Source organism: Notolabrus celidotus, chromosome 3 (genome assembly GCF_009762535.1).
Source record: "Notolabrus celidotus isolate fNotCel1 chromosome 3, fNotCel1.pri, whole genome shotgun sequence".
Taxonomy (NCBI): Eukaryota; Metazoa; Chordata; class Actinopteri; order Labriformes; family Labridae; genus Notolabrus; species Notolabrus celidotus.
Window position 1 is genome coordinate 12767252 of NC_048274.1, and position 219048 is coordinate 12986299.

At 39.7% G+C, this 219048-nt stretch overlaps 1 protein-coding gene across 3 annotated transcripts; it reads right to left on the reverse strand.

Annotated features, from left to right (window-relative positions):
* Positions 1–218: 218 nt before the first annotated feature.
* Positions 219–197362, reverse strand: galnt18b (UDP-N-acetyl-alpha-D-galactosamine:polypeptide N-acetylgalactosaminyltransferase 18b). Of its 3 annotated transcripts, none has more exons than XM_034680878.1 (11): positions 197040–197362; positions 62430–62625; positions 58083–58249; positions 49327–49510; positions 47450–47647; positions 47088–47202; positions 18773–18958; positions 13530–13667; positions 9129–9224; positions 5702–5866; positions 219–921 (listed from the first exon to the last, which is right to left on the reverse strand). In XM_034680878.1, exons 1-11 carry the CDS (start codon positions 197053–197055, stop codon positions 775–777), a joined length of 1608 nt encoding a protein of 535 aa, XP_034536769.1. In that variant the 5' UTR covers positions 197056–197362; the 3' UTR covers positions 219–774. The 3 variants fall into 3 exon arrangements, with proteins under 3 accessions (XP_034536769.1, XP_034536770.1, XP_034536767.1); XM_034680879.1 differs by lacking the exon at positions 197040–197362 and adding an exon at positions 131927–132079; XM_034680876.1 differs by lacking the exon at positions 197040–197362 and adding an exon at positions 112736–113679.
* Between the last annotated feature and the right edge of the window lie 21686 nt (positions 197363–219048).

A 219048-nucleotide genomic window follows, 5' to 3' on the forward strand; every position in this document is an offset into this window, starting at 1 on the left:
TGTTTTTCTGACTTAGTAATGCTTTTTTTTTTTGCTGCTTTTGTGTTCTAAAGTTGGTGAAGAGATTTTCTACATTTGCTTATGTTTGTGCATTTAACTGCCAAGTTCATGGTTTGATATGAATTGCTGATCTCAGTGCTTTAAATTTCAATAATTTCTCTTTTAGTTTGAATCACAGTTTGAAACTTAGAAGTAAAAAAAGACTCTTGCACTCAGTATTTACAATAGTCATTTTACTGTACTTAATACAAATATTTGAAATATTTACACTTATAAAATAATCCTTCTTTGAATTATTCCAACATTTTCCCACATCTGTACAGCAGAACCCCATAATAAACCTACAAACCTGAGACACTAAAATAAATCATTACAGCAGAGACAGATTCAGAAAGCTTGCTACACAGTAGCAAATATGATCAGTACAAAAACATGTTGGACCCTTACATCTTTTAAGTCAACCAAATCTGGACTGTACTGGATTTACCACAAAATATACTTAATATACTACTTTGTCAAATCTGCAAATATTTGCCAACTATGGCTGATCCTGTAGGGCAAAGTAAATGTTTAACATTTATGAAGTGATGTCATCTGCTCATCAGAGGACATGTGGAGATGCAAAAGATGTTAAACCGCGCTGACTCGTCTGCGGACTCCTGCTTCTTATCCTTTCACACAAACACACAGACACACACGCATACACATGTGCACACAAAAGGACTCCATCCATCCTGTGTGCTTTTCACTGCTGCGTTTCCTTTCAGCAGTCGATCATAAAGAGCTGCTAAACAGGACGTTTGTGATGAACCATTTCTGCCCAGTGCATTTCTGCAGAGCCAGTTGGTAGCCAAACTCATTGTCAGTGCTCGCTACGAGCTCCAGGCATCTCTTTGATTTCCTGTTCTGAATGGATCCTCCCTGAAAGATAAAAGCAGGAGGTTAAAATTGCGCTGTGCGGCAGGAGAACAATTTGTGTATTCAATATAACTTTAAACCCACACTGCTGTGAACACATGCTGATGTGAGCTGCTGAAATGCTTGGAGCATTTTTGGCTGGGTTTTTATACGACCAGTAGAATGAATCAACCATGGTTGTAAAAAAAACAACAACACACTTGCCAGTGAAGTCATAGTGATCTTCCTAGCAGGCAAGGTTTTCTGATAGCATATACAGGTGAGAAAAAAACCCCCAAACACAATAGATAAAAGAGATAAAAAAGGAACCTGCTTTAAAGGGGGAAGGGAGACTAAAACAAAAGGCATTAGGGACCCAAAGCTGGATCATTAGTTCACAGCTACATACCTTTTAAAATAAATTATTAAATGTTAAGATGAGAAATATGCCCTGAAGGAAAGAGCAAACCTTAGTGCATAAAGAAAGTGAAGTCGGCAGCTGTCTCAGTCTGAACAGAGAGAGCACATCAGCTCAGTGAAAATATTCCAGCCTGTCCCAATGAAACGAGGCAGGATTTTCTCATTACAGCTTCATGGCTGACCAAGGGCAAATGGACTGAAGAGGAGGCCTTCAACAGTCAATACAGCATGCAGACAGCTGTGAGGGGGGGAGCTCTTTTCAGCGCTATGAAAGAAGGCGGCCTGGATGGGGAGAAAGAGACCAAAGGATTGTACTGGTGGTACAGACGGAGAAATGAATTATTCTCTGTGTATTTACAACAGAGTTTGGTCCATCTGTGAGGTCAAGGAGACACTTTTATTGATAACAGATTGGTAATAGCTGCTGAAAGTGGGCATTTATAGACCACCGTGTACTGAGGTCTTGTGACAGCCCATTACAACAGTGAATAGAGCAAAGTGAAGAGTATTTTAAACTGAAGAGCAGCAGACACTTCCTGTAGATTTCTAATAGATTTGAAAAAGTGGCCAGAGTAGATATGATTATTTTATTCATAGATGTGATGAATGGTGGAGAAGTATTTAGTAAACATGGTTTTGAAGCAGACACAAGAGCCTGTACCTGAGAAGATGTACAAAGAAATCATGTTAAAGCCACCTTTTTCTAAACTGGCCTCATATTGTTTATAACAAACTCTACTTGGTGCTAAGTCATATGACCCCAATACACCCTCTGACCTCTCCCACCATTACTTGATTTTCAGTTCTAGGCAGAGGCCTGAATCAAAATATATAAGGTGTAACCAATCAATTGACCCCAGTGACATGTATTGTGTGCCTAAAGAACAAAAAACAGTCTACAACATTCAAATACGAATAACTCCTGTCTGTTGAACGCAGACTTACAGAGGCTGTCTGTACGTGTTGAGCACAGGTTTTCAACTGTGAGGTTCTCCTCCCAAAGGAGGATGGGGGAGGAGCAAGCCAGGCAAGGTTTAAAGGAAGGTTCAGAGAACGAGATGTGATGCAACGCTGGAAACTGTGGTAGTCATAACTGAATCACACGAACCTCATACACCTACTATGTTTAGATTCAGTCAGAATTAGATTTTCAGAGAATCACATCAGCAGTTAAAGAAAGAGATGCTCTTATGACTCCATGACTTGCCTGAAAACATCATGTTGTACAAGATTTCTTCAGAATCAAAGTAAGTGATGTCTGTACATCCATAGGTACAATGTCAGACATTGATTGTGTATAGAATGGACAATGTTCTTTCTTTTCCACCTATGTGAGCTCTCAGCAGAACAGATTCTTAAGTTAATTTCATTCAGACACTTAAGTTCATTGACTCTTGTGTTAGTATTTGTTACGTTTTCCCTCACTGTTCCTCCCCTACTCTTCTAATTCATTACAGAAAGCTGCAGGAGCCCTGATTTGACATCAGAGCTGTCAATCAATCCCCTTTTTAAAATCAGATAACTAATTAAAAGTAAACTTTTCAGGAAAATTATCCCTTGGACATAAATCAGTACTATAAGAACTAACTATGATGACAGAAATTATGATTGAGAACAATGATTTCACATGTATTTTATTGTATACATTGACCTCTGTTACATTTGTTAACATAAGAAGGCATGGTTTATGAACTATACTGCAGCCAGCCAGCAGGAGGAGCTCTAAATCTTTTGGCTTCACGGTCAGTGAACACTTTTTGAGACTGTTTGAATATAAAGTCTTTGATTTTAACAGTGGTGGTTAACAACTGCTGTTCAATAGAGGACATTACACTACGCTGCTCCACCACTCTCTGTACTCTGTATGGAGAATGACAGACCCTCAGGGAATCAGGTAATTACAAATTTGAAACATATACATTTTTAGATTTTCAAAAGAGCAAGGTAAACACTGTAGAGTTAGCAAGTAAGGTACAGTTGTGCTCATAAGTTTACATACCCTGGCAGAATTGATGATTTCTTGGGTAGTTTCTGTTGTCTTCTGATATAAAAAGAGTAAACACAGTTGTTCGACACTAAATGGCTTCACCCAACCACAAACCACGAGTGAAAAAAAGTTTTTCTCTTATCATTCAATTCTCTGAAAAATGGCCAAAACAAATCACGAATTCTGCCAGGGTATGTAACTTATGAACACAACTGTACATATTCAGCCATAAAATGTAGATATGCTACGTGTCTAAAGTTGTTTATTGGTTTTCATTGTGTTTCCATTCAACTCTCATTATACACTGCCAAAACTCAAATCTCAGAACTCAGATGTAACACGTGACAAGAAAATTTGCTAATGCTTTGGCAGCCATTTTTACTCATTATAATCAATTACATCCTTACTTTGGGCTTGTAATATCTTGAAATTAAACTTATTTCCAGACTTGAGAGGTCAGTGTGGCCTATATCAAGTGTGATGAGATGTTCTGACTAGAAATTTAACATACAAAGTTGATGAGAATTTCCTTTTTTTTTGCAGCGTAGAAAGCTGATAGGAGCTCCTTGGGGTGCAAGAATACTGTGTTCTAAAAGCATCTAACACAACCAACAGTTCATGTTAATATTAGACATAGGGAGGGGAGCATGCAGTGCGGGGTCTATCCCGGTCCATCCATGAGCAATGCACTGGATTGAGTCGTCGAAATGTTCAATTTAATTACGTAAGCTTCTGTTTTACCTGTATTACATTTATATTTATTTATGATGTTTATTTTGAGATTCTTTTTATTATTCTCTTCTGGAGAAAAATGTATCAGCCACCATCTATTGTTAACTGTCACAGCTGCTAATGAGGTCTGCCGTTGATGATGCCAACAAATACAAAGAAACAGAACATTTGTTCTGGACTGTTTTGTCCTGTTGCCAAGTTCAAGGTCACACTTGCTAACATCAGCTATCAATTGTTAACAGTTGTTATTTCTGAAAGTTAACCTGACAGTAGCCTGTAAAGCTGTATCTAAGTCCACGTGAGAGGCTTTTGTTCTGCCTCTTCTGGCACGGAGAGATGTCATCCGTATTTTCAATCCTGCCTACAGAGTTCTGGTTTGGCCAGTTGTTTCTCAACCCAGAGGAAACAGTGGGCCATTAGTGAAAAATCGAACATGTGGGTGTCGATTCAGAGGCCTGGAACAAGGTCAAAGTTAAAACCCAACACACCTGAACTCAAAAGGAGTTATACTGGTGCTGCTCATTAAAAAAGCCTCCAGGACTCGGCTGATGAATGTATATGTGAACTTGTAGCGTGGTATGCTATGGTTTATATATAATTCACAATGCTATATACAGCACAAAAGGTGTTTGTTGCAGGAAAAATAAAAAGGCATCACCCACACATGCCCACAAAAAAAGCATCAAGCAAAACAAAGTCATACGGTCCTACCCACTTGCTGTTTTCTAATCAGAAAAATAAGCACCTGCCAACACATGACTCATCTTTACATACAAGCTCATATTTCAGATCTTTTATACATGAAGGATTTTTCTTTGTGGATGATTTGAAGTTGTCACAGTTGATGGATACACATTGTACCAGGAGGAGCATTAGCAAGCTTTGTGCAACATTTGAATCAAGAAACAGAAACGCACGCTCCCTCTGATCCATCCAGATGTCTGCCCCCTTGCTGCTCCTGATGGTTTCATCATGGCTTGGCACCTGGCACACATTCAGTCAAACTGCGTCAATAATTGATGCCATGTGTCAGAGGTGTGATGCGCTCTAGCCCGTCTGATGCGTCCCCATCCTACTAACTAAATGATAAAAGTTGACTAAAATGACCACTTAAAGTTGGATGGGATGATAGGTGGTGTAGAGACACTTGTAGCTGCCATCCACAAGTGACGGTCAGAGCAGCTATGTAGTTTGCATTCAGAGCACATTTTGGATTTATGCACATTTGGCTCAAAGAGGAACAGAGTTTTTAATTACTGCTGCACTGACAGCAGAGCAGACAACAATATGAGGCCTTTTGAGCCCAAATCAAAGTATGCGGCTAATCCAATTCACCCACCGTCAAGGGCCATTTTTAAGGTGGCTGCCTGCTCTGTTTAAAGAGTCTGTGCAAGCACGTAGCCACTAATGAAAAAAGACAATCATTAAGTTTCAATGAGTGTTCGTTACTAAATGAGCTGCAGGATTGAGGGGAGCTCCGGTCAAACAGTAAATTAAACCACTTGCATGATTAAAAAGCTACCACCACAGTTGTTATTTCCCCCTCGCTCAGTCAACAAATGTCTCGAGCTAAATGAGAAAAAAAAAGTGTGTTTTTAACCTTGTGTTTTCTGACCGTGTGTGTGTGTGTGTGTGTGTGTGTGTGGAGTGTGACACGGGTGTTACCTGAGAGAAAAGCCAGTGGAGCTTCATGCGTTTGGCTGTGGCGTAGCTGCACTCGATGAGGCGTGGTCTGCTGTTCACGTCCACCAGGCACTTGTTGTCGTCGTCGTCGACGGTGGGACTGAGTAGCCCGATGTGGAGCTGCTGAGTACTGGTGTAGTACACATTCTGCAATAAAAAAACCCATCCTGCTTTAAACAAAGTGTGTGGTGCCTCACTGTGCATTTAGACATGCTGGAGGTGACATTTAGAAAGCAGCCCTTGTACATGAACATACAAGTCGTGAACTGTGCAGCAAATGAGGCTTGCTCCTATACATTTTTTCTTATGATAAAATCCCTATGAAGTTAATTTATATGCACTGAACGTGTATTTATACAGCTATTCTGTTGAAAGGAGGACAAGAAAAGACGAAGCATTGCACTCAAAAGACGCTCATAATTAATTCAGGAATGAGGAGAAAACAAGAATAATTATGTCCTCTCTGGCGAAATCCCTCATAAATTGCTTTTTCAGGCAGTTGTTTTCATTTAAACCTGACAAAAGCCAAAATCTTTTGCAGGAATAAAACAGAAAGGCATGTTTTGCTTTTAAAAATGAAGAGGCTTAATGTTATAAACATGACGGAGTGTGAAGAGAGAGAGGATTGTCTACAATAGACTGACACAGAGGTAATCAAAATCTACTGCTGTTAATTTTTCTTTGGTGAACACACAAAATGAATACAGATGTGTTTTTGATTATGTCAGAATTTATTTGTGTATCTTACTGAGGTGCTAGTTTACTGCAGAGCCGCCCTTTAGTGCAATTTTAATGTAGGTGTGCTCGACCAAAGCAAACCTGCACCCCACAACATTAAAAAATTATCAGGTGTTTCAACCTACTACATTTTCAGCAGCTGCAGTAATGACTGACATATTGATCATTATTTAATGTTAAACAGCACATTTTTAACTGTGACTTGAGGCTACTATGAAAAATAGAGTCCTGTTTAGTCCTTTCACATGGTTTTATTAAATTTATATTTTAAGCCCAAAGAGGTACAATTATTTAATATTTCATGAAATATCCCTTTACAGATTTGCTTGAGAGAGAGAGACCTAAACCAGTGAAAAACAAATTTTTCATCCTCTTACTTTTTTACCCCATTAAATACCCACATTTAGCCCCATTTCTAGCTTGGATGAACTCAGGAATAAGAATCGGAGTTATTGCAAAGCAGCTTCAAACATACACACACTTTTACCCTGGAGTTTTAAAATAGATTAAATAAACATGGCAAAAGAATGAAAAAGAGAATTAAACAACAAGAAGCACTGTAACTGTGAAAAAAATACAATAGAAAAAAAACAACAACAACAATATGAAAAAATACCACATTAAAAATGTATATTATATGGATTATTAAAATGTAATAAAAGCTGCACAGTAGGAAAAAATTGCCCATTTCAATATCCCAACTAATGTGTAAGAAAAGTTACAGTTAGCTAAATAGAAAATGCCACTTATTGATGATGCCTCCACAATTGTCACATCCTCACATCACTAATCTGGTTCCTCTAAAGAATCTTTGAATTTCCCACAACTAGCAACTTAAACAAGTGCCTCAAACAAAATGAAAAGGAGGATGAATAAATGTTTTATTTGCAGAATCCAAAGGATTAAGACGCACATGTGGTTGTAGCATGCAAATACAGGATTTAGATTCCTATCAGAATAAATTTGTTTTTAAAGTAGACTAAATAACAAGGACTCCAACTCCATCTGGGGCAAAGATTTGTCTCTCATTCAGCACCTGTATTAGCTTCCAAAGCAGCCCCAAGTCCTTTCTTTTAATCAAAATTAAATATCTTATCCTTGATTCCTCATTCTGAAGTTGGTTACCCTCACTGTTTAATCAAACCTACTTAAAAGAATAAAAAAAAGACTCCTGCCTCCTTCACAACCGATGTTAAACAGTGACTAGTGTTATTTATCACTGCTGCTCACTTTTGGAGCTGCATGCTGCCAGCCCGTATGTGGCTCTGGTTTTCTATTGTTCCTGAGCTGAAGTCGGTACGTGTTATCGTTTTTTGTGCTGCAGTGCTGTACTGTAGGGTTCCTGACAACCTGCTCTTATAAAGTCTGTCACGTGATGGATTGTAGGCTTTGTATTTCTGTTCCTTTCATGCGTGCCTGTGCTCTGAAGTACTGCATTTACCACAACACCTGCAATACAGAGTCTCACTCTGCCAAAACAAATCGGTGTAAAGTACAGCTGGCACTCGCAGAGACACGTTCTGACAGAAAACAGCAAACAATCACACCCGTCTATTTACATGCATTATTATCAAGGCAATCCAGGGAATGATTCCTCTGCATGATGTAATACAGAGACACAGAAATAGAGCAGACTGGATTTGTCTTGCAAAGGAGATCCCTAATCTCATTAGAAATTCTGGAGCTAGTCCAATCCATTGTTTGATATGCTTGGATTAAGAGAGATTAATAGCATAAATAAGATTTATAATTAGTATGTTTTAGCATATTTAGGTCTTAGAAAGGGCTCTGGAAGTTGACTTATGGGTTTTTGAAGAAAAAGAAGCACTACACGATTAGACAGCTTTCGCCTCAACCAGTTGTAATTTGTGCCCTGGTGTAAATATCAATAGAGGCGTAATGAGTGTGAAATGTCCGATAGATTCATTTAAATCAAGAGGGATAATGTGGGATCAAGTCTCACTCCATAAGACAAGTTTTCAGCTGCCATAGCAAGGTTAAACAATCTCTGAAAGCAATCTGCTCAGACATAATGGGATGGAAGGATCGATAGAAGCTGGAAGAGCCGGCAGAAAGTAAATGATAATCAAGCTGTGCTAACATTTGAAGACACTTGAAGTACCTAGTATTTGGGCTGAAACATATCCAGGACAAAGAGTCCAAGGATACACTTTGTGCGACAGTGACTGATGACATAAATACAACAAACAAGGAGTGGATGACGATAAATCTGAATCTTCAACTGTTTTCTCTTTAATCTTATTAATAATAGATATAAAGCACATATTTAATATATAACCTAGAGACAAATGCTCTGCTAAAATCTAACTTAGTGTTTTTCATTATTGTGACATTTTACCTAATGCCTAAGGGAACCATATGAAAAGCTGGAGACGAGTTTCATGTGTGTTTAACAACATTGAAGAGAGTTTCTTTAAAGGGCAGAAAAAGAAAACTCATCCTGTTTTATGAGGTAAAGCTCCTGAGTTTGATCCAATCTGAAGGCAGAGGGAGGTGAGTTATTTTCTTGGAGATGGAACAGATTTTATTGAGTAAGAAAAACCCAAGATGGAAATAAAATACAGAGGTGATATATTACATCTGGCTTTACACTACATGCTGCATGAAACAGTGTTGCTAAAAGAGAGAAAGAGAGAGATGGAGCTCTCACCTGAGGGGTCATCCCGTGACAGAGGTACAGGATGGGCACATTGTCATTGTCGGGCCCCTGGTCCAGACACAGATCAATCTTCAGGGAGTTTTTCAGCTGACAGAGACGCACAAAGATAAAAAAAACACACAAAGAGACAGCAGACACAAATTGTCAGTGGGTAAAAAAGGGGGTTGTGCACATGAAAACCCAGCAGGTGTGTGTGCTATAAAGGGGGAATTTAAAATGACGTACATCAGAATAAACCGCCATAATTGATCAATTAATGGACTGACGAAGCAAAAGAGGGCTACAATGAAGGACACCTTGACTTGCAGTAAAACGCATTGAATTTCTGACCTTAAATTTGAGGCACATTTTAATTGAGTGACCTTTTTCATTCATGCACTAAACGGCACTAAAACCTCTATTGAGTCTGCAAAATGCCCCAAAGTGTGTCCATGTAACCGTTTATATAGTTATATAACGGTCTACCAACATGCAAAGCCAAACTACACACTTTTCAGGATTCTGCTGCCAGGGTTCTAAATTCACATTAGAGTCTTTCACACAACCACACTTATTCAAGGTATGTTGAAAAATTCATTCTGAAGTCTTTCCATTAGTTGCCTTTTATTTAACAGACTCACAATTATTTCATGAACCTCCCTAAACTCTAAAATCCTCAACCGCTTATCTAGCTCCTTCAACCTTTGGGGATGCAGATTTAATAAGAGATGCCTCTAAAATGGAACACTCTACCTTTAAATATTAGATTTACAATATACTTTTTTCATGGGATTCTTCTTGGTGTTATACCCTCATTTAAAATAGTGACAGACAGGAGAGGCCAAAGAAGGTGAGAGGAGGGAGTGAGGTTTACATGCAGAATGGTGCCGGGGTCAGATTCAAACACGGGTCAGTGTGGTAAGGACTCAGCCTTAGTATGGTAGGAGTTTCACTAAATGAGCTACTGGTGCAACATCAAAAATGTATCATCTTTACAGCTAAAAGGAGCATCTTTCCGTACTGCCTCATTAACATTAACACACATTTTCCCCCTTCATACTTGGCAATGGTTTGAAACATATCTTATTCATGTGTTTTTGCATTTACTGTTTAATATATATTCACTTAATACCCGTCTTTCTCCGGCTGTGTTAGATGCTTGATCTGATTAGAAAACTGCATAACAACTGTGGTTCATTCTGAATAGCAAGAGTGATGCCAGGGACAGTCAGATCACACCTGTCATCTCAAATAAATAAAGGTACGGGAGCTCTGGAACATTTTGCTTCTGCTGTGGGCACTGAGAGAAAAACATTTATGGAGCTATTATTGTTGCAAAACTATTTGTAACTGTGTATAATGTTCCACAAATTCATACAATGATTCACAACTGTGGACATACATCCACAAATATGTGTGCATTGATCAACAAATGCATTCACATATACAGAAATACGTTATGAAACATTAGCTTCTTTTTCTTTAGGGTATTTTAGAACTGGATCCTGTCCTGCAACTCAGGCAACTTCAGGTGAATTAGACTCCCTTCAGGCTGAGATAAGACCCCTCTTCTGTACGTTGGGGTCATACTAACCTTATCAGTATTCTAACTGGCATATCTCCCTGTTCACTATACCTTAATCCCTTACTTACAGCTGCTTCCTGTGAGTGAAAGGTGCTACATTTTCATGTGTTAAAAGCCTGGAAACCTAAGTCTACTGTTTCCTCAAAAGTGGGCTTCTGTGTGAACTCGTAATTTTGAACCATTATTATCATTATTCAAATCTAAAATAGTTTTGCATGATAAAATAGCATATTTGTGTTATTATATACATATCTCTCAAGTTTTGATTTGGTGGGGCTCAGTTAAGAAAAGTGATGTCACACATGTCCAAGGACCAGTTTATAATGGAATGACTGATGCAATGAATTGTCAGTAAAAAGATTAAAAACAAACCTGCATAGTCATCACAGTACGGTGTTAATAACTCTATGCAAAAATACGATTGGTTATTGCATCCGGCTCAACTTTACAGGTACTCTCCGCCTGCACCATCTTTGAACCAGTGGCATCGCTCTCATTCTTCCCTCCCACAAGGCACCTATCTTGACTGAGGCTTAGCATTGAGTTGAGTGGTTTCTGCAGGTTATCAAATGGGCACCCCCCATTTGATAACCTTAAAAATGTAATTGCTGCTCATAAATATGTAAATATATCAGATTAAAATATCTCAAAGGCTCAAGACAGATATTTGGGCACTGAGTTTTAAAAATTCTTGAGGTTGAATTAAAAACAGATTTTGATGCTCTGTGATGAAAAATGTACATTCAACTGTTTTCCCATTTACAGGCAAAGATGAAAGATTACATAAAGAGTTAAAGGTTGTTGTTGTAATGTCCTGTGTGTGTTGTATTTGGAGTCCTTTCTATAAGTGCTCTTCATCAGTGCTTCTCCATTCCAGGGATTAATGGACTGTTTTATAAGTTTATGTTAAATGAGGAAACAGAAATCAACCGTAGGAGCCCCCCTGATGGGGGTAGCTGAAACTGTGATGCAAGGTGAATAAAACTTACTGTACTGGAAAGGTCCTGCTAAGTTTTAATAAATGTAGAGGAACATTATTTCTCCCTCAGGGGAAAGAAACTATTATCCAAACATTAAGTACTGCTTGCTGCAGTGTTCCCTGTTAATATAAAAATGCATCCACAAGTTCGTGTGACTGAACAGGCAATATGGAGAAAGGAAAAGTAGCCTTCTTATGCCATCATTAGATCCACATTTCCTCTGTTATTCTCACAAACAGACTGAGTGTTAAAAATATTCACAGAAAATACAAAAAGAGCGGAGTGGTGTACGCGGATAGAAACATCCAAAAATGTGAATCTCATACTCTAAATCCTCCTGAGTTCATTTATCTCTATAAAAGTGTAAATCTCGAGCATTAGGCTTGATGAACATTACTCAGACTGTGAAGCAGTGCCAGAGGGTTATTCATGTGCATCATGACAAAGGTCTGCCTGATTGCAAGACACAAATCTGTACTGCAGAGAGCCCCGGGGATGGTGGTTTGTGTGTGGAGAGAATTAGGTAACGATGTGAGATCAGAGGAACACAGTTAGAGATGATTCAGCTCCCCATTGGCTCAGGAGACGTCTACTTATATCTGATAATCAGGAAATCCACAGGCAGAACATGGCCCTTTGCGCAAGCTCAGGACTGAGGTTTCTATTATAAATTGAACTATAGTAAATATGCTTCAAAGACACCTTCAGGGGAGACATTAGCTTAAGTTTCGTGACATATATATCATCGTAAATGTGATGTAGTTCTAAATGAAACTAGTGACAAGAGGATTAAAACTAAATCAGTCAGATGTGATTGTACTGCTCTTTTGGGGCTTGACAAAGGGAATCTAAATGGAGATCTATACAAATCTGTGGTGGAATACAGAGATGCAGAGGACACTTGGTCTTCACCCGAGCCTCCCTCATCCTCACTGTGGGAGGAAGAATTAGAAAAGGAAAGAAACAAACAAGACCTAAAACACATTCTTTGGCAATGTAAGGCAAGTTTTCATCCGTTTTAGTCGCATCTAATGACTCCTCGAAGCACCTCGACTGACTCGCCCATCAAATGCATGTCGCAGATATACAATAATGAGGTCAACAAACTCGGAGAGAATGAATGTAATGAGGCCGGCCTATTTCTTTGCTACATCCTCGCACTGTTTGTCAGATGGTACAAGAAGAAAAAAAACACATACCATTACACTGTGGTCTGTGTGTCGGTGTGTGTTAGGGTGCAGCGCAGTGATGTGAGGTGGGAGGACCATGGAAATTAAGCTGTTTGAGAACAACAAGGAACAGACGAGCAGAAACACTGCCAACATGTGCAGCTTTCTGACTTCTCTGGCAGTAAAAAAGCTTCTGCAAAACTCTCCAGTGGGGTAAACTGTGTTCATTAAGCCCATGTTTAAAGTCAGTAAATACATAATGCAACCGTCGCTCTTATTTAAGTTCAGCAAAGCAATCAAATGAGTGTCACCCTGGTGTTACTTCTACATGTGGGTTGATTTCTAGTTTTTTTTTTTCAAGATAATTTGTTCATACTTTTTGGCATTTTTGCGGTGACACAGCTAACTGAATGAAGGCTTTTTACCTTTCCTTCAGGAGTGCCGTGTTGCTCTTCTCCCTTTTAAAAGATAAGTATTTTTGGCAACCTCTCAAGAAGAGGAAGCAAAGAGCTAGAGTCACTGCAGCAAACCTCCTTTTTGTAAACTGTTCTCCTGACAGCAGCCATTGGCATCCCAACAAAGAGGATTAAAGTGATTCTCTCTGCCTCGTTTTTTGACTTATTTTGTGTCTTTCAAACGCTGACTCAAACCAGGGATGAAGATGGAGGCGGTGGCTTACCACTCCGTACGCTATGGTTTCGCTGTACATCCTCATCTCGGGGTAGATGTTGACCAGGTACCATCGGAAAGTTTTACACTGCAGCCTCTTCCTCAGAGCTTTCCTCTCACTGATGTCACCAATATCAATCCCGGAATCCTGAGTCCAAGCCAACACACAAACATACAGGCACAGAGGAACACAATGATGAACACAAAGCATCAGATTGATTAAGCGTGGCCTGTGGAGAGGCCGATCAGATAACAGGCCATTGAGGAGCATTGTGCAGTCATTTGTTCTGTATTTGAAAAGCTTTCACAGGGTCTGATTTTAGTCCATTTTGGCCTTGAAAATCACAGTACTGTTCCAGCTGCAGCTTCACAGACACACTCAGGGTCAGTGCAGCCTGAAGACCAATGCTAAGAAACCTTGTAATGGCATTAACTGGTTTGTATTTTTAGGTTTCTGTACAAGAATTCTAGGTTTTAGAAATATACTTCACGACATTTCAGAAGCACATGTTGAACTATAGAAGAACAATATATTGTCTAGATGAAACCAGTGGCAACATATCTAACTGATATAATAGCCCTCAAAGACCGAGACAGCCACCAGTGGCTAGTTGTTCTTAAATGTTTGATAACTTTTGAACTGCTAATCCTATCAACAAGCTTTGCAAACTCAGTTACAGCGGACATTCTCAGCTTTCCATTGATACCACATTTTTCTCATTCAGAATATTCAAAATAAATACAGAATAGTCAGACACCCCCCCCAAAATGGTCTAGGTCTTTAAGGGTTAAAATGTCTGTTTTTAGCAATGTTTCTTTGTTCCATCAAAGATATTTCCGAGTTGTTAGCTGTTGTTAGCCATATTTACGAGTTGTTAGCCACCAAAAAGACATGCCTCCTTTTAAGATCGCAAGCACATTAAACTAAAAGGAACCCAAAATAGATATACAATGCAGATCTAGGAATAATAGAGTCATTAAATTGTTAAAAAGTGACCAAAAAATACAATTAAAGCATCAAATCAGGCAAGTTTTTGGAGAACACTTAGAAAAACATATTGAAAATAACTACATTTTATGATTCTTGGAGCACGACGACAACTGTGTGCTGTTTAGTGCATTGTGAGGTTTCTTTAAGAGTTGCTCTATGTATATTTTTATCCTGTAATGATAGGACAGCTGAAAAGAGACAGGACACACTGTATGGGGAATAGAGAATGGGGGAAGACGTGCAGCAAACGGTCTTAGCCATGAGTCGAACTAGCAAACTTGGCTGGGCAAGGGCCTTTCTGTATAAAGTTTGCATCTTCTCCCTGTGCATGCTCAGGTTCATTTCAGGTACCCTGGTTTCCTCTCTCAGTCCAAAAACATGCTTGTCAGGTTGATTGTTGACCTCAAATTGCCTTCAGGTGTGAGTGTGTGTGTGAATGGTTGTTTGTCTCTACATGTTAGCTCTGTGATGGACTGGCGACCTGTCCAGGGTGTACTCAGCCTCTCGCCCAACGACAGCTGGGACAGGCTCCGTCCACCCTGTGACCTCAAATGGGATAAGTGGTAAAAGTTAATGGATGGATGGATATTACTGTATGTTGTGATGTGTGTGGACGTGCAGAAAATAGGTACCAGAATAGTCATTCAGAAAGGTAAAATAACCCAAAATGTCTCAGAAAAACAAAGATGAGTAAAGTTTACAGATTGTTGTGCTAAACTTTCTGTTCATTTTGAGCTTGTTTTGAAGTCCTGCAGTATTTCTACATTGTGTTATTGGTACTTCTCTCACTGCATGTCACCATCAGCCCCATGGTGTCCTCTGTATCTCATCAAACAACACCAGTGCCTCTCTTTGATAGCTCAAAAGCGGTGGTGGGTCAACATTTTGCTGACTGGATGCTGTGGTGTTTAAAGCCATCAAAAAGGTGAACTCAGACGGGTGCATGCTTAAACAGAAGCCTGTGTTCACCACGTGGAGTTTTGCACCCTCAGAGCTAAATGAACACATACAATTTTGCTGTGTGGTTAATACAGGGGGGAATGAAGCTGTGGCTAAATTTCATGCTCCTTGAGTACAGACTGTTGAACGCCTCATTATTGACTGAATGAATTGCCTGCAGATGTTCATCTATTCATAACATAGATTTACATATTCAAACTGATTATACGGGAGGAGAAAAAGCAGCAGTGAACAAACATTTGACTTCGCCTTTGAGGGGTGCTACATTTAACATGAGATGACACAGTGCAATTATTTGCTTTAATTTACTGAATCTGGATCAAGATCAAACAAGAAGTCTCATCTAAAATGAAAACATCTACATAAAACACTGGTTCAGCTATAAAAATACAAGACAGCATGAAGCACATACAGTTTGCATCATGTCCCTGTGATTCTGCAAAGAGAGATATCTTATGCTTGATGAGTTGTTGAAACTGTATGTATTAACTCAGTGTCTCAATGGTACAATAAAACCTCAGTTCAAAAGATTCAAAAGACTTAATAGTTTGTGAATGCATAATTACACAAATTGAATTATGTACATTCTTTTTTTTCTCTGTAGTTTCTCTATTAGTCATAATTTCTTTCCCATGTCTCAGCTGTAATCCTGATAGCGTCTTTATCTTCTCATTCTATTTCCCCCTCATCTTTTCATTCAATCCCTCCTCTTCAAATTGAGTTTTCAAACTACTCGCTTGCCATTTTCGACTATTTTGTTGATTCATATGAAATATCTATTTATTCCGGGGCACGTATTTAATTCAGCCCGTTCTGTAAGTGATGATAAATAATTTCATGTGAGCCTCCTGGAGGTGTCAGCGGTGGATTCAACCAAACATCTGCGATGGGAGGAGCACAGCAGATAACAGATGACACTCAGCGCTGTAACATTTAGATTAGCTGGACGCACAATGGAGCTGCCTGTTGGTCCTGTATATTTATGATGATGTCCTCTTTGTTTACATGTATGTGCTCACGCATCATTTTTCACATCTAACTGGAGATGTCAGTATGAATGTTTTCTGTGGATTATAACAGAAAGGCTGCGACAACAAATCCTTCATACAGGGCACATACAAACGCCTTGTGTTGATGTGTTGTTCTGTAAAGGATTGGACAAATAATCAATATTTTAATATTCTGTGATGTGACTATTATTGATAACGCCTACACTGTAGTATGTTGACTTGTGATACTAAAGCGGAGGTGTTTCTTCCCCTCTCATATATGATGTCTCAACACTTCTGCCATCTGTCAGTGCAGGCTGCAATCACCTAACAGCTAATGTGTGTGACATTTGAAAAACGAGACACATCAAACATGCATGTACTGAGGATTGATTTTAAGTGTTCACAGTTTCATATTAGTCATCGGGGAAAGTATGAAACTGAGAGAATGCATACAGAAGACATGAGCTTATGACCCATCTCTGCCTTAAGAGAAACGGAGTTGTAATTTCAGGTACCATATGTTTATTTTATCCTTCTTCAGTTAAACAGGTGCAGCTTTAAATTTTGATGGAAAACATGAGATTAAACTGGTTTATATTTAAAGCTGTTGAGTAGAAGGCCAAACGGATAAGTCTTGTTTTTTTTAATCAAAATGTAGTGAAGCCAGGAGCCATCAATGATCTTTGAAGTAGTAAAATAAGAGTTGACCAAATGAAGAGTTATTCCAAAATGTGTAGGGCAGACACGCACAGACACTGTAGCCCACAGTCACTCAAACTGGACAATTTTCAATGTCACTTTATCATCATCAGCACATCTTGATTGCATTTTAATACTTATTTATAATTGCTTACTTATCTATTCTAAGAACATCTCAAAGGAACGCCCTTCTTCACCTTTTTGCCCTACTTATTCCATTTCTACCTCCCTTACTCTGTTTCATCTACTTATTAAAGTAATGTGCAATATTCAGTGCAATGTACATCTATTAGTGTATCCAAACACGTAAACAACATCTATGTCTCATAAATATTCAAATCTTTGAACCATAGCTGCATGCTCCGCACCTTGCAGTCATGTTTATGTCATTTTGTTTGCCTGTTGTTTATTTGTACTACTCGTCCTTGCACTATTTAGCACCTGATCTGTGAGACACGCCATTTCATTCAGCTGTATGTGAGATATTTAGATGAATGACACTAAGGTTGAGTTCTTCCAGAATGCATCCTTGAAATACACCACTAAAGTTAGATGATTCTGATAGATACACAGAAAAATACTTTGTTTAGCGGATGATTTGCCTTTGCTGACAATACTGTGAAATACACCAATATTAAATCACATTAAGAACTATCCTACAAGCTGAAATTCACCCTCTCAACACATTTACAAAATCACACATGGCATGGCTCCCCCACCACTTAGCGATTTTGTTAGCATCCAAACTAATCCGTATCACACTACGAGAGGAGTCACGAGAGGGGACTGCGTTATTCCACTTAGAAAAAGTGCTTTTAGTCAATCAGCCTTCTCCATCAGAGCCTCACGAGAATAGAACAACATACTCAACAAATACCGGTCATTTAGTTTACATTTGAAGCAGCGGCTCATAAGCAACCAAATCTGTCAGCACTCAATACATCTCCCCTGCTGCTGCCACCTTGTGTCGGCCCCCTGTGAATTTGTCCTGTGTTTTTTGACTTACTGTTGCTTACTTGTGTTGTATATTCGTTGTGTGCATCTGTTGCTCAGTCTATACGTTGCCTCATTTGAATTGCATGCAGCTAGTTTAATGATTGATAGTCACTGCCTGATGCAAATATGTACAGCACTGTTAAATGTTGTCCTGTTGTGTCTGCATGTGTCTTCTTTAACATTTCCTCATTGCTGCTTCCTGATTATCTTGCTCCCTGTATTTTATGTCCATGGACACTTTCTCAAAGACAGTCACATCATCTCCTTATGTAGCTTTTAGTCATTTTAATCGTGTGGTGCTATTTGTACTTTTCTTTTCTTCTCTTTTTGTTTGTTTGTTTGTGTTTTGGTTTCTCTTCTACCTTCTTATTCTGATCTTATTTTGCCCTATTTTATCTTTGTTTAATCTTGATCTTTTTAGGGAGCCTTTTTAACATCTGGCAAGGGACTATGGATGTAAACTAGCCTTCTGGCTACCTCTGGCATACTTACAGAAGTGTTAATTAATATGCATGGTCCTTTTAAATAATAAATAAATAAATAAATAAATAAATGTAAAATATGATAACTTTCCCTGGCTTATTAGAGAAACAACATGATGACATGATCTCTTACCTCCATGGGAATATTCCAGGCCATGTACACGTGGCTTTTAAACTCATCCATCCACACTTCCGCCACTCTGAGGGCATTCCTCCTCACGTGAGACGTCAGGTCCTCGGTGTAGGGTTTGTGAGCGCGCTCTATGTGGGCAATCCGGGCACAAGGCAGGACCTCAACACTGCCGCCACACTGCCACACCTGGATTGCAAACACCAAGAAAAGAGAGACATTTATCTATCATGGTAATTGCAGAGTCAAGTTTAAGAGTAAAGCTGATTTTGTTCTGGTGTGGTCAAAGTACAGCTGTACCAATGCCTGCAAAGATGTTGTATTGAGTCACTGCAGGTCTAGAGAATAAGCACCTGAAGTGTCTGAAGTGGAAAGCAAAAAGTATCAGAAAGCACAAGCTTGGCCTCCTCTGCTGTCAAGGGACTCAAACTCAATGAAAACATGATTTCTATTCACTTCCAAACTTAATAAATAATGTTATTTTTTTATCAGGGTACAGTTATGAGCCCTTGTCCTTTTTAACTGTTTATTTTCTCACTGTGTATTTGTTTGATTTATTCTCTCAGTCTTTTTTCATTTCTTCTTTAGTGCTGGTATCCAAACTGATTATTCTGTTTCTCAGGTTGGGGAACAGTTCAGGGGATCTTCTCACAGCCAGTGCAGCAGGCTGTATATGACTGTATCACTTCCAGGCTGCTTAAAGCACTTTTGGAGCTCCAGGCAGAGGTCCTTCATCACCTCTGCAGCCAACTGTATCCTCAACTGTGAGCAGTAGTAGGTCCCTGTGGTTACAAATATTAATGTCCCAGTGCCCAGGAGGAGAAGCCTGAGTCCTTGATAAGTAAAAGCCAGCGGCACTAACTCCTCTCTGACATAATGAAGACCTAAGGGAGGCTCCAGACCCTGGTGCAGGAATCTGTGCAAGCTTTTCACACCTGTGGGACCTGAAAGGGTGACAGGTGTTGATAAAGTTTCATGCATAAAAACTGACCTGTAAGTTTTCAAATGTATACATAGTCTAATCTTTGAGCACACTTTGTGAAGCAAAGAACAAAGACACAGACCCAGTTTAACTCATAGTGCGTGATTTGACTCTCCCTGCTTACATGCTTAATTACATAATTAGCTTAATGTATACATCCCTCTATACATTTATAATCAAGATGCAGTCAAGCATTGTAATTGTGGTTTATGCTAATTTATGCTGATCGGTCTGATGTATATTTGTGTTTGTATTGCTTCCAGAATAATTTAACAGTCCTAATTGCCCATATCAGTCAATGAGTAAATTTATTTAAATTATTTCTTACTGAGATCATTAAACATCAAAAGACACATTTGTTTTTTAATAATTGAAAATAAAGAACAAGATACGATTTAAACCTTTGGATAAATTAATGATTAAATAAATTAGATTTGAAAATTCTGCAGTGTTAAATAGTGTGAGCGGTATCCAAGCAGTTGAAAAATGGAACCAATGCAAAGTACAAAAAACTGAGTTCCTGGAGTCCAAGGAAGCCATGTTAGAGCCAATATTAGAGGGAGAGTTCTTTTTTTTTTTTTGTGTAATTGTTTAAGTTACCTGTCAACAGTAAGAGTATTAGTCACAGAGGACCCTGGTCAGCTCGCCCCCTTTGTTGAAAAAGTAGCCAGAGAAATGGAACAGGTGCTGCAGAAAGGGTCAGCTCTATTGCGCAATTAAGCTCAATTTAACAAACTCCACCAAAAAGGATTATTCTCAGTGTAAGTGTTCGCTCTATTTGCAAATTTTACTTTCATTTTTTTAAGAAAGTTACTGAACTTGATAACAACAAAGTATTTCTGTTACCAAATCCCATCCATGGACACATATTAAGGCTTAGGGTTAGGCATAAACCCCAAGTGGTTAGGGTTAGGGCAAGTGACAGCACTTGGTTTCTAGATTTGCAGGCATAGGCTTGCAGTTTACAGATCTGTACCACCAGATAACTTAGGATTTCTCCTGCTCTCAAGTTAGTGCAGAAGTTTCTCCCCTCTCTGAGTCTTGTTCTTCTTCTGTAAAATCTGGTTCATAAAGGTGTCTGCTTGACCCCTGTAAACCGTGTGTCATGATGGCTGTCAGATTCAGTCTTTTTGCTTGTAGTTTGTTTGCATTTTTTGGTTGTAAGATGGCCGACCAAAACAGCTGATCAGTGCGCTGCAGGTAGAAGACCAAGTATGCACCGCATCAAAAAATGTCAAGAAAATAAACCAGCTTTACATTAACAAAGTAAGGCACTGACAAATTTCTAAATAGAGCGTACATTTACACAGAGAATAGTGTTTTGGTTTGAGTTTGTTAAAATGATCTAAAACTCTGTCTGAAGCGGTTGATAGCCTAAGCCGAAGCTGCCACTTTCTCAACAAAGGGGTCAAGCTGACCAGAGTCCTCTGTGGCTAATACATTAACAATTATAAGTACCTTATACAACCCCACTTAAAAAACTGAACTATCCCTTTAAAATGCACATTCTACTGCAGCATGAACACATTTCCAGCCTGGTACACATAAGTGTTTAGGTTTCAAGAGCTCCTTTCTTTATTTATACAAGCTGTACCTATAACAAAAGGCAGCTTAAGGACACCTCAGCTCTTCCTCTTTGCCAATTTCTAGAGTAGTTGGACTGATCGTTTTCAAACCACTTTGATTGTGCTTTATTACATCTCGTCAAACCAGTAGGTAACGTCCCTGAGCCTATAACCATGTTTCATACAGTCTACAATAGTATATCTCAAAGAAGTGTAATGGTCTGAAAAAGAGATGAAGATGTTTGTATGGGGCCATCACAGGACAGGAGCATTTGAGGATGCTCAGACTGCACTTCACATTCATTCAGTGGTGCGTTTTGGTATGAAAGAAAGCTGGACTCATCCAACAGTACTGTGTATGACGACCAAATGGCATCAACCAACAACTGCACAACAAAATCCTGCAGTGACATAAAGTGTGGAGAGGACTGGGAAAAAAATAATGGGACACTTTCTCACGTTGAGCCGGCTGTCAGGCAGAGGTGATAACGACCTGTTAGTGCCGTGTCTCTGATGAGTGTTTTATTTCTATCAAGATCCAATTTAAAGGCATGAAAAGTTGTTTTCACTTTCTTTCGCAGCAGCTGAGCAAACACTTGAACCTGTCTAATGTCTTACACTGCAAATTTACAGCTTATAATTAGCTGAACATTTTATACATGATGATAATACCAGGGTTCCCACTCTTTTCCAGAGATCATTTTCCAGGACATTTCCAGGACATTTTCATTGATGATCAAGCTGGTATGACCGTCTAAATTTAGTTCCTAATTTAGTTCCTAAATAGTCTAATATGTTCCTCTCAGTGGAAGTCTACATTGAAAGACATGTAGTCTATGGCTATCAATGAAATAATCTCTTACATACTTAAAAATGATGGCAAATTGATAATAGAATAATGCAACCACAGATGTACAGCACTTCACTTTATTAGTGCAACCAAGTTACAATGATGGGCAACATCTCAGCTTTCTCTTTTCTCAAAAAATATAAAATCAGAAGAGCCGGCTTGCATCCAGAGAGAGCCGGCTCCCAGTTTTTTCCTTTCGCTGCTTAGCTCTCACAGTGCTCAGCCCCAGCTCTGCTCACAGCAGAACTTTGTTTTGATTGGTCAGCATGGCGGCCATGCGGCCAATCACATGTGAGGATATAGGATTCAGGTGATGGAGGGGAGGCTGTGTATCGTGGCTACATCTGTTCCTTCAGAGAGTCTTCTTGAAGAGCGGGCAAATACTCACTGAGAGGAGAAATCAGATCAGCCCATCAGAGCTGAGGCATCAGATTTTTCTCAATGCCAACCTGAGGACATTAATAATGTTTGCTTGAGTTTGGTTCTGGTTTTGGTTCACTTTGCTTGAGTTCGGTTCTGGTTCGGTTCTGGTATGGTTCTGGTATGGTTCTGGTTCGGTTCTGTTCTGGTTCGATTCTGGTTCGGTTCTGGTTCGGTTCTGGTTCGGTTCTGGAACGGTTCTGGTTCGGTTCTGGTTCGGTTCTGGTTCGTTTTTAGTATGGTTCGGTTCTGGTTCGGTTCTGGTATAGTTCTAGTTCGGTTAAGTTCTGGTTCGGTTCTGGTTCGGTTCTGGCTCGGTTCTGGTTAGTTTCTGGTATGGTTCTGGTTTGGTTCGGTTCTTGTTCGGTTCTGGTTCGGTTCTGATACAGTTCTGGTACGGTTCTGGTTCGGTTCGGTTCTGGTTAGGTTCCGGTTCTGGTTCAGTTCTGGTTCGGTTCTGGTTCGGTTCTGGTTCAGTTCTGGTTCACTTCTGGTTCGGTCCGGCTCTGATTCGGTTCTGGTTCGGTTTTGGTTCAGTTGAGGTAGGGCTCTCATTCGTTTCTGGTTCGGTTCTGGTTGAGTTTGATTCTGGTTCAATTTGCCTAAGTTTGGTTCTGGTTCTGTATGCTTCAGTTTAGTTCTGGTTCTAAACCTAACCCTAATCCTAACCCTAACCCTAACCCTAACCCTAACACTAACCCTAACCCTAACCCTAACCCTAATCCTAACCCTAACCCTAACCCTAACCCTAATCCTAACCCTAACCCTAACCCTAACCCTAATCCTAACCCTAATCCTAACCCTAACCCTAACCCTAATCCTAACCCTAACCCCAATCCTAACCCTAACCCTAATCCTAACCCTAATCATAACCCTATCCCTAGGATCAGGGTGAGAATGATTTTGTAACAGAATAAATGCACACAATTGGGCAATCATAAGGCTTCGCATAAAAACACTGTACGTAAAAGGGTTTTCAACACAAACCATTAGTTTTTGCAAAGTTAAGGTAAAACATACGGCTACAAAATATCCTAAATTAAGAGCCGTTCGGGAGTCGAAAGAGCCGGCTCTCTGAAAAGAGCCCAACTTCCCATCACTAAAGCACATGCTTACTACCATTTGCACTCTTAGTTGCCCTTGGAAATATTTGTATTGTAAAACGTATCAATGTAAATACTTCAGCCCTGTACCATGGTGATAAACAGATAACACTTCAATTTGAATCAAGTAAATACCACTTGTATACTTTAAAACAGAGGGTCATTTCATTCCTTGTCTACTCAACATGACAACATTTATACTTTTCTAGTAATTGATTTTAAACGCTTTCAGAAAATTAACAGCAGCAAGACTCACATATCCCTTCAAGCCACCAAATGGTATCATAACAATGGTGTATATGCTGTTTTTAATGACACAGCACAATTTTATAATTTACTAGAAATGTATTCAAATTATTTCACGGACCCCCAGGGGTTCCAGGACCCCACTTTGAGAACAACTGAGCTAGAGTACGGTAATTGAGCCAAATGTACCATAAAACATAAACAATACACCCCCGCTTTCTGTGAATGCATGATTATGAAGTGAAGGAGAAAAGATGTGAAAAAAGTTGTGCAGTGTCGCTGTCTTTTCCAGCACAGTGTGCACTCAACTTTCAATGAATGGGGATGTGTTTTGTTAATCGGGTCAGGTCGAACGCAGCCATGTTGGAATAATTTTCCAGGACTATATGTGATTTTCCAGGACATTTTACTTTTTCTCCCATTTTCCAGGTGTTTTCAAGTACTGGAAAACTGGTCAACTGTTTTCCAGGTTTTCCAGGTTTTCCAGGACGCGTGGGAACCCTGAATACACTTTATGCTTGCACACACTAAGGTCTCTGATGTTAACAGACATCAGGACAAGGAAGTGTTTCTGCAGTGGGATTTCTCTAGCAGGCAATTGATCAAAATATCAATATAACGGTGCAGACTTTAAAGTTCTCTGAGGAACATCTTGTATCATTTTCCCCAACCTTAGGGATGAGTGTAGAATTGAGCTTGTTACGTGAGTCTGAGAGGATCCTCTGTGAGTAATATTGAATGAAAGGCTCATTTGATACTTCAATTAATAACTGAAGATGAACTGGTTAGCTGCGGAGGCAGTGGAATTCTAGAAACACTCAACCTTCAATTATCTCCTTAATTATTTGCATTTTGACATTGATAAATATGCTACAGCTATTACAATAATGTCCAGTAGACAATCCATTCATTGGACCAAAGAGTCCTGCTGCCAGTTCATGCAGCGGCTACATCTTTCTGTCAGTTTCAAACTGATATTGTCCTCGAGGTTCTGTTCATATTCCTGATGTTTCGTTGTTTTTGGTAGGTATGTGTCGTCTTTATGAAGCTGATGAAGCTGAGTGAGGTATCACTTGTCTGTCTGTGGCATCCACAGCTGCTTCCCTGGGGATTCCCTGCAAGCTCCACCACTCAGCTTTCCCAATCCTGCCTCTTCCCCTTCCTGAACTGTCATCCACCATCCGTATTCCCTCCAACTCATCTTCAAAAGACCCACTCAGATCCTCCGTGGAGAGACAGCGATTGTATATCGTGCCGCTAGTTTGTTAACTTGGTAGATTATTTAATCATTTTGCGCCCCCTACAGCCCTTCCCTCCGTGCTTTCTGCTTCTGCTGTCTCTTCTTTGTGTTCATAACCTAATAGACCTACACCGACAAGTTTCTGTTACTTTTGATTTATGGGCTTTAAACAATAACCAGCTTACTGCCTGAGAACACTGGCGTTTTTGTTGCTTCCCTTATCCCTGGACACAAACCAGGTTGTAACACAAACCAAACATCCATGGTTCAAGCTACAGAAAAAATATCAACCTCTTGTTATATAGTTCTATAAATTCAATATCTTTCACTTTTTGACAGTTGGTTCACCAAAACAGAAAACAAACAATGATTATAATAGTGATAAAAATATACCATGAATTTACCGCCCGGGTCCTTAGAGGCTTCACCTCAAATGTGTTTATTTTAGCTAATTGTTAAAGTATGGATGCTAGCAATGACAAAGCTAACATGCTAAGTTTAAAGGATAATATTCACCACGTTAAGCATCTGAGGGAATAGTGTACTAATATTCACCAAGGGCAGTTAGTTGTGCAGAAATTAATTAATTCAATTTTGACCTGATGAGTGTGTCATGAGAAAATTGATCACCGAAGTTAATCAGTTTCATCCTTGAATTGGTGGAAAGCTGCAAGGCATCTCTATTTTCCATTTTTCTATCAGTTTCTTCTTTTTTGTAGACAGTTATTTTGCCTGTTTGTACTCTGCTTGTGTATTGTTCTGTTCAGACTGGTGCTCAGGTGGGACAGCTCAGGGGATGTCCTCACAGTCAGTGCAGTGGGCTGTTACGCTGACCAAATCGAGTTTGAGTCTTAAGGCGCCATTGTTCAAGTCAGAGTTGAGACCGAGCCACCAGAGAAGACTAAGTTCACACTGAATCGAGTCTCCATTAACAGAGTCAGCGTCATATCCCCAGTACTTGAGGATTTATAAGGAGGACCGCTATCTCACGGCAAACTATTTATTGTATAAACCTTTGAATTATCTGTGATGTTATTACTCTGCAACGTACATAAATGCACACTGCGTTGCCCTTATTGCACAGATGTACACATTGTTTCTTTTGTGGCAGGATCACTGCAGGTGTGTAATACACTCAAAAATAACTGCACCCACCATATTAATCAAAACTTTAATTCACCAAACTTTTTGGGCTGTCACCATTAGCAAGAAGCTTGTTAACCACAACAGTCCAAGTGATTTTAGCATCTTACCTACTGCTCTAATTGAATCCTGGACAGATGTCTGTTAAGAGTTTGAGTGTGTCTTCGTCCTCTTCTTGATGGTTTTTCTACATATTGAACATGTTGCTTTGCTTTTGCTTGCATGTCATGTAAAATCTTTGAAAGTAAAACTCACAGGCAGGAACTGTTGTGGAACATTATGGCATTTTAGAGTTTGCAGGTGAACACACGTGCCTGCCCTTGCTCAAAAATGTATAAATTACAAGGGGGATATAAAAATAAATACTTCATCAGTAAATTAGTCCTCCTATCTATTTTCTAAGTCTGAATGCAGTGGATGCAAGAGATCGAGCCCAAGTCTGGACCATTAGTGCTCAAATCCAATTTTGGTCAAGAATCCTGAATATCAGTATTTGGATTGAAGTCAAATGTAAGTCCTAGACTTGAGCCAGAGAGTCCTCGGATGGAGTACTACAAGACTGGAACAAGCCACAGCATAAGCTTTGCATCAAATTCATACTCATAAAACCTTGTAGTGGCCTTGTGCACTCCAGTTGAAATGAACTGATGATTTGTCTTACAAGAGATAACACTCCAATCAGGATGGAGATGTCATGAGATGACAAATGTGACACCCAAAACAACTTTTAATTCATTTGTAGCTTTTCCTGTATTTGACCCTTCCCTCAGACCGTGCTGGGAGTTTTTGAGCACAACATAACAGGCCAGTGGTGGTCATGCATTCCATGATGCTGCAAGCTCTGATAAAAATAAATGGGTTTACTGACAACATAAATATCCAGTTGCGGTTATTTACTTCAAACGCATGACTTAAGAGGTTTGTTCATGCTGAAACAAGCAGTTTAACATCGAGAGAATAGTTACAAGGCTTTCTTTAACAGAATTAATTACAGCTTGAAGTCTCCCTCGCATTCTTCAGTGTCAGCTCTCCTTTAAGATAATGAAACAAACGCCTCTGAATTCTGCCTGTGTGACGCCCCCTGCAGTTAAACACTTATTATCTGCTGCTTTTTGCCAGATTAATCACAAGAAATGGGTCATTACTGTCAAGACAGAGGTCTGAGTCCTCCATTACTGTGGAGGCCTGAATTGTTTTTCTATTCAAACGACAACAATGTAATACAGTTGGATATTTCTGATAGACCACTCTTCCTTGAATGATCAAACCCACCATGTAATTTGCATGGTGACTCATTCAATCTACACTGCGGAATCGGAGGACATGGCTCAACACCACTGGTGCATCATCTTTGTCTCCACCCGCACACATTTAGAAAGTTGTTAAATAGCAATTAGGTTTGAAGAATTTCCGTCGCTTGGTCCCTGTTATTAAAAGGTTTTATACTTTGCCCCTACTGCCACACAAATAAATCAAATCCTCTCCACCACTTTTAGTCGATTCCTGAGTCAACTCTTTATTAAAAGTCAGGACCTCACTCCACTCAGCGAGGGAACAATCTCAGTCAGGATGACACTACCACTCCCTTTTAAACTTAAAACTCATCTCCTGAAAGATATCGAACATCCCCTGCTCCCACTTGTGTCTCGCCCCTCTCTGCCACATCCTCCTGCAAATATGCTGCTGTCTAAGTCTGAGCCTCCCTGCTATCCCACTTTTCGTCCTATAATTCCTCTTTGTAGAACTTTTCTGGCAGAGAAGTGGTCTCATATTACTGAAGTGTTTGCTCAGATCTATTATCAGGGCACCATCAGCCTGAGCCTAAGCTAATCTTACTGCTGCCCTCATCATAATTTGCTTTGGATAAGTGCAAGAGCTAAATACCTTAATGCAAATGTAATGTGAGAGGAAGTGCTTTATTCATTTTTCTTTGTACACTGGTGCCAGTTACATCTAGTGGTTTAAAGTGGATTTTAATGTGAGTACTAACAAGGTTATTTCACCGAGGCTTTGAGGATTTCAAGCATTAAATGATGCAGCATTCTGGTGCAGCAACTTGTCAATCAAATGACAGAAAATACATCTTTAAGCTTTATGATTGGATTGCAAGTCCATGTAATAATCCTATGAACTTTTCGCAACCTCCAGTTTGTGTATGGCATGTTGCCCTTAAAGTGCACTACCAAAATCTATTTTTAGCTTGTCAAGCAGTCACACCCTGCAGGCTTGAAACAGCGTCAGTAACATGTTTGTGCTTTTCTTCTTCACCCTGAACAGCAGCAGAATCAAGTTGTGATATTTACAAGAGATTCGAAGACATGGATCAAGAGATATATAAAATGTCTGCAACACCTTCATTTCTCTGATGCTTTTTTTTATTGGCCCAGTGAAGTTCTCGTGACAGTATACAGAATTTTACTGATATGCTTTTACTAAATTGGTTATTTCTTACTAAAGAAGGAAGTTTACATACATATATAACCCAATAATACAATGGTTGGTTGCAACCAAGCGACAACCTTCAGTCTTAAAATATGAAGCCCATGTGGAAGTGCTAAAGACTGCAGTTCATCGAGCATCCCCTTGAGGCTGGCTGCGGATACACCGGAAACCACTTACACACCCATTCAAACAGGACAATCTTTGCAACAATAATGAACATGTTTACATCCTGGTTCAAAAGACAGTTTGGGTCTGAATAGATAATTTCTCAATAATTGTACCCATATAAGGGCAGGGCTGATTTGTGTGACAGGTGGGCATCCTGTAGCTGTTAGCGAGAAGGCTAAAGGCCCACCTCTTTAACTCACACTAGCTTGGACGATGTTACAGTAGGTTGTGTTCAGTATTACCAATATTGCACCCTCCGACAAATGGCTTCAGAAACAGATGGGTGACATCATGGATACTACGTTAATCTATTATACAGTTTAAGGTTGCAGCAGGGAGCCTCAGTGTTTCTTATTTCCATTAATATTTATTTTGCTGGGAGTGATGCATCATTAAGATCAAGGTTAAATGGAAGATGAGAGCGAGCCAAGAATAGCTTTTATAAATACACCGATCAGACATATCATTATGACCACCTGTCTAATATTGTGTAAGCCCCTGTCTTTATGAGACATGGACTCTGTTAGCCTCTTAAGGTGTGCTGTGACATCTGTAAGCAGCAGATGCTTAGAGTCCTGGAAGTTGTGAGGTGGGGCCTCCATGAATCGAACTTGGTTGTCAACATCCCACTGATGCTGGATTGGATTGTGATCTGGGGAATTTGGAGGCCAAGTCACATCTTGAAATTGTTGTCATGACCCTCCAGGCCCCCTCTTTACATTTCTCTGTGGTCCAGTTCTGATGCTCTGATACTGTTTTAGGTGTCAGCATTGGCATCAGTGGCTGTTCTGCTGTATCGGACCACTGCAGCCCTCAAGAGCTGTACATTTGAAAAAGCTCTTTCGCAGTAGTCTAGACATCACAGTACGGCTCTTATCAACATGGCTCACATCCTCACACTGGCCCATCTTTCCTCTTCCAACACGTCAACATTGAGGACAGAAAGCTCACTTCCTGTCTAACACACCTCACCCTCTGACAGGTGCCACTGTGAAGAGATAATCAATGCGATTCACTTCTCCTGTCAGTGGCTGTAATGTTATGGCTGACTGGTGTGATATATAACCATTGTTAATTCATTATTTCACCACAATGCAGACCATCAAGTGCAAGCTTAGAGAGGCTTAAAACTTAAATTATCAAAGCTTCTTTGTGGACAGAATGCAGCACTGTGTAGGCCAATCAAAACTTAAATTATCAAAGCTTCTTTGTGGACAGAATGCAGCACTGTGTAGGCCAATCAATCAGACACACAAAGACACAAAGGTGGTAACAACAAGTAGCTTTTCTGCCTCAAAGAAATCCAAGACTTGTCTGTAAAATAAAATGAAAACAATTTCAGAGTTTTGGCCTGCTGCTAACCTGCAAGCTTGGCAACACTGAGGAGGTGAAATCAAGTCTGAAAAGTTTTTCTTTTTTTCAACTAGCAGCCTGAATGATGGCTTGTCGTTTGCTCATGGTGGATTAAGATGAGATCAGAGTCCTGTCTGTAAGATGGGACTGGATCTTATCGTGTCTTAATGTTGGGCCTTTGTTAATTGTATATCATAGAGTACGGTCTAGCGATGTTTGTAAATCGTCTTGAGATAACATTTGTTGTGATTTGGCGCTATTTAAATAAAGATCGATTGATTGATATAAACATTGTGTTGGATTACTGAGGCAGCTGCATTTGGAATCACTTGCAGTGTATGTCTACTGTATATAAGAGGGTAGGCTGATGTCCTGTGTTATTTTGAACAACTAACTGACAACCTGTGGAATAAGCTGTGGAATGACCTGCTGGAGGAGATCCGGGAAGCTAACACACTGTTGTCTTTTAAGTCACTTTTAAAAACTCACTATTTTAGACTTGCTTTTTATTGATATTATGGTTCATTGCTTTGATGCTTGTTTTAATACCTCTGTCGGGTAATAATATTGTCTTAATTGCTGCCTACTACCTTTTTAATTGTTTCTATAGTGCTTTGTAATTTGCTTTGAAAAGCACCATATAAATAAAGCTATTATTATTGTTATTAATCTGATATCACAATAAAAAAGCTGCTCATTAATTTCATTTTCTCCTACACAGATCATCAGTTGGTATCAATATTCAGCATAAGCTTTAGTCTCATAACGATGTCAGTGAATAAAACAAAGTTCATTTTATCTGGACCTTTAAAATGACGTCCCTAATAAAATTAGGAGACAGAGCTTTAAACCAGTTAAATTTATGAGCTAAGTGGCTTCAGCTGATAAAATATGAAGGACAAAGTAAGTTACATTAAAAAACTTTTGATCTCTTCTGCATTATTTCAAAACATATCTATAAATTCTAAATGATGGCTCTACCCCTGACTGATAGTTATCTCCATGCTGCATAATAGTATAGATTCCATGACTTAGAGGGGCGGAGCTTATCAAACAGTGAATTGATATAGCCCCACCCCATCTCCATGTCAATAAATAGATACCCCATTTTTTACAGTGGAATATTTCACCCTATTATTTCATCACAATACAAAAATCTTTACACGAACTTGGTGTCTCCCTCACAGTTTATACTGTTATGGTATATTATATGATTACATTATCCCATTATTAACTTCTCAGTAAGCGAGTAATTGATACGATAATATATAATTGTAAGCATTTTCTCATTAAGTGATACAAATGCAATACAAATGCATTCTGCAAAGTATCTTATAGACCCTACTTATAATGATTTTGAGAGACGTATACAAGAGAGAGCAAGAAAGAGAGAGGGGGGAGGGGGGTGACATGTTCCAGTTTGAAGCAGAGCAGACTGAGATCTGAGGAGGGACCGTGAGTTCATGCATCAGTCATGCCATGAGTCATCACAGCAGGCTGGAGGTAGGTATATGATGGGGCTGAATGTATTTTCATGATAAACATCATGAATCTTAATTCCGGCTGACAGACATTTGAATACCACTAGATGTGAGGATATGATAAAAAGCACAGGGCCTGTGTTTTTTATTTATTTTGCAGGATACCACTTGGAGAGAGCCGGGGTTTAAAGAAATGAGCTTCTCTAAACAGTCAGCGCTCATGTAGGTCAGCACTTTTTGGACAATGTAATATTTCTAATACACGATGTGAGGTCTAATGTTACACTTCAGGTGAGCTCAGACAACAGAAACCTAATAAAAATGTTTTGCAAACTGGAGAACTGCATACCACAAAAAATATCCTTTGCTCTCTATATTTAGAGTAAGTAATGTTGCAAACATCCTGACAGTGTGTGATGAGATTTGCAGTGACACCTTTTCAATGAAAGCTGTCAAACTTAAAAGAAATGCATCAAGCAAAGGAAGCACACATCTTTCATAACCTCCTGTCAAAAGGAGCAGCACCTCAGGAACTTTCTGACCGTATATTCCTGTGATTCACTATGCTGCTTTTAGAATTTCCTGTTTTTCATTTTATACTCAGTGTCTGAGTATCTGAAGCTATCTTCTTTCATCTCTCTGCAGCACCTCACCTCTCCTGCCCCCCCTGGAAACCATAACAGGCTTTAAAAAACACCCTAATATTTCCCCACTGTATTCATTTCACATTTCCGCACTGTTTTGCGATAATAAAACCCTTCACTTCAAAGCTCAGGCTGTCTTTTAAGGTGGATCGGAGCTTCTTCTTTCACTGCCCAGAGCACAGAGTCAAAGCAGGGCAGACAATTGGCGTAGAGTTTCTACTGTATGTGAATATACTCCCACTGTCTGCAGTGTGAAAGGAGAGAACCAGCTACAGAATATCTTAAACAAACACAAAACAACTACACTAATTATTTTTCCTATCTGGACTTTCACAGCTTTTTATTATAAGACTTAACATGTAACAGCCATATATCCTTTTTTATTACAGGCAGTAAATAGACACCAGGATCATATCTTTTTCTACTACATGAAGAAGATGATAAAAACATGGATACTGGGAGCACAGGCCCAGTAAGACTAGGAGCAGGGATAGAAGGGATGAGCCTCCCTCACTTTCACTGCAGTCATTAATTATTCCACGAAGCTAAACAGTCATTCAACTGCAAAATAAGTTTTTAAAATTCAATCACTCACTCATTATTTTAACAACCTCCGCCTGTTCCCCCTCGGTGCCACTACTCCCTACATCGCACCAGGTGCCAAACACAGTGACCCTATCAGCACAGCCCTGTCATGGTTAAATAGATTTTATCGAGCAGCTATGCACCAGAGACCTTTGTTCAAAAGCCTGAAAGCCAACACTTTACACTGCAGACCTGAAAGTAAATATATTTTCCTACACTTTGGATCTTGTGTTGTGACAATTTTCAAGCAAAAATAGCCAAAAAATTAATGGTTCAAGCTTCACAAATTAAAGGATTTTCAATTTTCTTCTGTAAAATTAGTTTTGTATGACAGTAAACATGCATTTTTTTTAACTACTGGTAAGATAAACAAGAAAGGAAAACAAAGATTTTGCCATCTCAAGATAGACCTTGTATTTCCCACATTTTCAGGGATTTAATGGGCAACACACAAAACTTTATTCCAGCAGAAAAACATCCTGAAAATCAGCGCGCTCTCAGATTTGGTGCAGATAATCATGCTCCCTTTGTTCTTCTCTGTTGTATTTTGGTGGAAGCACAAGTCTGAGTCAGATATGTGTTTTTAACTGTTGGTAAGAAGAAGAAGAAGAAGAAGAAAAGAAAGAGTTACTTTTGTCTTTGGTTTAAAATAGACACTACTTTTGATTCCCTCATTCTAACAGACTTAATAGGCCAAACACAAGATTTTACAGCCCAGCAGAACACAGATCCTGAAGTACAAACCAAGCCTGCCAAAACACAGAAGAGTGTTGTAGTTGCTTCTAAAATGCTGCTGTGAGTGTTGGAGACTAGTTCTACCTCCCAGTTGAATATAGATGCTAAAAATCATTGTGCCTTGATATTTGATGAAGATAATCATGCTCCCTTCATTATTTTTTGGGGGTCTCGTATCTGAGTAAGAAGCAGAAGTCTGTGAGTCAGATAACTCAAGAAAGACCAATTAAAGCAAAGCTATTCACATGTCTGGATAACTCTGGAATAACTCTGACAATACGTTGCTTTGGTTACACTGAGACTGGAATTTACACCCCACTGCCAGCATGTAGCATTAATGTTCTACATGCATACATCTTCCATCCTTTTTTTTTCTTCCCATGACCGTCACTTGGCTCTAAACGTTGCCCTTGAACATAATGGCTAATGAAGAATAAATGCATATAAATGCAATTCTTAGGAGACTTTGGTGCAGTAATCCATGCAGACAGCCATATGAAGAGTTGCATCCTTGCATTATTAATGTTCCTCTTTATCGCCACATACTGTCTAATAAAAAAACAAGGAGGTTTTTTTTCTATAAGGCGTGAGATGCAGAGGAGTTATCACCCGGGGACTGGTCATGTTTAACCAGCCTTATTCTGTTGTCGTCGTCGTTTCATTATTTATTTTACATTTTGTCTGTAGAAATCAGGCTCTTTCTGCCAAACTTTTATCGGCAACAGCAGATGTGTTCAACTTAAAGGCTTTGCACTTGTAGCCAGAATTGATGCAATTTGAAAAGAGTTTCAACAAATTCTGTGAGGTGTTCACCATCGCTTCTAGTGCAGGCACCAATATAGAAAGGGTAAAGGTTTATAAATATCTCGGTATCTGGATTGAAGAGAAAGTTACTTTTAAAGGTCATATTTGAAATTTGTCCAGTAAACTTGAACAAAAGATTGCCTTTTTTTACATGAACAAATCCTGTTTTCCTCTCCACTGTAGGAAAACCCTGATAGAGGCAACTTTTTTATCAGTGCTTGATTATAGTGACATTTTGTACAGGCATGCTTCAGCCTCCACCTTAAAACCACTTGATGCTGTTTTTCACTCTGCACCGAGATTTATTACTGGTCATAATTAGAATACTCATCATTGCATCCTTTACAATAAGGTGGGATGATCTTCTCTGACTGAAAGGCGTGATTAGTATTCATAACTCTTTATTTATAAAGCGCTTATTGGGATGCTACCCTCATATTTATCTTTGATGCTAGTTTGGTCCTCTGGAGCACAACACACAAGGTCAACTAAATGGATCACTCTCCAGGAACCCAGAGTTCATTCAGAGCTGGAAAGATCTGCTTTTGGCTTTTTTGCACCATATGCATGGAACTCACTTCAAAGCACTTTAAAAATGAATGCACTGGTTTCTTTTAGTCATTTTAAATCATTAGTTTTAAAAATTGTAACCTCTGATTGTACCTGTTTTAACTGACTTTGTGTTAACCTTACTTTTCTATGGTTTTAAAATTACTTTTTAATTGTTGTCTGTTTTTAATTGATCATCATTATTTTAAGGTTTAATCTTTTATTTGCTCGTCATGCCTTTTCATGTTTCTTTTATATGCTTGATGTCATTGTAAATGCGGGCTTTGCTCTCAATGATTTACAAGTTTAAATAAAGATAATTATATAAATTATCATTATATACACTATTCACAAAAAGTTTGGGATATTCGACTTTAGGGTGAAATTTATGGAAAATGTGAAAAGTTCATGCCACAGTGATATTATATCATGAAAGTAGGGCATTTAAGTAGAAGCATGCAATGGTTATTTCTTCATCTCGAAAAATTCATTAAAACAAAAGCTAACAACAGTGGTGGGTAAACCACAACAACAAATGTCAGTGTCTCAATAACTTGTCATGTTTCCTTGAGAATAAATTACAGTTTGACATCGACGTCTCATGCTGTTTACAAGTTGACTTATTGTCTGCTGAGGCGTTCCTTTCTCCTTGAAGAGCTGCCCTCAGGTCATTCAGGTTCTGGAGTGTGGGGTTAAGACCCTCTACACGATGACTCAGTACTGTTGCTGATCGATTGTTAGGTGTAGTTTTGGTCTCATGTTGTCAAAATGTGAACAGCATGAGGAAGAGGACTGTTTAAAATACAAATTGTCATTGAACCAGAACATTTAGTGGTGGATTTATGGATCAGATTCTTGTTGTCATTTTTTGCAGTTTATCACCTTGTTAGAGAACAGCATGTTATGCAATACATACTGAAACATTGAACAGTTGGACATGTGCATTCAAAAGCTTAGAGAAGGTCAAATTAAGTTCACCTGTAAAGGCTAAAGTGTCTTGAGTTGCATTCTGAAATTTCATCAGAAAGCTGAATATCCCTAACTTTTAGTGAGCAGTGTATGTTACATTTACATCGAGTCCAAACTAAGCCTGCTAAAAACACCAAACAGTGTTGTAGTCTCTTCTAAAATGCCGCTGTGATTGTTGAAGTCTAGGTCCACCACCTCCACCTCCAGAAACAAAACTAAGAAGAATTTAATATCCCAGCTGTAATCACAAATATCGCCTGACACATCTGTGCTGACAAAAGTCTGACTGGTTGCAAATGCTCTGCAACACTTATCACAAAATAAAAACCACAGTCTCAAAACTGACGCACACATATTTGTTGTGTCGACTTGAAATTGAAAACACTGAGACCAAAGATACTCTCTCTACTTGGGACTTGATTTGATTTTTCGTCTTAACATTTTCTTTCCTCACCACAGTTGTTTTCATCAGCAGAAAAAAAACTATCAATTCAAGACAAACCTGTCGGCGAATTATACACAGTCACAGTCATTACACCTTCTCAGGTGAAACATTTCACAAAACCATCAAGCATCCAGTTCTGTGTCGACACGATCACCTTCACAAACTTTGAATGCGTACAAACAGGAGATATTTGTGAAACACAAATGTTCACAAAGCTTCAAATTATTCATCTTTGTTTGTGATAACAAGTGATGCAACTTGAGTTTAATTTCCATACTTGAACTTAATTATTCCAGTTACCTCCGGAGCTGTGTGAGTTTTGGTAATATATTCAAGTGATTGCATATGTAAGTCAATGCTTCCACTTTATGTCACAGCCAAAGTACACTTGATTTAACATGACTGCATGAATAATAGCCCAGGACAGAGTGTTATATCATATAGTGATGTGCATCTTCTAACACATCTGTCAGATCTGATCCATCCTCTTAATGTTGAAGCTTATGCATTCATCCCATTCTCCTGGATCTCCAATCCAGAGGGTATCTTAAAAAAAACTCTGCAACCACAACTCATCCACCCTGCTTGCTGCAGCCTCCTGAAGTCCTCCTACTGTTTATTACTCCCCCCGGCTCAAGGCAACAGAACTGTAAAGAAACCAAGTCTTCCTCTCCTGGATGAGGTTTGTCATTTCTTCAGACACTCAAGATTTCTCCACAATTTATGACCCCATGCAGGTTAAAACAACCGAGGCTGCTTCTGTTTGTCTGATAAATCGGCCACCTTAAAGGCTGATTTATACTTCTGCGTCGCCCTACGCAGCAGGGGCTGACGCGGACATGAGCCCCTCATACTTGTGCGTCAGTGTGTCTGTGTCGCGCAGCAATTCTCCGCCGAAACGCCTGAGGGCAGTGCGGTCTCTCTGATAGCCGGTCGCCTGCTTCCGGTCCCGCTACGATCTCTGTTTACTTTTCCACATTGATTCAGAGCGTGTTATGTTAATCTACAGCTGATACATGTTGCTGTTTATCATACAGACATGATTACATGAAGAATAGAGAGGAGGAGATCAAATACACGGCCGATGTGTGGCCGATGTCCGGGACCCCGGAAGTGCTGTGAATGCGGGAAAGACAGAGCTGTCGAGTGGACCAATCACAGAGCTTGCGGTCCGCGTCGGCTCTACGCGTAGTTACATTTTGGAGGAGGTGCACGTCAGCTACGTGCGTAGGCCTCTGCGTAGGTACGGGAGCTACGCGGACCTACGGCGTAGGTTACGCCGTCGATTCGACGCAGAAGTATAAATCAGCCTTAAGAGCTGTGTTGTGACAATGGGGGTGCATTTCACTTGTTAAAAATTAGGAGAAGGGTCAGAGTGTATATGATAACATTTATTGCGTCTCATACTGTATCAGTGGATTTGTTTGTAATAACAAGAGAAAGTGATACTATGGGGTATTCATGATATCTTTATTGTTAGAAGTGATAGGTACTTTTAATACTGGTTTATACTTCTGCGTTGAATCGGCTTGGCCTACATGTGCAGGTCTGCATGGCCCCCATACCTACGCAGAGGCCTACGCATGTAGCTGACGCGCACCTCCTCTAAACTGTAACTACGGCGGCAGTGTATTTCCTGCACTTCCAGGATCACCGCACATCGGCCGTACCTCGGCCGTACCTCGGCCGTACCACGGCCGTACCTCGGCCGTGTATTCCTCTCTATTCCTCTCCTCCAATGCATCCTCTCTACCCTTCCCTATGTATCAGCTGAAATTAACATAATACGTTCGGAATCGCTGTGAAAAAGGAAACAGAAAATGTAGCTGGGCCAGAAAAAGGTGACCCGACTATCAGAGAGACCACACAGAGTATTGCTGCACGACACATCAATGCACACGTATGCAGTGCTCATGTCTGCGCCGACCACTGCTGTTTAGGGTGGATGCAGAAGTATAAACTAGCCTGAAGCCTTCTCTTCTTCTCCTTTCTTTTCTGTTTACTTGAACGGTTCTTATTGGGAAATAAGGAATGAGTTCTTCTGAGTCTTTTTTAAATGATGTCGCAAGACTGATGTGATGGGCTGCAGCTGTGATTGGATAAGGATGGCGACCTGGATAACTACGATGAGACTCAACGACCGATTGATACCCATGAACTTTGGAGAACCAGTCCTTATGTCATGAGTTGATCTTTAGTTTTGTTTTTGTGTTGTGTTTCATGCCTTGTTTCCTCTCGTCTGTTTTTTCTATTAGTTATCCTTTGTCTTCCTTGTGTTTAGTGATCCATGTCTCGTGTTTTAGTCTGGTCTATTGTGTTTCCTGTTTTATTTTGTAGTTCTTGATCCCTGTTTCCAGTGCAGTTTTACTTCCTGCCCTTGTGTGATTCCCTCCTTTTTGATTAACCTGATTTGTTTCACCTGTGTCCACACCTGTGTTAATTACTCTCTGCATTTAGTTTCTATGTTCTCCTGTCCTTGGTTTGATCATTGCATGTCTTCCTTGTGTTTTCTTTTCGATTTAGTTTCTTAGACATTTTACTAGTTTAGTTTCTACCTTTTGTTCTTTTATTATTTAAATCTTTGTTTTTCTGCACATGGGTCCTCCTTCATTTTTCCAATCAGGACACCTTATCTATTAAACCTAACCCAACCAAATTAAAAAAGAAACTTGAACTCATAGGCGCAGCTTGGGCTCGCCACTCACCGCCACACCGTCAAGAGCAAACCAGCAGACCGGCACGCAGGTGAGCTGACCCAGTCTCCTATTTCCATTGACAACCAGTCCATTGTCTCTAATCTCTGTCCCCTTTATATGTGGCTCACTCTTGGTAAATGGTAAATGGACTTGTACTTTTTAGCGCTTTTCTAGTCGTTCTGACTACTCAAAGCGCTTTTACACTACTCATCACATTCAACCATTCATACTCATTCACTCACTGATGGTAGAGGCTGCTACAGTAAGGGACCATCAGTGTTAGCTAATCTCATTCGTACACATTCACACACCTCTGAACAACAGAGGGAGCAATTCGGGGTTCAATGTCTTGCTCAAGGACACTTCGGCATGTGACTGCCAGAACTGGGATCGAACCACCAACCATCCAATTGATAGACGACCGACTCTACCCACAGGGCTGGCATTAAACTTTAATTCATACCTCTACTAGGAGTACCATAACAATATGTTCATACCTCATAAGGTATCTTTGACAGAGTGATACCTGTCTGTAATATAATAGATAAAAAGGGCTGCAAACTAATAAAAGGTTGGCTCGATTAAGTTCACATGAAAGGTAGTAAGGATTTAGAGATTAGGGATGGTAAGCAAGGTTAAGGTAAGCAGCTCTGCCAGGTAATGCCTTGTGGTAAAATTAAAATTACTTCAACAAATTCTATTACAGAGAAGAAGACAGGCTAATGAAGCTCATCAGAGTTCTGAGATAAGACTTGTGTTACCTCAGCTCTCTCTGCTCAGACCGACTCACAGTTTATGGCTATCATTAAAATCCTGTTTCTGTTCAGAACTCTAAAAGAAATCTTGTAACAATACTACAAGTGAGTGTTTGGTTTCATTTGTACATTTTAATTGAGATTCAAGTTGCATCGTTAAACTTACTTTATCTTCTGTGAGGCTGTGCTACATTTGTTGGTGTTCACATCATCTCCATCAGACAAGTCTCTCTCTCTGACTGTCCTGTTAGTTTGAGATTACACAGTGGGATCTAACACATTTCCAGCAACACGGGGGTCATTAAACTCAATCAGTGCTCTTCTTCAAGTGCAGACGGAGTCATCGGGGCATAAGTTATGGTCTACATTCTGTATAATTACACAGAACCTTGTGCATTTTTTAAGTGATAGAGAAAGACTGAACAGCAATAAGAAGAACTTACACATTTAGTACTACTGTGTTTGTCCTGTGATTGTCCTGAGATGGATAAGAGACAGATGAGGTTTTAAAGCTGAATTTGTATTTGGGAATTTGGACTAATTGCAAAAGTTAAAACAAGAAGCAGAAATGAAGACTAAAGGCTTAAGTGAACATTTTAAAAGCTAATACTGTTAAATGTTGCATATGTAGCAAATGGCAACCCCTGAGGCTAACAAGTAAAAACCAAACAAACAAACACACCACAGCTCCTGGTGGGAAACTTGAGGCATGCTGCATAAGCAAGTCAATTCCCGCCAAGCCTCGGACAGACAAATACACAGGCAGAAAAACCCTGCAAGCCTCCAAGCCTCGATTTAAAGAGCCCAATTTTAAAGCCGAATTGTGCCAACAGCCTGGTTCAAACACAGTTTAGGTCTTCATTACAACCACACACGGGGTTATAATGTTATTCAGATATTCAATATTTTTGATATTTAAATGCTTAAAATATTGTTGCACTACTGGCACACTAGTGCGAGTCAAGGAATAGGTTTAAAAGCCTTTAATTGTTTAGGGAATAACATTTTAAGAATAGGGAAAAGGAAAAAGATGTTGTGATGCTTGGACCCTAATGGAGTCTTGTGAGGGTAAACTTATTTGTGTTTCTTTTTCCTGTTTTTACTTATTTAAAATGTTATGCCCCAAACAATTAAAGGCTTTTTAAAACTATTCCTTAACTCTAGCTTGCGGCCTGAAAACAGTCCCTGTGGCTTCACCCCTTTTCAACTAGTTTCACTTCTTTCTTCACTAATTTTCTTTATTTTCCCTTCAATGTTGTACTACTGTTGTGATGATTGAAAGTGATAATCAGAGGTTGTGTCTATGTTTTATGTATGATTTATTTCTTATTCATCACACTTGAACTTGATTCTGATTGGCCAAAACCCTGTAAGAACTGTTTGCTGTTGCTTTACCAGGGTCAAGCTGATCCCACTCGACATATCCAGTCAATCCCCTGAAAGTATAACTGCCTATTTAACCTCTGCCTTTTAACACTGTGGCAAAAACATGAGTTCCTGTTCATATTCTCACTCAGTAAACAACACTGAGGAGATTTTTAATATTATGCTTAATTTGTTTGGAGGGCAACTTCAGATTTGTTCTTAAGACGTCAAACAACTTGACAAACCAGAACTGGTTGAGTGGAAAGAAAATCTCAAAAGACTTTAAAAGTTAGACTTTATGCATCCTTTCAAAATGCCATAAAGAAAACGTTAAAGCTTTGACTTTGCTGTGAGTTCAATTTAAGTTTAATGCGATTTGTAAATGAAAAGGTTTTTAATGTTTAGACTTAAATACAAAAAAATATGATTAGTACATTAATCCATCCATCCTGCAAGTGGGCTGAAAAAGTATGCAGCTGCTTCATGTCATGTTCCTACTCATCCTGTTAAGATAACAATCTTCTGTAACTAGCCACTCACTAATCTCACTATACATCCTTTTATAACACTGACTAAATACAGTTTCTCCTTGTGTGTTGTGTTTCACGTGTTGTCTATACTCTCGTTCTTGCTGTTTAAAATGGAAACAGATATTATTGCACATTGTTATCTGAATATAAATCACCTACTGATTTTTTGGCTAAAATCTGGAGTGTAAATCGTTAATGTGACAGTAATTGTGTTTTATTGACACTTCCATAAATTCTGTGCACAAAGCCAGTCTCATAATTGTTTTTCATCAATGATCCTCATTTCTCAACACAACCTTCCTGGCACTGCTAAAGAGCGATGATTTCTGCTTTAGTCTCTCTGTGATGCATTACTGCAGGCCGGCTTCACTGGCACAACACCCAGTATTCACAGGTGTTTTGGAAAATCATTTGTATTATTATTTGGTTTCAGAGACCCATCCAACTTGGTGTGTTTTATCGCCAAGCCTGACTTAAAGGATTGCATTCCAAAAAACTATATCTGGGGTCTGCTGCACATTTATAAATCTACCTAAAATACAAATCAACAAATTTTAACTTTAAGCTTGAACACTCAGACAACTTTGTGAGGCAGGTGTGAAAGGCCAACGTTCAGTGGCTTTAACTCTGCCTCGTTTTTCATCCTGGACAAGGACTCATGCTTTCAAGGTTTATCTTTCCATAATTTATTGCAAGACATCACAGAAAGTAACATCATAACTCACGTTGGTTTAAAAGTACAGGACTAAAAACTGAAGAGTGAAGCAAGCAGGAATTCAACACAACTAGTTTGTAAAATAAGGACTAAATCCAGCGACAAACACCCGCCTCTAAAGACAAATCAACCAGCTGGTTTATGTGCTGAGGCTGCCAGCGTTACTGCAGTGGCAGATGCAAACACGGTGCATTAACCGACAATGAAGGCCTGGATATTTGGGTTCATCATACTTTCCAGAAGATGTAAATGCAAAAGATTTCGAGTCTCAAATCACTAGTTTGAGCTCCGTTATGGCTGATATGGGAGACCTAACTGTTTTGATTGACCTTTCCTGGCTGTAAGTTCTGTGGTGTTCAAACCCTGCCAGCATTTGCTGTTTATTTTCAACTGTGTGCAATGACTAGCGCACAGTGTCGAGGCTCAGAGTTGCAGGAACTGTCTCTGGGAAAGAGTATAAATTCTGCACTCATACATACTTACTTACTTTTTTACTTTTAGCTGTTGGCTTTATTCATTGCTCTGGTTCCCATCCACATTTGAGGTGCCAGTGCAATAACTCTATTGCTTACTGACACGTCCTTTCTTATTCATGTTGGCCATGACTTCCTTTCATGCATGTTAAACTGCATGACATTTCGTTTAAAAAAAGTGCTATACAAACAACCTTAAAAATAGTTAACATTTCAGTGTCTTGGCCTTCAAAATAAAAGCCCCTGCTCAATCACAAATGATTTCACAGGATTTGAAAGGCCATGTGTGTTCATAATTCAGCAAAACAACAACATACAAATCCCTGCAGCTGCAGACACATAAAATAAATATTTCATTTATGTCATTATGCTGAATTAGAATGATAATCCTTGTACATCACCATACAAATATTCAGCTTCCTCTCGGTGACAGTCTGTGAATTTGAATGCAGTGTTTCATTTCCCCCTCATGCTGCACAGGACATCCCTTTCAAGCCTCAGCCAAAGCCTGGAGCTGCTGGCCTGGTTTGAGTGTGTCTCTGAGGATGCGTCAGCTGCCTGTCTGTGTGCTGGCAGGTGGTCCAGAGGCATGACCAATATGCTGCGGCCAGGCAGACGGACAGACAGATAGACAGACAGAAAAATCCTGCAGGGGCTCTATGGGACTGCTAATCTGGGGCCAAGCCAAGGTCCTGTGGTCATGTAGCTCTGGGCTCACTGTGTCACCCTCTTTTTGAAAAGCATTACTAAACTTGAGACTACATTAACCTCCAGGCAAGGGCGAGCACATTCAGACTTACACAAGCAAGTAAACAACATGGAGTGTAACTGTGGAGTCAAAGCTGAGACACACAGACATGTGCCACAGAGATTCATCAGACAGCTTATTCACAGGGATACGACCCAAGTTTGAGATATCTGTGATAAATCATCAATGTGTCCGGCTGTAAAGCAATCAGCACGGCTATTATCAGACCCAGGGTTTCTAAAAGCATGTCATTTCTGAAGAAAAATGACTTGCAGGACTGATCTCCTGTCTTTCTGATGATTGTATCGCTGTCATTAGTGAGGATAGATATTTCCATATTCAATGTCCTGTTGTAAGCCCTTCTGCTTTCTCCTCACAGAGGAATCTTGTAAGACTGAAAGAGGTGGAGTTGTCCGTCTTTTCTTCTTGTTATTGAACAGGCCGATAGCTGCATTAGTGACTTTGTACTGTAAATGTGTGCTATCATTAGCTTTCCCCTATGGAGGCTTTGTTCTTTCACACGCCCATCTGTTTGTAGTGCTGCTGAACTGAACACACAGCAACCCATTTTCAGTGAAGTGAGAACTGGAGATGGTTTACAAATTACTTTAAGTACAGCCCTGTGAGAAGAAAAACACACAACCACAACACAGTCAACAATCTCTTCACACACCCCTGCCAGCAGTAACAGTGACTTTGAGAGCTGCAACTCCCACATGTGCTTCAGTAGCATCACAAAGAGTCTGAGGTGATCATTCAGACCAGAGAATGAACCAGTGATTATTTATTCTACACAAGAGCATGTCACAGTATGTGTTCTGTGTATATAATATTGTGTAACTCCTCCATTGTGTTCACCTGCTCCTGTCAAAATGTTCAAGTATTATCCTTTAATTAAGAATAATACTTTGAAAGCATTACAGGGATCAGGTTGATTATACTTGAATTTCTTCTCACAGTCATAAAATCCCAATTAGACACAAAAAACCTTGAATTTAAAATGCTTCATGTCTGATGCAGCCCATTTCTTCATGCTGTAGACTTATAAAACATCTGCTCTAATAACTTAGGAACTGCTGCCACAAGAGCCTGAGGTCCTTGAGAAACTGAGGGTCTTCTCTTAAATGCAGCTCAAAGAAGTGGACAGAAAACAGCACATAAGACCAGTGCCACTGCTACATCTGAACCACCCACTTTGTGTAAGAAGCAAATGACCTTTCGCCTATGAGTTTGCCAATGGGTGTTTTGGTGTTGAAATGAGGTGTGGTCAAGCATAATGGAAGGAGCTTTCTTCAGGCAGTAGAAAGTGATTGTGCCATTTGTCAAACCTGGTCTAAAGTCTTAAGTGCAGTGTTGTTGGGCCATTTGAAAGATACATTGTGCACATAGAAATTAGTACCTTCATGTGGTGGGGTCAGGGCATTTCTACCATGCGTAATCACTGTTGTGAGTAATACCTAACTAGGGGTGGGAATTGATAAGATTTTATCAATGTCAGTATTTTTTTGAGGGGAAAAAAAAAGTAGTTTTACACTGTCTTCTGCACCAAAAGGAACCATTTTATTTTTTCCAAAATTATGTCTGCACAAGATTGAATATGAACATATTCAAATTGAACATACTGAACAATAGGTTGACCTCATTCTCGGCTGCATGGATCCGGACGTGGAACCTTGAGCCTGGAGGAAATTACTTTGAATTTGGAGAGGAAAAACATTTTTCCTCTCCATGTCTCCTCGTGGTTGAAGGAGTTCTGCATCGCAGAGTGTGTGATGTAACTGTAACTAGGACTGGGCAATAAAACATTAATGATAATTTTTGTGCCATAATTTTTCTCAATATAAATAAAACAAATAATAAAAATGTGATATATTTAAACCTGTATTTACATCTCTCCTCAAGGTAGAGGACAAAAATACAGTGGTGAGGTGTAGTCTGTGTACAGGAGAGAAACTTTGTCCACCACCAAGACGAGTTATTCTAATCTCACAAAGTACCCAACCAAACAACAGACTTCTACTAAGCTAGTTACGAGAGAGCCCAGTCCTGCTAACATCGGTGACCCAGGTGTAGCTAGCATTAGCTTCAGCAGACCAAGAAGAAGCCGCTCTGTCAGCTCCACAATCTGTAAGCCAGGAAGGACTAAACTGACTGATTGCAAGGTTTGGCAGGTTAAACATGTCAAATGGAGTTGTTGATGGGATGGGGGACTGGAAGACCCATCCCAATCACTACTTCCCCATCACCTGCTACGCCCAAGAGAGATTCCTGCACAAGCCTTGCTCTAGTCAAAACTCCATCCTGAGACCAACACAAAACTCTCCCTCATACGCACTCCTATGCAAAAACACACTCACACATGCAGAAACACACTCACGCATGCAGAAACACACTCACGCATGCAGAAGCATTACTGTAATATTCCTTAAACCTGACGGGATACAAATGCTACTACAGATTGTCCGTTACTGATGAAGTAGGGAATAAAGTGATGTGATCCAACAGCAGGAATAAATCAATAAAGATAGAGAGCTCGCCCATTTTCAAAGTTAAGCAACGTGATAAATAACCATAGATCTGTGCTTCATACTGGGGCTGTTTAGTATTCTGTGTGATCAGAAGCAAGATGGACATTAGTCTGTCATTTCAGGAAAAACAAAGGCTCAGAACCACCATATACGTAAACAGCTATGTGCTAGGTTTGGAAGTGTCTGACTTTCAAAGGAAATAGGAGATGATTGGTTTGATGGACATTATCAAAGCCACTTCAGAATAATCAAAGGACCCAATACAACCTTTCTGCAATGCATACCTTTACACCCAAACTGTGTGTTGCAAAAGGGTGTTGCACACTCCTTAAATCTACTTCTGCTCCGCACTTTTGACCATCTGAAACTGTTAAGTGGGGCCCATAAAATAACATCTGTACATTATAGTGTCATAATTTAGCTCTGACGATAAATGACATAACCTAAATCACTGATCATTGAAGGACCATTTCAACATACAGCAGAACACTGACCGATCATAACAATAAAAAAAAACACATACTAGTTTTGTATTCGTCTTTCACGAACCTCTTTCATCTCCGAACTAACTGCCTCTTTACTTCCTGATATTTTTTATCATTTCAGCCTTGCAACACTTTTTCAATGAGTTTAGTATTTTGTAGAAAACTAGACAATGAGGCCCTCTGTGACCTTGTTCTCAACAGTGATTAAGTGTCATTATCACAGTTAATTTTCCACACATTACCTGCATGAACAATGGTCCATGTCCAGAGGGTGGGAGACGGGGGACGTTATTACTCACCCTGATGCCCAGCTCCACATTTTCACCCCCGTACACCTCCATCCCCTCGTCCAGCAGGCCAATCTCCTCGAAGTACAGCCTATCAACCACGAAGCAGCCAATCAGGGCCGGGCTCCTAGGGGATTAAATATGATGAAGATCAGTCGTGTTCTTCTGCACAGGTTATATGTTAGCATGGCACAGTTGCTATAGTAACAGCAGAGAAAGGAAAAGAGACCTTGAGAAAGTATAATTTGTCCAAGAATGCTGCATGAATTACCCTATTAGCAGGGCTGACATTTGTTTTGCTTGATATCTCATTTAATTTACATATAATCATATTACATTATTTAATTTAGGTCTTCATTGTGGTGCTCACTTACTGGATGGGTGCACTCTTGTTACTCTTGTGCCACCAGATTTTGGGTGGGTTGAGATAGCGACACCACAGCTCCCAGTCGAAGCCGTGAGCTGACAGCGGATACTCCTCAATCTCAAATGTGTCGTACTTGATGTTGTCAAATGATGGGGAGATTATTCGGGTTCTGTCCTCTTTAATTCTCTCCAGGATCGGCTCGGCCCTTTAAAAGTGGAAAGAGAAATTAATCTCACAGTGAGAGTTTGTTTTGACAGGCTCTTTTCATTAGCTTTGTGATCATGAAAGTCCCGTCAGGGGCACTCTTAAAAAAAAAAAAAGTCAAAGTGAGTTCTCTCTAATTTATTATTCTGACAAGCTCTCTCTCTCTCTTACGATGATGTCTTTTTTCATTAAAATATGAAGAGACATAATCATTTCTATATTTCCCTAACACTCTGTAAATGATTCAAAATCCACAATTTACTTTTAACAAGGACATTTAATGCATTTGCACACCTTACCTCCGTGATTCCTCCTACACACACATGTAACACAAAAAGACTTGTATAAAAACACTCTGCAAGAGAGTGTGATTTTTTCTGCTATAAGGGAATTAATTTCAGATTCATGTAAGATTTAAAGTGACACTTCTACATTCTCAAACATGTGAAGATTCTATTTCTTGTCGAGATCAAGATCAAAAGATTGATAGCAGTCTCAGGTTTGTGCTATACACATCCCAGTGAGCTCCAGCCGGGATTTGAGTGTTGAAATGTGATTGAAACAGTGTGAAATCAGGATAGAAGTCCAAGACCTTATTATTTTTGCTGCTTATCCCACTCACGGGGGGGGGCAGGAGCCTAACCTAGCCTATCACAGAGCTAACATGTTGACAGAGACAATCTTTCATGCACACACTCACACCTACGGGCAACTTAAGAGTGACCAATCAACCTGGTAGGCATGTTTTTAGACTCTGTGAGGAAGCTGGAGTACTCGGAGAGAACCAAAGCATGCATGCAAGTGGGGAACATGGAACCTGCAAAAAAAGCAGCAACAGCCCTAACCACTGCAGCACTGGGCAGCAACAACCAGCTTTTAACCACTTAAAATACAGTGAAGACACCAACAAAACACTACTTTGTGGCTGTTTTATCAACGTCTTCAAATAGATGGTGACAAAAACAGTCACTTTGAACCAGTTTGATCTTCTCTTCAATAATAGCCATAGTTGTAACAGAAAAAAAAGCTCACTGAGATGAAGCTGCTGACGTTAAAGATAATAGTTTTTTAACTAAGCATAATGACTGGATACAAAAGATAACAGCTAGCTTTGCTATACTGAAACAAAATTTAAAAAAAGCCTACTGGATTGTGTTATGTTTTCATGCTAAGATAAGCTAACTGGCTGCTGGCAGTAGCTTTATATTAATAGATGTAGAAGAGATTTTAATCCTGTCATTTAACTTTTGAAGGAGGACAAAGCAGATTCCCAAGGTGCATAAATACTTTATAATTACCACATGACTGTAACAAAAAAAGCAGATAGAGTTAACACATTCATTTTTCAACATTCATACAATGAAGATTTAAAACCACATCCGCTCAGTGGTGGTGTAAGTTTGGATGTTTTTTCAGATTCTCATGACAGATTTAGGACAGAGTGCAGAGTTTCCAGGGGGGAGTGTGAGGAACCTGACGGTGACAGTTATGATCGTGCGCAGTGTTCTCTGTGAGTAGATCTTAAAAATGGTTCAGGGAAAGATACAATCCCTGGAAAAAGAGTACAATTAAAAATGTAATTTATTTCTGTAAACCCACACGCAATAATGTGACAGAAGAATCAGCATCTTTGTGTTCAGCTGGTCTGACCTCAAGCTGCACCTGCTTTAAGTGACTCACCAGCCAACATTGAACTCGACGTGGGCATCAAACAGGGCAACAACTGGGGCAGTGGCAGCCCTCCACCCGCTCACTCTGGACCGGATCAGCCCTTCCTGCTTGGTATGTCGAACCATCTTAATAAATCCTGGACGTTGGCTGTTGGTCTCCGACACGAAATCCTGCAGCTTTTCCTTCAGGTCGTCTACAAAACACACAACCACAAATGAAGTTTTCACACATTTCTAAAGATTTTTTTGAGACCTGACAGAGCAAGGTGAGAAAACTGGTACTTGTGAGCAAACTTCCACCCACAACACACAGTCATGTTCTTCTACAGTGGGCAGAATTTCAATAGTAGGAGGCCAGACGCACTCATGCTTCAGTGCTTTGATCAGTGGACCAAAGACACAGCAGCTTGAGCCGGCACAGCAGACCTCCATGGAGCTTACCGGTCGTAACGGGATACTGCAATATCGAGGACTCAGCCAGCAATGCTTCCAAAACACAGAGGGAGGAGATGGAGGAAGTCCATCTATTTTATTGTTTGGCTTCAAAGTTTGTCTCCATTATTACCTGAGCTATATTTTCTATGATGAGTCACAAGCCTGCAGGACAAATGAGTCAGAGGTACTTACAAGAAAAAAAAAGACAAATTATCAGTAAGAAAAATATTGAATGCTTATTTTCTCACAAAGAATACATTTCAGAGAGTAATTTAACAGATATATTTGAAGCAAAGTGAAAAAACCTTGGGCTAATTATTGTTTTTTAAAGAAAGGGGTGTTTGAGTCTTCTGATAAATGTCACCAAAATCCAGTGAGTGTGCATTGCCGCAGTAATATCACAACTCTATACACTGCAATTGGGTGGATAAAGCTGAAAAAAAAAAGATAACTTTCTTCAGCACTTGTAAAAAAAAATAACCTTCGGCTATGTTTGAACAATTTCACTTTCAGCAGTCCTGACCTTTTGACTTTAACGGGAATGGAGAGCAGATTCAAGCAGACAGTAGCTGCTGTGACGTCATGCTGTGTCTCATGTTGCTTCAGACGCAGAGCGAGCTCTTCATAAAAGGCAAAAGAAATATATTTTCTGAATCCAACACAAGTAAAAATATCTATCTGCAAAAAGTTGTTTCACAAGATGGTGAAGTTTATAAAGAATCTGAAACAACATGAGGCTCACCTTTGATCATAGATTCAAAATATGATTAAAGCAGCAAGTTTCTTCAAAGACAACCTGCTTCAGTGATGATTTATCTGAATATGAACTGTTTTTTATATCTATACATTATATGTGCCTTATTTTCTTCTAGTTCACGTCTTCTGGTGGTCAGCATATTGAAAACGCTGACTCCTAATAACTTCTGGCTAACATAGAATTCAAAAGAGGAGTTGAGGCCATAGCTTAACTTCCAGGCCAATAGCTGCAGCATGCATCAAAGTGATGAGTCATAAGTAATCAACGCATCAATAGTTGTCAAAATTTAAAAAAAAAACAGAGCTACAGACACGTCCAACATTTTGGAACCAGGCTGTAAACATCTTTGTTTCTGATGTAAAAACTGGCTCTAATGGGGCATCCCTGGCTTTTGGAGCCAGCTTCAAGTGGACACTCAAGACTTTAGGCTGGGTTTGGACAAGGATAAAAAATATCTGGAATTGTGTATCTTGGGTTTTTATGTTGTTTGTGTTCATTATGTTGTGTGGGATCTAAAGCTTTGTTCTAACTTTTGATTCTATGATGAAGTCCTTCATAAACCTTTGTTCAACCAGGAACACTTTTGTCATAGATATAACCATTTATTGCCAAATGGAAATACAGTTATGCTTGGTGCTATAGGCTCTGCTTTAGCGCTCCCCGGGTTAGCCAAGCAGCCTGTTTGGCTTTACAGTAAAACAAACATTTAGACTAAACAGGAGGATGCTCGAGTGGAGGAGGCAAAGATCAACAAACAGCAGCAGAATGTGGGCAGCAAAGGTGTTGCTGTTATTTGCAAGAGGGAAGAAGTGTTTAAATAGACCACCTTATTGTTAGAATGACCTGTGATTGATTGCGTGGATCGGAAACAATGATTTAAACTGCAGCCTGACAGCTGACAGCAGCTGAGGCGTATGACTTCCGTGTCCTGCACAAAGTCTAAAGGTGCAATATATATGTAAATAGACTTATAATTTTGGAGGGAACTAGTCTTGGTGGAATATTTTCATGTGGGGTAGAAGCCCTGATCACAATAGCTAAACCCTTCAAAAATTAAATGCCTCATATACAATTTAAATATGTACGAAATGATGACTGTGTGATACATATTTTACTTATTAAGACAAAAACATAATTTGGTCACCTGTGCATCAGTACAGGAACAAGGTCATTGAGGTAATTGCGCTTTCATGTAGTCACAGGGATAAACAATCAAGGAACAATTACAGAAGGGGGAGTTGAGTTCTGCCTGAAAACTCTTATACACACAGTAGGACTAAGAATATGTCTATGTTGCAATAAGTATGATAGTGTCCCATTAAGATGAGCCAGCAGTGGTTGGTTCTCTATCCTTTCCTGATAATTGCAATCAGCAGACATCCCAGGTATAAATCTGCCCATGATTAGATATCCAGATCTAAAGCAAAGGCCACGAAACACTCACTTTTACTAATTGAACTGTTAGCATGTGTGTTGATAAATGTCTTCAATATGGAGTCTTAATTCTGGCTAAAGGAACGCTGCTGCAGTTACTCATGCGAGCAGCTGCTAGTGACAGTCCAGCAGATTATAGTATAATTTTTAATCCATCAATAATTAAGACAGTGAGATGTGTTTGCGAATTGGAAACAAGAATGATGATAGGTAATGTCTCCTAACAAATCAGTATAAAGCTCAGTTCATTACACCAGGAATGGCGGACGGCCAGAAGTCATCTGTCTTTCAGGAATGATGTCCTGCTTGAAGCTCTGCTGGAAAGCAATGGGCTCTGGGACGGAGTTGGACCGAAACAACATGCAAACAGGTTTCTGACATCACTGTGCAGCCAAGAAGTAAATCCTGTAAAGCATTCAGAATGTAACATGAAACAGGTTTTTCTCAGAGGATGAAAAGCTAATGGAGAGCTGCATGATGGTGAATACGCTTTAAAGTTCTCCTATAATCCTTCCTGCAGCGTAAAAAATGACCACAGCATTATACAGACTATATATACCTTATTATGAATACTGTTTATATTAATCCACAACAAGATGTTATTAAAGCTTTCTATCCTTAAGTATCTTTTATATTCTGATATGGCTTCAAAATAGTTTCGTTCTGCCTAGTTTATAGTGTGAAAAATGTATGTGTGATATTGTTGCATGTAAAAATATGAGCATAACTCTGCAATGGATTTTCGATGTTTGGATTGGACTGTTATTTCCATTAATATATGGATATAATGTTGCAGCTATATACTTGTACTGTAATGTAAGCCTGAACTAAGCTTTCCAGAGTAATTGTTATTCATCCACTGCTTGTACTTTCTTATCACCTTACATTTGCACTAAATCCATGAGCTCATCATCCTGACTCTTTGCATGACATCTGGTGGCTCTTGCATGTCATTGGTGTGTTTATACTGTATATCTTAATCTTAAATGATCTCCTGCCTGAGCGCATCTGTGTTTTGAATGTATTGAATAAATTACTTGACACCCACACTTCACTTTGAATAATTATCTATTCATCAATCCATCAACTTGTCTAAGCTGTGAATACTTTTTGTTCCTCTCATACATGTTCAAGCTAATCACCATTTATCACCACACATGCTTTGCTGCTTGCTCAGCAGATGGCAAATCAACATGAAATCTGGTCTCACTTTTTCTGTGTAGTTTGCACGGCACCACTTGGCAACTTCTCACTACACAACTCTGCAGGTGTGAAAACTTCTGTTTAAAATTACCCACTGTTGCTCGCTCATCCTCCTTAGTTTCACCAATATTCTTTCCAGGGCCCAGAGTTTGGATGCAAGAATTGCAGTTTGCAAAAGAAAAGTTCAGAAACATGTTGCTGAAGTTCCAGCACAAATATACTCTGCTTGTGCTTTTAGTTGACAGTACAAACTGTTGGTTTTAAGCTTGTACCATCCCAACTTTTGTGTACCCTCAAGCTTACATTGGCAAGACCTGCTGTCACTGCTTGCTGAATGTCTACCTGCTTTCAAACAGTTGCTGAAACTTCTCTGGACCCCTGAGCTGTTGATTGGATCCACAAAAATGTAATAAAACTCACAATGATGTACAGAAGTTTAGAGAGAGTGAAATCAAGCCAAAGGGTCGAGTCTGAAACACAATATTACTGTCTTCAGTCTCAATTCTCTCTTTACACTACATAACTAATCTATGGGAGAAGAATCAAAACTTAAGTATTGGTCCATATCAGCTATCTCTGCAATACCAGCATGTTTGAAATAATCTGAATTAGTCCAAATATACAAGACAAGCCATACAACCCTCCAAAACGAAGCACCTGTGGTACCTGTAGATTATCAGTTGTTAGGCCATCTGTCTAAATCAAAAAAACATAAATGGTGATCTCCAAGGCCTTCAGTGGGATGATGGTTTTGGTAATGGTTATAACTTTGATCTGCTTTCAGTAACACACTCACACACTCTCCTGTCAGTCCTGGGAAGCAGCAGCTTTGAGGACCACAGTGAGTGTTTTTTGACTGTTAGCATTTTCAAGACTGTCTTTTTGAGTCTGCTATCTTCCGACATTAAACTCTGTGTCACCATATTGCTTAGCTGCTTGACAGTTGTTTAAAGTCTCTGCTGCATTGATTAGCAATATCATAAAATCAGCATTATAACTGCCCCTTAGTTGATGGTTCCCTTGGCCTACTTTTGAGCCACTTTGTTTGAGACTATTATCAGCCATTTACCTAATTCATCTCATTTCTCAACATATGAGATACAGCTTTTCCCACCTTTCCCATTAGTTCTGTACATATGTTTTTACCTGTGTTACTAGTCTGTGCATGTTTGTTACTTGAATTATTGATTCTGTAAATACACTGTTAATTCAGTTTTACACAAATGTACAATTAGTTCTGTACATATTTTTCTTAGGATACACTTTTTTACTTTTGATTAGAAATAATGTAATATTCACTATTTTTATGTGCTCTTTTTCTGTATTTTTTTGCACTATCTACTTTGTTGCTGTAACACTAAATTACCTGTAATGGGACAAACAAAGGATTATCTTATCTTATCTTGTCCTAGCTTCTCCATTTTTCATTGCCCTGACTCCATAGTTGTGGCGGCTGCTTGCCTCAGTCAGCACTCGATATAGAGATCAGTTGTGCCATCCAATGTTGAGATCAATTATTGGTGACTATATAAAGTCTTAACCCTGAATGTAAGATGATCCTACATTTCACATTTTACTAGCTTTGACTCAGTTGGCATTAGTCCCAGAAAGCAAATACTGCTTTGTAGTCAGTATCCGAAGCGACAACTATCAACTCTACTCCTTAGAAAGAGGAAAAAAAAAAACACCTGATGAAATATTGGTTTGTATTTACGGACAATATTCATGGGCCACACAAATTATCAATCAAAAATTAAGATTTCTGTATAAGCTGCAGCCCTAAATACTAAGGAGAAACTTTTTTAAATGAGTAATTAACAAACTAGTTCTTTAAATCTCTTTGATGCACTTCTAAAGGACTCACTTAATTTCACAGATGAGATGAATCAGAGTCAGAAAGCCCCTGACAGCTAGTGATCTGGCAAGGGCACCATGGGAGACAGCTAGAGGTTGGCATACTAGCATTCATTTCTTTCTGCTGACTATATTAAGATTAAAATTTGCTGTCAATCAAAAAATTCCCCCAGCCACACTTACATATAACACTCCTTGGTATCACTTCAGGTAAAGTATGGAATCATATGTTCTGTCCAATAAGTGAGCCCCTCACAAAATCCTGTTTTTACACAGACAAACCTTTTCTCGGGCCACAGCTTGGGACATTATCCAATTAAGGAGGAATCAGCTAGGTCAATTTGCCCTTCTCTCCCTTGATAGCGACACATACTGCTGCATGCTAATGCCTCTCGGAGGGGAGCTGTGACAGTGCTGGATGACTAATGTCAAGCTGTGGGTGCCTGGGAGGTCTGCTGCGGACAATGACCCCTCCAACAATCTCAGCAGCATCACGGGTCAACAGGCTAACAACATTTAGCACAGATAAGATTCACAGTCATGGTGATAATGATAACACCAGGCCTATCAGACGCAGTGTGACAGAGTGCTCAGGCAAAACAGGGTGAAATGCCATCAGCAAAATGTCAACGCGTGACTTGGGTCCCTGACGGAGCCAAAGGCGACTGCTCCCTAGCTCTCAATTACGTGGTGAAATATGAATGTTTAAAGGGCCTGACGTGATAATCTCATAATGGCCTTCTAGGAGTTGGAGGAAGTTTTGGATTTATCTAGGCACTTCTTAATGGAAAACATGGGCTATATTTTCAACTCTCTGGTAAATAAGAGCCCAAAGGAGTGTTTCTTTCCACAGTGTGTTTAATGACAAAGACAGTGATCTATATTCTTTTCCAGCAGGCTACAGGCCATGCTACATGTTTTGCATTATCGACTTTGGTACACACATCCTCTCCAATGCCAGTATTTCCCGTGCTGATTGCCCCTAATGGCTGTCTCTGTCCTTGTTACAAGCAGCACAGCCTATTTAAGTATATATTGCCCATAAATGACCTTGGCACAGTGTTGTTGCCTTTTAATAGCCTGCTTCCCGCCTCTGTAATGTAGTTAAGTCTTGCACAGAAAATTATAGGTCCACTCTTCACAGGTGACTTGAAGTCTATTTCTTGTGCTTTGCATGGCAGATTAAAGTCACCTCACAGGGGCTGCACACATCAGTCATCTCAGTAATAACAAGGGAACAGAGCTCAGCAGCTACACATTGTCAGCATAAACTGGATATCTTTTCAACCTGATTCTGTTTACACAACATGGAATGCATGCAGATGTAAGAATTAGGCTTGCAAATGCAGACAAGATTTGTACAAACACTTCATCACCTTGCTGGGTTGTTATCTGCCCCTGGGCAAATTTCCTGGCGCTGCAGCTAATTAGTGTTATTCATCTATGGGTTAAATCCAGTGAACACAGCCCCTAATTAAAAAACGTTAAAGCAGTCTGGAGGCTATCAGAGGAGCAGTAAATATTCAAGCTTCTAGAGCTGCTAAAAATTACTTTATAGAATGATTTTAGCATGTTGGTTGAAATACGTTTCCATGGCTATTGTTGTGATACCTTGCAAGCTACATTCACAGGGCGACTTAAAAAAAACTTAATCTGAAAAAAATACGATAATGAGAGAATGCCATATGAACATCCACTTGATATTGCATTCACATTCCAGGAACGTTTGTTGAGGATCTAAGAATGTTTTTATCCCTGGTACGTACATGATGCTATTAGACGCTTAAGGTAACAGGTTAGCATCATAGACTGTATATGTAATGGACAGCGTCGCTCTGCCTTTTCCCATTGAACGGTTTTGAAGCCAAAATATCCCGTTCCAGAACGCAGACATCTTGTAAATTTTTCTGCAGCCAGTCTGTGCAGTAGAGAATTTCTGTGTTGCCACAGTAATTTATGTGTTGCCACGGTAACGAGCTCCGCCCTACAGCATACCGTCCCGAGGTCCTATGGAGTTTCTCTCTACGGCAGCTGTCAATCAAAGTGAATACGGAAGTAAAACCCCGTTTTTTAACCTCTGATAACTAACGGAAAAGAAACTTTTCAGAAAAAAGAGGCCCTAAACACAAAACAGTCAAATAATAACTACATATCACCGCAACACGCGGATGTGAGAAACATTCTTACGACGTGTATTTAATTTTTAAAGTTTGACCACAGCCCCATTCAAATGAATGGGGGAGACAGAGTTTTTGACCTATACTACAGCCAGCCACCAGGGGGAAGAGTTTTTGTGGAAGCTTCACTTCCAGCCGTGCGAGCTGCACCCCTGGTTAGCATCCTTCTTATAGATGATCATTCTTATAGGAAACATCAAAACTTAAGTATAATTTAAGGAAATGGATAGTTATTTTGGTCCAACATCACTTTGTCTGGCTGCTTATTTCACACTTCTGTTTACTTTAAATCAGTATTTATAAAATTTAAACAAAAAAATGCTATTTAAGACAAGGGTATTCCAAAGTCCTGACAAACTGCTAACATTAGCTAGCACCCTGTTATCACTCAGGACTGACTTCCAACAAGCAGGAGTACGACTGGATAACATAGAGAGACCGATTAATCAGTTGGCTGATCAATCAAATTGAGATCCATGGAAAAGAATACTATTTAAGATGGCAGACTCCATTTTTATACTAGTTATTTCTGCACAGCCAAAGACTTATGATATAAAAAGTGATCTGCCAACGCAGTCTTTAGAAAAAGTCTGAAAGGGAAATGAGAGTACTTTTCAAAAAGTTACAGACATACATTTTCACTCAGATTCTTGACTTAAAAATTTGAGAGAAAAAATAACTAATCTTTTCCTCTGAACCCTTGGTATGCTTCATGTGTAGCTTTTTTTTTATCAATAATGAAACCCTCAACTCTGAATTTATTTTTACTTTGTCAAGCTGATTTTTTCCAGAGGCTTTATGTGCCAAGCTTCTCTCTGTTGCCTCAAAATGTAAAGCTGATCAGGCCTACGCTGCCTGAGTTTGCAACAATAAATGTTTTCTGTATCATAAGACGGTGCTGCTTACTGTTATTGCTGTTGTCGTCCACCAGAATTATCTCTTTGAGAAGGTTGGAGGGTGTTCTCTTGATGGCAGAGTGGATGGACCGCAGGATGACGGACAAGGCTTCATTCACAAAGATGAACACAATGCTAACTTGAGGGAGGTTTAAAGGATAACTGGCATTTCTGCACCTGTGGAGGATAAACACATGAAAACATAAACAGGTATATTTGGCATAGATTCCTGAAGAGAAGAATTATGACAGGTTTCATGCCAATGCTTTTTGGCACACTATATCTGGACCCTTTTTCCGTGAAAGGAAGTATTCGTAAATAGGAACCAGCACCAGAAACAGCAGTATAAATGCACAAGCCTTAAACCTGCAATGCAGGGATCAATTTATGAGGGATAAACCCACGGTTGTGTACTAACATCTCCCATCAGCCAGGCTCCTCTTTCTACCTACAAGAATATTGTTTTTTGGCAGCACATTTTGACATTATTATTGTGAAAGGAGTCCAGCCTCTTCCCCTGAGAGGAAACGGATGCCAGTTTTTAGGAAATGCGAAGAGTACAAATATGACTACAGTAAAAAATTTAATATAAGCTGCAGGTGATATTCCATTTAATTTGAATGAAGGTTATTGAGATGAAAAAGACAGTTATCCCTTCAATGAAATAATGTGGATTGTGGAAAATTCCTCATAATTAACCTTTTGACACAGCCATAAAATTCAATTGTGCAGAGTGATGCATGATGATTGTATTTAACCCGTGTCCTGCTGTTCATCAGGAATGAAAACCTCATGTGTCTTCAGAATGTTGTGGCTCAGGTATTGCTTTTGGGAAATGTGTGCAAAACATGTGTGATGGATGTATTCCCTGGGGCACTTCTAGAAGAGTGTAACGGGTCAGTATTAGTGGGAATAGGTGGTCTGATGGGAGTTTAGTATTACTTAGAAAACACCCTGAGGATCTTTGAGCTGTGTCAACTATCACACCAGGATGCCACCTTGTGTTCTCCGGTAACCTTGGTGATGTGAACATGAAAGTGATGTGGAAAAAAACAAATCCCTGCGAAACAGTGTTAAAGCTGACGTGAGGTACTTTTAAGTAAATTAATGTTCCCTACATGAAAGCCCCTGCCAAACGAGTTCAAGCTGTTTAAGCTTATCAATGACATGCAAATGTCTCTATGTTTTACAATACTCTGAGGACGCTAAACCTTGTGTGTGGAAGCATAACCTTACTTGAGACTCTATGGTGATACATATAACGTCAATGATTAATTTGCCTATGATGAAGGGGATCAGCTGTAATGATGTAGTTGGCCAATAGGGCTGGACATTTTAGGGAGAAACTTTAGAATTGCAAACAAAAAGTGGCACTGTTCATTAAAAGGAAGTATTTTAGGGGCGCCATTAGCTTAGCGGTGTAACCGCAGGCCCCATATACAGAGGATAGAGTCCTTGTCGCCGGGGTTGCAGGTTCAAGTCCCGGCCACTCCCATTTTCAGCATGTATTACCCCACTCTCTACTCAATAGGGATGGGCAATGATTTTCAAATATTCCGATATTCGTTCACTTTGTAAAAATTGAAGAGTTGCTTCAAATATATTCTCATTTTAAAAAGATTAAAGGGTTCATTTCGGGTAAGACAAGATCAGTAGTGATTCTGTCCGGCGGGACAGTAAGACTGCAAGTTACGGACTTCAGAGCAGCGAAGGGGGCTGATATTTATAATAATCCCTCCTAATTTAAATAAATAAGACCCAACACTATTTACTATGTACGTTAAGTTACATAAGTACAGAGAGAGAGAGAGAGAGAGAGAGAGAGAGAGACTTTAAATCTTTATATTTTAATTTAACATTTCTGTAAATTATCTATAGTCATCTGTAAAAGATAAATGAAAATATTATTATTAATATTGTTGTTGTTATTAGTATTACTGTTGTAATTATTATTTTTGTTGTTGTTAGTATTATTATTGTTATTTTTATTATCATTTTTTTTTTATTATTCATATATTTTCTTTCTTCTATACAGCTCTGTTAGTTTAACATTGAATCTTATTATTCTGTAATTGTTTGTAATTTTGTGTTTTATTTCTTTTTAAGCTTTAGCAATGATTACGTATGTTTTCCATGCTAATAAAGCCCTTTGAATTGAATTGAATTGAATTGAGAGAGAGAGAGAGGATCAGACATAACTGGCCACATATAAATGTTTTAAGTGTTTGCTGTTTGTATGTTTTTGTTGATTGTTACTGTTCTGGTTTTTGTTTTGTTTTTTAACTCTGTAAAGCACTTTGAATTGCTCTTTGTATGAATGGTGCTTTATAAATAAACTTGCCTTGCCTTGCCTTAAAAGTAATTTTTTTCATTATTTTCACCGGTGCCTGGTTGTAATATGGTATTCCCACCAGATGGTGGCTATAGAGTGTATTAAAGCTGTTTGCTAACCGCAGTGATTTTCCCCGTTTCTGAATCTCACACTACTATACACGTGTTTCCAGATACTGAGCATAGCTGTAAAATGTAAACACACGCGCCAAGCCGCGTCACAGAAAGACCGACATAAAGATCGAGACTGACGCTGACAGTGCCCGCCAAGAGCAGCACCTCGTCCTGCTGCTGGTTAACGTGCCACACAAACGGGCTGTTAATGGGACAGGTGTGTGTGTGTGTGTGAGAGGGGGGTAGATTATTCGAATAATTATCAAATAGATCCAATGATTATCAAATAGTATTTTGGCTTGAAATGCCCATCCCTACTACTCACCACATGTCCTGTCTCTCTCCAGCTTTCCTATCCAATAAAGACAAAAATGCCCAAAAACATAACTTCCCTAAAAAGTATTTTAGGAAAAAAAGCTGTTTTTTGACACAGTGGATGAACGCAGGTAAACGTAACCTCAGCTTTTTGCAATATGAGCAACTTAAATGCCTTAAGTAGGTTTTTAAAATATCCATGGAGTTCCTTTTGCTTCCAGAAGGGGGAGACAGAAGCTCCACACTGCAGGTTAAAAATATTACAATATGGTCTTTGGAGAGTTGAGATGGTTTTTTGTTTTGGGCTTCATCAAAATGCAAAGAGTATGAAAACAAGGCTTTTTACTGAGGTTAATTTTTTGGAGTCTTTGTTTGATAGTGATAGCAGAGAGAGGCAGAACATGTGTTGAAGAAGAAGAACAAAGTATTAAGCAACATTAAAAAATCCCTTGGTGTGTTAGAGCCTTCGTGTACATTTGGTAAGAGTTATAACCACTCAAAAGGCTTTTTAACAGCATTTGTTTATTCAGTTTTAGGATACCGGTGTATAGCATGCATATTTGGGGGGTAGTGACGAGTATTGCAAAATTAGGAATTACTCCTTTATCAAACCTACAAACAAGAGCTTTCCTCTACCTACATAATTTGATTAACTCAGGAGCCAGTAATTGCCCCTGAATGCTGTGGGCAGAAATAAACTCCTTCATGATTTTGAGTTCAAGGTACTCAGAGCTTGATTGGGAACAACAATGTGTTTCTCCTGCATGGCAAGTTTTTCATAAGTGTTTATTACTGAAATGAGATAAGTCTTCAAAGCTAAGAGAACAACAACGGATCAGAAAGAGCAGACGTTTGGCCGGTTCATCATTGTTGTCTGAACTGAAATATTTTAGCAGCTATATGATGATGATGATGATGCCATGAAACAATACACAGAAATTCATTGTCCCCAGACCAGCTCTACCTTCCATTTAGTGCTGATAGAGACAAGCTAAAAAGCTTAAATTGGAGAGTGACCATGTCGAAATAGACGCCTTCAAACTTAATTTAATTGCTCATCATCAACAAGATATCACTGCCATTGGCAATTAGCTAAAAGCTTAGCCTCCAGCATGCAACGAGATTGGATTAATGTGATCCAGTACCTTCTTGTTCAGGTTTTCATCTGCTGAAAACCAAACATTAATGCATTAATATCACGCTGTAAATGATGTATGCTGTGAAAGAATAAACCACATCGCCCACTTCTATGTGACCAAGAAGCAATTTGTTGATACGCCAATTACACCACACCACCTGCTGTTTTTGACATTGTTACAAAGCACTCCTCCCATTTCGTGGCAGGTGTATATCCAAAAGGTGGAAGAGAGAGGAGAAAAACTTGTGTGCAGACAGTGAAACTGCCACTTTTGTAGCAAAACATTGAGTCAAATAACACATTCTCAATCTATAATTTGTGTGTGTCAGAAGACAACAAAGACTAAAATAATGAACTCCAGCACAGGTTCTTTATAGAGCCGTATCAGCAGCTTCCACCTGATGCTGGCTGACAGATAAAAAGGACTCGGTTTGAGCACCGTTCTACCTGAAGTCTTACCCATCAGGCCTGAGGTCTGGTATCGGCCTGTCCAGAGGGAGACGATCGCTGAGGTAGCCGTTGTATCCATAGTACTGGAACATCTTCAGTGCCACTCGCCGGTTTTCCGGCCCAAGCTCCTGACCCCAGTGAGCGAACAGAGACGAGTCTGAGAATGATGTGTCTGCCTGACCGTCCTCTCCCCTCCCTGGAGTCTCTAGGAGGCACAGGAAGACAAATAGCATGAATATTGTCTCAGCGGTGACATTGTGCATAAGGTGACATTTCAGGAATGTGGAAAATTGTATCAATAATATAATCAATGTGATAAATGCTTCTCTTTTTAACCACTGTAATGTATGATAGCAGGTGAAGGGTGGCTGGTTATTTGAAGAGACTGATTGGCTGTCCTTCAACAGAAACTGTGTGAGGTCACACACATAGAGGGGAGCTCTGGTGTCCTTCAACAAAAGATTGAATCCCTGATGCTGGTGTACCAATCTGTACTTGACATTGCTCTCTGACCTAAGTAGAGGAGAAAATGAAACTAAATTCCCTAAAGTAATACCAGAATAACACACACAACCTTACATTAATGCTTGATGAAGTGGTCATATTGGAATATTTTTTAGTAGAAGTTCCCTTTTCTTTTTAAGTATTCATGTAGTAAAGAGCATTGTAAAAGGTATCTTTAAATTATCACTTGAGAGCAATACATGCTTCTAGGAGGAATGGGCAACATTTTGGGTGTTCCACTGTAACAATGAACGACTTCAAGCTAAGACTCTCTTTTAAGTACACAGCACTATTTACTGCCAAATTAGGAACTTGAGAAGCATCCATGTGTTCAGATGAAAATCACAGTGAAATTTCTCCTTAAAAATATGTTCACAAAATAAACATGGTCACTTCTTTGCGGAGCCCCTGAAGACCCAAAAATATATATATCTTTTATCTTGTGTGCACGAGATTATTATAACCTCTCCTAGTTCAGACAATCAGATGTGTATTGTCTATGTGTATTATAAAGCCAAATGGAGGACACTAATTTAATCAAGTTTTACTTTATATTATAGCTGCTCTTGTACACGTTACTTTTATCAGCAGAAATGATCAGGTTGCTTACTGAAAGACAACAGGCTCAGCCGGAGTCTTTTTGCTGACAGACACGCCCCCTTATTGAACATCACTCACTGATTGGACGCTGCAGTGCGGCTCGGACTCCACTGAAACTTCACATCCCCTGAGTGTAATAACGGTGAAAAGCCCGACCTTAAAACAGTACAACTCCTCCATTTGGCTTTATGTTGACAATAAACATCTGAACTAGTCGGAGAGGTTATCATTATATTGTGCACAGAAGATAAAAAATATTTCTTTTTGGGACTTCAGGGGCTCCGTACTTCTTGGTTCATTGCATTGCCCTGGAATAATGAAAATGAATCTGTGTTTGGGGAGTCTCAGCTTCATAGTAAGCTACACAAAGGCCTCACTCTGGCTTACTTCATCAGTTTGAACTAGAAAAGAAAACACATTTTCTTGTGATTTACTTGCAATGGTCCCAAATTTGTAGATATAACATCATGATGCAGATTTGTAAAAAGTTCAAATGCTAGATTTCCCATGTCTGTCCTCCAGGAGAAGGAAACAACTTTTAAACTTCTTGTTTGCTGATTGGAGTTTGGGTCGATCATTTGTGGTGCATTCTCAGGGGTCAAGATATCTAAACGCTGATTGGCTTTTATGACAAACTGTCAAGCAGATTTGCCACTTGAGTTGAAATTTTCGATCCAGAGTGGATTGTTAGATGCTTTTTTCATGCAGCTATTTGTCTGCGGAGATAAATAAATCGTTGTCTAATTACTGACAATGGGAGACAGGGGCTGGGAGGTGGGAGCTCTTTGAAGACTGTTTTTTTCCTGCATACATCAAAGTCTGCTGATGACTGGTCATTTCTATTTTGACCACACATGTACAACAAAGAGAAGCCACAACACTTTCCATACTCAATCCAGACCTCATAGATTCTGCATTGTATTTAGAACAAGTACATAGAAATGATAGTAAAAAGGTAAGAGAATGGACACTGAAGGGCTCAAAATCATTGTAGTCCTGACTCAATTCATACAGCACTGAGATCTCACACACGAACACTCACACACACGAACACTCTGTTTATTGCTGCTTGTGGTCCTTGTTGATTGACTCAGCTCATGTCCAGACTCCATAAAACACCAGAGGCATCTGCTAAATATTCTGTCCTGCTTCCAAGAGATTTTAATGTACTCTAGAAGCAAACTTCTGAGTGTACTTAGGAGTCAGGAGGCTTTACTCACAGGCAGTTGGTTTAAATGCCAAACACCAACGCATATAGGGGAGATAGGAAATGAAGTGATATCATCTTGGAGAAAATGTAATAAGTTCCTTCCCTGCACCTGCATGACTTAAGTCTGCAGCTCTGAAATCTCAATAATGTGGTCTTTTTTTTATGTATTTCTGTTGCACCACACAACTTTAACCTGTTAAAGGTGCAAAGTTTGTTTCATTAATAAGAAGTATTACATTAATCCTGTTGCAACATTTTGCAAGGATTTAATAGTGTGCAAAGTCTGCACTGAATGTTGCAGAGCTTTAGCGTTATTGAACAGCAAGGAGATATTTATGAACTGTGAAATCATGGGTGTGAGAGTGAGAGGGGGTTGAGGGTGGTGGTGGTGTTAATCCGTGAAGATGAGAAAAACTCTTATGTGATCAGAAATTAGATACAAACACTGAGAAGTAAAAAGATTTGCAGCAGAATAACATTGCAGAGCGAGCTCAAATGTGGTCTGGAAAAAAAGAGTGAAAATAAAGTATTCATGATAATTTACCTAACTGGAAAGGACTGAGTAAATTAACTTCATGTCAGGGATAATGATAGCATATTGTAAATTAAAATGTCCTAATCAACAGGAAATGAAGTTTAATGAAAGTGGGTGCTGGTATCATCTGTTATAGAAATTATTTCATTAAAAGAGAAGCATCAATCCCCGCAGCACATTGAGGTTAGACAGCAATAACAATGAGTACAATTTCATTATAGAGCTTCCCTATTTCAGGTTACTGCTGACAGACTGAGGTTATCTGGTAAAATTCACATCCTACCACACATGAAAAACTGTTTATTTATATTTCAGGGTAAAACAAGCTAGAGAGAAAAGTGGGGGTTCTTCTTTATATTAAAGTATTTTATCATTGCAATGTTTGCTGCTGCTTTTATGGATAATGTTTCAAGTTGAAATGTTTTGATACGATGAAGACAAACAAAAACTTGGGGTTAATAAATGAAGGCTGAAGCCCTTTTCAAGATTCTTAGGCATTCAATTACAAAAGAAAAAACAAAAAAAATGAATACTTGGTTTTAGGTCTGGATGCCTCAAAGACCCAAAAAAAGAGAAAATAGGCTGAGTCCTCAGTGACACCAAAGCAAAAGACAAGCAAGGTTAAGAGTGTGTGTGCGTGTGCGCAATATGCATGTGTTTAAAGCAGATTGGGGAAGGTTAATATTCATGAGCAGATTGTTTTTATGTACAAGTGACAAACAGCCAGCCAACTACGAACTAGGACAACAATGTGAGAGGAGGTGTGAAGGGATTACATTATGAAGCCAAAGAGAAGAAATGCTCCTGAAAAAGGAAGGAGCTTACATCCTTTTGGAAGGAGAAGAAAACCAATCCACCAGTATTTATAGAGTTTACATTTTTGTTTAACTTATACTTATTACGAGGAGTTGCTTATATATATATCCAAACACTGCCTCTTATACCAAAAGAGGCTTCAATAGCATCGAGACGTGGTGAAATCACGTCCACTGAAAATCTACTGCTGCTAAACATTCCAGAAAAGCTAAATCTTTAACTGTGTAATTCTTTTTTAACACCAGGCAGCAGACAAAGTCAGGGACTAGCTGGTCAATATATAATACACAATTTATTTCCTAATTTATTATTCAATTTATTAATTTATTAAGGAGCCAAAAATGTCTCTCTGAGGATGGAAGAGACCCAGAACAGATAAGAGTGAACACTGACTTTCCTTTACGTCAGCCAGGAGACCAGAAACATGGTACCAAAGCAATTACTTAAGATATTGATATACGCACCCTGAAAATGTCTAGAAGCCTTGTGTTTGACATTTCAGCCATCGCCGCCAATTTTGTAGGACCCAAAAGTAAAATGGAGAAGGTGAATACAAATTGCTATTCTCTATTAAAACAGAACAAGTCTTAAAGACACGCCCTTACAGAGGGAAACAGCACTGCAACAACAAACGAGGGGTAAACATTTTAACAAAACACAACAAAATATAAAAAAAGCTCTTAGAGAAATAATCCAACTGAGATGACAAAAGTTAAACACTCGTCACTGTAAATGATTAAGAGAGATGTAAAATTACAAGCTTGTTTTAACCAAACCAGTTTTACTCTATTTGTGCTGATGCCTAACATCTTATTGCCCATATCCATTTCCATCTTCATTTTGGGTTCCTTCCTTTTGTCACAGTAAAGAGTTATCAATCACAAAGTAGCCTTAACTCAAATCATACCATTATATACTGTATTGTGTATTTTACTTCAAATTATAAAAAAGTATGTCTTGATGAATTGACTGATACTTGAAACTAGCTACTGACAAAACAATCAAGCAGTCAACGATGGTTATTTCCAATAGGCCTTCTTTTTGCAAGCAGTAGAGAGGCCCCCTGTAGTAGAGAGGCCCCCTGTTGGCAATTATGAAGAATGCAGTAATACAGCACTTCCCCATTGGCTTAACTTTTCAGATCCAGAGCCCACGCCCCCTTCCTCAGCAAGATCTATGCCTGAAATTAATAGTCTAGTTGTCCTATAGCTGCCACAGCTTGATAAAAAATATTCTCGTCTGCTCAAAAAATGATGCGTAAATTATGTGATGAAATTTTGTCCATGCTAATTCAGGTTTAATATCTTATTCTGGCTTAACTAAGGCAGTTGAGAGGTAAGCTGTGCGAGGAAGGCATTTAGGAGAGGTCGCAAGTTTAAAAGTTCAAGAGTTGGATGAAGCAAACTTCATTTCCTTTCATAATGTGAAGAAAGTAAAAGCTGCAGCTGAATTATGTGACTGAATAAAACATCTTAAGGCTGATTTATACTTCTGCGTCTCCCCTACGCAGCAGGGGCTGACGCGGACATGAGCCCCACATACTTGTGCGTCGGTGTGTCCGTGTCACGCAGCAATTCTCCGCCGAAACGCTTGAGGGCAGTGCGGTCTCTCTGATAGCTGGCCGCCTGCTTCCGGTCCTGCTACGATCTCTGTTTACTTTTCCACAGAGTTTCAGAGCGTGTTCTGTTAATCTGCAGCTGATACATGTTGCTGTTTATCATACAGACATGATTACATGAAGAATAGAGAGAAGGAGATGAAATACACGGCCGATGTGCGGTCGATGTCCGGGATCCCGGAAGTGTTGTAAATGCGGGAAAGACAAAGCCGCCGAGCGGACCAATCACAGAGCTTGCGGTCCGCGTCGGCTCTACGGGGAGTTACATTTTGGAGGAGGTGCACGTCAGCTACGTGCGTAGGCCACGGCGTAGGTACGGGAGCTACGCGGACCTACGGCGTAGGCTACGCCGTTGATTCAACGCAGAAGTATAAATCAGCCTTTAGTAGTGAAACCCTCTTCCATTTAGTCATTCATGTGGTAGACTCTAGTATTTCCCACACACAGTTACCCGCCTTTTAAACTAAAATACGGATGAGTTATTAGTTAAATTTCTCAGTGAAACATTAACAAATGTAAAAATTGGACTAACACAGATTTGAAGAGAGCAGTTCAGAGTGATTGGGATGAGCCTGAGGCAGAAAAAGTTCAAATCCTAAAACTCCACGCTCAGTTGTTGAAGTTTCATTGGCTGGAGTCTAAGGTGGGAGAAGTGTCTCAGCTCCTGTAAAGGGAACATTGTAATAAGACAGAGAGGAGTATAACAATTCTTAAGGTCTTCCATCCTGGCAGGTATGCCTGAAGGTCTGTTCATTTGTCTGCTTGTGGTGGTGGTTAATTAACCCTACAGAGACTGTTTCCTTGGCGGTGGATCCGTTCAGCAGTGGTTGAGACAGGTTGGTGTTGTTTGGACAGGCTAACCTTGGCAACATTGCCAGTTTAGTGTGTTGTTTACGTGGTGCACACACACTAGATGACTGACAAACATGGCACTACAAATAAATCACATGACTTTTTTTTCACCAGGCAGGTCATGTGACCAACTGCAACCTTGCTTTTGGAGAGTGAATTCTTCTTGAGCACACACTCAGTCAACTAACCTTGGTGCTAACTCAAGTAAAGCGGAGCCAAATACCTGAGGCAAAAAACTAGAGCTTATGTGTGAGTATGTGTGTGTTAGTGAGTGTGTAGACAGGTGAAGTATTCCCAAAGCTTCCCAGCAGCACTCCAGGCGTGTGTGGAGTGCAGCACCAAGCGTGAGTGAGCCTCCATTGCGTGCACAGTAAAGCAACTGAGTTACAGCTGTCTTCCTCCACAGTCACAGAAGGAAGGAAGGAAAAAAAAGTCCTCATACAACATGCACAAAAAAACAAAATCATTAGCGATCCAACTTAGCCACTTAACAAAGAAGTCGCTAAAAGAGAACAATAACCCCCAGGTCCTTTACTGACTCACTTTTCAGAGGCACAGCAGCACATGTTGAATTATTTAATGTGATCCCATAAAAGATAGTTCAGAGAGATAAAACTGCCCTAAAAAGATTTTATCAAATTATATTTATTCACAGCCTTCTGCCTGCGCAGATGATAAATGCTTTGAATTTCAAATGCAAATCATTATCACTTTTGACACCTCGGAGATAACTCTCTTCCATGCAGGGCTAACCTGCAGAGTACAGATGTAGACTTTTGATAAAACTGCACCGGGCAGGCAGTTTTTTTTTATCCACCCCTCCATGCTCTATTATACCCTGGGAGGAAAAAGAGAAGCATTTGGCTGTTGTAACAATTTCAGTGGAAATCAATAGCAGTGTAAAATCTCAACTGAAAGATCTTAAGTGCGCGGTTACGGTCAAGTGGACAGCCACAGCCATTTTTCTCAGAGAGGCAAACAACATCCTCACTAACACTTCAGAGCAAACCTCAGGTCTCACTAGAATCAAGTTACATATATTATTATTTATTTCATTCAATATCAAGCCTCAATCTAGGCTTGTACTCAAACTTTAACAAAGTACTGTTTCAGAGTAACAGGATTATTCTTGTTTTGTCTTGTGTATTTGTATTTAACAGGAAATTTGGGACCTGAAATGTGCCAGAGTTTTAGATTTTTAATCCTAATGTAGCTGGTGGTGACAGGTAATGTTTGTCTTTATGTTAGTCTAGAAGTACTTTGATACAATGCTTCAATTAACTATATCACATAAGCAGCTGATTTAAAATGATCATTTGCACATGTTCTGTGTTCCCTACCAGTTATTGATGAGATTCATGTCTGTTTACAAAAAAATTAACCCCCTGATGCTGTTTGCCTGTACCTCCAGTCAAGTGGGTGCTTCAGATTTTTATTTTATGTATCACTCTCACCAATGTTAGAAACGTAAGGCTAATGGACATGGGCCTTGATCTGGACTTAGTTAGCAAACTGCCAATCATTCTTGGTAATGCTAGATAAACCGTGGTCATGATTCCCAGCTCTGACAAGTTAAAGTAAAATTTACTTAACAGCAGTGTGCAGCTCCACATGAGTTCTGTGCAGACCCATCTTACAAGCATTAATTGAACCCTTCAGTCATCACCTGATGATGATTAAGCTCCTGGGAGTGGCTGTGGACTTCTGCATATCCTAATGTGGTTTGCAATTAACAACTTCCAGCCAAGACTTCCTTTCTGTGCACTACATTGTTTACAGCCCAATTAGCAACCAACAAGCTTCTGTGTTCAGTGAACACTCCACCAAAGAAGTCAGTCATTTCTTTGAGCATTACATCCCCTGGGGGACTGCCCATTCTTCTGTTTCTGGTGAGTCTCAGTTTCACTGTAAATGTGACATCACACAGAGGCTTCAGTCTGTCTTACTTCAGCAGTATGAATCAAGTGGCAACCTACGGTCAACTGAGGCCAACAAATCCAAAAAGACCCCATCACTACAGTTTTGCATATTTAAGGGCATATCTGACTTGACTGTCAGACGGGCACCCTGTAGCTGTTAGCCAGGAGGCTAAATGCCCACCTCAACTCCATCTCTTTGCCACATGCAAGGTCTGGTTGGGTAGGTTGAGTCAGCATTTTTAATATAACAACCTCCATCCATAGGCTTCAAAACTCTGCCCCAGGAACCAACGGGTGACATCACTGAGACTACGTCAATGTTTCAATCTGTCTGTGGTATGAACATGAAAAATTAACTTTCTTTTTGGTAGTTTAATTTCAGTTAATGGGTCTTAGGTTTGCAGAAAAGCACAATTATTGATGCCTAATTCTGCCCCTGATAGGTCTTGTGGAATATAAAAACAGCATGGACTCATAACAGTGTTACAAACTTAATTATCGATGGAGTGGGTCATAAAGAGCAACATCTGCCTGAGGTAAACCAATCAAAGTTTAATTTTGTAGACTGCTCCATCAATGTGTGTTGAAGAAGGGCAACACGCTGCAGTGAGTCCTGAAGTTTACCCAATATCTTATTTAAAAGTTTTTCTATGTCTGGGATTTTTTGACAAAAAAAAAAAACATGAATATAAGAGTTAATGTTTATAGTTGCAGTAGGTTCGGAACTGCTATTTTGGGCCTGTGTGTTGCCATACTCTTGCAGAAGCCAAATCCACTTCCCTTCTGCTTTGCTTCAATAATTTAGAGAGCACTTGAATTCTGACAAACTCACACAGAGAAAGGGCAACAAATTCGTCACTATTACATAGAGGGGTAAAGAGACTTGTAGAAATATAGGCTCCTGTATAAGTCTATAACTACAAAGTAAAAATAACAAGAGAATATTGTTTTAGTCAGATTCCTGTTCGACCTTGATACCAGACAGTCATTTTAAAAACAAGTCTTTATCTCTTTGTCTGTTCCACAGATCTCACTGTCTGCAAATACCCTCCAATTATAGCAGGCAGCAATTTAGCCTCAGTCTTTGTGTCATTTTACATCCAAAATAATGAGAGTGGAGCATGAAGCCACAACATCAAACGATGTGGTGCAGTCAAAATATTCATTGTATATTCATCCTGACACCATCTGTGTGGGAGGAGAAGACCTTGACGCAGACTCAAGACTGTTAAAGGAATAAAAAAAACAAAAACAGGCCTCATCAGCCACATAAAACTTTCAGGACACATAGATGTTTCTACAACTTGATATCAAAGCAGCTGTCAGCTAAAAGGGATCAAGTATTTTTAAACTTTTCATGTTCAGCAGTTTTGACAATAGATGAGAAAATCTCCCGCGTGCTGCCACAGTCACATATAGCAGTTTCCAAATGCTTTTCCTTACAGAGCAGCTCAAGATGACATCTTTACAACTTCTTCAGCTGTCGATCCAAGAGCTGATTTTTTATCCTGTCATTTTAGGAAATCTTGTATTCAATCACTTGTAACTCACTTCAAATAAACTGCATTTAAGAGTTGAGCACACAAATAGGGCAGATGTTCATATCTCTCAGACTGAGGCAGCTGTGGCTCAGAGGTAGAGTGTGTTGTCTCTAAACGCAAAGGTTGACAGTTTACTCCCAGCTCCTGCAGTCTCCATGTCTACATGTCAAAGTGTCCTTGTACGAGACACTGTTGCTCCAGAGGGCACAACCATGGCTGTGTGAATGTGTGTGAATGTAGCCATTGGGCACTATCCTTCCTGGATAGTGTCTAAGTTGTCTAAACTGATTTTAAATAGTATTTTCCATCTAAAACCAACAAAACTAACTGATGTCTGTGTAAGATGTAAAGTCTGTCCATCATTGTGTTTGCTTGTCTATATCTGCCGCTCCCTATTTCCTGCTTTTAAGACCCATCCAGCTGTGGCAGTGGCTCTTTACCACAAGTCTATTCTGTTTGAGGTTCCTGCCTCTAAAATAAACTTTTTCCTTCCCAGTGTTGCAAAATGTTGCATGCTCATGGTGGACTTGTGCTGGGTAAGAATGAGCATTTCAATAGACACTTGGAACTATTCAGCAATTATCCCTCTTCTGTTGTATAATGCTGTTAGCAAACAGATTGTAGATGTGCTACAGCCACTGTCTGGTAGAAGTACTTCATAACAATCAGGCAGGGATAAAAACACTAGAAAATGAATTTCTAAGAAGAGAAAATAATATGCATGCTTCTTTTTTTTTTAAGAAATTAATGACTTTATGCAAATTTAGAAATCATCCCTGGTTGGGTCTCTATAAATATATCAAAAGAGTGTACGGTCTTAACCTGCCCCTTTTGTTGAGTGTGCTAATCAAACATTTCTTAATCCTTTAAAAGTTTAAGTTTGATTAAATGTTTGACTAATTTATGACAATGAATTAGTCCATTATATTTTCATCTACTGTATGTTCATAATAAATCACCATTTTCTTTTCCAGGTTGGTACCAACCATAGACTGAATATAAAAATGGACGCCATATGTGTTCACTGACAGTAAAGCTAAAGGACTTAGCGCTCCCCCTTCTGACTGGCTGCAGTATTGGTCATAAACTCCGCCTCTATCATGATAACGAATGGAACATCGGCTGAGCTATAAAATCATAATACACTTCAAATTATTTTTTCACCAACATGGTTTCTGTCTTTACAGTCAGTTCTTATCATATTGATGTATTTACAAGTGCTTTTCAGAGAAAGTCAGTTTTAACCAGTTATTTGATTTTATAAAGATGATTCATTGACAGCTCTGTTGGCAAATGAGGCTCCTGCAGTGTTCTGTCCCATCTTATCACAGCAGAAGACGAACAGCGAGAGAAAACCATAGACTGTAAAAAATATGGACGTAGTATCCGTGATGATATTCACCCCCCTCACAGTGAGAGGACGTCGAGAAATAAGCCATTCAGACTACACTCATCTTTTGTACCAGGCTGTAAACATGTTTATTAATGCTGCAAAGATCGTCTTTTCCCCATTCATGTGTATGTGACTTCCGGTACTTCCGGAGCCAGCCTCAAGCGGATCCTCGATGAACTGCATCTTTTAACACTTCCGCATTGACTCATATTTTTAGACCGGAGGTTGCCGCTTGGAGAAAACCTAACAAGCACTAACACGAGAGCCACTGAACTTTCCATAGCAGTTCGTGTCCGTCTCAAACCAACACAAGAATCTGTTCTGCTGTGGACTGTACCAAAAGCAAGGGTTTTCAATGAATTATCAGTAAGTGTAATGCGTGTGACATCAATCCTGCAGCTTTACCAGACTGGTCGCTTCTGTATATGCCTTGGCTCAGCGCCCATGGAGGCGTTTTTTGGCTTCAAAGATCTTAATGGGCAAAAATGAAGGCACATCGTCCACTCAATATTTAATCTACCACAACACCCAAACCACCTGATGTTGCATCAACACACCCAAGTAGTCACACTGCATGACTTTGCAGTGATTTGGTGGATGGTGGACACAACCTTCTCTACATATTCTGTTGTGGTGTTACCAAGCGGTAACCTCCGGTCTAAAAATATGAGTCCAATGCGGAAGTGTTAAAAACTGCAGTTCATCGAGAATCTGCTTGAGGCTGGCTCTGGAAGTACCGGAAGTCACATACCCATGAATGGGAAAAAGACGATCTTTACAGCAGAAATAAACATGTTTACAGCCTGGTATAAAAGACGAGTGTAGTCTGGATCGCTCATTTCTTGATCGACACACACTGTACGGTGTGCAAATTTTTTTCTAACATGGCAATTTTGAAGATATTGAGCTTACGAGTATTCCAATGAGAGGCACAGCTGCCTGCAGGAACCCTGTAGCTGTTGGCTAGGAGGCTCAAAGCCCGCCTCTTTACGTCACACTGGCTCCACAGCAGCAATATGGCTGCCGCCGCCGATTGGCCTCAAAACAGCTCTTCAGAAACAGATGGGTGAAGTCACGGATACTACGTCCATATTTTATACAGTCTATGGTTACATCAGGAGAAGCATTGATAGGTCACAGTTATAACTTATATAAATAAATGGTTTATTTTGTCTCTTATCACTCATAACCAGCTCCTTGGAAACGTCAACACAGAGGAAGTGATTTCACTCATCAAACTCTAGAACCTGAAGTGAGTTGACGTTGGAACTGTCGTGAAAGAGGTAGAGAAAATCAAAAATGTTTTCAAATCAAACTCTGAAAAAAAAATCTCATGACAGATTTCATCCGTTTAAAGCAGGGGTGTCCAAACTTTTTTCAAAGAGGGCCATATATGATGTTGTCAGAATACCTCAGGGCCAGTGGCTCCTACTGAGACTTTGGAATCCTAAAAGTTATATATGAAATATTATTTAATAACAATCATTTTGAATTTTTTCTCAATAAATAAGTAACTAGGAAGTCCTCAGTTCTCCACAAGCCATGTAAACATGAGCAAACTTTATCTTCTTCTGGAGGAAAATGTTTTTCATTAGGGTCCGGCAATGTTGGCAAAAAATATTGTATCATTATTTTCCTATGGCAGGATCACGATCTGGATTTCATCACACTTCTTTTTCATGTTGTTTTTAAGACCTTTCTGACCAGCAGGCAACATTTTAAGAACAAAATAATTATTTTCCTGAGTTCTGAACATTTTTTATGCACAAAATTTTGCCTTTTCTCTACAATTTCCTAATTTTTATCTTGTCTTGTGTCCTCTTTTGTGTCTTCTGAACCTTTAGTGTTCATCAAGAACATTTTCACACCATGATTAAACATTAATTTGAAAACCTGTCAGCTTTAAGAGTTCTTGTGTTTCTTCTTTATTGCAGTCTTGCAGAATTCCCAGTGCTTTGGCTTTTGACAGGTAGTCCATGTGAAGCTTTTTGAGACATTTCTGGATAGACTTTAGTTTTGTTTGTGTGCTTGAAAGAAACTGTGATTCATTTCTTTGCTATAAATAACACAATTTAAGATGGAAGCTTGGGGCCATAAATAAATGGACCTTGGGCCGCAATTGGCCCCCGGGCCGTACTTTGGACATGCCTGGTTTAAAGCATACTTTAAGTTTGAATTCAAGAAAAAGGTCAAGGATAAGACTTAAGCATTTTAAAATGATTTTACAACTCTGCCAAGTGCCACAACAGTAAATCTTTAATTTTAGTTTATTTACCGTTAATGTGTGCCTGCATGTACATTATAGGTCATCATAGTCCTTTACAGAAGATATTCAATTAGTTTTTCCTGCTGGAGCCCTGTGAGTTGGCAGTGATCCCATTCAAATGAATGAGAGAGCTGCATTGGAAACTGATTCTTTAAATAAATCATATCACCGAGATTACTGTTGGTTTTTATCCAACAGTAACAGCTATTCACAGTTATAGGGCACCTCTTCACCATGTTGGATTCTCTTTGCAGCAGCACATTAGAGAAGATCTCAGAGAAATTAGCTTTTTGTAGCAGCTTGACACAGATGGCTCCATTAAAACACTCTTCTTCATGTGCAGTTTACAGAGTTGAAAGAGGGTCTCTTGATCCTTTTATTCTAACTTGCCATGTTAGCAGGTGAAGAGATCCATTTAACTGTGTTATAGTGTTGAAATGCTGCTCTTCTCCTTCAGGACCATGAGGTCAGCCATGCCATCATCTCTTTATGAGTGACATCCATCTGTTCCTGGCTTTTCCATATTAGTGGCAGGTTGTAGGAAATATTGTTGGTATGCTCATAAAAGCAGCTAAGAGACAAAATCATATTACGTTATTTTGTCATACCAGCACTAGTGGTCTCTCAGGTTCAAATCAATTTAGAGATTGTAAATGATTTCTGCCTGGTTCCAAATCAAATCTCAGGTCCCCCAGGAGCCAGGCTGTGAGGGTTGCAGATCTCCAGGAAACACTAGAATAAAGACTTATGAGTACTGGTCCTTCTTTTGTAAACACACTTTTATGACATTGCTTGTTAACTGTCTAGACTGCAGCTATCCATCCATCCATTTTCTTCTGTTTATCTGGGGTCGGGTAGCAGGAGCGAGCAGGCTAAGCATGTCAACCCAGACATCTGTATCCCAAGCAATGTTTTCCAGCTCCACCTGGGGGATTCTGAGGTGTTCCCAGACCAGATGGGATATACAGTCTTCCCAGCAAGCTCTGGCTCCACCCCAGGGTCTCCTCTCAGTTGGACATGCCTGGAAAACCCCTGAAGGGAAGCGTCCACGAGGCATCTCAATCAGATGTCTGAACCACACCAGCTGGCTTCTTTTGATGTGGAGGATAGCGGCTGTACTCCAAGCTCCCAACAGATGTCAGAACTTCTGACCCTATCTCTAGAGCTTCATTCTTCATTCTTTTGGTTACTCATGACCATACGTAAGGGTTGGGATGCACATCAACTGGATTCAAAGCTGTGCCTCCGGGCCCAGCTTCCTCTTCAACATGACAGTCGAGTATATCACCTGCATTACTGCTGACCCAGCACCAACCCACCTGTCAATCTCTCAATCCATTATACCTTTATTCATGAACAAGACCCTGAGATAGTTCAACTCTTTTATTTGAGGCAAAGACTCACTCCATACCCAGAGGTAGCAATCTACTGCTTCAGGTGCTGACCTTCATGCCAGCTGCTTTGCACTCAGCTGCAAATCACTCCAATGTCTGCTTGAGGTTCCCCGCTTGATGAAACAAACAGAACCACATCAAATACAAAACGCAGAGATGAGATGATATTCTTATGAGAAAAAAACAAACATTTTGATTGGCAGTGAGCGCACTGATGCAAATATTCCCAAATCAGATCAAATGAGTGTAAACAAAAAACAACTGATGGAGGCCTCCTGTCAGTCAGACAACCGACATCTCAGATGTAAATCACCTCTGTACATTTGTGTTATTGGAACTAACTACATCCATTTACTTTGGCTTATCCGGGGTCGGGTCGCGGAGGCAACAGTCCAAGCAGATCAACCCAGACATCCCTCTCCCCAGCAACACTTTTCAACTCCTCCTGGGAAATTCCAAAGCGATCTCAGACCAGGTAGGATATATAATCCCTCCAACGAGGTCTGGGTCTACCCCGAGGCCTTCTCCCAGTTAAACATGCCCAGAGCTCCTCTAAAGGGAGGCGTCTGGGAGGCATCCTTATCAAATGCCCGAACCACCTCAGAATTACTTGTGACAAACACCACACCTGGTTTTATGACTCAAATTTTATATGGAGAAGTTTCTATTTGCTTCAGCAGTAATTGTGTAAGGTATTTTAAAGCTACTATCAGTAACTTTTATTATCTATTTGTTTCTTTTTATTGTGAGTCACTTTTATTGTGTTTTTTGTGTGTATATATTTATTTACTTATCCTGTCCAATATATGTTTCTGCAATTTTGTCTGACAAAACATGTCCTCCTGCTGCCATTTAAAGGTCTAACATATCACTCAGTGTGAATATTTAGCCAGTGGCAGCAGTATTAGGCATTAAAAGTATATATTATGTAACTATATATAAATACTTAAACCTCCTCTTGCTGATCTTGTGTGCATTTGTGGGTCACATAAAGAAATTCCGAAAAAATTCAGCCACTTAAAGCTGGGGTTGGTAGTCAGATTTAGATACACTTTTTGTTATACTGGTTAAAATGATCTTTATGTCCCGATGGCAATCAATACATAATGTGTTCTTAAAAAAGAGCGAAAAAAAGCCGCTATCTACAGCCGGAGTAAACCTTAAAAAACACCAACCAATCCCAATCAGGAGCCAAATGATGAAACCAATCAAACCCCGTCCTGCTGTTCTGCCCGCCTCCTGCGCGTACATTTCATGTTTGTTTGTGTTTTTAGCTTTCACTATGATAATGTTTGGGAGTTTTCTTACCACTGAGTGAGACATGAGTTGACGTAGTGTGAAACACAAACGATGTGCTGAGGACCGGTTTTGAATCAGTCACGATCATATGGTCGTGAATCAGCAGCACTCGTGCATTTGAGCGGGGGCGTCGTTTTGGAGGAGCTCCGAGGGGAGGGGTTAGACGGAGTCCTGAGGACATGCTACATTCAAATTCATGCTAGTTTTCCGTGGATACCAACCCTAGCTTTATACAACCAGATATAAAAACTTAGTTCGAATAACAAATAAGGTTTTCTATGAAGATTTGAAACAAGGTTTGTCTAACGGCCACTTTTATGACATCAACATTAAAACGGCACTGACCAGTGTTTAGGTCAAAAGTCGTTACAAAAGAAATGTCCAGTGTGGAAACAATCCACACTGGACAGTACAGTCGCCTCTTGTGCTGTTCCTGTAGGCTCTTCAGAGCATTTAGATTCTTTAGGCACATTTGTTTTGGATACACAGCAAGCAAATTCACAGCCTTGTTTTACTGCTACTTTTCTCATCCACCTTTTATTCATCCAGAGGTAGCAGGTAGATGTTTTCATTATACAACACCCACTTAACATAAGCATTGAAAGTAAGCACCTAGCTGTTAAACAAAGCAAACATCTAGCAGCTAAGAGGTATGTGTATTTTAAAAGGGGTTATATTAGGACAATATTTTAATTTTGGACTTGTGGATCAAATTATAATTGTAAGCATATGCTAATGTTATTTTATTGTCTTCTATGTCTGTAAGTGTTGAGCAACTGTATATTCAAACATGTTTTTTTTATGGTGATAGGATGAGAATATGTCAATGTTGTGTTTAACGATGTGCTGGCTTCATTTAAATAAAGGTTCTTCTTATTTAATAGTTTTAAGGATTAAGGATAAGAACCTGTGATTCCTCTGTATTGTTTGAGACTGTAAAATGACTCAAAACTTGACATCCTAAACCCTACCACACTACCTGCACACTTGAGTAAATGTGTAGTAAAGACAATTCTTACTTTTGCAGAACACAGCTCGTACACTGGCTGTTGCACTAGCCATGCACACTTATACACCACAGTTAGAGTTTAAACTCTGTTAGTCCTCCTGTCTCAGAGGAAGTCCCCTTCTCCCTGACAGTAAATACAGCTAATAACCAATTAGTCTGTTTACTGAGTCCAGCTCTGTATAGGTGCAGTATGAGCCTCTGGAGGAGGGGGGGAACTCTCTCATTAGAACGCATCAGTGGCTGGCACGTCACACTGACATTTCCTCCTGAAAGAGGAGAGGGGTGTGTGGCTTTGTTTTCCCTTTGTTTATTCCCAAGAGGGTCTGTGCAGTGGCAGAATTTAGGAGGAGGGTCATGTTTACTCGCAGCGGCCTTTGTCATCTCCACGTCTTTTGTTCATTTCTCCTCATTAAAGAGCTGAAATCACCCATGCCCTTCACAGGGGCACAAAGGCTTTCTTTGTGCTTTTTCATCATTTATGGGAAGAATTCTCCTCCAGAAATTCAATGTCATCAAGGCCCACAAAATCTGAGCAACTAGCTGCAATACTCTCCTTCTTTTGAACCACAGTAGATATTATGAGCCTGTGCTGAAGTTATTTGACTTTAGGCTCTGGACATTCTGAGTTGGTGCCACATCTCTCATCTCACCCACTGTTGAACTTCAAAATCTGGATTTGTTATTACGTTAAATTTAGTCATCCGAGTTGCCTTTATATAACCCCTTATCTGATCTGACTTTCTGAGCACTTGCATTTTGATAAAATAAATGCCTCTTCACTGTATCTTTTCACTTCTAAACTTGCAATTTTCATCTCCTCCCTGCACTTAACATCATTTGTCCCTTACAGCGGGGGTTGTTTTCTGTATAAACTAGAGTCTGGGGTGTTGCCTCTTCTCAGAAAACCACTCACCAGTGAATGATATCAATCAAAGTATTTCAGAGCATCCACCTGAGAGCAGAAAAATAAACTGAAGAGACTTAAGGCACAGAATAGTTCAGGGTGAAAAAAGCCATCAATCTGTCACGAAAGATTTTTATCTTTCCCAGCCGACGCCAATCATTTACTGAGAACGATGCCCGCCTTCTTTTTTATACTCCATCTATAATTTTCTATCAAACTGATGTTCTGCCCTTGGTCCAAATTTCAGCGTGTCACACTCTGGCAAGGTAAAGTAAAATTAAGAAGAATTTGTTCAAATTAAGTCTGGAATGTGGATTATGGAGGAAAAGAAACTGACTCCGGCAATGTTTTGATCATAGGTGAGCGTTCTAGATATTTAAAATATCATCACAGAATAAAAGAACCTTCTGAAAACTGTATGAGTAGAAGACTAAGAGGTAGAGGTCTTAAAATATTTCAGTGTGGGTTGCCAGTTTGGCTTGGCAGTTAAATCGAACGCCCCATGAACAGAGGCCAGTCCTCAAGGCAGGCAGCCCCGGTTCGATTCCAACCTGCAGCCCTTTGCCATATGTCATTCCCCTCTCTCAGCTTCCTTCTCTATCCACAGTCCAATCTCGAAATAAAGGGATACAAAAAAAACCCCCAGAATATTCTTAGAGCAATTTTCATGACATGAACAACAGCCAAGTTGTGTCTTTGTTCAAACCTTGAGAGCAGCTCATTACAATCAATGAACCATAGTTTGAGTTTAACAAGTTAGAAAAAAAGTCATAAAAATTAAATTGATACAGTAGATCATTTCATAAATACTTTAGAATAGTTTGTATGTAGCAGGTGAACCCTGTTGTAGTTTATTATATGCAAAATGTAGCCCTCTTTCAATATCAATTTTATGATTCAGTCCTTTACATTAACAAGGCTTAGTCGAACAAACAAGAGTGTACAGTCAAGCTAGCTAGACTAATGAGGCTGCACTTCGCAGCTAAATACTATTAGAAGTGGCATACAACATGTTCCCAATAGTGATGCTACATGCTAATTTTAAAGCAGGTACGCTATGTTTATAATAATTGCTTCCAGACTTTAGCTTGTTAGCATGCCAACATTAGCAGCTAGCACTAAAAACAAAGCTTGAACTTTGCCGTAAAAAATATAATTCATGCTGTTTGGAGCTAGCATTTGTGTAGCAAATTTAAAGCTGCTGTTAGTAGGAATGGTGTAAAAAAATATATTTTTTTTCTACTGGGTTTGGATAAAAAGTCATAATGCTACTCATTGATAAGTTGAGTAATTTAAGATTATTCCAAAATATCTGCGTTTTCTAATGCCTTTGTATCAAGCAATGTTATTATTCCCCTCGTTCCCGTTATGATGGACCAATCATAGCTAACCTCCAATCCTCTGTCCTGATTGGTTAAGGGGCGGCCCCTACTACGTCCTCCGATTGGTTATGAGTCCGGCACTATCATGACTGCACACGCCCATCTGTGTTAGGGGGCTAAGAGGAAATCTGGTTGGGAGGGATAGTGTTTACATTCGAAGTCCCTCTCTCTGAACAGATGTTTACTCTGTGACTACCAACAGCAGCTTTAATGACAATTTACTATGCATAACAATGACAAAAAAGGAACACCTTAATGATACAAATATAAGATTGTACTATGTGACAATATTGGGCGTCAGACAGAGTTCAGGCACAGATTAACTTTATGATTATCTTAAAAGTACAAGTATTAAAAAAGGCTAAAAAAAAACCCTTTGTTTGTGTGCGTGTGTTTGTGGACACAGGGTGAGTGAAAATCTTGTGTATCTTTGCATTTTATAAATGTACCTAGGGATGGTAATCAGATTTAAAATCAGCTGTTCTCTACCCCCTCTTCATCTGTCAAAGAAAACTTAAGCAAATGAGCACTTGGCTGGGATACAGTATGTACAGCATAAATCCTTTAAAACCATCCTTGGTGTCAAGTTCATCTGGTCACATTTCTTAGCATCAATAAATCCACTTCTGTCAGCGCATGTGATATTATCATAATTCATTTTATCTATGGTATTACAGCAGGGCCAGTTACACTCAACACATGGTCTGTCGAGTTTGCAGAAATGTTCTTTAATATTTTAACATCCAGTGTCTCTCTAGCAATGTAAATAATTCCAGCCTAGTTCTACAAAAATGTTAACTTTCAATGGCACTACGCCATGCAGAGATCTTTTTAATGAATAGGAAAAGATCTAAAGATGTGAGAATGTTTCTGATACACTATGTTTAATATTTTACAGACAAGTAGTGAGAGAATCTTTAAAACACTGTTGGGTTTGTATTTTCCTACTTGCTGCATGTAGAAATAGAAACCTCTGTTTTATATTAATAAAGTCTGCACGGATTTGGATAGCAGACACAGACATCCGGTATTTTATTTTATGTTTTGTTTTTGATCTCACCCTCTGTTGTTAGCTGGTATGGGGCAGATATCAATTATTCAGGAGAGGCGCTCCTTGATTTTCAGCCTGGGAGTTGTGAGGGAAATAAGGCACAGGTCACTTTACAAGCAGAGGGGCTGTGAGTGTCATCATTCAAAAAGCTTTTTCTCTCCCAGGGTTTGTGCTGAGGTTTTAGTAGTGACTCTGCCCTGATGGAAAACTGACAAACAGAATAAGGCATGAAAAAAAGGAGCTGTTCGTATTCTTTGTATCACTTTGAAACGGAATGACAGAGAATTACATTAAGCTCTCAGTTATGATAGGTTAGGGAAATCATTGTGCTACAACAGCTGAGCTGCACAAACCTGGTGACTTAATATGTTTTATGTAACAAGAGTGCTGTTAGTCTTCTGATGCATTCTGATTTTTCAATGTTATGTACACAAGAAACCAAACCTTTATGATCTGGGGGTTATAGAGGTACCTAACTTCCCTGGTTTATATTTATATATATCTTTAGATCATGTATACACAGCTTTTTTAATGCACTCATACAGATAACCAAGAGGTCAAACATAGCAATATGAAGCCTTGTGTTTAAACAAGTTCATTACTACACAGCAAAACCTCCACTCCAGACTGTAGTTAGTTTACATTATTCATCTCTAAGTCTCATAAAGTCAATAAAGAGCAAATCTGAAGATCATTCTCAGACACATTATTCTATTTATTTTTCCAGAATAATCTCCCTCACACTATTTCTTCTCTTAGAAAACAAAAGATTATATTCATTCTTTGTCTTTTCAGACATACAACAAATGAACAGCCTTTAAGCAAAATGTATTGTTTCTACTTTATTAATATTTAACCAAGAATCCGATTAGTCTGAAAACTTAAGCAGAGGAGGGGATATATAAACCTCAGTTTTTAAAAACTTTGTTTGTCAACCCTCCTCCACAACCACCTCTCTGGAGTTAATCTGCAGAGCAGAACTGTAGCACCTTTACACCAGAAATAAACAACGTTAACACTGAACATAAACTCCAGGCAACATTTTTCATCAAAACATAATTGAAGCAGAAGATTGGTTGTACATAAACGTCGATGAGATGGAGCTAAGATTGGTACGCCATGCTTCATAATAAGGTTGGACCTTTGGGACAAATCTGTTCACTTTAACATGCTGCACGTACGCACAGAGGTAAAGCAAACATAATACCACGGCGCATGTAGATATAATATCCAATATCCGGCATTATCTGTGAGACGGTATAAAACACTGTGGTAAAACAACCCAGTGTTTAAATCTCAGTCATTTCATCTGATCATTTCTAAAATAAAGATTAGATATGTCAGGTCACAAATATTGTACTTCTGTGTTTGATAATCTAAAATTCTGAGGATCCAGGAAAGCTTGTGTTAGTATAATATGAGCATGAAACATTGTGAACATTCATGTATTCCTTGTGAGTAAGGCTGTCAGCATCATTAATTGTTAATCATGATGAAATTAAGGTCTGCAATTAACACTTTTTTTTAATCCCAAGCTATTTTGTCCCCTTTCAGCGCACCAAGCCACAGTAGCATCTTTCTGCTTTCTGATGCTACTGTGATGTAAAATATTAACTCCCCTGTGCTTTTGAACGGCCCGTTTTACTTAAAATGAACTCTCAGACTGCTCAGTTGTGAAGTCAAAAGTTATATGCATTTTGTGTTAGATGGTATTAAAATATCACCAAAGTAGTTCAGTTGTGAGCAACCTCCTACAAGCTAAGCATACAGGTGCAGCTAACCAGTCTGATGTCAGCAGGCAACTGCATCAAAAAGCCGGCAGAGCATTATTTTGGAGAGTGCAAATCACCACAGACCTGTGGATGAAAACTGATGGTAAACCAGTCAACATTGTGAGAGTCCTTGGATTGTCATGTTGTGACCAGGGGTGCATTTCGCTCAGCTGGAAGTGAAGCTTCCAGCCAAGCGTCTGCCCCCTGGTGGCTTGCTGCAATATAGGTCAAAAACTCTGTCTCCCCCATTCATTTGAATGGGGCTGCAGTCAAAATAAAAAAATTTAAAAAATACACGTGGTATGAATGTTTCTCACATCCGTATGCTGTGGTGATATGTAGTTATTATTTGTTTTGTGTTCAAGGCCTCTTTTTTCTAAAAAGTGTCTTGTTCGTTAGTTATTAGAGTTTAAAAAACTGGGTTTTACTTCCGGGTTTGCTTTGATTGACAGCTGCTGTAGAGGGAAAATCCATAGGATCCTGTGACGCTACGCTGTAGGGCAGAGCTCGTTACCGTGCGTTCACAGAAATTACCGTGGCAACCACAGAAATTATGTGGCTTCGCAGGCTCTGGCTGCACAATGGCTGCGCTCTGGAGCAGGGTTTTTTGGCTTCAGAACCGTACAACGGGAAAAGGTGGAGTAACGCTCTCCATTTTTTTGTACTGTCTATGGTTGTGACCAATGTGGCTTGCCATCCAGATAACTAGTTTCATGCACACAGGACCTGTATGACACAGAGAAAGGAACCAAACTGGAACTCCTGGAAAGTGCAAATCCTGTTGCATTAACAAGGAATCATAGGATGTCAGTGAGCAATCAAAATGATCTGCACTGTAACAAATTCATACAGGCTTAAAACTGTTTTTGAATGCAAAGTTATGGAATTTAAAACAGGCTACTAAAAATGCCATTAATTGCAATTTAAAAAATGAATTTGACAGTTCTACTAAAGTCAATCTAGAAAAAGTGAATCCTCTAAAAGTGAATGAGAGGCGTGAGTCAGTAATGTTGGTTAAAGCCAGAAGAGGTCGATTTTTGGCTGAAAAAGCTGACAAGAAAGTGGAGGGAGAAAAAGTGTGAAAGGTCTCATGAGGTAGAACAGACTCAGATGAATATTGTCAAGATCTTTAGACTGATAACCGACTATCTGTCTGCTGCATCTACGAATAAGCTGAAGGCCTGGACAAAGATATCAATCATGATTTCTCTATTTTGGTTCAGGGGAGGAGAAATAACCTGCAGGTCAAACTTGCAGGGCCGCCTGTGGAGGACGAATAAAACCAGAATTTAAAGTGATAGGATCGTGGTAGAACCATAGGAGTCGCTAAATTTGACCAACAAACACAGAAGAAGCATCACTGTGTTCATATATTAATTTCCTTATTTAATGATGTTGTTCTGCTCTAATTGACTGAGACTGGACTGAATCTGTCAAATTTCCCTGAGATCAGTCACACTTTTGATGAATTACTGAAATTAAAAGTGTCAGCTCTGGTTATGGAGAGGCTACATCATTTAGCTTCAGAAAGTCCAGATGAGGCCAAATGAGGTTGGCTTTTCACCGACCGAACATTTCCTTGACTTATTATGAATATTTTCAAGCTCAAAAGGTCCTTGTCAGCCATTACCAACCACACTGATCTTAACTGATAAAAAAGCCTTCTCCTGCTGCTTGAATAAGATCTTTTTTCATATGTATTCATGCTCATGCCATTTGTCCATAATTCTGAAGCTTACGAGGGAGAAAACACAGACATACATCTCCTTGTTGACATCTGCCATAAAGCTTCAGTCAGTGTCCTTATTTTTGATGTTTGCCCTTGCCTTTACTGGAGAGCTCCGTTTAATGAGCCCTTTGAGGTTTCTTTTTATCTCATCAGTTTTTTATTTCCCCGTTCCCTCTGTTTTATTGCTTTCATGTAGAAATAAACACGGCTTCTTGTAAACTAAAAGCAGAGGAAATCAAAAAACAGAATCACAGACTGAAAGTTCAAGCACGAAATCTAAGGAAATATGTGGGAATGATTAAAGTAACTGAGCAAAGGTTGTTGAGGTGAGTGTAGCTTTGTTGACTGTTTCGAAGGTGTAGAGTTGGCATTGAAAAGATGTAATTGACAGTTTTTCAGCTTTGTCAAAGCAGAATAAAGATAGGTTTTTCATTTCAACTATACATCCACAGACTACCTTCAGCTCTATTATTTCCTCTGCTTTTTGTGATGGAGGAGAACACACTCATCAATACGTGAGGTGCTGCTGGGATTTATGCAAAATAAAAAATCTGGTTCACGGTAGAGTTTGATGGCAGTGATGCTGGGAACAACAACTTTATAATACTAGGTAGCCTCAGTGAAGTCAACCTGTGGTTAGAAGAGGCTTCTTGAAGCCCAACGATGGGGTTAATATTTAGGCACCCTGGCTCAACCTTATTTTTCATCAATCTAGAAACAGGCAAAGAGGTGGAGTGGATGCAGACTTTAAGCATGTTGACAAATAGCTACGATGTGCCCACCTGTCTGTCAACTGAACCTGAACTCATATAATGAGTGCTACTACAACATGCTAACTGTCTCCAACAAAACAAACTCATACGCACCACAAACACTGCCACCAAAATCATCCGCCTTCCCACACCCAACCTGTCTGACCTCAACAACAGAGCCACCATACGCAGAGCACGCACTATAACACTGAACCCCCAACACCCCCTCTACTCAGTCTTCACACTACTCCCATCTGGTCGCAGATACAGATCCCATACTGTAGGCGAACCGGGCAGAAGCTTTGTCCCGTCGGCCATAGCACTGCTAAATAAAATGCCCATGTAATGTGTCCTGTGTGTTTATATGTGTCCGGTGTGCATATATGTGTCCTGTGTGTATATATGTGGGATGATGTGCGCCTTTGTTGTGAGGCTGGGTGGATGTTTACTGTTTATTTGTGTTTTATACATGTATTCTTGTATAGACGGTGACAACAAATCTCCTTATTAAGGACAAATAAAGATCTATCTATCTATCTATAATGCAATGTGTGCAGAACTTTAAGGCTGAATGACCAAAACAGATGTATTATAAAAAAGTAACTTCCTGTACTTATATACAGCTCTGGAAAAAAATTAAGAGACCACAAAATTATCTGATTCTCTGATTTTACTAGTTAAAGGACTTTTTTTGAGTCGAACAAACACTTTTGTTTAATTCTATAAACTACTGACAACGTTTCTCCGGAATTCTGAATTAAAATATTGTCTTTTAGAGCATTTATTTGTTGACAAAAAAGATGCAGTGTTATCAGACCTCAAATAATGCAAAGAAAACAAGTTCATATTTTGCAGCAGGACAATGCTCCATGCCACACAGCTAGGTCAATCAAGTTGTGGATGAAGGACCACCAGATCAAGGCCCTGTCATGGCCAGCCCAATCTCCAGACCTGAACCCAATTGAAAACCTCTGGAATGTGATCAAGAGGAAGATGGATGGTCACAAGCCATCAAACAAAGCTGAGCTGCTTGATTTTTTGCGCCATGAGTGGAAGACTGGTGGAGAGCATGCCAAGATGAATGAAAGCTGTGTTTGAAAATCAGGATTATTCCACCAAATAGAGATACTAAACTTTAAACTCTTCCACAATGACAATATTTTTATTTGGAGAAACGTTGTCAGTAGTACATAGAATAAAATAAAAATGTTAATTTTACTCAAACACATATCAGAGAAACTGATAATTTTGCAGGGATCTCCACTGGACTGGATACCACATAGACGCCCATTCAAAAAAGACGATCTTTGCAGCATTAATAAACAGGTTTACAGCCTGGTTCAGAGAATGGCTTGGACTTACGTAGCTAATTTCTCTATCAGCACACACTGTACGGGGGGTGAATTTTTTTCCAACGCGATGGTTCAGAAGATATTAAGATTACGAGTTTTTTGCACAAATAAGGACATGATTTGCCTCCCGGTCGGGAACACATAGCTGTTGGCTGAGAGGCTCAAACTCCGCCCCTTTAAGTCACACTTTGCCTGGTTGAGTTCCGCATTTCCAATATGGCTGCCGCCGTTGATTGGCTTCAAAACAGCGCTCAGGAACAGATGGGTGACGTCACGGATACTACATCCATATTTTATACAGTCTATGATAGAGACCAAATATATTTTTAACCAGGATGTGAGAATGTTTAATTCAGCTGTAAGAATGTATATTATAGTATTGAGTTCAATAGAGATTCACTTATTTTTGGAGGCAGCCTCAAGTGGACACTTGAGGAACTGCAGTTTTTTACACTTCAACATTTGCTTCGATTTTCAATACAGGAGTTTGCTGCTTGGTTGGGCATTAGGCAGTGGACACCTCTGGGGCATATGTAGGGGTTTTCACAGGGTCAGCCCCAGGTTGCTGAGTCAAACCAAGAAAGAAAAGTTCCCCACTGCTGTGTTTCCTATTATCAAACTGAGCTCAGTTGGTCTCAGGGACTGTACGCCTGCCATACTCTGTCTCCCCCAACGACTGTTCAAGTATTTGTTTTGACTTCCTGAAGCACAATTCTGTTGTTGTATTTGTTTGGCTTTTGTTTGTGTTGGAATTGGCTTCTTTTTAAAATCTGCTGGATGATTCTACAAACACAAAATCTCTGCGGCAGGGAATTTTTCCTTGTCTGTGTCTGTATCTAACACAAGGTAAAAACACAAAAGAAGTATAACATGAAAAGTAAAATACATGGAAAATTAAAGTGAATAACACAAAATAGATGCATTTAAATATCATAGGCGTCATTAGCTCCAGGCACATAAAACAGCACGGGCCAGATTCAAGTATGATCTACTTTGCTTGTTCATGTGGAAAGAGAGAAAAAATAACCTCAGGCTGTCTTCATCTGCAAAACCAGCTGGCTTAATGTGTCACACCTTTCACATCAGCCGTTAGGGGTGAAGACACAAGCTAAAGGCCAGTAATGAGGCTTAGCGAGCCTCTGGTGAAAAAAGGGCTGCAGGTGATAAACAAACGAGCAAAACACCCGATATATCTGAGATGTATCTGGCTAACACTTAGTAGACCTAAGTTGAGGAGAAGAATTGAAGACTTTTACTTACTTTTTGAAAAAACAGCAATAAAACTGCAGTTACTGTGCATATTAGAGGCTTTTTTCAGAAAGTGGATTATGCTGATTTTAGACAAATTTCACACCTGAGAGCTGCCATGTTGAGAAGCTCTAAACTTTTATGATGCACAGGGAAGCCCTGATGGACCTTTTACAGCCCCCCAAATATTGATACATGATGTTTTTTACTTTTGACGAGTCCACATTAAAATACTTAAGCAAACATTAAAGCCTTCAAGGTATAGGAGGCTACATCCCTCACTTTAATTTGCATCACACACAGCCAGTGGAAGCAAACAAACTCTGCCTTTATTTGAAAATATACATCTGATCAGTTATCAGGTTCAGTGCCAAGTAGTTGTATGTATACAATGAACTTGTCTTGGTGCATTACAGCAAGTGTAAATATCATAGACTGTATAAAATATGGACGTAGTATCTGTGACGTCACCCATCTGTTCCTGAGAGCTGTTTCGAAGCAAATCGACGGCAGCAGCCATATTGGTAATGCGGAACTCAACTAGGCAGAGTGTGACGTAGTGTGAGCCTCTCAGCCAATGGCTGTGTGTTCCCGACCGGGAGTCACGTCAGTCATGTCCTTATTTGGGCAAAACTCGTAATCTTAATATCTTCTGAACCGTCACTTTAGAAAAAAATTCACCCCCCGTACAGTGTGTGCCATTAGAGAGATTAGCTTTGTAGGGCCAAGACGTTTTTTGAACCAGGCTGTAAACATGTTTATTAATGCTGCAAAGATCGTCTTTTTCCTATTCATATCTATGTGGTTTCCGGTGTTTCTGCAGCCAGCCTCAAGCGGATTTTCGATGTATTGCAGTTTATAGCACTTGCGCATTGGCTTCATCATTTGAGACCGGAGTTTGCCGCTTGGTAAATATAGATTAAAGTTTGGAAACAAAGTAAACAGCAGTAATCCAACTTTATTGTTAAAGAAAAGTTTAAATTTAAAAGAATATCACATAAGAAAATGTTCAATATATGTCTTCTGTATGAAAAAGGCTGTTATGTTTGTACAGAAATGTGCAAGGTGTTGCTAAGGCAGCTTGCAAAACTACCTGTATGAACTACAAAGACAACATGTACAGGTAATAAACCTAATGTAGTTAAATCCTAATAGTGTTAGCTAACTTGGTACAAGAGGTTATTTGCTCAGCTGTTTGTACTTGCCATGGACTAATGGACAAAGTCAGAGTCAAACCATCAAAACTACTATTTGAAAGGCAACAATGACAGCTCAATGCTGTTTCTGTCCTGCCTGGATGTGAGAATTTCAGTGACAGATGGACAAACTGAATTTCATTGCCCACTCAGATTCATGGCGATCAAACTGCCATTACCACACTGCTCGGCAATACCAAAGTAAAACTAATATGGGGTGCCCATGCTGCAGAAATACAAATAAAACTTAAAGCTCCTGCAAACAACCTTTGGCATTAGTTTTGGCCCCGTTGATACTGCTAATCCTTCAAGTACTTTTAAAAGTTATGTTTTCTGACGAGAAATCTCATCCTGCTTTCTTTTAACAGTCCAAATGTATCACCCACTGTATATATTTGCCGTGGAAATGTAAGCAAAGGATTTAGTGGCTTTGTTCTATTACTAACTTTGTCTCTCACCTACCCTACAGCAGTGGTTACAAGCATTCAAAATTACTGCTTAACTGTGTCGCTGATGGTCACGTTTGCTTTTGTAGGTCAGATAAAGGTATAAGTATCAATTCTAATATGTTTCACAACCAGCTAAAATCTCCCAACAGAAGCTTTATGTTTGTTAAATGTGATGCACTAACATAAAAAAACACAACCAAGGATATGTAGTATGCAGGTATTTTGTAACATCGTCTCAAGATTCAACAAAATCAGCAGGATGCCTCTGATGTCTTCTGATGACAGAAAAGGTAGCTTAATGTTCCAGCTGTGCACATCTCCAGGCAACGAACCACAAGCTGTTCATGCAAGCATCATGCAAAATGAAACCACTGACCATGATCAAATCTTTTTTAGTACCAGCAGGTCCATGTGTTGAACTGGAGGCTGCTGATTCACAGGCACACAAAAACTGAAATTAAGAGTTTGGGTTCTCTGTGTTTCAGGTCTTTAATCAGAACCTAGCAGATGTGGTCTTATATTTTCACACATCACTTTGAAAAGAAAAAACGTTGTTTTAGTCACGACTCTGCTCCAGGAAGCAGCCTTTAGGTTGAGGGAGAATTTTATCTAACATTAATTCCAACAACAATACAATGTGATGTATAAATAGCTTGAAAAGTCTTTGCAAGGTTGCAAAAAGTTAAACCGCCCTGTCCTTATCATCACACAGCAGATGCCTCACAAAAGCACATGACAGGGGAGTTTTTGCATCGTGATGGTTTGCACCTCGAGCCAGGCAGGCTGAATGGCTGTTGGCTGGTTGCTGATGGCAGCCGCTGCCCTCTGTAGCACACTGACAAAGCACTGCCTGACAGCTGTATCCACCTATCAGCTGCTGTCAGATGATCCAAAAGCTTTCCAAAACATTTTGGGGTGTAGTCTAATGGAAAAATGAGGAACTTTAATGCAGAGTTCAGTCTGAATAATTTAAAATGACTTCAAGCAGCATGTGATCTTATATGTTCAATATCAAGTTGTGTTATTCTTGTGTATTTAATTAAAGAAAGTATGCCATTTTCTTTACTATTAAAAGAAAATGTGACTAAAATACAAAAGATAAATTCACCCTTTGAGCACATTATACAGGATCACATGCACTGCACTGAGCATATATTTCTCACATCAACAAAGCCGCACGTCCGCCTTCAGAGGACTACAAATAGGAAATTGAAAGTGTTGTAAATGAATAATTCTGAGGCTGTGATGCATTGCTGTTCTCCTGTGTACAATTCATCTGAGACATCCCGATGCAAATACAAACAGGAATCCTCAGAATGGATTGGATGTACTTTTATGCTAAGCTTTTGCATTAGATGCATTCGTGAATATTTGATTGTTTGCACTTGCAAGCAGACAGGAAGCATGGAGGCAAACTCCAGACAACAACTGCTCCACACCAACAATAAACAAATCTGCATGTTCTAATTTTATTTCTTGCTCTTTAGCCTTCCCTCAGCTCATTATTTCTATTTAATGTTGATTTGTTTTGAGTTTTTTGCAGGTCCTTCCAGCAACTCCTGTGTTACCTTTAGTTGACCCTAAATTCATAAATATGTGAGTATTTACACACTGTGCAAATACTTTCACACCTTTTTCTTTGATATAAGCTCTTTATAATGAATGTGCTTTACAATGTGCTGTAGCTGTGTTTTGGTGTGTCACTGATCAGATTGGCAAAGAGAGTTTCTGAGTCTTTAACAGACTCTTACCACTTAAGAGCAACACCTATGGCCCTTTTCCACTACACAGTTTCAGCCCTACTCGACTCGACTCGGATCTCCTCGACTTGACTCTACTCGGTTTGGGTACCTTTTCCACCAGCCCAAGTACCGACTCATGGTGGGCGGGTTCGTCATAACACAGCTGCGCGAAACTGCGTTCACATCATTTTGAACGTGACACAAACACAACAATCACAAACAATGGAGGACATGTTCCATTGGATCCGTTCGTCAGCCACTAGACGCCAAAAAATCAGGACCTCGTCAACGGACCATGGAGAAACTTTGCGTGCAGACTTTGTACAGTACTGATGTCGTTTCTTAAAAATGGCGGGTTTGATTCCTGTGTTGGGCATCAGGCTCATGACTCTCGGTGACAACATTCTCTGACCAATCAGTGGCCGGCAGTCCGTTGACGTTACCTTTTAGTATCGGCTCAGCTCGCTTGGAACGAGAGCAGAGCAGGTACGAAAAACTGGTATCTGACACGAGGTACCGCGCCCGTGGAAACGGAACACAAACCGAGTACAGTCGAGTAGAGTAGGGCTAAGACGGGCCGGTGGAAAAGGGCCATTAGTCAAACTGCAAACATGACTGCTTGTGCCCCGTCTCCCTTATGGTTCAACACTTCCACATCCAAATAACTCCATGTACTAACTTTATGTCTAGATATGACAATATTAACAGAACACATCACTTAAAACAGCATTTGATGACATTGCAACAATATATTATTTGTGCAGATCTTATAATGCAGATATATTAAACTTTGTTCTATAGACTCACGATCCAAGGGGGGACTGCCCCAACAGCTCACATGGCAGGATGCTGTAATATTTATAAAAATGACAAATAGATACTTGATCTACAGTGATACATGAGATGCATGAAAATGGTGATTATAATGTTGTTGTTGTTCTTGTTGTTGTTGTTGTTGTTGGTAGTATTAGTAAAACATGTTTTAAAGGTAAAAAATACTTAATCAATTTAGCACTTTCCAGTTTTTAATGTGTGCATCCTTCTACAACCACTAATTACAAATCAGTTGGGACGCTGTGTAAAATGTTAAATAAAAACAGGTGTTGATAGTTTGCAAATATCTAAACTGAAAAATGTTATTTCACTATGAAACCAAATTTAAGTTTAATGCCAGCAGCACTTTTCAAATTGGTGTTTCATTATTGATATATTTTGTTGAGCACTTAGTGACCTTGCTCTCTGAAAATTTCCATAGCAAATATACTTAATTTACTTATTCACAACTTACTTACTCAATACTCATCATATTATACTGGATGTTGAAGATACGAGAGCTAAAATGACTCATTTAAAAAAAAACCTGCACTACAGTCCAAAATCCCTAATATTCAAATTCACAAATACAGAGACCAAAGAATAAACATTAAATTTTTGTGTTTGAGGCTGGATTTATTGAATGTTTACACTTCTCTGTGGACTAAATAATGATATCAATGACCATGGTAAAAAATAATAAAAGGGAATAACTGAGACTCAATTCTACATCGACACAAAAATCAAGCTGTAGAAGGCAAAACAAGAAGCATCTCCTCTTGCTGTAGCTTCACTGAGTTTGTCAGGAACATGAGGCATCTCACACTCACATGTGTCAGATGAAGAGGCGACAGATGAATCAAGTGGAAACTTTTGCACCAGATCCTAAGTAGTTGTCTGACAGCGACTCCACTTCACCTTAAATCCCATCCTGCATAGAAAAGGTTGAGTGCTTTAAGAACTTGGGAATAAAACACTTTTATGACCTCTTCATTTCATGAACATGATCTTAATGTTTTCTCAGTGATTTAAAACTGAACAGAGCCATAAAACAGAGGAGGATCTCATTTTGGATGCCACGTAAGGGCTTTCAGACGGGTTACAAGCAAAGAGCTGCATGCACTGATTGTACAATCAGGCTCACACAATAACATCAAATCTTTATTCTGGTAATAAAAGCGTGTTTGTTGTTTATAAAAGAGGCAAGCTTTTACCTCTCACAGTGTAAACCAATGCCATGCAATTATCACAGTATATTCACAAAGCAATGTGAGTAATGTTTCTACTTCTTCTTTCTTTTATTTAGTCTCTTTGCAATCTTTTCTATTGACATTTTTTCTCATGCATTTCCCTGAAAACAGTCTGAAAACAGTCTGAAAACAGTCTGTAAACAGTCTGAAAACAGTCATCTTCCATTGATTTGGTGAAGAAAAAGAAACCTTGAACTTTTCATGTTTTATGGGGTATGAAAAAGCAGCATTGGTCGAGCTTTAGTTCAAATAGCCTCTCAGTATTTATCATTTAGTCAGACATTTCACTGCAGTATGAAAGCAAATATGAAGACACCTTCTTAAAGCGAGGAGGATTATATAAAAGCCTTTATGTTTTTTTACTTTAAAAACTGAAAATGTGGTCAATATTAAGTATTTCACATAAAGGATGTTTAATATTTATCCATAATGACATAAAGCACAATGTTTGATGCCTTTGAATCATGTCTAAGCCTGTAGGCTGTAAAATATAATGTGACATGATGTGTTTTCCTGTAGCGTCAATTCAAGCATTCACTGTATGGTAATGGGGAAATGACTAATTTCTATAAACTTTTAGCTGTTTTTTTATTTGAAAGGAAAGTAGAATATTTCGTTTAATTATTACCCAATATCAGAATATATAACTGAACTGGCTGCAGCGCTGCTTTGTCTCACTCAGCCTTTTGCACTTTATTTGTCACATATTTCCACAGATTGCTCATGAGCTTAAGTACCCTGCCTGTCAGCAGAAAAGAGTATTATTGTTTTTTTGTTGAATTTGGGAGGAGAGGTGATGGGCGAGGCTGGATTTATTGTGTTGCAAGTAATTAGTCATCTCCTGGCCTCTGAAGAGTAGAGGAAAAAGGGTCATATCACAAAAATGATGCATGTGGTTGCAGAAGAAAACTTCTGTCCATCATTTTCAATGCTCATTTTTAATTTGTGTATCAAAAAGGAAGGGTGTTATGGTTGGCTGCAGTGGAAAATATGCAGTAAAGATAAAAGCTGATGTCAAAAGTCAAAAATGTTAACGTGGTTCACTTTTTTAGATCTGAGAAATGTATGTGGTCAGATGAGAGCAGAATGAAGCCTGAATGCAGGGGTGTTTGAGGTTGTTGCTATGGTGAGCATTTTGCTTGTGATGGCAGTGTCAACAATGGCTGGGAGGATGAGATCAGGGATGCTAAAGCATTAAATGATTTAAAAACATGTGCAATTGAAAAGGGATAAGTTAATTAACCATGACACCAGTGTTGTGGAACTCACTTCCCAGTGACTGTGAACACAGTCCTGATTTGCCTGACTTATGACTCAAACGTTTTCAAGCATTACCTGCATTAGGACTCAGTATATGGAGAGGAGGACTTGGACTTCTATTAATAAAGAATTGTATTGGTTTTATTAGTGTTTCAGAATATGTCCCTCATAATTTATTCAGTTCCAAGCAGCTGGCTTGTGTGTTCACCTGCAATCACATTCAAGTGCTGTCTTGTTATCCAATAGTTTCTGCCAAGATGCCTAAAGAGGTGCCATAAACTGTGTGGTTTGCTTTCTAAGATTTTACAGTGAGTGCATCAAGTAAAGCATGAAACAGAACCATCAAGGGAAACACAGAGGCAATCTCAAAATGAAACAGACATCTGTCCAGGATGCATGCTGGAAAGAAAGTGAGATGCCATAGCTAGCTCACCTAGACTGTTGTTTTTTTTTTAGAAATATATTTATTAGGTTTTTTAACAAACAAAACATATACACTTGGCTCACATATAGATCATGGTTAGCATTCAAGTTAAGTTAAGACAGGCGTCAGGCACAGGATTCACAATGTATATTGCAGAGGTGCAAAGATAGAGGAAAAGAGAATAAGGGAATAAATAGAATAAAAATAATAATAATGATGATAATAAAAAGTTGTGTCTATAGCAAAAAGCCTCTTGTAAGAATAGTGGAAACACTTAGCCCAATATATACCAGGAAGGGGATTAAGTTACAGTTAGCAAGTTAACAGGCAATGTTAGCCTCTAAAGTGACTCAACCACTAGGTCAAAGATGTTTGGTTAGTTGAAATTCTGACTATCATTGGGTGGGCTGCAGGTATTTTTAGGTATTAGACTCCTGCAGTGATCCCACCTGGAGTACATCTCCCCGTTAAGAGAGGCATGGTGTGCATTTATGCACCATTCATAGTGCTGAAACTTCATTGATCACTTAAATGTTCAGACGGGCTGACATGATCAGTCAGAATCTAATGTCAATAAATGATTTCTACTCATCTTAAAAAGTCCCACAGTTGGCTGAAGTTTATATCCTGAAGAGCTTGGAGTGAACAGTACTCTTCTTTATAAGAACTTATGATATGAATAATGAGGCGTTGACTCTGACTCCAGGAATTGGGGTTGGACTATAGCTCAACTCGGATTCTTCTTTGGTTACTACGTCTCAACTCAGACTTGAACACAAGGACTCAATACTTGACTGGACTCAAGGTTTGGAGACTGAACTAAAACAATAAATGAAACACATAAAGCATGTGACTTTAGTCAACTTTACCTTCTTCATTATTAGAATCTATAAGTTATTTTGCTCTCAACATTACACTCTGTGTCAGCTGATTAGGAAACCTGTGTGCTTAGTTTGTTCGCAGCAGGTTTCAGAGCTTAACGAATATCATATTTGGCTGCACTATGAGACTCATCATGGAGAAAAATACAACAGCTGTTTTGGTAAAAAAAAATATATAGATCATTAAATGTGACATTTTTTAGGATATACTTGTACTTTTTTGCACTAAAACAAAGGGAAAATTTGGAGTTGTCATTATTAATAGGGTTATTATGTTATGATTTTACTGGTCCGGCCCACTTGAGATCAACTCGGGCTGTATGTGGCCCCTGAACTGAAATGAGTTTGACACCCCTGCCCTAAAGGGACAAAATATATAAGAACATCAGAGGAAAAATGGAGGCTTGAAATCTTCCTCAAATTAAAACATAAAACCATGTCAAATGTCAAATACCTATCATAATTTTAAAGAAAACCTATACAAAGAAAAAGCTCATTATATGGAGACTGTAATTACAGTGGAGTGGGGCAAGAAATATTACATTATATACACTCTTGAATCTCTTTAATTAAATGTACCTGACCTCCTGTTTTCAAACACATCTTCATTTTGTGTTTGAAAAATTAACAGCTCACTTCTACAGGATCACGAACACGTACATCCCCCAGAATGATCACAAGTTATGTGGGAAGCCAAAGTAACACTTGTCTTGAGTGTGATGAGCTGCAACGATTAAATTAACATTGGAGATGCGTTCAAGGATTCTTGGATAACTCAGTTTTTTAAGTCCCTCAACAGTTTCCCTGCTGATTGAAGAAGTATGACATGCACGCCTCGTGGCTTTTTGGAATTGCGATGCTTTGTGGTAGATAACTGCAGTGCAACTTTCTGTTTTATCAGCGATGGATTAATGATGAGTGAGGGTCGGGAAAATATATTTTGATAGATCTAAATTATAGATAGCTTTGATGAATCTGGTTACGAGGCCACAATAATTCTCCTCTGTCTCATCCAGTCTCGCCCTGTAATCCATCTCCACCCTCTCTTGCACCAGAAACAGCTGATTCAATAAAGACAAATCGAATGCTGACAGCTAAAGTCCACTGTCCTACAGATGGACGGATCTGCTGAAAGGAGAAAAGGCAGCTTCTGTCCGACGCATGAAAAATGTTTCTTCTAGCGACAGCCAGGTTTAACAAGTTAGCCAGGAATTTATTGTATTTATTGACATTTTCAGTCGGGGTATGAACAGATGGCTTGGTGCACTGACTGCACATGATCAATATGACATGCTGGATGCACACAGCAGAGTGATCCACGTGGTTCATGGAGGCAGATCCAAGCAGCTGGCAGCTGGATGATGGTGAGAGGACACAGACAGCCAAACAGACACTAAACACACCAGCAGCAGAATCACAGACCAGGGCCTCATGTCCCCAAAGCATCTTCAGGCTGAGATCATCGTAACATTCATCATGAATAAAAGGAGTTTCCCTAAAATATTAGAAATGAGGACATTTTTGGAAATCATCGAAGCACAATTTAAGAGACTCTTCACTCTGCAGAAGAGGCTGCAAACAAACCCATTTCTAAAATATGATTGTTTTTGTTCATTTTTCATTGCTTATCTCTTACTCTCCTCACCAGATGTATTCATCAATCTTAGCTGATATGACACTTTGCAAAGATATTTCATTTTATTTGCAGTAAATATGTTGTTTATTACTCACTTTTACTGAGCTGGTCTGGTACAGGAATGATGACAGATGTGCATATTAATCAAACTCAATCATTAGAGCGGCACGATGAAAGCTGTTGACAGCTTACTGTAAATAACACTTCATTTTCATACTAGAACTCAAAAATATTCATTATTACAAACCCTTTTTTGTGATATAAAAAAATGTAACATCAGCTGGGCTTCATGGTGTATGTTTTGCTGATATAAAGCAAATTGTTAAAATACTCACATGTAGCTTTAACTATACATAAACATACAATAAGATGCTAGGAGTCCATCTGTGTTTTTTCCAGCTACTCTAATCAGCTGGAGGCATTAATTTAGCCTATAGTCAAAGCATCCAGAAGCACTCCAGTCTTTGTCTCAGCGGTGGCTGGTTCAATTACTGTTCAGGACCCTTTGCTGCATGCCATCCCCCTCTCTCTACTCTCTATTCAACTGTACTCTCTTATCAAAGCAAAATGCAAAAAAAATATATTGTAAAAAATGGCCAGCGTGAAAGCTCCCAGCAGTGAAGCCAAAACTTTTAGTGCTTTCTTTTGTGATTGCATGGCTGCAGTGTAGGTCTTAAACCTGCCTCATCCATTACAAATAATTCCCAAACATGCTCTTCAAAAATACAGTTTGTTCTTATCCTAAAAGATTTATTTGTAAGTCTTCATTTTTGGAGTTACAGTTATTTAACACTACAAGGATGGGATGTGACATCATGATTGACGGCTCTCTTGACAAATGCAGCTCCTGCATCACTTTGTTGCATCAGCAGCTCTGCTCATTAGCAGAGCAGGAACAGGAACAGTGAGAGAAAACGTAACAAACACTAGGGATGGGCAATGATTTTGGAATATTCAAATATTCGTTCACTTTGAAAAAAATCGAAGAGTTACTTCGAATATTTTCTCATTTTAAAAGTAAAATTTTTCATCATTTTTACAGGTGCCTGGTTGTAATACAGTAATCCCACCAGATGGTGACTATAGAGCGTCTTACTGCTTTCTCTGTTTCTGAATCTCACACCACTACATATGTATTTCCAGAGATGGCTGTAAAATGTAAACACACATGCCACGCTGCTGCGTCACAGAAACACAGACGTAAAGATCGAGAGAGATACCTACTAGCAGCACCTCGTCCTGCTGCTGGTTAACGCAACTGCCACACAAACGGGCTGTTAATGGGACAGGTGTGTGTGGGTGTGTGTGGGTGTGTGTGTGTGTGTGTGTGTGTGTGTGTGTGTGTGTGTGTGTGTGCGTCCCATCCCTGACAATCCCTAAACGCTAAAGTTATTGAACTTACCGTGACCTTGAGTTTCTACTTAACCTACCATGAGCAAACACTCAGCAATGTAAGGCATACTTTATGTTACGTTTGCTTAACTAATTCCAATACAGCTGATATCAGTTCAGCACTGTTTGTCTATGTGCACAGATAAATGGCTTGTTGTCACATGGGGCTGTGATTTCATTCATAAACCCGGTTTCAGTCTGACTCACACGGGCTTGTTCTTGAGATTTTGCTGAGGCCGCAGATTACAGTGTCGGAAAAACTACTCTGGAATGTTTGGAAAAGTGAACTGATCTATTTAGTAAAAAGCGTCAGGGGACGACCTTTGAATCGGCGTTCTTGTAAGAAGCTTTTACACGCCTAATTTATTCTCTTCATGAGGATTTTGCCCTCTGGAGTCCAAATAATTAATTGTTTTCATTACCAAACATTTCTCCAGTGCATTCATATCCCTGTTTTTCCAATAACGGCTCGATTTATTGGAATTACTCAGAATATCTCTCCATTTTATATCTCCTTTATGCTCCTCACCCCAGACTCTGTGTCTCTCTCTCTCTCTCTCTCTCTCTCTCTCTCTCTCTCTCTCTCTCTCTCTCTCTCTCTCTCTCTCTCTCTCTCTCTCTCTCTCTCTCTCTCTCTCTCTCTCTCTCTGTCTCTCTGTGTCTCTCTCTCTCTCTCTCTCTCTCTGTCTCTCTGTGTCTCTCTCTCTCTGTGTCTCTCTCTCACCATCTGTATCCCTGCCCACAGGCTGCAGACTGCTTGTGCTGACAGATGAATCAGACTTTTTATAAATCTACAGCAGAATGTTTAAAGAGACTATGGTAACAGTCATTTTGTATTTTTTCTATATGAAGAACAGTTAAGCCTCTTATATTAACTGTAATTCAACAGAAGCCAAGGCCTGAAAATGAATCCACAGATGCAAAATGATCTTTAAGGTGGCCGGGCTAATAACAGCAGTACCTACCTGGTGCGTAATGACTAACATATGAAATTCTGCCAGCCGAGCAAGACTCACATATTTGCTGAAATACACATTTCTTTTTCGTTCATTATTTTTTCCAACACTGGAACAAGACTAATAATAACCAATATTAACTGGAAATGTGTAGTGTTGACATCCCAGTTATGTAAGTAGTAGCTTAAACACTGCATTACTTAGATTACATTAGATATGGCCCATATCTTGTGCACTGCCCACTCTCATGCCTTAACAGAGTTTTCACCTGTCTGCTATGAAATAACAAGAAATAAAAAATAAAAGGCTTGCAAGACACAGTGGAGAAGTATTGAGTCAGGCAAGTATGAGACAAGCTGTCAGTCAATCAACATCATTGTTACCCTGGACAGACAACTGATGCCAGGACACATTAGCATACTGAAACAACATGACCACCCCACCCAGACCAACTCTGAATGTGTTCTGAATGTGTTCTGGTTGCAATCACACATTCAATTATTACTTTCCACTTATAATATCCAGTTTAAACCTGTGATACTAAAGGAGAACCTAGGTCTTGTGCAACTACAACGAGCAACATAAACAACAAACATGGCAACACTGTAATGGTTAATTTTGGGTCTCAAAGGCACAGAAACTGATCAAATTCAATGGCTACATCCTGGTCCAGTCAGAACCAACTCGTGCATAAGTGTTGTAAGGAGGATATGAAGAAATTGTAAACAAATTTTGAAATATTCAGGTGGTTAGGATGAGACACAGTCCACTGACCGTTATTGAGGGTTAGGGTTAGGAGTACACCATCAAGATCATTCTCACTCTGTTTCTTTTAACGGACACCCTGTTTCTTCATCATTCTCTCTGTGCACAGATGCAACAGTTTATATATGTCTATTTAGCTTTGCAGGTTCCACTATTGACTTTTCAAATGAAACTTAACTGTCACCAGACTGCAACAGTCCACTCCACTTGTTTGCTGCTGTGCAGTGGCAATGTCACAACAAACAGACATGGATATTTGAGCACTTGGTCTATCAGCTTTTCTTCAAAATATTCTGCTGCTTGTTGTATTCCCTCTGCCTCTACACTGCCTCTATTGTTCATGGGCATACTCCAACGCATTCATTTTTGTGGCCAACACTCCAACTTGATATACAATAATGCAATTTAGATAAAAGCAAGTATATTTATGGTCTTAAATTAAAAACAGTATTCAAGTATGATAAATAAATGCTCTGTATTGGCCTCAGCACATCTTATATTCTCACAAAAGTGCATTTAAGGTTCATTATTAAGATTCCTTGTGGACACTTGTAAAGCAAATTATAAGAGGTCGAGAGTAGCCAAGTAGTTTGATTTTTCTTCTCAGAGACGTGCCATCAATTGGCGTAATGGTAATTATCATAAAAGCTGAAAATATGTATTAAAAATAGAAATATTCTGGCTTCATATAAAGCACATATTTACAATGTATTGAAATCTTTTACAACAGCAAATATATGACCCTTTATGAATCTTATAGTATCAGTATAAACCCGTCCAGTCACTCTCCTGCCTCCACTCTGCACTCGCCCTCATCTGTTCCTGCTGTTTCCCTGTCTCCTGATCATCACCTGCCAGCACACCTGCCCCTCATTCACATTAATTAGCCGCTCTGTTTGTGCCCACTAACACGAGTCTTCTGACTGATGGCCACTATAGAAGTTAGACCCAATTAATTAGCTACTAGAAGTTATCCCTAATTTCTTTTTCTGGTTTTGTTAAATACTCCCCGTCAACACAACACACCAACAGGCTTAATGGTCATCAACAAAATTACAAAATAATCACCTGCTATCAGGCAGCATGCAGAGGAAAAATTAAGAAAAAGGGAAATGAGTTGGTCTCCAATTACCAAATAAATGTTCTTTGTAAAAGAGGTTATACAACAGTCTAATTAACACTGCAGGCAAACACAGTAGATGTATCAAGATATTTGAGCCTATACACACTTATTCTGTCTTTAAAACTTTGCATTTAATTAATTTGAATGTATTTTTGAAATTTATTTAGACATCCCATATTCATCAACATGCTGTGTCATATTCTTAATGTTAAAAAGAAGAAGAAAGGTACATTCATCTCTTTAGAAAAACAGCTTCCTTCCTCTAAAACTGTATCAAAGGACTCTTTTAACAGCTGTTTCTTTTAACAGAGGACCGCACACTTAAAAAGAGCTGAAAGCATGTGTGAGTGCAAGTTGTACTTTCCCAAGCTGCATACCACAGCCTGCATGCACAAGCATGCACACAAACACCTGCACACGTCCCTGTGTATGCATGTGCTCCCTCCTTTCTAAACCTCTCTCTCTCCCACACTTATTTATTCTTCCACTGCACTCATCGGAATATCACATCTGATAAAAACCCAAATATAACTGTCCTCTGAGCATCAACAGTAACGCTGATTTATACTGAGCTGCTCAATTGACTTGACGGCTGGATTTGCTCGGAGCCATCTCGGGAGCTGTCGCTATCATTTGCAGCTAAATCAGTGCTGTGTTAATGAGCAGCTCTCACAAGCCTCATGGCCATTCAGTCAAACTACAAGCTGCTAATACACATCCTCAGAGGTCAGAGCAAGGCACGAAACAAACAAGCTGCCTCATCATAAACAACATCCCAATGAAACTGTCTTTCACACATTCATACAAACATCGGCTGACTGGTGCTCGATTACTTTTGTTCATCTGACGGTATACTCTGCATTGAAAGAGTCATTATCATCATCAGTGTTCTTCATCTAGTTTAGTATTATTCAAGTCCTGTTGAAATAAACAACCACTGCCAAAGGAATCATTGTTTAAATCAAAAGAATCATCAAGGGGTGATTGATTTCAATTCTCTGCTACAATTAAAGCTATTTAATAATTGATGAGTTTTTCTTTGGTCATTCTCAGAACAAAGTCAATCATCATTCACTTTGAGACTCTAATATCTGATCACTTTATATTTCTGATTGATAAAAGTAAATTGAATGTCAGACAAAAAACACAAGCAAAGACGACATCACGGAGAGAATAATTACTGTTTTTTCACATTTCCAAACAGATTGCTTTTTAGAGAAAATTATCAACAGATTGCAAAATAATTAAAAGTATTGTTAACTTCAGCCCTCTTCACTCAATTTCAACACTACATTGTAAATCTCTACGAGGGGAACTGTATGGAACAACTCGTTGCTTAGGGAACAAATACAAGCACAAGATAGACCAGAAAAATCCCTGTTAATGAGAAGGTAAAAAAAAAAATGTGTGGAATTGTACAGAAATAAATGGTAAGCAGAAACACATAAAAGAGCTGTAGGAGTGAATACTTTACAGTGTGAAAGAAGTGCTTAGATCCTTTACTTGGTATAAATCAACAAATAGTCTAGATAGCGTGTGTTTAAACATTACTACAGGTTGACCAATATTGCTTCTTTAACTGCTGATGCTGATAACTAGAGAGCAGGTCAGCTAATTGACGATATATAATGCTGATATCATGCCGTCGTTGTTTTTTGCATTTGATAAGATACAAAAATGTAATCACTGAAACACCCTTTATTCCATGTACAGTATAATCTGATATACACAGTTATCTTAACCAGTATCATGCTTTAGATGGATTTCATTCAGGGGGACGTCAACATTGCTCAACAGCAGCCACACTGACGAGGCTGCCTACAGTGTCTGCAGACATTATTTGTTTATTCTTTTAAATTGTTCTCACAATTTAAATGTAATCAGGCCCATAGACTGTATAATAAATGGACGTAGTATCCGGGACGACACCCGTCTGTTTCTGAAACGCTGTTATGAAGCCGATCATCGGCGGGTGCCATATTGAAATGGTGAACTCAACCTCAACCTCTGTCAAGCTAGTGTGAGGTGAAGAGGCGGACATTTATCCTTTACGCTAACAGCTAGGGTGACCGCCTGTGAATCAAGTCAATCATGCCCTTAGGCAAAACTCGTAAGTTTAATATCTTAAAAAATAACAAGTTTGAAAAAAATGCATCCCTTTACAGTGTGTGCCAATAGAGAAATTAGCTACTCAGACCTTAACTGTTCTTTGTATCAGGCTGTAAACATGTTTATTTCTGCTGCAAAGATCGTCTTTTTTTAAGGAGTGTGTATGTGGTTTCCAGTGTTTCTGCAGCCAGCCTCAAGCGGATGCTCGATGAACTTCAGTTTTTAGCACTTCCACATATGCCTCGTATCTTAAGACCAGAGTTTGAGACTTGATCAGGCCGGACAAATGAATGAGTCTATTTCTAAACATTACTTGATTTACTGAAAAAAAGGTAAGGAAACAGTTAGCTGGAATAAAAAACTGATGCCTCTTTATGAGCTACACAAACAAGATTATCAGAAGTAAGATTTGATTATTCAGTGAAGTCATTGTTAACACCTCTCACAGCTGCCATGAGGTCTGAGTGATCACAGCACCCTGACCTTAGAAGCTTAATCTACAACTTCTCCAGCAAAGACTTACAGTGAGTGACATGATTGACAGTTTAAAGACAGCTGGATGAAATTATGTTTTCAGACAAGACATCTTACACAAGTCCAAAACAAGATCGTTCAAGAGATTAGACGTACTTCTTTGTCCTGAGGGGGCACCAAAATCCACACAAGCCAAGAGGTCCTTAAAGTATCATTAAGTTAAAGATCAGCAAACTGATGATAAAGTGTCATAGGTATCTGAAGTTGAAGTACCCAAAAGTTCCCAGAGTGGCTCCTCTCACTGTGTTTTTCATTATTTGTCAAGAGGAGATAACAGAAAGTTTGCCCACTAGTGAGTAGATTGGCAGTGTAGTACTGCATGGTATCATGGTTGATTAACAAATACACATTAATATAAGAGCCAAAAGAATGCAGCAACGAGAGGACGAATATGCTCCTGTGACATGTAATGAAGTGGATGTAAAAAGTATAGCATGAAATGAAGAAACGCAAGTAAATGCAAGAATGCCAAGCCTGAACTTAAAGGTGGAGTAGGAGATCCTGAGAAAGCCGCAGCAGTTCGCTTGACTTTGAAAGCACACAGCCGAACAGAGCCCTCCCCCTCCTTCAGAGCAGCCTGTAGGGAGAGGGGAGGGACACGCCTCCAAACACATGAACGCGCTGTGGCAGACTCCAGCTGGAGGATGACGTCACGATAGCTAGCTGTGGAGCGGCAAGCGACTGATTTTATTTTCATCGGAGGAAAAACACGTCTATCTCCCATGTAAGTAAACCGCTTATATTACCACATTAAAAAATTATGTAATTAGTTAGAATGCACAGCATAGCCTGCATGTTAGCTTTATGTGTGTTTGTTTTTTATCATCTGAAATACAGCTAGAGCAAGTTGTTGCTGCCGGGCTAATAACTCCGGCTAGCCATGTTTATTTTGATTTAGCATGTCATGATGTTTAGTTACTAGACGGCTACAGTGCCTATATATTTATTAGCGTTCACCATTGTTGACAGTCTTCATTTTCGTGTTGGAACTACAACATATTGACTGTTTTTTGTGCTTGTTAGAGCTCTCATGATGACTTCTGATTACGATCCTGAGCCAAGCACCTCAGGTCGGAGAGGACGAGACCGGGGTCGAGTGCAAGGCAGAGCCATACGAGCGAGAGGGAGAGCAACGACCGGGGACGAGCTCCAGATCCTGGGGACAGCAACACAAAGTTCCGCCATGCTGCACAGACAGGTTGTTGTCTGGCAGCATGGAGCACTTGGTGCAGGTCATAGAGGAGTAATACCTTGTTGCTGTATCTGGAAAATCCGTGACCCTTCCACATGGACAGTATAAAGGTTTCAGTTGGAAGTGAATTAAACTATGACATGATTACATACAATACTTGTATGGTGACCCTTTAGTTCCTTTGTATATATTTTATCTTCATGTAAAAAAAATACTTGAGTGTGCTGTGTATACATTTGTTAAATAAATCTTTAAATTTACCCTGGCCTTCTCTCTTCAAATCACAAAATAATTTAAATCCATATCAAGTAACATACAACATTATAAACAAATAATTGCAATATCAAAGAGTTGTTTTACATTTACTTTTATTAGAAAATGTATTTATTACAGAAATAAAAATAATGGCTGTTGAAGGTAAACATGTTGGCGGGGATCATCCGGCCTCCTTGTTCTCTTCTATGGCATCCCCCAGTTGCTGTCAGCTTTCTGTGCAGGATTGTGCTCTGGAGGTCTGTGATGTACTTGTAGTCCTTATCCACCTTCATTGTGTACAGGCTCCACTTTTTTGACTTCTTGTTAAATATTGTGCAATACCTGACATAGAAGAAAGAATCAGAAGTTTAGTCAAAGGTTCTCATTATTTTACAGCACTGTGCATTTGATTTCGATCATAATAACCCTTCCTTCAGCCCCGTATGTAAACAGTTATTTCTTCTAGCCATGCAAGGAGTTGACACCACTATCACTAGTGTGTGCTTAGTGCCTACTGCAGTGTGTATTGTGCACATATGGTACATATACTGTATTTCTTATTGATATCTTGAATATTATCTAATATTTTCAGAGTAAGTGATGTCAAAATGTGCTCTCTCCCTCTTTGGAGAGGAAGACTGTGCCCACAGATTATTGATACAATTATTCTGTGTATTTGATTCCTTGTTGAACACTTTTATTCATGCTTTCCTTCACCAAACCAAGCTTTTAGAGAAGCAGCTAACATTCACAGGATTTTTTTATCAGCCAAACTTTTTGTCTCTCATCTCTTTAGTCTGTATGGTGTGGTCTCAGATTGCGATTTAGCATGCAGATCACGTGAAGTGAAAGAGAAGGGTTTGGATTTTATTTTGTGCGGACATTAAAAAAAAACCTGCGTACGTAAATCAAAAATAGCTGATAATAAAAAAGAGAGCAGTATTTATACCTCCACGCAAGCAGTGGTCAAAGCAACGTTCATGTTCATGGAGTTCTTATCGGGCCTGAAACTCACCGGTCAGAGGGGGACTCCGAACACATGAAACAGCTGGGGTGGAGGCCTCTGCGTCCCGTGTTTTAACGGTGTGGACGTCGATGTTTCCTTCTCGTAGCTATGAAAACACAGACAAGACGGCATTTAGACTTAGTACAACACCCCATTCATGCTGATAAAGAGCAACCGAAGAGCTAGCAGCTAACAGACTGTATACAGGTCTCTATAAAGAGCTAGCAGCTAGCAGACTGTGTACAGGTCTCTATAAACAGAGCTACAAGCTAACAGACTGTATACAAGTCTCTATAAAGAGCTACAAGCTAACAGACTGTGCACAGGTCTCTATAAACAGAGCTACCAGCTAACAGACTGTATACTGGTCTCTATAAACAGAGCTACAAGCTAACAGACTGTGTACAGGTCTCTATAAACAGAGCTACAAGCCGTTAGCCGGCCGCTAGCATTAGCCGAAGTTATCGCTAGCTGTCTCATAGATGAACTAAACCATGAACACAAAGACAAATGAAATGACATGATTACCTGTCCAGTAGAAAATCAGCAACCATGGCGTCGCTTTAGAGACCCTTCAAATCCTTCAGCCGTCGCAGAAATGCATCCCAAATATTGACTCGTGTTCGTATCTTCATCCAGTGTTTTTAAGTCGTCTCCTTTTCCATCACAGTCTCCCTCTTCTTGCTCTGTTTAGCGACAGAACTTGAGGGCAGAAGTTGAGCTAAATCGTTGGTTACTCTCTCTCTGACGTGTTTATCAGATGTTCTGCGTTAGTGAACAGCCTGTTGATGACGATCTCAGTCAGGTCACGCGCACTCCTGTAAACAGGAGGTGTGTCTTTCGGCAGGTCACAGGTCATCCGGCCGGTCAGCCAATCATTGCGCTCGGTGGCGAATGAATGATTGGACGAACTTATTGCAGTCTAGCTGCTGACACAGACAACTGAGATTTCTCATCTCAGTGTTAGATCACTTTGTGTATTACTCCCTATCGATGTATACATCGCATTTTGCTCGTGATTGAGAAAAATGTATCAAAATAACATGTCCTACTCCACCTTTAACTGCAATAACTGATAGTGTAACCCATCACGATCAGACAATGAGACAAGATCTTGCGCAGTGTCTGCCGTCCGATAACATGCAGCTGTTCTGTGTTTCCCTCTTTTGTCTTGCATGCATCAAACAGCCCTCGTGGTGGGCGTGTGTGAACCTGCTCGGTCCGACTTGCCAATGAATTCTCTGCACCTCAATGTATTTAGTACAAGAAAGAGTTTCCGTGCTGTTGCCGTGTTGCTCTGTCCTGGTAACAGTCCACTTAACTTCATTGCATAGTAAGAGAAGTGGAATAATACTTGTCTCATCCATGAGTGGGAAGCTGACACCAGAGACGCCTCTTTTGACCGTCCTCAGTGAGTCAGCTAAAGTGGATGTTTCATTTTGCATGCAGTAATGCTCTGTGGTGTGGGAGCAGCGCTGGTCTCATGGTGCACTAAAACTAAGTGCACGTGGATCTGTGTTAATAGCAAACCAGGACCTTCTAGATGTGCAAATCACAGTCCTCAATTTAAATATGCAAGAGTGAGAATATGCAATTCCTGCACTTGACTCATGATATATGAAGAAAATGTATTTTTAGAGATGTCAAAAGTGCACTAATGACTCTCTGAATTCGCCCAGAGCTTGCTGAGTGTTGACGCCGCCGGCCACTTACAGGCTCAGATTATGGCTCTATATTTGCAGCAGATGCATTCACAGCAATTATCAGGGAAGGGCAGACAATATGGCTTGTACTTAAAGTGGCAGGTCATTTTGTTGGAGCAGTTTCATATTGTTGCGTACATGCACTGATACAGAGTGACACCAACAGTCGCCTCCAGCATTAGCCCCATCAGATTCTGCACAGTGCTCTGAAAAACTGACAAGCACGAAGACTTATTGTTAGTATTAATGTGATGTCTGCCATCACGTCTCTGTGGTTTATGTCAGGGGCCTGGAAACAGGTTCACTAACTGAAATGAGGACAAATATCCAAAGCAGATCATAATGATAATGCTGGCTGACTGAGCATGAGAGAGAGAGTGAACGAAGAGAGGAAAAAGTGGGACTTTTTTAATCATTACCGGATGAATGTCCTAGTTTTAAAAGTGGCATCAAGACACAATGAGCCACAGCAAGTTTTTGGATGAGGCTGGCAATTTTGGAAACATGCCAATTATATTTCTGGGAGAGAGTTAGATGAGAAAGTTGATACCACTCTAATGTCTTTAAGGTCAAAGCAGAGCTATACAGACAGCAGCCAGGTAGGTTGGCTAAGAACAAAGACTGTAAACAAAGAGAAAGAGTTGAAGCCTAGCTCTGTTACAAGGTGAGAACGCAACCAGCACCTCTAAAGCTCACTAATTAAACAGGTTAAATCTTGTTTGTTTAATCAGTACAAAACCAAAGTGTAACAACAGGAAGTTTTGGTTTCAATGAGGGTTATGTGTGGAACTATTTCTCGCCTGCAGACGAAGCATGTTAATTAGTGAGTTTTAACGTTGCTGCAGGCTGTATTCTTTATACCGTTAGAAAAAGCCAGCTTTTCCCCTGTTTCAAGCTTTTATTTATTGAAGCTTCATATTTACCGAGCAGAAATAGGAACAGTTTTGATCTTTTGATCCAACTTTCTGAAAGAAAAACTAAAAGCTTATTTGCTTTAAATCTAGAACATGTGGAGCCGTACACTGTGTGGTCTGTCTGTCAGATAAGTTATTGTTTTATGCAAACATACTTTGCCTGAAATAAAGAAGTAATTTATTCAATGATTTTTGAGACAACAGACAAGTTTTATATTTAAGAGCTATAGTTATCATCAACTTATATGATGATCTTTATGAAGGCTTACTAAGCTGGAAAATCACAGTGTAAGTGTTCCCAGGCAGTGCTGATGTATCTCCTGCTTAAACCTAGCATGAATGATCTTTGCTGTAAGAGTAACAGAAATAGTTGAAACATGACTTTGGGGGAAAGTCACTGGGGGCACCTGAACAAAGCTCCGCCCCGCAGACGCCTACGGGTGCCAGGCTGAAAGTGAGACCTGCCTCCAGGAGGAATGTTTACCAAGGCTTAGCACAGAGCCTTTATTGCTCACAGCCGCATGAGTTGATTTCTGTCTGCATCTCACTTCTTCTGCTCCAGCTCTGTGCCATTTCATATCGGGGCCTACCCAAAACGAGACCCCCCCCCCCCCCTCTGATGACAAGAATAGCTCCTTTAAAGACACAGAGTGAAAGAGGAGGGGAATTAACCGTGTGTGATCAAGTGTAAAGTAACTGTATGCCGGGAGTGGAGGGAAGGCTGAGAGGAATTTGAGAAAAAGGATTCCAGGCATTCCAGGAGGCAAGGACCGAGTCAGGGTTAAATTATACACACGGAGTCGAGATTCAAACTGAGTTCTGACAATATTCCAAATTACATGGAATAAAAGAGGCTATTTAAGGATGAATGAATAGGGAGAGCAGAACATTTTCTCAACGCAGCCAGAGTTGATACAGTGTCAGAGCAGTATACTGTTGTAGCTGTGCTTTAGTGTTATTTTTACTGCCAGAGCTGAACATTTAAGTGCAGTTGTGAGAAATGTTGTGTCACACTACATTTTCAGGTGGAGTGCTTTTCAAGATATGAGTAGTTTAAGTATATAAGGTTTGTTAGCATGAGCAAAAAATGATTACAGGGCACAGCAGCATCAATGAATCAAATTACAGATCCTGTCACTGCTTGTAGTGAGGAGAGCAATGTGCCAGACTTCAAATTGAACTGTACTATAGGTTTAAAGTAATATCAGGCTTAATTGCATTTTTTATTCATTTATTGAGGAAAATTTGAGATGAAAATTATTTTGAATCATACCTCTCACCGTTTGGTTCTTGTACATGCAGTACCATTCTCAGAAAAGTCAGGTTACAGCTTCACTATAGTGATCCTTTTTTCTTTTGTGCTCTTTCACTCCCTGCAAATGACCTGATCTTTTACAGATACAAGAGCTTCTGCTGTATCAATTTCCAAAAGCAGACAATGCACACACACCTTGCAGTGAAATAAAAGTAAGCTTGTTTAAACTTTCTTAGGTGGAGCTCAGATGGAGAATGTGGAAGGTAATACAGAGCAGGAAGAAGTGTCCAGGTTAAAATAGTGGAGGTTCTTACCTTGTATGTGCCGGTTGACCACGGTCTCCAGCCGGTCAAGTCTCTCCATGATCCGGAGCGTGTCTCCTCTTTTGTCCCCCTCTAACTTTCTCTCCGGTAAAGGCATGGGAACTTTGATGTAAATGTTGGCGATGTAGTTAGTAACCCATCCGACATAGAGCAGGCACACTATGTTGGTCATGCCGCTCAGGATCACGCATGTGGACACCAAAGTTTTGGTTCTCCTGGTGCAAGCCATGCCGACATCCCTCCATACAGCCTGCAGGATCCCGTCTAACCGGAGCACGGGGCGACAGACGCCCGCAAAAAAAACCAACGAAACAATAAAGTTATTTTCCAGCGATTGTGCAGCGAAGCAGGGTCCAACGCGCACAGCTGCAGTTGGAAAAAGTGCTGTGGATTTACGCAGGATGCTGTCAAATATCTACAGGTGAAGGTTTCCTCCCTCGCTCCATTGCAAACCTCCGTCTGCTCCACTTGCATGTGAGGATCAAGGAAACAGGCAGCATCCTGCAGCAGCCAATGGGAGGGATGGCAAGGACTGACAGCCGCCCCTGCTGCTGCACGCGCCCTCGTTGCGCACTGATTCACTGTGGAAGTGGATCTGACCGGACTATTTCCATAGACCAGAGCACAAAGTGTTATAACCTAATTCTGCCAGCCATTAAAGCAGTTACACAGACCTCAATCTGCACATGTGATGTGTGATTTTCTCCCTCGAGTAGTGGAACAAATCCCGCTGAAGATCTGAGAGTTAATGGTTATATTTATTACTCGTGCACGAGCAGAAACACTTTTTGAGTTACTAGGGTGAGATCTTCCCAAACGAACAAGAAGGATTAGATTTCTTGCTGCAGTACTGGATGAAACCACGGGATAGAGACAACGAGACAATGAGGGATGAAGGTGTGGTGGGTCTTGATATGGGTCTGGCACTGATTCAACTCCACCCTGTGAGACACACATGCGGAGAGGAGGGTTGCGCTCATCTCACTCTCTTGCTGCTGTAATTAAACCTGTGTGTGCAGGGGCAGATTGCATGCTGACTAATGATAGCAAATTTGAACAAAGGGCAAATAGTGGTATCAAAAGAAAAAGTAGTCCTTCAATCTGCATATTAACTAAGTTGAGCATCAACATAACCTTTCAGATCCTTACGTTCTGGGAAACTTTGCATTGCTAATACCTCTGTAAAGGTCTCTTTCTGTGTCATTAGGTGATTACTGGATTTCCTGTTTGGAGGTGACAGGGCCTATTAGCATGTTTGTGCAGCACAGGATGAGAAAATAGGCTCATTAAATGGTGCAGCAAAATGTGGAAAAAGCCTAGAATGTATCCATTTTGGAGATGTTCTGCACACTGTGAAGCAGAGATGGTGGATTTTTTTTGTGTAACAGTTTATTTATTTTTCTGTGCTTGGTTGTGACACAATATGCTTTTGGTTGGTGTTGTATTTAATTTTGCATTCCTTCTGTTATTTCCTGTTTCATTTGTCTCATGTTCTTATGTTCCTTGTGTGTATATTCACTCGTGTTTCTTAGTTTAATCCAAAGTGTTTCCTGTTTTATTTTGTCTTTCCCTGTGTGTCTGGTGTAGGCCTATACTTCCCACCTTTGTCTGTTTTACTCTACTTTGATTACTTTCATAAGTTTCAACTGTGTCTTGTGTCACACCTGTGTCTGATTACCTTGTGTTTAGTCATTGGCTGTTTTCAAAACCACCTGCTACATATGTAGTATGCAGTACGTACTGCATACTGTGTTTGAGGGTAGTATGTATGACTGTTCTGTTGGATCTGATTTGCAGTATGCTGGGTCAGGCTTCGCTGTTTTTCAGCTTAGGAGAGCGGAAATAAACAACGGACGAGCTGATAGCGAAACCGCTTCTGTAGCATCACTTATGATTTAAATAGTTAAGAAGTGGTTTATATGGCATTTAATATTTTTCATAGATACGGACAGCTAGCTGTGAGGTGGGTTTGCCTCTGCTATGTGACAAGATTCCGCGGTGTTTATTTTGCATTACACTAAAGCACAGCAGGAGGCGGTAATGCATCTAAAAACTGAGCTCAACCTGCAATTAATGGGGAAAAGAAGAGGAATGTTTGTGCTGTGCATCACAGGAAACAAGCTGTTACCGAAACTGCCTACTATACTAAGTACGTACTGATTTGGCCAAAATTCAGTATGTAGTAAGTAGTATGTGAACAAGAGCAAAATCTGCAGTATGCCAAAACTCCCCGTATGTCTACTGATTCGGGAAAATGTCACAGCATGCATCGGACCAGTCTGCCTTGTGTACTGTTTCCCACAATGCACAGCGCTTGTTCTGCTTTTTCTTTTTCCTTCTTTCTTGACGGGAGGAAATCCGTTTTTAGGTGCTGTGAAAGTTATCAAATTACATAAACCACTTCCTAACTTTTTAAATCATAAGTGGATGCTAAAGAAGCAGTTTCTCTATCGGCTTCACCATTGTTTATTTCCGCTTTCCGAAACCGGAAATCCAGTGACGTCTGGCCCAGCGTACTGCAACACAGATTGAACAGAACAGTCATACTACAGACGAAATTCAAAAGCAGTATGTACTGCCTACGACATTAGTAAGTAGTATGTAGCAGGCCGTATCGGAAACCACCACAGTCTGCGAGGGAGACTGGTCCACTGCATACTAAGACGTTCCCAAATCAGTACAACATCCGGGTACTTTTGGCATACTGAAGATTTTTGCTCTTGTTCACGTACTACAAGCTACATACTACATTTTGGCCAAATCAGTACGTACTGCAGGCAGTTTCGAAAACAGCCTCTGTGTTTCCTCCCTTCTGTGTTGGTTTTCTGGATTTTATGTTGGACTTATATTTGTAAGGTACATTTTTCTTTGTTTCTTCCTTTTGGACGATGTTAATAAAATTAGTAGTCTGCACATGGGTCCTCCCCACTTGTTTTATTTCTCACGTACTAGATTGAACTATCGTTCCTTTCCGCTATTTATTCAAAACATCAACTCATTCTGCTGGTTTAAAGACATCCTTTGTCTGTATGTCACCAAAGATGATCCTTGAAATGAACAAGAGAACTGCAGAATCCCAAAGGAAGTCATGTCTTTTACGATATTTTGACAAAGGATCTTGATTGTGTTTTGACAGTGTTTTCCAGAATCATCCTCGACAGATGATTGTTTGCTAATGACAGACTTTGTGATCCAATCTGTCAGACATCCACAACACAGCAGGCTGCCAGAGAGAAAGTTTTGTTCTCCATGATGACAAAAATGAATGTTACACCAATACATAACACATGATATATTTCTTAAATGGAATAAACAGCTTTACTGAGATGGTTGATTTAGTATATTCACCCAGAATTACTCAAACTTGGTTGTGAGTTATGGCAGAGGAAACAACATAAACACAGACAAACGGCTCTATTTCCAGGAATATCAACAATCAGTTTCTTTCAGAGAAAAATTCCACATGCAGTAGAACCAATGTCTTTTTGATGCCATCTGCTATTCTGCACTTCGTCTACTGACTGATCAAAACAGTAATTTAATGCTAAAATACATTTGAAAAAAGGTCAATTCAATCTGAAAGGCAAATCTGTTGCATCACATTAAAAGCTGCATATGACATCAAAGATTAACTCAGATATATTTTGTCAGTCAAAGAGCATCAGTGTAACCTGAGACAGTCCGTCCTCCACAATCCAGATCTAATGACAGCCCACGTCATCCTCCTGCCTGCTCAGCAGAAGCCATTTATGGCAACAAGATGATCAATGCAGGAGAATGCAGCCCATTCATCTCCTCTAACAGACCTGCCAGACTGTAAAAAGTTGTTTTTTTTTTAACTATTTTCTATTATCCCGTTACATGGTTGTGAAGAAATGTTTTCTTGCTCTTTTTGCTCATTTGATCTCATCTTAACAAACCAGACTCCACTGAAAGTCGATAAACTGTTTCACCTTCCAATTTCTGCTCAAGGTACACCTCCACACACAAACAGTGCACCACAAGAGTGAAAAGAGGACCAAGGGCCTATGTTAGCTAGGGTTGACACAAGAAGTCAATTTTATTAGTAGACAGAGAGCAATTTAAAACTTTTGTTGATGATCACTGTAATAATTTAACAAATTAAAAGCAGCTTTTCTCATACATGCCATGCATCTGCAAATCTAGGCTGGTCAAATATCTTTGGTATTTGGATTGTTGCTTGGATTTGTTTTCAGAATAAAAGGAATTTTAATTATGTTGCTCATAAATCATTTTGTCAATGATCATCACAACCACATGCTGTTGTTGAACAATGAAGCCTATGAGGAGGTGCAACAAACTGCAGTTCAGTAATGTTCGGGGGGTATAATGTATCTGTATTAAAGCTAAGAGTCATGCATACAACTGAAACTGCATAACCAGGGGCGCGGCTGAGTGGAAAGACAGATGGGTGCAATGACGCTGTTTGCTTAGCCTGCCTCTTTGCCAGTTTGACTGAAAGTTAGGTAGTGAGCATTTCCAGTATTGCAGGGCTTCAAAGTGATCTTCAGAAACCAATGAGTGACATGACTGAGACTACGTCCCTGTTTCATACAGTCTAATTTGTATGGATTTGATGGAGGTTAGACATTGTAAACAAAGGTATTTGACAGCATTTTTAGTGCAAATTCAGCTGGATCATTTCACTACACAGTATGGAGGCCAGTTTGAAGAAAGAGCAAACTAAAATACATTCAAAGATCCAGGTGTCGAGGGCGGTTAGATGGATGACGTGCTTTGCAGCATATGGTGAGGAACATTTTCTATCTTTCAAACGGGTTAACTGCCTTTGTAGTGCTAACGGTATGTGTATACGAAGGCCAGCAAAAGACAAGCTGCACCATATTGCCTTTTTGTATGGAATTTTAAATACAGAAGTGCAGTGCTTTATTTATTGATGCTCAGCAACTAGTAGATCACCCACACAGAAACTTTAAAATCAATATCTCTGACTGTTGAAAATCGGGGCAAAAGCTGGGCTTCATTCAAATTGCTTTATTGCTTATAAACTTTATATGGAGTGTCCTTAAGTGTTTAATGCATGTTCTTTGTGGAAGTTTATCAAGTGGAAATCTTTTTATTAGTTTCTGGAAGGCTGTATGCTGTAGATTGTGATGCTGCCCCCTGAAGACAAGGTGGATGACGAGCAGCACCTCAGTGTTTTCAATCATCAATGTCAGTAAATTTAAGTAAATTACAGACTTCACTTATCAATCGCGCTGCCACAACAAGCACTGACATCAGGGGGTCATTCAAAAGTTACCCAGTGTTATGAATCCTGGTCTAAATATTACTCATGCTAGAGATGTATACAACACAGTGAATGGAAATTAAAATAGGAATATCTCGGCATAGTGTCCAGACAGTCTTATGGAAGGAGCAAAGTTAAGGATGACCTTGTCTTACTTAATTCTTTTACATTGTGATGTGTTGCAGCAGTGGCTTTTAAAAGGGTTAGCCTCCTTTCCCAGACAACATTTTTTTTATTGTGCTGATGTTTCAGTGCCACGAGTTTGTGCCAATCAACTAATTATGGACCATGTTACTTCTGTTACAAATATGAAAGAAGGGAGAGTGGATGATGACTGAGGTGAGGATCACAGCCTGCTAATGATGAGGATGCTAATTGCCACTGTGATAAGGACAATGGGTTGCCATATATGGTAGATGATGTGGACAAAGAAGAGCAGAGTGATAAAGAGGACTGTCTGAGCTGCATCAATACTGTAAGTACGTGTCCTGAGCTGAAAGTATACGTTACTTTTGCTTTGTGTGTCGTGAGCTTCAAGCTAATGACAGGCAACTGCTAGCAAGCAGGAGATGTGTGTTTCTGATGAATCTGCTCCTATTTCACTTTATTAACTGTGTTTATAAACCTCTCCGATCTTTAAAGGGCACGTTTTTTAAAGCTTCTCCTTGTGAGTCCAATCACTGGATGTCCCTGTTACACACAAAGTTGTCATGAAGACGACCTCGGAGCCATGAACATATTAAACTGACACACTGTAAACACCTGCAGGTGTTGGACCTGCAACTTCTATCGATTGCATTTGAAATGGAGCCAGCCTCAGGGACACTCTCAGGCTGGTATCAGGGACCTTTGATCCTCCCTCTGAGTGATCTACCCAGCCAAGCAGCTGTCAAATTCATCTGAACCAACGTCTCCTTGTGGGCTGATTAATTACTGTGTGTAAGAGGTTATCCTGTAATCATCTCTGTGAGGTCCGGCAGACAAAGACACTACCACTGGAAGTTCTTTAGCAGTGCAGACAGCCACCATTAATCAACAAAGCACACTTGTGACGTGTTAGAATTAGGTCTTGACAACACAGGGAAGATAAGCGAGGAAGTTAACTCTTGAAGCCTCTCTGGAACCTTTTACTTGCTGCTATAAATTTAAGAGAATACATTGATATTTTTTCTAGCTGACATTTTGGAAAAGACACTAAATCCCCACCAGTTTCAAGAGGTGCTGTTCCGAGGCTTGACCCCCTGATTGTCTCACAATCCTCCCATTAAACAGTAGAAATGGCTGACACAATCCACCCATGATGTGGTGTGGGAGGCTGACCCTATCCACTGAACTCTCAGTGTGCGGGCGAACCTACAAGAAAAAGGAAATTTCCCCGGAGACGCAGGATCGCTTTCAATTAAGTTGTGTTTAACTGGTGCACATTGCTGATTGGTGAAAAAGAAGAAAGAAAAAGGCAATTAATTGTACTTAAGAAACGTGACAGTCCTTAAATTAATGTAAAAAGAAAGGTGACAGCTGTGTAGCTGTAGCTCAGTGGGTAGAGTCGGTCATCTATCAATCCGTAGGTTGGTGGTTCGATCCCAGCTCTGGCAGTCAAATGCTGAAGTGTCCTTGAGCAAGACACTGAACCCTGAATTGCTCCCTCTGTTGTTCAGAGGTGTGTGAATGTGAACAAATGAGATTAGCTAACACTGATGGTCCCTTACTGTAGCAGCCTCTACCATCAGTGAGTGAATGGGTATGAATGGGTGAATGTGAAAAGTAGTATAAAAGTGCTTTGAGTGGTCAGAAAGACTAGAACAGTCCACTTAAGATTCTGTGATTATTTATGTTAACTTTTTAGGTTTTAGCATCAGTATGCACACTAGTAGACGCTTAAAGTTGCACTAGAATATAGCATAGCTTAAAACATGAGGCCAATGTGAAAGTGTGAAAAACTTCACCCATTCAAAAACAGACGGTCTTTACAGCAGAAATAAACATGTTTACTGCCTGGTTAAAAAAACGTTTTATGTCTGAATAGCTAATTTCTTGATCGGCACACTGCACGAGGTGAATTTTTTTCATAACTTGTTATTTTTGAAGATATGATACTTTTGAGAGTTGCCTAAATAAGGACATGGCTGACTTGATTGACAGGCGACGTTAGGTTGAGTTCAGCTTTTCCGATATATAGCACCTGCCGATGATGGGGTTTAAAACAGCGCTTCAGAAACAGATTGGTGATGTCACGGATACTACGTTCATTTTTTATACAGTCAATGGAGTATAGATAATGTTAAATGTGCTGTGATTTGAACCCTTAAAGATAGATCCAAATACATACATCAATACAGACTCACACACACACGATATATATATATATATATATATAGATATACATATCTATATATATCTATATATATATTAGGGATGTTAACAGTGAATCGAGTATAGATTAATTGATTATTAAGAACTTACTCGAACAAATGTTTTTGTTTCGATTTTCTATCAAGTGGAACAAACATCATGTGGTCTTATATTTCGTTCATCTATCAGGGAGGTGTTTTATGTTTAAAGCATGTTTCAATGTGAATCAGCTGACTACAGGTGTTGCACACCGCTGAGATGCTCAGGTAGGGGCTGCGGCTGAGCGACAGGTCTCCACGAGCGCTTTTTTTCTCCACTGCCGGACTGGTTATGACCTGGTTGCGCTCCCGGCTGACACATGACCACGTACACATGCTTATTCTTCTCAATAAGAACGGGTCAGTTAAAGACATTGTGTCGTGAAATACATTTTTATTTAGGGGACAAACACATTTGGCATTATTTTTGACATGGAAAACATTTATGTTTTTTAATGATTAATCGATAATTGATTGTTAACATTTCCAAAGATCGATCACGGAAAATACTTGAAATTTACATCCCTAGTGTATATATGTATATACCGTATATACAAACAGTCATAAATACACGCATATACACGCAGAAGTGCACTGTACATTTATAATTAAAAGTGATGCTTTTTTTTACATTTTTAATTCAGGAGTAAAATAGTAAAAGCTTGTCTGAATGAAAGAAAGTTATATTCTAAATGACAGGGTTCATATAAGTAGAAGTAGTATCCTTTTTAATAAGATCCCAGCTGTGCTTCTAGTCTTCATCCGACATTTTATTACCTGCACCTTGTTAAAAAAGAACTTGAGTGAAGTGAAGTGATGTTCCCACCCCTCCACAACCGACTGAGGAACACAAATACGAGTGTTTGTTCTTTACAATAAGCCCGTATATCAAGGTATGAAGCAGCAAAATTACATCTCCTGACATGGAGCCAGGGGTTGAGAGATCAGGATCGCACTATATTGAGGCGCATTTATTTATAGAGGCTTTCATCACAAATATGTCTCAGAGGACTTCACAGAGGGATAGAGCTCTTTCTCCCTTGATCACTCTTATCATAATCACTCACATGATAAAATGAAGTGCTGTAATACATGATGAAACAAGTGAAATGTAAGGCAAACAGCACATGACAAAGCCTCACATGTCTTATTAATCTGTGAGAGGTGGACACAATATCACATGCACCTGTTCAAGCTAATGCAATCCTTTTCAACAGCCTGGCAACAAACGCTGCTGTCTTTAATCTCGAGGCCAAGAGAGGAGCTGCTTCTGATAAATTCATGTTGTTTATGTGTGATTGATTTAAATAGATCAGCTGAGCTTGGGGGGACAGAATACATCAGACATCGAACATTACAATTCATTTATTGGTAGTTTCATTTTTAGTAGAGTTTCATTATTTACTAGGATTCTTTTTAGCTGCCATCCCTGTGAATTTTGAGTCTCTTTATTGTGTTCTTGGTATATTTTTCACTCTTTCTGCACTTTTATTTGAAAGCTTTTATTCTTTTCATTCATATTTGAAGCCTGTACTCACAAGGACTCCATTTAAGAAGATACTTTACCAATCAGTGGACTCTTTCAGTTTAAATAGAAGATGAATGGAACTTATTGTGTACACGTAAATATAAGTACCCACTGATACAAAAAACATGCTATTCAAATAATGTAAGCGAGAAAATGTTCCCTACTAACAAGAGCTAAAATGTCTTATAATAGTCCATCCAGACACACACTGGAGATACATTCATCCAAACGAGTGGCCCTTAAATATGAGCAAGGAGAGCTGGTGGCCTAACGGTCTAAGCACCCCACACAAAGAGGCTGCAGTCCTCATCGCAGGGGTCGCTGGTTCGATTCCCAACTGGTTGACCATTTCCTGCATGTCTTCCCCCTCTCTCTACTCCCCACATTTCCTGTCTCTCTTTAGCTGTCCTATCAAATAAAGGAAAAAAAAGCCACAAATATAACTTTAAATAAATAAATAAATAAATTAGAGACTGCATTGTGCAAGACTGTACACAATGAAATTTTATTGTAGCCAAATCACATAATGTCTCTTCAAGCACAAGGAAACTACGGTGGCAGGGAAGTGCAATGCAAATTTACAAAGGATGAAATACATTTACGAAGTTGGAGACAATTTACATTTTGGAAAACATTTTTACATTTTATAAAACAAAATTACATTAGCAAAAACACTTGAACAAGGCCAAAACAAATTTATATTTAAGAAAACAAATGTACAAAATCAGAAAACAGTTTTCCAAGAGACGGAACATTTTTACCAGTCGCGAAACAAATTTACAAACGACAGATTTTTAGCGTAAAACGAATTTACCAAATACCAGAAGTAATCCATAAGTGATGGAGTGAGCGGCCATTTAGTTTGTTTTGGCGGAGAGAAACAGAGCGATGCTACACTGAGTTTATTCATGCCAAACAACGATTTGCCCATTTTGTGGAACCAACTTGGTCTTAGGAGTTTTGAAGTCTGTCGCTTGTAAAATTGTCTCACAGCTTGTGTGTGAGCATTTCTGATTTTGTAAATTTGTTTTCTTAAATGCTCATTTGTTTGTTAAACTAGGTAAAAATGTTTTTCTAATGTAATTTTGTTCTATAAAATTAAAAAATGTTTTCAGAAACGTAAATTTGTCTCCAACTTTGTAACAGTGTTTCATCCTTTGTAAATATCCCAGCACACTTTCCAGCCACTGTAGATAACCCTGCCTTTTCCAATAACAAGAGGTAATGTACCTGATCAGTGTGCACACAGAGAACATTATATTTTGATATCCGCTTCAGAATCAACACAGGTGTAACTATTGCAGAACTTCTGTACAAGATTGCGTTTGGCTGCAAAGGTTTGTCATGACAGGTGTCCACATTATCTTTTCTGTCCAACATCACCGACTGTGAAGCTGCAGAGATGACTAAGAAAGAAACTCCTACTTTGCTCTCGACACAGTCAAATCTGTGTCCACCTGGTGAAATCTCATTTGTAGCGTAGCATCTTTTCACCAAGATTAATTTCTTTAATCTCCGCTCGCTGTGTATTTTGAGGTCAGTGCTCAGTTGATAATATGCAGTCCTCTGCAGGCAGTCAGTGAGGTGCACGACTCATCCTTTTAAATAACCAGCAGAAAATGAGAAGCCACAGGTCTTAACACAGCTTTAATTGAGTTAGAATGCAAGATATGTATGTCTTTGCTTTTGGCACGTACTCACAGTATAAAGAAGCTCAGAGAAATGGCTCAAAAGAAAAAGGTAAATGCAAGGGTAACCAATTAAAGAACTGATAATTCAGGAGCAAGTGTTCTGCAAAAAGAAGACATTTCACTAATGTAGAAAAATGAACTGATGAATGGGAAAGTGACCGTGAAAGGTTTATGAAGCAGCGGGTAGGTTGGGCTGAATATTGAAAGAGAAACATTGTTGGGCTCACCTGGGCTTCAGGAGGAAATAGAGTTCAAAAGTTCAGTTTGGTGCTCTGAAAACGAAAGCATGGGGCTTCCTTTATGCAAGCGGTATAAGGAGACAAGTCAAGTTATCAGCAGCTGTGCCGAAGGTAGGAGACAATACAGGAAAGCATAAGGAAACTGCTCTCCTTTATGTTAAATGCTACATCTAATTTGAGCACACGCAGAGATTAAAAACTGCAGAAGAAGAAAAAAGACAGAAAAGAAGAATGTGCTTTAGTCACTAACCAGTCCTCAGACGTATTGGACAGCTGATGTTGACAAGGATTAGCTCCCAAATGAACTGAATTTGCACTTACAGTCTATTAATATCCCCTCGTCTGAGGAAAACTGAAAACTTGTCTTGGCTCAAAGGAAACATTGTTTTTAAATGATGTTCCCCTGATGACTCAACCTTTTTATAAAAACATCAAAATACACTCTGTGACAGAGGTTACAAAGGACCGCTGCAAACGTCTCATTATCCTCATACATTTTAAAACACAGCTTCAACTAATGAGAGACATCTCTAATGAAACTTATTTCTAAAGACAGTTCCACATTTGAAATGATGTAGAAGCTAGATTACACACTAAACATCCTTTGTACTGCTTGATTTGATTTCAAAACTTGCAGAACAAAGTTGATATAGCCCAAGTTTAAAACAATACAAGTAAAAGAGATCAGAAAAAACTTGAAAGGTGAATAAATCAACTGGAAATGGGGCATTTAGGGCTGACAGTGTTAATCATAGAGCAAATAAGTTCTCAAATGAATGCCTTTTTTTCAATCGCATTCAGTTTTGTTCCTTTTGGCACATACTGCTGCTGTGATGGAAAATATTCTTCATTATTCTTTAATCTGTTGTTAAAGTTGTATGTAAGGGTGAAGGTATTTTAGTAAGAGTGTGCATATGATTGAGCATTACATTTAGGGTGTTTGTACACCTAGAGCCTGTTTGCTTTGTTCCTATTCAGATAAAGAAATATTCAGTGTTGTGTTTTTCCTCGGGCTGTTTTGTCCTCACACTGGATTCTTGTAAAGCGGGCTAAAGCACACACCAATGCAAGGCTGTCCTTACGTCATTCCTTCACATCTTTTGTTTGCCATGGCGTAGGTAAACAAATGCCATGCGTTTACTGGTCATACTTTGTGATGTGGGAAGTGGTGGCTTGCGCACAATGGCAAAGAGACTCTGACAGCTTGGTGAGAGTGACTGTTCCATAGATGGGAAGGACAAAGATCCTTAGTTTAATGGGCCGGACAAAATTCTCTGAAATAAACCAGCTGTTTAACACAGTGGATATTGTGAAGTCCTGAGACGTTGCTATGCCTAACATTAGCCCTTCTGCTAATGTTGAATTGAATGGAGACAGTGTGTAACATTAGCTTTGCACTACAGCATCTGCTACTATTAGCCTACTTATACTAGTTTGATGAGTCAAGCAGCTCTTTGTTCCAGTTGCTGGGTTGATTGTGTTCTCACTGCACATGAACTGCTCCAGGGTTCGATTTGGAGGCATGCCGAGATCACCTCTCAGGCGATCTCGGCTTGCATCAGAGTGCAATTGCTGTGTTCACATACTGTATGTCCAAACAATCTTAGCCAAGAAGGAAACCGGCCCAGATTTTGGAACAACAATGTCTACAAACGTCTACCTCCTTACTTTGGAGGGGTGTTGGGTGTAAACAATTCTTCCAAGCGCTCTTATTATGCTGCCTGTTTCAAGGTAAAGATATTAACATTATGTTTTCAACCATGGAGAAATAAACACCTGGTAAGTCTGCAAATTATGTGACCTGTCTTTTGCTTTTGAAGTCCATGCTTATGCATAATTTATCAGCTGAGCTAGCTAAATAATGAAGCTAACTTTTTATGTGAATTATCTTACCACTTGTTGGTTACATAAATGAAGCACTGCGAAAAACTGAGGCTAAAACTAACATTTAAGGGGGTTGGGTCTGAATCTTTACAAGTTGATGTCTCATGTTGATTACATGTAAAGAAATACAAAGCATTGTTTTTGTATTACAGTTTAGAGCTCAGTGTTTTTTTATACGATAGAAAATGCTTTTAAGTTGAGTATTAACTTGTGTATTTAGCGAATTCTGCAACCCGTAATCCAATAGAGCTGCTTACGTTTGCCAAATTGATATGATCTGAAAGCATGGAGAACAAGTTAGTTGGGTGGAACTTAACACCAATCATCAATCAGTCTTTATCTAAATAGCACCAAATCACAACAAATGTTATCTCAAGACCCAACATCAAGACAGGATACAATCCAGTCCCATCTTACAGACAGGACTCAGTCTGATCTCATCATAATCCACCATGAGCAGAGCACTTTGCAGCATTTAGCAAGTTACAGTGGCAAGGACAAACTTCCTGTAACAGGCAGAAAACTCGAGCAGGACCAGACTCATGTTAGACAGAGATCTACTGAGACCGTGTTGGGCTTGGAAAGAGGGATACAGGGAGAAGAAGAGAGAGAGATGACAGTGGTGAGATGGAGTAGTAGTAGTTGAAACAGTAACAGCCATTATTTAACAATCATTATAAATGAAAGCCCCCAGGCAATTTCAATAAGCTAACATGTGGTTAAGTACTGTAAGAAGTGACCCAGTTAGCTGTACATGCAAGTGATTGTAGCTTTAAGCTCTCTAAGTTTAATCCACTGTCATAGCAGATGTCAAATATTAACTCATATTTTTTCTTTAATGCATTAAGGGCTGCACATAGTTTGCAGAGAGGTGTATTTTTAATCAACTGCAGGATTCTCACATTTGAAGCCTTCAGACAAGAATTTTAATATCTGGTGGCATTTTACTGAGTCAGTGAGTGCAGATATGAAGTCATCATTGCTGACCATTATAATAGAGTATCTAATGCCTCATATGAATCTCTTTTCTTTGCCCTACTTTCTCCACTTCAGCTTCAGATGCTTTTCATCTCTTGTGCAGGAATGAGGTGAATTCTCCAAACTCAGCAGTTTGGCAGGGGGGGAGAAATATCCAGTATTTGACATCATGAATATAGATCTGTCACACAAAATGAGAATCCCAAAGCCTTTTCAGAATGTTATTTTTTCTGTGGGTAAAGATGACTCAATCCTGTCATGATTGTGACAAAAGAAATTGTGAAGCATTGTGTGGGCTTCAATTTATTCTAAGCCAATTAAGACCATTTGTGCCCCTACCAGAACATTCTCTGTGTATTTACTTTTAATAGTCTAATATACAGAATGGTGTCTTTTAGTTATACCACAGTCAATGAACAAAGCAAGTCTCTTTATCCCCGAACACTCTATTCCTCCTAAATTATGAGTGTCCTCTCTTTCATTCTCACCCTTGAGTGTTTTAAATTTAATCCTGATAGAAAAAAAAAATTAATCTGCTTTAAATCCTTTTGTTTATAAGCCTTTAAGCCAGGAGTGATTCGCTATTTCTAACAAGCCTGACTATTTCACACTAAACCTCAATTTGTCTGAAAAACTCATAAAATGAGGCGTAACAAGCAGAAAATCAGGCAGAGAATCCACTTAAACAACTTTGACTGATATTAAAGGTGATATGTCTTTGCTGTGGGTGACTGGCTTAGTAATGAGCACACAAAGTCTTTGAGCGGTTGTGACGCATCATGTTTTGTGAGTGTGTGTGTGTGTCTTGTCCATCGTAAGTTTCGTTTTTAAATTTAATGACAGCGCTCTTTTCTAAACAAATAAGGTCACATTCAAAGTCCTCCAAGAGAACATGTTGCTAGAACATTTGTATTAATTCACCCTTAGGTACACATCAGATTCCTCCTCTGTATAAAACTATTAATAATCAGCCAGTGTTGAGCTAAAATCTGAAAAATCTAACTTCATACAAATGCTGAATCACAGAAAAAGCAAATATACGTGCTGTGATATAAAAAGAGTGATGAGTCTGTAAATAATCAAATGCAGGCGTGGTGTATAGAACACAAACTGCTGACTGCACAGCTCTGCAAAATAAATCAAAGTCTCTCATACTGTATAAACATGCAGTCCACTAATTCCGATGCATGTTAAACAGATGCAGCCGCTCTGGAACAAAACTTAACAAGAGAACAGGAAAGAGAGCCAGAGCGTTTCACTAAGGTGAAATAACAGTCATTGATATACTTTGACAACATGTGGTGCATCTCCACCAGATTCAGGCATCATTCTGAGTTTTCATACTTTTCTAAAAGTCATGTGACAACTTTTAAACAAGTATAAGAAGGAGATATAAGTTGCCGCAGAATGTTAGATCATGTTATTTTATATGCCTGTAACTCTACATTGTTATGCTGTCTGTCAATGATTGTTTGTATGTAACTATAATTTCCCCTAATAGATCCTTCATGAATGAAACAGGTTGGTTTCATCCAATATACAATGAGACTTCAAACTTGAAATGTAAAAGTTTGTTAAACTTTTTCCAGTTTTTGTCTTGTTTATAAGATTCAAGACATTGGGCCTGATCTACTAAGATCCCAAATAACGAGCGCTAATTTGCGTGTGCAAATAATAATTTTGCACGTGTTATTTCTGGGCGTGTTGCGGGTGATCTACTAAGACTGCGTGCGCAAATTATAACGAGTGCAAAAGTGGTGCGGACCGCCCTATTTTACGAGGATTTTGCGTGTGCTATCGGCTGTGACCATGGAGAGTTTGAGAGAGCAGAATGGTCTTAAGCGATAAATGAAGTTTGAAGCCATGGAGTTGGAGGTCTTTGTGGAGGAGGGAAATAAACACATCGGTGAACTCCAGCAGAGACATGTCAGCGTTAGAAACGTGATTTGGGAAGCCATCTATGAAAAGGTGAATGATGTGAGAAAAAACAGAAGATCTGCCGATGAAATAAACGCATCTACTCTACTCCAAAACGCAATCAGTGTTTTGATGGAGTTTAGAGAGCAATTTGATGAGGCTTAGTCTGCCACTCTTGATCTAGAAAAGTTAGGCGTCACTTGGATGAAGACATTCGCCTCACTGTCCCAGAGAGCAACTTTCGGGTGAACGTTTTTAATGCCTGATATCATCATCCAGCAACTGTCCCAAAGATTCACCAGCTTAAATGGAACTGGGAACATGTTTGAGTCAATTCACCCCAACACACTGCTGCCAGCACGAGATGAGGAGTTACGCAGAGCTGCCTGGCGCAGCTCAGTGAGCGCTCATTCTCCAAGTTAAAACTAACTAAAAACCCCTTGATGAGCACGATGGGACAGAATAGACTGAGTGGACATGTCATGTTATCTATTGAGAATGACAGATCAAAGAAAATGGACATACAGTGCATCGTGGACAAGTCCGCGGAGCTTAAGGCTCGTCCAGACAATGGTGAGTAGGCCGAGTAATTCAAATTGATTTTTTTGTTTGTATGTGAACATGTGTGACGCTGTGCCAATTTGACTAAACTGTATAGCTGTTGATACAGTGACCTACTGTGCTCTCATTATATGAAAAAGTTAAAGTGGGTGTCAGAATGATGCGGTCGCTATCCGTGGTGCTGAACTGTTTTGAATTTGTGTTGTTTTATTATTATTATTATTATTTTGTTCTCTTGGTTTGATTGACTAAAACATGTAGTAATGCTTGTAAGCTCAGCTTTTGCTGGCATGTTGTAAAACGATGTTATGATGCTCTTCACAGTGACCGCAGCCATGTTTGAGTAACGCTGTGCTAATTTGCACCTGCCTTTCAAACGTGCTAAATATAGACGCAAATACAGCGCGCGCTATCTGCTTCAGGTTTGATAAATCACATTGCGTGTGCTAAATGATTACATTTGCATCTCCTCCTCCCAGTATTTTGCGCGTTCTGATGATCTGCATGTATTCTGCATATTCATGAAGGCAAACACGCTAAATGGATAGCGAGTGCTATTTTGCTCATTTGACAGACACAATCCTCGGTGCTCCCGGTTAGTACGTCAGCTTTGCGCACGCTATCAAGTTTGCACGTGTTTTTATACACGCAAACCTTTAGCAGATCGGGCCCATTGAGCGTATTGTAACCCTAGCCCTTCCTTTTCTGCTGTGTCTGATTTCACCAGTTTCATATGTATTGTCACTGATGTCTGCTCTGTTCTGTTCTGTTTTGTTCTGTACTCAGGGGTAGGGATGCACCTATCCTACTTTTTTGGTCCCAATACCCATATCAATACCTGGGCTTTGGTATCTGCCGATACCGATACTAGCCGATCCGATCCTGGTATTGATTTAACAATCTCTACTCCTTAATGTGAGGATAGAATCATGTTTGGCAACTTCAGGCTTTTCTGACTTGATGGTGAACTGTACCTGGGTTCCAATTGCTAAACCAGAGGCTGGAATCGCTTTATTTCAAGGATCCGGAACAATTAAATCCAATTACCTGTCAGTTTTTTCACACTTTGAATCCATTAAACGAAGGTTTCTTGCTCCTTTAAGCTACAGCTGATGTAAACTTCTTCCTTTGGGCTCCCATTATATTTTTCAGGGCGACTGCCATCCGTCGAAACATTAGCGCTGCACATGTTGCAACTTTCTGGTTGTTAGCAAAAGAAGCGTCCTAAACTGCAGAGCCTCATGGTTATCCTCCATCATGCTCCACCGCGCAAAAATGCACAGACCGGCCGGCGCTGATGACGTAGGAGACGCACATGGATATTGTAAACACAGAAGAGCATAGAACTTAGATGAATAGAAATACCTTATGGATCGGCACTACATATCGGCCCCTTGTCACCGATATCCAATCTAGCTTTTTGAGTCCGATCTAGCCGATATCTGATATCAGGATCGGATCGGTGCATCCCTACTCAGGGGGGGTCTTTGCTGCTGCTGCCGCTCTCCCTGCCTTGGCTTTTCATGTATAATGAAAGAGAGGAGAGGTGTGCTCTCCCCACCTCAGGCTTTGGCATTCCACGTACGCACATGGAAGGGCATGGAGCTCCCAGAACAGAGCCATTAAGGCCAAAATGTAATTTACAGCATGCAAATAATAAATTATTTTGACGAGAGTGGAAGTAATGTAAAATAGCATGAACTCCACATTAAGATGTGATATGGAGACTGCAGACTATACGCTTCATGACGTCACAGAGACTACCTCCATGTAGTGTGCAGCCTATAGATGTGATGTATTTTATGCTCCTAAGCAAACAAGGCTGTTACTCATGGGCAGAAAGTAACTTCTACAAACAGGTACCATGGGGAATAGAATACAAGCAAGACTATTTTTTTCTTTCTTTCTGAGTTGTGTATCTAAACTTTCTCCAACTTTTGGACTCTGTGTTTTGACCTCCAGGGGCTTTCATTTGAGTTTTACCAGTCAAAAACTTTTTTTTAAATCCAGAAAGTTTCTAACCTGATCATCCAAATATATGTTTGCTATCCTTTTACTATTTTAAGGAAGGAAAAAAATGCAAAAATATTAGAATTTTTTTTTTTGGGTCAAAAATTATATATTCTAATATTTCTGCTGCAGCTACTCTACCACAGTGCCAAAGTTAAACCGTAGGGAATGAGAGACAAAAAAGTTTTTAAGTAAATAATGGAGGGCCAGCTGTTGGTTGTGGTGCTAATCCTGCTTTAACAGCATGCTAATTAGATATATTACCTGTAAACTGATGTTACTATAGTGCATCTTTAGCAGATTCTTCAACAAGCTAAGGTAAGGTGGAGAGACACTGAAGAAGGAGACATAAGCAGGATAGGTACTATATGTTGCTGTAGCAGACTGCTGTCAGGGTCAGTGTGACCATCAGCTCTGCACCTGATAGAGGTCTGACCTTCCTGCTTCAAGGGAGATTTAATTGGCTGTCTCGAGATAAGGTCTCTTCCTCTTATGTGAACTGTAGCACGAATAGGTGGTGCCCTAAAACGGGGTTGTGTTAAGCATCTGACACAAAGAGGCCATACAAGCTTGACTGTGAAAAAGAAGAAATTATATGGTCCAAAGTGGTCCAAAGAGGGGAGAGAATCTCAGGGGGAGGACACAGAAGCAGACTGCCACGGTGCAGTCAAAGTTATATTTAAAAAAAAAAGGATGAAGTCAAAAGACTTACAGAGCATGAGGCAGGCAAGGGTTTAAACCAGGAGAGCTGTCCAATGTAGGCAAACAAATGTGATGGGCAGGCAGAAAATCAAGAGTCCAAATACAGGAGAGGTCCAGGGAAACTAAGCTTAGGTAGAAAACAAAAAGACACCTGAACAGCTTGATTGCTAAGCTCAAGGAACAGAGAAGAACGGGCACAGACAGATACACTGAGAAGGTGAGGCTAATCAGGCACAGGTGAAACCAATCAGAGCGGGGCAGACCGTCACACAGACAGGAAACACATAAATGCAGAAGGAGGGGAGGTGAGACACACAAAATATAAGAAGATAAGAGAGCTGAGCTTTGATTTGAATGAAACACACAATCTAACAAACCAGGTGAAATTTAACATACTGTGTCTGAAAGCTCTGAACTCAAAAGCTGTGTTGATGCAAACATCAATATAGTGTTATTCTAGCTGCAGAGATTCCCTCAGAGTTTTGCAATATGTCTGAGGTTAGAATTTTTTTTGCATTTCCTGAATTCATTAGCCGCTAGCTTGCTAAATTGAAGCCTTGTTGACTTCGGGAAGAAGCCAGCATTTGGCTTCCTTGTTGCCATACTTTACAGTTTTCTCATGACTAAAATACTTGAACTCAAAGCATCTGTTTACATTACATATACATGCCACCTTATGTTTTAACCACCAGCCTACATGCTTGTTTGTGAGGGACACAATTCAACTGCCAATTATTGTTTAAGAAGAAGAGTCTTGAAACCCAAAAAGATACAATACTTGTTTGTTGTTATTGTTTTTTGATTTGTCCTTAATGAGAATGAAAAGCTATTAGTTTCTATAGCATATACATATCTTAAGTAGTAGCTTAGCTTTAGCTGGAGTAATTGTGCCTTCAAATGGGGTCATGTTTACCGTGTTCATGAGAAATTACCAGATGAACGCTCTTCATACTCTCTTTTCTGAAAGCATCAGGTTCACAAGTAGTTATGTGATGACGTTTGTAGAAATGGTGGAGCCCATGGACTTCAGTTTCACGCAAATGCATTGCATTTAGGGATGTAAATGTTAAGTATTTTCCGTGATCGTTTTTTGGAAATGTTAACAATCATTTATCGATGAATCCATAAAGAAACATTGAGTTTTCTAATGTTAAAAACAATGCCAAATACTTTGTTTTTCCACTAAATTAAAGTATTTTCCACAGCAACAAAATGCATAACTGATGCTGATGGTATTGAATATGGGTATAACATGTTTAACACACTCAATACCAATGAGCAGCCTCATAAAAAAAAAATCACTGTGGACATAGTCTTATATAGTCTTAACTACTAACAGAAAAGTGTCTGAAAGCAGATCGTTTTATACCAGTTAGCTCGCCATGGTTTATTCTGATGTAAAAAAGAGACAAATGATTATATGAACCACAAAGTGCACATGGCAGCAAGGAAACATACTGTACATCAGGGGTGTCCAAACTTTTTTCAAAGAGGGCCACATATGATGTTGTCAGCATGCCTCAGGGCCAGTGGCTCCGACTGAGACTTTGGAATCCTAAAAGTTATATGAAATATTTTTTTTAATAACAATTATTTTAAATGTTTTCTCAATAAAACAGTAAATAGGAAGTATCATGTAAAGATTAGCAAACGTAATCTTCTTCTGGGGGAAAATGTTTTCAGTAGGGTCGGGCAATGTGGGAAAAAATATTGTATCATTATTTTCCTATGGCAGGATCACGATCTGGATTTCATCACACTTCTTTTTCATGTTGTTTTTAAGACTGTTCTGACCAGCAGACAACATATTAAGTGCAAAATAATTATTTTCCTGAGTTCTGAACATTTTTTATGCACCTAATTTTGCCTTTTCTGTACAATTTCATAATTTTGATCTTGCCTTGTGTCCTCTTTTGTGTCTTCTGAACTTTTAGTGTTCATCAAGAACATTTACACATCATGTGAAAACATTAATTTGACAAACTGTCAGCTTTAAGAGTTCTTGTGTTTCTTCTATATTCCCATCTTGAAGAATTCCCAGTACTTTGGCTTTAGAGAGGTGGTCCATATGAAGCTTTTTGAGACATTTCTGGATTGACTCTAGTTTTGTTTGTGCACTTGAAAGAAACTGCAAATGTACAGATGATTCAGAAGGTGATTAAGTTATGTGCTATAAATAACACGTTTTCAGATGGAAGCTTGGGGCCATAAATAAATGGACCTCGGGCCGCAATTGGCCCCCGGGCCATACTTTGGACATGCCTGCTGTACATAGTTGGATGTATGGAAGTGATAACAATATTAAGTACTGTCATGTCTGCCTAAATGTCTGTGAGGCTCTATTAAAACTTCCTCTTTTCATGAAGAACACTGATGAGATAAACCCCGGTGAAAGTCATTCTCCCTTATCTCACTGATTTCTTTATTAAATCGATCACATGGGAGAGATTGTAAATGAAGGGAAGCAGAAGTCAGAGGGGTGAAAGATAACTGATGGGCTGTATTCAGAGGATTAAAATCAGTGGACTTCTTTTATTCTTGATAAAAAAGCACGGTCTAAATTAAAATCGGATTCATCTTATTCACCGGTGTACGCTATTTACATAAATCCCACCGGAAGAAAACACTTTTTAGTGTAAAGTGAGAAAAATAAGTAATAAATAGAAACATTCATAGGAGGGAAAAACACCTGACTAAAGTACTTCATGCACAGTTATTGTGTTTTGCTCTTTAAAATCAAAGAGAACAACAGTAGGTCTGTCGACAGAAAGTGTTACTGTTATGTAGCATCATAAATCTGAATGTCAGGGTTCTTTGGTTAGCGCTGTTACATACAATAGACACATTCGCTCTAACTTCTCTATAAAGCGTTATTGACCTATAAAATGTTTGGTGTACAGATACACTTACATCTGCTTGCACCCTGCATGCCCTTCGAGCTGTAAAATGGTCTCTGGTGTGCAGTCTGCACTTTACTTTCATACATCAGTAGAATCTGATTTACACTTCAAAGCAGCACAGCGAGGGACACGGGGAAGAAGAGATGGAGCGCATGGAAGAGGCAGAGAGAGAAAGAGAGAAAGACAGAGCGGCCCCTGGCTCAGTTTTGATTTGATTTTCATTAAGCCAGAGAACATAAAAGTAAAATGAATTAAAGTGTGAATCTTTGTTCCCTCTGGTCACCGCAGGTTAGCGTGTCTCTGGCATCAGGGGTGAGCGGGGAGGAGCTCTCCACGCCCAGCTGGTAAAGATGGTTACAGATCCAGGCTAAGCTTTGATCAGAGACTCCATCTCCAGCTTCCAATCACACCTCCTGCCCATTTTCTCTATTTCCTTTCCTTTGTTGCTCGAGGGGGAGAACGAGCTTCTAACCTCTCCTTCTGCTAAGGAGCTTCAAATTGAGAACGCACTGCTTCCTTTTATTAGACACTGCTATGAAGTCAGGACTGTGAGCAGTCGATAAAAACACAAATAAAAGTACGCTTGGAGATGGAAAGGTGCTGCTTAGTGCACCTAAAATAGCTCCAATCTGCCTTTAATAGCTTAATATAGTAGGCATAATTAACTTTGAAATAAAAGGGATCGTGAAAAACCTCCAACACATACACACACTCTCTCACAGACACAAACACACACTGCAAACACACCGCACACCATGCACCACAGTCTCAGGAGATTCTTATTTTGCATGGTTGCAGGGTAAAATCCACATGAATAATTTAATCCTCCATTGTTTTTGTGCTTTTTTAACATTACATAGATGGCCAAACTAATGAAAAAGTAATTTTAAGCCAACACATTATTTTACTCCATGTGTAGATGGCTGAAAAAGTTCCCCACAAATAGTAGAGCCTGCAGAAAACAGCATCACTCCATAAATCATTACAGACACTTAAAAAAGGCCTTGAAAGAGGCTTTACAGCCAGACACCGACTCTTCCTCTCACTCGCTAATTCACCATCAGCTCATGATATATAGTAAAGCGTAAAGCACTCATGCCTGATGAACAATATTGGACCATATGTTGTATGAGTCTTCAGCACAAATTCAGGCACAGATGTTCAGTCTGCAGAAATGAGATGGATTAGACAGAGCTGCTCATTTGGAGTGAGTTTAGTTTAGAGAGAAAGTTTACTGACCAAAGTTGTCCTTTAGACCTCCAAGTACACAGGGGTGCATTAACACAAAGATATAAGCAGCTTAAAGCAGAAAGGTTACCTTTCAACATGTTTGCAGAGCGCAATTAATCGTAATTAGGGTTCAGTTTTGTATTTAGGATTAGAGAGGTTAAAACACAGAGCCAACAGGATCATTAAATAACAAGGCTTGCTCTTCATTTGTCTTCATTATGAGGGACTAAGAAGACCCAAAGCATGCAGATTTGGGACTGTATTTATGTACTATCCCTTGCATGTGGGGTACAGGTGTAGACGTCTAGTTGGTGGGTGGTGGAACTGAACCTTTTGTCTTCATACATGTTAACTTGATTTTCTTTAAGATATCATTCTTGTTTACTTATCTCATTGTATCCCTTTTTTTGATTTTCTCTGCCTATCATTTACTTTAACCCTCCCTGTCCCATAAAGTTACTAACCATAGACCTTTCTGGACTCCCTGAGCTCCCTTGTCTCGTAGGTTCCTGCTGCTGTGGACGTGCCAGACTCAACTGCAACTACTACTATCTGTCTCACCACTATCATATCTCTCTCTCTCTTCATCTCTTCTATCCCTCGTTCCAACCCCAACTTGGTCTCAGCAGATGTGTGTCTAACATGAGTCTGGTTCTGCTGGAGGTTTCTGCCTGTTAAAGGAAGTTTGTCCTTGCTGCTGTAACCTGCTAAATGCTGCAGGGCATTCATGGCAGGGTTGGAGAATGATAGGGATGTGTGTATGTTCACATTTGAATGCTTGGGTTACACATATGTAGTTTTACATCAAGGTTTGAAACAAAGTCCAAAACTTAAAAACATCTCATTTTCATGCTAATGTATTTTCCTTGCCCCTCAATCCCCCTATTACCCTTCTCTCTTTGTCTGAATACAGGAACAACTTGGGGCTACAGACGGAGATCAATAAAGAGACAACCCCCAGAGTCTCGACCCCTCTGGTTCCCTATGTTGCCCTGACATCAAGCCGATACTGCTTCATCATCTTTCTCCCCCATCTCTCATACCTCGACAGCAAGTTTTCTCCCTCCCTTTATCCCTTCCTCCCTCAACCATTAAGTTTGTGCCATCACCCAAACCTCATTCATCATTTTGATCTCTGTCATACATACTAAGCAGTGCTGAAGTCGAGTCACCAAACCTCAAGATCACACTAACTGATCAAACATCTCAGACCTGTAGCACTTAGGTCAACTATGTGTTTAAAGCTGAGGGCACTGGACCAGTTTTAGGCTCTGATTGAGGGGGGGTCACAGTATAAATTAATAACAGAGACAATTTACTTTGAATGCCAAAGCCGACACTTTACTGTAGATAGCACATACATAAGGCAGAGCTAAATGTAACAGTTACATCCACTGGTTGAACTCCTGCAGGTCATATAAAAGGAAGAACATTTTAAAGGTAAGACATTCACTTTTTATTTTGTTTTTCGGCTCTTTAGGTTCATCAGACCGGTCTGTCTATTTTAGTTTGGATTCAAGGTTTGTACCTACTTTGATTTTAGTTATTTTCCTGAGTTAACTCTTGACTGTCTCTCTCTAACAGGTAACAAAGTAAATTCACCATCAAATGTAGCTTAACACAGTTATACCTGCTTCTCATGAGTGAAAATTATGAACAGAACACAGTACAACATGAAACACTTAAAATTCAATTCAAGTTCAGTTCCAAGTTATTCCCTTGATTTAAGTTTAGTTCAAAGTTATCTCAAATTCCCTTCAGCATAAAATAAACTGCTCAAACTTGTTTCAGTTTAAAACTGTCCTCGTAAAAACTCAGTTTAGTTGAAGTAATAAAGGATCTAACAGTCTCTCTCTCTCTCTCTCTCTCTCTCTCTCTCTCTCTCTCTCTCTCTCTCTCTCTCTCTCTCTCTCTCTCTCTCTCTCTCTCTCTCTCTCTCTCTCTCTCTCTCTCTCTCTCTCTCTCTCTCTCTCTCTCTCTCTCTCTCTCTCTCTCTCTCTCTCTCATTAAACATATTTCGTCACTGAAGATTATCATCAAAGCTTTACTCAGTGAACTTTACTGAGGGTTAATGATTATACATTTAAAATGTAAAATAAACTATATGCCTACCTTATTCTGAAAATAACTTTTGCAAGATGCATCACAAGTCTTACATATAACAATCTTTAAAAGTGCATCTCCTGTAATGAGGTCAGGTTTGTTGTTGTGGGTGTTCTCATTCAGACTCACTGTTTTATTTAGCAGAAGAACAGTGAAATATGAAGGTATGTTACCTCAACAGTGGAAGAAAATTGAAAACCCCTAACTTTGCTGGATTTTCAGCTAAGACTGAAGAAAACAAACAAAGTTATTTAGCCTTTAGTTCACTGAGGATATTTTTCTTCTCATAGCGTGCCAGGCTCTGGTGCATTCCATACAGAGACATGACAAACAAGGCTTCTGCATCCTTCAGAAACAAATTTCAAGAGCCCTCTGAAGTCGCAGTGATTCACTGCTTTATGTTGTGCAGATGAAACATCAAAAAGCACAAAAGAAAAAGGAAACAAATTTCCTGCTGTTGGTCCGGTACTGGAGTTTCTCGTCTGCTGCTAATGTGTGCAGACGTGTGAACTACAAACATCTGTTCACCTGAGAACAGTCAGTGGTTACATCTTCATTCTTTAAGTCCACAAGTCGTTTTAAGAGGAACACATAACCCAGGGTAGTAGTGTTAAATGAGTGTTAGATGTATGCACGGTGCTTGGATCATAGGGAAGTGAAATGATGCTATAACTACATCAGATTAATATTGTAAAGCAGAGATAAGATATTTATACACAAAACTAATGCAAATGGATTACATTCAATAACAGTTATCACCCATCTTTTTCTTTCAATGTATGTTTACAGAAAAGTAATCCCATTAGCTTTCCATTCCATGGAGGTGTCAATATAAACACTTAATGTAAGGTTGCTTCAGTAAGAACATTTTGTGAATGGTATGAAGAACAACCTTTGTGTCTCTTTGTGAAGTAATGCTGAGGATGTCAAGGTGAATGTTGCACATATAGAGCACAGAGGTCTTAATGCAGAAGACAGAGTTAAGATTCCATGAGAAGTCACACTTTATAAGTAAGATTATATCTCTTCCCATAACAGTAGACTTTTTCAATGCTTTATCATGATGACTCATATTTCCCTAACCTTAACCCTCTTAACCTTTATTACTCTGGAAATAAATACAAGCACTTTAAGCCTGTGTGCTGTACATCTCTTTGTCTGACATTGACCAGTGCTGATGAGTCAAGCATTAGGTATAACAGAAATAATCAATCCTATCGCTGATGGTCTTGTTTGATTATCTACGTCAGTGATTTTCAACCACTGTGCCGTGGCACACTAGTGTGCCGTGACAGATCGTCAGGTGTGCCGTGGGACATTATCAAATTTCATTTAATTAGTCCAAAAAAATATTATTCATATACTGCAAATAATTTGCCATGTAGTGCGTCTGTGCCTGCAGTGTAGTGACTGGCGGAGTAATTAAATACTTGTCCATGTACTGACCTTGTTAATTTAAGACAATAGAATTAATGATGCACGTGAGAGGTGTATGTGACAAGACGTAGGCGTACAACAGCGATGGATAAATATTCAAAAAGGAAAAATGAAAACTCCAAACTGGGCCCTGGACAAAATTCTAACCCGCATGAAGAGCGTGATATTGGTGGTGAGAAGGCAAATTTCGTGAGAACAAAATTGCACCGGTTTCAAAGCTAGGTACTTAGTAGCTGAACTTGTAGCCAAATCAAAAAAGCCACACACTGTGGCAGAGACAGTAATACTAACTGAAAAGCTATTGTAAATGAGATGCTTTGCCCTGACACAGTTAAAGAAGTAGCCAAAGTCCCTCTCTCAGTTAAACACTCATAAATTGCGAGACTAAATGTGTCATTTTGTAAAACTTTTGGTTGGTGGTGTGACTCAGGATTTTTTTTATGTATGAAATGTGCCTTGGCTCAAAAAAGGTTGAAAAACACTGATCTAGGTCATATGGATGCATCATATAAATTTGAGCCTGTTTCAAAAATCTGAGTAAGTTAAGGCAAGAGCTGTGAGAGTCTATGACGGTGTAGTTCTTATTCATGACGGGCGCTTGAGTGCTTATTACAGAAATGTTCTTCATTTTAGAACATAATCCACATGACATCACATTTGTTAACATCAGTGTGTGCTTTAGGAGACTGGGTAATGTATTATGACATAAAATAAATTACATCAAACAGGAGCTATAATACAGTAAAATGACTCAGAGTCAGGCCCGGGCTAAAGCAAATGTATTTCTTATGTTTTCTATTACTTCTTATCCCCGAGGCCCCCCGCAAATTGCTTCAGATAAAGCATTCCAATCCTGGAGGTGCTCTGTACATTTATCTATTATATCTGTTTTTCCAATCTGCATTCAATCACTGACTGAGAATTTAATAAAGTGGATTATTAAAGTTCTATTTTATGATTAAAAAAAATCCAAGACAGGCTTCTTTTGAATTATATGTGAAGAAAGGAACGCTGAAATGATGCATGCGCTAACATGCAGTAATACTAAAAATTGCTTATGACATGATCATCATCACATAATAGACCTTTTTTTCTCCTTGATGTAATGCCTACAGATATTGATGGCTCGTTATGGATAAAAAAAACATCTAATTGAGGAAATAAAACTACATATGACATTATTATAATAACAATGACAGCAAAGTAGGAGCAGCACAAAGGCGTTCATGTAGGGTACAAAACTAGCAGATATAGTCCTTGAGGCATACTGAGCAGTAAAATTAAATTGGCTTCCTCAAACAACAGCATCTAATCTAAGTGCCTATGTTTGAAGATGGGCTGTAATGAAGCCTGCTTGGTTTCCATGCTGAGCTCCCTGCTGGGTCACTACGGGTGTTTCACAAAGCTGCAGCACGTTCAGCAGCATCATCAATGAAACCCAGGCTGCGCTATTTAACGGCCTCAGCCTCGATAAAGACCATCCGTCTTAACTCCCTCTGATCAGAGAGCTAATGGCCTCTGCAGGAAGGAGTCTGAGGCATTTTGCTGAGCATAGTGGATCTTCTTAGTTTCCTTTGACCGATCAATGAAATCTGTACAACTGCTGGTGTCTCCGTTAAACTGAAGGAATCAGCGGTGACCTCCGGGGACAGATTCATTTTGGGTGTAAATAAAATCTTGTGTTCCTGGAGCACAGAATGGGAGAAGTAACGGGTCTGCTAAGTGGATTCACCAATTGAAGGACAAATTCTGGACAGACAGATGGAGAGGAGGACCAAATTGCGTGTCCTGGAGGAGCCAGCCAGAGCTTATGTTACAACCGCACACGACAAAGAGCTTACAACAGTATATCAGAAGCATTCACAGCACTGATTCCTTTGAGAGAGGTGGTGGTGATGCTGGTGATGGAGGTGATGGAGGTGTTAACTGGTAATGAAACAGATTAAAATCAAAAGTGAACTCTTAAAGCTCGGGTTGGTAGTCAGATTTAGATACACTTTTTGTTATACTGGTTAAAATGATGAAAACGATGGCCAACTTATGCAGTAATTCAGCTGCAGCCACCAGCAGTAAGCAACGTCAAGCTAATACTTTCTTTTCAGTTCACTGCATTATTTACATTCTAATTAACAACTTGAGAAGCAATAGTGTGTTAAGATCTATAGCCAAGGCACAGATTTGACCTAATGGATAAGTTGCGTGCCCATATAGCTGGCAGCCCAGATTCAATCCCAACCTGTGGCCCCTTTCCTGCATGTCTCCCACGAGATAAATGTAGGTATTTATTGTTGTAAGAAATCCATTTCTCTTATACATCCCAAATATGAGAAGGCTTTAGACCAAAGTCAGACACTCTCCTATATTTACTGACATGTTTGCCGCGACTTTGCAAAGACTGTGTATCTTACAGGTAACTTTTTACATCACTTCAAACTAGATTCCTGTTGAGATTATATCCCATCCCAAACCTGGGGTAAATTTACCAGGATTAAAAAAAGAGAGAAAAGGAGCAGAAACAGCTCTAAGCCACAGCTGTCCTTGTGTGTGCAATGGTTTGTGTTAAATAAGGTGATTTAGACACGCTAAGCGAGCATCTATCCATCATGTCGTGTTTAGTTAAGAATTCTTGCCACTGTGCATGCAGCAGCAGCTTTCACATCCCCTCCAGGTTCCCAAACAAACAGTCTGTGTGCCAGTTTAAATTAAAGCAGAGCAATAATCAAGACATCATAATTTCACCTGACATTTTCCTCTTTCAGTTTTAAACTGAACAGTGAATACAGGGGCCTAAACTGTTTAGGCCCCTGTATTCACTGTCTTCTCTACTTTTGAGGATTTCTACAGTGTTTTTCAATGGAATGCAAAAATGTAGTTGTTTTATGGAGGGTTTTTAAAATTGTAAAGATTAAGTGAATATGTTCATTAATGTGAATTACACAGCTGTGTTAAATACTTGATTCTGATAGGTCAAAGCCTCATCAAAATGATGTGTTATATCTGGATAGTAAAGTATTGCCAAGGGAAACCTAATATTGCCTAATATCAAATTAAATCAATCTGTGGAAAAGAGTCCAGCACTTAACCTCCGCCTGTTGACACTGGCAAAAAATCAGTTTCTGTTAGCATTCTACATGTAAGGATATTTTTAATATTAATTTTAATTTATTTGGAGGGCATAAAACTTAATATTCATGGTTAATGGCTGACAAGTCTCCAGCAAAGGAAAGGATGAGAGGAGGAAAAGAGCACAAACAGTGAGAGAGGTTGAAAGATACAATTATTATTATCTTTATTTAAATTTGAAAATCATTGAGAGCAAGCCCTCATTTACAATGACGACGAGTATATAAAAGAAAGATTAAAATGCATGACTAGCAAATAAAAGATGTAACCCTAAAAGAGTGATGATCAATTAAAAACAGACAAAAATTAAAAGTAATGTTACAACCATTGAAATAATGTTACACAAAGTCAGTTAAAACAGGTACAATCAGAAGTTAAAAATTGTAAAACTAATTATTTAAAATGACTAAAAGAAACTAGTGCATATATTTTTAAATTGCATTGAAGTGAGTTCCATGCAGATGGTGCAAAAATGCAAAAGGCAGATCTACCTAGTTCAGAATTAACTCTGGGAACCTGGAGAGTGAGCCAATCAGTTTATCTGGTGTGTTTTGCTCCAGAGGACCAAACTAGCATTGAAGATAAGTATGAAAGCTATGAAAACAAGAAGCTGATTGAAAGAGATGACCTAACTAACAATGAGAGGCAAGAAGCAAACACAAAACAGAGCATGCTATAGACTTTGAGATCAACCCCCACTATTGGATGTTTTAAATCATTGTTAAAGACCCATCTCTTCCCAGTGGCCTCCTCCTTGAGGTGAGGGCGTTATTATTCTGACAGATTTTACTATTTCTATATCAATATGTTGTTTTGTTTATTCTTGCCTTCTTTTATTTTTACCTTGTAAAGCACTTTGGAGATTTTCAGATATTACCTTAATCATGTGCTGTGGTTATTTCATGCATCAGTCAAATAGTAATGATAATGAAATAAAATATAAAAAAAGCTAATCTTTTGACTATATCTATAAAATGTGCAGTGAATGTGAATTTTATCTGTTAAAATTTGGCATATTTTTTAACTATCAGAGTTCCAAACCGACGTAACAACCAAATCACTATAAATTGCCTGTCAAAGTCAAATCCCTCAAAACTTGTCTATCTGATCTATGCTGGAAAACTTTTGAAGCATTCATAAATAAAACTTAAACATCCCCAAAGAAGAAGACATAATGGTGTTGTCAGTTGTCAGGCATCTGGTAGATGTATTCATCAGATTTACAGTCAGAGAGCAGATGTATGAGAATCAGCGGACAGTGACCTTGAGGCAAGCATCTTATCAACCTCATTAATTCTTTACTGTTCCCCCAAGTCTCATAAATCAACTTGTCACTCTCCAACAGGCAGCAGATGTAGGGGACATTAGACAATCTATTATGTTCATGTATAATTGCTGATACTAAACACCATGTTGTTGTGGATGGGAGCACTCACAGGCCTGATAAGCAGAAAAATTTCCAGCCACTTTCAGCAACTTAATTTGCTGAGAGGTGATCGTACATTGATTTACACTGGTGCCTAATATGTAATATAAAACTGAACAAGTGATAAAAACTAAACCTCCAGTGATTTGCTGCAACAGCAAATACTTTTGACCTTATTATAAAAAGATGAGCAGACGCTGCAGTCTAACTATATATACCCATTTTCTCACTTATAGCCATATGCAGTGGATTTTCACAACTTCAAGTCCATGTAATGTTGCATTGCTTTAATTACTGTTTATTTTATCAGATTGAATGAAACAATATAACATGTGGTATCTTTCTTACTTTTAGTTTGATGGATTATTACTATCTTTATAGGGGGATTTAGTCCATTCAAACATAAATTATCTGATAATATTTCTCAATTTAACATTTTCCAACCAATCCCATAATCCCATCTTTGGACAAACAGTCATATTATTAAAAAAAACTGATAAATGTTGTAAAAAATTTTGCACAAACAAAGTAAAAATAGGTAACTCTGAGGTCATGGAGGGAACATCTGGTTATGTTGGAGATCCGTTTTCATAATTGCACATTGTTGTTAAAAAAAACCTTAGAGTTATCACAGATGCATTTCATTTAGTGATGCTACAAAGCAAAGTTTCAGGAGCAGGACCACACCTCAACCACGCCTCATTCCGACTCTCTTATAAATTAAAACCTATCCCTCTCCACCTCTTTCGTTCTCAGTTTCCGCACCACACCCACCCTTCTTCCTTTTTCTTCCTATTTCTTTCTTTCACACTAAACATAGGGATCTTAAGGGGGGATCTTCGTTCCCAAGAGCTACGGTAAATCCCCTAATAAGCTACCCAAAACCAGAAACAGCAAGAAGTTCAATATCAAATTCAGGAGCACTTTTCCAATTAAATCAATAAATCATTGTCAAATTGCATCCTGTTGATGGTTTGGTTCTTGCAAGTGAAAAATGTCTAAAAGATGCACAACATGTGGAATTTACATGTATAATGCAGATAAGTCACTGTGAAAATAACTACTAACCGAATAAATGTAACGGCCAAATTCCATCAGATCCCGGTCCAGTCTGTCTCCGATACATCACGGCACCAGATCTGATAGGTTTCTATTCTAGTCAATGTGTTAACTTCCACTGGATCTTCTCCGTTGCATTGTGGCCCCAGCTCTAATCTGGCAGGTCGGAGCCCTCTGGATCAGATACGAGAGACATCTATTTTTGCCGGATGTTGGAGCACGACGCATCAATCTCAACAGATCAGATCGAGCGGGACAGGAAGTCAGGCACCAAGACAAAATAAAAACATCCGGTTAATTTTTAGAATAAAACACTCAGTGTTATCACCAGATCGTATTTCACTTAACTACAACAACAAACCGTCATGCTGAGCGGAGCCAGGCCTGGAGTCAACAGGTTAGAGGTTTTCAGAGGACAAGAAAGACAACATGCAAGGAGAGGAGGAGGATAATCCTTGATTCAGTAATTACAGTGGGAAAACCTTGGTCACATGACTCCAGCTGTCTGGTGGTCCTGCTCTGTGCTCTGTTCTGAAAACGCAGCTGCTGGTGTTAAAGGACAACAGAGCACGGAGCCGGACCACATATCTGGTGGAAGTCTGATGTAGGAGAGCAAAAACGGTGACTAAATGGAGCTCGAGCAAAAGTTTGGTCAAGTAACTAAGTTGCAGTCACTCCTCTCTGCATGCTCACTCATATTTTCCTGTTTTCATCAGCTGTTCCTGGTGACATCTATCCAATAGCACTGAAACACACTCTCACTGTTAACCTATGGGATCACTGCTGTCTTTATTAAATAAGGGTTTTCTCTCCTTACAGTTCATTCATGCCGTTCAATCAGGCCAGCTCATTCATCAACTCTCCACCTCACCATCACCACCCAGTCTTCACAACATCATCAGATTCATCCTCTCATCAACCTTAGACAACACCGTAAGCCATCTCCTCAACTTCACAGTTTGATCAGCTCTGTCATCTCATCAGCCGCAGACAACTTCATCAGCCTGCACCTCCACCACCACCACCACCTCTGACGCTCAGGGCGAACACCCTTCAATCACCCAGCCTCCCTATAGTTCAGTGCCAAAGAGAGACAGTAAGTCAATATCACATCATCTCTGTAAAATAGATATTTATCTTTATTCATTAACATGTCTCTCCTGATTGAAATGTATTCGTCCAAATGATTTTAAGGTCCATTTGTGTAAACACAGATCTTTATGAACTGTTTATGAAGCTGATGAACAAGGTCTTCAAGAAGCATTACAATAATTTGAATTAAATCAATAAGGGAAAAGGAAATGGAAAAACAGATGCTTGCCTGTTAATGAAGACGTTCAAATGTTGTTCAAAGGTTTCTCTAAGATCAGATTTACCTTCATCTCTCTTGTCATGAAAGCAACATAGTGCCACTTTGAGTAGAAAGGACACCTGGTATGAATGATAATATCTGAAAAACAGTCCTTAAATTTCAGACCATTAGACTTTAAATTTGGAACAAACTACACAGCCGTCTTTCAGCTGCATCTGTGGCTGTGTTCTCTATCAAACATCAGACAGGCTATTGTGTTACCTGCTTCCCTGTGAGCTGTGATACTCCTGCAGGGCTGTTCATGCAGCATGTTACCGCCCCGTACCCTGTGTCTGACCCAACACGGTTTTGTTCAGGTGTGGACCCCTATGACCTGCACGGTCTCACTTACCTGACTGTATCCACACCCACACAAACACAACTCCCTCACACTTTAACCCGCTAAGTGTGGGTTATTGAAGCTCAGCACCCTGACAAAGGATGTCCTTTAAGCTTTTGTGCTGGAGGGATGTGTTCTGGATGTGATTTCCAAAACTGTAAAGGTTATTGGAAAGTCTCATTTTACATTAGTAAAAACAAAAAAGTACAAACCTTTGGAATAAGTTAAAGACTTGCCTATGGCAAATGAAACTGTAGACAAAAGGCTTGATGCAATATGATACTATTGAGGGAAGATTGTTATGCACAAAAGGTTAAAACTCACATACATGCTGGCCATTTGGAGCATCATTTTTCTCTTTGCTGCATGTCCTCCATTAAAAACATGTCACGATCCCTCCTCTGTGGATATTGGACTCTGTTCATTTCATTTAGTTTTTATTTCTCGTTAGTATATTATACCTGCTGTGTTTTGGTTTTGTCTTCTCACCCCTCTCAGTGGCCACAGGTGAGGCTGATCAGTTATCAGTTGGTATAGGTTGGCTGCTGCCACAACGTCACTTTTGTCTGTGCAACTAGTAAGCTGTAATGTGACGTATTTGCCTGCATTTATTGTAGTTCACGTTTAGCCTCTCAGTTTTGAGATTATGCTTAGTTTCCTTTGAGAGTGGTTTTGTTTTGTACAGTCTTTCTTGTTTCTAGTAAACTCAAACCTACCTGCTCCTGTGTGCCAGTCTGCTTCTGGATCCTCGAACCTACCTTGGGTTAATGTGTCAATATGTCTTTTTATCCATGTTTATCCAAGTGTCACATTAACATTTCAAATACAGTTGTTTGTACTGATTGGTGAAAATATTTAAATCAAACATGTAAGTTGAATAAGACTTGAGTAATAATTTACCAACAATATATTAAAAGAAATAACATTAAAATTATTAAAAATGTAGTTGTTAATTGTAAGTAACTAGAACATTTTGGGAAAGAGAGCAGTCTTCACAATGCAGAAACTTGTGCTGAGATGAGACCTCTGGATCTGAAGGTAGGACAAGGATAGTTGTTGGCACATTAGTTAAGACTGTATAGTACCCACAGTCTGACCTCTGTGTAATGGACTTCTTTGGGGTCACAGCAGGAGAACGACAGTGAAAAAATACCTGGAATTGGCATTTCTCACTCAGCTTCAGTCCCTCTCACATCTTATCTTACAGCGAGAGTTTGTTTTTGAAGTGAAGTTGTTATAGGTACTTCAATAGGAAGAGTACTACACACAGCAGTAGTAGTAGTGTAGTTCCACAGGAGCTAGGATATGCAACTCTGCATAGTGGCAGCAGTGCTGGCAGTTCCAGTGAGTCAAGTACTCTTATTTGTGACTTTGGAAACTCCTGGATTCTGATTGGTCAAAACCCCATGACTAGTAACAGCAAAAGTGACTCTAGGGATGACCTGATCACACACTTCAAATCACTCTGGCAAAAAGGAACCTGACACATTTCACCTCTGCCTGTTGACACTGTGGCAAATGGTTAGTTTGGGGCGGCAGTAGCTCAGTCCATAGGGACTTGGCTTGGGAACCGGAGGGTTGCCATTTCTAGTCCCAGTATGGACGAAGTTTGGCAAGTGGACTGGTGGCTGGAGAAGTGCTGGTTCACTTGTTTGGGCATGCCGAGGTGCCCTTGAGCAAGGCACCGAACCCCCCAACTGCTCTGGGTGAGCTGGTTGATGGCAGCATCCTCACTCTGACATCTCTCCCTAAGTGCATGTCCACTGCATGTTTGTGCATAAAAATTGTATGTATATACCAAACTGTGTGTAGCATGGCCAAAAAATAACACGAGTGGAAAATTTTAATTTCCCCCATGGGGATTAATAAAAGTACGTTTCTTTCTGTTCCCAATAGAAAATAGTAAACATTGGGGAAAAAACCTTAGTTTCTGTCTCAGGCTGGTCTTGAGAGTCTGTAAATAATGACAGTAATTGAGCACAGTGTGAGTAGCTACTGGATCCCAACCATCTCAGATAGGAAAAATTGGAGTAAGTTCCTGTCCTGCAATCCAGTCAATAGCAGCAAGAGAGCATCTCCATCATCCTTGTGTGATAAATAACAATTTGAGTTGATTTTGATTTTGACTCTAAGTTGCTGGTCCCTTCAAAGTAAACCATAAGTGGTGGTTATAATAGCAACAATGTTCAAGTTGTGTCATTTGTTTATGTAAAAAAGTGTTTCTCCAGAGAAACAGAGCCTCAGAAAGCTTAATGTGGAAAGAAATTTCAACACAGATATTCTTGCAGAAGTCCAGCTCACCTTGTCTCATGTTGATGTCAGTGGATGTGTTCAGTTTTATGTAATTAATCACAGATAAGCAGGCTTATGTTTGAACTTGAGAGTGAATTAAATTGAAATGAGAAAACCAACAGGAAGAGCAGGAAGTGGTGTTGTGGTCTTGTCTCGCCTTAACCACCCATTCACTACACTTTATCCCTCACATTACTAGTCCAAATCTTTGACAGTGGCACAGATTCAGCTGGAGTTCACGAACGGCTCCATATTCTTATTCTATGAATGTCTTCCTGCTCTGCATACGTGTTTTTCCTGCTCCTTTTTTCTCACTCTTACATTTCTCTGTGTGGGTCTCCTGAGGTGTTGCTGATCCCAAATGCCATGCTTGATCCTTTAGAAACATCCAAAGCATTGCTCTATTGTTCCAAATCTTCTTATGTTCCACGTTTCATCAAATTCTTAATACTTCTTATCTCAGTCGAAGGTGGGGTCAGTGCAAATGAAGCATTACTTAATATCGGTCAAAGAGTATGGAGAGAATTTTAAAAACAGTGTGTGTGTGTGTGTGTGTGTGTGTGTGTGTGTGTGTGTGTGTGTGTGTGTGTGTGTGTGTGTGTGTGTGTGTGCTTCAAAACATAAATGCTTATAAAAGCCGAATCAATCTCCAAGATTCATTAAAAGATACATTAATGCTCAGAGGGAATCAAAGTTTGCAAATGATGCCGACATTATTTGCGAATTAGAAAAAGTAAAGGAAGCAAGAAGAGATAATTTAGAAGTCAAGTCATCCTCTGTTTCCTTGCAACATCTGTCTTACACTGACTGACTAACTGAGCAAAACTGTGCGATAAAATGTTCCACGCGCGGCACGCCTCTGTTCTACAAATCACATCAATCAGCGCGTACATCTGCTTCTCCGCTTGAGATGTGTCATCTGCTAAGTGAGGAAGAAAGTAAGATAGATTAATGATGATGAGCAGCCGAGACAGCCGCAGATGAAAACCTGACACGGCTGGTTCCTCGTTGTGGTTTCTGCACAACTTTGTTAAGAGGATTTCAAAGTTGTGCCTCGACTTTCGCTTGATGTCTTGATAAAGATAAGGTTGTTGCTTTCGGAGTAAATATTCATAGCATCCCTCAACCAAAGAATATTTCTGCATCACTTTATGGCTCTCTATGAATAAAGATCCAAACTTGCCAACTCGAATAGCTGATATCTGAGTTGACACTAAATTATAAAAGTTTGAATCTTTTGTAACTAATTATGACTGTCAGCACGCTTCCTGTATCTCACAAGTTCAGCTGTGAAAGCATTTCCTGAGTCAGTCCTTGATGTTTAAAGTCATTTTTTTCACTATGGTCTTTTTCTTCATGCTTACACTGTATTTGGATACCAAATCAAGGTAAGGTAATGCCAAGCGGCAACCTCCACAGTCAATCACAGTCATGCACATGTACCCATAGGGCCTCTGTTTGAGCCTGAAACTGCTCATTCTCTGGGTCATCCACAATAATTAAAAAACAAACACATGCTATATAATAATGCTTAATATTTGCTTCCACCAAACACTTCTTGAAGTAACCACAGTGCAAAGAGAAAGTGTCCACACACTCTGGCAGCTGAGCAATGCTCCTGCTTCCTCTTTACAAAACTCCCAAAAGGTTATGCAGTACTTGATGTGAGTGTTTGAAAAATTTGCAGCGCAGTGCAGTTTAATGCAGTACAATTGAATAAAGGTCAAGGCCAATTTCATAGAGTGCTTTTATAAACAAAAGGTATGTGCCAAAGTGCTTTTCAACCAACATCTGAGAGTGAGGAGACAAATCTATACAATACAAGAACATGAATACATGCAAAAATGCATTGATGCATAATTATATGTACACATCCATGCAGATATTCAATCACAGGGGGGAGGCACGGGAGTAAAAGAGGGTCTTTTAAAGGAGTCAAAAGAATCCGCTCATCATATTTAAAGGTAAACTATTCCCGAGTGTTGGAGCAGCTACAGAGAAGGACCTGTCTCCAAAAAGTTTGCTGCAAATGTGGAGATCATTAAGAGGCCTTGATGTGAGGATCTGAGGGGCTGAGCTGTACTGTAAGTGGGTAAGAAGTTCTGTGATGTAAGTCAGGGCGAGATCGTGCACGGCTTTAAACACTTAAAGGAGAATTTTGTAAGGAATGTTTTTACTGAAGAGGAAGCCAGTGCAGAGATAACTACAGGCATAATACAGCCTTCTAATGCCTACAAGGCTGTGTGCAGTATGATGTACTTTGCAGTTGTATGTTTTGTATTAATGCCTGGTTTATAATGAAATAAAAGGAGTTCTAATCATGTGGTTGAGAGGATTTTATAGTTTGTATTAGGGGTAGAATATGATGATATTCAGTATAGTGAAGCTGTTTAGCTTAAGAAGACACACTGAATCTGGGGATGACAACTTAGGGGTGAAAGAAAAATGGGAAATGGAAGTAAACATCATGATAACGGATGAAGACTGGATGGAATCATTTAGAGTAGGACACAGACTAACACAGCCCGGCATGGAGGGAATTTGATTGGTCAAAATAAGGTATTTTAATACTCCTTCTATAACTTCCAAATACAGTAACACATCTGAGTTGTGCTGGAGGCGCTATGGGTTAATCGGGGGAATTCACCCATATATTTTGGGATTGCCCAAAACTTAGTGATTTTGGGAAAAATATCCAAAAAGAACTCCAACAAATCTTTGGTTTTAAATTTTCTTTAAATCCTTCTCTCTTTATATTCGGCATAACCCCTGATAATATTAATGATAGAGACTTAATGTCCTTGCTAAGAATTTTGCTTTTAATAGCCAAAAAACAATTACAACGTCCTGGTTGTATCTGCTTCCTCCCGGCATTTCGCAATGGAGAGGCAGAGTTAAAGCTGTCCTTATAATGGAGAAAACCACAGCAAGGTTACAGCTGAAGACAAACAGATTTCTCAGTACATGGGCACCAGTGATACAGGCGATGCCTGAGCTCTAGTCACCTCTAGAATTTTATTTATTTATTTGATTTGATTTATTGATTTCAGTTCAGTTTTACCCTAAATACACTTGTGTAATTGTACATTATAACCAATGAATCTATATTGTGAAATAAGATAAGAATGTAGAGACAACGATTTTAGTTATAGGAAATTGTCTCATTAATATGTAAAGATTAAGTGTAAAGGGAATACATCTCCTGTATGTGAGCTTGTTGTGTGTCAATGGAAAAAAAATATAGAAATAAAAAGTTTGAAAAAAAAAGAAGACACACTACCTCTACATTTTGCATAACATGACTATATATTTTCCATTTAAACATTTCACATACACAATTTAGTTTGTTTCATTACCCTCTGAAACAGATGAAACTTCTATAAATATCACATCCCTGGGAGTCATTTGTGGGAAAGAAATTCATCCCGTTACACATCACTGACAATCTGCTGAAAACACTCTGTCTTTGCTGCACACCCTGTACTGGTCTCTGTGTATATAATGAAGGGACATTTCAATGCAACATCAAATCTGCAAATTCATACTAATTAACCACATTCCAATATGACAACTGTTTCATGACTGAATCTTAGTTGCTTATTCCTACAGGATTAAACATTCCAGGAATGTTTCAATTCACATCAAGTGATTTTTAACTCAAATGGGCTGCTCTGCAATCAAACTGAGTAACTGCAGATGGAGGTGGAAACACAACGTAAACAAATCAAGCAGCAAAATAAAAATGAAAGGCATAAGGGAGAGTATTTGATCATGTGGAACATCTTGTAAAATCCAATTCTGCACAGAAAGTGTTGGTCTTGAGAGGAAAACAGTAACACTGAGTGGAGTAGTTGTTCTTAATACCATGCACACTGACTTCATAACTCTGGCATGAAAATGAAGTCTGAAATTCTGCTCCGTTTTTGGACAGCAGGAGCTCCGAGCACAGAGGAATGAAAGGCTTTACCTTATCACAACACCAAAGTTCTTCTTCCCTGCATGAATGAGAGGAAGTACTGAGGCAGGACATTTCTTTTACACTGCAGAGACTTCTAATTCTTTTGCTTAATTGCATTCAGGGATTCCATTGTTCGGTTTTTATCTGCCAGCTTTTTTTTCTTCCAAAACCATTTCCCATTCACCCAGGGATCCCTGGCAGGCCCCACACAGAGTGAGAGGCAGGGCAGTTACCTCAATAAAGATAATTAATTTGGGGAAACAAATAGCTGGGAAAGAAATAGTGGGAAAATTGGCAGGATCTGCAGTCATGTGGAAAAAACACATTTAACTTTAACATGGGAATTTATCAAGGTTTAAAAGATGCACTGAAAAACAAGCTCAATAGTTTGAGTCAAAGCTGGTATCTAGGTTTTCTGTGCATCCTTATAATTGAAAACACAGAGGTTGAAGATTCTCTTTATACTTGCTTTGATAAAAAGTTGATAATACCAGTTGTTTTTAAATTCAGCTGTCTCTCCTAAAGTGAGAGATAATATTTCTTCAAAGCAGCAGAAGTTCCTCCAGCTCTTCCTGAGATGATTTAAAGTTCTGCAACAGCAGATTCAAATGATGGGCACACAACCACACAACTTCTCCAAAGAACTTAGTGATGTTTTTTTAATATTCTTTCAATTAGCAATGGTTGACAACGTGCTTGTATTACCAACTTCACCTTCAAAGCTGCACTAATTAATATTTTTAGCCATAGCGCTGAAGATATTAATGAATGAAGCTGCTCTGGCTGTGGCAATATCAGTCTGCCTGTTCACCACTTTGGTCTAGTCTGATGAATCACAACAGTTAGCTTGTTAGACATTCATCGTCCTCCAAAAACAATCTCAATGACTCTCAAGGTCCACTCGCTCCTCATGCCGCAGTTTAGGTGAATTACATAGTTTACCCTTCGTGCAGATTTTAACAGTTATTTAATGACATAATGGAACTTTTAGTGCTTCAAATCCCTCACTTCACTTTTATATGCCATCAAAGAGATTTTAGAGGAAACCTGCTCACACATTTTCAACTGACTGTCCTGAAACTAGGTTCACACATTCACACACAACTTGGTTTATGAGTCAACGCCTGCAAAACAGATAACCAGGTATCCCATTAATTTTTAGGGTGCAAATTCCACACTGAACCTTGTGTTAAAACAAGTTTTATCAAGCGTCTTATACTTCTTTCCTGGAAAGCGTAATCACAACCCAGCTTTACCAGATGGATTACAGACACCATGCATTTTCTTAAACTTGAAAAAATAAAATATACCTTAAATAGTTCCTTACACAATTGTAGTAAGACTTGGACCCCCTTTTTAAAATATTATGACAGCTTACAAGTCCCTCTGAATAGAAATGAACAATAGCAGAGTAGAAGAATGTCACTTTTTTTTAATTTTTTAATTTTGTTTATTTTTTCTTCCTTTTCCAATTCCAATTTATTAAATGTGTGTGTGTGTGTGTGTGTGTGTGTGTGTGTGTGTGTGTGTGTGTGTGTGTGTGTGTGTGTGTGTGTGTGTGTGTGTGTGTGTGTGTGTTTACTTATTTATTATTGTTATTTATATATTTATACTAATTAATTATCTTATTTCCCCTTTTGCTTACTTACATATTATGTAAAATCTGGGATGTGGGGTTGAAGGGAGAACTGGGTTATGGAAGGGGAATTGCAACCTTAAATACTGCAGCAGCTGTTCTATTTTTTGTTGGGTTTTTTTGTATGTATTTACCAGCAATGTATGCTGCAAGCAAAAGGTATCATGGTTAAGTCTATGGAAAACACAATAAAAAAAAGTTAAGAGAAAACAAGTCTGAAGGTTCATCTGAACTAGTAGGGTTTGATGTCCAAACAAGCTAAAATATTGTCAAAGAAAAGATGTTTTCACTTCCTGATGGCCAAAAATAAATGCTGTCAATTCCTATTAGTGTTCCAACAGCCCCAATGCCCCATGACAACCAATTTTACATCTAGGACTTAACACCAACTCAGAGCTAGGTGTAAGATTTAAGATGTAACTTTTGCCTAAGCTGGAACTATCTTAGCTGATGCAACTCCTAGCTGGTCCACAATATACTCCTATCCATGTCACCAGCTGTTCACGCCTTTACCTTTCCATCACAAAGTGCTACTCATCAAGCAACAGGTAGAATGGTAGATGTCACATAACTTAACTTAACTTATCACTTCAAAGTTAGTTTGACATTTCAAAGCTCCTTTCATTTTTCAAACACTTCTGTTCCTGTCTTCTGGCTTGAGTTTAAACCAAATAATACTTAAATAGCGTATTCTTTGGATTGGCACACATTAGAACTCAGAACAGGCTGGACCACAAAAGGATGCACCTGATGGATCCTTTGTGTCCCAGGAAAAGAAGGATCCATTTGATGGAGTCTTTGGATTGGAACAGCATCGGTTCGCCACTGTAATGCAATCAGTCTTGTAATGCGTCCATTGAATTGAATTGGAAGTCAGCTTATAGCATCACAGATCTGCTTGATTGTGATGTGTTTAACAAGCAATGGATAAAATTACAGCTTGTACTTTAAAAGGTATCTCATACTGACAAACTCACAGAAAAAATACAACCTCTGCAGCTTCCTGAGTATCTAAGCGACTACTGTTGTTATGGATTATGGCACTCAGCCCGGTTGTTTTGGTTCAGTATCTTTATTACCTCTACAGCTGGCAGCTTTGTTCAGAGAAAAAAGCGTTATAAAAACCATTGGTATATTACTCGAGGAGCATCAAGCTGATAGAGAAAAATAAAAAAAAACAGGTGGAATGGAGCCCTTAGCATTTATTCAGAGTTAGATAGAAGTGGTGGAGACCAAAACAGTGCAAAAAGGAGAGTCCATCTGTCTCCAGTTAGTCACAGACATGACTCCAAATTTTGCAATTTCTGCATAACACCATAACCACTTTTTAAGTTTATAATGTGTCGACATTGTAAACAGCTTGTTCAGGCCAAAAGGTCAGTGAATTCAGGTTTTGTAAGAGTTCCCTTTTCCTTTTTTTGGAGTGAAAGTTTATAAAGACTGCCAAGACTTAAAGAGTTTTCAAATCCAAGCCAAAAACTTTTGGAGGCTGTGGAAACATTAATAATATTCATCGTTATCTATGACTCACCTGCTTTGGCCAGGAGAACAGAAAGCTATGTTTGTTGGTTCCTCGCCTGTGCCTTACTTGTGAAGATTAGAAAAGTGCAGAAAGAGTTAGATTTCCGGGCCTGGTCTTTAGATTTTCAAGCCAACAGCATACTCAAACCAATTCCACCTCCTCTGACCTGCTGTGTTCATCATGCAGGAAGAGGAGTTGGTGTTTACTTCTTTGTCTGAGCCGAGCAGCCTGCAGTGGCAAAAAGATATCCACATGGATAGTCCAGTAAACACTCCTGGGAGTCACCTCCCTTGACTCTTTGTTGGGTGACTGACACTGAACTGTTTTTATCAAAGCCTGTGAGTGGATCACACTGAGTTCGATCTCACAACTGCTCTATGATTCACAGCCATTCCTTATGTTTGCACAGTTACAGAAACATAATGAAGTCACGGTGGAGCCTTTTGAATTCAGCTGAAATATTTGAGTCCTTTGTCAGAATGCATATATGAGACCAAAAGACAGACTGTGATATTAAACTGAGCCAAAAAACACGCTCAATCTGATATCACTGAACCATAGGCGTTTCTAGCCCATTTTTGGGGGTGCTGAAGCACCCCTAAATTGAATCCCAGCACCCCTACATTTTGAGAGATTTTTATATATTTTTTTTTTTTCACTGTATGTCCTTTTTAATAAGCTACAAAAGATTCAAAACCATACAGTACTTGATTGAAACGTCATATTTTAACAACAAAAATAAAGCAGCTCCACCGTGATGAAAAAGGGGACGGAGAGGAGAGAGTGCAAGATCAGGAAGAACCAGGTAAGAAAACAGAGAACAACATTGAAAAAGTCAATTTCTGTTAATGTGTTTTACATGTTGTGCCTTGAATTTCAAATGAAAGTCCAAAAAAGAACTCCAATGTCAATTTTTGTTATTATTGGTACTAACTATAGGGGGCTGGTTTATTCCAGAAACATACATACTGTTTATGTATATGTTGAGGAGCTGCTGAATCAAAATGAGTGGTCTTTCTCCAGAAATTAGGGTTACCATATGTTTCTTTTATGATTCCAATCCATTTCTCTTTTGCTGTGGCTCAGCATTTAAATAACATTTATCGGATTGATGCTTTAGTCACAGACTTTCCCAAAAAGTGTTAGACTTTGCTCTCAAAAATGTGGGAATGAAATTACATTAAAATGTGCAAAACAGTGAAATTTATCTTGCCCGGCCCGGCAGCTCTCTGGGTGCTCAGCAACCCTAAACATCCAATCCTAGAATCGCCCCTGCACTGAACTGAAAAAAAGAACAATGATTGACTGGTGAGTCGGCAGATATTCAGATATAAATATTCACTGGCTGTAAAAAATGTTTGAAATATTTTCTCAAAAGTGAAACATTTTCTGTTTCATGTTTTTCAGAAAATCGCAAAGCCAAAACATTGTGACTGCAGCAAGCAAAAAACTGCAGCTTTACAAAAATGGGTTTAATAATTAAGGTCCTGCAAGGTCAAAGCCCTTATCATTCATTGTCTTGACCCTTTGCAGCATAAAATGTAAATTTGAGTATCCGGGTAGAGCTGGAGGAGAGGCTGTGTTATAAAAATCAAATGGTTTCATTCTCTGTGGGAGCACCAATGTGAGCGAATGTTGTTTCTTCAACATGTGGAAGAAGCCATGGAAAAGTTACACGCTACAGTGTTCAAAAGAGGTCATAAAATCATATTTTGTTTTCTGCGTATATTTTGAAAACTTGCGAACATTTGAACCTGACAGCAGTAAAAGGTCAAGGGACCAAGGACCAGCCACAAGAAATGGCATACAAATTCAGCCAGTTTATGGAGAAACAACTGTTTTCTTCTTTGGAGAGGGCCAAGGGGTCAACAAAGTTTCTAATTATATTTTTTAGGTCATAAATTGAACCAAATATCATGACAGCTGTCCAGTTATCTACAGGAGTGGCTGCTTTTGGTGGAATCCTTGCAGGTGTCGGACAGTTTCTATATTTCTATACTAAGCAGTGTATCTAAACCTTCACAATAAGCTTATAATGTGCATCACGGGTTTTTTTTCTGTGTATCTAAAGACAGCGGTGGCGAGTGTCACATTGATTGCGGCTATTAAGTCTGATGTGGAGAGTCATCCTCTAAGCAGCAGAAACCAATATCATATCTACTTCTGTAAGGCATGCCTCAAGGGCACTAAAACATATTAGTGTGAGGACACTTAAGGCTTGTCACATGATGTTCATGCACCACAGAACACTCTGAATGGTCTAAAAACAGAACCAGTGATGCCCGAGATGTGTGTATTCAGTAATTGCAATGTTTTTTATTACCCACAATGAGGATATAGCAGAAACAGTCGTCCTTTCCTCGCGTAGGTATATGGGATTGAAAACTGGCCAGTAACCAATACAAACTGGGCCAGAAGCAGAAAAAAAAATCCTCATTGGGGCCAACGCAGAAACAGCCGCCAATATCTCCCTGGAATTTTAAGCTTCATGTACATATTTGAGGTTATTTGCATTGTAGGAGGAAATAAGAGGAAAGAAACCTCCACTATGGTGTAGACAATAATACTAAAACTAGCATATCAGCTCAAGAATGAGGCAGCCACACAGCGAGGGAATGTTAATAATCAGGACAATGACACAGGCAATCGAAAACCAAACAGTTCTTTTTCTAACTTCGTTCGGTGTTTCACTATGGGGAATCGCTTGTGCGTGACCTACCATGGAAGCTCCAATGACACCACGTCTGTCAGAGACAGACAGGTCGGACTGTGCTAGGGCCCCGCCCCTCATATTAATACAGCCGACCCAACCCTCCCAAGTCATTCTTGCTTTCTTCCCGTGAGAAAACACTATTCAAGCTCCCTCAGCGCATCTAGGCTAGCTTGGTTAGCTGCTAAACAGTTCTTAGACGCCCCGTTAAGGATCACGTCGCCGAACGCAGTTCCGGGCTTGGTCTGGATTTGTTGAGTAAGTACTTCATACGAAGTAGATTTATTATTACATAGGTTTTACCGGGACAGTGTCCGCGTTAAGGCGAGCTGTTCCACCGGGTCCCCGTATTAACTTACCGAGGTACCGGTGCCTGTGTGATTTTTACCTTTCGGCTAACGCGTAACGGCGAGTCGGATTCGGTTGACATTAAGTTGTTAGCTGAGTCGCGGAGTGTTGCTAACGTGTCACGACGAGCATCACTGTTAGGCGGACATATTTAGCGCGGGCTAATCCCCTATTGCTACCGTTCTTATCAGGCTAACGCGTAACGGCGCGCCTTATACCGACTAAATATCAGCGGATATTTTTCCCCCTTTCCATTCACGATGTCTTCTACCGAGACCCCAGCCAAAGGGCCGGAACCGAAGGACAAAGAGGCTGTATCCCGCCTGTGCCCCGCGTCATGCGGGTCTTCAATCTCAGGCAGGGACCCTCACCCGATGTGCATAGCATGCATGGGCGCTAAACACGCTCGAGCATCGCTGGCGGACCCTCAGTCATGTTCTCACTGCGAGTCCATGCCTGAGAAAATCCTGGAAAGGAGGCTGAGAGTGGCGGTTGCCAACAGGCAGGACCCATGTCTGTCTGGAGCCACCCCTAAAGCCAGCACCAGCACCCATCAGCCGCGAGCTGAGATGGACTGGGCGACCATAATGGAGACTGACTCCCCAGTTATGCCTCCTTTGTTCGAGGAGCTCCTCGACCTGGAGCGTGGAGAGGAGGATGCAGAGGATGATGCAAACTCTGACCTCCTTGATTTGAATGAGATGGAGGATGAGGAGGATGACTCCACATTCCCCACTCAGCACTCCAGACCCCCAAGTGCGTCTGATGCTGCTCCCCAAGTGGACAGCAGCCTTTATGAGGTCTGCAAACGGGCTGCAGCAAAGCTGGGTATCCAGTGGCCTGCAGCTGAGGACGCAGAGGGGGCAGAAAGAGATTTGTATGACGGTAAGAGGCTGCCACCAGCCCAGCCGGCAGCAAAACAACTCCTGCCACCAGTGCCTGCTTGTATGAAGGAGATGAGCCGGTACTGGTCCAGCCCGTTTAAGAGTAAACTCCCTGCCAAAGGTTACTCTAAGCTGGAAATTAAAGGAATGGGTGAATTGGGGCTGGCCGAACCCCCAAAGGTAGAGCCTTCAGTGGCTTTTCACCTTCACCCTGACCGCCGCTCTGTGTCAGCGTCCAGCAGCATTTCTCTGCCAGGCAAAACAGAGCGCCTCACAGCCTCTGTTTTGCAGAGAATGTACAGATATGCTGCACAATCAGTCTGCTCTCTGAACGCTCAGACTCTACTCTCTGCATACCAGGCAGAAATGTTGGAGGAGATGGGCCGGCAGCTGGACTCCGGAGCCCCTAACCCGGTTCTCTGGGACGAGATCTGTGTTGTTAATGACCTCATCCTGCGCTCCTCACAAGGCGCAGTGCAAGGTTGTGGCCATGTGATGGGACTGGCTGTTGCAGGTGAGAGAGCTCTATGGCTGAGCCTCTCAGGCCTGAGTGACGCACAGAAAATTGAGGTTATGGATGCTGCATATGACCCCTCCAAGGGTCTCTTCGGCCCAGCGCTGGAAAAAATGAGGGAAACCAGTACCCTCAGGAAGCAGGAAGGCGAAGCCTTCAACCTCTGCCTGCCCAGGAAACAAGTCCCTCGCCCCCCTCAGGCTCAGAGGGCTGGCTTTGCTGCTTCTGCAGCAGCAAGGGGGAGACCAATGGGTGCCAGACCACAGAGGCAGACAGCTGGCTCACAGTCTAACCAGCAGCCCCGGTCAGGAAACCCAGGTCCATGGGGCAAACACTCCTTTGCAGCAGTGGCTGCGAAAAATCGCCCTTCCCACCCTGGGGAAGGGAAGAAGAAACGGGCGACCTAACGTCCCTCGCTTCTCCCTCGCCATCAAAGCGAAGAAGGGTGGAGCAGAGCCCCCGAGCTCTTGTTTCAGAGACCCTGGTGTTTCCAAGTTCTCCAGGAGTCCCTGCCTGTTCTCTCTCCCCTCAAGTTCTAGAAGTGGAGAGTCAGAGGCAAACAGTTTTCAGTGTCACCAAGCACTTCCACCCTGTTCAAAATAAAGTGGGCATTCTTGCATCCAGGCCAAGAGCCAAGGGCGAAATGCCTCCACAAAAACAAAATAAAAACAAAACAATGTTGTTCCCCATTAACTCCTCTGGGGGGAGCTCCTGCTCCACCAAGAGTAGTCTCCCCTCAGAGTCGGGACTCAGGGGTGACGGCACTCTCTGCCCAGGTAGACCACTGGCGCGCATGCGCAGTACATCCCTGGGTCCTGTCAACCGTTTCCAAGGGTTACAGACTACAATTCGCTATGAAACCACCCAGATTCAACGGTGTGTTAGTTTCAGTAGCCAGAGGGGAGGCGGCACAGGTCCTAGAGGACGAAATAACATCGCTGCTAAACAAACGAGCGATCAGAGCCGTCCCGGACGTGGAAGCTCAACAGGGGTTTTACTCCCGCTACTTCCTCGTCCCAAAGAAAGGGAGCACATCACTTCGCCCCATTCTGGATCTCCGTGTGTTAAACAAGCACCTACGAAAATACACGTTCAGGATGTTAACACACAAAGTGCTTTGCCGCTCCATCCGTCCGGGCGATTGGTTTGTAACAATCGATCTCGCGGACGCGTATTTCCACATTGCAATTTATCCCTCGCACAGGAGGTTTCTCAGATTCGCTTATCAGGGAAAAGCCTACGAATACCAAGTCATCCCGTTCGGGCTGGCGTTGGCACCAAGGGTGTTCACCAAGTGTGTGGAAGCAGCGCTGTCTCCGTTACGGAGCAGCGGCATCAGAATATTCTCGTACATAGACGATTATCTGATATGCTCCCATTCACGCGAACAGGCAATCAGAGATTCGGCTGCGGTGACAGGTCATCTCAGGAATCTTGGGTTCAATATAAACTGGGGGAAAAGCAGATTACAACCCAGTCAATATACAGAATACCTGGGGCTCAGCATAAACTCCCTCTCGTATCGTGTCACGCTATCAGAGGGGAGATTAACGTCTCTCATGCATTGCCTCTCCCTTTTCGAGCGGGGAAAAGTCATATCATTCAGACTATGCCTACGCCTGCTCGGCCTCATGGCTTCAGTGATATCTGTAGTGCCCCTGGGGCTTCTGATGATGAGGGATTTTCAGCGCTGGGTAGCGGCGTTGCGCCTCTGCCCGCGCAGACACCTCAGCCGGCGAGTGAAAGTAACGCCGACGTGTTTGGCTGCGCTCCGCCCGTGGAGGGACGCTGCGGCTCTCGCGTCAGGCGTCGCGCTCGGCACGGTGTCATCCAGGGTAACCATGACGACGGACGCGTCCCTGTCAGGCTGGGGAGCGACCTTGTCGGGCAGAACAGTGAACGGTACCTGGAGCCCGAGGCTGGCTCAGGCCCACATAAATGTTTTAGAGCTTTGGGCAGTGTTCCTAGCTTTACAGCATTTCCTGCAGTTTATCCAGGGTCACCATGTTCTGGTGAAAACGGACAACTCCACAGTGGTGGCGTATATAAACCGCCAAGGCGGGACTCGCTCACTACAGTTACACACGTTGGCTCGGAAAATGATCATGTGGAGCAGCACACGGCTCCTGTCACTTCGAGCGACGCATGTGCCAGGGGTGTTGAACAGGGGGGCGGATCTTCTGTCACGGGGGAACCCGCTATACGGGGAATGGACACTCCATCCGCAGGTGGTGGAACAAATATGGCAGAGATACGGCCGGGCAGCCGTAGATCTCTTCGCCTCGCGAGAAAACGCTCAGTGTCCGCTGTATTTCTCCCTGTCCGAGGTGAATGCCCCTCTAGGTATGGATGCTCTAGCCCACCCATGGCCGGACGTGCTGCTTTATGCATTTCCTCCGCTCAGCCTGATCTCTCCCACATTAGCCAGGGTGAGACAGCAGAGTTTGTCGCTGATTCTGATTGCACCACAGTGGACATCGAAGCACTGGGTAGCAGAGATAACACAAATTCTGGCAGACGAGCCGTGGCCTCTCCCCATACGCAGGGATCTTCTGACCCAAGCGCACGGCGAGATCTACCACCCGCACCCGGACCGCATAGCACTCTGGGCTTGGCCCGTGAGAGGTGGAACCTGAACGCAGCAGGCTTGCCGGCGCAGGTTATAGACACCATTCAGAGTGCGAGAGCACCCGCAACCCGCTCTCTTTACAGTGGTAAATGGCGGGTTTTTGAGGAATGGTGTGTCATGAGACAGATCGTTCCTTATCAGTGTTCAGTGGTTGACCTGCTGTCTTTTCTGCAGGAACTGGTGGATAAGAAAAAGGCATTTTCTACAATTAAAGTGTACTTAGCGGCCATCTCCGCATGTCATGTGGGTTTTGGGGATAAGCCTGTGGGGCAACATCCTCTTGTGTGCCGGTTCATGAAGGGTGCACGGCGCAAGCTCCCGGTTTCCAGGCTCCTGGTGCCCCTGTGGGACCTTTCAGTGGTTTTGGATGCCCTCTCTCGTCACCCATTTGAGCCTATGGGGGCAGTAGAGATGAAGTTTGTTTCTCTGAAAACAGCTTTGATTTTGGCGTTAACCACAGCGAAACGCGTGAGTGATTTACAGGCTTTGTCTATTCGCCCTTCCTGTTTACAGTTTGGCCCAGGGCTCACCAAGGTCTGCCTGCGGCCCAACCCTGTATTTGTGCCGAAGGTGCTGGAGTCAGCCTACAAGTGTCCCACAGTGGAGCTTTTGGCGTTCCACCCACCCCCTTTCTCCTCAGTGGAGGAGCAGAGGCTGCACACTTTGTGCCCGGTACGGGCTCTGCACATGTATATGTGTAGGACAGCAGAGTTCAGAAAAGAGGACCAGCTGTTTGTATCATGGGCAACCCCTCATAGAGGTAAGCCGTTGTCACGCCAGAGGCTGTCACATTGGATTGTGGAGGCTATTTCTCTGGCTTATAGTTCGAAGGGCTTGCAGCCCCCCCAGGATCTGAGGGCTCATTCCACGAGGAGCATGGCTACCTCTTGGGCCCTGTTCAAAGGGGTTTCTGTGCAGGACATTTGTGCTGCTGCGAGCTGGGCGTCGCCACACACTTTTGTCAGGTTCTATAGGCTGGATGTCTCTGGGCCATCCCTAGCACAAGCTGTGCTGGACAAGAACTTGCCATTGTCATTGTAGTAATCACAGTCTGGCTCGACAGGATGTATGGCTTCTGGAAAATCATACAATCCGGGAGTGGTCTATATCTCCCATAGTGAAACACCGAACGAAGTTAGAAAAAGAACTTTGGGTTACTTAACGTAACCTCGGTTCTTTGATAACAGAGTGAGGTGTTTCACCAACACTTCCCTCCTTGCATGTACACGGTAAGAAACCGGTCTAGAATGACTTGGGAGGGTTGGGTCGGCTGTATTAATATGAGGGGCGGGGCCCTAGCACAGTCCGACCTGTCTGTCTCTGACAGACGTGGTGTCATTGGAGCTTCCATGGTAGGTCACGCACAAGCGATTCCCCATAGTGAAACACCTCACTCTGTTATCAAAGAACCGAGGTTACGTTAAGTAACCCAAAGTTTTATCAGACGTTCAGTCACAAGATGAGTACTGAGAGGATGCATGACTCGCAGGTCGGAAAAGCAGTGATATCAGTAATCTGGTCCTTGTTCTACTCAGTGAGCACAGAGAGTCAAACTGCTGATGCGGAAACACATGCTGTTCAAATTCTTACAAGCAGTTATGAGACGTGCAGCCTTTTGCATGCTTTAAATCCTGGACAAGGAGCACAGAAACATTGAATTCTATAGTTATTTCTTTTTTTTTGTGTTTGGGAGAAGTGTATGTGTCTGACTTCTGAGAAATGGGAGGGAGTCAGGTGACATTTTCATGTAGACACAAAGCAGAGGATGTTGGGGTGTTTTGATGGATTAACAAAACGTCTCTTTTCAGCTGCTTTTTAGTCTCTTTTACAACAGTCTCATCTATGATTATTTTAATTATGATCACCATTGTCACCTATCAACTATGTGGGAAAAAATATCGATACAGCAATATATCACGATACTTTGACCTCTAATATGATATTGACATTTCAAGTCTTAATATATATTGATATTTTTGTAATAATAAGAATGTACATTTTAGCCAAGTTGGAACTATAATACAACTTCAGTATTTTAAAAACAATAAAGTGGAAAAGTTGTTTTCAATCATAGTTTTAACTTAATTTGTCCTTTCAATTTGGAGTAATACTGCGTGATTTACATATACACTGTCCCTATTTTTTCTTAGCTTACTTTGTAGAATATCGCAATATATCACAATATTGTGATATCGTGATACTATTGTGATACTATCGTATCGTGACCCAAGTATCGTGATGGGTATTGCATCGTGAGGTTCTTGGCAATACTCACTCCTTCTACCAACCCTGATTGTTCCCACGTAATAGTAAGCCCATCTAATTGCAAACGCACAGGCCTTCTACAGGTCTGACTGGCCAAAAACCACCAGTAACAGATGAAGCGAAAAACATCATCTATCTTTGAAGTCTGGAATTAAATTATATTTATAAAATTTGCTCTTTCTATTTCTTATTTCGATGAAATGCAAAAATAACATATTGTTTACTTTCCCATTTACAGGTCAATATTTACTATGTGCTAGCAGTCATTATCAGTGACAGACTTCAAGGTGTTAGTTTTTGGCTGTGTGAATGTAATCTGTGTGCTCAATAACAGCAAAATGTTCTAAATAGGTTACAAGAGCTGCTAGCAGGAGACCATGCTATCAAACACACAGGTCTTCTACAGTGGGGCACAGAGTAAACACCATTCTTTAAGGACTCAATAAAGTGTATTTCTCCAAGAGTCCCATGAAGCTAGTGAAGTTTATCCCTCTGGGCAAACAGCCAATCATAGTTTATGCTGTGTTATCAGGGGAGGCCAATCAGACCTCAAAAGGTGCCCCCTGAGTGCACCCCAACTAACCCTGTTTACCCAAAATATGACACATCTGAACTGTCTTATTTTAAAAAGTGAATTAAAGCGAATGACAATGAGTCACATTTCAAATATATTGATAATTCTATTTATCTCTTTCTTCATTCCTGAAGAAGGGGAAAACTGGGTTCCTTGCAGTATTTTACATCCCTTTCAACACTGGTAAATAAAATACTTCAGACCTCTCCGTGTTTTTCAGAATGCTCGACTCTCTGATATTTCAGCAAGTCATTAGCGGGTAGATGCCCTGCAATCTGCACACAATCTGTGCGATGTTATGTCAATTCAGAGAGACAGGTTCTGTCTGCCCCAATTAATTAGTTTACTCCGACTTAGTAATTTCTGGCAGCTGAGAAAGACAGTTTCTGTATTAACAATTTTTCACAGTAATTAAAGGGCTCATGAGCTGCAAAAATCCGCCGCAGACACTGTTGAAGTTTCCATATGGCATCTTGCTACTAAATTATCTGCTAAAATATCTATGTATTTGCTAACCTATATCTAATAAGCGGGTTATTGCAAGCTTCATCTTCTGCATGTTAACGACGCACATCTCCATCCGAGCTTAATGCAATATTAAGCTCCTGCTTGCGTGAAAGTGTTCCAGAGGAAACTGATTCCTGAATGCAAGAAATGTAGTCATACTGTGCAAAACATGTCACCTAAGCTGACACCTCAGGATGATGTAGGAGGAGGTCTTACCATTCTGTCCTCTTCACTGCTAAATATGTTCCTGAAATATGGACAAGGATCAAGAGGAAAAAATCTTCAATTTCACTGCAGGCCATCGGAGGCATAAGCTTGAAGAGCACAAGGCTGTCAGAGCAGTTGAAGCTGTCCGTGCTCATAACAGCCACAACGCCATGCACCAATATGTTATGACAAACTTAAGCTAGAGAGACATAATTAGAAGACGGCGAGAACAGCCAGTTATCGGTCTGAGGGAGAGCAGATTGACAGCTAAGAAGAGGCAAAGCAGCATTAAAGATCAGCTCTGTCAGGCAGACGGGGACACAGCTCTGTCATCCTTCCAGAGCCCTCACTTTATGCTTTTCATTTCCAGGTCAGCACTGCATGTAGGCAAGGAGCCAAAGTGCCTAAAAAGGGGCCAGCTTTAGACAGCAGGTCCTGTTCTGTCTTATCCTGGGCTCAGGGAGAAGAAAGAGCGCTTTGAGCACAAGCCCTCACAGATGCACAACTTGAATAAAAAAGAGCAGCAAATCCCACCAGTAACAGATGAAGGGAAAAACATCATCTATCTTTGAAGTCTGGAATTAAATTATCTTTATACTTTTCGCTCTATTTCCTATTTCGATGAAATGCAAAAATAATGTAACATACTGCTTACTTTCCCATTTACTGGTCAATATTTACTGTGTGCTAGCAGTCATTATCTGTGTCAGACTTCAAGGTGTTAGTTTTTGGCTGAGTGAATGTAATCTGTGTGCTCAATAACAGCAAAATGTTGTAAATAGGTTACAAGAGCTGCTAGCAGGAGCCCATGCTCTCAGCTCTGTGAGGCTGTACTTTTTGTAAATCAGATTCTAGTATATGTCATTTTTACTGCAGTACCAAATGGTGCCATTGCCCTCGTAATAGAGATAGTTACCCTCTAAGACTCAATGTTGTATGCTGCAACTGAACGAGTTGGGTCAGGTTCTGTCTATGTTCTACTGCCAATGAATGTTAAGTGGATATAGCACAGAGGCATTGTTTGGGCAATGTAAAGTAATGCTGTATAAAACGGCTGTGTTGAAATCCCCACTCTGTTTCTTTCAACTCTCTGACACTAACCTGCTAAATGCTGCTAACTGTCTCCACTTAAACCAACCATGTTACAAAATACACAGAGACACCATCAACTAGAGTTGTCACCCATCCCGAAAATGCAAAAACCTCATTTGATTTCCTTTGTTCTGTAGTCTAGAAAGGTCCCCTGTGCTTCTGTGGTTATTTAAAATTGTCTCAAAGCGGCTCAAGCAGGGAGGGAAACTTGACCAAAGAGAGACAGCAAGCTGAATCGACCAACGTACTCCGCGCTGAGGTCTTCTTTTCACCAACTTTTGGCGTCTTCGTTTGAAATGGGAGGAGAGACGACTGACGAGGAAGGAGATGGAGCAAATACATGCAAGCCACTAGCACGAAAAAAAAAGGTTAATAGTTACAATCCTGACTTGGCGTCAGTTTTAGAGTTTGAATGGGTACGGCCGACCCAGGGAGGCAACTTTTCCGCCACATGCGTTGTGTCCGGCGAAAATCTCTGTAAAATATGAAGGGGAAAACACACACATCAAGCTGTGGTATCAAACAAACAAAAACAGGCAGCCATTGCAACTATAATGACCGAAAAAAGGTTCACCAGAAGAAGATTACAGCGGCAGAGCTTACCAGTGTCCTATGTCCAAATGTTATGTTCATTTGGTCAGTCTGAACTGGTAATAGTGGCTGAGCCCTCTGCCCCAAACAATTGGTCAAGTATCCCTTTGGCAAGGGACAACCCTAACATCAACTGCTAACAGCTAAGTGCTATCTCATAATAACTATACTAACATGCTGATGTTAGAAGGTTGTTTACCAATTTTCCCATGGCTTAACAACACAGTTTGGAGTATTAGCAACCTATTTTTAGCTAGCTAGCATGAAACATACAGCTACTGTTTTTAATTAGCATAAAAGTACAGGTGAGGTTGGTGCAGTGTCATTAGTTAGCCTATGTGGTGAAAAACTACTTTTTAACTAACTATTAAGTACATTGTAGAATATTAAAGATCAATGTTGCTATTGTAGTATTGAGCTATAGTTAGCCTAGGTAAGCGTGAAAGGTGTTTTTGACTGGTAGCATTTTAGGAATAGTTGGGTTGACACTAGCTTTTTAATTCAGAGAGGTAATGCAAACAAAATGATATGGTCAAACTTGTTAAGAAACCTTAATACAGCATAAGTTTGTGTTAACATTAGCTAATGTTTGCTTCATCTTCTTAAAGCTGCTGTTGGTAGTCACAGAGTAAACATCTGTTCAGAGAGGGGGACTTTGAATGTCAAGACTATCCCTCCCAACCAGATTTCCTCTTAGCCCCCCAACACAGATCGGCGTGTGCAGTCATGATAGTGCCGGACTCATAACCAATCGGAGGACGTAGTAGGGGCTGCCCCTTAACCAATCAGGACAGAGGATTGGAGATTAGCTATGATTGGTCCGTCATAACGGGAACGAGGGGAATAGTAAAATTGCTTGATACAACGGCATTAGAAAACACAGAGATGTTGCAATAGTCTCAAATTACTTCACTTACTGATGAGTACCGATGGGCATTATGACCTTTTCTCCAAACCCAGCAGAAAAAAAAGTAATGTTTTTTACACCATTCCTACCAACAGCAGCTTTAATGCCTGATGAAGATTTAGTGATAGTCAGTATGATTCTAAATGTCTGACATAGCATTACATGTCAGCCGTTAGCCAATCACAACGGTCACAACTCCAGCAGAGCCATCTTTGGTGTGCTCAGACTCATTCAGTTTATTTAACTGACCTACAATAACAGCCACTTTCACTAGAGCTTAAAACTGTATCAGTGTGTAACTGGAACGACTCCTTAGTCCATGAGCATTTCCCTCCCACACTCCTCGACAGAATGGACCACCTGTGTTAGATAAGACCACACGTGATATCTTATCTGATGTGCATCGTGTTACTACACCTGCACAGGATGAGATTAGTAGCAGAGCTGGTGTATCTCACGTGTCTCAGGCATTCTGGTATGTTAATGAGGACAGAGCATGAGTCTGTGTGAACTGATAAAGAAACAGTGAAGACTTTGTGTGCAGAAGAAGTTGAGGTAGAGGTCAGTGGAGTATTACTACTGGAAGCCATTGTTTATTGTGACAACTGTAGAGGTGGTTTCCCCATCACACGAGATCATGATGAATCAGATACACAACAGCTGAACCTCAAATCACTCAGTTAAAAATGATTTTTGAGTGAAAGATAAAAATAAAACTGGTAAATAATTTCGTTTTTCTTAGGCAGAGCAGAAGGAGTGCAAGATTAAAAAAGTAAAGCTAATTTCTGGGTTAGTTTATCTCTGTGCACCATTTATGTTCTTGTAATCAAATGCAACGCTGCTTGATGTTGTTTATTCATTGCTCTTATTTTAGTGTTTTACTGAATCTTTCCTGTGGCAAAAATTTCAATCCATTTAAATCCTTCCACGGGCATCTTGTTGGGCTTATTTATGTACATAAACAACAAGCTGTTAAATTTTAATTTGCACCCGCAGTTTGTAAACATTTACATAGAGCACACATGACTGTAAGTGAGGGCTGTGAAAGATGAAAAGAGCTCATTTTCCGTTCAACAGTTCAAGTTTTCACTGCAAGCAGCTACATGAAGAAGCTTAGTTGAAAAGGAGTGTGGCAGATGAAGGTTTCTGGGATTAGATGTGACATTAAGATTTTGTTTTTAAGGGTCTTTCTCACGAAGCAGGATTAGTGGGTTACCGAACTCAAATTGGGCTAAGCCCAGGCTTTTCTGTCTCACGACAACGACTCAGTTTGAAGCTAAAGCTAACCTGCTCAGGCTGTGGGAGTCATAACTCATGAAGTGCATTAACTGCGTGGAAAAATGGGGCCGAGTCATGTAAATGAAGGAGGGAACTTCATTCTTAGCATGGATATAGATGGATTTTCACACTACAAAGGAGAGTTGTACGAGTTAAACATATTTACCCAATGAAATGCACTTTTGCATATTTAGCTGCTGAATTTCCTTCATCTGATTCTAGAGAGTAACTGAATGAGCTCATTTTCACTTCAAGGCAGCCTTTAGGGGACACAGAGCAAAGAAAAGCTTTGTGAATGTAAAATCTTGCCACTGCCTCAGTGTGAAGACATCACACTGTATTAATAAAAAATCCCCACAGTGCTTTAATGACCTGGCAGTGATAAGCCTATTTACTTACACATGCAGTTTTCTTCCAGCTATCTTTTTCGGGCTTGGCAGAAGCTGCTGTTACATTTTTTGCTGGTGTTGCTCATATTTATTCATTATGATCACTATATGTTCTTCCTTGCAGACAAACACGGTGTTACTGATCCACGTCTCTCCCATGTGTCCCACTTTAACTGCCTGCTTAACACATTTCAGAAGGCTACTATCACAGAAATACCCTGACTTTGTAATTCTCTTTCTCTGAAATGATTGTGTATGTTTGCTTGCTCACCTCCATAAAGCGTCTGTGTATCGTTTCAGCAGATTTGTATTTTACTGTTATAGCACCGGCCTCTTTTTGCCTCAGTCAAATCTTCTGCTCAGGCGCTAGACAGAGGAGCATTTACTGAATCCATCTCAATATAGATCCTCTCATTTTTCGTATTCATAATCCTTTGCTGCCTGGATCCACTGGGCTGAATACAGTAAAACCCATGGATTCATCTCATCAAAAACTCATATTTTCTGCAAGTTCCCATTTTGCTGCTGCTCATATTTTGCATATTTTTTACTCCCTTGTTTTATTCGATCTCCCACTGAGAACAATTTGGGTTTTCAATCAAAAGTTTCATTGTGTTCTGCAGACTCTTTTCCCTGAAATGACTAATGTATTATTCGGTGTTTGACACTGTGTTTTAAAGTTACACACCCCTTTTTTAAAGATAAATATTATTATTAGTTTGTGTTAGATCTTTGACATGTGATGTCTCTGTCTGCATGCTGTTTGTCATATCTCAGAGGCTTTTTTTTCTTATTTCATATAGTCCTGATCAGCTCTTATTGGGCACAAATGAGGTTGGGTGACTCTTGAGAAGCATTTCCTTGAAAAATTCAGTCCACTGATGTAGTCCTGTCCACAAATCTCAAAAATGTTAATCAAAATAGATTACATTTTACAGTTAAATAATCCAGAGCCACAGTTTCAAATAAAACTAGATCCATTTGACAGCAGGGTTCCCACTCTTTTCCAGAGATCATTTTCCAGGACATTTCAAGGACATTTTCAGTGATGATCAAGCTGGTATGGCATTCTAAATTTAGTTCCTAGTTTAGTTCCTAAATAGTTTAATATGTTCCTCTGAGTGGAAGTCTACATTGAAGACATGCAGTCTATGGCTATCGATCAAATCATCTCTTACATACTTAAAAATGATGGCAAACTGATTATAGAATGCAACCGCAGATGTACAGCACTTCACTTTATTAGTGCAACCAAGCAACAATGATAGGCAACTCTCATCTCAGCTTTCTCTTTTCTCAAAAAGTATTAAATTAGCTAAGTAAAAAACAAAAGAGCCAACAAAGGACTCTGGAAGCTGCCTTACTGAAATAAATAAATAATAATAATAATCAGAGGATCAGTGCATAAATTGACCTAAATAGATCTGAATGACAAAAATGGCCACAAATGTTGAATAGGGATGTGTTTTTTTTAACCTTGTTAGATCGCACACAGTCATGTTGGAATCATTTTCCAGGACAAGCCGTGATTTTCCAGGACATTTGACTTTTTCTCCCATTTTCCAGGTGTTTTCCAGGACTGGAAAACTGGTCAACTGTTTTCCAGGTCTTCCAGTTTTTCCAGGACGCGTGGGAACCCTGTGACAGTCTGAACCACAGCTTTTACATGAGTACTCATTCTTGTTTTTAATCTCCTGCAAATACAGTTTTCGAAGTATATATATATATAAACGGGTATTTCACTTGTAGTACAAAGTTCCATGTCTCATGTAGAATGCTACATACTTGATACTTTACGATTTGCACAGGAAAAAGTCAGAATCAAGCCACACAATGGATCAGAAGAAAGGTGATCTATCTTCTGCTTCATTTGCAGAGTACAAGTGGTACAGTCCTGCTGTGGAAGACTTTGCTGTTCACAATGTGACAATGTGAGAATGTTGTTCAGACAAGTAAGAACAGTAACAACCTCATTGATGGATGTACCTCACTCTCCAGATGATGAAATGGTGAATAACAGCTATGTTGCAAAGCAATGCAGAATTTGGTTTGTGGGCTTCTGGTATAGCAAAGACTGAGGCTGTGTCCAAAAATGCATACTATCATACTATTCATACTATTCATACCAAGTATGGCATCACATTGATGATAGACAAACCAAATTCATAATAAGTAATTTTGTGCATTTTAGAAATTACCAGATGTATCCTACATTAGCCAGAATTTATAAGTATGAGACAGGAGCTAAGTAGTAATACTCTTCAAAGTATACAATAGTCGAGCTTGCCAGTCAGCTGAGAGACATACAAAATGGAAGTTATACCTTTTACATGTGGTTAAAGATATATTCAAATATCTATGTAGCTGTATTGTCATTAATGTTTGTATACTGCTGTTGAATTCTGGATATGATAAATGGCCCAACAGACGTGCTAGTTTGGCAGTCATGACTGAGACGGAGAACTTGTTATTGATGAAGTCATATGTCATGGAGACAACATGCATTAGTGTGTTGTAAATTATATACTAACTGTCAAGCTAGCAGTATGCAGTACATACTGTGTGACTCCGCAATGGGTAGTAAATTAGTATGCACTGTGGAACATGTGTGTGTGTGTGTGTGTGTGTGTGAGTGTGAGTGTGAGTGTGTGTGTGTGTGTGTGTGTGTGTTCTGTAGCTGCTGTTTCATTTTTGTTTTATGCAAGTCCGATGGGACAATCTCTGAAATTGCTTTTTGCACCCACCACAGTGTCTCTACCTCCTTTGATGATATATTATTGGCCAGTTTTGTGATCTGAGTTCTGTTTTCTTTTCTGGTTCTAGGCTTTTCTTAGAGAGGAAGCTACAAATCTAGGAAAATATTTTATTTTGTTTAAGATTTTGGAGTTTGAGGTTGTAATTTGGTCTAACATCCATTCCTCCATTATCATGACCGCTAATCCCATTTGGGGTCACGGGGGGCTGGAGCCTATACCAGCTGATGTTGGGCGTAAGGCAGAGAACACCCTGGAAAGTTTGCCAACCTATCACAGGGCAAACATGGAGAGATAATCAACCGTTCACGCACACACTTACACCTGCGGGCAATTTAGAGTGAAAAATTAACCTGCTAAGCATGGTAAGGACTGTGGGAGGAAAGAACTCACGCATGCACAGACAGAGGAGAACTCCACACAGAAAAGCACCTGCCAGGCTGGTGATTCAAACCAGGAACCTTCTTGCTGTGAGGCAACAGTGCTACCCACTGCTACACCATGCAGTGTCCAAAAAGCATGAACAAATGTTGAAGCAAGGCATGAAGCCTAAACATGCCGTGGTAGGTGCAACCATGATAGGAAATGGGATCCAAATGCAGATAAAGAATGCAAAGCTGGTACACTTCTTTTAAGTTATTTTTGGGGCATGTCTGCCTTTATTTGATAGGACAGCTGAAGAGACACAGGGAATGTGGGGAGTAGAGAGTGAGGAAGGAAATTCAGAAAATGGTCCTGGTTGGGAGAAGAACCAGAAAATGCTGCGATGAGGACTGTAGCCTCTGTACAGGCGTGAGCTCAAACCATTGGACGCTGAGAGATAGTGCATTTAAAGGATTTATTTACCAAACAAAAGTGTTAGAAGTTTACATGATGTGGATGAAGGCAGGTTGGCACAGATGAAAAAGCAGGTAATGCATTGCCTGCCTGTAGACTATCACCAAGTAGCACTAATAAACTGATGGAGGAAGAAAGGATCCTTTTGGGATTACAGTATAATGTAATGGTTGAGGCAATAAGTGGCAGTTGGGGAGATGGTCGAAAAGCTTTGGTGAAAGAAATTAATTGACTGCAGTGATGCTGCAGGGAGTGATGCTGCAGGGATTGATGCTGCAGCATCTGAAAAGCAAAGAAAAGCAAGGGTGCTTCTGGTTTACTGTTGAAGGATGACAAAGGACCTTAAAAACTAGACCAGACATCAACCATAACCAACAGCAAGAAACACTTTAAAGACGTATGGTCCCTCCTGGTTTGGGGGATGAATGGAGCAAGGGATGTAAGGCAGACAACCTGAAGACTGGACAAGGTGTGAACAGGCAGATGGCATTTGGTAGGGCAGAGGCAGAGCGGTAACCCTTTGGCAGACAGCCTGAGGACAAGACAGAGGAAGAACAGTGTGCTCTTGTTAATGGAAAGGAGGTCACCAGGATGGGCAGAGCAGTCTCCCTTGAGGTTGGTGACACAGTCAGGATCTCACTGGCGGGCCCAACAGGCAACAGGTGAGTTGGCCACAGGTCAAGGCAGTGTAGAGGATAAACAGACCAGAAGAGGGCTGAGCAAGAACTGCAGTTCAGGAACTGGGGGGCTACTGCAGCATAGGAAAGGAGGGAAAAGGGCACTGTGGTAGCTCTAAACTACCTAGGCATTGGGAGAGACAGCCAGTGACCCTCTGAGGTGTGTTGGCAGGGTTGGTGGACTGGGGGTTGGAGAATGTCTCAGTGGGGATAGATCGAGGCTGCTTCAGGCACTGTGTTGGCTGGAACAACATATGAGGAGCAGGGGACAGGTGTTGGCTGTACTGCAGGCTAGAATGGGATACCAAAGACAGATGGAAGCCATGCTTCAGACTGAGATGCAGGCAGGTCCTGTGCCGTTCCTTAATGCTGGGAGGAGCCTCTAGGTTGATGGCAATGGGGGGTTCTTGAGAGCTCGACAGGAAGGATGATGAAAAAGCCAGTGTGACTTTGAAATGTTGATTACATTCAGCATCTCTATCATATAATTTCCTCCCCTCCAACCATTCCAAAATTAATCACAATTACATTCCCTCAGTTCAGAGTTATAGGTCAGTTAAAAAGTATTGTGAGAAAACAAGCACTTTATTGCGGTTAAATCTTGGACTCTTTCCATCCCCTTGGAAATTGCTGCTGAGTTTACAGCCAGACTCTCAGTCATCTCTGGGAGAAGCTACAATGATTCTATCTGTGAATAATGATTTACTTCAGCCAGTTCATGAGGTTCAGGAAGCATTATTTGTACTTGCAGTAAGCACCTTTACTCCAAAATCAAGTTGGATTTCACTTTAAACAGCCACAGTAATGTGTAAATCATTGCAAGTGCTTAGCAGCCTATTTATCTGACCTCTCCTTCCCCTCATGTCCGGAGGGAGTCTCATTTTTCTTGCTGTCTAAAGAAATCAAGAAGAAAAATAAAGAGGCGCTGAGCATTTTCCTGCCAAGCTCCATAAATCTGGAGCCAACCTCCTCCAGCTAATTCCTCAGAACTGAAAAATCTTCAAACCCTAAACTCAGAGGCAATCTATTTTCCCTGTCATATAACCAACCTTATCCCTGACACACACACAGCATCAGCAGCATCACCGACTGCTGGGAAGCCGGTCTGTGGCTGCATCATTACACTCACCGCCTGTCTGCTGTCCGTGTGTGTTGTGTGTTGCTTGCATAAGGCTGTGTTGGATCTGCTCAGTGTGGCTGTGTGTGCTCAGCTGTCTGTTTGTCTTTTCTCCCTTCAAGACACCTGCTGCATTTCAGCCATTTAGGGAGGCATTGGAAACCTGTTCTGGCTAAAGTGTCACCTTTTCCAAGTTCCATCTTGTCTTTTTCTCCTCTTTTTTGTTTTGCACTGTTTCTGTTGTAGTACCTGTTGCACACTCAGGTGGGTTGTTCAGGTGAAGCATCTTAAACCCTTAAGGAGCAGAGTTATTTAATAAAAAATCTCAACATGTGAATCTTTGGCAACAGTATGATAATGATGATAAAACCTTGAAGAAAACTCTCTGACAGATCAATAGCAGACTACAACGACTATAAATCCCATCTGGCCTGTGAATGTGATTCTCTGAAATATGCTGGAACAAGTGACAGGTAATAAAACCATCTACCGACTAACTGGCAAGCTGGACCTGGACTGGCATTGTGAAACGACAAATAAAAGTAACATTGTAAAAGCAATATTTTTTTAAAGGAAGGAACACCAAGTATTAAAATTAACTTTAGGAAATTAATCTTCCCAGCTCTACATAAAGGGTAGGGGTGAGTCACGGATCGGATCATTTTTCGGATCAGCAAAAAAAAATTTTAAAAAGAAAGAAGACAAGACAAATATAAGTTTGTCCTCCATTTATTTTGTAAAACACTTGTAAACTTTTGCCCATTAAATAAAAACAACATTCAACTCAAAATGTCCAATTCAGGCATTTAAATTATATGAAAACAACTTAAAGTGCAATTCAAGGCATATCTTCTTTCTTTAAACATTGAATTGTGAATGAAAAACAATTTAAAGTGCAATATAAGGCATATCTTCTTCCTTTAAGAAGAGGGGGCGTGTCTGCATCACAGGGCTCCTCATCTCCCACTCCGCTGTGATGAAATGAGCAGTCATAGTAATGTAGCTTTCCGTTGCCCTGGAAGTCCACCCATCTGTGGTGAGCACAACAGACGATACCCGGGATAATTCCTCCACAATTTTTTTCTTCTCCTGCTCATACAGACTTGGCACAATCGTCTCACTGAAGTGGGTGCGCAACGGAATTTCATAACATGGCTCAAGCACATTCAGCATTTGCTTAAACCCCTTGTTTTGCACAAAGGAGTATGGCCTCATGTCTGTAGCAATAAACACCCCAATAGCTTTAGTAATAGTTTTAGCCCGGTCCGATTCTGCAGCAAAGGGCTGCAGCAAAGGGCTGCTTAAATGCCGCAGTGATAAGCGGTTGTTAAGCAGCCTTCGTCTTGGCTCCTGTCGCTGACACACCAGGGTGATGTCGCTTCAAATGGGTGGCCATGCTCGATGTATTTCCACTCTCATACGGTGTTCTCGTGCCACAAAGTCTACATACCGTAATTGTTTTCTCCACCAACCTTCTTCCTTCATCACTTTATTTCACAGGGAAACCATAATGCTCCCATCCATGTGACTTTAAAGATGCAGGAGGTTTTTCAAGTTCCTCTCTCCTCCTAAATTTGGATTGTAAATCACATGCAGTACACATGAATCTGTTAAAGGGTTGTGTTATTGGTTTTGTGAATGGATACGGTATAATATGTTTTCATGAATTTTGAAATGATCAAGTTTTAGAGAGAACAAACAAACATGTTTCAACAGTTTTTAAACAGCAAAGTGTGATAATCATCCCTCATTTTCTCTTTTTTTTTTACCTACTTAGTTTTTTTCTCGACTGCTGCTGCCTTTTCTGACGATTGTGATCCTCTCCTCTCACTCATCATCTCTGTCCTGAGGCTCCAGATGATCTACCAGAGAGAGGTCCCATTCACAAAGCTTGGATTTAGGCTTCCCTCTTCAGTTTGCCCATCAGTGGCTTTGACCCCACTGTGGATCTGGCAATCATCAAGTATCCTCTTCCTACTCCCAAGTCTTAAAGCTGTCAACATCCACTCTCCTGCCCTGCTGCATATTCTCCGTCTGTCCACAGTACTAATCTGTTCACCCAGAGCCCTGGCATCCCTCTAAACAAACACAGAGGTCTTTTTTCCAACATGACTTCTACCAGTTTGTCTGCCACTTTTCTACTTCCAGCAATCTCTTTCTATTCACCTGTAGCTGATTATCTTCTTGACATATTTTCCCTGTGCTTTGAGCAGCTGCCTGTTTGTTGCCAACTTTTTGTGCCTCAGTGCCAGTGTTTGGGTCCTTAAATCTCACACACATAAACAGCTGTGGCATTCATCTAGTGGTTACCAAACCCATAGTCCCTTTTAACTTTCAGACCTACAATTTATTTAAAGTTTTGTCAGAAAACACTATAAAAAGGACTGCCTTTCCACTTCTTCAAGAACAAATGGGCTTACTTTCCTTTTCCACACTTGGCAGCACACCAGTCCTTGTTAGTGACTCTGACATTGGACTACTGCTCTGTTTGAGGCCAGAAAGCTCTCTCTCTCTTAGAAGGGGGATTTTCAATTTCTTACACTTGTGGAGGAAAGGGAAACTGTCCAACATGTTGCAAGGAATTTCATTATTTTCTACAAGCACTAGACAAACAAAATCCTCTTTAGGGTAAACAGAGTTATGAGTATGCATGGGGGGGAATGGGAAATCCGAAGCAACAAACAAATCCAGTCGGTGGTCATCCCGGAAAAATATAGTCCACTTATTTTGTTCCCTCCCTAGTTCCTGTTTCCACCTGTCTTAATGTGTCAAAGAACACATCCACTGACATGATGGTGACAGAATTCAGGGCAGTAAATCTAAAAGTCATAGTTTTTTTTGTCATTGCCTGCCGTCTGTTAGGTTTGCAGCCTCTACAAAATTCACTGATATTTCTTGAAAAGACTGCGAGCTGTAAATGTAGAAGATTTCATGGTTTATGGTAGCCATTATCAGGGATTGTTGTGTTTTTTTAAAGCAAATGATGTCATCCTTTTGTGAAGCTTTGTGAAAAAAAAAAAATTAATGAATGAAAAGCTTCCATTGGGTCCATATCATTTTTATATTTGGGCTTTAATAATATCATATGTAATAGGGATGTACATTTTAAGTATTTTCCGTGATCAATCTTTGGAAATGTTAACGATCAATTATCGATTAATTGATTAAAAAAAAAAATTATTATTCTTACATCAAAAAAATGGCCAAATACGTTGTTTTCCCCCTTAATAATATTTTCTACAGCAACAAAATGCATCTAACTGACGGGAACATGTTTGACACGCAGAATATCAACGATCAGGCTCATTAAAATATTCTACGCGGACATAGTCTTATTAAGTGAAGGCTGAGACTAATAACAGAAAATTACTTCAGACTCCCAGTGTCCAGTTTTCTGTCTACTCGTTCTTATTGAGAAAAATAATCATGTGTATTCAATCAGGTGTCAGCCGGGAGCGCAACCGGGTCATAATCAGTCCAGCTGCAGAAAAGCTCAGACGGATCTGATGTTGCTGGTCTGCAAACATAGCGTACCTGAATTTCCCACCTGTCTGTTGCCTTCGTATCCAAAGGTGGGAAATGTCCTGTTTAAAGTTGTCAACCTTTGTGTCTGTGTCGTTGTTGGCAGCAGTTGCGTATTGATCCTCTTTTAAAAAAGCGCACGGGGAGACCTGACGCGCAGCCGCAGCCGCCAGCAGAGCATCTCCGCTGTGCACAACACCTTTAACAGCTGATTCCCATCGAAACATGCTTTAAACTTAAAACACCTCCCTGATAGCTGAGTGTAATATGAGACCACATGATGTTTGTTCAACGTGACGGAAAATTGATAACAAAAATGCGTGTTTCGAGTAATTTCTTAACAATCAATTAATCGATAATCGATTAATTGTGGTCATCCCTAATATGTAAGGGATAATATATGCTTTACGTCGGGGTCTTGTCTCACCCTGTCAGGATTCTATTTCCCATAACTACCTGCAAACCAAATATTATCCCAGTTTTTACGCAGCTACTAATTTAAGATACACGTTAGCAAAAAACATTGATTAAAAGATGATTTCATTGATTTAAAATGATTTATGTAAACAGTTTTTAAAAATAGTCCCAGTGACTCCACAGCAGTTAGCGTTCCATGGTGATGGATTCTTATCTGCCTCTTCGGGTCGATTTAACATTAAACTGTCCTGATTCAGCTCTCCTTCTCTGAGCGAGGCAAATGTCACAACTTTTAACCCTGCTGCTATCATCACCACAGCTCATGGTTAAAGTTTCTTTCACCTGCTCTGCTCGTTGCTCGGATTGCTGGACAGATCCAATATGCAAATATCCGTGTTGTTCAGCCTGCCGAATTAGCATGCTAATCAAAAACCACATTTTTTTACCAATATGATGCCAATGGTTTTATCTCATTTTATGGTCTATGGTATCAACAAGCATGCCGGAACTTTTTTCCATGGATTGATTTGACCTGACGTGTGATCAGTTTGCCTCTGGCACCGCTCATGTTAGCGAGAGTTAATAACCATCGTCAAGGGAATTCGACTAATCAGAATCAAGCATCTTACACAGCCGGAAGATAAATAAGAGATTGTATGATAAGGCACGAGAGGTCCACATCTTTTCTCACAGATTTCTATAAGTGCTTACTTCTTAAGGTCACCATCTTCCAACAAAGTACTGTATGTAAAGCTCCACATGCACATTAAAAAATCCTGTAAGGAAAGCTGGAAATAGACTCTGAATATTAATGAGCAGTTTGATAGGAATTATATACGAGTGTGTTGTACCTGCACACACAGCATTTTCAGTCCAGTAATGGCTGTCATCTTCCTTCAGCAGGATAAATGACTGCCTCTGATTAGGTTTTATACTGTCCATGTGATGTAAGAGAGGAGGGTCTAGCCTGGGACTGAGAATGAGCTATGAGGCCATTTAAACCTGCACAGGGCACACAAGTCATCTGGGCCCCCATATTGGTGTTTGAATCAGTGGAATTTACACAGGAGCCAGGTTGTGTCTCTGCACCTTAAGATCAGTGGCACTCTCAGTTAGAATTTCAATAGAGAGATGAGCTGTGCATAAGACATGACGCTGCCAGAATAAGACTGAAGAAACGTTGGAGAGGTTGTTTACAATTTGTTTTCAAGGCCTCTGTTTTAACATGTGTAGGTCAAAATCTCAACATGAATGGACTTGAAATGTCCTTCTGTTCCAATGAAAGCAGCACACTGTCATTACAGAAACACAACACGCACAATTAACAGCAAAACCAAAAGTTTTCATTATAAAACGTGAGGCCTTCTTCCCTCAAAGGTAGCCTCGAACACAGTATTCAAAAGATTTCAAAAGAAGAGAATTGATTGAGAATTGATAAGATCTTAGAGTAGCTTGGGATCATACAGTCAAAGTTGTTGTCTTCGTTATAAAAGAACCAACTGAAGCCCAAATCATATTTACAAATTAAGTAATGTGTCACAGTTTTAAGATCATTTTCAAGCATTTTTAAATCACCTTTACATCCATTATGTTCCCATTCTCAGTTAGTCACAGTAACATGGGCTGAAAGAACTTTGACAACTTCTTTTCCAACCCATCATGAATCATCTGGTATTAAAATTAGATATTAGGCTTATTTTCAGTCTTCATATTGTCTCTGATACTTCTCTAGTAGCTTTACATGATTCAGAGCTCAAACTACTCTTCGTTCATCTCTGCCTGGTGTCTTTGAAAACCCTTATTCCAGCTTCTGTCTGAACAGCTTCATTTGAGCCATTGCCACAGAAAGACTCCATCCCCTTAAATGTTTACTTTCTTCCGGCCAGTGCTTCAGGAGCCTCCTCCACTGTTGCCATGCTATAAAGTTGTTGTCATTAAGTAAACTTGATTTGACAAATTGTATAATATGTTCATATGATTTGGAGCCCAAATCTGACCCAGAAAGTTTGGAAAGGAAACAACAAGAAAATCCTCAGCAAAAAGAACAGAAGAGGACATTTGTTGTTGTTGTTGTTGTTGTTGTTGTTGTAGTTTTTTGGTTAGTGTTGCATTCATTATCCTCTTTTAAAGAGATTCATCAATAGATGATGCCACAAATTAAGTCTTCAGAGTATCAGTCTTGCTCAATTCTCAAGTCACTTTTTCAAAAAGCCATTCAGAACAGCCGGCAGTCTCATCCTGGGATTACTCAAACACATGATTACCCCATCATTTTAAATTTAGTCCAACATCTTAACTTAATATTTGTTTCATAAAATTAAAAGGCTTCATACCACCTCTTTAAGTATTTACTTGGAAGACAGTTGGCTGATAAAGTGTGTCATTACCTTGAGCATTATCTCTGTGTAACAACAGCGTTCTAGATATCTGAGATATTGTAAGTTCACATCTCATAAAGAACAGTATGTAACAGATATGTAGTCCTTTTGGCACATTTTAATGTGGGGATGTTATTCTTTATATTACTTTACACACAGTTTCAGCTAATTAACCAGTAATTTAAATAACAGATTCAAGATGAATGCGTGAATATTTTAATTTGAGTCATTCCTTCATTTAAATGTTTTTTATTGAGTTGTTAATTTTTCCTTTCTGTTTAACATTAAAAAATGTCTTCACCTTTTTTTGTTTCTTCCTCTGTCTCTGTCTCACCCTCTCTCTGACCTCTGACTAAAGTGGCACCCTTGAATTATTCTAATCAATGGAAACACTCTCAGGGAAAGGTCTAATTACTTTTTTCTCTTCTTGCTGCTCTGATGATGTTTCTGATGAGTTCCCCTGGGCTTTACCTCCCATAAATAAGAACATCCACTACTGTCTGAATCCTCTCTTTCATTTATCTGGATAGTTTGGCTCAAACATATTCTGTCTTGTTCATCCCCCCAGTGAGAACAACTTGTTTGCAGTCAGCAGCTCGACCCTGAGGCATCACTTATCTGTATGGGATCTCTGCTGAGGCGTCTTCCACACAGTACAATTACACTGTTCTTCTGGGATTATGCTTATCAGCAGATTTCTGTGTTCAGCCCAGATTTCTTTTTTCTAATCTGTATTGCATCTTTGTTTTATCATCCACATCCAGAGGCACATTGTTGAACACAAGGGGCTGAAACTCAACAGCCATGCAGTCTGGTTTGTGATGATCTTTGGTTTGAGTCTTATAAATATAAATATATATAGCAAAATATTTATTTAGAAGGACACTGTCTGGTTAAAATACAGGGAAACACTGAACTTGGACAGACCATTCAGCCCTCACCAGACACTTCTTGGCAATGCATTCTTTAGTGGTTGGGGGGGAGAAAATTTGTGTTCAGAGTGCTCCTGTTAATAACATACAGAGTTATCACAATTAACTGAATTAAATGTCTCTTGTCTACCTCCAAACAACAGATCCAAAGACTTAAAGCTGCCGTTGGTAGGAATGGTGTCAAAAACGTTACTTTTTTTCTGCTGGGTTTGGAGAAAAGGTCATAATACCCATCAGTACTCATCAGTAAGTGAAGTAATTTGAGACTATCGCGAAATCTCTGTGTTTTCCAATGCCTATGTATAAAGCAATGTTATTATTCCCCTTGTTCCCATTATGACGGACTAATCATAGCTAATCTCCAATCCTCCGTCCTGATTGGTCGAGTGGCGGCCCCACTACGTCGCCCTGATTAGCTGGGAAGCCACCACTTCCTCATAGAACACGCACAACGATCTTTTGTGGGCGAGGTTACGGGAGCAGAGAAGGGAGGGGTAGTTGACATTCGAAATCTCTCTCCGAATTGCTGTTTATATCATGACTACCAACAGCAGCTTTAAAGGGATATTTCAGTTTTTTGAAGTGGGGTTGTAAGAGTTAAGGCTGATTTATACTTCTGCGTCGAATCGACGGCGTAGCCTACGCCGTAGGTCTGCGTAGCTCCCGTACCTACGCAGAGGCCTACGCACGTAGCTGACGTGCACCTCCTCCAAAATGTAACTACGCGTAGAGCCGACGCGGACCGCAAGCTCTGTGATTGGTCCGCTCGACGGCTTTGTCTTTCCCGCATTCACAGCACTTCCGGGATCCCGGACATCGGCCACACATCGGCCGTGTATTTCATCTCCTCCTCTCTATTCTTCATGTAATCATGTCTGTATGTTAAACAGCAACATGTATCAGCTGTAGATTAACATAACACGCTCTGAATCTCTGTGGAAAAGTAAACAGAGATCGTAGCAGGACCGGAAGCAGGCGACCGGCTATCAGAGAGACCACACTGCCCTCAAGCGTTTCGGAGGAGAATTGCTGCGCGACACGGACACATCGACACACAAGTGTGTGGGGCTCATGTCCGCTTCAGCCCCTGCTGCGTAGGGGCGACGCAGAAGTATAAATCAGCCTTAACATGTCACCAGTAATTGTACTAGCAACAATGGATGCCAGTCAGCTCGGCCCCTTCAATGAGAAACTGCTGGGAGAATCAGTCCCCAAGCTAGGCCACAGCTTACTACAGATGGGGCCGGTTCTGTCACGTAAAGTAGCTAATTTTAATCCAGTGCGCTGCAGGCAGAAGAGCACATCTGTGTTGCATCTGCAAATACAAATGGGGTTTCTGGTGACAAAGTGGAGCACTACACCTAAATCATACTGTGCCAGTACGTTTTAGAGTTTATTTTAAGATTTTATTCCTACTTTTAAAAGCACTGCACGGTCTCGGCCCCAGTTTTATCTCTCACCTCTTAACACCATACACTCCAGTGCGCTATCTGCAATCCTCGGGCAAAGAGCTACTTTCAGTCACAAAAACTCTTCTAAAAAACAAGGGGGGTCAAGACATTTTCAGTCCGGGCCCCCCAGCTGTGGAATCAACTACCTGAGGAATTAAGGTTGGCCAACTCTGTGCTCTCTTTTAAGTCATTGCTCAAAACATACTTTTATCATATGGATTTCCTGATTTTATTTGATCAAGGTGTCTTGCACAGGGTCCTGCTTTTATTTTGTTTTTATGGTTTTATGTTCTTTTAATAGTTATGATACTTGCACTTACTGTATGGTCTTTTAAAATGTTCTTGTCCTTTGAGTCATTGTAAAGCACTTTGTAACATAGATTTTGATAAGTGCTCTATATATAAAGATTATTATTATTATTATACAACCCCACTTAAAAAAAACCTGAAATATCCCTTTAAGGCTCCCTCTAAGACTTCAGATGGACATTTATTTTAAAAGATGGTCTCCTGTTTTATTGTACGTTGCAAAGCGAACTGATTGTAAGCAATCAACTCGATCGTTTATGGTGAATTTCTACTCCCTCTTATCTTGCTCTACAGCATTATTTGTACATTTGTGTGAGGCTTCATGTCAAAGAACTTGTTTAAAAAAATGTTAAAAGATAAAAAAGGAAAGAAAAGACTCTTCAATTCAAGAGAGCAAGTGACCGGAGACAAGGCAAGGCAGCTTTATTTGTATAGCGCATTTCATACACGAGGGCAACTCAATGTGCTTTACATTAAAACATTAAAAGCATTGGAGACATTCAGACACGCATAAAAGAACATAATTAAAATGACAAATATAATAAAACAGAAAAGAAAAGGAAAATTTGAAATATTAAAAATTACATTAAAATTTTAATTTAAAGTGAGTTAAAAGGGAGTGTGTTCCAGATATATGGTGTATAATGACTAAACGCTGCTTCACCATGTTTCATTCTGACTCTTGGGACTGAAAGCAGACCAGTACCTGATGACCTCAGAGGTACAGATGGTTCATACAGTAGCAGCAGATCAGCAATGTATTTTGGGCCTAAACCATTCAGTGCTTTATAAACCATCAGCAGGATTTTAAAGTCTATTCTCTATTAGACAGGAAGCCAGTGTAGAGATCTAAGAACTGGAGTGATGTGGTCTACTTTTTTGGTCCTTGTTAGAACTCGAGCAGCAGCATTCTGTATGAGCTGCAGCCGTCTGATTGACTTTTTAGGGAGTCCTGTAAAGACCCTGTTACAGTAGTCTAGTCTACTAAAGATAAATGCATGGAGTTTTTCTGCATCCTGCCGATACATAAGTCCTTTAATTCTTGATATATTCTTAAGGTGATAATAGGCTGACTTAATTGTCTTAATGTGGCTGCTGAAATTAAGGTCTGAGTCTATGACTACATCAAGGTTTCTGGCTTGGTTTGAACATTTCATCTGTGCAGATTGGAGGTAGGGTTGTGACTCCGGGCTAATTGGTCTCAGGCAGTGGGTCCATCCTTACCTCATAACTTTCAAAGTTACTGTAGGCTGAGCTCAACTATTACATTGGTAGCTGGCAGGGCTGCAAACTCCTCATGATGAAAAGAGATTGCACAAAAGAGAGCTACACAGAAATTGATTGTTGTGGACTTTACTGAATGCAATGGAAACTGTCACGCAAACTTTTTTCCTTTGAGAAACTCAAACTGCGTCTCAGATACTAGTAAGACTCACATTACAGATCTGATGTAATTGTTACTTTCCTTGCAGAAGATGTATGGATCTAACTAAAATATGTTAAACCTCCTTCTCACTTTTAAAACAAGAGTTATTTGTATTTTCAGCACTTCAAATGCCTTAAAGGAATCCTTAATGGATGTTGCAAGTTCTTCTGTGATGTTTATGGTTACAGTACACTTCAGCTCCTCTGTGGTTTTGTATTAAAATGCTGGTTAAGCTAAATTCTGCTTCAGTGTATGCAGAATGAGGAAGATGATAACCTTCCCCTGAGCATTTTGAGTGTTAACCAGAGCCTGCACTGCCTGTGTGATACCTCGCAAAAAATAGTTTTTATCTGCTTCAAAGTTTTGTTTTGACAAAGAATTCCCCACTCAAGGTCTACTTAGGAACATTTCATAAAAGTTTTCAATCAAATTTCACTTTTCTTTTTTTGTTATCAGCAAGTGGAAGTTCTCAAGTTATCTTTGAAAAGAATGCTTAAGTTTATAAAACTTTCAGGTCACAGATTTGAGTAAACCTGCACAGATCAAACGCACCACTTCTGTAACAAAACAAAAATTCAACATGTGTCTACAGCATCTTTGACATGTGTTGTGCATATTCCACACTCATTATATACTGTTGTTCTTGTATCAATGCTGTGTAATATAGCTCTGTAGAAGCAGTTTCATCCGTAGAGAGTGTTGAATAATTCTAAAACAGCAGGTTACAGATTTCTGAACAATAGTCTGTCGTTTGACAAAAATTCAGATAAAACAAACACCAGGAAGTGTTTTGGTTTGATTCTTTTGAAGTTTTCAGCTTCAGAGAGAAATCATCTGTCGGTACATCCTGACCTTCAGTCCGAAAGAGTCTGTTTGATTCAAACATCCAGCTCTTCTTTTCAGCCGGGGCAGAAGGCCTTGGGACACATAAAAACCTGTCCTCACGTTTTTTTGACCACGGTTGTCTTGCCTGCGAGGCATATGGAGAGATGAAAGCTTGTGTATTTGGCTTGTGCTTGTTTGGGTTTGTGCCTGCGGCTGCGTGTTTCACTCAGCAGCCCAAGGTTCAAGTGGAAAACATTAAAGTCATTATTCAAGCTGTGACTTGATGAAAATCACTCAATCAGTGGTGAATTTCATACGTAATATTTGATTTTGAGAGCACCTTTATCTTTTCACTCAGGTTCACCACATCATTGGGGTTGGCCAAAGGGGCGAGTCTGTGCTTGATTGACAGTTCCTTCCTGGAAACAAGCACCAAAGTGAACATTTTTTGGGTGCAATCGTAGAGAGATAAGTATTGAAGAGTAAGAGCCTGAACACCAGCATCTATCTGGCCTGAAAACAACCTGAGCAGCTGATTAGCTATGCAGCCTGACAACTGATGTTTACCCTCCACTTTACCCTGGTGAATATTTATATTTAGTTGCTCATTCACCATCTATGTAAACAAATATCAAACCGACTAATTAATGCAAAAATACAAACTTATAATTTCTCCCTTTTGGTTTCTGATTCTCTCAGAGGAGGACTCATGAAAGTGAGTTACGCAATATCAGAATGAATGCCATTCAGGAAAAAATGCTAATTCATTTCAGTAGAATATAACGGCAGCTTTTATGGCCTCATCCAAGAGACTGCACAAAGTGGTGGGGCTTTGGTGCTGGATAAAGGCTCCATATGTTTATCTTATTGTATACTTCCTCAGTATAAGTGACCATCAGCTTCCCACTGCCCATATGAACAACTACTGCGAAGATCCATGAGGAGGAGCCTTATTTCTACCTTCGTCTGTAATACAGAATTACACTCTTTGTGTAATTCTGTATATTTTTTTTTTCAAGGCTTGCATCTGTAATTGTTTGCCTTATAACTCAGTTTTTTGACTGACCTTAGAAAATTCATGAATTGTGCAGCGTAAGGGCCTGTGTCTACTGACAGTGTTGTTTGTTTGTTTGTTTATTTGTTTGTTTGTTTGTTTGTTTGCACTGGCAGCGCCTAAGACCTTGATTTCCGTGCACTTCTCACTGGAGCTTACTGCTGTTACAGAAGTTGTCTTGGCAGTTCTGCTTCCCTTAGTAATGACTAGTAAATTTTCTAAATGTTTCCGTATGCTCTGTATTTACTTTTACTCATGGGATTTTAAAAAGAAAATGTAAAAACAATGGGAAGGAATTGTGTCCTGGCGTTGGCAGCAGCTCTAGACCATAGACTGTATTCGTGACATCACCCATCTGTTTCTGAAGCGCTGTTTTGAAGCCAACCGTCGGCGGGAGCCATATTGAAAGTGTTGAACTCAACCTAACTTCTGTCAAGCTAGTGTGAGGTAAAGAGGCGGGCTTTGAGCCTCCTCGCCAACCGCTACAATGCTCCCGCCTGTCAATCAAGTCAGCTGTGCCTCTCATAATGGAAAACTCGTAATCTTAATATATTTAAAACTGCCATTATGAAAAAATTCTGCTGTAAAGATTGGCTTTTTTGAATTTGTGTGTATTTGTTTTCCGATACTTCCGGATCAAGCCTCAAGCGGACACTCGAGAAACTGCAGTTTTTAACACTTCAGCATTGGATAAACCATACAAGGAGATTGTCAGCCACTGTAAAAGAGTTGTGACTAGATTATGCCTGTAATATGGTAACATTTATGTTCATATTGGACATGGTCCCTTTATAAATGAATCAAATAAATAAACAAATCAGGGATCAATCTGAGATCTTATTGGAGACGTCCATTGCACTAATGCAGTCCTAATTTTGCCATAGTTGTTGATATCAGGAGACCCTTCCCTTCTTGAATTTGATTGGTTGGTGAGAGACAGGTGACATGGACAAGCTAACAGTGTTCCAAAAGTTGAACTATTTTTCGACTGTGGGTGCTGTGAGCAAGCTCCCACTGAAGGCATTTTACTGCTTCGGATGCTAAGAAATGAAAACTCTGAGCTACATTAGGTTTGGGCAGAAAATAGGCTTTGCCATAGCAAAAAAAAGGCCCTTACAGTTTTCTTAAGAGGAATGGTAATTACAGAGCTTGACAAATTGCAACTACTTGACACATTGTTTCCACACTGTTCATGAGAGATCTTTTGTTTTAAATTAATGATGAGGAAGTTTTTTTTTTCTCGTTTTCCATTATGGAGGATGATTGGGCTCTGCTGTTTTAGCTTGCACAAATAGTTCTACAGAGTATTCATGAATAAAGGTTTCCCATTAGTGGCATTGAAAAGTTTGAATCCCTTACCTTACACATGCCAGAGCAAATTAAAATCAACTCTTCACTTTCACACTTGGTATGCTTGATGAGAAGCTTTTTAATTGTAATTACATGCAGGAGTCAAAGCCAAACTTCCATTATGATGGACGCTAAAGTCTGTGTTATTAATTACCATGCTCCAATACACCTTTAGGGTCTTCTGCAGCATGCCAGCGTTCAGTACTGTCAGATCAATACCTGTCGTTGCTGTGCATAAATTTTGTTCTATGAGGTGGAAATAATGATTTTTATGAGAGGGGACTGAGAAGTGAAAACAGATTCCTGACATGAAGTATGTAAGTATGTAATGCGTTCACATTAATATGCAATTGCATCAACAAATATGCATCTTGTTGAATGATTAAAGCACTGCACATATGTGGAATAGAAGCAACACATAAAAAGGAAGTAAACACAGGGAAAATATGGACTAATGCCACTCTTACATCATAGATAAAACACATTAAGAGAGGGACAGGGAGGAACACAGAGCTGCAGGATCAGAGGAAACTTAATCTCAGCAACAGGAAAGCTTCACACTTTATCCAGTTATTTTCACATGATAACAACATGAGTTTAATTTTGTCCAGGAGGTACCGGTACAGCTCTTTAAAGGGTCCAATCCTTAGCCCTCACTGTGGTTCAACAGATGAGGGAACTTCTATTAAAGGACTGCTTAAGCTGAGGGGGAGGAGATTCACCTAGCAACTAACTACCGACCTACCTCCAGACAAATTCCCGCTTACCCTGACATGGCAACTGAAAGAACAGCTCATGTCAGTCACATCTCTCCTCTTAATGATCTGAGCACTCATTATGGTGGCTAGCTAATAGCTCAGGGACTTGGATTATGTAAGTCCATGGGGTACTTTCTTAATAACTTTTAAGAAGATGTAAAACACAGTACACCTTTGGAGCATATTCAAGGAGGAATGACTGAATGTCCACTAGATGCCTTTCACTACAGTTTATGTTATTTATTGTAAATTTAGCAAGCTTATACAACTCATAAATTACAAGTGTTTAAACAGAAAAGTGTTGTAAGTGGCCAGCACCGCCCATCCATTTGAAGTGAGTTATTCATGTTCCCAGGTTGGAAGCTGATGCCCTGGAACTAGAATTTAAATAAATGGAGGCATCTCTGAACGCTCAGCTGATGCATGATGCATTGACACGGCATCTTTTGCACTAATAAATAGGATGCATTTCAATTTCGTTGTACAATGTACAATGACAAAGATCTATTCTATTCTGAGCAGCTATCGTCAGGCTGGGTGTCATGTGTGTGGCCGCTGTCAGCCTCGTGATGCCATGAACAGTACAGATCTCAGGGCTCTGTGGAAATGTTTGCACCATTGGTAGGCAGAGCAAAGGTACGTTTGTACATTTATATTTAAAGGTGAACAATTGTAATGTGCATTTAAATGCTGTTGATTTATTGCTGTGGGTTTCTGGACACAAGTGCAATATTGCTACAAGTGCAAGAGTATACATTTTTGTATTATCAATATGAATTGAAAATGTTTTCTTGGCTTACTTGCAGTGGCGGATCTTCCGTGGGGGCACGGGGGGGCACCCGCCCCCCCTGCGATCTGATTGGACCCCCCATGTGCACCCCAAAATTTCATTGGGCCTTCATGCTGTCAATCAATGTCGCTACCCACCGTTCTGTGATCACCGTTCGTTCCATTAAGGGGCTCTTAATTTGAAATTCAAACCGGAAATAGCAGCAGCAGACCAACACTAACTTTATAACACCGACACACTCGCGGACTTCCGTCGCGGAGTTCAGTCTGTTCCAGGTGAGATCACTTGATCCATAAACCTTTATTCCCTAGGCTCATGAGAACTTTTGCATGTTTCACTCACTACAACATTTAGCTTACTACTTTTATTGTTGATTTCTGTAAGTTTGCATTAGAAACAGTGAGATGCTTATTTAATTTTGCGTGCAGAGCAGCAGACACAGACCTCCAGGTGATGTGGAGAAAATGTTATAAATCTGCTCTTTATGCTTTGCTGTAAAAAAGTATGATAGAAGTTTAATTTAGAAATACAGTTAACAAAGTTTTGATGATGCAATTTAATTTTGTGTCAAAGATGCAGCCAGGAAAGAGACCACTGACTCTGATACGGATTCAGATGACAGCATCAGTAGAAACACCTGCACCCAATCAGCCATGTGCTGCACCTAAAGGTCCCAAATGCAGACTGTTGATTATTAACCCACCATGTAGCAATATGTTATTTGCTCTTTTGTATTTCTCACCTGATAGAATGTAGTTTTATATCAGTTCAGTTTTTGTGATAAAGGATCAGACTTGGCCACCTCAGGATGTTATTACATCATTTGTATTGCTTAGAGATCTGTTCAAGAAATGCTTTGTAATCTACATAAGATACTTATGCTTTGAAAATAATTCTGTCTGATATATCTTATTTTTAAAAAGTCCTTATAATTACACTCACTTCCTCTTCATCACAAAAATACAGATACAATACAGGTGATCATACAACATAATCTTATTTAACTGGTTGCAAAAAGTAAAACATGCAAATGAATTTATAAGATTGAGTCTATTGTGCACCACAGAATATCTACTCTGAGTTACAGAGTTCAGAGGCATGTTTGGGTTGCTTAGCAACAGTCCAGTCCAGTTGTGGAACTACAACTGTAAGTTGTTTATCATTCATTTTTACTAAGCAGTCATAATAAATATTATTGCTCTCTCTGTGAGAATGTAATTTGTTCTGATTATTTTGTGACCACTAATGTTTGGTATAGAAGCTTGTGGTATGGCTGTCTGGCAAAACTGGATTTACTTCCAGTGTGCATGAAGCAGAGAAAAAGTCTAGCCTTCATTCATTTGTGTAATTAAAGAAAGATGAAGACATCAAAGCACTGTCTTCTATACTATCTATGACAACTGAGTGTAAGTACTTAATGGTCGAAAATGTTGAAGTCGGCGCTGCCTTCATTTCTGTTGTTTTGAGATGGCCCCCCTGATTTAACTGTTGTACCCAAGCGGCAACCTCCGGTCTAAAAATATGAGTCAATGCGGAAGTGTTAAAAGCTGCAGTTCATCGAGGATCCGCTTGAGGCTGGCTCCGGAAGTACTGGAAGTCACATACACATGAATGGGGAAAAGACGATCTTTGCAGCATTAATAAACATGTTTACAGCCTGGTACAAAAGATGAGTGTAGTCTGAAAAGCTAATTTCTCGATGTCCTCTCACTGTGAGGGGGGGGGGGGGGGGGGGGGGGATTTTTTTCTAATTCGGTAATTTCGAAGTTATTGAGATTACTAGTCTTCCAATGAGAGGCACAGCTGCCTGCAGGAACACTGCAGCTGTTGGCTAGGAGGCTCAAAGCCCGCCTCTTTACGTCACACTGGCTCGACAGAAGCAATATGGCTGCTTCAGCCGATTGGTCTGAAAACAGCTCTTCAGAAACAGATGGGTGACGTCACGGATCCTACGTCCATATTTTTTACAGTCTATGGTTGTACCCCCCGGTGCCCCCCACCTTAAAATAATCTGGATCTGCCCCTGCTTACTCACCTTTTAGTTTCACAGTGCTTGATGAAGAAGAACAAAGAGATTGCACCAGTCAGAACTCTACACTGCTTTTATTTGATGCCACGGGCTGCACCAAGTATACTTTAAAAGGTCAGTCCAAATTCAATCCTTTTTTTAAAGGGAGTGAGGTGGGGGTATCACTGGCCTAGCAATACTCCTCTTGCAGCCGCAAGAGAGCCCGACGGCCCAGGATGGATGCAAGACTGTGAAAAGTCACCCGCCTACAGCAGCTGTGAGAGCAGAGACAACTTGTAATCCAAATCTCAAGCCTCTTTGTAATCCACAACTGAAGGGAAAATGGCAAGATTGGTTCAAATCCAACAAGTTCAGTATGCTTTGACAAGATTTTTATATCCTTGTATCTTAATTTCTCTGGCAGACATGGACTCCCTGCTTCATGTGCTTTGGGGGTGAACTGGCTCTTGTGTTGGAAAGAAAAACATCCACATGCAGGCAGCAGCTGTAGTTACTCTGGGATATCATGACAATTGTGTTTCTGAAAACAAACACCAAATGAGCCATAACTGGTTCCTTATCACAGCCAGCAACTAAATTAACTTTATACCACAGGATCTTTGTGATTTACACATCTGGCTGTCTCAGAAGATTTGGCGAAAATATGCACCACAACAACAGGATGACAAGTTGCAACAAGTCAACATGCTGGAGTTAAGCCGTCACATATATGCTTTTCCCAGCTTTCTTGATTTCATATCCATGTTTTATATTTGCAAACACGGGCAGTATAAAAATGAAAAACAGAGCGTGTTTCCTGAAGGCTGATGCTGTTTGCTATCTCACACAAAATCTTTTTCTGCTTCTCCGTCTCCCTTTCCTTTCTCTCAAACACAAACACAAGAGGATGAGGAACATGAAGCAAAGAGAAAGCTTGATAATGTTAGGATAAGTGATGAGTTCAGGCTGCTTGTCCAGAGAGTCTGAGAAAAAATAGAGAAGCACATCACTGAATGTGCGCAGTTGTGCATTGTCTGCACATTGCTTTCTAACAGTTTTCTTCCTTTTAAGTCCGTGCCTCTATAGGGAAAAAGTTATAATGTATACTTCTTAATTTCTCTTTTTCTCCAGTAAAAAAACTCCAGCAGACTTCACCTATGAACAAAACTTTAAATCCTGTCTTTGCTGGCCTCAGGCCCCCAGGAAAGTTGCGGCCTATAAGCTCAGATACCTGTGAGAACAAATGTGCTCACTGATAGCAGTGTGTGTTGGAGGCTACAGTCACTTGGTGCATGCAAGTGTCTCAAATTTTAAATTCTTTTGCTGCTGTAGGGAGCCTAATCTCAGAAGCCAGCGCTCCCTTCACAGAAAATTATTCACTTACACCCTTTAAAGATTAAAAACCTGTAAAAACATGCATAATGGATTTTATTTTATAGTCTTAGCGTGTGGTTGTCAAACCATAGGCTGTGACAAATTGAAGGGTCTCAGCAGATGATTTGGTGGTTTGAGGTATGTGTGTGTATTTAATGTATCTAATACTGAAAGAGCTGGGTGAATGACACTTTATGGAGTGTTTAAGGTAACAGGTCCTGCTGATACTACAATTTGCAGAACCAGAATATATTTTATGGTTTCTTACCAACATTGTGTCTCCATGTGCTTTGATACTGTGATTTTAAAAATGATTCAACACAAAATGTAACTCTCATTTTGCAGAGATAAGCCCTGCATACCTGAAGTTATAGGTGCAAAGACAGAATCCCTTCTGAATGTCAGCAACAGAAGAAAGACACAGTCGTGGATTTGTGGAGGATGCAGCAGAGGAAGTTATCAGCTCTGTGGGTCGACTTGTGCAGAAGGAGATGAACTTATGGGTCACATAAGAGAGAACATAACACTGTCCACACGACAGAGCAACAGAGACCTGGTCCACACACACTGACATTTCTCTGACAAAGACCAGGTAATGGTTTAATCACCTCAGACAGCTCTCAGGGGGGGTCCTAAATACTTTCCACTCTGGTGCTCCAGAAGGCAACTGGTCCAAGAACCTCTCTGCTCAGAATCAGACAGAGAGGTTCACTCAGCCAAGAGACTGCAGGATCTACTTTCCTCACACCACTGGATCCGCACAGAAGCAGGTGCAGAAGCAGAGTAAGTGGGATCATGAAGAGTCCTCACTCCTCACCCACACAACAGTCGACTCTTTCAGCCTAAATGCTCAGTCAAATGCAGGGAATCTAAGTCACAGAGATTTCTGTCTCCATGAAATATGCTCAGCTTTCTGTCGTTTTTCTGTTTTAATATGAGATAAATATACACTTCCTGCTTTCATATCAGGCTAAAACAGTTTGCCCCTGCACCAGCATGCATACAAAACATAGGAAGAAAATAAGACTGTAAGGAGCACTGGGCTCACAAAGAAAGAGGAAACACATCATGGGCTGATTTGATTTTGGTATGACTGTAGTTAGATTGTAAAGGTCAGGATCACTGAGCACCATGGGCGCTGTTTTGGGGGAAGGTGAGTGACTACCAAGGCCTTCCTGCATTGAGGCCATGACACAACCTTTCATACAATTTGCACTTTTAAAAGAAGGAAGGTAAACTAAGAAGTGAGGGAATTATTCAAATTTGAAGGTCAAGACATGTGTGGCTGAATCTGATTCAATTAAATAATTGAAAATTGTCCATTGATACCAGTACGCTATATTTTTAATAGATTAATTTGACCAATAAAATAACATTTAGACTAGAAAAGATGACCTTAAGATTATTTCTGATCGAGGATATTACCAGTTCATCTTTACAACGATAGTGCGCTCAAATATAAGATATTTAAATGAATGTTCTGCCAACACTCCATGCGCACATACACACCCATGCGCACACATGCAAAGTCTCGTACAGACTATGTTCCGTGACATTTATAATGTCTTCTATGTAAAACAAAAGGTGGAAGTTTCAGCTGATGACAAACAAACCACCCTGCCTACAACCAAAGTTATATAGAATTACGCGCCACGCACCTGAGCCAGTGACAGGGCCTGCACACACGCAACAAGATGTACATCTCATATTTGCTCACATACAAAGATCAAACAAAATCAACAGCATTCCATTCTTCATCATGATATTAATGAGCAACGCATAGGAATAAGTAGGCCTCCAGGAATTTAGGCATGTGCCTCAACAATCAAATGCATTGAATTTACGCACATTAGCCAGGAAAAGACGCTCTTACCAAAAGGTGTCTTCATAATAAACAGTCTGTTGTTATGGTTGACCACGAAGGGATGGGCACTCCTGAAGAACTTGGACACTCACGGGGATGATCGTTGGCAATGCCTGATTCCTCAACAGAAAATCCCAGTCCCCGTCCTCTCGTCTTAGTCCTTGTCAGTGACATACACTTCTAAATCTCCCTCAGCTCCATAAAACAGCACCTGAATAATCCTGACTTGGATCACCATCTCTCTCCTTTGCTGTTTTTAACTGAGCGGTCATTTATGAAGACAAACCGATCCATTGTGAAACACACTGTTGCCAAACAAGCGTAAAGTGGCGCTCAAACAAAAAGTAGGTGTACGTAAGGTCAAAGGTTCAATGCGTGCTGCGTAATTGGCTGAAAATAATCATCTGATTCGGCTTTTAATTTTATTTTTTCAGGGGAACAAATAGATATTTAAGTGGTCTTGACTTAAATTGAAATATTTAGGACTCAGAGTTAAAAGTTTAATCAAAAATGTAATTAAATCTCAGAAATTTCTTGGTGGTGCTGTGAGGGTGCTATGCCTTTTCAAGGGAAGTTTGAGCACACCCAAGCCCCTCCCTGGCGCCGCCTATGGGTAGCTTATTACAGCATAGTCCGTTGTATGCCTGAGTTCACGTGACATACTGAATTAAGGTGGGATAAAGTCATGGACTGTAACAAGCTTAAAGGGAAAATTTATTTCTGTATGATTTGAAAACCTGAGATGATAAATAATAATAATAATAATAATAATAATAATAATAATAATAATAATAATAATAATAATAATAAAGTTTATTTGTATAGCACTTTTCTTAACAAGGTTACAAAGTGCTCACAACAAAAAAGCAGAGAATTACAAAGCATAACAAACGGTGCAAACAGGGGGGAGAAAAAAAAAGACAGAAGCAAAACAATACATCTGAATGCAGAGCAAATTCAAGAATTAGGGGTGGAGAAATGCCTTCTTATATAAAAATGTTTTTAGTGAGGATTTAAAAGCAGTTAAGGTTGTGGACTGTCTAATAGTCAGTGGCAGGGAGTTCCACAAACTTGGAGCTCTGATTGAAAAGGCCAGGTCACCTTATGTTTTAAGGCGGGATCTTGGCACAACCAGCAGAGATGCATCCACAGACCTGATGGGCCGCCCAGGCACATCGGGTGTTAAAAGGTTGCTTAAATAGTTTGGGGCCTGTCCACCCATATAGGATTAAAGACTCCATAAATTCATGAGTACTGATTAAACCATAAAACCTTTAAAAATAAGTTAACACCTGTTTAATGTTTTAAAAGGTTCAAATACCAGAGAGGTGCATATATAACACAGTTTGATACATTCTTTGTTCTTTATCTGAGCTGCAATGGACTTTCTCCATATAAGCTTCCTCTCTTGTGTTTACTGGTCTCAGACTTTCAGGGTTTAACACAAAGTTATAGTTATAGCTCATTTGGTTTGGAGTGTGCAGTTAATGATGGCACTTTGTTATGCAATGGATTTAAAACCTGGTTGGAAATCCCTCATTGAGAAACAAGAATAAGTTTCAACACATCTTTGAAGTTGCTTGTAAGCTCATTAGCGTTAACATACCTTATCTATTCCTCACCTTTAGTAAAATAGCTACTGCTAAGGCTCATGACATTTTATAGTGTCCAACACATCCTCCATTTGATGATTTTGAGCTTCTGCCCTGAAGCAGGAGATACACATTACCAAAGGCAAAGTCCAACAGGATGAACAATTATTCTAACAACTCAGGCTGTCAAACGACTGAATTTAAACAATGTTATATCCTCTGCACCTGATGTCACTATATCAACCCCTGTATTTTTGCAGTCCTCTTTTATTGTACCCGAGTTGATGTGTCTGTGTTTTATTTGAGTTCATAATCATAACGGAGGTGTGGTTATAGCAACTTTGTGGTTTATTTTATTTAATGAGTCTGTTTGAATTAGACAATGCACATTAAGCAACATTTCTGCAGTATGTGTCAGTGTTAATATACCGGAATTAGCACAATTTGATCCAAAGTCCTACAGCAGGTACTTCAGGGGGCCCATAATTCCTTGTTACACCCTTTCTTCTGGTTGCAACTTCTTGACAATATATATTTGAATCCCTGCTCAACCAACTGCTGATCACTTGCGTCCTCCGAGCTTTGATAAACAAGACCATCAAATTGAAGACAGCGTTTTCATTCCCGTCATATTAATTCTGCAAGAAAATAGAATATCACTGAATATGGAAAGAAAGCTGTAGCCCTATGGGTACCCCAGCCAAGGGGGTTCTTCATTTTTGTGTCTTTGTTTATGTTTCTTTCTTTCTCTGTGTCTGGTTCTAATGTTTCCTCAGCTCTTAGTCTTTAGTGCATACTTGCACTTCTGAGTGCTGAGACTTTGATCATACATATTTATGTGACAGAAACCATTATATATATTAATGAATGTGGTGCACTTTCTAAAGTTTCTCAGATAAGAGTGTAAGTGCATCCTAATAGAAGCCATGTTGTGTCTCTTTCTGCTCTCTTGGTTGTAAAATGTTCTGATCAATAAAAGGAGATAAAAAAAGTCTGACTAAACTGGGATTCTCCAGGGTAATACTCTATTATTTCCTTTCCCTGTGCAATCCTCTGGCCATTGTTTACCCCTCCTAACACTTTGTTGTGACTATATTCCATCCAAATAATTTCATGCAAACAATTTGTATTCATACAGTCTCAAACTGCCATTTGGCTGGAGTTTCAAGGTGGATTACAAGAAACGAGGAATGTGAGTGGCTGTCATTTAATTCCTTTGAAGGCTGTTCAAGTTATTGTGTTAGACTGCTTTATAAGAAGAAAATGCTGTCATGAATATATCTAAACTGCAGGGATATATATACAGTATTGCACTAATATTGAAATTCTTAGACACCATAAAGTTCTCAGTCTGGGTTTATGGGGAAAACAAACACTGACACATATTGCTGAAAGTTATTTTTGCATCAGCTCGAATGGCATTATCTGGAGAGAGCTGCAGGAGAGACATTTCATATTTTCATCCATGGTGATGTGAGTCTTCTGCACAGAGCAGCCTCTGTACTCAAACTGCTGGGGACAGTTTGCCGGTAAGCTCTGTGCTTTATTCTAGTTGACAGCTCTGCAATTTCTTTCAGCCTCGGCCCTCATCTCTGTCACCTGCTCCAGTCTGCAGGTTGAGAATCACTACTTGTTATAGCACAGCCAGCTTTTTTTCTGCAAGGCTCTCAGACATAAACCGTTAATAACCTGCTATTACTCTTCATTTTAGTTTCACCTATAAAAAAAGGGCCAAACCGTAAACCCCTGCAGCAGCACTGACCTGCACTGTCAGAGGCCAGTGAGCACCAGATAAGCTGTCTTCTTTCCTTCACATACAGAAAAATGGTCTTTAGGTTGTAGTCTTTTGCAACACATCATGGATAGAGGGTTCTAAACCAGATGTATAACTCTGCAAAGGTGTGTTTCAATCTTTTTCAGAGATCATTAAAACCCATAATAAGACAGCTCTTAAGGTTACTGTGGGAAAAGTTGTGTTTCTGTTTTACATTTCCACTCTTGTATATATCATTATGAGAGATTTGTCTGTCAGTGCTCAAACTATAACCCACACCATTTATAATAATACTTTTACCCAGCTAGTTGACCTTTATAGGAAGTTTATTTTCTTATTGGAAAAATACTCTCTTACAAACTTTAGTTTGATGCTTCTGTAGGCAGTAGATTTACAAGCAACATTTGTAAATGTCTCAATAAAGCTGCAGAGATAAACTTCTCCTCGGTATCAATTTTGGCGCCTGTGGGCAAAGATGTACATCTTATCACTCTTGCTGATCTTGCCCTGTATGCCAGGGTAGTATTTCCAGTCAAGAAATCTCAGCCCGCTTTCTTCTAACAGTCAGCTTTTCACTCATTGTGAATCTTTGCTGTTGAAAAAGTAAAGAGAGGATGGTTCTTCAGCATGATGCCAATCATCTGGTCTACAATGTAGAAATTGTCAGTCTTGTTGCTGATGGTCTGGTTTGCTATTTTAAACCATCAAGAGGCATTTCCATCTGTTTCGCAATCAGTTAAAAAATCCTCAGAGTTTTAAATGTCACCAGAAGAGTGTTAAAGGCTTCCAATAAAGAACTAATAGTTTGAATTAAAGAAGAGGAATAGCTTTTTGGGTAAAACACTTATACTAGTTACAAAAAAGTCAATACAACACTCAGCTTGATAAAGCTGCTGCGAGGATTTTGTGGTTGTTGACTGTACTTGCTGGACTTCTTGTCTAATCATTGATTTTATCCTTTGCATGTGAAACTGTTGTTTCTAACAAAAAAAAATCCTGTCTTCTTTGAACAGTCAAATACATATCTTAATGAGAATCTTTGCCATGGAAAAAAATACTAAAAAGTCTGTTTCTGCATTGGGCTGTTAATCACTTTGACATCTACCAGGCGGTAGAGGTATCAGGCATTAAAAACACAGCATAGTAAAAAAAATCATTTTTTTTTACTGATGTTCATGTTTGCTTTTGTTGGTCATGTTGAGTCATCAGTATTCATTTGAGTCTGTAACTACCTGAAAACTTCCCACAGGAGCTTTAAATGGACTGAGACCCATGAGCTAGTTCAGGCAGGAAGCTTGAGCTGCACTGTTTACACACTTGACAACATGCGTCATTCTCCTCTGTCACCTGACAAATGTATCCTCCAAGATACGGTCTATTTAAGCTGCAAAATTTCTTCCACTGCTTTGTCTCTGTCTCTGTCAATGCTGCTCTCCAACAGTGCTGCGCTCAAACATTCAGCCTCAGCATCCACCTGAAGGCTCCAGCTACAAAGGGTTCAAATTACTATCTCATCACTCCTCAAATTTCTGCATGTAGAAAAAATCTGAGAGGAAGTGATGAAAATAGAGCCTCAACGCTAAACATAAATAATTTTAGGCTGCAAACATGTAAACCGTTATACTCGTGAGTTGTCTGACAGAAGTAAGATTCTTTTGATATTTTATATCTTGCATGAGAGATTAACAGGTACCTTCTGCTTTCTCTGTCTCAGTCTTTGACATAAATAGATGGATGGTCTGTGGCATAAAGGTAACAATTCAAGATCATATCATCGCTGGAAGACGCAATTTTTTAAATAAGAAAAATAAAGAACAAATAACAAGACAGAATTAATCATTTTGAAGGCTGAGTATACAGCACATACTGACCTTTAAAACTGTGCAACTGTTCTGGCTTGCACTTCATAAACAACATCCTGACATGTAGGTTATTAATAACTGATAACAATCAAATAATTGCAAATGCAAGAAATAAGCGAGCTTACATTTTTGATTCCATACAGTCCTGAGGAGCAAAGTATGTGAACAAGCAGATGCACACATAAATTAGCATATTGATAAAGGTTGATTTTCCTGTTCTTGTTTTGTACAGTGTTGCATTTTTGCGGGCAGTCTGGGTGAGCTTGACAGTCACCGTAACAAATTGGTTTTTGAAACGAAAGCGTGTAGCTGTGTTTGGCTTTGTGAGTTAATAATTAAACAGGGATGAAACACGATGTTTCCAGATGGGAAACAAGACGTGGACTAAATGTAGCTCACAGTTTAGAGCTTCAAGAATTATTTAGATGTTGTTTTCTCTAAAGTGAAACCTAATCATGTCTTCCCAAATCATTTTCAGAGACCACATTTGTGAATGGTCTGCTGCTCAGAGAGCCCGGGTTAGCGTCTCTGAAATAGGCTCATGTTTATCCTACTAAGACCTTGAGAAGGTTATCCATCCATGCATCTCATCTCGTCTACTATCCTCACTCCCTCTGCACGGCCAAAGCAGTTGCTGCAGAGCTCAGAGATAACTCCAAATAAATGAGACATGAATTCTTCCCTCTCCTCCCCGGCTGCATTTACTTTAAGAGTTGAATGTACGTTTGTATTGTGTCCTGTTTTATTTGACCCTTTTCAGCTTTGTGTGCTCAATCTGTTATCGTTGATCCCAAATTGCTCTGTCTCTCACCTCCTGTTGTAGTCTTACATTTTTATTCAGACTGTAATTAATTGCTTCGCTCTTGCTTTAATTGGCTTGTGTTTCATACTGTACAGGCTATTTTGTCTTCTCATTACTCCGAGAAAGAGCTTGACTTTGCAAAGTAAGAGTTACTTTGACTCACCTTTTGAAACGACTCCGGGAAGAATGTTTAGTACTTTTAGATATGAGGGAGCTGTGGGGAGGTGAAAAACCTGTCTCACACTTTTTAGTGAAGGACCATTAAGCAAGGCAAGGTGATTTCTGGAGCACCTTTCAACAACAAGGCAGACAAGATGCTATTAAGAATCGCTATATAAGGCAACATAAAAAGTCAGTAGAACAACACACCTTTATAGAGATATATATTGTCAAGAACACAAGGGAATAAAAGTGCAGTTCAAGATTAATAAATAGCCCCATGTTCAACTCAGAAAGTCGGTAAAGAGAGAAGTTTAAAGCTGATTTGATTGCATGTCTGATTGCCATCATCTTTTCATAATCAGGAGCAAATTAGCTGACAATCAAACAGGTTCGCATTCAAGTGCACTTAGAAATGACATCAAGCTTGGGGACATGCTAACTGGCCAGACTTTCTGTCGCCTCAGCAAGTACAGCAGCGATTTACCCCACAGAGAGGGGTTCTTTAGGTATTTATAAATGAGGTACTTTGTCACTTAAGACATTACACCAATAACCAATAATGCCATCTTTCACGTAGAGAGGGTCCTGTCTTTAAAGGTGTCTCACAAACCCATTAGTGTCTGAATTTACTACCCCCAGCCCCCAGACAAAAAAGGCCACAAAGCATGCCTGTGATTTTGACACAGACTGTCAGGAATCATGGATCAAGGCCACAGAGATTTCTATCTGTAATCAAACCAGATCTGCCCAACTTAAACTTGTATACCGTGTTTACTCAACACCTGTTCTCAGAAACAGAATAGATGATGATGTGTTCCACTTTGCTGTAAAATAAATATATTCATTGTTTCTGGGCTGGGAGCTAAGGGCCTGACATTGTGGGTTAACTATATGTTATTTCAGTGTTCAAACTAACCTTAACTGATGTGCCTCCTGATGGTCTTCCTGATGTTCATATCATCGAATATGAAAGACTGTGTGGTCCACTATTTTCCTCCTTTGGATAAGGATACTGTCCATACTGTTTCACTCCTCAGGAGACCAGTTATATAAGGTCTGGGACTCTCACTTGATACACATTACTTTACCCTTACTTTGTCATCTTCCTAATAGCTTCCCCAAGAGGTCTGAGATCAGCCTCTCTCTTTCCCTTTGATTCTGATGATGCTGATATTGGACTGATGGGGGACAATGGCTCATACCATATTTGTAATTTGTTTTATTATATATTTTTTTTCTCATGTCTCATACTCTTACTTATTTTTGTCTTTTAAATGATAAACTGACTTGTACTTATATAGTGTCTTTCTGACCACTCAAAGCACTGTAACACTACTTGTCGCATTCACACATTCACACACTGATGGTAGAGGCTTCTATGGTAAGGGACTATATTAGCTAATCTCACATACACACATTCACATACTGATGAACAATGGGGAGCAATTTAGGGTTCGGTGTCTTTCCCAAGGACACTTTGGCATATGACAGAAGGAGCTGGAATTGAACCATCAATCTAACAATTGATAGACGTCCACAGAGCCACAGCCGCCCAGGGCTGATTTGTTCGTGTTTCATGTTTGTTTTTTACCTGTGTGAACACTTTCACAAAAATATATTAAAAAAACATCAGGAATGTTAGCAAGTTTCAAGAACTCATCGTCAGCTTTCCAAATCAGAAAAAAAAGACTATTTGCTTAGTTTCTTCTTAAAGCCTGTTTTGTGCTTTTTTTTTATGTCCATTGGAAATCTGTTGTTAATTTGTGTTTGACTATTATTTTGCAACATGTTATTTAAACTTACCTTTGTGTTGGTCTGCTTAATATTTGCACAAACTGGGCTCCTAACACAAACCTTATTTACATGTTTTCCAAATCTTATTAAAATTGAGAAATTACCAGCACATTGTATGTGTTAGACCAATGTTACCTGAAACATAGGATACAATTTTATAACTCTTTAGAACTATAGAATTATACATATTGTTTAATTATAATGTCAATATATATATGTATATATATATATATATATATATATATATATATATATACACTCAAAAGTTTGGGGTCACTTCGAAATGTCCTTATTTTTGAAAGAAAAGCACTGTTTTTTCCAATAAAGATAACATTAAATTAATCAGAAATACACTCTATACATTGTTAATGCGGTAAATGACTATTCTAGCTGCAAACGTTTGGTATTTAATGGAATATCTACATAGGTGTATAGAGGTTCATTTCCAGCAACCATCACTCCAGTGTTCTAATGGTACATTGTGTTTGCTAATCGCGTTAGAAAGCTAATGGATGATTAGAAACATCTTGAAAACCCTTGTGCAGTTACGTTAGCACAGCTGAAAACGGTTTTGCTGGTTAGAGAAGCTATAAAACTGGCCTTTCTTTGAGCTAGTTGAGTATCTGGAGCATCACATTTGTGGGTTCGATTATACTCTCAAAATGGCCAGAAAAAGAGAACTTTCATATGAAACTTGACAGTCTATTCTTGTTCTTAGAAATGAAGGATATTCCATGTGAGAAATTTCCAAGAAACTGAACATTTCCTACGATGTGTACTACTCCCTTCAGAGAACAGCACAAACAGGCTCTAACCAGGGTAGAAAGAGAAGTGGGTGGCCCCGGTGCACAACTGAACAAGAAGACAAGTACAGGAGAGTCTCTAGTTTGAGAAATAGACGCCTCACAGGTCCTGAACTGGCAGCTTCATTAAATGGTACCCGCAAAACGCCAGTGTCAACGTCTACAGTGAAGAGGCGACTCCGGGATGCTGGCCTTCTAGGCAGAGTGGCAAAGAAAAAGCCATATCTGAGACTGGCCAATAAAAGGAAAAGATTAATATGTGCAAAAAAACACAGACATTGGACAGAGGAAGATTGGAAAAAGGTACGGACGGACGAATCAAAGTTTGAGGTGTTTGGATCACACAGAAGAAGATTAGTGAAATACAGAACAAGTGAAAAGATGCTGGAAGAGTGCCTGACGCCATCTGTCAAGCATGGTGGAGGTCATGTGATGGTCTGGGGCTGCTTTGGTGCAGGTAAAGTGGGAGATTTGTAAAAAATAAAAGGGATTTTGAATCATGAAGGCTATCACTCAATTTCGCAACGCCATGCCATACCCTGTGGACAGCGCTTGATTGGAGCCAATTTCCTCCTACAACAGGACAATAACCCAAAGCACACTTCCAGATTATGCAAGAACTATTTAGGGAAGAAGCAGGCAGCTGGTATTCTGTCTTTAATGGAGTGGACAGCGCAGTCACCAGATCTCAACCCCATTGAGCTGTTGTGGGAGCGGCTTGTAGGGACGCAAGAAGTGCCCATCAAGCCAATCCAACTTGTGGGAGGTGCTTCAGGAGGCGTGGGGTGAAATTTCTTCAGATTCCCTCAACAACTTAACAGCTAGAATGCCAAAGGTCTGCAATGCTGTAATTGCTGCAAAGGGAGCATTCTTTGATGAAAGCAAAGTTTGAAGGACAAAATTATTATTTCAACTAAAAATCATTATTTCTAACATTCTCAATGTCTTGACTATATTTTCTATTCATTTTGTACTCATTTGATAAATAAAAGTGTGAGTTTTCATGAAAAACACAAAATCGTCTGGGTGACCCCAAACTTTTGAACAGTAGTGTATATATATATATATATATATATATATACATACTATAAACATTACTACAAAGGATGAATAGTTCCTTGTATGATATATTAAATTGTACATATAACACATCTATCGTATCTCACTGAAGTTGCAGCAGGTGACTAGCATTTACAGATTGAATATTTATTATCTATGTTTCATAAATGGAGAGGAGTGAACACAGGGATTCCATTCCTCACGTTTACCTTCATAGAAACAATGAAGGTTCGACATGCACAAGTATACAACAACAGACTCCAGTTTATTGCCTCAGTCAACACTTGTGGCTCCAAGGAGTTGGGAGTATATATCCAATATGCCTCTCCCTTCAATAACAGTTATATGATATTGCCATCCCTTAGGGTAAGGAGTGACACTCACTCCCTGGGAATTTAAGCGAGGCAGCAGAGCCATGATTTCTTTTCTTGTAGGGCCTTGTGATGTGTAATCTACATTATTGTCACTCAAAGCTGCTTCCTGCTTAGCTATTCTCTTCTTCAGGTATCATTGTGTTTGTATATTCTACATAAAGCAACGTTGACACTTCAGCATGTGTAGAAAACTACTTTGAAAATTCCAATTTGAGTTTTTCAAATGTGTGAGCCCTCTATATCATATTTCTTTTATTCATCAAGTGGAAAATTAGGTTTAAAAAAATGTCTCAATATTTCATCCTCAGTGATACATCTTCAAGGCTAATGTGAACCATGTTTCTCACTCAACCTTGTAATAATTATTTGAATGAAATAACTTTAAAGCAGCATAAAGCCGGTACTGAAAAGTAGTTTTGTCTTGTGTGCCAGATTATTTGAATAAAAAGGAATTTATGTTAGTTGTATAGTGTTTTTAAATCTTGAGCCACAAAGTGAGTGATAGATGCTGCCCACCAACCTTTTCCAAATTCATTTATGAGTCAGTTTGCCGTTGTGAAGCTGAGGTAAGTTCAACTTAACCAGTCCTGCCTGCATGTGTGAGCATGACCTGAACCTTGAAAATATTTGATGCATTATGTAGTTCAAGTCTCTTTGAGGCATATAGAGTAGAAACTGAATGAAGACGTGACCCACACTTTAGTCATTCTTATTAAAAGGCAGTGGAGTAAAGTGAAAAGTAAAAACGTCTCACATTATGACTCTTAAGAAAAATAACATCTAAACATTTAGACACAACAGTTTCAGAATCTGTAGAGAGAGCACTGAAAACAAAAATACCATCCATCCAAACAGATTGTATTTCAAACTTCACACATAAATATGCAGATGAATCTCCTCTTCTCTTTCTTCTTCCCCCTGCATTGTTATTGTCCTCTTTAGTATTCACAGGCTGATATTTTTCTCTCACTAAAGCAACAGAAGGTCCCCAAAGACACTCTTGGTCCAACATGCCTTTGAGTGGCCTGCACACTATTATATTAAATCAACCTTTCTCTGTAATAAATATTCATTACTCACAAAGAAGTTTCCTTTACAAATGAAAAGCAATGTGTGAGGACTTTAGATTAGAACATTTTTGCACAGAAAAGTCTGACACATTTTGTTTTTTGGAGATATTACATATAAATGTAAGTGAGGCATGCCTTACAAGCCATTTGTTGGGAGGTTTGTTTATTTAAGCTGTAAACGCACTGAGAGTATCAAAAGTGTGCACTTTAAAATTCAATGATGTTCAAATGATCCAAAGCTCAAGGCTTCAAATGATGAATCACACACTGCTGCATCTGCTCTCAGTTTTGTTCAGTTCAGGATAGTACAGAGAGGAAAACACCAACCAAACATTGCAAAACAACTGTTCCAATTTTAAACTTCAAATCACACATTTTCACATTCGTACTAATGAAATAATCTGAATTTAAAATTGTGTACAAGACTTGTGGCAGCTGTATTGTTCACGTTACACAGAGCAGAGGTGCAATGCCTGTGAGGCTCAGGCTTGTTTTTAACGCACAGAAGGGTATCATGATTTTAATGGGGATTTTTAAAAAAGACTGGGGGAAGTTACAGAGCATGAGAGGATAGAAAATCAATCACACTCTAAATTGTGCCCTAACGTTAAACACACTGGTCACAAATAATTATTGCATGAAACAGTAATTTCAAATGAATTTCGTTTCAGGCTCCAACCATGCTCCAGTCTTTGTAAATATATTTGAAAGAAAATCAATAAGTGTTGCAGAACCACAGCGGTTACAGTCCTGAGGGTTGTTAAATCAGAAAGTTTCTGCTCTGCTTTTGTTGTTGTTTTTGTGTTTTAAACAATTAGACCATGATACTGCAGTGTTGATAAAGGCTTAATTATACTTTGAAAGGATTTTTCCGTGGGGTTGTCTAAGGTAATTGTCAATAGGAAGTCTGTTTGCTACAAGAGACTCTAGTGAGCTCGGCCTATTTGTTGAGATACTGGCTGAAGAATCGACACAGATGCTAGGCTATCAACCGCTAAAGATGGGGTCGACTTCATCACGTAATTTTGCCCATTTTAAGAAAGTCCGACCCTAACATTATTATCATTATTGTGAGTGTAAGTGTATACTGTATTCTAAAAAGTTTAAGCACTTTAATAGCAAAATTACGTGGTGAAACCAAGCGACAACCTCTGTTCTAGCCAATGCGAAAGTGCTAAAAACTGTAGTTCCTCGAGTGCACCCTTGAAGCTGGCTCCGGAAGTAATAATAATAATAATAATAATAATAATAATACATTTTATTTAAAGGTGCTTTTCTCGGCACTCAAGGACACCGCACAGATATATATATATACATACACGAATTTACATTAAAGGAAACAAAATCAAAGTAAAAATGAAAACAATATAAACTAACAAAGTGGTAAGAAAAAAAAAATATATATACATATATATACATATATATATATATATATATATATATATATATATATATATATAAACAATAACAAAAGGACAGTGCAATTGGCGTCAGACGGAGTAGGTGGTTTTAAACGTGTTTTGAGTTGTGATTTGAAACGGGGGAAAGAATCTGTGTTTCTGAGTTGAGGTGGCAATGAGTTCCAGAGACGTGCAGCGGCTGAATGCTCGGCTCCCTACAGTGTACCGGAAACCACATACACACCATTCAAAAAAATTTATCTTTACAGGAGAAAGAAACATGTTTACAACCTGATACGAAAAAATGATTTTAGTCTGAATAGCTAATTTCTCTTTTGGCACACACTGTACAGGGAGTTATATTTTTCATAACGCAGCAGTTTAGAAGATATTAATATTAAAAGTTTTCCATTATGAGAGGCACAACTGACTTGATTGACAGGTGGGAACACTGTTGCTGTTGGCAAGGAGGCTCAAAGCCCGCCTCTTTACCGCACGCTAGCTCGACAGAAGTTAGGTTGAGTTCAGCATTTCCAATATGGCACCATCCGACAATAAGCTTCAGAAACAGATGGATGACATCAAGGATACTCCGTCCATTTATTTTACAGTCTATGGATGAAACTGACCCCGTCTGCAGCGTCTGATTGCCTAGCTTCCAGGCTGGTTCTCCTGAAAACACTCTGAAAGACCAGAGGTGCATTACCTGCTCAACATAGACATAACAGCAAGACACTTTGTAGTGAATATATTGGAAGCACTTTAACAATCAGATATTCCCTTCTGGCAGACTAAGTATGAATACAGAGATAAAATAAGAGTTACTAATGGGCTTCCATTTACAAGGTGAAAAAAATAACTCCAAATCAATACCGATGCTCTACTAGGTTTGTAACTGAGCAACAGTTTGCTTACAGGTTATCCCAATCAACTTAACTACTTGAAGGTGGAAGAGAATGGGAGATATTTGGAAGAGAGGTAACAATTTGCATCAATGTACCATCCATGCATGACTTTTTCTTCCTCATGCCATCCTCTGTTAACTATTCCAGACTACAATTAGCTCAGTATCTTTGTATGTGCCGTGTAAAAAACAAGCATTATAGGATACGACATCCCCAAAAGATGAATATCCTGGAACACCAGCGCCGTTGACTCAGTTTGTGTTTCATCCCTGCATATGATGCATTGACTCACAGTGTAGTCAGCTGCCTCCTCCTCCTCCTCCTCCTCCTCCTCCTCCTCCTCCTCCTCCTCTTCCTCCTCCTCACAGAGTTTCTCCAGCAGACCAGTGAGTGAGGTCTACACAGGCTGCATCTCACAGAGTGGAGGTAAGTAGGTTAGTGAGCTGACTCTGACATTTTGCTCGCACTGCAGTGTCTCAGTTTGTGTCACTATACATTATCATTATACAGGTAGCCGTCAGGTGGCACAGATCCAAACACAAAATATGAAAAGCTTCTCTGGAAAAGTGACAGCTGTCAGGCCAGCTTTGAGTGAGTGAACATGTTGTCTACATCAAGAGTAAACTTCATGCTTTATGAAATAGCCGGCAGTTTATGATAGTAGGGTTGTCAACACTGATTAAAGTTGTATCATACATTAAATTAATAAAAAAAAACGTAATATGATTTTAACTTGCTGATTCAATAAGCTAAACTATATTTCTGATCCTGCAGGGAAAAGTGGATTTTAGTGATACTGCATGTTTTCAAAGCCTCTTTGACATAACAGGCTGTCCCTTCAGAGTTGTTCCTGATCTGTTGGCAAAAGAAAATACAGTATTCCCATTTAAGTTTACAGAACAGTAAATCACCTGAAAAAATAAACTGTCTTTTTTTATTTAGGGCGGTCAAGTAATGAATTTTCGCGATTAATCCCATGATTGTCGCAATTAATCGCAAATTAATGAATTAATACAATTAATTTATATCTCTTCTCAATGTGCCTAAAGGGATATTTTCAAGCTTTTAATACTTAATTTGTGAGAGGACAAATATGCTTGCTTTTTATTTCATTTTATTTCAAGTAATCTGTATTTAAAGATGTATTTTGAGTTCATGTTAAAGTTTAAACAGATTTGAAATCCATTATTAATATCTATTTTATATTACTGGTAAAACAAATACCTCCTTAAAACAATATTATTCACGTTTCCCGCCAAATGTGAATTTTCATTTCTTTGATGGGACATTTTAACACATCATTATGGCATTTTATGTAACTTCCCCTGAAGTCTTTTTTCCTACCTCACCTTGAACACATCCCAATGTAACCCTCTGGCACCTTGTTTGGTTGACTCACTAGCCTCTATCCTGCCGATTTGAACACGTATTTCAACATTGGATTACTATTTTTGATTTATTTTCCTCAAATCAAAGTTTTGGTAAGATATCATGGCTGCTTTCATTTGAGGAGGAGGAGGACATTCCCACAGCAGCAATGGAGCAGAAGTCGATGGATTGTTTTCAACCTTAAGACAGTGGAAGGTTCAAGGTTCACTTTATTGTCATTCAGTCGCATTTAAAAACATGAAGGAACGAAACACATTACTCAGGTCCAGCAGCATACACAATAGATAACAAGCCAAAAGTAGACTCTACAAATAAAGAAATAAATACTTAACCTAAAGCGTACAGTAAGTAAATATAAAAACGTAGTTTAAAACCAGCGAATTTGCATTTAGCCAAATGTTAGACCTCTTCACATGTTCAACCATCCTCTCAGGCAACTGACAAACATCATAGTAATCTTCTTTGTGCAGTTAAATTCATGTTTGCTTGGAAATTCATTTCATTATACAAGTTTGTTAGTTAATTGATGCTATTTGTGCACCAGTGAGTTGATTTAACAGATCTACTCAAGATATAACATTACTGAGACTTGATAGCAGTATTGTAAGGTATGATGAATTTGCATGTACTCGTTATTACAGTGTTAACTTGGACAGCCCTAGTTCTTTTTTTCAACCTGAGAATGAGCTCCTCACATCAAGGAAAGAACCGTATCCTGTCCTGCAGGTTTCCATATTCTCCCATGTGCCTGAAGTAGAGGATATGGAAAGAAGTTATCACTTGGTTTTCACATCCTGGTACTTCATAATCATCCTATTTCTTATTTAGGAAAACTCTCTGTTCCTGGTGGCAAATACAGTGTTATATTTTGCTTTCTATTTTTGTTGTCGTTGCTCGTATTTATCCAGTACAAAAGTTTTCTCTCAAGGGATGAAAATAAACTTTCATAAATGTCCTGGCCACAAATGAGCTCCAGTGTGTGTGGATGTGTAACAACAAAGAGAGCCAGAGTATAGAGCATCTCCTGAGAATCCAAAGATATCAATGGCAGCTGAATAATGCTACACTGCCAAAGGTACCATATAGAACAAATTATAGATGTAGTATGAATAAAAAATGGATTGTACCAAAGATGTGAGCTGGAAAATGCAGTGGCACTGTACATTTTATCAGAAACAATTCAACAGATGTGGCTTATTGAACTGTTGTTTAATGACATCATTCATATTTTTTTTGGATACAGTTCTTCAAATTTACATCCCATTTGTTCTAAAACCTTCACAGCCTTCCTATTTCATTCTCAACATCACACATAGGAAACAGAGTGTTATGGAGATCTGCAGAAGCTCAGCAGGAGGTGTTTTTCACTAGATCTAAAAATGGATGCCAGTGTTATGCTGTCATGTTTTCTTCACTCTGTCTCTGCCCTGACAATGCTGCCACGAGTCATCCCTCTGAACCTCAAGTTTATGCTCTCATACCTGTCTTATTTCACGTGACATGCCTGTAGAAGGATTGTGTTGCTTTTTATTGTAGATAAGGCAACTGAATCTCCACTGCATCTAATAACTGAATACCTTTTATGTGGACCATGTGTACATATGTAAACTTTAACAGGGTGCATGTTCTCCAAGTTCAAACTATTAATAACATTTATAATGTGATTGCCAATGTGCACGAATGCCTTGGTACTTGCATTGATTGATTTGCTGTACTGAGTGATGTTGGTTTCTCTGATCCTTCCTTGAAGATTAGTATAAAGCATTATTACTACAGAAGCAAGAGTCATTGCTCTATTCAACACCGCCCTGGCATGGATCTCAATCAATGGTCTTGAAGACAGTTTGGGTCTTAAAATGATAAATGATAATGTTGTCTTTGCTCTTCCAGGGTGAAGGTGGTGTCTAGTACAGAAACAATTCAAAGTGTTTTAAATTAAAAAGAGACAGCATCCTAAAATGGGACACAAGTGGTAAAACGTGCACAAGAGCTATTACTCATAAACGTAGAGTCTGTTTTTAGTTTTATTAAACTGATCTGTATCAGGGTTTTTGCTAGATTTAGCTGTGAGCTAGACTCTATTTGGAGTCCCTAGGCAGATGGATTTCTCTTGACATCACTGCAATAATAATGTAAAAGCTACTACAAACCAAAAACAACACCCTTGTCAATGGCTCTTCAACTTCTAATTAGTCATGCCATGGATTTTTCCCATTTTAAAATTAAATTATTCAGAATAGTAATATGCCATCAGTTTCTTCATGAGGTTTGTTAATTAGTTGGACAGAATTAAGGCTTATCAACCTTTAAAAAATTGATGGAAATTAGGAAAACATTTTAAAACCTCTTTCTATTCCATGTGTAAAGAGTTTTTCTGAAATATTATAAACCGGTTCCCATCAAACAATCTGTGCATAACCAACCATTCTTTACTTTCAGGCTACTTGCAACAATATCAGAAAGTAATTCATAATGATAAGTTGATTTCCCCAAGGCTCCATCCTCAAACCTCTGCTGTTTAACATCTCTGTGTTCCAAAATATCATAATGACAAACATAAAAATATCTTATCATATCCATACCATACCAAACCATACCATACCATACCATACCATACCATACCATACCATACCATAACATACCATAACATACCATACCATACCAGTGTTATGCAGGTGACACACAGATTTAAATGACCAAATCCCCATTTGACTGTAGTCCACTAAGCACTGAGTGCCATCACAAGTAAAACAGAAATAATTAGAAACACCATTCAAAAGTTAGTGCGTACTTACATCTTAAAAACAATGTGTATTCATAATTTTAAAAAAAATTGTCCCTGCAGGATTTAGGAGAACTCTTACTTGGTTTTCTTCTCATTTAAAATTTCTGATCTGCTTCCAGACCTCTCAGATCATCTGTTACATCTTTGCTCACGGTCCCTACAGTCCAAACTAAATATGGAGGAACTGCTTTCATTTTGTATGCACCACATGTCAGACACCAACTTTCATAAAATTTGAGAGATTTCTTAAACCCTCATTAGAGATTATCTGACTCAAATGAAGCCCTTAAACTGCCTGGATTGTCTTTATGCAAAGCAAACTAATATTAGTGGAGTTGTCAAAAGTGCTGTCTCAATTTAAAGTTCTAATGAAAGGCACAAATGCTGGTTACTATTGTATTTGTGCAGAGTTACAGAGAATGGCACTTGAACCTGCAGTCCAGAGACAACCAAAAAGAAGGCTGCAGTTATTTCATCTGCATCTATTTCTTACAAATCAAAACAACTTTCAATTAGATGCCATCATTTTAAGATCAACTTTGACTGTTTTCTACAGTACGTGCAGATTTACCCTTTACTTCTGGATTGAGATTTAGTGAGGGTAGATATTTTGCCAGTTTCTTAAGTATAGACCATTATTCTGTGTTTCTGCCCCTGGTTTTATTGCTGCTGTTCTGTCAGACTAGAGCCTCCTGCTTTCATTATTCCATCAGCCCTTACTGTGTCTTCATACCGCTCTGCTTCATCTCTGTGTAATCCCCCGTCAAAGTGTGAAGTATAAAGTTTTGTTCCAGACGTATTGATCTAAGAAGTTATTGTAGCGATAACTGGGCTGCTCAAATGAAGCCTTGAATCACAGCGACCTCTGGTGGAGCAAATGTGAAACTGTGAAGATGTACTGTAGTTGAGTACTTTTCAGGAAAAAAACATCATCACAGTGTCAGAGTAAGGTGAAACTGACTAACAATCCAAAAACTGTTGCAAAAACCACATACAGAGCAGAAACAGTCCCTCTGAGGATAAAAATGTTACTTTGGTATCAATATATTTCCTGCATGAACACTTTTTCTTTCAATTCTTCCCTCATTGTCATGTTTCCACCAATTGAGGTAATTTACTTCAAAATAAGGTTGAGGTGCCCCCCTTTTAAATCCTTAACTTGTGCTTTTAAAACACTGAACCAAACCTGAGGACGTTTATCATTAATTCTAATCGAAATCAAAATTTTATAGAAAGTACAAAAAGCTTGACTCTCTGCCCTAGAATGTGAAATCATATTATTTTCTTAATTTAAAGCTATGCAAAATAATACTCAAACAGTTTTGAATGTACTCTTAAAACATTGCAGTACTCATGATGGTAATTCTTTTTTTTTTTTTTAAAGGGATCAATTTTTTTGTAGCAGAACCTGATACATCATTTTTTTTATTCCATGCATTTTTCCTAAAAACTTGGCTGCTAATTGTCCACAGCCTGACTCAATCAAAAACACTTTGGTTGGAGTTTCTGGCATGATGATAACAGGTGATGTTGTAGAGAGGAGGAGAGGGCAACAGGGATCAGATTAACTCTAACGCTCCATCTTAACTTTTTATTTTTTTAATTTTCAGACTTGATCTCTGACCTCTGACTCGAGTGACATCACTTGAGGAAAAAGATCATACTTAGGCTTGGTGAATGATGCTTTCTATGGAGTATCTGAGACTATTGGATAAATATAAATGATAGATAATGATCAGGTTTCCTTTAAAAGCTTTATACGTGAAGTTAATGCTAAAGAAATAATAAAATAAACTGTCAAGCTGGCCCTGCCTCTGTTGAGCTAGTTCTTTGTAGTCTGTGGACTTGGTGGTCACAGTGCAACAGTAAAGAGATACTAACTATTAACTTGACAGCAGCACCTGTGCCGATTAGTCACAGGGACATTGCACTACGTGATGTGATGGAATGATGTGACTGTGGGCATCCAGATAAATGACACCGAGCAGACAGGCGCATCCCTGCAGCCCGCAGCATGGAGGAATAAAAACATTTGGTTTGGCAAACAAAGTGTTGACTAGCTCCAAGACAACTCTGATATGAAAACATCTGAATGATTTACTGCTGCTCTGGATTCTGTCTCCTTCATAAGCAATAAAGTGTTATTCAAACTGCATGATTTAGATATGTATTCTATGTGTTTGTTTAGTTTCTCAGGCAAAGGAGGGATGATGTCGTCAGTCTAAATATATCCAGTTTCGTTACATGATATCTTTGAGTGAAGTGACCTCATTTCATTACAAATAAGTAACTCCAGTTATAGATTTCTGGGAAAGCATGACCCTGATGTACAACCATTGAAACACACAATACCAAAACCTGATAACTCAATTGTTTTCTTTTTGCACATAGAAATTGTTTGTACATGGTGCAAAAGAACATTTCACAGACTAAATGAATGTGAATTAAACTGACTTTAATATACTTTCTAAATAACTGTTATCAAAAATTTAAAGAAAACAACAGATAGGAAAAAATATTGAAAAGGTGTGGTGTTCAGTTTAAGGATTAAAAAAGGCACTTACGAGACCCTAATATGTCCCGAGGCAGCCTATTTACAGCTCAAACACTTATATATAGTTCAAAGGGATGAGTCATTTTTATGTGCGTTACTTTCTTTGTGACATGGGGGTGACCCGAGTTAATGATGTGCGTGCAATTCTTCCCATCAATCCCTGTCAAGTTGTCTTGCACACCAGCTACATACCATAGCTGAGATGGCTCACATTGTGAGCGGATGAGGTAATGAGAGCGACTCGGATGAGTACACTACACATGTACCAAAAATCTAGCCCAGTTGAAACCCCAGGTGGTGCTGAGTGCTGTTTACGTGCATGATGGATGGAGCTGATAAAGACACGGGTCAGCATACAGCCTTACATGTACTCTAGCCTTTTCTTTTTCTCCCTGCGGAGGACCTGCCTGAGTCAGGTGTACTTATGTGTTGCAACAACCTTAGACCCTTATATGGATTTCTGTGGAAGATTATAAGAGCAAGATCTAATTTTCTTTGCACTTATAGAATAAGTATCAATTCTTATGCTAGGGTATCCACTTTCGTAATTCAATACAGCCATCAAAACAGTAAATGTGATAGACATGAGAAGAAATGGAGAACTGCAAAAAGAAAAAACGACTTTCTGGGTTAAAAAAATAAATAAACGCTATCCCAAAATGAATATGGCAACTTGAAAAATGTATTATTTAGAGGGAAACTTCATGTAGAGAGAATATTATGCAGGAAATCTTAATGACAGTAAGATATAGGTCCTACTGTGGCACCTATTCCTTCAGTCACAGCACAGCCATGCCTTTGCCACATTTAGAAAATGTCTCTCAGGGGTTACCTAATGTACCTTGTGACACCCTGACAAGGTTATACACTACCCATACATCACCAAACTGCAGTTCTACACACTTAAAAGCTAACTGTCTGTTTGTCAACGCATGTTTTTGATTAATTTAATAAGCCTAAGAGGATAGGAATAGGATAGGATATGGGCGCTCATACTGAAGCTACTACACAGTTGATTTCCCAGTTGACAGCTGATTTCTCTGAGAGGATGAAAACATAAAGGCTCAAATTAAGCTTTATTGATAGCTTTAAAAATGACATATGTTTTTTTTAGTCAAGTGAGTAATTAGTTCCTCTCTATATTGAATTAAATCCAGAGGCGTCTGACAGATCCACAGCTGGTGCAAGATACATTCACTGACAGATTCCTCTGTGGGATTTTGACACTGCCATATCATTTGTGTTATGTGTAGGGGACCTCTACATGATGATATGTAAAAATCAACTTAAAGTGCAGGTGTGAACATGAAAATCATGCTCGTAACATTAGAGTATCTTTCTGATGCCCCCTCCACTTGAGAATGACTCTCAGTCAGCTCTGGACGGGTCTCTTTGCTTCATTCCCTTCATGCTGGCCAAGTTGCACCTCTTCACGACCTTTAGATGCTTGCATGAGCTGAACCATAAAATAAATTGCATTGCTAATAAATTAAACTTGACAGTCATTGCCTTTCTGGAGAGTATATGTTTTCACTGCAGTCCGTCTGCATGAGACAAGTCTAATTAGAGATGTCGGACTAATAGAGACTTTTCTTTCATATATGATGCACATATGCAACTTGTTAACTGTCTTATTATTCAGCACAAAGTGTGAAAAGTTCACAAACAGTTTGATGAGCTGGACACGTTGCAG

What these genes read in the sequence shown, in the direction of transcription:
- galnt18b (XM_034680876.1), bottom strand. Translation starts at nt 112,973, where the DNA reads ATGGCTTGCACCAGGAGAACCAAAACTTTGGTGTCCACATGCGTGATC. An exon ending in GGTCAACCGGCACATACAAG is followed by an intron (nt 62,626 to 112,735) that starts GTAAGAACCTCC and finishes TGTGCCTCCTAG; the next exon opens with AGACTCCAGGGAGGGGAGAG. An exon ending in AACAAGAGTGCACCCATCCA is followed by an intron (nt 47,203 to 47,449) that starts GTAAGTGAGCAC and finishes TTAATCCCCTAG; the next exon opens with GAGCCCGGCCCTGATTGGCT.